General features: G+C 44.1%; 1 protein-coding gene, 1 long non-coding RNA gene and 2 pseudogenes across 3 annotated transcripts; 1 reads left to right on the forward strand and 3 right to left on the reverse strand.

Moving 5' to 3' along the window:
- Positions 1–45,782: 45,782 nt before the first annotated feature.
- LOC131833100 (uncharacterized) lies at positions 45,783–46,844 on the forward strand. The gene is made up of 3 exons (XR_009354321.1): positions 45,783–45,830; positions 46,123–46,207; positions 46,543–46,844. It is a non-coding gene; the product is annotated as an uncharacterized LOC131833100 (long non-coding RNA).
- An 11,629-nt stretch (positions 46,845–58,473) lies between these two features.
- LOC131833101 (chromobox protein homolog 3-like) lies at positions 58,474–59,718 on the reverse strand (annotated as a pseudogene).
- Positions 59,719–80,330: 20,612 nt separating this feature from the next.
- On the reverse strand, positions 80,331–203,321 carry FOXO3 (forkhead box O3). 2 transcript variants are annotated; one of them, XM_059176933.1, is made up of 4 exons: positions 203,186–203,321; positions 202,311–203,056; positions 94,836–96,268; positions 80,331–82,297 (listed from the first exon to the last, which is right to left on the reverse strand). In XM_059176933.1, exons 2-3 carry the CDS (start codon positions 202,926–202,928, stop codon positions 94,871–94,873), a joined length of 2,016 nt encoding a protein of 671 aa, XP_059032916.1. In that variant the 5' UTR covers positions 202,929–203,056; positions 203,186–203,321; the 3' UTR covers positions 80,331–82,297; positions 94,836–94,870. The 2 variants fall into 2 exon arrangements, with proteins under 2 accessions (XP_059032916.1, XP_059032917.1); XM_059176934.1 differs by lacking the exons at positions 202,311–203,056; positions 203,186–203,321 and adding an exon at positions 201,989–202,012.
- Positions 144,708–167,345, reverse strand: LOC131833537 (large ribosomal subunit protein eL8-like; annotated as a pseudogene).
- Positions 203,322–231,685: the final 28,364 nt, after the last annotated feature.

The raw sequence follows: 231,685 nt of genomic DNA on the forward strand, positions 1-231,685 counted from the left end.
ACGTCACTGAGCTGCTATGGAATAATTCCCACCTTTGCTCATTTTCCAGCCCCTCCCTTCAGATCACATGGCTTAAATAACGGCCGCTTCCCTCCTGCTCTTGCACACCCTTGCACGTCAAGGTCACAGCCCCTCTTTGTTAATGGCCATGAGAATGGCTGGTGTGACTCCTCGGGGAAGAGAGCAGCATCGCCGATTGACTGCTGAGCTTTGGATCCGTCGTGAAATGCTTAGTCACTAAAAGTCCTTTTTCCACTGGTTAGATTTTTTAAATATTTCTCCTCTCTAGTGGCATCTTTTAATCAAGCAAATTATCATGGGCTCACAGCAGCAAAGACTGATTCCCTCCCATCCATGGCGTTTTACTTGCATCCCGAGAGGCTGAGGACGTGGAAGAGAGCTTGTGTAGTCCTCTGGAGATGGGCTCTCTGGGCTCAACGCCTGGCTCTGCCTCTTACTCGCTGTGTGAAATCGGGCGCGCTGTGTAACCAATCTATGCCTGGAGTTCCTTGCTTGTCCAACGGACTGATGAAAGCGTCTATCTCAAAGCACTGGGAGGATTCAATGAATTGACCAATGTGAAGTGACTAGTGCCAGGACCAGATGCTAATCATTATTATTATTAAATAGCCCTGAATGTAATCATGTACTTGTTGAACTTTGTGGCTTCTTAAAAGTTAAGTCTTGGGGCTCCTGCGTGGATCAGTCATTAGCGTCTGCCTTCAGCTCAGGTCATGCCTGGGATCCAGCCCCACATCAGGCTCCCTGCTGGGCAGGAAACCTGCTTCTCCCTCTCCCACTGCTTGTGTTCCCTCTCTTGCTGTGTCTCTTTCTGTCAAATAAATAAATAAAATCTTTAAAAAAAAAAAAAAAAAAAGTTAAGTCTTGCAGGGAACAATGTGTTTGCCCAGGTGGACTCTGGGCAAGGAAAAGACCTGGTCTTCTGCACACCTTCGCTCACTCTCCCACCTGGCCTTCCCATTGCCAATTTCTTTGATAGTAGCAGGAGGAGGTCTACTAGCAGGGGCTAAGTTCTGGCTTACCTATGCTCAGCCACAGAGGGGAACAGATGAGACTGAGGGATGGCAGAGCACTGAGGGGGACAAGGGCACCTGGGGCTGCCTTTGGCTCAGGTCATGATCTCAGGGTTTTGGGATCGAACCCTGCTGTCGAGCTTCCACTCAGCGACTTCCTCTCTCTTTCTTTCTCAAATAAATAAATAAAATCTTAAAAGGGGGGGGCGTCAGGGGGACAAAGGAAGCATCCTCAGCTTGGAGATTTTCTTTCTTACTTTTCTGCAAGCCACTAGAGTTGCTGCCTTACACCATTGCTTTCTATCCAAGGCATCCAATTATTTGTACATCTGTTTGAAAGCAGCCTGCTCTTGGGGGCAGGAACGAGCAGGCCTGGCCCAGCTCCTTGTGACTCCAAACAGACTAGCACTGCTCTTGGGATCTCTGCCCAGTGGTCTGGCCTTGGAGGAGCTGCCAGCTACCCAGAGAGAGCTGGAGCTTTGCCATGTAATGAGATTGACTCAAAAAGAACAAAGTTGCTCTCAACACCTGCTCACCCTCTCACAGCTATGAAGGCCAAGAGGGGAATGGGTAATTGCAGACCACAGGCAATGAAAGAAAAAGACAGGAAAAAAAGCATCAGCAGCCCTTGCTTCAGCATCTTCTCACTGTCCTTTCACGGGAGGAGGTCAATGCCGATCGCTAGCCATGTCTGTCTCTGGGTGGAGAGCTGGAGAACGGAGCGGCTCAGAGGGCAGCAGGCAGGAAAGGCTAGAGGGAACTGGAGAAGAAGCCGGAGAATGATCTTTTTTGTTGAAGCTAGCTGGGGATGAGTTTCTATGACTTGGACCCACTCTCATTTGTAATATACTTTGTGAGAAATGCCACATGGACACCTTGGGCTCCAACAGAGTAGCCTGGTCACGCTGAAGGAGGGGCAAGATGGCTGCAGGATCCCCAAGGCACCCCGTGGGCCTCACCCCACTCACTGACTGGGCCTTCCAACCTCACCTTTGCTCACTTGGGCCTCAATGCCCAGCCCTGACCAGCCTCTACAGAGCTCACATGATAGAACTCACAGATGACAGCAGAGACAGGGACACTATGAAGGGAGTTTCTTAAAACTGAGACTCACTCTTCCACCAACTTTTGTAATCATACCACCAGGTGTTGCCCCAATCTTTGTAGCAGGTGCCTCCCCCAGGGCCTGCCCAGCTCATCCCCAGGGTGATGGCCAAAGGATGGCCGCATTTATGTCTTGTGACTCCCGCCCACACTGCCGACTCAGCACACAAGGAGTGAACCCCCAGTCCAGGCTCAACCAGTATGAATTAGGACCTGATATAAAAGTCTGGGTTCGTGGCTTGAACATAGGGGTGTGTAATCACAGTGCCACAGAGCGACGATATTTGGCCCTGCAAGCCAGTCTGCAGAGAGAGAGAGAGAGAAATGAAAATCAGAGGAGTCAAAGGGAGTGAGGTGCTTGTGGTCCCCACTCTCCAGACTCCATTTCTGGATCTAGCCTCCCTTCCGGCCATGCTTTCTGAGACGTGGCCCAAGATCCTTCAAGCCAGTGCCTTCCTTTTTTGCATATTTATTGGGTTTCTCTCACACGCGTCCAGGAGAACTTCCACGAAGGCAGACAGTGATTCACAGTTTACTGAACGCTTTTACATGTTACCATGTTTAGATTTTGTGTCTTGTGCTACTCTAGGGAAAAGGCAAGGGAAGTATCACCATCTGCATAGGATGGCCCCAGAATCCCAGGTGATGATAGTTAAAGTTCTCCCAGGCAGGGAGAGAGGTCTTCCACCCACGCCCAGCATCCCCTCTACCTTGAGACAGTTGACTTTTGGCAGTGTGCTTCCAGGAACAGGGACTTTGGCCTCAAGGTGTAATCAAAGGTGATGTATTGCATTCCTAAGCACAAGCAGGTGCTTCAGAAAGAAAACAGAAGCTTCAGCTGGGTCATTAGTGGCCACACCTTCATGAGCCTGTGCAGGCAGAGCGGGCCATGCCTCTGACTCAGAAAATAAGGTGCACAGAGAAAGCGGAATCAGGCATGGACATTTTCATGGGGAAATCCTCCCTCTTATAGAAATACGTGGAGGGGCGTCTGGGTGTCTGCCTTTGGCTCAGGTCATGATCCCAGGGTTCAGGGATCCAGCCCTGCATCAGGCTCCCTGCTCAGTGGGAGGCCTGCTTCTCCCTCTCTCACTCCCCCTGCTTGTGTTCCCTTTCTTGCTGTGTCCCTCTTTGTCAAATAAATAAATAAAATCTTTAAAAAAATATATGTGGAGTTAGTACTATTACGATACCACTCTAGCATATGCTGAATTTTACATCTTTCTTCCTCTAGGATACCCATGAACGATGGGCAGACAGGTTACATTTCTCTTCCCTACCTTTGTCTGGTCCTCACAGACATTTTCTCTGCAAGGTTGATTAACTTGGAAATTGGCAGTCTCTCCTGTTAGCGCACACACATGTGCATGTAAACACGTACACGTACACAACTTGTGGATACTATTTTTAAAAAAACAGCTTTTTGACATATACATTCGGATACTGTACAATTCACCCACTTAAAAGATACAATTCAGTCAAACTGTTCCAAAAAAATAAAAGAGGAAGGAAAACTTCAAATTCATTCTATGAGGCCAGCATTACCCTCATACCAAAAACAAAAGCAATTCATCTGATGAACATAGATGTGAAAATCCTTGACAAAATATTAGCAAGCTGAATCCAACAATACATTAAAAATATCACTCATTCAATCAAGTGGGATTTATTTTCAGTATGCAAGGATTGTTCAATATTTGCAAATCAATCAATGTGATCCAGCACATCAGTAAGAATATGAGTAAAGACCATATAATCACTTTCATAGATGCAGAAAAAGCATTTGACAAAGTAAAATATCCATTCATGATAAAAACCCTCATCAAAGTAGGTTTAGAGGGAACATACAACATAATAAAGGCCATATATGAAAAATGTTTGTTATTTGCAGATGACATGATACTATATGCAGAAAATCCAAAGAATCCCTGCTAGAAGTGATAAATGAATTCAATAAGACTGCAGGACACAAAATAAATGTAAAGAAATCCCTTTATTGCTATAGACTCTGATAATGAAGCAGCAGAGAGAGAAATTAAGAAAATAATCCCATTTATAATTACACCCAAAATAATAAAATACCTAGGAATAAACTTAACCAAGGAAGTGAAAGACCTGTACTCTGGAAACAAAAAAATACTAATGAAAGACACTGAAGACACAAACAGCAAGATATTCCATACTCATGGACTGGAAAAACAAATATTGCTAAAATGTCCATACTACCAAAAGCAATCTATAGATTTAATGTAATCCCTATAAAAATACCAAGAGCATGTTTCACAGAGCTAGAACAAACAATCCTAACATTTGTATGGAACCACAAAAGACCCCAAATAGCCAAAGCAATCTTGAACAAGAAAAACAAAACCAAAAGCCACAATTACATGGTCAGTTAATCTTTGACAAAGGAGGTGAGACTATGAAATCAGAAAAAGACAGTCTCTTCAACAGATGGTGTTGGGAGAATTGGGACAGCTACATGCAAAAGATTGAAAATGGACCTCTTTGTTACACCAAACACAAAAATAAATTCAAAATGGATGAAAGACCTAAAGGTGAGACCTGAAACCATAAAAATCCTAGAAGAGAGCATAGGAAGTAATTTCTCTGACATCAGATGTGGCAACTTCTTTCAAGATATGTCTCCTAAGACAAGAGAAACAAAAACAAACTATTGGAAATATATCAAAATAAAAAGCTTCTTCACAGCAAAGAAAACAATTTAAAAAACTAAAAAATAACCTATTGAGTGGGTGAAGATATTTGCAAATGACACATCCAATAAAGGATTAGTATCCAAAATATATAAAGAACTGATACAACTCAACACCCAATAGACAAATAATCCAATTTAAAAACAAGAAGAAAACATGAACAGACATTTCTCCAAAAAGACATCCAGATGGCCAAGAGACAGACGGAAAGATACTCAACATGACTCATCATCAAAGAAATGCAGACCAAAGCTACAGTGAGGTATCACACCTCACACCTGTCAGTCCGTCTAAAATCAAAAACAGAAGACACAACAAGTGCTGGCGAGGATGTGGAGAAAGAAAGAATGCTTGTGCACTATTGGTGGGAATGCAGATTGGTGCAGCCACTGTGGAAAATGGTATAGAGAGTCCTCAAAAAATGAAAAAGAGAACTACCCTAGGACCCAGTAATTGCACTACTGGGTATTTACCCAAAGAATATGGAAACACTAATTTGAAAAGATATATGCACCCCTATGTTTATTGAACATTATTTATAATAGCTAAACTGCAGAAGCAGCCTAGGTGTCCATTGATAGATGAATGGATAAAGATGGGACATATATGTGTGTGTGCGCACACACACACACACACACACACACACACATACACGTACACACGCTGGAATATTATTAAGCCATAAAAAGGAATGAAATCTTGCCATTAACAACAACATGGGTGGAGCTAGACAGTATAATGCTAAGTATGTCAAAAAAAGACAAATGCCATATGATTTCATTTATATGTGGAATTTAAGAAACAAAACCAATCAACAAAGGAGGAAAAAAAAAGAGGGACAAACAACAAGAAAGCACACTTTAAGTACAGAGAACAAACGATGGTTACCAGAGGGGGAGTGGCAGGGGAGATGGGCGAAATAAGTGATGTAAGATTAAGAGCAGACTCATTCTGAGGAGCGCTGGGTGATGGATGGAACTGTTGAATCACTGTATTGTACACCTGAAACTAATATTTAAGCACTGTACATTAACTATACTGGAATAAAAGTAAAAATGTTTAAATCAACATAAAAATGTATACTTCAGTGAGCTTTGGTATATTACAGTATTTTAAAAATTTTGGTAAAATACATAACATAAAATTTTCTATTTTAACCATTTTTAAAAAGATTTTATTGATTTATTTGACATAGAGAGAGATCACAAGTAGGCAGAGAGGCAGGCAGAGAGAGAGGGGAAAGCATGCTCCCCACTGAACAGAAAGCTGACACGGGGCTCGATCCCAGGATCCCGAGATCATGACCCAAGCCGAAGGCAGAGGCTTTAACCCACTGAGCTACCCAGACGCCCCCATTTTAACCATTTTTTTTCAGTCTTTTTTTTTTAATTTTTTATTTTTTATAAACATATATTTTTATCCCCAGGGGTACAGGTCTGTGAATCACCAGGTTTACACACTTCACAGCACTCACCAAAGCACATACCCTCCCCAATGTCCATAACCCTACATTTTAACCATTTTTTAAAAAATATTTTATTTATTTATTTGACAGAGAGAAATCACAAGTAGATGGAGAGGCACGCAGAGAGAGAGAGAGAGGGAAGCAGGCTCCCTGCCGAGCAGAGAGCCCGACGCGGGACCCGATCCCAGGACCCTGAGATCATGACCTGAGCCGAAGGCAGCGGCTTAAACCACTGAGCCACCCAGGCGCCCCCATTTTAACCATTTTTAAGTGACATTAAGTACATTCACAATGTTGTGCAACCATGACCAGTATCTACTTCTCATGGGTACGATTTTTTGCTCTTATACTCTTCTCTCTCTCTCTCTCTCTCTCTCCCCCCCTTCTCTCCTTTTTTGTTTTTAAGGAGAGAAGGAAGCCCATCTTCCCCAAGCCCCAGCTTCCCCGAGCAGATGAGTCCCCACTGTACTGCTCGCCTCTACACTCTTCTACTTAACTAGTGTAGAAAAGACTTGAAGGCAAGATACTGACTTGATCTTACGTGAATTTCTGCTGAAAGTCTCCATGACACAGAGAGAACTTAATTCTTCTGGAACATTTCTGATGCCAAGCTCCATTGCCTGAAAGGGACCTGCTTGAGTACAGAGCTATATATCCTCAACCTGAACCCCTGAATTTCAGCAAATGACTGCAGAATAGCTTTGGCCCCCATTGTGTGACAAGCACCTGTGGGGATTCCTGAGGAATTTCTTCCCAGTGGAATGTTAGATTTTGATTTCTCTTCTCTTTATCACCTTTACTTGCCTGCTGTTCCTTCTTACTTGCCCTAACTGGTATGAGAAAAGAACCTTCTAGAAATTTGGTCTATTTGGATGTTAATGTGGGCTCTCCCTGTGACTGACAGGAGAAGACAGGTGCTGCATGAGTATTGAGTGCTAGATCCTTACTTCTGGGTTCTGTGGGGGGTCCACATCCTCCTACCAATCTACTCAGAGGGGAAGAGAGGAAGAAGATGGTGGCTTTCCAGAAGAGAAAGCACAGTTCTCAAGCAGAGCCTCGAAGTCTCCCCACACAGGACTGACTTGTGAACCTGTCTGGAAGGCTTCCAACGAGAAGCCCCCTGTCAGCCGCTGCTGCCAAAAGCCATCCTTTGGGGGATGTCATTACGCCATTCACTGTGCATATGGACGATCAACAGCCGAGTCCCTTGTGAGGATCTTTTGTGTAATTAAATGTACTAGTCCGACAGCCCCCAAAAGGGGGGTAATATCTCCTAGAGGTAGAATGGTTTTTCTCTAATCCTGAATGATGGCATGCTATTGCTAGGTGCCTAGTTTTCTGCCTTTCAAATAAAAAGTGACTAATGGGGTATATTTCATAACACATCTGCAAGTATGTAGTTATTCCTATACTTCAATGCCCTTTAAAATATTATTATCTGCCAACACTTGGACTATGTGCTGGTATGCAAATTAGACATAATAAAGGAAGCAGGGAGACGTTTCTTGCTCTTGAAAAATCATATTTATAAGGTTAACAAGATTTATATATTACATCAGGGAACCAGGATTAGAAAGCAAGACTTTTAAAATGTAATCGTTGGTAACAATAAAGATTCTCTGGTGTTTTCCCCTGGACGAGATCAAAACTTTTCATCTATGCAGAGGTTTAATGAGATGAGAAAAAAAATTCCCACAAAATCAAAACACATAGAATCCAACTTCAGGAACAAGGCTGACATTCTGAATTGAATGTTTCTGACTGGCAGTGCCAGGAACAGCAGCAGTGTTTTAAAAACATAGGACTTTGCATTTTAAAAAATCAAGTTAAATTAATCATTTCAATGAGTTATCCATTTAAGCCTGAAAGTGGGCAACTTTACTTATTTACTTATTTTGATAAAAGGAAAAATACCAGGAAAATTCAATCTAATAAAAGAAAATACACAACAAAGTGGGAACAATGTATAAACACATATACACCTTTTGTTGAATTATGAACTACTTTATAAACAAACAGAAAAAAGTCCTGAACTCAGTCTCTCAAATAATGGGGTGTCAGGATTTAGCATACATTCTGACGATGGGAACCACCTCTGTCTCAGAGCTTACAACTATTTAGTATAAAGATAGACTCATAAGGAAGTTCGTACTTCACTAAAGAATCAGGTATCAACAATACACACTCAAGACTAAAAGAGTTGTGATGATCAAGTTATTAGCAGAGACTCCAAAGGCACTTGGGATCTTGCTGCAATTGGGACCAAGCTCTGGCTCTGTAGTCACACACCACGAAAGAATGACAGAGTTCCCATTGATGGGATGTTGAGATAATCAAATGCAGAGGCTTGAAGAGGTTTCAAGGAGCCAGCACGTGGTGGATGCACCCAGCATACCCAGAAGAGGCCAAATCCAGGCCAGTCTTACTCCTTGCTGGGCATACCTGGGCAATAGCCCTGGGCACATGGTCCACGCTGGCTATTTGGTGACTGCATAGCATGAACGAATGAATTAATGAAAAACAGAGAGTTAAATTGGAATGTTTCTGTTGTTTGAGATTTTCTGCTGATTCCAAAAGCTGAGATGGTAACAAGAGACCCCAGATTCTAAAGAGAGATGCAGCTTTCATCCATGTAGGATTTGTTAAGATTTGGCCAAAACTATAGAAGTGAACATAGACATAGTTTTGCGTTGGTTGTAAGGGAGTTCTAGTAAGAAGTATTGTGCATTTATTTTCCTTTTCCTCTCAGACTGGGCAAGGGGAGGGAGTGCTCATCCCATCACTGATCCAAGTAAAGATGGCCAGAAGACGACTGTTCAGAGAACAGGGGAGGGTGCCAGGAGCAGAGACTGAAATCTTCCTTTCTGGAAGATGCTCGCTCAGCTGCATGGTCTTGTAGGCCTGCCATGACTTCCGCCATCTTGGGGGGAAAAATGTTTTCGGGCAAGGCCTGCACTTCCAGAGTTTGTTGTAACAATGGGTAAAAAACTTCTCTGTGGGCCATGTGGACTCTGCAGATGGCAGCGGGGCTTAAGTCCTCTTGATACAACCGGCCAGGGCCTTACTGCCAGAGAGAGGAGTACCTGGCATTAGATGGCCCGTGGAGTATCCCACTGGCACCAGGGTTAGAGCGGAATCATAAGAGTCAGCCAGGGAGGGCATCAGTCTGAGCGTAGACACTTCGAGGCACAGGCCCTGGGTTGGGTCGGGCACATCCAAGGGACCTACCAAGGTGCCTTACAAGGAAATAATCAGTATCTGAGCGTCTGTATTTAGAGGACACCAAGGGCTGAGTTATTTTGCTCCTTTTCCTGTTCTCCCCACTCTCTGCCCTACCTTGGGGAGTCAGAACCAGCTAATGAAAGCCAAGAGACAACGCAATGATAAAAGGCAGACGGTGCCACCTTTCTGAGCTTGGGGCTAGCCTGAGCTGGGAGAGGGGAAATAGCTTCAGGTTTGATGGGGAACAGTTGTAAGCGTATATTGGACTAGGTTTTTCAATACTGCAACACGAGAGCTGTTCGTTCATACCTGAAAGGAACTGGAGAGTACGTGGGAGCTGCCTGAGTTGTTGCCCAGGGAAAGATGGGACAGAGGAGTCTGGAAAGAGAGTGATGAAAGAGAAAAAAGACGCTCTTTCCTGTTATACCCCAATGAGCCCAGCCCATTCAGTACAACAGTTATAAGTAAATGGAAGGATACGTGCTTGCATGTATGGAAGAAATCATTTCTGTGTAATTCAGTTGGCTCTGTGCCTACCACAGCGGCCCTGCTCAACCTATATCCAGACAACGTCCTCACCTCAGCTGCAGGCGGGGGACAGGATGGGACCTCCGTACCAGCTTGGAGGTGTGGCCAGAAAAGTCACCAAGTCGGTGAGTCAGGGAAGAACGACCTCCTGCCACTCCTGACTTCTCCCAGGTTTGCTGTGGGTTGATCATTCACCACCCCCTTCTCAAACACTGTAACTGCTTAGTGTGACTTTGGCCCCAATAAAAGAGAACTTTCAGCAGCCAAGCTAGCCAAGTGCCCAGGTGTGACACCACCCTACGCTGAGTGCACCTGGGGTTGCTTGGGACACTCTCTGTGTAATGCAAGACTCTCTCCAAACACTAGGGGAAGTGTACCGGCCTCTCCCCCCTGGGGCTCTGCAGGGTGCAGAGAACAACCCTGTGTGAGAAGGGCAGATGGTTCCTGTTTTCACCGTGTCTCCCTAAAGAGCACAGCACCGGCTCTTTTGCAGAGGAGTCAGTGAGATGGAGTTGGCAAGAAGGTCCCTTCTAATTCTGCTACTTAAGTGGGCATCATTCCCATTTTTCTGTGTCACCCAACTGCATTGGCCTGGAGTGGACCAATCACTAGCCTGTCTCTTCTTCAGAAGAAGGGCAGAGGTTTTCTTGGATTCCTAATCCTACCCTAAGTGCCAGGCACAGAGTAGACCCTCAGTAAGCTCTGGCTCAGGGAATGAATGTGATTTGCTCTGCCAGGTCTCCCTGATACAGGTGAAGTTACAGAACAGACCCATTTTGCAGATGGAGTAGCTGAGGCACAGAAACACAGGTGGAGTGCTTTGGCCAAGGTCCCGGGGGGAAGCAGAAGGACAGGGGAGACTAGAACAGGGTGATGGGCCTTGAAACAGAAGCATGAAGCCAAATGTCTCCCTAAACACAAGCCAAGAGCCGGCTGCCAAGAGCCTCTGCGCACAGAGCCCCTCACAGTCATAATGCCATCGCACCCTGTTTGATAACATTTTGCAAATTACCAAATGCCTCCCTACTCTTCACAGTGATCTGGAGGCCTGACATTATCATCTACATTCCATAGATGACGGTTTGGGGTTTGGTTTTGTTTTTAAAGATTTATTTGAGAGTGTGAGAGAGAGCAGAAGCAGGGGCAGAGGAAGACAGAGAAGCAGGATCCCTGTCAATCAGGGAGCCCAATGTAGGACTCGATCCCAGGATGGTGGGATCATGACCTGAGCTGAAGGCAGACATTGAACCCACGGAGTCACCCTGGCGACGAGTCAGGTGATGTTCTTAAGGATGCACAGCTACTGACGGGGAAATGATGGTGAGCTTCGGTCAGGTCAGCTTCTCGCCAAACCTGGACAAACCTGCCTGTGCAAAAAGAGTCTGGGGCCCACATCAGGCCCCCCTCGATGTCCCTTTCAGTTAAAGGCCAGCGTGAGGCGAGAGGTCTCCCCCTTTGTAGGAGTCCCTCAATGCCGCCCCTTCCGGGCTCACTCCAGCAAGGCGGTGCTCCTGTTCCCCACATAGCTACACTCGGTGCCTCCTCTGGGCTCCCGGGGGTAGCCCTGGAGCACGTTGGCAGGATCTGGCTCCCAGTCAGCCTCTACAGCTTGCACAGCGCCTGGGCAGGACAGACTGCTGGGACGCGCTTGCCGTATGGGTGAGGTTACTGTGCCAGCGCTGTCAATCTTCCACTCCAGAGTGTCAGGCGAAGATGGAGACTGACAGCATTGGCCCCTCGGCGCCTTAGATGGGGGGACTCTTGTTTCCACCCCTCACGACCCCCCAGACTGCCTTCTTTTCCAAGGAGCACCTCATTACGAGAAGTTGGCAGAGTCCAGGGTCTCATTTACAAAGTTGGGAATCAGAAGATGGAATGGCTTTCGAGGTTTCGTTCAGACTGTTAAAAGAGATGCCAAAAGATGTCTTTTTTAAGTTCCATTGGCTTCATCTGTTAACGTCAATACCGGCTTCATGCTGGAGGTAACAAATGCTACACGGTAATAGCTCGCTGGGTTAATTTTTAAAAGGCAATTTCGGAGGGGGGGGGCGCCTGAAATTACTTTCTGCTTGTTTGTTTTTTAATGACAAAGCATATTTAGACCAACTAAATGTGGCAAAATAAACAAGTAACTACAAGTTCAGAGACGGCAATTCACTGAAAGCAATTTTAAAAGCACGAGGAGACGTGAAAGGCAGAACATCCACTCGGATTCCAACAGTTTCCAAGGAAAATTCCTGTAACCTTGAGGAATAATAAAGGCTCACGGATATATTTGGAATTTCTGAATGGCAGGACTGTTTCCCGAGAGCATTTTAAATATCCCAAGTGAAAAATGAGAACAAGGCCTAAATTGTTCAGTAAAGAGCAAAGAACCCTTTGGTTTAAGAAAATGAGAAAAAGACTAGAAGAGTCAAAAATGCTATAAAGGCCTGGAGCTTCCCATGAAATATGAACGACAGAACTTTTTTTACCAGAAAACTTTTTACTTGATGCCATATGCAAAGAATGTATACTGCATTTTTTTTTTTTTTTTTTTAACCATCTCATGCCATCTTGCATTGCATCCTGTGAGTTTTCCCTTTGCGTTTTAGTCCTGCACGGGGTGTCAAGGTCTGGGGCCCTGCTGGCTGTGGGGGGAGGTCTTCCAGGACATAAAGCCAAGCCCTGTCTCCCATCTCTGTAGGACACTAGGCATCGGTAGTCAACAGTCCCCTCCCTGCCCAGCTCCCTGCCAATCTTGAGGTGGTTGAGATTTTTCTGCTCTTCTCTTTATTCGCTCCCACATTTCCTAAGACCCTCAAACCTCAAAATTGGGCATTATCCTGGCCCCTAGGTACTATTCGTACTAGGGACACCTGGTAGACAAGGGACACTGCCTGCCCTTGAGTGACTTATCCTCCATGGGCCTGGCTAGGTATCCTGTGACACACATAGAAGGTGAAATCACAGCCAGCCTCATCTGATGAATATACTGAAGTCCAAGCTCTCGGAAATTGTTAAGAAGAGAGCAAACACTTCCGGCGGAAAGGGCTAGGGAAGCCCTCATTCAAGCAGCACGTAGCGGTTAGGGGCTGGGACGGGGAGTGCGGGTGGCAGGAACGCCAGCCCCAAGCCCATGTGTAGCCACACCAAACAGGCTACGGGAGGCCCTGGGAAGGGCGGTTGGGGCCCTGCCATGGGAGGTTTGAACATCATGATGAGAACTGAGTTCATTCCGGAGGTGAAGTGAGGCCACACCACATCTTTGGGAGCAAAGGAATCATGAAGTGCTCAGGACCCATGGGTGGGCTCAGGGGAGCCAGGAAGCCCCTGTATATGTTCCTGTGCGCATGTGCAGTATGTGGGGGGAGCACCAGGATACGTCTGTAGCTTTCCCTCACTTCTCAGAAGGTGTCACTGTTCTGAGCCCACGTTCCAGGGCCAGGCTGGAGAAGGGCCTCACCACCACCCTTCTCCCCAGAGCCTCATCCTCAGCCCAGACATAAGACACAAAAGTCATTTCGTGCCCACCCTCCCTAGACACAAATCAGCCATTAAAATAGAGACCTGGGGTGGGGGGGCTCCTGATGCAGGTGGCCCCATCGGGCCTCTGGGACCTCCTGTGTTATTAAGGTTCCAAACTATGCAAGGGTGTTCATTTATACCGCATGTCAATGTCAAAGGAATGGAGAATTCCAGAATAACTTCTGCCCCAACTTTCAGATTTCCAACTTTCCCCCTTTGGCAACATTGTCTTAGTTACCTGAAACAAGGCAGCAAACTCCACCCATAATATCCGGCTCCTATGGCAGCTCCAAACCAGACCCCTGCCTCTCAGAACTCCACTAGGCCTTCTGGGTTTTTCTTCTTGTGAGAGTAAATGTGGCCTCTTCCCCTTCACCCCACTCCTCTCCCGCTCTTCCTTGGCAGGCCAGGCTGCAAATCTTGTCCTCGGATCCCTTTGCTCTACAGACCACGGTAGTGATGGACTTCTCCAGCACAAAGCCCACGCCCCATCTGAGATTAATGTTGGTTGTTTTACCACAACCACTAGCCATTGTTGCAAACAGCACACCTTTGCTCATCAGAAGCCCTCTGACCTCTAGAGCTTGGGGCCAAGCATCCCCTGCCGAAGGCTGCGGGAAGTGGAAAGAGGAGTCACTGAATCTGGGGGAGGGCCGGGGCGGGGGGTAAGTTTTAGATTCAAGTCAAAGCCCCCACGAAGACTGGAGAGAGAAGGGACGCATCCAAGTGTAGCTTCTGAAGTGGCCTGGCTGATCTGCGAAGTACAGAGGCTAGAAGCCAGAAACACCTTTCAGACATCTTAGATTGAAAACACGCAAACTGAACGAACCAGTGTTTTATTACAACATGCACATGTATGGGCGCACCTCTGTCTGCACCTGTCGATAGGTGTCATTCCTGCCTCGAGCGTCACGGTAGATGCCTTTCCTCTCCCTCACCTGACTAGGACCTTGCAAGGGGTGGGTGCCGAGTCACCGGGGCACTCTGAGTCTGAGGTACGGGCCTTGCACATAGTCGGCATCAGTAAATTTGTGCCAAAGAGAATTTGCTCGTTCAACTGTTTGTTGGAGAGGCGCTCCGGTGGCTCAGTTGGTTAAGCATCTGCTTTCAGCTCAGGTCATGATCCCAGGGTCCTGGGATCAAGTCCCATGTCAGGCTCCCTGCTCAGGAGGAGCCTGCTTCTCCCTCTCCCTCTGCCCCTCCCCCCTACTCATGAGCATGTGTTCTCTCTCTCTCATAAATAAATAAAATCTTGAAAACAAAACAAATGTTTGTTGAAATCTCATTATGTACTGGACACTGCAGCAAACCCTGAAGACAGACTTAGATGAATTAAGCCAAGTCCCGGTGCTCTAGAAGGCTATCTAATCATGGCAGACATGAAGAGGGGAGCTAACATTTAAACTGATCTAAGACCTAAACAAAGGAGGAAGTGAACAAACCAGAAGGCATAGGACGGGTCTGGCAAAACTCTGCTTTTATTGGCAGTGCTAAACTGCTCACATTACCCGAGACTGAGGGCAAGGACTTAGCCTACTTACTTCCTCCCCTCCCGGTAGAGCCAAAGGGAAAAGAAAACCATGTCTTAGCCCCAGCAGGAGAATGCTGCTGGACATCAGCCCCTTCCTCTCTCCCATCTCACCTCGGTGGCTCTGGCTGCTGGACATTCACCAGCATGGTTTTGCTCAGAAACACAGAAAGGTCAGGACACCCCAGTGTCCTGGGGACAGGTGGCCTGGGACAAAGAAGACAGGAGGAGGTTGACTGGCAGAGAAAATTCAGAGGTGGAACAGCAAATTTTTAGAACTTTCCCTAGGCTAAACACACACACATTCACACCCCACTATCTGTCTGTCTATCCATCCGTCCATCCATTGCTTTTTGCTTTCAGAAGTAAAAATAAAGAAAAAAGAGAGAACTAGAGTTTTTGGGAGGTGGGAGGAATTGGGGCAGGATGTGGAGTCTCCTAGTTTAAATTAAACTATACATGAAGGACCACAGCTCTCTCCTTACACTCTCCCTGGGAGCACACCCCCCCCTTCACCCTTCTTACGAAAGTCCCTGGCTTTTGTGAGAAAAATAAAACAAAACACATTACAAAATCTGTACAATCCCATCTAATTTGAGCTTCTTCCTGAGTAACTACCATCAGTCCTACCCTCGTCACCACACACCCCCACCCCCCCTCCCCGCAATACTTTCTAATTTTAGAGCTAAGAGCATGGAACTTGACACTGGATATGTTTCCATTTACCATGAAAGGCATGTTTCTCCACAAACAACTGGAGGGCAGGCTTGGAAAACAGGTTTAAAGACCAGACTTGTGGAACTTTGGCAGGGCAACTTTCTGGAAACGTCTACCATCCCACCAAGAGGCAGGAAGCATTGAGAATGAATATGTGTTCTGGCTTCTTTCAAGTAAAATGATTTAATTTTAAGAGTTTCAATTCATAAAATAGCCCCAGTTAATTTTCCAAGGAAAATGAGCATATTTTGTTTCTTCGCGTTCTTTAAAGAATATTGGGGGCATGAAAAGAATTGGTACTGAAGACCTAATTGGGCAATGCCCCTAGTGTCTTTGAAGGAATATAGAGTGGTGGGAAAAAAAGGCAAGTTTGATAGGGATGGAAAATTTGTGACTTAGAAATTTGCAATCCGTTTAGCTGCCATGATATTCACAAACAAAAAATAAACCAGAAGAAAATCCTTTATCATGGGTATAGTTCATGTCCATAGTTTTATAGATCTATAGAATTAGGAGTTACTTCTACAGGGGGAAAAGCGAAGTCTTTATTTGCGAAGCGGTTCTTTTCGTATCTACATGGATGTCCTCTTCGCCCAGAACTGTGAACCAGCTCCCTTTATTTCCACACATATACTCAAATTATCAGTATTTCCCATTAATCGGCATCTTATCAGAGTCAGAAGGCATGGTCAATGCAGTTAAAAGAAAAACAAATCACACCTGATTCCTAGCAGTCCCGTGGCCCGTCACCTCCCCCTCCCCCGCCCACCCCCTCCATCACCTGCCCATCCAGAGGGCAGCAAGCCTCCTGGTGCACAGGCTGCAGGGACTTGACCTGCTCTTCTTTCCATTCCAGAGCTGCTACGGGACAAAGAACACTTTTCTTCCCCCATGACCAGCTTCTGAGCAAGGCACGGGTCTCCTAGGCTCCTCCCTTCTGCCTCATTCCTCCAAACAAACAAATCAGCAATCAGTTCCCCACTGAGTTAAAGAACTTACTGCTAATCCCACTGTAGAAACTGATGGTGGGCGGCCCCAGTAACAAGCACAAGGAAGCCTCCGCAGTTCGCAGTTTAAGGAATCTCCTCCAACTCTCCAAGGAACGTCTCTGTTTGGAGCCTGACTTCTTCCTTTCTATGCAGCCTCAAGGCGCTTCTCTCAGGGTGTCCTGGATGGTGGGCAAACCTGTGGAGATTGGAGGCCAATTTAATTTGATCTGGCTTCCCTGCTGGAAAAATTGATCGGGAGCATTCTCAGCAGCTGTGTAAGGTACACCGACCCCGAATGCCTGATACTGCTGCTCCTCCATCCCGAGCCCACAGCAAACCCGCCCAAGCAATGAGAGATCTGTCTTCTGTGAGCCTGGACGAGGCCCTAGAATCCCTCTTAACAAGGTGCTAAAGTGACCATTATTAGCGATTTTTAGATTTGGCCTATGAGATCAACTTCTTTGCCCTTTCTGTCCTGCCCTGTCCCATTCCCTGGGTGCTCTGAGGGACACACGGTCATCAGCCAGTTGTAAAAGCTGTGTCCACCTTGCAGTAAAGCTTGGCTTCTTTGCCTCTTGTCTTAAGGGCCTTCCAACAGATGGGGATTTGGCCTTCTTGCCCCCAGCTCCTCTGCTAGGGTGTGTCAGGCCTGAGGTTTTTAGCAAATCTTCAAATTTCCCATCAGTGTATACGAATGAGTCAGGGACTAACTCCCTGCCTGCAAGAAATTGAGCCCTTTGCTCTCGGCATGGAAAGGGAGTTCACCTGATGCTGAAGGAAGGGTTGATTCAAGTTACTGGAGAAGGCAGCTGGCCCCACTTCCTGAAGGGCGTCATCAGAAGACCCGGAGACCCGGCAAGGCAGGTTCCTCGCTGGCAGAAGGGTTAAGGAAGCGATGAAGGTGGTGAGTTTCCTCCAAGCTCATGGCCTCCCTGGCAGCCAGTGAGTGATGGGACACTTGGAAGAAGACACAGTGAAGAATGCACATCCAGTCTATGTTAATGCAGGCTAAAGGCTGGGTTCTAGAAACTTGGAGAGATTTCCTCAGCAGCTTCTTCAGAACCGGCTCTTGTTAGCATCAACATGCTCTGAGGGGGCTCACATGGTTGTGTCCGCCTATGATGGCATAAATGATGCCAACGCATGGCGTCGAGGCCGCTAGGGGAAGGAAAGTATTTCTAATGTGAACGTGGAAGTATACAGGCTTCCTGACTCATGTGGGTGGTGGTTTGAAAAGTAAATAAAACAGCCTTTCTTTCCCATTCCTGAACTGCTTTGGGTGCCACAAAGCGACAGATTTGAGCCACTGCAGAGGTGTTTGGTGGAAATAAAGTCACAATTTAAGAAGACGGTCATGGATGAAGGGATGTGAATCATGCGTAAGTTTCTCTCCCTGTCTTTCAACTTGGGGTGTGGCTCAGTTACCATGCATCTGCCCCATGAGGATAACTCCGTTTCACTGGATTGACCACCTAGATGACAGGAGAGTTCCAGAAGCTTGAAGATACATCAAAAAACAAACGGTACTTCAACTGTCTGCTTTGAGCCAAACTCTATGCCTCACATTTACCAGAAATCAGCTGGAATCAAAAGTCATCACTAGTCCCATAAATCTACATTGAGAATTGAGACATGTTTTATACTTAATACATACCATAGTTCTTGAGGATAGTCTTCTAAATACCATTAATCTCTTGACCTGGCCACATCTGATTAAAGTCTAACTCTAGGCTTCTAACTGTATAATGTGATCTGAAATAATGCTTTAGATAGTTTTTGTGTTTCTGATAAATGCCTACATCTTTGACTAGATAAACCATTTACTGTTAAAACATTTCATGCAGCAGCGTACACCACATATGGATTTTTGGTTGAATGGTTTACAAATTAAAAAACAAAACAAAAAAACAAAAAAACTAAAGCCTTCTCTCTTAAGGTAAGGCCTGGCCTAACTTCTCTGGATTCTACCTATTCTAAATGTGTTAATCCTTTTAACTCATTCTTCTTTCCATTTCCAGCCAAATAGTTTTTATTTAAATTCACTGTGTCCTAAGGCTTGGGTTCCTGATTCCAGTGTGGAAGAAAAGTTCTTGTAGGTTCACTGCCATGTGCCAAGCTAAATGACTGGCCTGTCCTGTGACTAAGGAGGGCCGACCTTTCTGGTTTCATACCCTTAGCCCCTCCCCCCACCCCAGCCCCTCAGGTTTTCTGGAATGACTCACTCTCTCTTGTGCCTCACAAGCCCTTCTTCTGGAGGACCTCCTCCCCTCCCTATAAGGGATCCTCTGAAATTACCTTTTAATGGATATAAATTGAAGGGGAAAAAAAATGAACTTTTCTATCAAGAGGAGAGTTTTTCACCACATCTCGGAGGAGGAAAAGAAGGAGGTGGAGGAGAAAAAGAAGAAGATTTATTTGGGGGAGAGAGAGAGAGAGCACATGCATGAGTGAGTCGGGAGAGGAGCAGAGGGAGAGAATCCCCAAGCAGATGCCCCTTGGAGCAGAGCCCACCATAGGGCTCAATCTCATGACCCATGAGATCATGACCTGAGGGGAAACCAAGAGTCAGTCACTCAACTAACCAAGCAGTCCAGGCACCCCTTCTCAGAATATGCTTAACAGAAATACTTCAGTCTTCATTCTGAAGCTTCGAAGGACTTGTAACAGTTCCAGTGGCTCATTCCCGTCTACCCTCTGCCATCTTGCCCTCCATTCCTGGACACGACAGGAGTCCTGACTGGCATCTTCCAATCTGCCAGGCAGGGTTCTCTGGTTTTTCTGTGCGCTTCAATCTCAGACAAAGGGATCTTAAGCCCCCAGAAAATCTGGCACCCTTTTCCATTCTTGTGTATAACAGGAAGAACGGGGAAAATAATTTATTGAAAAAGAATCCCAGAGAGTACATTCCTGCCTTGCCACTAATTCCCTCATGGCATTTAGAAGGTCACGTCCAGTGTCTCTGGTTTCACTTCCTCATCTCTCACAGGAGGTATTGGACCAGAAGACTGCCAAGGCCCTGCCCAGGTCTAGCAAGATAGAATCTTCCCTCCCTTGGAGAGCCCTGGAAAGTGGCCACCAGAGAAATGGCCCTTCGTGGCCATAGAGACGGAATGACTGGTCCTACTCTGTGAGTGTGGTGGAGAGGCAGTGACAGGGAAGAGCAGAAGTACAGAAGCTGGTGGGGTGGCTAACAAAAGCTTTAAAAATGGACAAATAAAACAATTCAGCGGGAGAAAGACAAGTACTGAATGATCTCACTTAAGTGGAATCCAAAATGCCAAACTCATAGAAACAGAGAACAGATTGGTGGTTGCCAAGGGTGGGGGTGGGGGAAATGGATGAAGATGGTCAAAGGGTACAAACTTCCAGTTATAAGATGAGTAAGTTCGGGGGATGTAATGTACAGCATGGTGACTGTAGTTAACAACACTTGATTATATATTTGAAAGTTGCTCAAAGAGTTGATTATAAGTTCTCACCAAAAAGTTCTCATGCAAAAAGTTGTAACTGGGTGACGTTATAGATGTTTTATTTATACTTTATCTTTTTAAGATTTTATTTATTTACTTGAGAGAGAAAGCAGAGGGAAAGTGAAAGAAGCAGACTCCCTGCTCAGGTGAGAGCCCACCATGGGGCTTGATCCCAAGACTCTTGAGGTCATGACCTGAGATGAAGGCAGACACTTAACTGAATGAGCCACCCAAGTGCCCCCACATAACTTTTTACAAAGATTTTATTTATTTGAGAGAGAGAGAGACAGCAAGAGCACAAGTTGAGGGAGCAGCAGAGGGAGAGGGAGAAGTAGGCTCCTCACTGAGCAAGGACCCTGATGGGGGGCTCAATCCCAGGACCCTGAGATCATAAACTGAGCCAAAGGCAGATACTTAATGACTGAGCCATCCAGGGGCCCCATGATGGATGTTTCAACCAGCTGTATTATGGTGATCACTGTGCAATATACATGTGCGTACACACACACTGTGTATAAAATTACTACTGTGTTGTACCCCTTAAACTTACACAGTGTTATACATCAATTATATCTCAATAAAGCTGGGGGGTAGAAAACAGTAAGGATGGACGTTTGTATGACACTTCGTACTTAAGTCAGGCTTTCATTGACATGATCTCATTTAAAAGTGGAGAAGCACTTTATGGAGTACAATCCCCATTTTTATAAATCATAAAACTGAGGCTCGGAAGCTATGGGAGCTGTTCTAAGTCACATGACTAGGAAATGATAGCACACAGTCCACCATGCAAGCCTGCCGTTATTAGATCTAATGTTCTTTACACTGGGCCAGGAAGACTTGTTCAGTTGCTCCTCGACTCTGCAACTGTGAAACCCCTGACCTTGGCCCCTGGGGCGCTGGTAACCCTTCCCCTTGCCAGACCTCTTTTTTACTCTAATTTACTATGATTTATGTTCTTTGGTTCCATTCATCAAAGCTTCTCATCATGTTCTGGTAGCTCAAGTTCACCTCTCTAAGAAAAGTCAAGGCAGGGGCACTTGGGTGGCTCAGTCGGTTGGGCATCTGCCTTTGGCTTAGGTCATGATCCCAGGGTCTTGGGATTATGTCCCAAATTGGGCTCCTTGCTCAGCGGGGAGCCTGCTTGTCCCTCTCCCTCTGCCTGCTGCTCCCCCTGCTTGTACTCTCTGTGTCAAATAAATAAAATCTAAAAAAAAAAAAAAAAGAAGAAGAAGAAAAAGAAAGGTCATGGCACTTGGGACTTGCCTTCTCTATCCCTAGAGATCCCAATATACAGTTATTAGGGCTTTACAGGGGGAAGTACAAATAGAGCATTTCTTTCTTTCCTTCTGTTTGTCTTTCTTTTTTCAGAGAGAGAGAGCAGGTGGATTGGCGGGGAGAGGGAGAAGCAGATGTGGGGCTCAATCCCAGGTCCTGGGGATCATGACCTGAGATGAAGGCAGATGCTTAACCGACTGAGCCACCCAGGCACCCCTGAATAGAGCATTTCTCTTAAACGTAAAAAATACATCTGTTTAAACAAACAACAAAACCCTCATGCCTTTGAGGATGGCTTTAAATTATTTTCACTATGTTTCTTGAGAATAGCTCTCACTGTGGCGGCCGTCTGGCACCTCTGCCTTTTCCACTGGAAGGGAAGGTTCGGGTCCTGCTGGCCGGATCTTGCCACCGGCTGCTGGATAAAAAACCAGGTAAAGATACAGATGTGTGTGACATCTCCACATGCGTGTGGCTGTGGGCTGTGGAGTCTGGCAGGCTTTTCCTGTCCAGGTTTCCCTCATCAGGGACGATGCCTTCACATACGCATCTGTGGGGGTGGGCCCTGAAGAGCGGGAGGCACCCGGGTCTTGGTGGTCCCCCAGATGACCCAGGAGAGGCTCCTATAATTGGGAGGGATCATCACTGCAGAAATCTCAGTCCCGCACAGCCCTGTGGAGAAGTACTGCTCGGGGGTACAAGACATCACATCTTGGGTTCAAGTCCCTCCCAAGCCTTTTGATCACTCTTGTCACCCCATGACCTAACCTCCCTGCGCATCAACATGTTCATCTAAAAGACGGAAGCAAAAATGCCTGCTCTTCTAATCTTACAGGTTTCCTGCAAGGCAGTCGTTCTCAAAGTGTGGTCCCCAGAACAGCAGCATCAGCAGCACCTGGGACATTGTTTAAAATGCAATGCTCAGGCCCTCCGACCCCAGACTTAGAGAATCAGAGCTATGGGCTATGGGCAGGCAATCTGTGTCAGCACAAGGTCCCCGGGTGGTTCCAACGCCCTCTGACATCAGAGGAGACCCGCTCTAGAGCAAGGAGACAACGAATGTGAATGGCGTTTGCAATCTGCAATGCCGGCACCCTCACCACGAGAGCCAAGGCTCCATGGAAATGATAGTCCCGACTGCATCCCCCAGGCTCTTGTTAAAACACTGACTCCCCCGAGGTGAGTAATGCCTTACGCTTTGACAGGTGTCAGTCACTTGCAACAGGGTGGCAGGCTATTAAGAATAAACACTTTCCAGAGGAAAACCTTAGGAAGGTTGAGTGTCTGTGGGTGGATAAGAGGCCAGGAGTGAGAGGGAAGGAAGGGACTTCGGCCATGTTCCGCCTCTGCCACTCACCGGCTATATGACCTTCGGCAAGTTACTTAAAGGACATCCTTATTTCGATAATGACCTCCATAGGTTCCCAAATTAAGTGATGCCATACGTGCAAAGCTCTGAGAGCGATGCATAGTTCATACAGGCCTCCAAGAAGTGACAGCTGTCGTTAGCAGGAGGGCACCCGGGCTACCTGAGGCTACCACCCAAGACCAGTCCTTGCTCCCGTGTTGCTCACCAGGCCCCCAACCATTCTATTGTTGCTCTTACTCTCACCATCACCATCAACAGCCTCACCCCTTCCACCCCACAGCTCCCCGACTTTAGGCTTAAGACTGCACCCTAAGATGTCCTTGAAAAGCTGAACTGCCAAGGAAGGAAGGAGGCAAGGGATTATTTCCCAAAAGGGCGTGGCTGTCTCAGAGGCAGCCTGGGCCATGTGATGCTCTCCAGAGGGGACAGCGGTGGGTGACACATTTTGAAGCCAGGAAGATGGCAGGCTACCAGGGGAACAAAGTCCTTCCTCTGTGGGCATGCCCTTTTCTGGTCTGGGGGTGTGGCAGGTACAGCCCGAGGTAGGCAGAGTGGACAGCCTTTGTCCATTGTTAAGCACTGGTGGATCCGGCCAGCCCAGATTTTATCTCTTGGGTGGCTCCAGGCACCTGTCTGCTCTGGTTCAGGCCTCTGAGATGGGTCATGTGGGCTTGTCTTGTCTTCCCCGGGATGACTCAGGGGCAGCAGGCGAAGAGTCGCCCTCAGCTCCACTCCTGATAATGAGAGGCCAGATTCCTTCGGATTTAGTAAGGGCACTTCTCGAGGCTGTCTTTTGTCACTCATCCACAGTGGGAATTCTCCTTTAATGAGCAGTGAGGCACACCCTGCCCCTAGAATGGGGGGTGGAGGTGGGGGGGTGGCCATTCCGGGTGGCACATGAACAGTGCTGATTTCACAGTGGCCGGCCCAAAGGTGAGGAACGGGGCGGGGGGCAGGACCGGCCAGAGCAGTCTGAGAGGGACACGCCTCCTGGGCCCGCTTGGCCAGCGCTCCCCAGCCTTCCTGCCCAGGCCCCAACTCCTCCACACCCCACCTGGCCAAATAGCTCCAGGGAGATGCTGCTACAGACGTGGGAGGCAGAGGAATGGTCAAAGAGCGGGGGTCCTGAGTGCTCAGTGATACCCGACTGGGAACAAACAAAGCCGCCACTGGGCACCCGTGCTCTGGCCAGCCCCACTTAGAGCCCCGGGGAGACCTTGGCCTATTGCAGCACCCTATCCTTTGCACACAATGCCCTATCCTTTGCACGCAGTGCCCTATCCTCTGCACATAGTGCCCTATGCTTTGCACATTCACACCCTGTCTCACCCTGATCCCGAAGCTCCCTACAGCAGGAAAGAAGGATGAAACTTCTCTTCAGCTCAGGGCTACTGAAGGACACACTGGGGCACATGCTCCATCCCGTGAGGTCTGACTCCCAAACCCATCCATCTTCTTCTACTATACCACTGGTTTTTAAACTTCTTTTTTTTTATTTTTTTATTTTTTTTTTAAAGATTTTACTTATTTATTTGACAGTAGATGGAGAGACAGGCAGAGAGAGAGGGAGAGAGAGAGAGAGAGAAGCAGGCTCCCCGCTGAGCAGAGAGCCCGATGCGGGACTCGATCCCAGGACCCTGAGATCATGACCTGAGCTGAAGGCAGCGGCTTAACCCACTGAGCCACCCAGGCGCCCCTAAACTTCTTTTTTTTTTAAAGGATTTTTTGAACACCTGAAAAGAATGCCTCACTGTATTATCTGTATAACTTCCTGTGAATCTATAATTATTTTAAAATAAAAAGTGAAAAATATATCTATGCAGGGCCCCAATATATAAAATACATCAATGAGATACTATGAGAAGTCAGGAGAGTGGCTCCCCTTTCGGGGGCAGTGTTGGAAAGGAGCATGGGGGCTCCTGTGGGGCCCAGATGTTCTATTTCTGAAGCTGCGCTGATTCCACAAATGTGCACAGTTTGTAAAACCTCCCTGACCTGTACCTTGATGATCACTGCCTTTTTCTGAGTAAATGTTAAACTTGAAAAATTCAAAATCGAAGTAAAGGTGCTTGGTTGAAAGCAAGGAGTCTGGGTCTTGATTCCTCCTACTGGCACATGAATGGCTGGGTCAAAAGCCGTCGGCTCCTTGGGGCCCTTGCTGACTCTTCCAGTGCCATGTCCCATCACCCAGTTACAAACCGTAGCCCTCGAGCTAAAAACCACCATTCAGACGTGTGTGGAGAAAAGCTTCTTCCTGGATGTGGAGGAGGATACCACAAAAGGACACTGAGTGAGAATGGAAAAGACAGGCTCTGGGTCTCCCACAGAAAAGCTGTGGGACCCACTTGGCGGCGGGGGATGGGGGGCACCGACTTACACAGAAAGCAGGGGCTTAGCATGGAGGATACCCACAGAAAGCCAGGTTTTTGAAACAGACTTCTTTGGACGCAAGAAATCGGTTCAGCCGTTCCCTAATCACAGGGAGCTGGAATTAGCAGCCATTCAACATAGTCGCTAAGTAAAAAGGCAGGAGACAACATAAAACAAACTAGCAGATCTTACTGGTGCTCAAAACTGGCCACGTACTTCATTCGCACTTGATTTGGCTTTGATGCAGATTTCTGGGTGGGCCGTTACCTCTGATCAGCATGTCTCAGCCAGGCTGTTGGTTTCCTCGCGCCTGGAGAATGTGGTTAACATTCCTGTAATGCACCAAATTAGTGTCCATGGTTCCCTGCCCACTCCTGTACCTGGAATCGGCAGTAGCTGCCAACCCACAGCCAAGGGCATAAGTTGGCCCAGTGTAAGGTTAATTGGACCAAAATGAAGCCATGACAGTTTAACAGACCCTCCCAGAAGCCTCCAGGAGGAATGCTTAGGTGGGCTCCCCCAAGACTTGCGCAAAGTTTGGAGGTGAAGTTGCTCTTGCTATTTATGATAGCAGGGTCTCCTGTCCCTGTGTCCCTGTCCCATAGCCACCTGCTATGAGGTAAATCGGTTAGACAAAGGGAAGTCATTTATGAGCTCCTGTTTCTAGAAAGGGCTATTCTCTGAGGTGTTAGGATAAATGATAAAAACAGTAACTCAGACCAAGGACCTGACCTAGGAGGGGAGGGCAGGTGAGGAATAAGGCATGCAGGTGTCAGGGTCTCCTTGGTGACATGGCTTTTCTGTGAGGTTCTTTCCAGTTCAACGGTACTGCACTTCACCTCAAAGAAACCTGAGTTTTGTTCTACTGCATTTTCAGGCTAAGGGGAAAATTCTTTTTAGATATAGCATTTGTCACAGGAGAGCCACGTTCTCTGATTTCTGCCCAGGACACTCTCTTTGCCCTAGGACTCCTCCTCTGCAGAAGAATGGCGGGGAAATCCCAGTTGGTCAAAGTGGAAGCAGCCAATTGCAGCACATGGTTAGCTCTTATAGTAAAAGCCACCCAACTCAGTCACATCCATCAAAGGGTTCATTTAGCAGAGTGTGGTAATAGCATGGTCCCTCTACACTTTCAGACGTCAGGTCTGTTGGGTCCAATTGTGGGAGGCTTATTTTTAATACTGACACATTAGAATCTTTCCAGAAAAGAGACCAGTTTGGTAAGGTATCTGGGAGCTGAGTCAGTTGAAGAGAAGAGATATGCGTAGCCCAGAGAAGAGAGGGCTTATCTGGGGATGGGATAGTTCTTAGGCAGGGGGAGGGGGATGAAGAGCTCTGACTCTTCTGGGTGGTGACCATCTGAGTGATACTAACAAGGGCTTGTCCAATACAAACTCCTAGATAGAGTTTCCCCATGGCCCAGTCACTGATCTGAACTCTGGACATACTATGTACTCATTTAATGCTCATAACAGTCTTATGGGGTACTGACTGCTGTTATTACCCTCATTTTATGGAAGCGGAAACAAACACAGAGAAGTAAGTGACTTGCCTGGTGTCACACAGCTATAAATGACAGAGCTGGAATTTGCACTCAGCCCTCTTACTAGCCCAGGATTTCTCCAACTTGGCACTACGGACATTTGGGGCTGGGTCATTCTCCGTTGTAGGGGGATACCCGGTGCGCTGTATGATATTTTGTGCCATTCTTGGCCTCTACCTGCCAGAAGCTGGAAGCACCCCTCATCAGAGCAAAGAAATGACTCTAGAAATTCACCAGTATTTCTTGGAGGGCAAAGTCACCCTCAGTCAAAAACCACTAAGCGCGAAGGGATCGGACTAAGATCTCTTGGGATGGGACAGTGAGCCTCGTGCAGGAGAGAGGAACCATGCTGCTGCCTTCCTCTTCCATTCAGTTGTGGGGGCCAGAAGGACCTCTCTCCTGGAGGCTTTATCATGCTCATCCTAACTCGACAGTGTGATTGCCTTGGACCCTACAATTGTCTAGAGACATCCTAGCCCCAGAGGCTGTTTTGATTTTTAACATGCCCAATATTTCTTAATTTTACTACCGTTTGCCTCAGTATGCCAAAAGTCAAAGGCCAGAAAGCAATTCCAGCTCACTGGGGCAAAAGCTGAGGCAAGGCCTCAACCAAAACCCACACGTTCTTATGGGAGGCTCTCAGAGATAAGCTCAGACAGACAGTGCTCACAGTGATACACTGGGACATGGATAGCCTGAACAGGAGGGGTGAGTGTGAGGACAAAGGGTAGGAGGCCTGCAGTTTCCACCCTCCTGGGAGACAGCTAAGTGTCACAGGCTACTGTGACAGGGCCAAGGACAGGGTTGAAGAACATAGTGTCCAACTCGGGCCCTGTCCTTTCTGGGTCACCAGCCTCCTCTGCTTTCACGATCTCTCCTCAAGAGCCCAGAACAGTCTGTTAAAACCCTCCACCTGACCATGTCACTCCCCTGCTTGAAATCCTCCATGGCTACCCTTCTCTCCAAGTCAAAGGCCAGACTCATGAGGCCCTCTCTGCTCCCTTACACTCCTTCTTTCCTGCTGTACCTGGAATTCTGTGCTTTTCCTCTTATGTCTCCACGCCAAATCAAGCTTTCGAATGGAATGTTGCTGAGTAGATTAGCCTCACCTCCTTTCTTTATTATTCAAGCTCCAGGTGGCTGGGTCATCTCCGTCCAGGATCCATCAGGTAGAGTAAGTGCTCCACCTTTGTTCTTTTTAAAGTCAGCTTTAGTTGTCCTGTATGATTTCCAAGTCCACGTACATTACACAACAAGCCTATTGATCTTTATAAAAGATCTTCCTAAGACTTTTTTTTTCTTCCTAACACTTTGATTGAAAATATGTTGAATCTGTAGATCAATTCAGGGAGAATACTGAATCTTCCAATCAACGAACACAGTACTGCTTTCCATTTAATTGTATCTTCTTTAATATCTCTCAGCAGGGATTCATAGTGCTCAGCATGGAAGACTTGGACATTTTTATTAGACTCATTTCTAACTATTTTATGTTAGGTGGTGCCATTACAAATGGAATTCTTTTATAAAAGTTTCCTTTTCAAATTGTTTGCTGCTAGTATTTAAGAATATAATGGCTTTTCCTATAATAACTTTGTGTCCTGCAACCTTACTAAATTCACTTACTAGTTCCACTAGTTATATGGTAGATTCCTTGGGATTTTATATATAAATAATTGTAACATTTGCAAAAAGGTAAAATTTCATATATTCCTTTTTGGTCTTTGTGCCTTTTATTTACTTTTCTTACCTGATTGCAATGGTTAGAGCTGCCAGTGCAATATTAAATAAAAGTGAATGCAGGTATCCTTCCCTTGTTTCTCATCTTAGGGAGAAAGCATTTTATCCTTCACCATAAAGTATGATATTAGCTGTTGCTTTTCCAGAATTGCTTTTTATCAACTTGAGGAAGTTTCTAGTTGCTTAGAGTTTTTATCATAAATGGGTGCTGAATCTTATTAAGTGCTTTTCTGCATTGATTGAAATGGTGAAATGGTTTTCCTCCTTTAGTAAGTGTCTTAGTCCGTTCATGCTCTATAACAAAATACCAGATGGGCTTATAAACAACAAAAATTTATTTTTCAAAGTTCTGGGGCCTGGGAAATTCAAGATTAAGTTGCCAGCAGATTCAATGTCTACTGAAGGCTCACTTCCTGGTTCATAGATGACTGTTTTTTTGTTTTGTCTTCACATGACAGAGAGGATGAAGGAGTTCTCCAGGGCCTCTTTTGAAGGGTACAAGCCCTCGTGAGAGCTAGTTTCACAACTTTATCACCTCCCAAAGGCCCCATCTCATAATAGTATCACATGGGGGATTAGGTTCCAACATATGAATCTGGGGACACATACAGTCTGTAGCACTAAGACTGACGTAGTTTTATGGAGGTCATAAAAAGTGTGGCATATGAGATCCTGCCATGGAAAGCTTCAGAGTTCTTGGAGAAGAGGTGCGAAGGTGTGAAGGTGACATAAGGACCACAGCTCTTCAGTCAGCAGACCTGGCCTTGAGAACTAGTTCTACATCTGACTATAAGCAAGTCAACTGAACCACTTTGAGCCTCAGTCTTCTCAGATGTCAGATAAAGGAAATAATCCCTACCTGGGAAAGCTCTGATGAGGATTAAAGCACACCACCTAGTGTCTAGCACATTTAACAGTAGACACTGGGGGGGTGGGTTGGAGGACACAGTCAGTTAAGTGTGTGACTCTTGATTTCAGCTCAGGTCATGATCTCAGCATCATGAGTTGGAGCCACCATCTCGCAGGCGGGTGTGTGTGTGTGTGTGTGTGTGCTCAGCACGGGGTCTGTTGAAGATTCTCCCTCTCCCCCTACTCCTTCTCCCTTCCACTCTCACATCTGTGCACTCTCTCTCTAATAAATAATCTTTTCTTTTAATTGTTTAAAAAAATAGGGCATCTGGGTGGCTCAGTTGGTTAAGCAACTGCCTTCAGCTCAGGTCATGATCCTGGAGTCCCAGGATCGAGTCCCAAATCGGTCTCCCAGTTCCATGGGGAGTCTGCTTCCCTCTGACCTTTTCCCCTCGCATGCTCTCTCTCTCTTTCTCTCTCTCTCAAATAAATAAATAAAATTAAAATTATTCAAAAAATAGACACTATTGCCTATGCTGCTATATGTGAAACTCTTTTTTTTTTTTTTTAAGATTTTATTTATCTATTTGACAGAAAGAGAGATCCTAAGTAGGCAGAGAAGCGGGCAGAGAGAGAGGGGGAAGCAGGCTCCCTGCTGAGCAGAGAGGCCGATGTGGGGCTCAGTCCCAGGACCCTGAGATCATGACCTGAGCCAAAGACAGAAGCTTAACCCACGGAGCCACCCAGGCACCCCAGATGTGAAACTCTTGAGGCATTGCTTCTGGAGAGGGAAGATACAGTGTGCCCAGTTGGGAGGACAAACACCCCAACACAGCTTCAGCTCAGGGCAGAGAAAACTACTTCCAGGAATATGTGGATAAAGGCTTCTCTGATTCTTTCCTGTGTGCCTTGATGATCCTGTGTAGCAGACCGGTTAGATAAAGTAGTAGACCCATTAGATAAAAAGCCACATACATCCAAAAGTGGCATTGTTTTTGATTAAACAAAATGCTCAGATGCTGGAATATCTGAATCCAAAAGGTACCAAACCCATCTTTTGTAAGAAGGCCGTCTTTTTAAACCACAGGTTAACAAAAATTCCTGATGACTAACTATACAGTCACAGAACACCCCCTTTTTGGATTTCCAATTCAATTTAAAATCTATCTTTAAAATTATCACAATCCTTGAGATAGCTTACACTAGGAGTAGGGTAATTTAGCACATCTTGGAGCATTACATCAAATCAGGGATATTAACCATGTGACATGAATAAAAGGGTCCTTTTTATTAAGTGGTCCAATAAATGTGCAAACACTGAGTTAATCATAGTTAAACATTCTTTTTAAATCATAGGACTTTAAGATACAAATGCACAATGCCAACTTCCTAGAGGAACATTTAGGTTATAGCGTTTCCCAAATACCACATTTGATTTCAGAACTCTTTCACAATCGCCATCTCTTTGGTTCCAAAAGCACAAGCCCTAGGAAAGCCCAATGCAAATTTACACATATCTTAGTGACATTATACTTCAGAAGTTTCAACCTCCAAGTCAAATATCTTTAGAAAAATCCATACCCATTCACTCCTCGCAGCTTTCCACAGAACCACCCTTCGGAGGCTGTTAATAAGTAGGATTACATTCTCACCAAGTATCATTACCCCTAATTTAGAAGTGAGAAGAAACCTAACACTTGATATATTTCACCTAAGTGAATCGGCTCTGCTTCCCGGTCACGTAGGCATCACTACCACCAGCTGACAACAAAGGAAATTAAATGACTCATCCAGGGTCACACACATCTAGTGGCAGAGAGTAAGAAAAGGAATTTCCATCACCTCCATCCACCCGAGGTGAGTGGGTCACTGGGACAAAATGGACACAGATGCACTGATCCAAATTCCTCCGGGGGACCACACTGGGCAGGTGCTGCTGACTCACCCCCACCCAGCATGCCTCCAAGTGGGACTTTGGGCAGAAGAGGGAATGAATGTGTAGGTGATAAAGAGCTCTGAGCTACTTGAACAAGAGGGCTTTGTTTTCTGGGAATCCCAGCTGACAGCAAAAAAACCAAGTCGGATCTGCAATGCTGGGTTCACATACCCCACAGCTCTCGGGTGGGTAAGGCTTTTTCTGCAGCCCGTGTTGGCCTTACTGCTTAGACTATGTGACTAGTACACTGAGGAAGGAAGGAGGAATGAGTCCTTCACACAGATGTTTGCATGAATATTCCTCACTACCCCAGCCCTGCCCGGTTTTCAGCTGAATAAGAAGAGAGGGAGAGAAAGAGAGAGGGGAAAGCCCAGACCTTGAAAATTCAGAAAATTGTGAATGGAGGAGAGTGGAGAAAATGTACAACCTGATACTCAAAATTTAAAAGTTGTTCATACGGTGGTTACTTGATTGTATTAATGGGCAAGTAGCTGCCAGGGTGTGAGAAGGAAAAGACCTCGTCAGAAGGAGCTGAGGGTAATTTAGTAATCCCACTGAGACAAGGAACAGACACCATCCTGAGATGTTTGGAAATCTGACTTTACATGTCATTTGTTGGGGGGGTGCGGGGAAATTCGGGTTTGCCTTTATTTTAAAGACGCTGAACATTGCCTGCCCCACTATTCCAGGTTTAAATGTGAACATTTTAATATTGGGCAGGGGAGGGGAGGAATAGGCAGTGAGTTGTCAGCTTCCCAAACAAATGATGTAGTTTCTTTCTCAGCTGCAGAAACAGTTTGATAAGCATCCAGCAGTTTTCGTGGGTCCACAGACAGAAGCCACCCACAGTAAGGGGAGAAATCTGAGACAAACATGAAAAATTAATCGGAGCTTATAGAAAAGGACCTGTAAAATGAATGACACCAAGCCCCCAAGCAGGCATTTTTATCTTCTCTGGGGTCATGGATCCACGGGTGAATCTGATGATCACTGATACAAACACACAGAACTTTGTGTGAACCTAAGGTACTCACTGTCTGGGGCCTCACCGTGGACCTTCTGGGCACACAGATACTAGATTAAGAGGCCCTCATCTTGGCAGAAACCAAACTTAACTAGCAAGTGGCGTTATGACTTCCTCCTTCAGTTTTGAGATAATTAGCTGAGACGACTTCTAGAGCGATCTCTGGGACCACTCCAAGAAATCATTTCACTTAATCATCTAAGGTAGTCTATTAAATATTGGCTGTTCTGAAAAATCGGTCTGCAATCTGCCAATTCTGGTGACTTATTAGAAATGATAAAAGACAATTCCCTGCAGGACAGATTTAGATTCCATTAACCCATACCAAGATGTGGTACAAATACTGAGCAGAGTGCCCTGGTTTCCTGAGATGGGCTTTGGGATGGGATCTGCAAACACCACCAACTGCTGATTACTGGGGAACCAACTGCTGATTGCTGGGGGACTCATTTCATCGTTGGCAAAGCACATAGCAAAATAGGCTGTGGATGCCCTGTGCTAAATTTGACAAGAGTCCTCTTTCTCTTCTCCCATATAGGGGGTCATTGGCAAACATTTGGGGATGGGGAGAGCCCAGGCTCCAGGGGCAATGTTCAGGGTTCTCCTCTTTAAAGTGGAGCTGGTATTCTCCTCCACTTGTAGGCCAAGGACCTCACACAGACTCCCCACCATGACCAGGCTCAAAAGGTGAAAGTGATCAGCTTTACCAATCCACTCATAGGTCTTGGCTACCTTTTGGGTTAGAGCAAGGAGTGACGGAGAGAAAGGGGGACACTGACCAGCCACAGAGTCTACTTGCCCATACCACAGTAAGGAAGGCATTTCCTATATCCTTTCGAAGCTTCTGGGTCACTCCAGAACAATGCCCTCCGACATTTGCGTGGGTCATCCTACCGGGAACGGTTTCCCCTGCCTGGTGCTACCTTATTTTCTGAACCAAGATGGAGGCGGGGCGGGGGAGGTGCTCCTGGTCTGGTGTGCAACAGCAGACACAGGGGTCACATGAGCTGGGGCCTGGCTAGTCTGGGACACTGGGAGTCATCGTAACTGTTCCTCACAGTGTCTTCCCTCCCAAGATGGAATCTGACGGTGCATCCAGGCAGGCATCTTAGTGTGCTTCTGAAGGCAGTGGCTTGTTTTTAGGGCAGAGTGACTGGAGCCCTGCCACTCTGTGGCACACCTTCAAGGCTTTCTAAGTAAACTCATGATAAATCAGATGCTGCCTCACATTATGGTCTACATTCTGGACCACAGAAGCATTTCAGGTGATTTTTCAGAAGAATTAAATAAGAACATTCTTAAAACTGAGGAAAATTAAACCATGAACCTAATTTCCCACCTTCTCCTCCCTCTCTCACCCCCTCCTGTGAATTAGGAAAAGACCCAAGTTCTTTGCCTTGGGAACAAATCACCCTAATCCAGCTTGTGACGCACCAGCATCAGCTGGGAGCCATTGGTTTAAGGTTTTGTTTTGGTTTTTTTTTTGGTAAGTATCTTTTTTTTTTTTTTAAGATTTTATTTATTTGTCAGAGAGAGAGAGGGAGCGAGAGCGAGCACAGGCAGACAGAGCGGAAAGCAGAGACAGAGGGAGAAGCAGGCTCCCTGCCGAGCAAGGAGCCCGATGTGGGACTTGATCCCAGGACGCTGGGATCATGACGTTAGCCGAAGGCAGCTGCTTAACCAACTGAGCCACCCAGGCGTCCCTCTTTTTTTTTTTTTTTTAAAGATTTTATTTATTTATTTGTCATAGAGAGAGAAGCAAGAGCAAGCACAGGCAGACAGAGTGGCAGGCAGAGGCAGAGGGAGAAGCAGGATCCCTGCCAAGCAAGGAGCCCGATGTGGGACTTGATCCCAGGACGCTGGGATCATGACGTTAGCCGAAGGCAGCTGCTTAACCAACTGAGCCACCCAGGCGTCCCTCTTTTTTTTTTTTTTTTAAAGATTTTATTTATTTATTTGTCATAGAGAGAGAAGCAAGAGCAAGCACAGGCAGACAGAGTGGCAGGCAGAGGCAGAGGGAGAAGCAGGATCCCTGCCAAGCAAGGAGCCCGATGTGGGACTCGATCCCAGGACGCTGGGATCATGACCTGAGCCGAAGGCAGCCACTTAACCAACTGAGCCACCCAGGCGTCCCTGATTTAAGGTTTTAAAAGAGAAGTGTGGGGGGGGGCAGAAAGAGTGAAGGGGGACAGAATTATTTGCATTGGTATTACAGGGATTAAATCTAAAATTGTCTCATGATAGCAGGCATTTCCTTTCAGCCAAGTTTCTTATGTCTCAAAAAAATCATAGTGTTTCACCCAGCTTTCCATTCAGCTTAACAATTTAAATCTGTTTCCAGCAGTCTGAATGGAAGTCTGCGCGGACTCCAGGAGATTTCTTTCTATTCAGATTTTCTGAAAATACTTAAAATGAGAATTTTTAAAGTTCTCCTTATTTATGCCTTCCTAGCAGAGACGAGGTGGCTGCTGGCGTAATCTGGGGAGGTCAAAGGCCACCCTCACCCCAAAACTCTTCTTCCACAGGCTTCCCACACCTCCTCAAACGTTTCCCAGCACCTCGTCCAAGCAAGCGGTAAGGTGTATTGGAAAGAGAGCGGCCTTGGAGGGGAAGCAAACTTAAGATTTAAAACCTAGCTGTTCTACAACTTACTAGCTGGGAACCTTAGCAACGTATTTCGCCTCTTAGAAACCCAGTGTTCAGTCTATATACCTAAATGCAATCTACACTGGTTTGGGTCTGAATGGTCAAACTGATGATCCAGGAAGTCAACTGATACCTAACAGGGCTTCATGCATGTCGATTTCAGGAAAACAGAAACCGGCTTCCGAGGATATAAAGCAACAAGAATTGAATGCAAGGAATTGAATTCAAGGTGATGGGAAAGGTTAAGAAGTCAACCAGGGGAGAGGGCGGCAGCCCAGCGATCAGCTACAGCTGAACGCCACCAGCGCCTGAGGCTGGAGGGACACAGGCGGCAGGCAAGCTCTCCAAGGGCAAGCACGAAGGTCACGGGAAGGAAAAGTGAGGCCACAGCCACGGCGGGAGCCGGGGTCATGAGAGAAGCCCGTGTGCTGCCAGAGATGGGCACCCAAGGCAGAACAGGAGGGGGAGAAATACCGCCCCTCCTCCCACTCCAGCAGTCCCCCAACCTCTTGCCAAAGCCTCCGGCTGCCCACCCACACCCGGGCAGTGCCGCCTGCCGAGCCTGCTCCTTACCATACAGAGCGGAGCCGAGGCTCAGGAACAGGCCTGAGCACAAGCAGGCCTGGAGACCAGAAGTCCTGATGCCACGAGACCGGAAGTCCCGATATCACATGGTCTAGCCACACGGAAGCCTGTGCCCTTGGGGCAGGTCTCAGGCATTGCTCCTGCTAGCCCTTCCTGTAAAGCCAACACCACCTTCTATCTTTCTCTAAACTGACCCCGGAGTAAATAGATTTCTATTTCTTCCTCTTTCTAGGCATTGCTCCCTAGAGGCAAACACTCCCCACCGCACCTGCCCAAACCCATCGTGTTGGGCGGGGTAGGCAGGGGACAGCTAGCCTGGAAGCTCACAGGCTTTGGAGGGTTCACAGGCACAGTGCTGCCCTCAGGCTTGGGCTGGGGTGCCCCTCCTCTGGACCTCACTTTTAAAAGGCCAGGACTCTAAAAGCCAAGGGAAACTGGCAGCTCCACTCCCCGCCCCTTTGCCCCTGCTCCAGGTGTCTGACACCTAATTCCCTGCCCAAGGAGCCTGGAGCATATTTATAGGCCATGATTGATCTTTCCCCCTGCTCCATCCTCCTGAAGATGGACAGTCCCTCCAGAGCCGTCATCCTTAGACCTGAGGGGCGACCATTCATGGGGGCGCAAGAGGGGAAGGGAGGGATATGGTTATAAACATGGCTTATACTCCACACACCTGGGTGTCTACACATCTGCCTGTGGAGCCCCTCCTGGGGAGGGATGTAATGAGGGGCATGCAGAGAAGGGGGACAGGCTGTCTGCCATGGCTCTCCACCTGCCATGATGTTCTGGCATAGAATTTCAAGGAGTTCTTCATAGGAATCCGGACTTCCAGGTTGTTATGAAGATGTGACTACTGAATTATGAGGACAGAACATATTTTACTTAGTGGTTTTCAACTTGATTTCTAAATTTCATGTATTACCAGCGGCCATGAACCCTCCTGCTTCGGTCCCCACACTCGTTCAGTGTGGACATGGGCCAGAAGGAGGTGGGCTCTTTAACCAGAGGATGGGCTCTGAGAGTGTGGGGCTCAGACAAAGGGGAAAGAAGAGGCCCAGACCCACGGATTCTCACAGGCCAGGGATGCACGAGGGCTCTATATCCACACAGGGCAGGGGTTCCAGGGCTTCTGAATCTGGTATCTGACTTCTTCAGTCTTTGCAGGCCAACACCCTTCTGGTATTTCTGAGCTAACATTATGGAATATGGTGTATTTTGTTCTAAACACATTCCATCTGTTGTCACATGTAATCCTCCTGTGAGACAGATAATATCATTACGTTCATTTCACAGATAAAGAAAGAGATAAGGAGGTTAAGCAATTTGCTCAAGGCACAACCAGGATTCAGATCTCTGAGTCCCAGTCTCAAGCTGGGCTCTTAACCACACCCCAACTTGCCTCCCACTCCATGAGAGAGAGAGAGTATGTTTCACTGAGGGCTTAAAGAAGTCTCTTACCCCCCAGATAGTGAGGGACCACTCTTATCATTCTCCCAAACACTCCAAGACAGTTCTTGTGATGCTGGCCAAGCTGCCTCTTTTCCTAGCTGGACATTCCCTTCTTTTTGCTTTTCCTCATGTGATAGAACATCTAAACCCTTTACCAACCAGCCTGGGGTCACTCCATCCTGTTTCATCGTCTCTTGTGAAGTGTGGGACCCAGAACTGAAATCCATATTCAGGTTGTCTGATCTTCCTTGCATGAGCAGAATTAGGAAATCATTTCTGCCCATTGTTCTTGTGCAAACATAGCAAGACAGGATTAGCCCTTTGTAAGAACCTGTCTGCAAGCATTTGTTGAACACCCATCCTGTGAATGAGAAAGCCTGTGCTCCACGAGAATATAGTCCAGTGAAAGAGACAGACGGGAATTGATCATTTGAACAATGTGTGAGCGCCACGAGGGAACCCAGAAGAGATAACATTCTGTAGCAGGGGTGGCTGGAAAATGGACATTAGAGTCCATGGGAATCCATCAGGTGAGCTAGAGAAGGAGGTGGGAACAATGCGTGCAGAGGTAGGGAGGTGCGCAGGACATGGCACAGTCCGGAACCTGTGGAATAATCCATCTGATCCTTTGGAGGGATCTGACATCCTGAAGACAAAGGGGAGCCACAAGCCTTTTTCTAGGACTTGATTTCTATTAACTCATGGAGCTTTTAGTCCACTGAATTCCTGAAGTCCTTTCACCCTGCGTCACTGATTTGCTAAAGTCCAGAACTTTCCACACTTATTCCAATTCAGTTTCATCCTATTAGATCCTTCCCATTGTGTCAGTCAGTCTAGATCCTATTTCTGCACACCCAAACTGTTAATTCTCCTTGCATCCGCTGCCCTTTCTTTATTGTTAAAAGTATCCAAAACAACAGGCTTGGGCAGGGACTTGTTGCCCACCAGGACAGACTTCCTCTGAGTTACCATGAGTTGGCATTCCTCAGGTCATGTGTTCTATATACAAGCACGTCCAGCTCACAATTTTCCAATTTTGTCTACAAGAAAGTCCTGAGAGATACCTGCTGTCCCGCTGAAATCTGGATATGTCATCATCAACGTCTCCCTGACCCACCGGCCCAAGAACCCCATCAGAACAGGAAATGAGTGACACCAGCCTGATTTGTTTCCAGTGGACCCGTGCAGCGATTCAGCTCTCTGTGCTCCTATTTCTAGGGTGCATGCACTGTTTGCTTACTAGCATGTACTACAGTTGTGCTGGGTTTTTTGGTGCTCCCCATCGTACCCGTACATATGTAGTTTGCAGAATCCAAGCACTCTCCCTTTTGAAGATGAGGACTTTTGCCCACCCCAATCTTTGGATCTCTCGCATTTGCTACGGTCTATGAAAGATTAACAACAGCTATGGAGCGAGCTGGGATCCTGCTCTCCCCCTGGCTGTGCTGGGGCTGGGGAGCACTGGGAGGGCATCCAGAGTCTCCTCCAACCCTGTCACGGGCATCTTTGCACCAACCTTGGACTCCAGTTCCAACTCAGTAGGGTTATTTTTCCCTTTCCAGACTGAAGATCATTCTTGAAAGAGGAAAGAGCAACAGGCGTTTGGCATTTTGTCATACTCTCTTTAGTGCTTTGCATTGCAGGCTGAAGAGTTTGAATTTGATCTGGTAAGTAATCCCCGAAGATTTTTGAAAACAAGAGTGATGTGATCCTATTTTAGGTGCATAGTTTTAAGGTTCTGGACTATTTTGCATCATAACTACGTTGCTCTCGGCATTAACATCGAACTCTAGCAGTTGCCTATAACATGACAGGCAGAGCAGAACACAGTAGCCAAGCAGAGTAGCATAAGATTTTTTTCAGTACGAGGCAGAAAAGGGAAACGGTGGTGAGTAGGATTTGCAGTCTGACAAACCCAGGTTTAAAATACCAGCTCCATCATTTAAAGCCTCGGGGCCTTAACCAAGCACCTTCTCACCTCTGAGCCTCAGTTTTCTCATCTGTGTAATGGGAACAATAATTGTACCCACCAGTTGGAGTCAATTGCAAAGCGCCTTACTCCACAGACCAAGTGCCAAAGAAGTGGGCCTTTATCCAAATCCTTCATCTTTAGCTGTTATGATTACACAGTGGTCACCTTGCGGGATTCCAAAGCTCCCCCAAACCAGGGGGCATCCTCTGGAAGCAGCATGAGGAGGGGTGACCCCCTCCCCCATCAGATGTGGGCTCTGTGAAGGGAGGCGGCATCTGCTGGTTTCGTGCCTCTGAGCCGCCTGCCTGAGGCCCCAACCCCTGAGTGACCTGCAGGGGAGGCTGGCACCAAATTCCTAGAGTCCTGACTGCCCCTCCCACCCTAATTAGCTCCACCTGGGTCTGTGTTTTTGTCAGGAGTTGCAGGGTTAATCACTGGAAGAACCAGTTTTTTTGGTGGTTTTTTTTTTTTTTTAAGGTTTTATTTATTTATTTGACAGACAGAGATCACAAGTAGGCAGAGAGGCAGGCAGAGAGAGAGGGAAGCAGGCTCCCCACTGAGCAGAGAGCCCGATGCGGGGTTCGATTCCAGGACCCTGAGATCATGACCTGAGCTGAAGGCAGGGGCTTTAACCCACCGAGCCACCTTGGCGCCCCAAGAAGAACTGGTTTTAAAATGCACTCCCAGGAGTTGGTCTGGGTGATTCTTCAGAGGAAACTGGAGCCTGGGAGGGAGGTGCCAAGCCCCAGAGGTGGCCTGTGTCCCGCCACCCCACCCCGTCGGAGGAGCTGGCAGCTTCGGGCAGGTGTGGCCTATCCCATCCCACACACCTTGGCCGCCCCCTCCTGATAGGCTGGGCGTGAGGAGAAGGGGATCATGTATGACTGGGGCGGGTTGGAGGGGAACGACAGCCGGGGCACCACTGGCCACCTCGCTCTCCTGCTCTCAGACCAGGCTGAGCAACGTGGCTCTGGAGAGTGCGTGGTACCTACCTTGCCTCAGCCACATTTTCTTCCCACTACATCCACATCCACCCAGAGGCCCAGTTCTTCAGATGCAGCGAGAATATCCCCATACGTGCCCTGACCCTGTCAAGAATCCTTGACCTTCCTAAATATCAACCAGAGTTCAAGGGTTTTCACGGGATGACTGCTTAGTCCTCACTCTATGCCTGTGATAGGAGTGCTGCTGCCCCCATTTTATAGATGAAGAAACTGAGGCACTTGAGACCTCAGGTACCTTGCTGAAGGCCCCATGGCCAAGTAAACAGCAGAGATAGGATTTGAGCTTATGAATTCTTGCTCTACACCGTATTCTATTTCTTCATTTGTGATACAAACCTGGGGACTTTGAGACTTGGCAGGGACAACTACTAGGCAGTGAGCCCCAATGCACTTCCTCTGGGGGCTTAGTCCAAGTAAAAATTACCCCAGGCTCTCTGGCGACCAGGTTCATTTCAACTTCTAGGACTTCTGCCGCAGGACGGAAGTGAAGCAGAACCCAGCCCTTTCCCTGCCCCAGGAACCCTACATACACCCTTCTCTCCCCTCCTTTGGGGTCCAGGAAGAATTCGCAGAGTCCCAGTCCTTGGCCACTGGAGCCTGAACTCTTTTTTTCTTATTTAAAATTTTAAATTTTAAATAAATTTTTAAATTAAAATTAAAATTAAAATATATATGTGTACATACATATAAACAATAGATACATTGTATATAGAATACATACATTGTATATTCATTAGAATTAGTATTCATTAGAATATATACATTGTATATTCTTTTTTTTTTTTTAAGATTTATTTATTTATTTATTTATTTGACAGACAGAGATCACAAGTAGGCAGAGAGGCAGGCAGAGAGAGAGAGGGAAGCAGGCTCCTTGCTGAGCAGAGAGCCCGACTCGGGGCTCGATCCCAGGACCCTGGGATCATGACCCGAGCTGAAGGCAGAGGCTTTAACCCACTGAGCCACCCAGGTGCCCCTACATTGTATATTCTATATACAATGTATATGACTGGGTCTGTGTTTTTGTCAGGAGTTGCAGGGTTAATCACTGGAAGAACCAGGTTTTTTTGGTGTTTGTTTTTTTTTTTAAGATTTTAAATTACACACATTACACACATTATATTATATATTATATATATATATATATATATAAAATAAAATTCAATGTAATCATTTTTTAAGTGTATCGTTCAGTAGTGGTAAGTATATTCACATTGTTGTGAAACAAATCTCCAGGACCTTTTCAACTTGCACATCTGAAGCTATACCCATTAGACAGCAGCTCTCTCTCTCTCTCTCTCTCTTTTTTTTTAAGATTTTATTTATTTGACAGACAGAGATCAAAAGTAGGCAGAGAGAGAGGGAGAAGCAGGCTCCCCGCTGAGCAGAGCGCCCGATGCGGGGCTCAATCCCAGAACAGCTGGGATCATGACCCGAGCCGAAGGCAGAAGCTTTAACCCACTGAGCCACCCAGGCACCCCAACAGCAGCTCTTTTTTTCACGCTCCCTCTCCCCAGCCCCTAGAAACTACGATTCTCCTTTCTGTGTCTAGGAGTTGGACTCATACAGTATTTGTCTTTTTGTGACTGGATTATTTCATTGAGCTTAATGTCCCCAAGGTTCATTCATGTTGTAGCATGAGACAGGATTTCCTTCCTTGTTAACCACTGAATAACAACCGTGGTCTCTATATACCACTTTCTGTTTATTCATTCGCCCCTTGAAGGACGTTTGGGTGGCTTCTGTCTCTTGGCTATTGTTAACGCTGCTATAAACATGGGTGTGCCAATATCCCTTTGAGATCCTGTTTTCAGTTCTTACGGTTGTAGACCCCAAAATGCTAATTCTATCTTTAATTTTCTGAGAACCCGAAACTGTCTTCCACAGCCATGGCACCATTTTATATTCACATAGATAGAGCACAAAGGTTCCGACTTCTCCACATCCACATTTGAGATTTTCTGTTGTCGTTGTTGTTGTTGTTTGTGATAGTGATCGTCCTGAGGGGGGTGAAGCATGGCACCTTAACTTTTGAGCACACAGCCCTGCGCAGACTGGTGGGAGCCTTGGGCCTCCCCCACGCCAGGGTTGCAACTCACACGTGACAACAGTACTTACTGTTAACATTTTCCCCGTGGCCAGAGAAGCCAAGTGACTCTTGTTGACTTGCAGAAAACCCCTGAGCATGTTATAATGGTCTCAGAGAATCCCTGAGGAACTGCTACAGTTCCATGAACCATTCCTGGGTGAGCCGTGTTTGCAGTAGGTGGCGAGTGGATAATGATCCACTGTAATATTAATTATGATTTTACATTCTATGATCGCGATGATATGAATGATCATGGAATGTAAGTTCCATACAGGCAGAGACATTTATCTTGGTCATCTCTCCATTCCCAGCACTTGGCACATAGTAAAGGCTCAGAAATATTTGTTGAATGAACAAAGAGTAAATGAAACAAAGAAACGAATGCTTAGCTTTCTGAATGTGTACAAACCAGTCCCACGGAGTCAAAATGGCCCACAATGGCGGCCATTAGCAGACTGCCCTTTCCTGCCTGTGGGGTGGCTTGCAGACTGGGGGTCATGTGACATCAGCTGTCCTCCAGTCTTGCTGAAGCATCTTGTATGTGGCTTCCAGCCACCTGTCCCGTCCCCTCTCTCTCTCTCTTTCAGGACTCGGGACTTTGTTTTCTGATGCGGCTGTCAAGGAGAGGGTTTCAAATGTTTGAGAAGGGCGGTCTTAGCAGAGGATGTTGGCAGGCAATGAGAAATTGTCAGCTTCATTGCAGGAAAAACAAAATGAATCTCTTCTTGCTCTTTGCAGGGAAGAATTTTCAGGATCTCAGCACTTTTTTTGTACAAACAGTGAGATCTGGCAGCCACCCACCCCACTTCTAGATATGAAGACACTTCAGGGGAGAATGAGAATGAGGGGCTTTCGAGCTAACACAGACACAGCAAAACTTGTTTTCTCTAGTATGGCCGAGGGAGAGGGCCACAACTGTGAGGAGAGTACCCAGGACCACCCTCGGATGTCACAGTCTATAAGAAATACAGTGAGTTCACACTTGCTGGGTGCCCGGCACTGTTCTGGATACTTCACAAACTCATGTAATACTAACTCATTAAATCTTCCCAGTGTTCTTGAGGGATGGCGTACCCGTTGTAGAGAAGGGAATACCAAGCTACCGAGAGGTATGTCGCCTGCCCGTGGTCACACAGGTCCTGGGATCTGGATCCAGGCTTGTGGTTCCAGAGTCTGGGCTTTTCCCTTGAACTGTACTGGATCTCTTTAGTCATTTGTCAATCTGTTTGTTAAGGTCACACCATTTACTGAGAACCCAGGATGTATGTAGCAGGCCCTACCCCTGGGAGTGAACAAAACACAAGTCTCACTCTAAGGCTTTTAGTCTAACAAAGATGTTCATTCCATATGGGTCTTGTCTATAAAACTGGGCCAGGCTGAGTGGGAACCTGGACTTACCAATTGCCAAATCAAATTCAAATTTACTTAACGATCAAGATTTACTTAACGATCAAACGACTTCTCAGGAGGGAAAATGGAAAATGGAATCTTTTTTGAAGAAAACAGCTCTAAGGGTAGGTGTGTTTTAAGTGACTCTGGCCTCTGGAAGAGATTTTGGCACATTCAAACCAGCAAGGGAAGTTGTTGACTCCCCTGTAGTGCCCTTCACATGGGGGCACACCTATCCACCCAAGAGCTGAGGACGGCCACGATTTCCTCATGAAAATATCAAATGAAGCCATTAGTAATATCAAGTGATATGAACATCGACCACATTCCTTCACTGGAGTAGGATTGATGGGGTTCCTCGGGCTGCCCCTTGCTTCCCTGGAGAGCCCAGCCAAATAGCATTTTCTTGTCAATTCAAAGAAATCGTGGATTCTGTGTGTGCAAACTTAAAACCCAGAATGGCAAAGCTCCTGCGCACCCCACACACACTGCGGAGAGATGGACAGAACTCTCATGGGTCCCCCCGCTTACAGTGCGGTAGGCCATTTAGAGCTGGGGCCTGGATTAACTCTCAGCTCTGCCTCTCATGCAGGCAAATCACTTTCTGTCTTCCAGTTCCCTCACCTGTAAAATGGGACCCCTAGCTAAAAATCTTATGTTCTGCATGGGATGGATGTCAGGATCGAAGGAGGGAATCTAGTGGAGAAATGCCCCGAAAGTGTTAGCTCTTGTCATGTTACCATTGACCCTAGAGCAACATGGGTTTGAATGGCACAGGTCCACAAATATATGGATCTTTCTGGATAAATACAGGCCAGTACTCAATGGGTTTTTTTTTTTTTTTCTTTACTGTTTCCTTAATAACATTTTCTTTTCTGTAGCTGACTTTATGGCAAAAGTACAGTATATAATACAACATACAAAATTTGTATCGATCGACTGTTTATGTTACTGGTTAGGCTTCTAGTCAAAAGTAAGCTATTAGTAATTAAGTCTGGGGGGGGGTCAAAGCTCATACGTGAATTTCCACTGTGCAGGGTGCAAGGTGGTTGGAGAGATGCTGCCCTTAAAGCCCCACATTGTTCAAAGGTCACCTGTACCTTATTATATATTATTACCTGCAAATGATTAAATGATTAAAATTCAATACATGTAAATAAATGTGCTATGAGTACCTTATGAGAATAGTTTATCTCTGTTCCTCAAAGTTAAACATGATCCGTGTTAGACTCAGGGTAGGGCTGTGGCCTGTTTGGGGGGTTTCCAGTGAGGGGACACTAGTAGTGTGACTCCCACCTTCCAGCCTTTTTTTTTTTTTTTAAGATTTTTTTATTTGAGAGAGAGAGAGAGAGACAGGGATAACAAGAAAAAGCATGAATGGGGAAGGGCAGAGAGAAGCAGACTCCCCACCGAGCGGGGAGCCCCACGTGGTACGTGATCCCAGGACCTTGGGATCATGACCTGAGAGGAAGGCAGCCGCTTAACTGAATGAGCCACCCAGGGACCCCTGTGCCTCCCCTTCCAGTGTGAGGCTCCTCACAGTAGCTCAAACCTCCTTCCTTTAACCCTGACTTCAGTCCACTTCGGACGTTCAAAAAGGCAAGGCATTGCCCACCCCACTTGTCATGACTTCCGGTTCTGTTCTAGGTTGGAGTCTCCAGAAAGCAGTGTTGGGGACAAACAACTCAGCAAGGCAGTGCTCCCAGAAGGGAGATGAGGCCAGGGCAAGTGAGGAGGCCAAAGAAGAATGAGGTCCGAGCAGTCTGACTGAGGCCAGCTTTAGAGACTGACCCGGCAGGGGGGCCTGGAGCACGTGGCACGTGACTGTCCAGCCTGAGGGGCAGCCAGGGGAGAATAGCAATGGAAGTAGGAGTGGCTCTGTCCACCACTGTACAGGTGACCTACCTGGGAGAAGCTGCATCTCCCATTGACACAGCTGCCCCAGATCTAGGGTCCAGAGGCCCTGATTCCTAGAAGGGAGACATCTCATCTGGCAAGGGACCCAAAAAGAGCCCCACTAAGCCTGAATCGATGCAAGCAGTTGGTCATTTGGCGGCTTCTCAGACTGGCAGCCCACCCGGCAAAGAAAGGAGCTGCCATCCTGGGTGGGGTAATGAGTCATCAGGAGTCTGCAGGGGCCAGGCAGGAGTATGTCTGTATGGAACTCGGGCAGCTCCAGGTCACTCCCAGGCCTGGGGCAAATTGTGACCCGACAATTAGAGCAGGCCGAGCCCTGGTGACCAGGGACTCAGACTCCGCCGGGCGAAGGGCAGGGTCACAGCCCTTAGAGTGCCAACGGGCCAAAGGTGAGGGGTAGAGGAGGGTTACAAGAAAATCCATTTCTTCTCCAGACTAGCTGCACCAGGTGGGGGAGGGGCGGGAGCGGGGCGGGGCAGAGGCGGGTGCGGGACAGGACTCTGAATTGTCGACTGACTCTCCTCTTGTACGTTTCCTATAAACTGTGGTCAATCTCCACAATGAAAGGTCTGAACTTGAATGAGGGGGGCTAGTGGGCAGCGTCTAGCCTCTGCCAGATCCTCTTCGATTCCTCTCTTGTGGATTTGTTCACTCCTGGCTTTGGTGTGCTTTTCTTCCCAGCTCCACTCCGGGTACCACTCATCTTAGATCAGGTCCCCCAAAGCAGACCCCAGATGAGGATCCGTGTGCGTGACGCAGGAGCCTGGTAGGGAGTGGTGGGGGGAGGCAGGACCGGGGAGGAACGCAGGCCCCGGCTCCCAGAGGGTGGCCACTACCGACCCCAGCGCAGGAAGTGGGTTCTGGGCGCTCCCTCCATGCCGCTGAGGCCGCTCCCAAGCCCTGAGGGCCATCTGCCAGAAAGAACCACGGGGCTGGCTTGGAAGCAAAAGGCAAAAGCACATCAAGGCCTGGCTGCACCAGAAATGGTGGAAAGGATTAGGGGCAGGTGGATGGGCACTGGCATTTTCTGCTCCCAGCTTTACTAAGAAATGGCTTTTGGAGTCGCTTCGCTCTCACAGTAAGAATGAACTCACACCCCAGACAGAGAACCGAGAGGGGAGAGCAGGTGTGTTTTCAACAGAGCAGAAGACCACCTGTGCCCAGCCATGCCTCTGAGGACCAGTGTGCGGGGGAAGGTGGATACACAGCTCTGCCCTCCAGAACGCCGCCCCACCCCTTGCCCCGCACAGGAGAAGCCACCCATGGACTTTTGAAACCACAGGCCAGCAAGCCCCCAGGTGGCCTCTTATTACAGGGCAGAAGGCAAGGACAAGCCCCAGGGGATTACAGACGGGCAAGGTCACTCGGAGCCCAGGAGATGCAAAAACAATGCAAAATAAAGAATTGGCACTGATGAGTTCAAGACACAATTTGTTTCTTCCAATGACACTTCCGTAAGTTTTGCTCGGGCCTAGAGCTGTTTGCGCATCAGGCCAACTTCCAAGGGTCAAAGACTGTTTCGAGAGCAACCACATTCATTGGCGAGTTCACGGTCTTTCTTTCAGTACAGGTTTGCGTGAGTCCTGCTCTGTCAGCGGTGCCTGGGCTGAGCATAGAGTGGGGAGACCCTGACTCTGCCCTTATGGCCATGCCCTTTGTGGTTTAGCAGGGAGACAATGGCTACATGAATAAGTACCCACAGATAGGGAAGTACATATTGGGATGCGTGTCTTAAAGGAAAAGTGTGGAAGCCACGAGAGGGCAGAGTGGTCTGAACTGAATTAAACTGATTGGTCAGGAAGGTCCCCTCTGAAGAAGCAGCATGTGTACAAGGAGGCCTGAAGGACGAGTGGGAGCTAAACCATTTCGAGAGAGGAAGTTGGGTGTTGGGTGGGGGGCCATCCAGAGCAGAAGGAACAGCCCCGGGTTTGGGGTGGTGGGGAGATGGGGGCTCAGTTGGTTGAGTATCTGCCTTCTGCTCAGGTCATGATCCCAGGATCGAGCCCCACATTAGGCTCCTCACTCAGTGGGGAGTCTGCCTCTGTCTCCTTCTGCCTCTCCCCTCTACTCATGCTCCCCCCACCCCCTCGCTGTCTCCCTCCCTCAAATAAATAAATAAAATCTTAAAACGAAGAAAGGAAAGGAGGAAGGAAGGAAGGAGGGAAGGAAGGAAGGAACGGCCTGCACTAAAGCCTGAAGTTGGGAAAAAATAGCAGTGGACCTGAGGATCAAACTAACCAGAGCCAACAGGCAAATGAAAACCCCACAATTCCTCCAGAGGATCCAAGCAAAAGTCTGAGCACGTTTCTGCATGTGGGCAGTGAGGGTGGGGTTCCAGGAGGGACACGGGACCCTGGAGTGGTGATAAACTTTAGCCCCCAAACCAGCTCTGGGTCAGATACTTAAATCAGACAGAAATAATGAACCTTCTGATTAAAGGTCAGATCAAGTAGTCTTGGCTCCCAGCAAGCATGGGCCCAGAGGACGCGCCACACACACCACAGTCTCCATGAAGAGGGCCCTGGCCATGGGGAGCTTGTGCATCCATAATGTCTGTCTGAAACAGAGCCTGTGGGAAAGAAGCTCTCTGGAGATCACTGGGGGAGAAAAGAAGGTAGCTGAACATTTGAATTTTTATTTTCAGAAGAAGCTGGAGGCCAGTGAGGCAGAAATTACAAGTATGAGATGTACTGAGGAGAAAAGAGTTTGTTTTCTACAACAAAAAATATTTGTGAAAACTTTTAGATAGATAATATCTAAGAGCCAAGAGGAAAGGTCCTACCCTCATAAAGCCTGTAGTCTAATGAGGGACAAAAGACCTTCATTTAAATAATATAAAAACAAATGCGTAATTGTCCATTGAAAAGCCGCCTGCAGGACAGGCGTGTGGGGGCTGGAAGTGCGGAGTGGCAGTGTGTCAGGACAGCTTCCTGAGGAAGGGGAATTCAAGTGCAGATCTAAAGTTTGAGAAAAGGTTGTTCAGGCTAAGGGAGCGGAGTGGGGGCAGGGTGAGAACATTCTAGGCATTGTGAAGGGTATGAGGCACTGTCGTGGGGACATCTAAAAAAAAAAAAAAAAAAAACAGAAGAAACCTGGTGACTGCCGCTCAGAGAACAGAAGAACAAAGAGAAGTAACAACAAGGTTTAAGGATTTAGAGTTGGATTCTAAAAACGTATTCTATGTGTTCATGGATGGTGGAATTGTGGGGGCAGGAGACCAAGCAAGGAGACTAGGTAGAAAGCTCTTGGAGAGGTACAGGGTGGCCTGGACCAGGGTGTGGACAGCGATGACAAGCAAAGGAGCTTCAGAGAATGGGATGGTTTTGAGACATATTCAGACGTAAATTTATAATGGATGCTGGATGCCGGGGAGAGAGACAGGAAGGATGGGTTCTGCCTGGGGAACTGGGTGGGTGCTATAGGGTCATACATCATGTTAGGGAACCCTTCAAAGGAAGGTACTGATTTTAGGCATTTGGGTTAGATTAAATTGGAGGTGTCCTTGAGACCTCCAAGGGGAAGCAACAGGGTTGATTAGATCTGAACTTCAGGGGAGAGACCTCAAATAATAGTATCAGTTTGGAAGTTACTGATGTATGAGAGTTATTGAGGTCATGGGTCTGAATGAGGCCACAGGGGCCTCATATATGAGCATGAAAGTATGTATGCATACAGAGATGTGGCTTTGTTGCTCAAATTTATTTGGAAAACACTGGGTTAAACATCCTTAAACTGGATTCTTCACTGCAGGACTTCTCAGGGACCTTTAAAAGGCTAATGAGTGGGGCACCTGGGTGGCTCAGTCAGTTAAGTGGCTGCCTTCAGCTCAGATCATGATATCTCCAAGTCCTGGGATCGAGTCCTGCATTAGGCTCCCTGCTCAGTGGGGAGTCTTTGTCTGCATCTCCCTCTGCCCCACCCCTCATGGCTACACATGTACTCTCTCTCTCAAATAATTAAAATCTTTAAACATAAATAAAAATAAAAAGTTAATGAGTATTTGCATTTCTGGAGGGAATAAGAAAGACTAATGAACACTGGGAATTTCTAAATGCAGATTCAGAGAAACCTGAATTCAGAGATTCCTGAACTTTTTTTGACCACAGAATCCTTCTACCACAGGGCATCTTATTGCACTAGAAAAATCTTTCTGACAGTGCAGTACAGTAAACAGAGCCCTTTTTTTTTCTTTTGAGGATAAAACCAACAGTAAAACTTCACAGTTGAATAGTGTACCACACTTGTCTGAGTGCTCTCATATCACTTCTTAACTCCCCAAATAACCCCGTTGGGGTGGTCTCGTGAACCCCACTCGCGGTGGAGGTACAGCTACGTTAAGGGGCATGCCCAATGCCCAGTGTCTCACAGCTGGTGAGGGGAAGGCCTGGAACTAAAGCCGGGATGACCAGGTCACCAAGTCTAACATCAGATTCAGTTTCATGACCTTGGCTGTTCCCACGTGAAAACACATGGTCTTTAACAATGTTACTAATTTAATAATTGTGGGGCTGCTGCTTGGGTCCTCAGAGCCTTCATCTGACATGGCTGCTGGTCTGCTTCCTCTTAACAGCCTCAGAACAGTGACACTGAGTCAGACCCAGACCTTTCCACTGACAGAGGAAGGACCTGGTGGTTCTCACAAGGTCAACTTCCAAGGCTAGAGCCATACCTCCAGCATCCCAGCTTCTCATTAGTGGTCAGTTATGGGTTTAATACCTTCAGATTGACCTAAAACTTACAAAAACCTATTTTTCTTTTAATCTTGTATCAACACTTGAGATAATGAGGTCTCTGAGTTCACCCTTCCCGCTATAAAACCTTTATTAATCTTTTATATGTTGATTGAAAATTAAGCTGTTAGAGGAAATAAATTTCTCTAAGAGGGAGGATTATCCTTAAAGACAAGCCAAGACTACTATCTAACATGAGCACAGGACTCCTCATTTCATAAAATTAAATATACGCTCCTATTAGTGATGGCCTTAAATAACATTTGGGAGTTAATTTCTGCTCAGCTATGCCCTCAGCTGAACTCCTCTCCATGGCAAAGGTCTGTGCAGGCTCTAGGGGGACAACATAGAATATATTCCCCATTAAGGAATTTGGGTTTTTTTTTTAACTTTTCTTTTAAGATTTTATTTTATTTATTTGAGAGAAGGAGAGAGAGAAAACATGGGCAGGGGGGAGGGGCAGAGGTAGAAGCAGACGCCCCGCGGAGCAGGGAGCTAGATGCAAGGCTGGAACCCAAGACCCTGGGATCATGACCTGAGCCAAAGGCAAACGCTTAACCAACTGAGCCAGCCAGGTGCCTTGTTTTTTTTTATTATATAAATTTTCTTTGGATTATAATATATTTTTAGAAAACTGTGCACTCATTAATTTTCACAAAGTAACCGTGCTCCTGCGACCACCACCCACATCAAGAAATAGAGGGTTATCAGCTACTTGGCTGCTCTTTCCAACACCAAGCCTTCCCTCCTTCCTAGGTCAGGTAACCAGCCTTCTGACCATGTTTGAGCTTCCTTTTACGGCTGCAACAAAGTAACACAAACGTAGTGGCTTAGAACCATATTCTCCTACAGTCGTGGAGAACAGAAATCCCAAATCAGTCTCCCTGAGCTAGAATCAAGGTGTTAGCAGGGCTCATTTCTCCTAGAGGCTCTCGGGAGAATGTTTCCTTGTCTTTTCTAGATCCCGGAGGCCACCTACTTTGCTTGACTTTCCGCCCTCTTCCTACATTTTCAAAGCCAGCATCGGAGCCTTTTCTCTCAGACTCTGATCCTCCTGGCTTCCTCTTATCAGGACTCTTATAATTAGATTAGGCCTACTTGGATAATCAAGGAAAATCTCCCCAACTCCAAACCTTTAATCACATCCACAAAATCTCTTTTACCATATATACGGTAATATATTCCAAAATCCGGGGGTTCGGACACAGGTAAGTTTGGGGGGGCCACTGTTCAGCCTACCGCAGACTGTAATGCTACAGATTCATGTCACCCATTGTGAAACTTAAGTAAATAGAATCATATGCTTTTTTCATGATGTCTTTTGATTTTAAACAGTTTAAAGGTTTCGAGTAACCTATCTTACCAGTCTTTTGCTTTAAGGTTAGTGCTTTTGTGACTCTTTAAAGAAATATTTGCTTACGTACTCCAAATAATGAAAATACTCTGCTTCCTCTGGTTGTTAGATTATTTTATTTATTATTTTTTTTTAAAGATTTTACTTATTTATTTGACAGAGATCACAAGTAGGCAGAGAAGCGGGGTGAGGGGGAAGCAGGGAGCCTGATGCAGGGCTCGATCCCAGGACCCTGAGATCATGACCTGAGCCAAAGGCAGAGGCTTAACCCACTGAGCCACCCAGGCGCCCCTACCTGTCACCTTTAAACCTACAAGCCACCTAGAATGAGTTTTTGTGAATGGTGAGAGGTAGTTACTAAGGTTTTTTTTTCCTGGGTGGGTACTCATATGATCCAGTATGATTTTGGGAAAAGACTGTCTTTGCCTCATACGTCTGCATGACTGCCCTTATTCTAAACATCTGTTTCGGAAACATACCATGCTGCCTTAATCACTGTAGCTTCTAAACAAACCCAGCTAGCCAGTGGTGCAAGTTCTCCAATGTTGTCCTTCCTCGGTAGTATCTTGGCGACACCTGGCCAAATTTTAGAATCAGTTTACCAATTTCTTAGAATTTGACTGGGACTGCACTGAATCTGTAGCTTATGAGAGAGAGCATGTTTATAATCCCTCGTCCCCTAGTCCTTGAACATTTATTTGGGTCTTTAACTTGGTTCAGTGACATGTTACTCTTTTCACACAAAGGTGTTGCACATCTTCTCCTGGATTTATTCTTAGGTGTTTAACATTGGTTATGTTGTTTTAATGCTGTATTATTATTTAAACTTTTTATTTTCTGATTTATTTTTAGTATATAGAATGCAATGGATTTTTTTTTTTAAATATGGTTAAACCACTTTTTTAAATTTTATTTATTTATCAGAGAGAGAGAGGGGGAGAGAGCGAGCACAGGCAGACAGAATGGCAGGCAGAGGCAGAGGGAGAAGCAGGCTCCCTGCTGAGCAAGAAGCCCGACGTGGGACTCGATCCCAGGACGCTGGGATCATGACCTGAGCCGAAGGCAGCTGCCCAACCAACTGAGCCACCCAGGCGTCCCATGCAATGGATTTTTTTATGTGGATCTTGTATTCAGCTGTCTTGTGAAGTTCATTTGCTGATTTTTGTAGTTTGTAGCTTCTTTTGGATTTTCTCTCAATAGCTATCTCTATATAAATAATATGTATTAAATACATACTCATAAATATTTCTCTATATTATCCATGATCCTGATGAAAAATGGCAGTTTTCTCTTTCTTCTTCATTCTCATTGTTCTTGCCTTATTGTATTAGCTGTGAACCTCCAGTCCAATTTTGAACAGATATGATAACATGTCTTTGTCTCATTTCCAAACTGGGGAGATTATGATGTTTGCCGAGGACTGTATAGATGTCCTTTATAGGATTAAGGAAATTCTTTGTATTTCTAGTTGGCTAAGAACTTATTTTAAATCGTGAATGATAATGAATTTTTTAAGATTTTTCATTTATTCATTTGAGAGAGAGAGAGAGAGTGAGCAAGGGAGACCATGAGCAGGAGGGAGGGGCAGAGGGAGACGCCAACTCCCTGCTGAGCAGGAGCCCAACACGGGACTTGATCCCAGGATCAGGACCCTAGCCAAAGGCAGATGCTTAACCCACTGGGCCAACCCGTTGCCCCAGTATTGAATTTTTCAAATGTTTTTTCTGTGTCTATTGACACAATCGGTAAGATTTTTCTTTTCATTCTGTTCACGTGATATATTACATTAACTGACTTGTCTTGGCTTTTTATTTTGAAACAATTTTAGACTTACGGAAAAGTTGCAAAAATAATACAGAGGTTCCTTATACCCTTCACACAACTGCCCCAAATGCTCATTTTATATAACTGTAGGATAATTGTCAACTTAATTGTCACTTAAATAACACTGGTATGAAACTTCGAGTCATACTACATCCTTTATTCAGATTTTACTAGTTTTCCCACTAATGTTCTATTTCAGGGTGCTGTATTGCGTTTAGGGGTGGTGTCTCCTTAGTCTGCTCTAATCTGACAGTTCCTCAGTCTGTCCTTGTCTTTCATGACCTTGACGCTTTTGAAGAGAATTTTGTTAGACTATCCTTTAATTGAGGTTTGTGCGATGTCTTCTCACGATTAGACTGAAGGCATTCATTCCTAAGCAATATTCTGCAGAGGTGGTGTGCCCTTGCCAATCATATCGGGGGTACACGACGTCTTGTTACCGGTAATGCTAGCCTTGATCACTCAGTTATAGCGGTATCTGCCAGTGTTTGTTGAGTTTTAAATATTAGACTTTTCCTTATATTCTTGGAATAAACTCTATTTGGTTATTTTTTCATGTATTTCAAGCTAATATTTTAGGCTAATATTTTAAATAGAATGATCATATCTATGTTTATAAGAGAGCTTGGTAATTTTCTTCTCCTGAAGATTTTTCTCAGGATTTAAGGTTAAGTTGGCTTCATAAAACCAGGTAGTACCTGTTTCCTCTTTATTCTCTAGGAGAGTTCATGGTTTATGTAAGATCGTAGCTGTATCTTCCCTAAATTCTTAAAGAATTCACTGATGAAGACAACGTGGGCCTCGAGTTTTCTTTGAGGGAAAGTTTTAAGTGACAGATTGGATATATATAGGACAGTTAGATTTCTAGTTTCCTTTATCTCAGGTTTAGTACAGTGTCCCTTTTGAAGAATTTATTTCCTATTTTCTAATTTATTGGTAGAAACTCATAATATCCTTACATTCTTTTTTTTTTAATTGCAGCATAACTGTTGAATGGAATTTCATACCACAGTGAAAATGAATTATCAATTCAACATTGCTGAATCTCAAAAACATAATTTCAAGCAAAAAAGACAAATTACAGATGGATATATATATACAATGATTTCTTCTGTATAGTTTGTTGTTGTTGTTTAGAGAAAGAATACCTGCACATGTGTGTGTGAACAGGGGAGGGGTGGGGGGGGGAGAATCTTTTCCTTTTTAATTAAAAAAAATTTGTTTAGTTTTTAAAAAAATTTAAATTCAGTTAATTAACATATTGTGTATTAGTTTAAGAGGTAGAGTTCAATAATCCATCTGTCTTAGACAACACCCACTGCTCGTTATATCACATGCCCTCCTTAATGCCCATCACACACTTTTTTCTTCTTCAGTGGGCTCTATGCCCAACATGGGGCTCCCACTCAGAACCCCTGAGATCAAGAGTTGCACTCCCCACTAACCAAGCCAGCCGGGCACCCCCGCTTTGTATTCTTTTAAAGGTATGATGTGTGGTGAGCTGCTCTTTTTCATTCTTGATATTAGTACTTTAGTTCTCAATTTTTTTCTCAATTATTCTTAACGGAGGTTTATCAAGAGTACTGATCTTTTTGTAGAACCAACCTTGGGGTTTGTGGATTCTCTCATTGTACATTTATTTACTATCTCATTAATTTTCTGTTCTATCTTTATTAAGTTCTACTTTCTTGGGTGTTTAATTTGCTGAGTTCCTCCTCCCCTGCACAGTTTCTTGTGATAGGTTCTTATGTAAATGATTTTCAGCTTTTCTTCAACATCTGCATTTAAAGCCACAAATTGCTGTCCCTAGTCAAGCACAGTTTCAACTGCATCCCATGTGTTCTGTCTGATATGTTATATTTTTATGATCATCTCATTAAAATGTTTTCTCATTTTTCTTTGATGCATAGATTATTTAGAAGTTTATTTTCTAAAAATGTGGGGATTTTTCCAGGTATCTTTTCTATTGATTTCTGACTGACTTTTACTGTGGTCATAGACCAGAAATTCTCCCAAAGAAATTAAAGGTAAAAAACACTTAGCATTCATTTTATGAGGGCAATTTAACCTTAATGTGGAAATCTGACAAGGATATTATGTGGGGAGAGAAAAGGGAAGGAAAAGAGGATTTAAATCCTCTGAAATCTGTTGAGCTTTGTTTTATGGATCAGCGGACAGCCAGTTTTGATAAATACACCATGGGTAATCAAAGTTTTAAAACCGTATTCTGGGGACACCTGGGTGGCTCTGTCAGTTAAGCATCTGCCTTTGGCTCAGGTCATGATTCTGAGGTCCCAGAATCAAGTGGGGCTCCCAGCTCAGGGAGAAACCTGCTTCTCCCTCTCCCTCTGCCATTCCCCCTGCTTGTGCTCTTCCTCTCAAGTAAGTAAAATCTTTTTTTTTTTTTTAAGATTTTATTTATTTATTTGAGAGAGAGAGAGTGAGAGAGAGAGCATGAGAGGGGAAGTCAGAAGGAGAAGCTGACTCCCCATGGAGCGGGGAGCCCCATGTGGGACTCGATCCAGGGACTCCAGGATCATGACCCAAGTCAAAGGCAGTTGCTTAACCAACTGAGTCACCCAGGCGCTCTCAAATAAGTAAAATCCTTAAAAAAAAAAAAACAAATAAAACTGTATTATGCAGTTGTGTACAGAATTCTCTGCATAATAATTGTGTCACATGTGCATTTGTTAATTGTGTTGTACAAATTTTTTTATATCCCTGTGGTTGGTTTTGTTCTCTGCTGCTGCTTCTAAAAGTGGGAAAGAGAAGTGAAAGTTGTGTTAAAATCTCCCATTTTCCCTTTTGTTTCTGTCTATTTTTGCATCATGAAATGAGAGGATGTGTTATTAGGTACAGTTTAGAATTGTTATATCTTCCAGGTGGATTGACATTTTTAGCCTTATGAAATGTACTACTTTATCTCTTGTAAAGTTTCTTGCCTTAAACATGGTCTGATGTTGATATAGACATACCAGATTTACTTAGTTAGAAATATATTTTTCCTCCTTTTACTTTTATTCTTTCTGTATGCTTATATTGGGGCGTAGTGATATTTTTATTTTTAATCCAGTCTACTTTTATCTTTTAATTAGAATACTTAATCTGTTTACATTTGATATACTTATTGACATATTTGGATATAAATTGACCATCTTATTTTTTAGTTGTTACAATTGTTCTGTTTTCTTTTTCCCCTCTTTACTTTCTTTGGAATAAAATATTTTTATAATTATTTCATTTCCCTCTTTTAGTAACTAGTTCATCATTGATTCTTTTATAATTCTTTTATTGGTTAACCTAGACCTAAAGATTACAATATGTATCCTTGACTTATTAAAATCCAGTTAGGGGCGCCTGGGTGGCTCAGTGGGTTAAGCCGCTGCCTTCGGCTCAGGTCATGATCTCAGGGTCCTGGGATCGAGTCCCGCATCGCGCTCTCTGCTCAGCAGGGAGCCTGCTTCCCTTCCTCTCTCTCTGCCTGCCTCTCTGCCTACTTGTGATCTCTCTCTGTCAAATTAAAAAAAAAAAAAAAAATCTTAAAAAAAAAAATCCAGTTGGTATTTTTTTCAGTTCATGGATGATGTTAAAGACATTGGAATACTTTAACTCATTTTTCCTACTTTTATTTTATGTGTTGTTATGTATGTTAGTTCTACAAATACCCTCTCTCGAGATACAGCCGATATGAATTTAGATTTCCTCGTTTATTCTTTGCAGGGCTCTTTAACCCTTTCTCCATCTTCTTGTTCCCATTTGGAGTTCTTTCCCTTCTACCTGAAAAACTAGTTTTTGCTTTTGTGTCTGTCAGCAAGCTGAAACTCATCTCAGTGTTTGTTTGGCTGGAAAGGTCTTTTCTTTTTCACTTTCATTTTTGAATGATACTTCCTCTGGGTAAAGAATTTTAAGTCAGCAGTTCTTTTCTTTTAGCCTTATTTATTTATTTATTTATTTATTTTTTCAATCGAAAACTACTCATTGGCCACTGTTTACCAGTATTTACAATAAAGTAAACAAGATTAAGTTGGATTCTGACTACTACAAAGTTATTTTTTTCCTAGTGTCTGCAGAACCAGGGATTCAAATACTGAGAAGAGTGAGCCTACATGTAAGGAATGAATTTGGGTAAAGACAAAACATGCAGGTCAAGAATTTAGATTACAGAGGCGCCTGGGTGGCTCAGTGGATTGAGCCACTGCCTTCGGCTCGGGTCATGATCTCAGGGTCCTGGGATCGAGCTCTACATTGGGCTCTCTGCTCAGCAGGAGCCTGCTTCCCTCTCTCTCTCTGCCTGCCTCTCAGCCTACTTGTGATCTCTCTCTGTCAAATAAATAAATAAATATCTTAAAAAAAAAATTTAGATTATAGGAGTTTGTTCACCCATTTATTCCAGCTGGTCCTAAATTGCCAACATCTCTAAGCATCTGATTATGATTAAGTTTCCATGAACGAAGTCCTAGACATTCCATGAATCATGATCTTTTAATCAAAATAGAAAAGGGATTTCAACCTCTTGAAAAGGAATGGTTCACTAGAAGGAACTCTCAATGTCCATTTAACTGAGTTTTGCTTATCTAATTAAAACACACCAAGACTTGTCTAGTTTTCTCATTGGGCAGAGAAGTTGTTGGTAGTGATAAACTTTTCCTTCCAGCATCTTGCAAATAAATTTGTATTTATAGGACTATAGGTATGGATATGGATTCTGGTATGGCAGCTTTTAAATCATCCCATTTAAATTGTTTTCATTATACTTAAATTTTCAATTAATTCCAAAATTTGAAAGGTTAAGACTTCAGGAAAAATTTCAATTTACTTTAAGTGATTTATTTCTTAGGTTGCTAAAAATGATAGCATCCCAGAAATATGGGCTTACCCATGGTTATGAAATGTTGTTTTTATTTTCGTGAATGTTTAAAGAAAAAAAAGAAAAGAAAACCACTTACACTTGTGTTTTTATGTATACACACATCAAAAAAACTCCAAATAAACAAAATAAGCCAGAATAGTCCTTATGCCTATAGGAGTTAAACACAAATTCTGATTGAGTAACAACTCTGAAGATTTCCCCCAACATTTAGAAAAGAGGTTCTCTGATGCAGGGGAATAACATACCATGGTCTCAAATATTCTTTCCTGATATTTGTTTGAAGTAACCAGTGCTATAGATGCCAAAAAATCCCCAACTCCCGATACTACTTCCAAACAAACATAACCAACTTGATTTTCATTAGGACGTTATTTCATCACACTAATAAGTCAAAAAACCAAGACCCAGATTTATATATCTATAAATAACTATAAAAAGCAATGGAAACAATTATTGAACTTCATCTTCTGGACAAGAATGCCAAGGTAGTCTCTCTTCGTAAAAACCAATTACACTTTGAGGACACTTCCTACTTGCCCCTTTTGCTAGTCAGCCTTGTCTGAATCTTTCCATTTCATGACAGACATGAATTCTCCACTGGCATCTCAAGTACCAATTACTCATTCAGGATCAAAACCTCTTGGTTTATCTGCAGCATCTCTTTCCTTCTTTTATTTGCCATCATCACTTTCATGGTCAGATAAAGATTGCCTTTTTGTGCCACTTTTTTCTTTACCAGCTTTCTGAGAACTAAGAAATACTTCAATTTACTCTGGATGATCTAAATTTTCTTCATATTCCCAAATGTTGTCAGTGTCTGTAAGTCTCTTTCACTTCAGGAAATACTCCACCGTCCCATTTACTACATGTTGGTCCAGTACTTTTTCCACCACAAATTCTTCAGGCTCTGCCTCTTTTACTTTTTTACTCTTTCCTTTCTCTTTCTTCCCCATTTTCTGCAATGTCGTTTTGTTGGAGGATTTTTTTTTTTTTTTTTTTTTTAGTGAAGGCTTGAAGAGCTGTTATTCACCACGCTGGGGCTGCTACCGCTCCCAGGGCTGTGACATATCTGGTCCCACCCTCAAACTGTAGTAACATCCCTTTCTTTAGCCTTTTAAAGATATCCTTTCATTATTGTTTGGCTTCCATTATTTTCACTTGAAAACTTGGCTGTCTGATTATTGTGCCTCTGATCAAAATGTGTCTTATTATTTTTCATACTAGCTGTAGTTACAGTTATTGCCTTTAGTTGTTTTTCACCTATTTTACCATGACGGGTCTAGTTGTAACTTTCCTTGTATTTGTCTGTGGCTCTATGTCTTTTGTCATTTTTTAAATCCTCAGATTATTTTCTCTCCAAAATTGTTTATGCTGTATTATCTCTTTCCTTCTCTACCAGGACTCTAATTACAAAAATGCTTATACTGGGTCCCATATATCTCTTAGTCTTCCTTTTCTGTACTTCTTAAAATTTTTATCTTGTTGTAATTGTAGTGAAGTCTTCATATTTCCTTCTGGTCTATACTCAAGTTCGTGAACCATCTCTTCAGTTGAGTCTAATCTGCTTTTAAATCCTTCCACTGAGTTCTTAATTTCAGCCCTAGGATTTTTATTAGATCATTTATAAAACATATTCAATATGTGTGTTTAAATTACAGAATTTTTTTCTCTTGGTTTTCAGTCCTTTGTTCCTATCTCTTGATGTGCCCCATTTTATTGTTGTGGTTTGCTTAATGCCAGAACCTGTGCATGAAAAATTGTGGTGATAATTTGAGAGTCTGGATAATGTCATCTTCCTCCAAGGAAGATTTACTGTGGTTCAAACAGGCAGTTAGCCAGGAGAGTATCTCTTTACTCTGAGATTGATTTGATTCAGATCTGAGTTTCAGTCTCTGTAAATGCTAGTCTATTTTCAGGCTAGCTTTTGTGACCAGGGTGTAGTCCTTTAAGATTCCCAGCTGAAAGACTGGGCTGTTTACCAGGACCTCTCCTTTTGGAAAGCTTTGAATCCCAAGTTTTGTCTCTTTACCCCTGTAAGATTGCCAGCCATCCTGCTCAGCATCTCTGTATGTATTCAAACCACCAAATCCTCATGAAGGAAAGTAACTACATATGGTTGGCTGTTCACCTCTCTGTATTTCCTTTTTCCCTGACACCTTAGACTCTGAGTGTCTCTCCAATGCTTTCAAACAGTTGTTTCTCACTGTTTAAAAAAAAAAAAATCTAGGTTTTTCTAGCTGTTTTCCTATGGAGGATTGATCTGATACAAGCCAGTCCATGGTAAATAGCAGCAGAAGTCTTTCCCTTGGGAGTTTATAACTAGTACTGCTCCATTTCATCATCCTTAGTTCCTGCCCTTGAGGAACTTTTCTTTAAAATTTAGTCCTGGCTGCTGTAATGAAAAATCCCAGGATGACAACAACAAAATAAAAACAAAAACTAAAACTAAAACTGACAGCTTGGGGTGCCTATGTGGTTCAGTTGGCAAAGTGTCTACCTTTGGCTCAGGATGTGATCTCAGGGTCCTGGGATCGAACCCCACATTGGGCTCCCTGCTCACCAGAGTCTGCGTCTCCCTCTCCCTCTGACTCTCCTCTCTACTTTGTGCTGTCTCAAATAAATTGAAAAAAAATTGAAAAACCCGATACCTTGGATATTAAAAATTATTTTCCAGGCAAATCTTATAATACTGATAAAATAATTATTCAGTGTATACTCTGGGCCTAGTATGTTCCATGAATCAACTCATTTATTTGGATAGAGCGAGAGTCCAGTGCTGTCCATATCCTTTAATCATAGAATTTGACCAAAGGTGGGTCCTGGATTAAAGATGATATGTAATTCAAGAAACACAACACAACAATTCAAACATAGCCAAGGCCCAACTAAGAAAAAAGTTTAGATGTTGTCTAGGCTATCAAAATGCAGGGAATACGCAGAAGAAAAGGTAATCTACAAGCTTCAAATTATTTCCCCAGTAGTCTCCTTCTAGGGGTAACCACTAACAGAGTTCATTTATAGCAAAAGACTGACTGACAATGAGCAAGCTTTCTTTCCACTTGTGTGCTCTCTGGCAGAGTGATGTCTAAAGTAAGTAGCAGGGAAGAAGTAACAGGAAGAGAAGAGAAAACAATCAAAATCTTATGTCATCTGTCTCTGGGTGTCAAGAATCAGCATTATTTGCATTCAACAGACATCAAATAATGGCAGATTTAGGCCATGGAAATGAGTGGGGGGACCCATATAAGAATGGAATGGGTGTGATACGGTATTAATGGCCCAAGACCCAGCCAAGGAGAAGTGAACGGGATATTTTGGCTGTTGGCCCAGAGAGGCAGAGGTATACACCAAACACCAGGCCCAGAGCACAGAACACGGCAATCCCACTCCAACTCGAGCTCTCAGCCAGATAGTCTCCAGAGTCAGACACTCCTCACCCTTTTGTATCCTCGTGCCTCGTAATAAACAATGTGGGTGGGCCTCCTTCTTGCTATTGGATGGAATTCTATCTCGCTTCCTCTGGACTCCAAAGAATTTTGTTTCCACCAGTGGAAGAAGCAGTCTAAGGCAGGAGAAGCAGAGGCTGTCCACTAAGTCTGCCTTAGTTTATGTCTTGACTCTCACTGTTACTTAGGTGACCTGGGGCAAATTATTTAACCTCTCTGAGCATCGATATCCTCCTTGTGGAATGGAGAGGATAATAAAAATAATCAAAATGACATAGATAATGCTAGTGAAGTGCTTGGAAAAAAAAAATCAAATAAATGTTGGCTACAGCCATTATTTAACTTAAATTAGGGTCCTGGTATGTGTAGGAAGGTCTTAGACTATTGTCATCAGATTCCTCATTTGAGAAGTGGCCTCAGGAGTTTGGTGGGAGGGGAAGGAAGGGTGGAAAACAGGAGGTTCCATGGTTCTACAGGTGAGCAGGAGTTTAATCCCACAGGGATGGGGCTCCTCAGGCTGGGATCCAGACCTTTCTGGAGAAACACTGCCCAAATGTATGACTCTAGGAAGCCATTAGCCAGGTTTCCTGTTCTCATTTCTCCCTAACGAGAAACTGGTTCCATTTCAGAGACATCAATGTCTCTTCTTCCCTCTACCTCCCCACTCCAGAAACACTGAGGCCAGCAGAGTCCTCGGTTGGTCATGAATGGATGTTGCCTTCCACCTCTTATGGTCAGAAGTGCCCTCCACGGAGCTCGGGGGTCTCCCACTCACCAAAATGTCTCCTGAGTTAAGTATTAAACATCAATTATTTAGCTCTTAACATGATTGAATTAATGTGTCATTTTGCCCAAAGCATATTTGCATGTTATGCCTACTTTCGCTTGGAAATGAAAACCAAGAAACAGCTGTAAGAAGGGGAGCTCTAGAAGAGCCATCTTACAATCACAACCCCTCTCCTCATCCTCGCTTCTGGTTCTCATTAGCTGTGTGGCTTCGAGGAACTTATTTTCCCTCTATTGTCCTTGACATCCTCATTTAAGGGTCTCAAAGTTCCTTCCAGCTCTAAAAGCTGTATATCTGTGAGAGTGGTATTATTTGGAGGACCTGAAGCCAGCCCAGAAGTCACCCACAGGAGTATACAGTCACCCCACAGCCAACCTGACCCCGGGGAGCTTTGAACACACCCAGCGTGCCCTCTTGCCTGCCCCTCACCCAACCCCATGAGAGTCTCCCCACCCTTCTCCTCCTCTGAGGACAGGGGCTGGGCCTCAGCCAGGCTCTGAAGGTGGTGGTAACCAGCCCCCACTCCAGCCAGGCAGTGCAGGTCCCTCCTCCTCCTCCTCCCCCTCCCCATCCCCATTTCCTGTCAAGCAGATTTACAACTTGGTTCAAAGAAGGAAGGATGATATAACAGCTTTCCTGCTCCCTCCCTCTCCCAACTGACTTAGTCTAGCTGGCTTGGGGCCAAGCTGTTTTGTTCTCCAAAGCCTCCCATAAGTAAAAATACTTCAGGCCCCAGCCCCCCTGCCTGTGACATGGCGTCAGCTCCCAAACCCACTGGTCAGGCTTTTGGTTGTGGGTGGGAAGGAGGCAGCCCTGTGCAGTGCTGGAGTCTAATTAAATGCTGAGGAAATAAACCATGGGCTTCAATTTTCGTTCTGAAAATAGCTATGGCCTAGGATTCCTCTCTCCGGTCTGAGCTGGGAGACTTGTCCCACCTCTTGTCTTCCTGTGCCTGGGCTTCAGGGTTTATGGGGAGGAGAAGACAAGGGTCCGAGGAGCAGAGGCTGCCCACAGAGGCCCAGGGGTTCAGAAGTCAGTGGGAGAGGCACCTTTCAGGGATGGGGGATTGGAGCCCAGGGGCTTGGGCTCTTCTGTACCCTTCATCCCTACTTTGCATCCTTGCCCCTGCTTCTAGAACGTGCTCTCAGCCTGCAAGTCATCCAGGAGTTCTGGGTCCTGCCGAAGGCACCTCCCGAGCCCCATGTGGCTTAGAATGCAAAGCGCTGGCCAACGTTGAGGTAATTCTCTAAGGCAGATCATAGACTACACATCACGGTTTCGTGTATAATCAATCCTCTCGGGCAATGAGGGTGAGGAAAAACATCAACAAATGGGTTTGTGGAAATTCAAGCTTCTTCAAGTCAACTGAATGTCTCACTGTATCCGTTAGAGACTGGATCCTGGACATCGCCCCATCTGCCTCTCTGCCTGGAAGGAGAGACTCAGCCTGCTGAGGGAGACGGGGTACCCACGTGAGTCAGGGCAAAGAGGAGCACCCCCGTGAACTAACGGCACGTCCACAGGGGCCATCAGCTTTGCCAAGTGGGAACTCCTTGGTCGTTCACCCCACCCCAGCTTTTCTCCCACTGTACCATCATTAGCGGTCATCTCCCCCATTAGACCACGGACAGGGGCTCTAGATTCTTCCTGCCTTTTCGCCATGACCCAGTCAGTGCACAGCGGGTTCTGGCTCAGGAGCTTTTTTTTTTTTTTTTTTAATTTTATTTATTTATTTGTTAGAGAAAGAGAGAGAGCAAGCACAAGCAGGGGGAATAACAGGCAGAGGGAGAAGCAGGCTCCCCGCTGATCAGGGAGCCTGATGCAGGACTCGATCCCAAGACCCGGGGATCATGGCCTGAGCCAAAAGCAGATGCGTAACCAACAGAGCCAGCCAGGTGTCCCCTCAACAGCTTTTGATCCTTTTCAGCCTCCCCCTTTGAGCTATAAGGACGGAGCTTGCTTCTTACTGTTGTGAGCCCTGTTCCCTCAGCACCAAAGCGGCCGGGCCTGATGCCATGGTCAAGAACATGGTAATGGAGTTCAGTGAACAAATTCACTTGGTCTGCTGGCCCGACCAGAGGGGACGGCAGACCTGGAGGAAGGTCTCCAACACCAGTGGTGGCTGTGAAACCAAACATCACATGTGCCTAGAACTAAGCCAGGACTCAGTGTTTCTAGGGACCAGCTGGAATAAAAACAAAGGAGAATCCAAAGGAAATCAAACTCAAAGGGCAGGAGGGAGGGCTCTTACCTGCCGTTCTTTTGTGAGAGCTTTTCCAAGGGGATTCCCTGGGCAGAAGCCCCTTGGGCTCCTTCTGGAAGCTATCTTCAGATCTCTCTGAGCTCTTCAGATTCATTGTCACCCCCATGGTGTTCCGACGGCGGCCATCGCTGCATCTGGTGGGTGCAGTGGGGTAGGTCATTACAATACAGGGCGACAAAGGCTGCGTCAAGGTGGGGACCCAGGGCCTTGGGGCAGACAGGGCAGAAGGGGCCTATGGCTTCATGGTGGACATAGAAGCCTTCCCAGTGGGGGCCGAGGCTACTTGGGCCTTCTCCAGGCCCACCACCTTCCCATCCCTTGACCTGGCTCTTGTGAAGGGGCCCGTGCTGGTCTCCTGCTTTTTGCTCTCAGGAGCCTCCTCAGGCCCCAGTCATTCCTCCACAGGCCCTTCTCTTGCTGGAGTTGGAGGCCACAACCCAGGCGATGCAGGGCAGCAGTAAGGCTGCTGGGAAGGGCAGAGAAGGGAAGGGAAGCCCGCTGCACCCTCCTGCCCCACCCTGTGGGTAACTGTCTCAACCCCCATCTGGGCTTGTGGAGGCGCAGTGCGCTGTGGCCAAACCACAGAGTCCCCATTTGGAAGATCCCGTTTCCTAACCACCTTGGCCTGACATCAATAGCAATATTGCCCCACAAGGAGCGGCCAGCCGTTTACTGCGGGAACTGCCAGTGCCAGGGCTCCAACACCAAGTTCAGACATGAAGAACTCCCCTCTGGGGTGTAAAACTGAGTTCAGAAAGAAGAAAAAACAAAGATTTCAGCCCAGCTCTCCTCCATGGAGACACCCTCCGTGCCAGGGCTGGCCCCTCCTTAGAAGCCCATGGTCCCCAGCTGGGCCAGCTTCCAGGTCTCCTCCTTAACCCCGTGGTTTCCTCCATCACCGCCAGAGAAAAGTCAGGCCTCGGAAATACCTCGCAGTGCCCACGGGCAGAGCGCTACCCACCCCATGGTGCTCTTGGTTTGCACGCTCTAGATTTCTCCTAATAAACCAAATGAATGATAATTGCGGCCATTTATGGGGTACCTCGTGTGACTTACCCACTTGCGTTGTGAGCCCTTCTGAGACCTCTCAGCTTTGAACACTAACGAGGAGGCAGGAGTGGTTTCACCTGTCCTGTGAGCACACAGAGCTTGTGAACCTGGCAAGCAAAGGGAGGATTTAAACTTGGCTTTGCTCTCTTTCGGCCTACCCTACCTCTTACTTCGAGCAAGAGTTGGTCCTCAAATGTGCAGATTAAAGAGATAACCAGCACTCTAAAAAAAAAACTTTATAAAACCAGACAACACTGGATTGAGGACTGGAAGAACCAGGTTTCTCCCCAAACCAAGGGGGCTCATTGACTTTGGACAAGTACCAGCTTCCTTGAGCTCCCACAACCTTATCTTCAAAGTTGTACAAATAAAAATATCTTCCTTTCTTCCCTGTTGGGTATGTTGGAAAATCAAAGAGATCCAGTCGGGCAAAAGCATCACAAACCGTAGAGAACAGTGTTTGATGACTCTGACTCCTCCGTGGGACACAACAGATTCCAAGACAAGAGAGGCTTACCCCGGTGATCTCAGAGTTTGGGGGCCTGACGTGTGCAGAGCCTTTCGTTTCATTTGTCAGAAACAGGCTCTGAGGAACTCTGTAAGAGCCTGTTGTTTTTTACGGTAGACCAGAAGGCTTATCACAATGATAAACTTAAGTCCTCTATGAATGAAGCTGGCCCATTAAACAGGTGACCCACTGGCAGAAACCATGGCGAGCCATCACTGGCATTGTGTTTGATTTTGACTCTCCCACGGAAAAGAATCAGATCATTGAGTTTATCACCAAAGCCCACAAACAACCCCAATGTCCTCAGCTGGGGAAATAGAGAAACAATCATGGTACAGTCACACGGCAGGGAATTACTCGGCAACAAAAGGAATGAAAGACTGTAACCTGCTACAGGTGCTTTATGCAGAATGGAAAGAGCCAGACTCAAAAGGCTACGGACTGTAGGATTCCATTTATATGACATTCCGGAAGAGGCAAAACTATAGGACTAGGAACAGAGAGGTGGTAGCAGAGGTAAATTTTGGGAAAGATTTGACCAGAAGGGAGTGAGTGACACAAAGGAGTTTTGTGGGGTGAGAACCTATTCTGTATTTTCATTGTGGTGGTGTTTACACGACTCTACGTACTTTTAAAACTCATAGAACCATATACCCTAAGGAGTGGATTTTACGGTAGGTAAATTAAAACAGATTTTTAAAAGTTAAAAATTTATGGCTCAGAATTTTTACAAATGGGTCACTGGGACAGTAGAGCAATTTGGCAGGGAGTCCCAAAGTATAGTACGATGTCGTATTAGGTTGAGTATTATAGCCGAGTACAGTGTAGTAGTCTGGGAATTTGGCCACTAGTTCTCTGACTTGCGTTGGCAACAGTCACTTGGGTAAGGTGTTAAGAGGGCCCCATCCCCAGGTGATCTGATTCCTTGATGAACCCTGGGGTTTGTATTTTTTTTTTAAATGTTTATTTATTTATTTGACAGACAGAGATCACAAATAGGCAGAGAGGCAGGCAGAGAGAGAGGAAGGGAAGCAGGCTCACTGCTGAGCAGAGAGCCCGATGTGGGGCTGGATCCCAGGAACCTGAGATCAAGACCTGAGCCGAAGGCAGAGGCTTTAACCCACTGAGTCACCCAGGAGCCCTGGGAGTTTGTATTTTAAACAAGCCTCCCAGGTTGTCTGAGTTCAGGTGGCAAACACCCTGCATTTTGAGGCCCATTATTCAGCTTTTCTCATTATTTGGGAATTAAATTCCTTCGTGAGCAGGCCCTTGCATGCCTTGGAGTTTCTACCAGTAAAATGAGGACAATTGGCCTGTCTCCTGCTCTGTAGTGACTTGGGCTCTAACTCCTGACCCCAGATCAAGAGTTACATGTTCTTCCAACTGAGCGAGCCAAGTGTCCCCTCCTTTTTTTATTTTGTTTTTTTATTGAACAGATCTATATTTCACCGTTTCTGAAATGTAAAGCTTGAACACGGTAAGGGTGTGCCTGGCTGGCTCTGTTTAAAGCCCCACCTTGGGTAAAGAGATGAACTCTGAAAAAAATCTTTAAAAAATAAAATAAGACTTTAAGAATGTCAAATAGTGGGGCACCTGGGTGGCTCCATTGGTTAAGCATCTGCTTTTGGCTCATGTTGTGATCCCGGGGTTCTGGGATTGAGCCCTGTCTGTTTGATTGAGGGGAGTCTGTTTCGCTCTCTCTGCCCCTCCCCCTGCTCATGCTCTCTTTCTCTCTAATAAATTAAAAAAAAAAAAAAAACCAAAAGAATGTCAAATAGTAAAAGTGGGTGAGGTCCTATTCGTCTATTTAGTGAGTAGGCAACTAGGAAGATGTCATAGCGATTTGGGATGGGAGAACTTTCGGGTGTGTATTGGGGGTGCTCCAAAGTGCTCCCTCCTCCCAGGGGCAGTGGGCGTGGCTGCCTTAATGATCCGTCCTTCTGGAGCTTGCACCCGGAACAACTTTTCTAGTAACTCGACATCTTGCAATTTACCTAACCTCTTGGGAAGTGGTAGCTTTGACCTTAAGGGATATTAAGATGAAATTTTGTCTCTCTGAAATCCTTCGAGTTTTCTCATGGAAAGAAACCCAACGCCAGAACCATATGCTTGCTGGGATGACCATAATTCTGAGCTCTAGAGCCATTTAAATAGAAGACAGGATGAGAACTTGGGTTCACATCTCATGTCCATTATTTATTGTCTGTGTGATTCTGGCCAGGTAATTTTCCTACAACCTCAGATTCTTACATTCAAATATTTCAGGTATAAAATGGGGCCAAAAACAGTACTGACTTTGTGGGGAGATGATGCAGTTTGAAAGATATGTGCTGAGGTATTAAGGGTGTTATGATGGCTGAACTGTCAAGAGATTTGGCAAAAACAAAACCATATAGGGGCGCCTTCAGCTCTGGTCATAATCTCAGGGTCCTGGGATCGAGCCCCACCTCACTGGGCTCCCTGCTCAGGGGGAATCTGCTCCTCCCCCTCACCCTCCACTCATGCTCTCTGTCTCTCTCTCTCAAATAAATAAACAAAATCTTTAAAAAAAAAAAAAAAAGCCCAACCATAAATACCTGTGTTATATTATATACACGCATACAGAAATACATAAAACAAACACGGCAAGTGTTCAGAATTATTGAATCTAGGTGAAAGATATATGGGTAATCATTCTTTCAACTTTTCTGTGTGTTTGAAGATTTTCATTATAAAATCAGAAGAAAAAAAAAGATGATGCGTGTAAGCCCATCAATACAGTGCCTGCTGCCCAGGAGGTCTCCTCAGGCCCAAGAGCAGGGAAGGAAGGAGGTGGCAAGGCAGGGAGGGGGAGGGGAAAGGAGGGGTGCAGGCTAGTCCAGAGCAGGGGTGGGGGGGGTGGGGGGGGCGGGGCACGCTCAGGGAGAGCAAAGAACTGAGGGATGCAGAAGACTCTGCAATGCCCCCTCTCGGGTTTGAGAACGGCCTTTCATGTTCCCGTCTCCAGAGAATCTGGGCGTGGGGGATGTTCCCAGCATGTTCTTTCCCTTTCCTTGGGTGCTTCAGGCTCTCTTCGTTGAGGTAGGAACTCTGCTAGAGATCTCCTGAGCCTCCAGATTATTTGTAGTTTGTAGACCCTCCGAGCCCCCCTGATGTACGTGAGCCTTGCTCAGTAGCCTTCCTGAGCACCAGAGAGTAAATGCAGAAGGAACGAATGGCAGAAAGGGTCAGCAAAGCCATGAGAACAACCCAGAACTGCGCAGCTGGTCCCTTTCCCTTGTGGCTCCCCTGAGTCAAGGTGCCACCCACCCACCGCTCATGGCTGAGCCTCATGGGCTCAGACCAAGTGGCATGAGTCCAGTGTACTTGAAGAGAGCATATTCCTTTCCTGTGGCTTAAAACAGCACAAGTATTTGATGATTCTAGAGGTCGGAGGTCCAGAATGGGTCTCCCGGGCTAAAATCAAGCAGGACCGTGTTCCTTCTGGAGGTTCTAGGTAAGAATCCATTTTCTTGTCTTCTCCAGTTTCTAGAAGCTTCGCACATTTCTGGCTTGTGGGCCTGTCTTCATCTTCGAAGCCACCGGAGTCTTCCTCACTTTGCCACTCTTCTTGTCACCCTCTCCTCCATTTAAAGACATGCGGATTACATCGCACAGGTAATCTCCTTATTTTAAAGTTCATTAATTAGGACCTGAACTCCCCCTTATAACCCTAACACAGTCGTAGGTTCCAGGGATTGGAACATGGACATCACTGGGGGGCCATTACTCTGCCTGCCACAGAGAAAGCCCCTCAGTGGATGAGCGTTTTTACCTGTTACCCCCCAGAAATTTTCAAACTTCAGTGTACTTCAGAATTGTGAGAACCGACGTTTGTGAAAAGGCACTTTTATACCCCATTGGATGCTAATTCAGCACTTCTGAAATGGACCCAAGGAATCAGGATTTTCACCAAGCTCTCTTCACGCTTTCCTGATACACATGATCCCAGGGGCCCGTTTTGACAAATCTGCTTTCCTTCCAATGGGAAGGTATAGTGACTATAGTTTAGAGACCTAGTTACAAAATCTGTGGTCTATGATTTATTGAGCAATTCCAGTGAATTAATCAATATAGCTAAGTTCATCCAGCACCTACTCTCTGCCAGGGTCTAAGCTCCGTCATGGATCATCTCATTTAAAGCTCACATTAACAAGGCCAGGTAGACCTGTGATTGTCGTCGCCATCTTGCCGATGAGAAAACAGAGGCAGAGGGCATTAGGTGACCTGACTAAGGTTACACAGGCAAAGCCAACAGCCTATTCATCTCCTTCCTTTTCTTTTTCCAATGCCTGAGCTCTTTTCTTTCCTTTTTTCTTTCTTTCCTTCCTTCCTTCCTTCCTTCTTTCAAATACCTCATTAAACAGAAGCTCCCTGGTGGTCATTCTCCCGTCACACTAACGGGCTGAGCGCGGTCACACAGTAGGCCCTCGGTAAGTATACACTGAATTATAGGGTAAATAAGTAAGGTGTTGGTATGAGCTAGCTCTAATCCTCGTAAGAATCCTAAAGGGAGGTACGATTATTATGTCCAGAAAACAGACATGGCCCCAGACCGTGAGTGGTGAGGGCTGGCTCCACGCTCCACGGCCGCGTCTGACTCCGAAGTCCACGGGCTCCTGCTCCCACACCAGGGGCCTTGCAAGCCGCCGTCCACAGGCTCCTGCAGAGGACTGTTGTCTCATGATGCAAGTTTTATCTGCTTTGAGTTCCGTCATGAACAAGTGGTTTCTATCAACAAGAAGCTGAACGTACAAAATCAGGCCTGAGCGACATTTCCTCTCCTTCCCCCACGGCGGAGCTGGCCCTGGGCAGAGCCGGCCCAAGGGAGGTGGCCTGAGCCTGAGGGAGGAGGCCAGAGCCCTCACACTCAGGGAGGTACAAATACAGCAATTTGTTTCAAAGCACACAGGGAGCTTCTCTTTATTTCAGTTCTTCTCCAAACACCTCACAGGGCCACTGGAGTGCCCTGGGCAGGAAGGGGTCTGTCTGTGGAAGAAATGCCATCCGAGCCCATCCTGGAGACGGCAACTCAGAGGTCTGAATCTCCTCCCGCCTCCGCCACACACACACACACACACACACACACACACACACACACACACACACGGGCACGCACATCCCCAGGGTCAGGTTCCAGTCCTCACACTGGCAGGCCCCAGCCTGCTGCCTTTCCTGGTAGCCTTTAAACTAGCAGGGGTTGGGCCTGGCTTCCTGTGTCTGTCCGAGAGACTTCCCAGCGGGCCCACTCCTGTGTCATTCTACTTCTTGAGACTTCTTGAGATTGGAGAGAGTGGCTCGCTGGTGAGCCGGGCTCTAGGGCTGATGTCTGCGGAGGGCTACGAGCTGCTCCGTCCCGCTCTCCCTGCCTGCCGCCCCCCTGCAGGGCCTCCATCCTGTTTCTCCCTGCCAGCCTTTCCCTGTTTCCATTTCTTTCCTCCCTTCCTTAGGGGGCGCTGGACCCCAACTCCCGCCCCAGGCTCTCCAGGCCTGACGTGTGTGGCACTGGAGGCCCTCTGGGGCCGAGGACTGGCTTGTAGCAAGAAACTGCGAACCTTGAAGCCCACTTTGGACTCTGTTTCCCTTTTGGAAAATGAATGTATTAACATTTGCCAACTTCCTGACTCAGAAAAACATCTGTGGTTCTTACTTGCTTGGTGGTTTGTAAACTGGGGGCTGCTCATCTGGACTCATCGTGCTAGCCTTACGCAGTACAGAGTATTCACCAAGTAGACTTTGTAGATGGGGAGACCGAAGGCCAGAGACATGGGGGAGTGGGAACATGACTCCCTCAAGGCCACAGTTTAGTGACCAAGCCAGGACCAGGAACACATCTTCCAATACTCTCTTGCCATGACAATTGAGTTCTTTGGGATAATGGGAATGACTCTACGGGACACGGCACAGGGGCTGCCCACAGATCCCAAAGGACATCAAAGAAACCGAGAGCAGGAAAACCTTATAAGTTGGCTGTTACCTTTGATGCGTAGTTACTGCACAATCTAATTATCCTGATGAGGTTCTTTGATATGTCCAAGTTGGTTTTATGTTTTCATATCATAAAAACCAACACCCCACACAAAGCAAATGAACAAACAAACAAACAAAAAGCAGCATCAGACCTATAAATAGAGAACAAACTGATGGTTTGCAGGAGGCAAGGGGCGGGGGGAGACGGGAGAGTGGGTGAGGGGGAGCGGGAGGCACCAGCTTCCAGTTGGAATGAACAAGTCACCAGGATGAAAGGCACAGGGTAGGGGCTCTAGTCAATGGAATTGTCACAGACGGTAGCTGTTCTTGTGGGGAGCACCGCGTAACAGAGAAACTTGTTGAATCACCGTGTTGTACACCTGGAACCATTTAACATCATGGGCTAACTGTACTTTAATTAAGAAAAAAAAATTCCCACATCCCGCAGTGCGTGGGCCAATGGGCTGTGTCTAGAGAGAGAAAACTTTGGACGAGGGTCTTCCGCCATGTGGAAGCGGGCTGCGGAACCTCACGGGCTCGCTCAGATGATCCTCACAACTCACGACCCAGGCAGCCTTGCTCCCATTTCACAGGAGAGAAAACAGAGGCTCAGAGAAGTGAACTGACTCATCTATCGTCATTCAGCTAGAGAGTAGGCAGGGCCGGGCACAGATCAAGGTCTGTCCCATTCCACAGTTAAGTTTCCCTCTCCTACTTTGTGATACTGGCTCCCCACAAAGGCATAAAGGGCTTAGTCATTAAGTGACTCAGTTTCCTCTTGTGTAAAAGCCTGCCTCCTGGTTTCTGTGTTAACTAAGGAGGCCCCCCACCATACACACACACACCAGGTGCCAACCTGCCCGGGAGGACCACAGGAGGGTTCCTGGAGCACCAGGCTATGGGAGACTGTGAGAGCCTTTCCTCTGGAAGAGCAAGTTTCTCCCACTTAGGAGGAGAAGCCAGTCGGACTTCTGAGGTCGCTGAACCCCCCAGGGACAGCCTTGCTCTGAAAGCTGGAAGGCCAGCCTGGGGCACCAATGGGGCAGGGCCCGGCCCCCATGTGGCCCCAGTCTCCCCTTGCCCAGCCGGGCTGCTCTCCAGCTGGTTGTGCAATCTTGCTATGAATAGGTCTAGGTGTGGGGTTTGGTGCCAAAGAGACCAGACTTGTCTCCTTCGGGTGACAGCTCCCTCTGGAATTCTGGGAGGTGAGGGAGCATAGCTGCGAGGTCAGGTGGCTGACCCTGAGGCTGGGCGGTCCAAGCTGGTGGCGTGAGGGGTGGAGCCCGTGGCCAGACCGGATGGACAGGTTGGCAGCACAATCGCCAGCCTGCTGGCACAAGGATGAGAGCTCGACCGAGTGCCGGGAACACCCCCACCCCCAACCAGCAGGGTGAGGGTGGCTGGGCTGCCCCATGCGGCCTCCCAAAGCCTCTCCCTCTTGCCCTCTTGCCCCCCTCCCTCTCACCAGTCCCCCGCCCCCGTCCTTAAGGTAGGACTTAAGGAAGCCTGGAGGGGGAGAGGGAAAGATGGACTTCCAATTTAATTTTTAAAACATTAAAAATATGAGGATGTGAGAAAACAGAAGTTGTCCTGCATTGTTGGTGATGTGACTTGGTACCTTGTAGGGCAACTTGGGCAGTCTCTGTGAAAATTGCAAATATATGTGTATCCTTTGGCCCAGCAATCCCAAGTGTGACCATCAGTCCTACAGAGATTCTTACGTGTGTATGTAATGTGTATAAGATTATTCACTGCAGTGTTGCTGATAATAACGTGCATTTAGAAACAATGTTATCTAGGGGTGCCTGGGTGGCTCAGTGGGTTAAAGCCTCTGCCTCAGACTCAGGTCATGGTCCCAGGGTCCTGGGATCGAGTCCTGCATCGGGCTCTCTGCTCAGCGGGGGCCTGCTTCTCCCACTCCCCTCTCTCTGCCTGCCTCTCTGCCTACTTGTGATCTTTGTCAAATAAATAAATTAAAAAATCTTTAAAAAAAGTAAACAATGTTATCTATCAATAAGGGACCCCTGGTTCCATGAGCTAGATATAATAATGCAATAATACTACATAAGTATAAAAATGAGGAGGCTTTCTCCGTACTGGTGTTTTCTCTCTGTGTGAGAAACTTATTAACACAGTAAGGTGCCTGACAGCGTGTCTAATGTACTAGTGGCTCAGTCCATTAAGCATCTGCCTTCAGCTCAGGTCATAATCCTGGGGTCCTGGGATAGAGCCCCAAGTTGTGCTCTCTGCTCAGCAGGGAGTCTGCTTCTCCCTCTCCCCCCACCCATGCCTGCTCTCTCTCTAATAAAGAAATATTTTTCAAAAAAAATTTAAAAAGGGAGGAAAAAGAATTTGTGTTTTTATTGGTTGTAGGTGCATAAGAAATTCTGGAAGGATGAACACTAAGAGGCAGAGAACTAGACAGGGACAGGAGGAAAACATTTCCTGTGCATATCTATCTGCTTTCTGGCTTTTGAATCTTGTGCATGAATTCCCTTTCAAAGTATTTAAAAATACAGTGCAACAAAACGAAGATAATTTTGCCAAAAATGTTCATAACCCAGTTGCCAGATACAATGGACATTTGTCTTCTGGGGACAGATGCTGGCATGAAACTGTATTTATCTTTATAAAAGAAACGCACTCCCACTTTGATAAAGTAAACTTGTACTGAAGGTGAAGAGTTGAAAGCCTGGTCCCTTGCCTGCACCCCCAGACTTAACGGAGTTTTTTGTGATTTCACTAGATCAGGGCTTTGGTCTCAGTTGTAAAGTCACAGGGATGCTGAGATCTGTCAGCCCTTGGGGCAGCCTCTAGGGCCTATCAGAGGTCTGGGACCCGGAGCAGCTTCCTCTGTCATCCCCGTGGGCAATACACGTCATCATTTTCTGTGGGCAGCATGTTGTGAAAATAGTTCCAGAAAAACCAAGACTTCTCGTTTCCTCAACAGCTTCCTCCTAGGACCCACCTCCCACAGTGTGCCCTTTCTAAAGGCCACTCGAAACAGCAGCCTGCCCTGCTCTCTTCCCATTCCACTCTCAGAGTCCAAGACGCTGTTCTGGAATTTTCTGGCAGCCCATTTTTCTTGCCTGACTTCTCACTGATCTTCTTTGAGCTCTTTAAGCCCCAAACAAGCCCAGTACTCACTATCTCCCAGAAATGTTCCAATCTTGCTGCCGCCTCTGTCCCTGCAATTTCATCACTTAAGCTAGAAAACCCGACCCATTTCTACCTTCTCCCTCAAACGTCCCCTTCCTCTGGGCTCCCACGGCTTTACTTCCTCTGTCCCATCGTGCCCTGAGCAGCGTTGGCAGGATTCATCCACGCGAGAACTCACGCCAGCAGTCCTACGTCTCACTTCGGCCCCTTTACTCCCCTCTGTCTGGGACAAAGACCGTGCCTGCATGGTAGGTGCTGCTGAGACGGATGAAGGTAGGTCTTGGAGGAAGTCCTCGATCAACCTAAGAAGGGCATTGACACTTTTCTTCCCTGAGTTTATAGTGTTTCTAGAAGGTCCTCAGAGAAGGCAGGCAAACGTGCAGTTTCGAGCCACTTACATGGCAGACACGAGGCAGAACCACGCACACAATCTTTTCTCAGGTCTTACTATTGCTGATGGCTTTCCTCTTGTGATATTCAAATTAAGAAAATCCCAGGGAGGGTCTCCTCTTCCTCCAGTTCCAAAGGTGTCCAGTCCTCAGACCCAGCTCCATTGCTGCTTAGATGGAGATAAAAGCAGAGCGAGGGAGGGTCCCCTCCCCAATGCTCCTTTCATCACCTCCATCCACACTTCCAACACGCTCCCCCTCCTGTTGCCTATTTCTCCATAGCCATCTCCCTACTTTACCGTCCCAGGGCTCTGGCTGTGCCGGAAGGGGTGGAGACAGTGGCTGTGAATTCTGCCTTCCAGCCCTGCATTCTGGCTATGCAATGGGCGACTTAGTCGATGCATGTCACATTTGCTAGCTTCAAGGTTTGCCCTCATTCCTTGAATTGGATTTGCAAAATCAAATCCCTAAGGTGTTATGGAGATCAGTCCAAATTCTTCCACTTTTCACCAAGAAGCTGAAGCAGGGAGTCCGCAAGAGTTAGCCCTTTATGCATCCAAGTGGAGCAGACACACCTGGAATACAAACTCCTGGGGGCAGGGCCCACAGCCTGGTTTGCCTGGTGCTCATCGCAGAGTCTGGCCCACGGCCACACTTCACTTAGTTAATTGTTGATCATTAACTTTAATTAGTTTTTGGTTGAATTTCTACTTGGTTTGGGAGAACTCTCTGTTGAGACTCTGATGATAACTAGTGTTAGGTTTCCATCTTCAATCTTTTGGGAAACAAAGTAGAAGCTGAGAAGCCATCCCAAGTGAAATAACTTTCTCCCACTTGGCTTTGGCGTTAGAAGATGGTGAGATTCTGCCTTCATAGGTAATTAAAACCATGGAAAGGACACTTCAGAAAGCATGACTCTCCACCAATATAAAATTTATCCTGAAGGGCAAACTTTATTTATTTTTTTTCCCAAAGGGCAGACTTTAAAGTATTTATTCACTTGATCTGAATGGAGTCCATCGTGTTCCCTGGGACTCTGAACCCAATCCCAGGGAATTTCTCAAAGCGGAGTAATTTTTACATCTATTACAATGAAGACTACCACCCAAGCTATGAGGGGTAGTTTGACCATAGCGTGGGGGTTCCTCCTCACTTTACTGAGAGGCCCTCGATGTTCACATGGAGCAACTAGTTTTGCTGTTGCCAGCGGAGGCCTGAAATACTGAACCTGATTTTCAATATGCAGGAGGGCTCTCTGGGGACCAATGTTCACTCTTGGCACTGACATGAGGGGAACTTATTGGAGCCTAAGCTTTGACAGGTCAAAATCTCTGACACTCAGTAAAGGCAGAGAGTCTAAATCTGGCTCCCTACCTAAAAGCCACTCCTGGACAGCACGCCGCCATGCACACCCAAGTGACCATCTGCCACCATGAACAAGGCCATAGATCAGATCTGCTTTTATTCAACTGTCTGGCTGTAGAGCTCACAAGTTGTCTGGAGAGAAAGTTTGCTAGATCATTCCATTTAGAGGGCTCAGGGCAGAGCCTCTCAGCTTTATGCCTCTCCCAGCCTGTGAAGTCATTCCAGCGGAAGACCCTGACAGAAATGCAGCCTTTCTCATCAGGAGTTCAAGAAAGGGGAAGGGAGAACAAAAGACTTCTTGGAGTGAGACAGAGTGTCACTGATGCTTTATTTACATGCGTCACCATCTCTTTTACAAACTAGATTACGGTTTTAAATGGAATACACAAGGCAATTATCTACAAACACCAAGAAAAGTTAAGTACTGTGTCTCTATTTCATTTGGAAAGGGGAAGGCTCCCAAATCAAACTGGTTTTGATTCTTGAGAAGAGAGGTGGTAGAATTAATTCATGGCAACATACGGTTGGACAAAATCCTCAGTAAGAATGCAATATGATAGTGTTCGCTTGGAGAGAAAAGGTGAGGTGCTTCAAACCAAAGTATCAACCGCTGGTCTCTCGGGTGTCTGAATACGGCCATGCACCATATTTAATTCTAGTCTGAGTGGGGTATGAGCAAGAAATTGGAACAGGTAAGACAATTTTACAGATACTGTATACAGATTTTTTTTTTCCATTCATGCAACTTTTTTTTCTTAAAAAAAGTTTAACATGTGAAGCCAAAATGCACAATGTATTTTTTTAATATTAACTAATTTTTTGGGTCCTCCTTCACATCTGTGTACATTTCCCGGGTACATGATGTGCTAGGACAAGTATACGAGAGAAGACTGATTGCCAGGCAATGAGATAATTTTAGAGAAATAAGTGACCAGACGCACAGCTTTTTAAAGCAGCCACACACATAATTCTGGAGTGTGGCAGAGGCCTCAGAACCAATCATCAAAGAAAAATACACACAAATAAAACCAGAGGAAAATATTTCATTCATTCAAACTGCATAAAATGTTACCCACCGACAATTCAGATCGAATAGAATAGACTCTTTTCAGTTACTTGGGCGTGTGTATCAAGACCTCGTGGGCGGACATGATTTCACAAGGCCTGTGCTATCCCCTCATTGTGCCTGCTGCCCCGGTCTTCAGGAGAGGCTGGCTTTTTCGTACCTCCTTGCCAGTGATTGCATTTCTACAAAAATCTGCTAAACTAAAAAAAATACAACAGTATGCCTAATCATACAATGTTCCCCAAATTCATCAAGAAAAAGAAAATTAGAGTTCAAGCTGTCAGGGTTTTGCTTCTGCTTTCAGAGAGAAAGGGTGGCATTCGCACTTCCATTTAGCAGCCCACGGCATCAGCACGTGACACAGGACTGGCTGCCCGACTGCTGTACTCTTGGTGGTCTCCCCAAGAGATTCCAACGGTCCTTCTTCCGTAAGCGGGGTCCACTGGGTGTAGGCCAAGGCTGTCCCTACCATCTTCAACAAGACTGGAAGCCATCTGAAAGATCGCCCTGAGACTGGGCAGAGCTGTCCTGAGCTGTAAGTCACGAGGGCCTCCCACAGGGTGGTCAAATGCTACACACAGAACACCCAAACTCAACACCACACACACACACACACACACACACACACACACAGCCCACCTTGTATCACACATGTGTGCACAATCCTGTTAACAGGAAAGACAAACTTCAGAAATTTTTTTAAAAAATATCTGTGTTTCAGCAATCATCCCATTGCGAGGGGACGCAATGAGGGAGCCGGGGCTCAGTTTCATTCACAGTTAACGGGGCGCTGAACCTGGCAGGCCGCTCTCACAGCAGGAGAGGGAAGGCTTATAAAGCTCTTTTCTAACTTTGGTACAAGGTATCTGGTGCTGGAGCCTGAAGAGAGAACAACAGAACCCCAGAGTGCATGTCATGTTTTCAACATTAGTTACTCTTCTTTTTAATTTCCCGTCAAAAAGTGGAAGGCTCCCTAGAGCAGCTTATTTAGAGGCTGGAGATAACCTGGAATAGTTCTCCGCAGGAGGCGAACATTACAGCCACCAGGTCCCCGGAGGCCAAGTATTCCACCGGGACGCTCCAGATCAGAAAACTTATGGTGAGGGACGCGTGGCACTCAGAACTCCACGTGGCGGCCGACGGCTGGCCCTTGCTGAAAGCAGAGTCTCCGTGTAAGAGACGGAGGTCTGAGGCGGCCGCCCTCGGCCCTGTGTGCCCACCTCCTGGTGGCTCCAGGGGAGCCTGGCCTGGGGGGATGTGTGGGGGGGAGGCCAGCTGGCAGTGGCCGAGGCTGAGAGGGGCGCTACCGTGGTCCTGGACAGGCCTGACTGTTCCAAGTCCCTCTCGAAACTGATGCTGGCACTCGGCTTTGTCCTGATCTCAGCTCTCCACAATGCTCTACCCGTAGATACTATCTGCATTGTTAAAAAACAAAAAACCCAACAAATGCAAAGCACCCCTCCCCCTCCATTTTCCTGATGTGCTCTGCGGCTGCCCGGCTCCCAGACCTCCTCTGTCCCTCCCGCAGCTGTTTCGGATTAAATTATAATCTGGTTCTAGGACATTTTGTAAGACATTCTGCCTGAAATCTAACAAACGCTGAGAAAAAGAGAATAATAAATGAGATGCCCCATGTCTGAAAGGAAGTCAACATGGGTTGAAACCTATTTGGGAGTTGTTGTTTTTTTTTTTTTACTCCCAAAGTAGCTCCCGGGGTCTATAAAACAGAAAAGGCAGACAAGCTGTTTTGTTCGTTTGCTGTTTCTTTCTGTTCAGGAGAGCCGGTCTCAGGGCCCTCACGCTGCCCCCCCCCCCCCCCCCCGCTGCCCTCACTCCCCACCTCCCTCCCCGCAGTGGCTGTAGTTGTGTCCCTGCGGCACCACCCCCCCCCCCCCGCCCCCCGCCCCCCCGCCGTCAGGGCAGCACCAGCTACAAACCCAGAGAGGTAGTCTTCTCTCAACCACACGGGGCAGTTCCTGTGTACAGCGGACCACCGAGGAATCAAGGAGTGGCTAGCGTCATTATAAAGGGATATGGTAAGCTGAAGTCTGTCTCACGGACAAGCGGACCACATGAAGAGAATACACACCTTTAAAAATTATACATACTTTTAAAATGAAGATTAAAAACGTGGAGCAGCTTAGAAAAGGCGATATGCTACAGGCCTACTATAACCACCACCGCACGACAATTTACAGATTCAGTAAAAGGCAGGGTGAAATCAACAGGGCCATCACTCAAACATGAGCACCCAAGCGAGGCGGGGGAGACGTGGGACAATACCAAATGGAACTTCCATTATGCTAGGAGCTGTTCTCACCACCAGTACCACCCCCAGAGGAATTAGGAAGCAAAGGTGCACAAGGGGGCCCCTGGCGGCAGGTGGCGGGTGCAGGGGTCGGGTGGCATGTCTATGGTGGGAGGGAGTCAGTGCCCACTGCACGGTGCGAGCATCAGCGAAACTCATGCAGGGAAGTCTGTGCTGAACTACTAGCCTGTGTTCCTAATGTCCATGCAGAATGTTCCATTGTTGTACTGTACAGGATAAAATTTATTTATACATTTATATACCTAATGCTTTTTATGCAAAGAAAAGAGTCTTCATCTATCACTCTGGAGAAGTGTGCATACGCTGCGCTCGTCAGAGCTTTGTCACACCAGCTTTTCGTGTGTACCCAAGGTGTTCCCAACCATTCTATCGAAGAGGGTAATGATATAATCACACTTTCCTGGCTCAACAGAAAGCACCTATACAGCACCATTAACTTTTTGAAAACCAAACAAAATGAAATCCATAGAAGCAGAAAGATGAGAGGGTAAAAGTCATAACTGCTCTATCTTGTACTTCCATCATGTCACTTGTACAATTACAATCTAAGCTTTTATATATATATATATATATATATATATATATATATATTAGATTGTGTGTGTGTGTGTGTATAAAAATCAGTTTGTACGCTATTGCCTCTCACTCATACACGTCTAGCAGATCCGATTATACACAGCAAGGCTGAAAATAATCAAGGGTATTTTAGGAAAATAGTGACTCTGCTTTGTACTTTTCACACATTTCCCACTGTAGGCTTAATGTTCACCTGCAAGTTAATTTCTTCTGCAAAGCAAAACAGGACTATTTTTCCCCCTTTCTCCTTAAAACTAAATCCCTTAGTGGCATTTGGCAATGAGTGGGCAGCTGAGCTTGTTTCTTGAAAAGACCCTAATTTCCAGCACACCATCATTGTTCACTGCATTAGCTGAGGATAATGCCAGAAGACCAGAGGCCCGACTGCTCTGGAACTGCAGACCAGGGGCTGGGGGGTCCCCCCCCACCCACTCCCGACTCAGAAGGAAAACACAGTGGGTCGCATGCAGCACTCCATTCGTCGGGCCTATGCAGGGGTCAGTCCTGGACTGATGCGCATGGCAAACAGTTGTGCCATTGTTCAGTTTTTAGAAAAGGATAGTTTTCTACCAAACAAAAGAAGAAAGAAAATCCCCCTCTGGTTTATGTAATTTGTTAGTTTATGGAGTTCCAAGAGCTCAAATGCTTGTGATGCCCAAAGCTAGACTAGTAACTGGTACAACATTTTCCTTCTGTTTTTAAATTTGCCAGGGGAAGGATGATTAACATTTTAACATAAAAATACTGCAAGTTAATGCATGTGGAAAAACTCAGAAAGTCAAAGGAAAACAAACACTAAAACGACACTTAAAACATCCCATAAACCATTGTGAGATGAATACACCACAGAGTCGCCAACAGGAGCTCACGGTGTGCTCTGAACGAGGCTGGGTGGTGCTGACAGGGTGCCGTCCTTCACTGGCAGGTGGCTCATGACCCTGTACAAGGAAGATTTTGCATACTTTATATAGAGAGTTCTGTTCCAAGGGTAAGTGCTTCACCCGGGGTAAGGGGCCATTAACAGTCTCTGCTGGGTTAGGAAAATGGTGCAGGATTCACAAAGGTGTTAAGCTGTAAACGGTATCACTGTCCACTTGCTGAGAGCAGATTTGGCAAAGGGTTTCTCGGTAGGTCTTGTGTCAGTTTGAGGGTCTGCAGGAGGAGAAAAGAAAAACCAGAGATGATTAAGGACATTCAAACAGCAATTGTAGGCCCCTCTGGCTCACGCTTCACCAGCCTCCTGTCTCCTCACCTCACCTCCAAACTAAGGGTACTCACACTAAAGCTGTTTTGCTACACTAGCTTCAGAGGTCTGAAAACCTAAGGAAGAAGCATGGAGACTACTTACCTTATTTTTCTGCTTGATTATATGATGCTCTCAAGTTGAAAAAGCCTAGAGGAAACGAGGTCATTCATTTTGGGCGGTTAACAAAGAAAGGCAAGTTAGGGGTGTTTTAGTGGGCCCTTTCTTTTTTTTAATCTCTAAGACTTATTTATGTATTTATTTGAGAGAGCCCACACGAGTGTGTGATTGGGGAGAGGGAGAAGAAAAGCGGCAGACTTCATGCTGAGTGCAGAGCCCAATGCGGGCCTTGATCTCAGGACCCTGAGATCATGACCTGAGCCAAAACCAAAAGTCAGATGCTTAATGGACTGAGTCATCCAGAAGCCCCGTTAGTCGGTCCTTTTAAGTTAGGTGTCCAGGGTGCAGATGGGATTTTGCTCCAGGATTTTCAAGCTACAACCAGAAAAGTTGGTCACCCTAAGCAGACCAGCTATGCTTTTCTGGTTCTCTCCCACTGGCTACATGGACTAAACTTGTTTACCATGAGTACCGGGGAGCTGAAATGGCCACTTTCCACAAAGGCTTACTCAGTCTGCACCACTGGTTGGAGATCACTTTGACTCTCCTTGCTTATTAAAGGAATAAGCAATCTCTAAGTGGACTGTGTAGGAATTTTTTTTTTTAATATTAAAAGTCTGCAAAGAAAAAAAAATTATGTAACACACACATATGGCCAAAAACCCCTCCCACACAAAACATCCCTTTAACAGTTAACAATTCTTATTTTTGCCATCAACAGTCTTCAATGGGAGGCACAAGAGGTCCTCTCAGACCCTCTGAATTTACATGTCTGAGTAGACTTCATGAGACCTCTGAACCCAGACAAGTTAAAGGACTAAAAAAGTATACTCACAGATGTAGCTAAAGGAATCAACACAACAGACCTCAAGACACAAGACCTTTGTTTATGGAGACAGTGTCAGCTGTCAAGGTAGGGATAAAAATAGCTTTAGGCCAAGAAATAGACAAGGAGGAGGGAAACAAGCTGAACTCCCCACCTTCTCATCAGAAAAGGTAAGCAAGTCATGAAGTGTTCACCAGTAAGCTCACATACACATTATACACATCTGCTTCCCACTTTTTAGACCAGATATTATCAGAGGTTCATTTGGGATTTTCACAAACGTACTCAGGACTTCAATCTCTTCTCTGGCTGGGCTGGCTGGCAATCTCACCTTTCACTACCAATATTCAGAAAGATAGCCGGGCTTAGTATTGGTAATGTTACATACCCACGGTCACAATTATCCTCGCTACAGCTCCAAACTGAAGCTCTTAGGGGGTTTTACCAGAAACAATAAAGAAGAAAAAAAAGGCCCTCTTTCCCCCACCCATCCCCAGTATTTATTTTCCCTGGCTGATGGATTTTTTTGCTTTGTAAAGGTATTAGACAATATTATCCTACACTTGTTGATTTCAGAGCAAGAAAAAGCTAAAACAGGGACATCGGGGTGGCTCAGCTGGTTAAGCGTCTCATGATCTCGGGGTCCTGGGACAGAGTCCCACATCGGCCTCCTTGCTCAGTGGGGAGCCTGCTGGTTCCTCTGCCTGCTGCTCCCCCTGCTTGTGTACATGCTTGCTCACTGACAAATAGATAAAATCTTAAAACAAAACAACCTCCCCCCCCGCAAACCTAAGAAAGAAAGAAAAGAAAAAGCTAAAACAGGTATCTAGTTGGCTCAGTCAGCAAAGCATGTGACCCTTGATCTTGGGGCTGTGAGTTCAAGCCCCACGTTGGGCCTAGAGATTACTTAAAAAAAAAAAAAAAAAAAAAAAAAAAAAGCAGTTAAAATAGAAACCAGATCAAAGCATCCATAAAGAATTAGCCTCCTAAAGCCAGCCAGTGCTATTCTAGCTGGGACCCCTGAGGACTGAATGGATAAGGGTACAGACATGGTCCTTTGGAAGGGTATTCAGTTTTTCCCTTCACAATAACACTTAATAAACCACAATCTAACATCACTATGCAATTAGTCATCAGGGACTGTGGTCCCCAGGTGCTAAGAGAGAAGCTGTAAAGCATTACCTAATTCAGACCCCATCCTGGTTCCCTCTGGTATTAATTATTCAGCCATGGAAACCAGTGCATACTGGGAAGGTGACACACTTCATTCCCCAAGTACAGAGGGGGAGCACGCAGCCTGTTCTAATGCTGGAGCTGGGTCCGCACAGTGGGAAAGAAGGCATGGGGCACCTATAACCCCCAACATGGCATCATTCTAAGCAGAACAGGGCATGGGCTCTGAAAACCAGGGGCAGGAGACCCACACTGGGCACAGAGCAACAACCAACAACAATCCTTAGGCCAAACACATTCCCTCATCAAAAGGCCCAGAATCTTCAGGGAACATCATCATTAAAAAGGAGAGGCACTGATCAGGACTGCTTCCATTTCTGCAGAATGGGCCTAGGGCCCCCTGTGTCTGTGGCATTCCCCGGGGGTCTCCCAGGCCATGCCTCTCAGCCTGCAAGGGAAACCTCGTGTTCTTAAGAGGGGAGCCAGGAAAGGAGAGGCAATAAGGAAATCCGACTCCACAGGACAGAAAGGTGACAGAAAGCAAACAGATCATAAAATATTGTAAAAATACAAAGAAATCAGATAAATGTTGAAAAGAAATACAAGCATTCTTATAAAAGATATACCAGAATCACCATTCACTAGGAAGACCCATGATTAAAAATAGTCCCAAAGAACACAGCTCCTTATCTGCCTTAGATTTTTAGCCACTTTGGTGACTCACCATTTGCACATGCGTATCTGACTCCACCAATGACACAGAACAGAAGGAGCACTTTAAATGATGACACCAGCTACTGAGCTGGGAATTTAATGATACTTAGCTTGGGTACAGGTGTGGTGGGTTTCAATGAAGCTCCCGCATTTTTAACATTGTTTAAAGTAAGATGAAATTGTTTAAGTATGCTGATGCTGATTCTAAGTTTAAAAATACATCATATTAAGCAAAACTTCTGGAAGGAAAAGGAAGCATATAGCTGAAGGGAATTATAGCTATCACTTTGCAGTCACTAGACAATAGGCCAATGAATAATAAATATAAAAATGTCCTTAAAAAAACAAAAAACAAAAACCAGAAAATATTGTTCTGTCCCATTTGTGACTTTCATTGATGGGGAGAAGATCTCTCTTCCCCATCCATGCCCAATAAATATGTTTGAAATCAGACTGTTGATGCAAGGAAAATGAAATGGGGATGCCAAATGATGAGACCCATCCTAAAAATATCTATGGATGCTGTCATCTGGTCCCTGGTGAGAGTAAGTCCCTCTATAATCTTGGCATCTGTAGGGAAGACAAGTTTCTGCCTAATTATCACCACTAAATCACATGACATGCTAAGAAAGGGCAATGCCTCCAAAAACTCTACACAAAACATAACAACCACAATCAACTTAAATCTGGGAATAAAACATTAAAGTACCTACGGGTGTCCTCCTACAACTTATCTCCACTGTGACAAATACGGATTTCTCAGCAGTGTTTTTTATCTTTTTGGCACAGAGGAAAGGAACAGGACCCTGACGCCAAATATGACACAGAAGGAAAACAAGCCAGTAGCATGAAACCCTCACATCCACAAATCCATGAAGGTAGCCACTGCTTTCCTAAGCTAAAACGAAAGATGTCTGGAGGAGGTCTACCTGAAACACAAAATTAAAGTGAAGCACTGCTTTCCCTACTCTTTAAACAAAAAGATAATTTAGGCCAAACCTGCCAACCCCAGGACAAGCTGGGGACTAAATACAGAACATTTAGGACAGAAAAGGAAATGAATCAATGTTCACTAGATCTGACAGGGAAGACTCATGTGGAGTTCAGAGAACAAGTATGGGCTTCAGACTAGGTAAGTTTCCACCCCTGAGGAGAGAACAAAAAAATGCCTGCTTTGCCCCCAGGGGGATCTCTGGGACACCCAATCCATCATGAGCCACAATCATCTGCCACCATCCACCCAGGCTTCTGGAGCTGGTGTCACCCCAGGAAAAACGGCATTTCTGTGGGTCTTGGGTTGGGCAATCATGTCTAATTTCGGAGTACCAACATGGCAGCAGTTCCCTTGGCGTCCATCTTCACAGCCAAAACACGAAGCAGCTGAAGAAAACACCTAACGGGTGCAACACTTCGTTTAATTTGGTAATTTTTCAGCATCTCCCAGGTTGGAATGGGAGACAAAGACTTATGGAAGCAGCGGAAGGCCAGCCTGGTGGTCACTGTGACAGCAGAAGCCTATCAGATGACAATCCGGCCCTCTGCCTGCAGTGCTGGCCTAACAGTGCCATCCTCCAGGACTACCAGAGACGGTGAACGAGGTGGTGCAGCTCTATAAAAACACATTCTGAAGAATGCTGTCAACCTGCCACTTTAGCAACTTAATAGTTAACAAGGGAAGCAGAATAGGTAGGGAGGTTTCCGCCAGGCGGGAAGCCAAATGTGTATTCAGTTTGAGGAGCCTCAGTAAAGGAAAGTCAAGTTTCTAGGAAATGCAGCCCATAGGCACAGATGCCATTTTTTTTTTTTTAAAGCTTTATTTGAGAGAGAGAGAGAGAGAGAACGCAGGCACATGTGTGCTTGTGGGAGTTGGGCGGGGGCAGAGGGAGGAGGAGAGGAACCTCAAACGGACTCCCTGCTGAGCGCGGAGCCCAACAAGGGGCTCGATCTCACAACCCTGAGATCATGACCTGAGCCCAAATCAACAGTCAGATGCTCAACCAACTGAGTCACCCAGGTGTCCCTCCATTAATACAACTTTAAAAAATTAATTAAAATATTTAAAACAGTAAGTATTTAATATTTACCTTCTCTCATCTTTTCCGTGTATCCTACCATACACAAGGACCAAAATCAACAGTCTTGCTACTCTCTCAGATTGCTATCACCGCTTTAGTGATTCACCACTTAACAAAAACAAGAGGGAACCGTAGTACAGGAAGAAATGCGTAGAGTCATAAACCGTGACCTGAATGTCACATGTTTTATGTTTGCTGGGTGACTCCTCACTGCATTGACTGGCTGGGGCGGGGTGACTGGGAGTGTGCAGTCACCGCCTCGGGCTGGGGAACAACTGCATCCCTGGGACGCGGAGCTGCAAGTACGCGTCCGGTGTGTCAGCCCATCGAAGGGCTCCACAACCAGCTACAGAAGAGAGGGGGCCCCAAAGCTGTCTTTGCCTGCTTTAGATATACAGGGTTATGAAGACCATCTAATTTTTCCAAAAGTGATTCTGAAATTGAAAACACAAAACCAGCTGTTTGGTTCCACAAATAGACCAAACCACTCATCCCCCTGTAAGGTAGGACCAGGACATGCAGGTGATACAGGTGGTGGCCAAGAAGCAACCCTTAGACCAGTGCAAGAGAAGAAGGAAATCAAGAAGGGAACTGAAAGGAAGGTCTCAGGGGTGGCTCCAAGATCCGCAGACAAAGGACTGCCCTGAGATCAGCAGTCTGGCCAGCAGTGTAGACTCGGGGAGTGAGGTAAATCCAAACTTGGTATGGCTGTGGGAAGCCCTCGTGTCCCTGCTCAGCCTGGAGCTTGTTTCCATGGGTACCCGGGCCGGCAGGCGACCTGAAGTGAATGGGGCTGGACAGGGAGTGCTTTGGCTTGAGACATTCAGAGCAGCAGGCAGAAGGGAAACCTCTACCACATCTGTACACATGTTGGGCTGTATTGCTTTCTGATCATTTCTCAACATACAAATGACCAATGGATGTTCCAATTAATTACAGTGGCAAAGTATACAGGGAGACCCACTGAAAATTAAAAATTTCAACCTCAGAATCTATGGCCTTCTCTTTTTGGCCATTACATTTCTTTAAGGAGTCAAACACTCCACACAGACATGAATACTTAAAAAAAGAGAAAGAAAGAAAGAAAGAAAATCTTATGATCCAGACTTCTTTCATCAGAGAGAGAGAGACAGAAGAAGGAGGGGGAGGGGAAGAGGGAGAGAGAAGACATCCTGATATGCAAACCTTCAATCAAGCCAAGACTGGCAATTAACATTTTATCCTCTGGAAACACTGAAATTACCTTCAGAGGCTTCTGTGACTAAGTAATTCTCATCGTTTAATAAATGAATATCATATATTTTACCCAAAAAGAGGTCATTAAAAAAAGGAGGAAATCTAGAATTACAGAGTACAGCTCACATCTATTACTGGGGAAGAGAAGCAAAGCACAAGACCCGCACCCAAGCACGCAGCAGTTCCTAGGGGACAGGGGCGTGTTCCCATTCTAAGCCTGGTCCTGCTTCTTTGGGAGGAAAGCTCCTGGAGAACAACAGCCCATTTTCTCTGGGTTTTCACTGAACTTACAGTTGGAAGAGATCTTAAGGGCAGAGTGACCACATTTTCTGAATCCCAAACTGTCACACTAGCCAGTAAGGGGGTAAACCTCCAGCCCTGAGGGGTTGGGGTGTCCACGGCCAGACCACGGCCAGTATCAAGCTATTTATTGTGTGGCAACTTCCGGCTCTCAAGAGAGCCCTAGGAGGGCCGGAACAGCTCTTTATTTCTTTGCGGCTTGGGACAGGCTAGCAGTGGGAACGGGAGGATCGGATTTCCAGGCTCCCTACCAGCAGGGATGGGCTATACCGAAAGGGAGCAGAGAAGGGGCGTGGGGAGGCTGCTCCCTCTTCTGTTCCCTCCGCAGAGTGCTACCTACTGGCCAACTGGATGCTGACAAGACACCCCCAGGAAACCCGAAGCCTTTTCAGGCAATCCTCTGAAGATGCTAAGGGAACACTCTGGGAACCACACACAAACCTCATTCCATCCAGGTTGGAAATTCCCTGTGAGTGAAACAGTTTCTCGCAGGGGCACCTCCAAATTGGTAGCCAGGACTTCTAGCGGGCGTCCAAAGCTTCACAAACAGGCAACCACCCTACCTTTTTAATAAAAAGAAGCCAAACGCATTCTAGTTTAGGAAAGTACTTGCTCTTTCTGCCAACAGTGTTGCGTATGGCCTGGCTGCCTCCCTTATTGGTATCAACTCTGGAGCCACTGGCAGTAACAATAAACATTTAGTAACTTTTTAAAAAGCTGCCAAAGGACCATAGGCCATACAAGAGCTCTGTGGGGTAGGTGTCCATTTTAACCCCATTTCATAGATAAGTGAACTGAGACTGAGGGAGATGAGTGACTTCACTCTGACACTCGGCCACGTAGATGGCAACCTTCTGCTACAAATCCCACAGCTCCTCTGTCGAACCACACAGGTGATACTTGGAGTGAGTTGTAGGGGAGGTTTTTTAAATCCATGGTTCCCACCACAGCAGAACCCCAGGGACAGTGAGCTAAACTGGGTGGCTGGCTCATGTCTTTAGGGGTTTCCTTAGAACATGGGTCCTATGGCTTCTTGAAGAAAAAGGATTTGGCTCAAGATATCAAATAAATTTAGGAAACACTGCAATCTTATGCTAGAAGGTTCATAACATATATTAACTTTCAAGGCTCTTCATAGCCCATCTGGCAACAACTCTAATTCACTTAAACTTCATATTCCTCAAACTTATTTGACCACAGAATGCGTTTTCTACTTAATATCCATGAATGTCTTGAGGGTCCAGTATTCTGTGGAACACTTTGAGAAACACTGACTTATGGGAACTCTAACTATCAGAAGTGTCACACTAATTTTCAAAACAAAACTATAATTCATTTTAGGTTTTGGAACTTTAAACTTCAAAACAGTTTGGAAGATGGGGGAAAGCAATGTTCTTACAGCAAATGAACACATTCACAAAACCAACGTGAAGTAGATGATGTCTCTTACAAGGTGGGGAATCTCCATCATGGAATGAAAAATCCAGTGTTAAAACTTGAATCTCCAAGTCGGGAAGAGAAAGTCTGCAAACATCCCTCTACCTGCCCAAGGAACAAGGCAGAACCCTGGCCCTTCTCTCCAGCAACAGCACAGAGGCAGGTCCCGACAAGCCCTTTCTCCAGTCTCTATGAAGAAAGGGAAGCCATGAGAAGCACAGGTGGCACCTGGGGGGAGACCATACTTAAGAAAACATTACTTGGGAGATGTTGAAGAGTGAGCATTAGGAACCCTGGGAAAAGAAGCATCTAATGGGAGCTTAGAATTTACAAGGATTTCCAGGAGTAATTCAGGTGATTTTCAACCCATTTATTCATGCTCCACGTCAGCTCTGTGGCCAAAGAAACCTTCCAGAAAGCCATCTATAAATGCAACTGCTTAAAGTGACAGTCACTCAAGGCTCTGTCCCTGTGCCCCAGAGAGCAGCATCGATACCAGTGCTTTCTAGGGAAAAGAATGTATGTAAGGAGTGTAACCAGCCTCTGCATAGAAAATGCCTTTTCACAGCTGTGTAAATTTTCCTTTACTGTTGTCAACACTAAAAAGATCCAGACAGCCATTCTCTCAATGAATGACAGTTCAGACTTCAGGCTTTCTTTGAGGTAAGAATAAAGATCCTGCAGATGCACAATTCTCAAGATGAACATATTTATAAAATACGAACATAATTATCGAGATGAACCACAAACTAGACTAGAGCCCCAGTAAGTGCAAGTAACAGAGTGTGTTCTCCATGCAATATGCACGGATTCGTGTTTATCATACGTTACACTGCCTAACAGAGACGTAGCTACCTTAAGGGGAAAAAAATATGACACAAATAGCCTACATTGCCTATTCAGTTAGAATTAATCCTATTTCCCAACACGAATACGTAACAGAATCACAGCATTCAGATATCCGTTCAACAGGAATCAGAAATGTGCTCCTTTTGGAGAGCAGCCTCGCCAAAACCTAAACGGGCTCCAACACCAGGTCCTGCCGTTTTCACATCTGTATCCCACGGTTTCTGTAGAGTTCTGTATCACCACGTACCTCTTACCAGGGCCACTTCACAGACAGAATGTTAGGTTTCGGGTTTACAATTACATCTACTGTGCACTTCTGAAACTATGATTCTACCCTCATCTGGCAGATGACAAACCTACTATTGCGAGAGAGTCACTGGTGATGTGGCAGAGGCAGGGAGAGAACTACCCCTCTGCTCTCCAGCTGGGCCTTTTCTGGTTGATGTTTTCCAATCTTTATTGCAAAGTAGTTTAAAACCAAGTATGGGGCTGCTCCCTAATGGGGTCTCCAAATGCCAAAAGATGAAGATGAATGAAAGAGCCTGAGAACTTCGGCGTTTTTGACCTCAAAATGACAGCGAGGCTGAGGCTGCCTACACTCTGAGGAGACACACATCAGACCCAGAAGCTCAGCCTTCCAACCACCACACCGGCTCACAGACATCTCTGCTGCCAACCTGAAAGGACGTGCACCAAGCTTTATGAGAGAAGACAGTGCCCTTCACACCCCAGTAGCTGTCTCTCATAAAAAGGGATGGTTATTTTTTTTTCTTTTCCAGATAGACCCATAGGTCAAAGGATTTTACACATGGTCTAAGATGAATGACGTGTGTGAAACACCCAGCCCTCCAGAGAGGTACCTCTCCACAGCTCTCTAGCAAGATGGTCTGTCAACTGGACAGAGCTGCTCCATTAACTCCACAACTAAGGGGCTCTAATTTAGGGTCACATGACCTTCCTGTTAAGCCAGGGAGGGAGTCTGGAGAATACCATGACTACTAGTTTTAAAAAAAAAAAAAGGAAGGAAGGAAGGAAGGAAAAAAGCTTTACCATAAAAGTCATTATAGAACAAGTCTTGGGAAGCTGGGGTGCTTAATTTGGGAGAAGGGAGGTCTGAGGTGGTGACCTCAGGCCTGTTTTGTGAATTCAGGAGAGACACAGGTTTAAAACTAAAGAATATACTTCAGGACATCTATGTTCCTGGCTGCTTAGACAAGCAATTCATTCCAAAGCGATATGGAAATCCTAAACTCAGAAACCAAACTCTCTAAAAGCCCCCGTTGTCTTCAGGATCTTTCTTCTCTTGCTCTGATCACACTGAGCTGATTTACCTTTGAGAAATTTTGAAATCTGGTGACTTTCCATTCTTAAATGAGGAATTATCTTCTCAAAACAGAAAAAGGTGACTAAATGACCCTTATGGTTAGGACAAAATAACAAAACATATTATCCCCAAAGCAGTTCTTTATCATCTAAATAATAATTCATTAAATATGCTTTTAAAATATATTCACCTTTCCCTCAAAATATTTTTTTAAAGATTTTATTTATTTATTTGATAGAGAGAGAGCAATCACAAGTAGGCAGAGAGGCAGGCGGGGGTGGAAGCAGGCTCCCCGCCAAGCAGAGAGCCCCGATGGGGGGGTGGTTCGATCCCAGGACCCTGAGATCAAGGCAGAAGCTTAACCTACTGAGCCACCTCCCTCAAAATATTTTTATACAAACTTTTAGAATAATACATACACAAGAAAGGTCTGCTATTCAACTACACTTGAAAAAATAGGCAAGAACTGACAGTACGGTTTTCTTCTGCACTACCTCTTCTCAATGAATTAGAAAGTGGCCTCCTCACATCTACACCAAAATTAAAAACTTGTGTCATTAGAAGCCACAGTCACATTCCACTTCTTAAAGGAAGACAAACTATTTATTCTTCTAAAAGCCAAATATCTACCTTTCTCCAGGGCAGTCTTCACCAGTCTGCGTGCTGGTACGGGACTGAACTGGCGGGCAAGCAAGCCTGTCACCCTATTTAGCTTCCATTACAGTCTTTTTACCATCTCAAGGGCTATTAAATGACTGAAAACAGATGTCTGGGTTCCATTAGGGGCCTGCTGGTGCCTGGGAAAGCTGAGAAGCTTTTACATCACAACACTCTTGACACTCCCCTTTCTACAACTACCCAGTGAGCTCCACTGAGCTCACCACAGGAGACCCTTGTAATTCCTTCCCTGGGGCAGAGGGTTAAACAAGGCTCAGGTTTTAATGGCTTTGAATCCCATTTCCTCTTCATATCATTTAAAGAAGGGTGTAAGTGGATTGCCGAGACTTTTTAATAGAGGATCTGGGGCACAGAACAGAGCGCTTGAACAGGGGTAGGGTCTGGGGGTACGAACCTGTCAGCAGAATACCCCAGTGCTCATCTTACTTCTTAAGGAGAATTTTAAGGCAAGCCTGTGCATTACCTGCTACACTGGCTTCAGTTCAGAGCACTTTCTATTTTTTCCTACCTAGAGAAAATTAGAGAAAACTATCACAGTTCAAGCCATTCAAGAAATACGGATTCTGGGTCCAGCTGTGTGACCTTTGGCAAACTACTTAACCTCTCTGGGCTCTCTGCTTTACTCATCTGTCAGTATGTTTACCTAATTACACTATACATATTTCAGCCCACTGCAGTTTTACCAAGCACTTTCACATACTTCAGTGCATCTGATTCTTATAATAACCCTGTATAGTAACAAGAGGGCGATTATTCTCATTTCATAAAACTGGAAACTGAGGTTCAGAGGCTAAGTGACACATTCCTAACAGCAGCCAGAAAGTAGCAGAAGTGGAACTGAACCCTTGATTTCTGATTCCAATAAAATGTCTTTCTTATTACATCACATTGTGTGATCTTTCTGGTTCCAACATTATTAAAATGCCACAATTTAGAAAATCTCTGCTCCCATTCACAACGCATGTCACTGTTTGGAACCTGACCTTACCCACTTACGCTTCAGGGACAAGCAGCACAGGAGCAAGTGCCTTCTTTCTCTCTCACATAAAAACTGTCTCCAATTTAATTCTTTTGCTCTTTTAAACGTGTAGATGTTAAGCACTAACTAATAAAGATGATTAGTACCATGGTGAAGAATCTAACAGATCTTGCTTTTGGTGGAAATACTCATGCATGAAGGAGTCCAGAATATACATTCTACAGTTAAATTAGAAGTACCTGCAAATTGTTACTTTACTGGAAAAAAGAAGAAGAAACCATAACACAGATGATCGACAATGGCAGTGTTGGACTTGGGAGGCTAAGAATGTCCTCTGGGACGATGGGTCCTCTGGCTGGGTCCTTAACTTTGACGTTCCTGGGATCTAAGGTCCCCCTTCCTCCCCTTCCATTCTACCCTCATCCATCCATCAAGCAGGGAGACCTGTGTCATGAGTAAGACAGAATGACTGGATACAAAGGAGAATGAAATCTCTAAATGTGTGCATGTTCTCTTTACTGGCAGTAAAATTCCTGAGCTGTCAGCAAATTGTGGGGAGGGGCACCTGATGGCCCTGTCTGACTTGGGAGATGAAACGGTCGGGAGCCACGTTACTGTGTACCAGTGCTCCATGGTTCTCAACTTCTCAGGGTGGAGTAAAGTTCAAAGTAAATAAAAGTCAGCCTCCCCCGTCACCCCCACTTTGTTATCAAATGCCATAGCACTGGGCACTGACCTGCTTTGCCCACTTCCCCTTTCCTCAGTGATTCTTCAGCCTGGCACCCAGCTCTGAGATGAGGCCTGCTTAGCACCAGTGAAGTTCCCCACGTTCAAACCAACAACATTCTGTGTGGACATGAGGGAATCAAAATTAAAATCCAACCCATCAGCATCCATGAGTTCGCTACGGATAATGGACTCCATGTCACATTCCAAGCTCCCATTGAACATGTCCAGGTCCAAGTCGCTGGGGAACTTCTCATGGCCCATGACGGGAAGGTTTGCACTCGCAGAGTACAAGGAGGAGCCTGAGAGAGAGTCCGAGAGGGTTTGCATAGACTGGCTGACAGGAGACTGTTGCTGGTGTTTAACTGACCCAAGGCTGCTGGAGTCGCTCAAGCCCATGTTGCTGACAGAATTCGACAAGGCACGGCTGCCACCGAGAGCGCCCTGGGTTTGGTGCTGGTGGTGGAGCAAGTTCTGATTGACTAAACTCCCCTGGTTAGGCTGGGCGGCAAAGGACATCATTGGGTCATTTCGAAGCATCACGTTCCGGCGGGAGTTCTGGGCAGACACAGCGGTGCTGGCCTGAGACATCAAGGGGTCTGACTGGGTCATCATGACATCGCTGTGGCTGAGGGAGTCTGAAGTGAGCAGGTCCTGGAGTGTCTGGTTGCCATAGTGTGACATGGACGAGAAAGTAGCTGGCTTGTTCTCTTGGATGGTCTGCATGGGAGACTGGCGCAGGGAATTCAGAGATGAGGGTCCAAACACCGTGCTGTTAAAGGAGCCAGTTGGAGAAGCCAGGCCGGAGCCCTTGGTGGTGTACGGGAAGCTAGAGCTTCGCTGCATGAGCCCTCCAGTGGGTGATGGCTGGGACGATGGGAGTGTGATGTCATCCAGCAGGTCATCCATGAGGTTGTCAGACAGCCCGTCATTCAGATTCATAGTGCCCGCCATGTCGGTCAGCCGTGGTAGCTCCACGGTGCATGGCTTACTCACAGAGGGTGAGAGGCTAGCTGAGCTGTAGATCATCGGGGAGAGCGGTGCATCATCATCCTGGACGTCATCCAACTCTGTGCTTGCCAAGATGGGTGACAGGCGGCCGCTGACAGTGCTGGCGTTGGAATTGGTGCGCGAGCGGAAGTCCGTCCACGCATCCAGCTCGTCGCTGCTGCGTGACGTGGGGCTGCCTGGCCACTTGGAGAGCTGGGAGGGACTGTCATCAGCAGACTCAGGGGCTATCTGCAGGGCTGCCTTCTTCTTGGCTGCGCGGCCACGGCTCTTGGTATACTTGTTGCTGTTGTCCATGGACACAGCCCGCCGCCGGGGTGCCTTTCCACTCTTTCCCCCATCAGGGTTGATGATCCACCAAGAGCTCTTGCCGGTCCCCTCATTCTGGACCCGCATGAACCGGCTGTGCAATGATAGGTTGTGTCGGATCGAGTTCTGCAGAGAGAAAGGAAAACACAGGACATGAGACAAAATGGCCCAAAGCTCAGGCACCCAGAAGAGGCAGTTAATCAGACTCGTTTTGGGGTGGGGGCACACCTTAATTTTGGAGATTAAAGAGAATAAAAGACAAACATTTGGATGAGATACCCACATCCAGTTTGGAATTCAATGACAACACTGTAAATGGCCAAGTGTGGTATTTAGGAGGTGGGAGATGGTTTCATACCCAGGAGAAGCTGGAATAGTATAAGCTCAATGATGTTGTTTTCCCCAAATTCCTAAATTTCTATAATTCTATTTCCTATACTGAAGTTCATACTTTTATTACCATAGCACTCTCTCCCTGCACTTTGCAACAAACCTCCCTGGCTCCCTACGGGTAATTAATCACTTGGAGCTCATTTTATTCTCTCCTCCACTACAGTAAAGGCAGCATCTACCTTTTCTTAACCACGTCGATAAACTCAGAACTGGTGTGAATTGTTACGGATACTTTCTACGACTCCACCTCTTCCTGCCACAATTTCACACCTGTCCAACAGGCATGAGAAAAAAAAATGGTAGAGCAGGATTTGCAGAGTTGATAGAAATAGGCAAATCTTCCATTCAGAACAATTCCAAATAATTTATATAGATACTCCCCTCTCAAGGCAATGGTCTGAGCACAGTAACTTCCTTCCAAAGAGTATGGAAAGGAAGGGAAAAGATAACTTTACAGTGGAGATGCAAACACTGTCTCAGGTGATCAAGGTCAGCATTAATATGGGCTAAGTCATGCTGATAATATGCATTCTTTTTTTTTTTTAAATTTTCTTTATTTATTTGAGAGAGAAATAGAGTGAGAAAACATGAGAGGGGGGGTCAGAAGGAGAAGCAGACTCCCCATGGAGCTGGGAGCTGGACGTGGGACTTGATCCCAGGACTCTGGGATCATGACCTGAGCTGAAGGCAGTTGCTTAACCAACTGAGCCACCCAGGAGCCCCGATAATACACATTCTTGACGTGAAGAAAATGGCACTCTATTTTTGTAGTCTTTCTTCTAAAGCCCATCACCACAGTCTAATTATGAGAAAAACATCAGACAAGTTCCAATGAAGGGACATTAAAAAAAAATGCCTGCCTGTTCAGTACTCCTCCAAACAGTCAGACCCATGAGGAACCTAAGGAAGAATGATGATTAAATGTAATGTGTACCTTGGATGGGATGCTGGGCAGAAAAAGAATGTTAGGTAAAAGGGAAGGAAATCTGAATAAAATATGCTTAGTTAATGAACATAATAACTGATTAATATGTTAATCATTAATCAATGATTATTATGTTAATCATCAATGTTAATGATAATATATCAATATTAGTTCATTAGTTGTGACAAATGTACCAAACTAATTTTAGATAAAGATAAGATGTTAACAAAAAGGGAAATTTGATGTTGGGTATATGAGAACTCCCTGTACTAGTTTTGCAACTTTTCTGTAAACCTAAAACTATTCTATATTAAAGGATTTAAAAAAAAAAAAAAAAGAAGGAGGGTAAAATATCTTCAAAATCCTAACAACTGCAGCCATCTTGCAAAATGCTCCTCTTGGCTTAGTAGATAAGCCTGGTTGGCTGAGATGACCCAGATTCAGTCCTATCTCCGTCACTGATCAACCATGTGACCTCGAGCAAATCATTTAATCTGTCTGCAACAACTTTACTTCTCTACCTTCATTATAGCCATAATAACATCCAAACTATCCCTCCCTGACAGGGATGATTTAAGAATGATACAGGATAATATACTTCAGGAACCGGTCATGCTACCAAGTCAGGGTGTTCTCACTGCTATTATAAAACACAGAGTCCGTGATGACAGAGTTCATTCTAACCCATAAAATGCCTCATGTGCAGTCAAAGAGAGGAGCTGATGGCATCGCATCCCCCCATCTGCAACAGCACCTACAGGCCAGATGAGTTTTTATTTGCAAGTTAAGGACAAAAGGTATTGCTTGATGCTGTATATTAAATACAAACAATCCTAAAAGTTACCATAGTTTTTAAAAAATTGGCAATCGCCAACTGTATTTATGTAGAAAATGCAAATACATGTGTTCTCCCAGAATGTTTTGTAAAACACAGAAAGTCAGCGGGATTTTACCATAAGTAAATGACCCCAAATACTCAGTGTTTCCCATGTGTAAGTTCCCATGCAAGGAGGGCCTACAGCTCTGGTTGGACAATGAGCATTTACAGCCATGAGCTGTATGTTGGCATTTCCGTGATGGCCATAAAGACACATTTGAGAGAAAAAAAGGGGGGAACACGCTGAGGATCTGATGAGACAAATGTTGCTCTGGAGACTATATACTCTGATTCGCCTTTACTCTTATGGCTTTTGAAAGAATAATGGCATCTCTGCTAATGGTTCAGAAATCACGTTTCTTTAAAAAACAAAATACTTTATACATCAGATACGAAGTATGCTCTTAAAATTCACTGTAAGAGTTCAAAAAGCAGGCAAGTGCAAGGTGGTTCTACCATCTGAGTACTCAGATGACTAGATCTATTAAATAAAAAACTTAAACATGAACTTCTTGGTGAAAAAACAGGAAGGTTCTCAAACTCCATGGGAGCCATGTGCAACCTTGGCCAGCCCACTTTGCTCTAGATTTTGGAAAGAGTTCATACCAACACCTAGGATTAACAATGACCAATCTTATGTGTTACCCTTGCCCCACTTAAAAAGCACTTAGGAGGGGCACCTGGGTGGCTCAGTCGGTTGAGCATCTGCCTTCGGTTCAGGTCATGATCTCAGTGTCCCGGGATTGAGCCCCCATTTCGGGCTCCTTGCTCAGCACAGAGTCTGCTTATCCCTGTCCTTCTGACCCTCCCCCGCTCATATGTGCGCACACGTGTGTGTGTGCACTCCTGCTGCCAAATAAATAAAATCTTTAAAAAAATATTAAAAAATTAAAAGCACTTAGGGACATATTTTTAAAAAGATATTATTTATTTTAGAGAGAAAACCCAAGTGTGGGGAGGGTGAGAGGGAGAGAGAGAGAATCTCAAGCAGACGCCCCACTGAGTACTGAGCCCAGCAAAGGGCTCAATCCCAGGACCCTGAAATCATGACCTGAGCCAAAATCAATGGTTGGACATTTAACTGTGCCATCCAGGTGACCCAAGAATGTGTGTGTGTGCGTGCACGCGCATGCGCATGTGTGTGTATATACACACATATACATATATATATATATATATTTTTTTAAATGTATTTTTGGTTGAGGAAAAAAAAAAAGCAACACTTTATTGAACTCCAAGATGCCCTATGTGAATTTTCTAATGATTCTAATGAATCATCTATTACTACAACTCCAAACCTCAATGTATGTGAATAATTTCATGAAATTACAAGCTACAATTGGTTAAAATTTGGAGACAGAAATTAAGCCACTCTAAGGGGATGTGGTAAAGGGGCTAGAACACTCACAGCTAGGGCCAGAACTGCAGGGTGTCAGGACCCAGGTCCCTGATCTCAAGGGATAAGAAATGAGAGCCTGCCTGATTAGAACACTGCCAATTACTGGGCCATAACTTTCAGATCCATGGCTCTAGTCCTCATAATAAACCTGCAAAGTTGGTATCAGTGCTCTCGTCAGAAATATGAAAGCTCAGGCGGAGATATTAAGTAACTTACTCAAGGTCACGCAGCCAGTCTCCATATAACTCCAAGTGAAATTTGTTTTCCAAACTCCAAAGCTTTTATTATAACTTTCCACAGCTTTGTCATCAAATTATTTTGAAGTCATTGTTTGAGCTATTTGTGCCAACACTTAAAGAAACCTTTAAGAAAGAAGGATATAAGAGGCACAAATTTAGGGGCGCCTGGGTGGCTCAGTGGGTTAAAGCCTCTGCCTTCGGCTCAGGTCATGATCCCAGGGTCATGGGATCGAGACCCACGTCAGGCTCTCTGCTCAGAGGGGAGCCTGCTTCCCTCTCTCTCTCTGCCTGCCTCTCTACCTACTTGTGACCTCTGTCTGTCAAATAAATAAATAAAATCTTTAATTTAAAAAAAGGCACAAATTTATTCTGCTCAGAGAAAAAGCTTCCTTTTGAGGGTGCTTGGGTAGTTCAGTCAGTTAAGCGACAAGACTCTTGATTTCAGCTCAGGTCAGGATCTCAGGGTTGTGACATGAGCCCTGTGTCTGGGTTCTGCGCTGGGTGTGGTGCCTGCTTAGAATTCTCTCTCCCTCTGCTCCCCAAGCCCCTGCTCTCTTTCTCTCTTTAAAAAAAAAAAAAAAAAAAAATAGTCCTTCCCAACAAAGAAAAAAAGAAAACACACAACTTTATTACTATAACTTTGTTTATGAAGTAGGGATACTAATTTGATGGGTCTTTCCTAAATTTTTTTTAAGGAAGTTCTTTCAGAAGAATCCATCTGTAAATTAAGGCTCACACTGCCCATGTCCATACTTGTTCTCTAAATGGCTTTAGCAGCATTCACTCTAGGAAGAGCACAGTGGCCACTATACAAACCAACGTTAACTGCCCTTAGATATTGAAATAAAACCTGACTTCTTAAATAGGTTATTAGCTTCAGTCTCTAGTCTTTGCTCAACTCCTGTTTTAGAGGTTAACAGCAGCCGAATGCATGCCCTAAGGCATGTTACCTGTTTTTCCAGTTACATTACTAAGACAACACAAAAACTGCCACCACCATCGTGACAGTTCCCTATTTCAGCAGCCTCTACCCATACAGGCTGGTCAGCTTTCCACTTACAAAATCCATAATGTGAAGATAGGCCACTGACAGAAGAAGGTCAATGAAGAAGGCCCCTCTGTCCATTTCCCGTCCAAATGCCCCTCACCCTAACAAGGTCAGATGCTAGGAGTGTATTCTGGTTGTCCTCACAGGTCATGATTCTAATCACTAGTTCCCCTACCTAAATTTTGGAAGCAGGAAAAGGTAAATAAATAAATGTCAAATAAAATGTCAGAACTGTAATGTTTCCCCACACCTTCCCTGGTAACAAAAGTTAATGGTGATATGATTTCCGTAAGGTTATAAAGCACCACTCCCTCACGCAGTCCCCAGAAACAGAAGTGGGATTTATAAAAACAGACAAGCCAACTGTAAAATCTTCTTATGAGCTATCATTTAAGATCTCTACATTAGGGTCTGTAAATTAGTTTCCATCGTACTATGTGTATTTTAAACTATAAAACCACCATTAAAAATATTCTATGGTTTTCCAATTCACACATATTTCTAAGATTTTACATTAGTTTGGGGATTGGGAGCCAAAGTAAAAAAGGACGGGTTCGACAGGACTAGACTGGTTTTTCTTATACACACTTTGAAATACCTCACAAGGCAGGCCATTGTTAATTGGCTGAAGCACCAAGGATATGTCTTCATCAATGCTGAAGTGGTAAGGTAAATACCAACAAACAGGACATGAGCGCCGGCCATTCTGTCATCACATTTACTTACTGAAGGAGCCAAGAAGCTACTACAATCTCAACCCAAAATCATGTGAAGAGTTCTGGTTATTTAAGTCCACTCCTAAGAAATCTAGACACTGATGAATTAAAGGCAAGCAAACATCTTCTAGGAAGAAACTTGAGTGTCAGGGACAAATACGCCAGTTTTTCTCCAACCTGGCCCAAAGATTTTAGAAATTCCTTAAAGCACCTTTAATACATGTCTGAAGAGAGAGCAGAGATAAGAATACTTTTTATCCCATTTTATGTCAATGCTCTTTTACAAAATGATTTACACCCAAGCAAGCCCTGTCCTGGGCAGAAATGCTTCAGATGTAGTTAAAAAGTAAAAGAACTAGAGCAAACCTGCATTCTGTGTGATTGCATCTGCATTTAGTGGCCTAATCCTTCAAGCAGGTATTCGCAGATGTGTTAAGGAGGGCGCACAAGTGACTCCCATTTCACAGTCATGCTGACTGGGGGCCACAGCCTAGAGATTTCTTTGCTTGGCCCTCCTCAAAGAAATTAGCATAAAGATGACTGCACTTATCAGAATCTGTTACTTTTCCTGCTATCCTGAAGGACAGTTTTTTACTGTAGACACATTTCTTGCTAATATTATAATGCACACGGTCACTACACATATGCCAACTGGTTGTCAAGACAGATGGACCCCAAAGAGATGAGACGAGGTGTCAGAGAGAAGCTGCCTGAAATGAGCGAGTAGTCTCCAGTGATAATTTACAAAGTGGGTAATTCACACATGCAGTTTAAGGTGGCCAGTGTGGGGGGAGGGGTTGTGGGCGGGCAGCAGGATGCTGAAGGAAGACTACAAGCTTTGACGTCTGTCAGGTCTGGGCTGGAATCCCCGCTCTGACATTTGTCCAGTGACCTTGGGCAACTAAGTTAACCTCGCTGCCCCTTTCATAAAATGAGGATAAAATTACCCTCTCTGCCTAACTCCAGGATCCTCAGGAAGGTTAAATGAAATTACGCATGCTTAGTACCCACTGGAGTGCCAAGTACAAAGAGGCTCTCCACTGTCAGGTCCCACATACGGAAGCAGTGACATCAGAAACATTCACTTACTGTTTTCCGAGCATCGTATAATTTAAGCCAAAAGGTGAGAGGGCGGCTTCCAGGAAAAGATTTCAAACTCTTAAAAGTATTTCAAAGGTGCCCTGTCAGTCGGGAGTGACCGGTAATTTCCTAACTGTTGCTACCCTATGTCCACTCCAGCCTCTTCCAACCCATGTTTACCTTGTGGGGACTGTCCACTAACCCAGACGCCAGCTGCATGTGCTTCCCCTGGAACACAGAGAGGGTTTTGTCTGGAAGCAACATGTGGTATCAATTTATCTTTCTCAGCAACGGCAACAAGGAATCCACTGACTTTAAAAATAAAAAGGGAGTTGTGTAATTTAACTCTTAAAGGCTCCTGCCCACCCTCCTTTCTACGAAGACAACCCTTCCCTCTCCCTCTTTTTTTGGTGAGGTCTCAAAAGTAGCAAAAGGAGGGTCACGGCTGTCAGCTGCTAATCCAGACCCACTGCTTCCCACCGGGCAGCCTGTAGGCACCCACCTGTCCTTCTAAGGGATTTCAGTGGGACAATTTGCAGAGGTTTGCCTTCAGACACAGTACTCATCTACCTTGCACACAGGACCAGCATTTCAAATAGGTCTCACTGCTCTGACTTGCGGGCAATGACAATTCAGAATGAGGCTGCCAAATGCCTGAATTCTAATACATGCATCTCCTGGGCAGTCGATGATAAAGGTCACGTGAAAAGCCCGATGGAAACCACAAATCAGGGGGAGACGCAGGACGTTGTGTGCCACTGCAGAGTAACTCGAAGATACAGCTTCAGGAGAGGGCCTGGGAAGCCGCCTTTGATTTATAATGACAGGCTCTTTTCAAGGCAGTTCTCTGGACAAGGCCCTGACTTCTCTTAAGGATTAATTCCTCCCCCTGGCTGCCCATTAGAATCACCTGGGGAGGCTTTACATACTCCTTCCCCACTCCTAGAGCTCCTGATTCAATCAGTATGGGTAAGGCTGGGGTAGAGGTACATTTTTAAAGCTCCCCAGATTATTCTAATGTGCAATTAGAGCTGAGAATCACTGGAACTTCCACTGACTGAGACTCTAAGTCCAACCTAATGATCCCTAGTCTTCCCGAACCTGGCAGCACAGCACAGTTGATGTTGTCTAAGTCCAAGATCCCCCCATTTAGAAAAGAAGGGCAAGAGCCAGGGCTAGAGATTCAAGCTGGGATTATAGGTGCAGAGTAAAACAGACCAAGTGTTCAGACCACTGGGATCCAGGTATCTTTTTTCTTAAAAAAAAAAAAAAAACGGCAAGGGAGAGGGTGAAAGGTCCCGGACCTTGCAATAGTCTTCTCTTTCTGTCCTGTGCCACTTCTCCACCCAGCACAGACAGGCATGGACAGAAAAGAAGCCAGGTGGACATGCACAAAACTAAGAATTGATACAGGCTGAGGAAAGGATGAGCTGGGCGTAACTGATCCCTGTAATTTTCAGGAGCCTCCCAGAAGTAGCATGCAATCTCGTACAATCCCTTTCACAAACTATCCTTCAAGCAAAATGCCGAAAAGACAGACTGGGTAAAAATTTCTCCTGAAAAAGCCATACTCCAATCGTGAGGTACTAACTAGCTCCCACTGTTGAGAATACAGCAAAGTATTACTTAATGAACTTCCCTGAGGACATATTCAGCCTCAAAAATAACAATCACATACTCTGTTTCTCATTCCTTCTCATTCCGCAACTGTTTAAACCACTACAGCATTACAGTCAGTGCAAGGATCCTGGGTGGACGCTGTAAGGAACCAAGCAGTGCCGCCATCTGAGGGGGGAAGTGTGAGGCTGGCCCTTCCCATCAGATACTGGGAGAGGCTAGGTTTTAGCAGGCTTATCTTCTTCCACTAGATTTTGTCTTCTCTGGGGCTATCTTGTCATTCAACAGCAAGAACAGCAAGTATGACAGAAATCAGACATCAGACTAGAAATCAGAAATCAGAAAGAGTTATTATTTCTGACAATATGGAATACCAGCTGTAATAGCCAAGCAAGCCTTTCAGACTGGGAAGAAAACTTAAATAAACATTCACATAAAGGATTGCACAATCGACCTTGATGTGTGAGACAAGTTCCAGGCTAGTTCTACTCTTACTCTTGTCTAAAACACTAAGTTTAAACCATTAAGGGACTTATTTTTGAAAGACGATGTTCTAAAATAAATATTGTCAGGAACTTGGATGAAGGATTAAATTTCCAGCTAGAAACAAGGTTTCTGTTGAATTTGCTAACAATAATCCTCTACCCACAGAGATCTCTTTGAAAGCTAACATTTGTTTCAAGTTTTCATGCAGTAAGTGACAGGTCCTGGTATCTCATTAGAAGGAATAAAATAGAGGCGCCAGGGTGGCTCAGTCGGTTAACTGTCTGCCTTCATCTCAGGTCATGATCCCAGGGTTTTGGGATCAAGCCTCGTGTTGGGATCCCTGCTCAGTAGGGAATCTGCTTCTCCCTCTGTGTGTTCCTGCTCTTTCTCTAGCAAATCAATCAATCAATCTTAAAAAAAAATAAGGAATACAGTAACAATCATCTGATAATCAGCATAATGAACGCATTCTCTATCCAAGCAAAATGAGACACATGAGGCTTTCTTAGAAGAGGAAGGACTGGGCAGACAATATGTCCTGCCCGCCCCCCGCCCCCCCCCCCCCCCACCGACCCTGCCCTGTGAAAAAGAAATCCTAGATAGGAAGAAAGTTCTCTTGAAGAGCATGAAAAAGACAACTACCACTCCACCGCAGTTTTGTTGGGGTTTCTATGTGGGTTTTATTTTCATATTAATTTTTTTTCATTCAGTAATCTTCTTTTCAAGCTCTTCCACAGCTGTTTCTGTTCTTGGAGGGCAAGAGGGAACATTCCATTCCCTACAGCCAAACCTGCACTTCCGGCACAAAGAGAACCCTGGCAGCTTTGCAACCTCTGCCCACACCCACTCCCTGCAGCACCCTGTCCCTCCCCACAAACCCTCCAGCTTCCAACCCCCGTCGGTCCTCCCCAGACTGAGGGAGAAGCAGCTCAAGGCATGCAGTCAACAGAATGACAGTCCCCAGAAAGCCGGCTAAAGCATTTGGCAGCCCCTGCTCTCTTCCCCCAAACTTCTTCCCCGATGTTACTGAATCCACTTCCCTTTCCCATGAGGGGCTTGGCAAGCACATACTATGTACTATGTACATTCCTTGGTAAGACCATGCATGACCGGCCACAAGGAATGGATGCTTCAAAGAGTTAAAAGCCATGAAGCTGCAGAACAGACTCTGCCAAGTAGAACAAAGTAGAACAGAAATAGTTTTACTATTAACATAATTTTCACTTCGATTTAAAAAAAAATAAGGCCGCAAATTTTTCCAGTCTGAAAATTTGTTGTGGGTGGAAACAGAATAAAAGGGCATTGGAAATACACAACCATAATTCGGGAATACATCAGAGTTTAATCCCTCTCGTGCCATTATGTACGTGATCAGAGCAGGAAGTTCAGTACAAAGTAAGCTGGGAAAAATGGAGAGGGCTATGAAACCCATCTAGTAACAAGTACCTTTAACTTCAAGTTTCTAACAAGTTTCTTTCACTTCACAGTGAAAGAAACAAAGGACCAGAGAGACACGGGAGTGCCTGAACTCAATCGGCTAGTAAGTGGGCTCCAAGCTGAGACAAACTTCAATCACCCAGCCTTAAGGTATAACAGTAATACCCAGAAACAACATCAGCCCCGAGGTCTGCATTACCACGCCAATGGAATGGATGAGATGCAGGGAGCACAAAGCCCGGGAAGTACCTTCCACCCACCCACTCACCAGTCCATCCATCGGCCCACCCAACCAAATTCAGTCTGCCTTATCTTAAAATTTGAGGAAGAGAAGTCTGTCTAAACCAACACACATCAAACTCTTTACAACCAGTACCACATTATAGCTTTAGCATCTAGCATGGGGCCTGGTATATAGTAGGTGCTCAAAAAACATCTGTTTAATCGATGAATTGGTGGGAAGGGGGCAGCAGCCACAAAACAAACCTGAATTATACTTTGAAATGTTATGAAACATAAGCTCAGTAAGCAATCCTCACGTAAGTGAAGGCGGAAGCAAGCATCCATTGTAAAATGTGAAGCAGCAAGTCTCTCCCTTGGGTATTAACTTCAATTATACAATCCAATTTCCAAAAACAAGACGGCAGTCTAATTAGTAGACTTAAGGTTCTCTATAATAAGAGATGCTAAGAAGGGCAAAATGACAGTGTGTGAGCTACGTGGTGGGGCAAGGGCTTGGCACAGAGGCCCCACGTCCATCCAGGGAGAAGAGCTGACTCCCTACCTGTCTTGGAATGCTATGGGGCCTCCTTACTTGGCGATGAAGTTGGCCCAGAGCCCTCAGACGCATACTCACAACCACAGATCACACATTCTGGTACTAAATCTTCAACGCACATCCAAAGAAAAACAAGAACACGGAAAATCCAACCTAAGAGTCTATTTCACCTGTAATCTGAAAGAACTTAATGTATTTGATATCAACCAGGGCTAAAGCTCTGTGCTGGACAAATCTGATCTCAATTTCATTTTCACGACAAGCCCGTCAGTCAGGAGGAAATGGAGGTACAGAAAAGTTAAGTAACTTGTCTGGTAGGTGGTGGTGCTAGTAGCTGAGCCCGAGGCTAAAGCCAAAGTGAAGCTCTCACCACTCTACCACGTGTTTCCCTCTGATGTCACCAGACTGCCTAAGGAGAGAGGCACCACTCACTGGTGACCAAGGAACACGAAGGAACAAGAAAGAAAATCTATTTTACTGAACTACATGTTCCCATCTTTACGTTTCTGCACATGGTCCCTAGGATTATGAAAGCAAGGTAGAGTTGAAAAAATGACCAGCCATGAAGTGAGTTTTGTTGAAACCAGATCATCTTCAGAAATGACACCTTTCTTCTCAGATATAGCCCAAAAGAGACACTATAAGCATGTCCTAGCCTGACCTGGGATCACCACTTTTAGGGAACAACCAAGCATGAGTACTGCCATAAGCTATTAAGTATCCAGGCCTTCCTCAGTGGCATGTCTGCTGGCGTCTGTGCTCAGAGAGTACTAACCTGTAAGTTGAGCCTGGTCAGTATTACCTGGGCATCCTTGGCAGACTAATTCAGGCCCTCAAACAGCTGGCACCAAGCTATGGGGCCTCAAGCCAGAGACATCGGGCAAAGCCAAGCAAATGTCTGCTTTGTCCTGACCTTGCCATTACGAGGCTTAATCTGAAACAGGGACCCAACTCTATACTATTTTAAACATATAATTAGTTTATTACAGAGCCAAAAAAGATTAGCTTTCTTTAAATCTAGTGAATTTTAAAATATGTTTTTTGCCTGCCAACTGACAGCATGATCAGGATGCTTCTGTTTAACCTCAATCAAAAACTGGTAGAACACTGCTTTAAGGCTGGATGTGCACGCTATTTTATTATTTGTCCTTTGGCAAAAGAACCCTGCAGAAACAGCAATCACTGACTAGGCACGCAAGCACATTAAAGGGATGGCTGTGCAGGTGCTAAGTGGGTGAGTTAGACAGCTTGAGCAGTCTGTCATCTGAAATCCAGGAAAACTGCTTTTCTGTTCTTAGTTTACGATCCCTTCCTTCACGTGAAACTCACTGGCTTTAGCGTCACATATACAAACACAACTGTTTCCAGCTCTTTAGATGTCATGGCTCAGAAAAACCATTCCTGTCTTGTGATTTCAGGGGCAACTGATTTCTTCTGGGTAGCTCTGAAATATAGGCCAGCGCGTGGGCACAGGCCCACACCCTGGAAAGACTGGGAGGGGTAGAGGCACATTTTCCATCTAGGGAAGGAGAAAGTTTGGGCTCAGATTTTCAAAACAGACAAGTGTGTATACATCTGGAAGCAAGCTATCTTCCAAATGTCAACATTCATTATTCTAACAATCATCAAAAATCAAGATGATAATGGTAAAAAGCCGAAGACAAAAAAAGTCAATGCCACACAGCAGAGTTACCTCTGTTGGCTACTGCAAAGAAAACAACGGATGGACTTTCTCTTTGCAGGAACAAAGAGCACAGCAGTCAGTTCTGAAAAATGACTCAGGCCTACAGTACTCTCCTCTCTCCCTTCCACACCCTAATGAAATTCAGCTGAAAAGGAGCCTCCTGAGGAACAGCTTTCTCTACCCTCTAACCTCACCTGCATGTGCAGCATTTCGGTGTACTGGTCTTGCAAGATTTCTTCTTGTTTAAAACCACAGGATGCAGAAGGGGCTGATGACCGATGTAATGATATTGCTAAACACCAAGTGAATCAACTACTCCTTCCAGACACTGCTGGGTGCCAGCGACACATACAGGTAAGCACCACACAGCTCAAAAGCCCACAAAAAAGGAGCAAATAAGGAGAGAACACTTCCATCATCTAAGGAACCAGGCATTCATTCCACTGCTCTGGGGGGAAAAATATTTAGACATTCACGCATTTGACTCAAAATCTAAGATGTTGCTAAATGTACAAGTTAGTATCAGCATTACTCTCCCAACCATTAGGAATGAAAAGGCTGAATGTGGGCGCCTGGGTGGCTCAGTGGGTTAAGCCTCTGCCTTCGGCTCAGGTCATGATCTCCGGGTCCTGGGATGGAGCCCCATATTGGGCTCTCTGCTCAGCAGGGAGCCTGCTTCCTCCTCTCTCACTCTCTCTCTCTCTCTCTTCCTGCCTCTGTGCCTATTTGTCATCTCTGTCAAATAAATAAAATCTTAAAAAAAAAAAAAAAGGCTGAATGTACATGGGGTAAGTCACAGTTTTTCTAAAGGCCATGAAAGGACCACACAGTCCTTTTGTATTAATACGTACTTCATGTGTGGAGGTGAGCTTGAAAGCACTTAAAACACTGGAAACAGAAGCATCAGTAGTACAGCGTCTATCACCCAAAGCGCAGGAGGGATAATATTAACTGGCAAGGATAGGCCCATAATAGACTGAGTATGGTGGAGAGTCAGGGGGTGAGCCCACACTTCACCCAGCAGGGTCACAGGGCTCCCTGAATACCAGCTGTCTGTGATTCCAAGGCCATTCCTGAGGACACAGGACCCTTTCTTAGCCTCATAACAGCCTCCTGGGTTGAGTCTGGCGTGGCCAGTTTAGTCCACAGATTTTTCTCCTCAACTTCCTGGAGCCCATTACGAGGGCTCCCTGAAGTTTCCAATTCTCTCCCCTTAGTCAAGTCATTCGTTTGCTAATAATATGTGTGTGAGCTCATAGCACGACCAGGTTCTAGATCTTCCCCTAAAGCAAAACAAATCATTGTATGTACAGGGGTCACTGAGATTGATCCCTTCAAATTAAGACAAGGGAAGAAAAATACACAAGGACAGATGTTGCTGAGCTATTTTCAGGTTCAAAGGCAGCTTCAAATAATGCACTTCCAACTCTCTGAGGCATTATGCGGAGCAGTATCACCCAGTATTAAGTTTTCTCCAGAAACAAGTTCATCAGGTTCTTTCAAACAGCTGTGACCTCAGTAGTCTTCCCAAGAGAGAAAGATAGCTGAGTCCTGATGTTAATTTGTGGACAGAAACAGAAATCCCACAAGTTTCTTATAGGGTTAATAAATCCAAGATGAGACACAATTCTCCAGGAGTCTCTGGTGTTTCTGCGTGTCTCGCAAGCCAAGTACTAATGGCCCTCTGTTCTGGATTGTATTTCTAGCATGTGTGCATTTGCACAGTGAATAATCCTGAAAGACAGTGAGTTTTCCTCCAGAGCAACAGAGCCACATACAGATATACTTACTGTCCATTAGGAAAGATATAGGATCCCCAAACTCAGGGTTCCCCTCCTGTTAACAGAACTGGCCGCATGCACGGCAGGAACCTGGGCGCATCTGTGTCACTCCTGTGGGACTCTGGGACAAAGAGGAAGCAGACGCAACATCGGCAGCTGCTTGTGTGCTTGCTGTGCGGGGCGTGAGTAAGCGATTCCTTGGCTTCTGACCCAACAGTCTCACGACCAGTGGAGTCAATGCAAAGAAGCAACTTGGCCATTCGCCCGTAGCTAACCTCCTTCTCTACCCCTACGTAAAGGAGAAGGAGCACCAGACAAGGGGAGGAAGAAGGAAAACGAAGTCACAGGTAGGAGAGGCAGACAAGCACAGCTCCGGCATTTCGAGTATTCTGATCCGGTTCTGCTGAGGACCCATAAGGCTTTAGGAAAAACAGACCATTAATAAAAGAGCAGCTCCCCAGACCCAATCACACTGCAGGGTTTCTCCTGCATCAGGTCATCATCCTTCTCAGCTGTTTCTCGACGCTGCTGTTTGCTTGTGAAGAGCTGGGCTGAGTGCCCTTCACCCTCCCTGCCTTCCTCGACCAGACCCGGAGCAGGACACGTCAAGTCCGCCCTCCCCACCTCCCTGACAACCGACGGCCCCACAGCGAAACAGTCCTCTAGGTAACATCTGTGGAGTTTCCACAGGGTCCAGAGCTCCATTTCGGAGCCCCTGGTGATTCTCGGAGGAAAGAGCCTCTCCCCTTAGGTTCCCTACACTTGTCTATGGGCTGCTCCAAATTTAACCCCGATGGAAATGCTGTCAGGCCTTTCTCCTTCCAACAGTGAATCTGTCATTATTACAGGTCATCCTGTTACCCAGGATTATCCAGGATAAAAATCCTGAAACCTAGGATTCCCTCTTGCCATTTTAGCTCTCCCTTACTCATTTTCTTCATTCCTCTGAAAGTATTTAGCAGCTTTATATCTGCAGAAAAGAAGATGGACTAGGCAGTGCCCGTGAACCAAAGCAAACACATGCGCATATATATATGCATATTTTATATATATAAATATGCATATATGCATATTTTTAATAAGCTAGAAAATTAACTCTCTTCTGGAAACTTGGGAGAGAAAAAAAAATACATATATATATTTTTTCCTCCAAGTTTCCAGAAGAGAGTTAATTTTTTAGCTTATTAAAAATAAACCAGAAGCCTCTACTACTAAATACAAAAACTTTACAAGATTTCATGCTCTACAGTTCTTTAATGAACTGATTTAAGCCAGGCCTGTTCTGGTACATAGGAAATTGATATTTTCTTTTCCCTCCCCTTTCTTCTTGGATAACCTACTTCCATTCTTGGCAAAAGAAGGCATATATTTACTACAGTGTTCACATGCACCTACACGTCCAGTGCCTCTGGAATAATACTGAATTGTTGCCACACAGCCAAATAATGTGCTCTTTGAGAAATAATTATCAATTAGAGTGCTATAAAATGGGCCAGCAGTTCTACTCTGCTCGCACTGTGTGGTATTTTGGCCACCAAACACAACAAGCTTTCTTTGGTTACCCTTTACATCAATCAGAAAATTACATTAATTTGCTGTGACGCTATTTGTGGACAGATGGGGAAAAGAATGCAGACATCCAGGAGTAAATTAGAGCCAGCTCACTCTACTTGGGCAACAGGTCCCCCACATAGTCACCGCAGATACTAACATTTTATAGGGACCCCGGCCTGGGCTGGGTGACAAGGGCTGCATAAAAAAAGAAACTATTAGCAACAACTTGCAAGTAATCAATTTCTAGTACTTTCAGTCTAGAGCAGCTGCCAAAAGAACTTGGCAAAGGCATCATTTAAAAAAACACCAATTTAAGCTACAGTGCAGTATTCTTACTATAGCGAAACAGGTTTTACTTTATCTATATATGAGGTCTAAATATAGAAAAAAAAAGTTTAATATTCAGATACCATTTGCACATTAAAAAAGCCTTCTAGTTTTTCTGTCATTCTTCCTGACAGTTCTGTTTTATGCAGTACTATGTGTAGTAATGATTATTAAAATATTTCTTGGAAGGAAAATACATAAAAATATGAACTCATATGCGTTCATATAAGAAGACAACTTGGAAGTGTTAACAACCAGTTCTCCTTATCAATGCTCAAGATGCCTGATACAAAGACTCATTTCTTGAAATGAACTCCTCTTTCATTTTCTCTTTTGAAATAAACCACGCTAAATAAAGTGAACACCTGCAATACAGTTCAGGAAGTCCAGTGTTAAACAGACTCTTTTCCTAGGTTCTTCATCTCCAAAGAAATCTACCTTCAGCATTGAAAGTCATAGCAAATACACCGTAATAAAGTATCAGATTTTCAAAAGTTAACTTGTCTGCCTTAAACTTCAGAAGCAATTAGAAGTTTGAAATGTAGATACTATTTGTTTTATTAGAAATCATACTCATTTTGCAGTGGACAAATACAGGAGGAGGGGGCACCTGGGTAGCTCATTTGGTTAAGCATCTGCCTTCGGCTTAGGTCATGATCCCAGGGTTCTGGGATCGAGCCCCATATTGGGCTCCCTTCTCGGAGGAGAGCCTGCTTCTCTCCGCCCCCCACCCCCAGCCCCAGCATGTTCTTTCTCTAATAAATAAATAAAAAATCTTTTAAAAAACAAGCAAACAAAATAAAAGTAGCTGACTCAGATGAGAGACAGTTCCTTTTGTTCTGCATTTCTTTTTTCCTTCTATACCTAAATGAACCACGAGGGAACCCTAAGAATGAAAACCACTGGCAGTGATGGAACAGAATCTCAGAGATGAATCCTCAATCACTTCTTAGAATGCCTATATCAGCCCTAGACTTCTTTTACATGAAAATAATTCACTATTAAATTCGGTTTTTCTATTATACATAGCCAAACCTAATCCTGACTGATAAACCCAAAAACTAATTTTAAAAATATTGGTACGCACTTCTGCATGTGTTATCCATATGTGTTCTCTCTCTAACTTCTATGTTTATTAATTGGTAATTTAAAATTGTTGATTATAAAATTCCAAGTATTAATAATGTAAAGTATTAATAATGTCAAAAAGTAATAATGTAAAGTGTTAATAATTGTAATCAGAGGTTTCTAATCACATCAAGTAAATAATGCAACAGACACACCTAGCAAGAAAGGCTTTTCTGTGCCTGTTTCCTACCTCCCTTGATGTATGTCATCAGGCACTTTGCAAGTGCTTTTCAATGACTGACTGTGTTTGTGCCGGTTACTGTCATCCTCCAGTGTTACAAGGTTGGCAGGGCAAGCAAGCAGTGATCCTACTGGCCCCAAAGAAACTTTGATGTGGAAACCACAGAGGATAGGGACTCAACACGTTTGCAAGTGAAGAGGCTGTATTATGAAGCTCTTAAAACCTGTTCTGGGTCAACCCTGATTTCAAGAGAAAGAGCATTTTGGGAGCCTCAAGACATAAAAATAAATTATGGAAAAAATGGCTAAGAAACATATGGTCTTAAAAGGTTATTTCTATCAATCATGGGAATATGCCTGGGCCACTGGACCAGCAACAATGTTCACAAAACTATAGGAAGTAATACCAACAGACAGTGAGCAAAGAATATCTAGAATATGCCACAATGTCATAACTTGGATGAAAGCTTATGCTCTTCTGACTCTAGAGTAACAAGCTATAAGCAGAAAGTAAGGCCGACAGTGACATATCAGTTTCCACTCAAGCCCAGAGCATCAAGTCCAAAAAATAAAAATGCTATCCAATAAGGAAACCAATGTGGGATAGCATCCAGTAAGAGTATTAAAAATAATTCTATATTCCCACTGAACCAAACTGTGGTCAGTTATCCTTCCCTAAAATGAATTTTCAAAAATCAGGAAATGAGCAAATGAAGAAATCTGTCAGAAAGCCACTCCAATATTCTGAATAATGAATGCTATACAAGAAAAAAAACTATTGCATTAAGATACCATTTGACTATCTCAATTTTTCATGTCTGAAGTCTAGATACTAAGAACTGTGTCTATGAAGACCCAGTAAACAGGGCAGCGTGACAGATAAACTTAACTACGCTGACCAATTCTGTCAGTACGTAAGAAAGAACAAGTCAGGGAAACCATCCTGAATATTCCTAGTTAGGTGTGTACATGCTAGGTTATAGTCAGTGTTAGTGAACAGAGCTGTCCCCAGAAGAAGAAGAGAAGATGGGCTGGACCATCTACTCAGAGGAAAGGTGGTTGCTTAGTAATAGATATATTCATTTTACTGAAAAATACAACATAGTTGCTCCCTAAGCCAGTGTGGGATGCAAAGGGTTTATTTCAGAGTCTAACTATTCCTTTTGGCATCTTTGAACTCCTTGTTATGCTATTAAGTCCACTCCTGGCACTTCATAAATAAACCTGTGAAGTGTTGGTTCTGAAATGGCCCCTGTGGCAGCAACATACTTGCGGGAGTGTACGGCACTGTGGTCTCCCGTGGAACTCCTCACACAAGACTGGGCACAAATATTCTTTCATTAAACTTGTAATCACACTAATGGAAACGCTGAAAGGGAGAAAACCCTCCAAGTCACAAATGTTTGATGAACTAAGAGCTGTTTTGTTTGGTTTGTTGTATTTTGTTGTCAGGTATAAATGCTCTACATCAAGTCCTGAATTCCTTTCACTTAGGGATTTGAGCAAACCACCCAGGATGTTCCATCCTAAGTGCTTCCCAGCAACAAGCACCTAGTGCTTCCTTTAGTCTTCAGATCATTAACTTTGAGGCTCCTGTGTTTGGAAGGTGAAAGGGAAATGGCACAATTCCGTAAGGTTTCCTCTGACGTAGAGGGTAGATCTAGGTTGGCAGGGAGTAGAAGGAAGAACAACAAAGGTCCAGCCTCTCTGCTCAGCCTCACCAGAGCCGCCAGGGCTGGCGCCACGGAGGAAGAAGCGGAAGGGCCACATACACACAGTAGGCAGACAGGTGTTTACTGAGGTCCTTCCATGCATGGGGCATACAAACACTAATGAAAAGACAAAGTCCCTGGCCTCATTATGATTTTGTGGAGTGAAGGGGAAGTGAGGGACAGACATTAATTATAATGAACAAATAATACATAATTACAAACTGAAAAGGGCTCTGAAGGAAAACAACAGGGTACCATGAGAGAAAATAATGGGTCGTTTGGATGGAGGGAAGACAGACTGGAAAATAAAGAAGGACTAAGACCTAGAGAATGAGCAACCAAGTAACCAAAGTCATTGGAGTGGATGAGTTCACCTAGAGAGAAAAAGGAAGAGGAAATCTGAGTTTTCCTTGAAGTCATGACATGAGATCCGGTAGAGAAAAGGACCAAACAAGAGAATGAACACGACCACCACACAGGAGGGGAGTGTGGTGATCAGGACCGTAAGAACACAGTACTTCAAGAAGGAGAGAGCAGTTACCACTGAAAAACATAAAAAGAGGAGGAGATGGAAGTGTGTCCATGAGCTTTGGCAATAACAAGGTCATTACTGGAGACTGAGTGCTAGTGGCAGAAACCAGGGAAGATGCCAGCAAGGAATCACTCATCATAACAAAAAAGCTAATATTTATTGAGTGCTTATTACATATGAAACACTAATCTAACAATGGGAGTAAAATTATCCCCCATTTTACAGATGAGAAAACTGAAGCTAGAGGAAACCTGTTCAAGACCACATGATGCGAGTGGAGGATCCAGGGCTGGAACTCAAGGGGTCCGGCTCCAGAGCCCAAACACCATGCAGTGAAAGCCTCAGGGAGTGAGGGAATAGGACCTAGGGCCTACAGATAGGGACCGACACTGTCCTGGCCCTTGAGTTACACAAGAATTTCCCAGTAGAGGTCATGAGATGAGGTAAGATTCTACAGGCAGATTCTACTCTTGCAATAGCCATAAAATTATCCTTTCATTTGGAGAAAATTATTATCGTCTAAGGGCTACATCCCAGAATACATACTATGACAATTTCTAACTTGCTTTTCATCAGTGAGAGACCTCTGAAAATAATCTCAGCGTAGAGATGACCTAAAGGGTACGCCATGCTGTGATCCACACTTCAGTCACATGTTATGCTCCTGCCCCATGGCCTCAATTCTCTGCAGTTCAGCTCTAGACAGTATCACTTTTAGTCCATGGGCCCCACTGCCACAGGCTGGGCAGGGACAAAGCAAAACACATGGGATCATTCTGGCTGTGTGTCCTTTCCTTACATGGTTTCGGCAGGAAGGAAAGTGAAGCAATGAGAAGAAAGTGACGGACTGCTGCTGAACAATCCTTCCATTCCATGACAAACACAAAACAAAACAGAGCAGCTATGCATTTCTTCTGAGGTCTGCTCATCCTGTTTTCAAATCCCAGCAATCCCACGGCCTTCACCTCCACCTGGGAATCGTTTCTTAGGTACTTGAGAGGAAAGTGCTAGTATCTGAGGTGACCTTAGTGGTGCAAACCAGTAATGGAAGTAAGCAATGGTCCTTGCCTGGCCTAAGCCCTCCCACTCCCCCCACCCTTCCTGTCCTTTCTGCCTTCAGCCAGTTTAATGTACACCACGTCCACTGGTCCTGGTTAAAGAATTTTATTTATTGTTTACACAGTAAAATTACAAGAATGAACCAAAAAATGAAGTTATCTTCTACAGAACAGCACTGCACAAAAACTGGGGTGAAAGCCAATTCCTCCTGAAGTAAAGTTTCCCATACAGATTACCAAAAGGTGGGGAAAGCACAGTTTGAAAACATATTTAACATTTTACAAGTTGGTCTCTTTGGATTAGGAAGCAGAGAGCACACAGAAATTCTTTAGCTCAGAAGCTCAGCTGTACTTACCAGATCACGTGAAATACACAATATGTTTAGATTCTTAGAAATGAGCTCAATCTGTATGCAAAGGACTAGAACAAGCGACAGCAGTAACAAAACTGAAGCCGCAGTAGCTGGTGACTGATTAGCTTCATGGGACCACTAAGGAGGCTGCATGCTAATTTGGCTGGACGGGGGTCAGGCAATCCTACCTAGGACTCTCCCAGCAATTGTCCAGAACAATGCAAATTAAGAATTAAAATTCTCACCTCAGTGAGGACAGTAATTTAGAGTGCAGCTACTGCCTTACACAAATTATTCTAACTTTTCAAAAATTTTGTCATTTGCTAGCCTGGAATTAGGTAAAAGTTGCTGAACTTTTGTTTCCAGTCTTTAACTTTCCTTTGATTACCGAAGTAATACATGCTTATTCTAAAAATCTAGCAAAATCAGAAAAACATGGAGACAAAAACCAAAAAAACCACCCAAGGCCAGAATTACTAAGGCTTAATATGTCAGGTTTCCTGTCTTCTTGCTTTTTTCTTCCTCAAGCCCACACAGAATGCTCTTCCAGCTACTCTGCCTGTGTAGACATGTCCTAATACGATGAAGGTACTCAAAGTACAAAGTACATCCCCTTCCCCCGGAAAGGTTTGTCTTTTATAAGCAAAACAGAAGGGGGATATTGACGGGTAACTGTTCTGAAAATGGGGACAGCTCTAAGTCCTACTGCACACATCACACAGACCTAAGGTTGTCCCTCAAATACTGATACTTGAATTTTAACAGTTGCTTCTGTACGCCCCAGTTCCCATGTTCCATCCTTTGCCAAAAAGGGGGAAAAAAGACCCAAAAATGGATTAAGGGGAATTACACCTTAAATCTATACCAAGTAGTCATCGTAACTCTGTCTGGTTGATAAGTTAAATGTTATTACCTTATTTAATGCAGAAGAAAAATGGCACAGAGAAGCTGAGGCAGAATTCTGGAATGGGAAGAGGGATCAGAGATCAATTAACTCAGTGGTGTTCAAGCTGCTTAGTAAGGAGCCGTGAGAGTGCTTCAGGGCCACAGGTAAGGGAAGCAGACCGAGTCACTAAAATTCAATGTACTAAATTTACCAAAGTTCATTGCTTTCAAAAGCATTTACAGAAATGTTTTAATATGATTAGCAAGAATGTTTGGTTTTTGCTGCTGCTAATGAAATAGTTTTAAATAAATTAAATCAGTAACTTAAATTCAAATGCATCAGAGGAAAACCAAAATGAGCTAAACCAATCTCATCCCACTGAAAAGTTGAATTTTGTTTCTAATCAGTAACAGCATAGTAGGGCCAAAAATATATTTGTTAAATGAGCTTACGAATGAATGGGATCCATCAACTTTGTAGAAAAACCTAACATGAAATGGTAAAATAATTCAGAGTGGTAGAAAGGATGTCTGGAAGGTATTAATGAGTTGTATGATTAATTACCCAAATTTTGCACCTACTAATTATATATATGAAACTGTGAAGGATCAAAAAACCCCAATTAATTAAATGTCCTAAACACGCAATGTGATGGATGCTAAAAAGTTCACACAACTGAAAATGATGTATTTAAAAAAAAATTTAAACATCGGAACAAATGGAACAATATTCACATGAGATACTGACATTTTTGTTACTGATGAAGCATATCTTTGTGAATTTATTTAATATGTGCTTAATGTTCAGAAAAAGTATAGTATGCTTCTGTTAAAGCCCTCGGTGTCCTAACACAGAAGCACGTGGCTAACTTGAGGGCAGGGGTGAGCAGGAGGATACATATCTTCATTTCCATTCAGCCTATAGGTATTGCTGCCCAAATTATGTCACTTGAGTCTCCTAACTTAATGCCTACTGTGTTGTGCGCAGCTAAGTTTTTCAGCAGTCCCGCGTGTATTTTCAAAGCCTCAATCCCAATTATCACACAGTGACATCATCTTTACCTTTCTTCTCCAAGGAAAACTGCCTGCTTCCTTCCGTGAGTCTCACTGGGAGCACTGCCTCTGCTCCTCCCCACGCTCTGGTCACTTCCGTCGCATTCCAACTTAAAAGTACTTGCAGCAAGGCTGGCTCCCCTCCACTCAAATCATGGCTGTGCTTCTCTGCCACTGGAAGCTGGCACCCCAGTTTTAAAAGCAGAAGGGTCCTACATTCCGCGCTTTGCAGTCTTGAAGTAGTTTTTCCTACTTAGGACTGCCTTTCCAAGTTGACTGTAAACGAAGACCAACAAGCAAGTTCTCTGCTGTTTCTGAAGACCAACAAGCAAGTTCTCTGCTGTTTCTGCATCTCGGAGTGAACAGCACAGTGGGAGGCACACAGTGCGGTGTTCAACATATATTCACAAAGTAAAATCTACAGCTTTACGCCAAAGGACCAAGACCTCAACACACTGATCATGTAGGTTTTGTTCTCCTAAAATGGACCGTACCTTTTGGGGAGTTAGTCCACATTTAATTTATTCAGGTTAAAGAGAAAAGGAAGGTGCCTAAGTTGTTGCAGTAGCTGGATTGGGGGTGGGGGGCGGTTGGGGAAGGAATGTTAAGCCCCATCTGGGAGCATGAAGCCAAACCTGCCCAAGACAGGGTCTGGCTCCGCTCACTGCCTTCTGAAGGGCCCCTATTGTTGCTGTCACCTGGGGTCGCTGCACCCATGCTTAAAGCATGGTTTTTCTGTCCCAGGAAATGCTTCCTGAGAGCAAAATACAATAAGAAATAAGACCAGCTCCTCTGGCTTTCTCTCATTTCAGTCCAATGCACTTGTGACCAACAAAGTGAGCTTTCTGATTTTATCTACAAACTGTATACTTTAGTACATGAATCTGAAAGCTTTCCCCCAAATCAAAAAGCTAATGACTGAATTAGTGTAGCAAGCAACGGAGTTCTTGTTTCCTTCCCCAGAGGCGATCTGGTGAAGAGTCCGTGCTTTGCATATGAAAGGGAGCAGGATTCAGGCCTCACCTGCCCCCAGCCTGGAGAGGCGAAGTCTGAAGGAGGAAAGGAGCTGTGGGGTTCTGGGTGCCAGGGCTCCAGGCATCTTCCGTGAGAAAGGACAGATCCCAAAGTTACCCTTCCTCTTGGTCTGCTAACGGGGAAAGTTTCCTGCTATAGACCTGGATATCAGGAGAGCCTCCTCACACCCATCTAAGGCCATCAAGACAGCGCTGACACAGCACTGGGCAAAGATTCTGGAAATGGACATCTGAGACCTGTCAGCCAGGACAGGGGCCACTGCTCTGTCTCCTTTCCTTTTGTAGATTTGGCATAATTTTAGGATGAGAGAAACTACTGTTCACTTCTTTGGAAGAGCCTAGGCTTCTAATTTAAATCAATAAGTCGTCTTTAAAAACAGCATCCTATCACTCCTTGTCCCAACCACACACTCCTATTAGACACACAAATATCAACAAACGACAAGTTAAAAACCTCCAGATGGGGGCCGCAGGAGGAGGCTGGGAATCACAGTCCTCTTTTCCTGGAGTTATTCATTCTTTAACATCACCAGAATTTAATCCTAAAATGTCCCAAAATACCCGAGCTGTAGGCGACCTTCAGACATCACCTTACCCCAACCCATCACTTCATACAGGGGAACACCAGAGTCTGGAGAACTGAAGCAACCTGCACAATGTCACACACCCCTGGGGAAGGCTGGGGCAGGGCCTGCGCCCAGGCTTCCTGGCTCTGATGCCTAGATTCCCTCTTTTCTCTATACCATCTTAGTCACACCCTGATACGCAGAACAAATCACAGCAGAAATGCTCTGGTTAAGCCTGGGCAAGAAGACCCAGGGGCCCTCCTTTCCCTACCCCCATTACCCTTGGGGTTCCGGAGCCTGCCTCTGAGGATTTCCGGGGTCTCTGAGGTCTGCATTTGGAAACAACTCCCTTTATACCACACTCATTTACATTCCACTGTCCCACACACCTAAAATGCTGTATGGTTTGGCTGGGTGGTGGGAGAGTTTAAATGTAAGAAAACATATAAACATATTACTGAAAATTTAGAAAAGAGGGTAAAAAGGTACTCATAGTCCAGCTACCCTGACTTTACCATTGTTGACAGTTTGATATATTATGTTTTCATTTTTTCTTCTAAGTATATTTGTTTTACAAATTTGAAAACATAATTTTCTGTCCCATTTCCCTGGCTTGCCACTGGACATATATTTACTGAACAAATTAAATTTTTATTAACATTCATGAGGATTTCGGGATGTTCTTTTTGATAAATGGCTGCCTTAGGAAATATGTCAGAAAACTTGGACATTATTAATCACGCAACAGAAGTGAGGAAAAAATTTTTAATAGAGATAATATTAGCTATGGGGGAAGACAATCAAAAAGCTATTGCGGAAAGATAAGCCCAAGACAAGAGGAAAGGACACAGGCTGCTGACTGTCACATGGAGAGAAAGACTGGGGGAAACAAAGAGATGTTAAAGAAATTCTTACTGGAAATAAGCCTAACCGAAAGAACCACAACTCTAGAAAAAGGAACTATCTCTATCTTTACCAGAGTCTGATATGCACCCTAAACCCATACAAACTCAACTCACCTATCTTACTTTTACACATCCATGAGCATGCAGAGGCTAATTACAACATTCTGTTAACAGCCAACTTTGCCCCCACTATCCTGGAGGAGAACCAAAGGTTGGATTTAGACACCTTTAAATCTGCAACAAGGTCCAAGTAATGCAGGACTTCGGGACAAAGCCCGCGGCCGAGTTCTTAGGCTGGGTTCTGGCCTTCTAACTTTGTGGTCTATACTGTGTCGCTGGACCCAGCAGCATCTTAAGAAGCGACTGATTCACATCCTTGAATGGAACTCATTAAGCTTAAATATAATTTTTTCTCCGAGTGGTGCTAAACTAGCCAAACAAAAAGGAAGACAAAAAATAGAAAAATAACCTCTCAGTCATATATGTGTGTGCTTTTAATGCCTCAATTTATTTTATTCTTTGCCAGCTTTGGGGAAGACTATGATAAAGGAAGACGTAAGCTGGAAACCACAGTAGAGACTAGAGGCAATGCAACCGAACCCTGCTCAGCACCCAGAAGCCCCCGACTCTCTCTCCCCAGTTCCTCCCTGCACGATCCTTGCACGGGGCTGCTCCCTCAGAAGAGCTTAAGTAGAGGCAAGTCAGTGGAACTGCATGGGAGGAAGCTGCTGGGTCTGGTAGCCTTCAAATTCTTCCAAGAACGGCAAATAAGCCTGGAAAGATACAGAACATGAAGTGAGCTCTGCTCAGCCACTGCCAGTCTGGATGGCCTTTGCTTCCTGTGGCTTCTCACCTGGCATAAAGCAAAGGTCCCTTCCCTTCCCAAGTGGTGAGCTCACTCCAATCCTCATCCTCACAAACATCCAGAATATACCCCTCCTCAGAGACCTCCCCATCCCTACTCAAAGGAGGAGGTCATTTCCAGGAAACGTCCCGATGAAGCGCTGGTCTGGTCTTCAAGTAACCAGCTTCCTCAGATTCTAGGATACTCAAAAGTGGGGTCTCTGGAAGCTTGGGTCTCCTGCTCCAATGCAGCCCTTCTCCCTAGCTCCACACAGGCTCAACACAGCCTGTGTTCTATTAACAGGTTTCACCTGTAAGGCACGTGGGGTTTACGCTTTCTCTCTGTTAAATGAGTTCTCTCAAACCTAGGAAACAATGATCTCTGGTTGGGGTCTAAGTGAATAAAAATAGCAAAGAAGCAAAAATCTTACATCTGTATTCCCCAGGAGATCAAGATAATATTTATTGTGTGGTATGGACATGCTCACCACCCCCAACACCTATAAATACATTAAATCACACAGAATGGACCTGGGCACAAGAATCACTCCAACCTCCAAGTCTTCAGATAGGGAGGCATGGAGGCACTAGCCACGTTTTAGAAGCAGGCCATGAAGCCGGGCCTCAGAACAATTGGTCTTCTTACTTCCCAAACTGAGGGCTTGCCTCTCTAGCTGAGGAGTGACACAGCCTAATCCTGCTTTGTGTGGGAAGGCTGACGAGATTACCTCATGGACCACCAATCAGTAGTAGAAATTACTTTTTTCTGGTAAGTCTTATCAAGGAAACCAGTTATTAAATTTTGCACAAAAACTATGCTTTTAAAAAAATCTCCCTTTCCCTTGTTGTCTCTAAACACTGGAGTCATTATCACCAACTCATCCCCATGACTTAGTCCAAACCTTCTGATAAAGGCAACAGGTCAACATGTTCCAGAAAACACTAATTCTGCCAAAGCTAACCAGCCTTTAATTCTGACTCCCTACTACCATCTCTCCTGACCCATGAGGGCTTTTTTCCCATTATGCAACTGTGAGTGACCAGCCATTTCATCACCCATGCCAAGTGAAACGCCATGACAGGATGTGAATCTCTAACAGAAGAGGAAGGCACCCCTCCACCTCCTACAGCTTGGCTCCTGACATATCTAAAAACACTTCCTGATTCAGATCATGGCATTTTATTATGGTATGTTTTTTTTTTTTTTTTTTTTTTTTTTTTTTAAGATTTTATTTATTTATTTGACAGAGAGAGATCACAAGTAGGCAGAGAGGCAGGCAGAGAGAGAGAGAGGAGGAAGCAGGCTCCCTGCCGAGCAGAGAGCCCGATGCGGGACTCGATCCCGGGATGAGAGATCATGACCTGAGCCGAAGGCAGCGGCTTAACCCACTGAGCCACCCAGGTGCCCCTATGGTATGTTTTAAATAGATGAGACAAGTTATACAGAATGTAACATCCATGTACCCACTGTTCAACTTTAACACAGCTTAATATTTGCCATATTTACTTCAAATAACCTTCCTAAAAAGAAATAAAGCATGAAGTGCCTGGGTGGCTCAGCCGTTAAGCATCTGCCTTTGGCTCAGGTCATGATCCCAGGGTGCTGGGATGGAGCCCCCGCATTGGGCTCCCTGCTCAGCAGGAATCCTGCTTCTCCCTCTCCCACTCCCCCTGCTTGTGTTCCCTCTCTCGCTGTGTCTCTGTCAAATAAATAAATAAAATCTAAAAAAAAAAAATAAGAGAAATAAAACATTACAGGAATGCCAGGTGTCCCCTGCTCATTCTACTGCTCTTCTACTCTCCTCACAGGCAAGCATTATTCAAAAGTTAGTAGTTATTTTTATAAAAATTTAAAATTTTTACTATATAAGTATATATGTATAAACAATATATATTCTTTGCATAGTTTAAAACTTTAAATAAATGGCATCACACTACAGTTAAGCAACTTGCTTTTTTTGCTCAATTTTTATTTTTTCTTATGAAAGTTTCAAACATATGCAGAAGTAAAAAGGTTGTAATAAACTCCCATGTACTTATAATCCAGCCTCATGACCAATCTTTGGATCTATATACATAAATTATATCCATCCCCTACTCACTCATCCCCCTCCTGGCCCCCTAATCACTCTGTAACAAATCCCATATAGGTAAACTTTTAAAGGTCTATTTTCTACTGGAGCTAGCTTTTTTTTTTTTTTTTTTTTTAAAAAAAAAAGAGAGAGAAGCCAAGGCCGAAGGGATTGGGTGGTGGGGAATGAGAGGGGGGACAAATACATGACATCCATCCACCCTAGGAATTACAGCTCAAATCATTAAGCAAATGGAGCCAATAAGGCAAAAAGGAATGCTAGCTTTGGTTAGGGCCCAAGGAGTCTAAGCATGAGCTCCTTCCTTCCCAGTGGCTTCAACTCCAGCTCGGTCTGCTTTCTGAATACTTGAACTCTCCAAGATAGTCTCTTCCTTGACACCGAGAGAAAAACTCTGTCCTCCTTCACATACTCGACCCCTGAACTGCATCTCCCAATACATTTACATGTACTGATGTAATGGTTAGTTGCTAATGTTTATCGTGTGATTTGTGCCAGGCATTTTTTTCATGCCTCAGTTTGTACTATTAACTCATTTTACAGATGAGAAAACTGCACAGAGGAGTTAAATAATTTCCCCAAGGTGGCTAAAAAGTGAAGCCCTGTATTGAACTCCAGAGGACCAGCTCTAGGGTCCACTTAACAACCCACACTGCCTCCTTAGCAAAAGGGCCAGTTCCCAGTGGAACTCAAAGAAGCCACATACTTGTTTGGAAGCAATCAAAACTCCACTGGCAAATATGTGATAAAAATCTGAGCAAGCGAGCCAAACTGAAGGCTGGCTGTGGATGCTCTGGGCAATTGGTTCTCAGCTCTATGCTATTCTTCAACTTAATATTCCTTTTAAGGGTCACAATCAAATTGACTTCTGTGTAAGAAAAGTAAAAAAAATAGTACAAAGGTAGACAAAAGCCATTCATTAGTCCAGCTTCCCCTCTCCACAGCCACTTAAAACAGGGAACAGATAAAGAGATCATGCTCTTATTGCCTGAAAACACGTGACCTTCCTTCATCTTGAGAATGTTGTATCTCCATATCAAAGAATTCTTTGTGTTGCATGCACAAAAAGGGGCAGAATTATAATGACCTAAGTACTTGACTTTTATGCAGCAGTAAATGCATCAAAGCTTGGTCTCTAACCATTTTGGGTCAATTATAATAAAAATTGATTCTTGAGGAAGATATGTCATTTTTCTTTTAAGAACAAAATCCAGAATTTTACTCAGTAGTTTTTAGGCTGTGTATCTTAAACGCTGTTTCTTTATAAACATAAAATCTCAAGGAAAAAAATCGGGTTATCAGATAAGATAAATACTTCTATTTACCAATGTGCTACATACATAACACACACACACACACTCCCCTCGAAGCAACCCCAAGTGCTTGACCAAAATTCCTTATCCAAGATGGGCTACGGATTTTTTTCATGATCGTATTGCTTTCTTGCAATATCTAAACAAGAGTAAATACTATTACCCCAACATCTCATTTTATTTACTCAATCACTATTTATTGAGCACTGCGCATCCAGCACTGCATTAAATGTTCAAATACATCAGTAAACAAGAGACTCCTCAGGAAGCCTTTATTTTGAATATACAGAGGAATTTCTTTTTGCTTAAGTTCTTGATTTATGAACTCTCAATTGAGAGGGCATCTTCTAGTTGAAATTTTACTTCCTTATGGGAAATAAGAAATAACGAGGGATGGGGATTAGGTAGAGAAGATACAGGTGTAAAGACTATACTATGGTATAGTATATACTATTTCATAGGTTTTTAAGATAGTTTTATCAAGTCCACATAAACAATTTTATAGCTTTACCTTTGATGGTGTAACCCCTCCATAATATCCCTCCCAAACCAAGCAAAAGAGGGAAAAGAAATGCTAAGGTGTTCGACAGAAAGCTGAAGTTTCTTACAGTGTAGTATTTGCATGTTCTAAATTAACACAACCCAGGCAGGAGAAAACGGAGAAACAGAGCCAGAGGCCGCTGATGGGCCACCAAGTTCAAGCATCGTTCCAGCTTTCTCTTTTACGGTGAACTTCACCTACCTTTTGTGTGTCACTGACTAGATATGGGGAGTTAAAGGGATGTCTATAGGTCTTATCCTGACCGAGGTACACTAAAAAGCATCTGCAACTCCGTTGTAATTTTTGAACAGGCACAATAGGTAAAGGGAGAGAGAAAAAAATACTCAAGAAAGAATTAATATAAAACAAAACTTTATAGAAAGAGCATAGCTACTGTTGCAGAGTATTTCTTTTCTGTATTAACTTTTTTGCATGCTGAAATTTCCAAGTCTCCTTAGGCAATCTCTCTCTCTCTTTTTTTTTAGGCAGTCTCTCTTGATGAGAGCTACTTACTAACTGGTTAACTCTTGACTTCCTGATCCCCAGCTACACTTCACTTATCCTCCGTCATGCTGTTGGTAACCGTGTGCTTCCAAAAAAAGTTGAGGCAGCTGGGACTATACTTTGTTCATCTCTGTAGTCCCCAGAGTGCCCAGTACCGTGTCCAAACCAAACTCTGTGTTCACTCATAAAATTTTTCTACTTAATTAAGGAGGTTTTCCCTGGTGTGAAGCCATGTGCAGGACATTGCACAATGCAACTAAAAAGGCTAAACCTGAAGCTAATCAAGCCTGTAGAGCTAATTTCCAGTTTCAGGAAATTCAGGCAATAGACGATGGCACCACAAGAAAACAGATATATCCAGAATGTGAGATATTCTGCAGGACAACTGACCTCAGCAACAAGCCGAGGCATGACCAAAAAAAGTGGGGGTGGGGGGGACTGGGGGCTACTCCTGATTAAAGGACATAATATCTACAACCCATGGGTGGACCTTAACAAGATTCTGATTTTATCGAAAAATACTATAGAGGTGTCTGGGTGGCTCAGTGGGTTAAAGCCTCTGCCTTCAGCTCAGGTTATGATCCCAGGATCGTGGGATCGAGCCCCCCATCGGGCTCTCTGCTCAGCAGGGAGCCTGTTTTCTCCTCTCTCTTTCTGCCTGACTCTCTGCCTACTTGTGATCTGTCTGTCAAATGAATAAATAAAATCTTTAAAAAAAAAAAAACACTGTAAACACATACACACACACATACTCATTTTTACACAATTGAGAAACTTTTTATTACAAGTATAGTTATGTATAAGTATAGTATAGTATGTAAGAATATGCCTGTGTCTATTCATGCCTTTTCAGAGCACCCTGAAGTATGCAGAAGTGAAATAGCAGACCTAAGATTTGCTTTAAAATTCTCAAGAAAGGAAAAAAAGAAAAAAAAAATACATTAACCCAATGAGGCAAAATCTTGATAGCTACTGGCAATGTACTCCATCTGTTGTTTTCATAATAATTTTTTTAAATTCATAATTTTTAAACTGAAGCTCAAAAGCAGTAATTCAAAATTATTTATACAAAAAGTAAGCAGCTATTTTCAAACCTAGAAATGAAACATGTTCACTTCACAGCTGCTTCATTAGATGAACAAAGTAAGCTTTCTTTTCTGATTACCTCTACCAAGTTTTGTTTTTTTTTTTTTTTTACAAGAGTGTGACACTTTACATGCTGTCTGATGAATAATAAATAGGAATGCTCTAAGCAATGTCCGTCATTACACACAGTCTCTTCAGCTGACCACTGGCACATTTCCTACACCAAGGACAGCAGGCCTCACGGAGCAACTCAAAGGACAATACTAAGGACAAAGCAGAAGAAACTTATAGGCAGGGTAAGAGAGTGTTGACATAGAACATTATATTAGTTTCAGCAGAAAGTACCTTTAGGCAAAGCACCATACTTTTCATGGGTTTACTATCTAAATTCTTATCAAAGGTGCTTGAAGACAAATGCTACTTTACAAAATGAAAAAAAAAAAAAAAAGCCTTGGAAAATCACATATCAAGTAGTAAGTTCCATATTTAATGACTTCTGTAAGAGAACAAAGTGTGTTTTCAAAAGATGATGGAATAATCAATCATTTAAAGAGTACAAAAATCCTAGGCCAACACTATCCTATCTTTACACAAATCACCAGGTACCCTCCTCCTTACCGCCTTTCTTCCCCTAATGCCCAAGAAAATAAAATCCCAAACTGCATATGGATTGAGGGGCCAGGTGTTTGCAGACCAGGGGTACAAATGACTCTACTGTGAGCTGTGGGCCAGATCACTGAAGACAGGAATACCCCATTTACCTGGAGGCAGCCTGACGAAACTGGCACTTCCCACTTCCCCCATCTGCATCATCGTTCAAATTTACAGACCTCAACTCCAACCGTGAGCACAGGGATGGGAATTGCCTCGTCCGCCACTATACTGCCACATGCCCAGCACGTAATACACAGTCTGATGAAGATGAGGAAATATACCCACAATCCTAATTACCTCAGCCTTCTCTCTTCTCAAAACCAAAAGACTTAGAAAATACTGATGTCTACAATGATAAGTTAAACTCCAGAGATTCAAGCAGGACAATTTAATACATTTTAGAAAGCTACTATTAAAATGTCTTAATTTATAAAAGGGCTGGGGAACTTATATATGTTTAAAAACAAAAACAGAAAAAACAAAACCCCAAACCTTTACTGAATGAAAAGCAATGATCCTAAAGCTCCTAATTATTTTATGCATTCTAATCAATTTATTAACAAACACAGCCTTTTATAATGGCTACCTGAGAAGGAGGATGATGACCTTTGGCAGCAATACAAAGAAAACAAGGGAAGAAGGGGTAGCAGAACTTGGGAAAGTCTATTAAAGTTCCGTTGTCTTTAAAGAGAAAAACAAGTCACAAAGAGTTCTCAAGAGAAGTGGCAAGACTTATGCATGAGTTTAGCTAACTAAGAGAAAGCAGGTGGAATGCAGAATTAGCTGACCCAACAAAGTCACAAGAAAACTAACATAAAAGGACAAGCAAAGCTGCCTTCTACTGCTTCCACCCCACTCCAAAGCACAGAAGTTCAGGTGATCCCATTAGACACAAATGCCCAAGAGCTTCCTTGCTCATCCAGGTTCCAAATACCACCCTGGACACCCCAAATGTTCAAATTCCCTTGAAAACCTTCATGACCATGAAGGCATCCCTTGGGTACTGTCTCTCTCAAACCTATTATGTTCTCTTTTCCACATTCACCCACCTCTACCCTTTCATTTGAACTTCACCTCCACCATTCCTACCTAGTGCCTTCTCTTCTCCAGATTGTTCCTTTTCACCTATTTTCACCAATCTGCTCCCTTCCTCCCCCTGTCTCTTCCAACCTGCTCTTTTCTCTCCCCTCTTTTCTTGATACCTTTCTCTGTTTGACAATGGCTCCCGCTCCCGGATCCCAAAAAACTTTATATACCTACCCCCCATTCCTCCCCTCTACGTTCTACACCTAGAAGCCACTTTCTGAAGCTATTTGTGTCTATGACTAGGGAAAAAAAAATCTTAGAATGGGCGAACATAGAGTTTAAACCAATAAAATGGGGCGCCTGAGTGGCTCAGTGGGTTAAGCCGCTGCCTTCAGCTCAGGTCATGATCTCAGGGTCCTGGTTTCGAGCCCCGCATCAGGCTCCCTGCTCAGTAGGAAGCCTGCTTCCTCCTTCCTCTCTCTCTCTGCCTACTTGTGATCTCTGTCAAATAAATAAATAAAATCTAAACAAAACCAATAAAATGTTTTAAAAAGTTGGTCTCATTAAAAATTTTTTTAAACAACTTGAAGGTTGGTCTAGAAAGTAGTAATAAGGAGGCCTGCCCACAAAGCTTCAGGTGGGCTTTTCCTATTTCAGGGCTAGAAGTGCAGAATTTCTGACCCAAAAATGTATCTAAATCAGCCTCCTGGTCTGTATTTCTAATCCTTTTATCACAGGTTCACCATCAATGCCACAGGGACTTAAAAATGAAAAGATCTCTTTTCCCTGGCTTGTGATCTAAATTCCTATCCAAAGTTGCCTAAAGGCAAGTGCTACTTTACTCATTCATTCATTCATTCATCTGAGAGAGAGAGAAAGCACAATCAGGGGAGGGGGCAGGGGGAGAGGGAGAAGCAGATTCCCCACTGAGCAGGGAGCCCCGATGCAGAGCTGGATCCTAGGATCCTGGGATCATGACCTGAGCTGAAGGCAGACACTTAACAGACTGAGTCACCCATGCCCCCCAAGTGTTACTTTATTCATAAAAAAGCCTGAGAAAAGCACATGAACAGCAGATACCCTGATTATTTAATGTTACTGGTCATTTAAAAACTTTTTACAAAAGATTCTAGGATAAATTTTTTTAGAATCTTTTTAAGATTTTGTTTAATTTTTTTTTTAATTTTATTTATTTATTTGAGAGAGAGCAAATGAGAGCGAGAGCACACACAAGCAGGGTGAGCAGCAGAGGGAGCAGGAGAAGCAGACTTCCTGCTAAGCAGGGAGCCCAACATGGGGCTCCATCCCAGGACCCTAGGACCATGACCTGAGCTGAAGGTAGACACCTAACCAACTGAGCCACCCAGGGACCCCTAGAATAAAACTTCTGGAAGCTTTTACTACGAAGCAAAAATATTACCTAAATAAAGGTTCAACCCCCTCCTAATCCCTTCTGAAAAGCTTACTGCTTACAACATTATTATCCTTTGACTTTTCAATGGCACCAAAGTACAACATGCTACCTGCATAAGATAGTAAGAGGAGAGAAATAACAAAGGACCTCCTTCCAAACGGATACTGCAAATTACCAAACCTCTCTCTGCTGGCAGTTCTCTCCTTGCCCCTTGATTCCACTGTGTCCCAGATCTTAAGAGACCCCTATGAAGAAGGTACCAGAAAATTATACAACCCTCATTCTCAACCTTAACTGCCTTTCCTACAGAACTGAACCGAGAGGTTTTAGAAGGGTTGTTCATAATCTATAAGGGAATTTTGATCTCTCACCTTTGAGAATGCTGCCTGTTTCCTATTCTATCTGTCCTCCTTGGCACCTCTGATAATCACTGATGATCACTACTATTACCACAAACACTAACAGATAAGTGTTCATTTATTTTGCTAGCAACTATGCTAATAAGCCCTTAATATGTATAATCTCAATGCAATCCTCAATTGGGATTTTACCTATGAGAAGCAGGGGCACAGAAAGTTTACAGGACTTGATCAAGGTCCTCAGCCAGAGTTCAGATGGACATTCAGGTGTGGTTCTAAAGCCCAAACCCTTAACCATGATACAGCCTTAACCCAAAAGGACCATCTATACCTCCATCTCAACTCCAGAAATTTGAAGATCCCCAGTGATCAGAAAACCATCAACACTTACTATGCAAAAACCTTCATACCCACCCAAGGTTCCTCTCATCTTTTGCGTCTTTTCCTCACAGAGCCTAATAGGGGAAGAAGGAGGTAGCCTTCCTCATCCTTCCTCAGCATAGAGTGCTGTTCCACTTCTTCCTAATTACATCTGGCTGAGAGGATGGGTTTAAGCTCTTGTAGCACTATGGAACCTGCTTAGAGCCTTGATGAAGCCTACCTCTCCCTCTCTGTCTCCACCTTACATCCTGGGTGAAGCCAATGGATCTGGAAGAGAGCCACATGGCAAGCCACAAAGCTCCAAGGTGAATCATGGCTCTTCCTCCCCATCTCCTCAAATCCGATGGGTAACATTCCCTTCAAAGGACCACCAAAATATCCTGTCACCACTAGTTCTCTTGTGTGGGAGAAAAAGATGGAGAAAATGAGTTACTGCGGATTAGCCATTAGAAAGCTCCTACTGAGCTCATGCTTTATCTTAGTTAAGACTTAAATATGTATACCAGTGACTTCCGGCTCATATAGGGCTTTTGCAGGAGGGGAAAAAGAGTGCACAGAAGTAATCTTGTCACTTTTCTTAGCATGGAGCAGCCCAATAACAAATGCATATTTTGTACTAAAAAGTAGATTCTGAAACTGAAAGCAAAAATAAATGACTAAAATACATTCTATCTTCCCATATCTCTACATAGGGAGAGCCAAACAAACTTATACCAAGAGGCAGGTTATTAAATACTCAGAATGATAATGGTTACTACAGATGGAGCAGTCTGTCTGTCAGACTCTGTGCTGGATGCTTTACAGACATTATTTCACCCAACCTTCATAATCCTGTGAAGCTCTTATTACAGGGAGGAAATGGAGGCTTAGGGACTCTACCCCCAAAGCAATTATACAGCACTTACTGTGTGCCAACTCTGTCATACGTATTTTAAATACACATACCTTGACTCATTTGATCCTCATGAAGTAGGTGATACTCCAAAGAGATGAGCAAACTGAGGGAGTCATTAAGTCACTTGCCCAAGGTCACACAGCTGATAAGTAACAGCAGGGATTTAAACCTAGACTCTAAGGCTCCGACATCTGAGCACTTAGTCACTTAGTGCTCTTTACCACAAATATACTCCCTGGGCTTTTATTTTACCATTTTGCAGGTGTTATTTCTCCAACAAGAATGCAAGCTCTTGCAGGACAAGGAGCACTTTTCACACATCCCACTCAGCAATCAGTACGTGAACCAGCTAAGGCAGGGTCATTGGTAAATGACCCAGTCTGGTGTAATGCAGGGAAGATCTGACTGTTGGGAGCTCTCCCTGTCAGGGACACTGCCCCCAGCCTCTTCCACCTCAGCAGTCCCCAAAGTCTCATGGCCAGCCCATGGGGGTCCACTCTGGGAACATGTACAGACTCATACAGACTGAAAATGGTCTAACATCAAGACTGGCTTCTTTACTCCTCCCACTTCCAAACTACTACGGAGCAAACTCTGCAACAGGACTGCCACGTCCTGCTCCATCCACCCCGCCCCCCCAGGGGCCACACAGCTCAAAGCCCCAGCTCCTGCTACACCAGAGAGTGAGAGTGCGAGAAGTGCGTGATCTCAGAAGCCACCACTAACCAGCATGTCAGCCTGCAGGAGGGCATCTACCAACCACCCCTGCCTACAGCAGAAGAACAAAGCCTCTGGTCTGACACTCCAGGCCTCTCCCGGGCTCCAGGTTATCTTTGGTTGATCTGTCCCCTATCTTCCCCCCGTCTACCTTTACTGGGGAGTCCCACCACACCGTCATTTACTTCGTGGACACCTATTTATTAATGAGTAACCACCATACGCCAGAGTCTCTGTTAAGAGCTGGAAATACAGGTGAACTGGAAACACACAGTCTTGCCTCATGGAGCTCATCCATCCTGCCCCATCTTAAACCACAGCTGTCATTCAAGGTACAGCTTACATGCCACCTCCTATGTGAAACCTTTGGAGACACCCCTAGTTTTAAGTATCTGTCTGACAGCAGAGTTTATAGTAGATTTCAAAAAGTCACCTAAAATCCTAGTAAAAATACTGGCATAGCCAGCGGAGGAAGATAAAATTCCAGATTAAAGATTAGTAAGATTATCCTCACAGGACTTTTCACTCTGAAATATGCAGAACAGTAAAGGTTAAGATAAAAATCCATGAAATCAATGACACCTGGGGTTGGGGGAACATCTGAGAAGGCAGGGCGCCCTGAACCACTGTAACTTATACACTGATTTTATCTATCCCTCCCTGGCTATATAGTTGTTCTTCATCTCAAAACAAAACAAAACAAAACAACCCCCCCCCCAAAACAAAAAACAGATAAACAAAAAAAACCAATGGCCTACCTATCTGTTTATCTCTGATATATGCGCTCAAGTCATCAAGTAACCTAGGAACATGGATGTGGCTTGCCTTAAGGTAGTGGCACCTATTCCCGAAAACAGGGACCACTTGTTGGGAGGACAAGGTGCCACAGGTATCTGGGCTGACAACACAACCCATGAGTTCGGGCACCTCAGGAAAGAAAACCAGCATCTCTGGAGATCACACTGGTAACCACGACTTCAACTCTCGCCAGGCCCCTGATATACCTTATCCTGTGCCACAGGAAAATAAAGGAAGTACACATAAATCAAAGGTTCAAATAATGAATGCTTACTTTTCAATGCCAAAACATTAAAATATTAGTACTCTTAAAAGAGTGTGGACAGAATGTAGCATTTTCTGGATGTCTAGGGTCACAGTAAAATGTGCGTTTAACACTGAACAGCCCCAGACGGCTTCCGCTCCTCGCCCTCAGCCCCACCCCTCCAACCAGCTGTGCACCTAGGCAGACCTGAAAGGAAATGCAGATAACCACTCTTAGGCAACACACCAGCTGAGCTGAGACACAATCTAAGCAGACACGCTCTGGCCCCTCTCACAAGGGGGCTGAACGCAGGGAAAGAGCCTGAACACACGAAGCACTGGGGGCCGAGGAGGCTCACGCAGGAGTCTGTCCTCTCCAGCCTCTCACCCATACAACCCAGCGCAGAGCAACGGTATCTCTATTTTAAAGAGAAGGTCCTGGCAAAGCAGTCGGCTCACCCAAGGTTGCACAGACGGTGGGCGGCAGGGTCCCAGCCTCGGACTCCAAGGAGCATCATCCTTCCTTGCAGCAATGCTGCGTCACAGGGGCATGAAGGCCTCCCCAGAAGACCATTACGCAGTCTGCAGTGCTCACCAGTCTCCCAGCATGAGAATTTCTTTGTCTTTAGGGAAATTCATTTCACTATTACATGGGGCTCCCCCTGCCAGTTTATCTCTTAGAACTAAAATTTATTGGTTAAGTGCAAATAATTACAATAGTGAAGACAAGTATCTCATCCTAGACACATGGGTGCACCTTTAACTGTGGTCCTGTGAACAACTGAGAGATCTTCACTAGTTGTCATCAATAACCCTAAAGAATGAAGTAAACCATTATGACTACCCAAGAGGGGAATCCTCCTAATGATCTAAATGATCATCTATCTAATGATCTAAAATCAGTTCTTCAACCATTATTTTATGATTTAACCATGGCACAAACCTGACAAAGAGCATGGAACTGTTGAGAAATGGAACTTTTCACAAGAAACTAAATAACAATTGTTAAGAAAATTATAACTACAAGTTATGTTCAATTCACTATATGTAGTTTTATCAGTACTCCAGCTTAAATTATAACAAATACCAGATTAAAAAGTTTATTCATATGCACATGGCATGTGTTCAGTGAATTAACTGTTTAATCTGAGTCTTTAAAAATGTCAAGTAACTGCAAAAAAATCTATACATGTAAGAAACACCAGCACTCCTCCCCACTCAGCTGAAGATGGTCTTATGATATCTTTGACCTCTACTTTTATGCATAGAGAAAAGTTCATTTAAAGAAATATGAAATAGATCTGAAGCTTTACCAAAGTGCAATACTAACTTTAATTTTTTACATTTTGATTATTTCCTGTGAAGATAAAGTAACAACCTAAATTCTTTTTAAGCCCACATACAGGACATGCCCTACAATTACAAATGATCTTTTCTAAAAAGTGCACTCATCCTGGAACTCATAACTTTATTCTTGGCCACTATTTAGTAAGCGAGCAACCAACTGGTCTGATAAGCTTGGTAATTTCCCCCTTCTCATCTTGAAATAGAATTATAAAACCTAATCCTCACTTGTACTTCCTTGGATTCGTGTCCAAGGAGCAGTATCTTTCTAGAGTAAAAATCTAGAATCTGTTTTTTGTTGTTGTTGTTTTACCATTCGTCTATCAGAAGAAATGTCTCATCAGAGCAAGGAAAGGAGATACATCCTAAATTCTATCATCCATCCATGGGATTCTGAGTCTTTGGTTCAAAGTAAGTCCTTGGGAAGCCCCATGTATAATCTGATCTGGATCAAAATTCTTCTGCTTGCTCACCAAGCAAGTAAAAGAATTTCCTTCAGAACATTCCCAAAATATTAAACAGGTTCATGGGAAGAATAGAAATTCCCTTGTTCTTGTGGCCTCAACACTATCTTACAATGTTTTTTGTCACAATCTGTATACAATCTAGATGTCCAAATCTTGGTGGCATGATGACTCCTACCTACATTCATTTACTGATACCTCTTTTTATTAAAGAAACATATTTGTCCATTACTTTTAGTTTTTTTTAAAGATTTTATTTATTAATTTGACGGAGAGAAATCACAAGTAGACGGAGAGGCATCCAGAGAGAGAGAGAGAGAGGGAAGCAGGCTCTCCGCCAAGCAGAGAGCCCGATGCGGGACTCGATCCCAGGACTCTGAGATCATGACCTGAGCCGAAGGCAGCGGCTTAACCCACTGAGCCACCCAGGCGCCCCTGTCCATTACTTTTAAATCCATTTACCAAGGGAGCCAACAGTATTTGCAGGTGGTTCTCTATTTCTTAGCTGAAAGGTAAAAACTCTTGTGTCAACTGTTCATAAAGGAAACATTAAGAACAGTTAGCATCATAAAGAGGAGGACTTCTCCTGTTAAGTCTAGTTGATGAATCCACAGCCCAAGACCTGAAGTTCTTTCCTTCCCACATCTTTACTCCTTAATCAAACAGTATAAACTGGTATATACTTTGTTGCAACTGTGTTTTCTACAAAGGTTGGAGGCTCCAGAGAGATACAGTCCTTTCCCTTCCCCAGAACAAACTGTGTGATTTTTGTATCATAACGATATATTTTTTTTAAATGCCCAGGAGCAAGAAGTCTGACAGGGGCTGCCCAGGGGAAAAACAAGCTTTTCCACAACTGAAGGCCAGGCCCAGCAGCCCACAGTGGGGCAGGGCCAGTATCTGTCAGTCCCGAACTTGTGACTGGGCTTAGCTGTGCTTAGGATGGAACCTGGAGGAGGTGAGACACTGATAAGAAAAGGTTTACATGTGCAGGTAGTTTCACTAAATCGTACCTGCCATGAGTATCTCCTACTCTACAAAGCATCCTACAACTATTACCCACATTCACAAAGGACCCAGAAATCATGAAAGAAGGCCAATTTATAAGCTCATTGGAGAAGGCTCCCAAGACATCCAGGGCTCAGGATGTCTGCTCTGACCCTTCCTGGGAGACAGCCCTTGAGAACACCCCAGAATCCTCTCCCAAACCAGATGCTGGAAACCATGAGCAGATTCTGGTAGGCTTCTGAGGCATGCTCTTGGTGCTATGACATGGCCAAATGGAGAAAGGAACTGTGCCACGAAATGGAGTTGCACCAAAAGCATCTGCCCAGGCTCAGACCTTCCTGTGTCCTCTCCCGTGCGTCTCCCAATGTCCTAAGAGTGGCTGATCTTTCTGCTACTTCCACTGTAGCTCAGGAAGAGGAACATCTCCAACTTTACAAAAAGGCCCTCTTACACACGATTCTTGAACTCCAGAGAAGCAAGTTCCTCAAAGAATGTCTGAATGGGAGACATAGCACAGAGGAGGCCCCAGCTCTCACAGACATCATGCAAGATGAGTCACTTCATCTACGCAGCTGATGCTGCTGCCACCCTTGCTCAGAGTAAACGAGTATAGCAGACGGATTCACACGGATCTGCAGAAACTGGACATGGAAGGTTATCACAGCAACAGGGAAGGAGGAGTCCGGGAAGAATGCCTGCTGCTTCAACACATGCTGGCTCCTTCCCTACAGGAACAGAAAGGCCCCTCTCACAATGTCTATCTGGTTAGAGGGAGAAGGGGAAAGGGGACACCCTGGGAAGAGTACAGAGACGGGGAAAATAACAAGTACCCCCAAAAGTGTGTGTGTGTGTTCGTTTTCGGGAAGAAAACAAAAACAAAACAAAACAAAAAAACAACTCAGCTCAACCAGTTCCTCAGTAATTCCCCCAGAGACAGGGACTCTGCCCTCTGATTTGATCCCAAGGGGAAATTACTCTGGACAAGATCCATCTTCCTTCCCTCCACTACCTTCTCCTAGCTGATTCAAGTGGATTGTCAGGTATAAAGCAAACCTCCAGAAAGAAACCTTTCACTCTCCCTGGTTCTCTTGTCCTCCAAAAGGAATTTAAGGAGAGATGCCTAACCACTCAAAGTTTCAGATGCCTCTGCTTCTTCCTTCCCAACTCTGCAGACTGAACATGCAATTTCTTCCATCAGGGGCATCAGGCCCAGACCATCCCTAAAGTCACATAATGACTACATGAGACCTGAGGCCAAATTCAGAACTCCTTCTAGCATGTCCTGTCATGAGGCCCTGCCTACCTGGCAAGTACTGAAGTGGCCTGACTTAAGAGAACTAAACACCTCTTCCCTCCCATTTTCTCCCTAACATACTGTGAGATGACCTGTACCCATCACACTGAAGGCAAGGCTCCTAGGCCTGGGCACTACTGACGTTTTGAGCTGGATGAATTTCTTGGGGCGGGGGGGGGGGGCATCCTGTGCGGTGTAATATGTTCAGAGCATCCCTGGTTTCTACCTCCTAGATTCCAGCAGCAGCCACGGCCCCCCACCTTGTGGCAATCCAAAGTGTCTAAATGTCACCTAGGGGTAAAACCACATGCATGCACGCACACACAGACACACACACGCACATGCACACGCACACACACCTCACCCATGCTGAGAACCACTGGCTTAAGGTATTGGCTCTGCATATTCTCTTTGTGAAGTCTCATAGTCTTAGAGGGAGAAGTAAGACCTGAGCAGCACTCCCAGTGACTGAGACTTTGGCATGAACTAACCTGTGTTCTGAGAGGGATATAGCCTGGTAAGGGTATCGCTGCACTGACAGGGCTCAGCCTTGGAGGCAGGGCTGAGGTGGGGATGGGAATGGAGGATGTTATCAATAGGAAAGGGTACAAGAAAGAGCTGACCCACCATTCACAGCACAGAACCTGAAGCTGCCTTTCCCTCTATTTATGAGGGAATGGACCTTAATTCAAGTCTCTGTCTTCCCCAAGGAATACAGATTTGACACTGTAAGAAGTTACAGAACCTCAGAAAGTTTGAAACTCCCCAAACATCCATAACCAAAGGGTCAGACTCCACTTGCCAGTAAAATGAAGCCCAAAATCCACCATTTCTGCCTGAGGAATGTCTCTAGGAACACTTGTAAGTGCCCCGGTGCTCCACAAAGAAAATCTGGAGCAGTTGAGACTCGTGCCCATGATGTGGAACGATTCAAGGACTCAGGACCACATTGAAAAACAACCAACAATTATTATTCGAGGCAATCGAGATGACACACAAAAGAACAAGGCATGGTTCCTGCCCTCAAGTTGCTGACAATCAAGTGGGGAAAAGAAAAGATTAATTACATATTTACCAGCAGCTACACCATCTAATAGCAGCAGCTAAGGTTATGGGAAGCTCATAATGTGCCAAGTGGTATGCAAGGCACTTTATATCCATTATCTCTTTCAATTCTTATAAAACTCCCTCAACCTAGGGAGTATTACTATCCCCCATCCTATAGCTTAAAAAAATTGAGGTTCAAAGAGGCTAGGCGACTTGCCCAAAGTCACACAGCCAATCCACAGTGGAGCTGGAATTCAAATACTGATTCCTTTCATTCCAGACTCATTTAAGTCCACGCTAAAGCCCTCAACACTGCAGGAGCACACAAGTGACAGGTACTTGGAAGACCACTGGCATTCTCAAAAGAAAGCCAAGCCCTAGGGTTGGCAAAGGAGAAGAAAAAGTACTTCCAAGGCAAAAAGTTCTTTAAAACTTAGCTCCATGTTTCACACAGCAGCCTACAGCTGTTGCAAACAATACTGCCCACAAGGGAAATCAAAGTCTTTCCTTAAATGGATTCAGGGCTTGGAGTGAGTGGGGTGTTGCAGGCAGGAACAGATGAAGGTCAATAAACACTCCTTTTTCTTCCAACAACAAATGTTACCCATTCTGTTGGGTTTAAAACTTTAACTCTCCTTCCTTGAGCACGCCCGTTGCTCTAGGCAAGGGACTCTCCATCCTGTGGGCCCCCTTAGGGTGAGGTGAATGCCACGCACCCACTTTCCAGAAAACAACCAGGCGCACATCCTCCAGCATGCCATCTGAAGAACCCTTAAAAACCTTTAAACGTTACAAGGTTGGAAGGCCAGAAATACCTAATTTGGTCCTAGGTTTGGATTTCATTTTTTTCAGGCATTTTCTTCCTGACAATCCATCTGGTCCTTCTGAAGCAGGTCTGTCCTGGACTGAGGACGAGCCGGCCTGTGTGGCGGGAGTCATTCCAGTGATTCTTCACTCAGTAGCGAGGTACCTCATGCACTACACATATAATTGCTTTTTTCTTCTGGACACTGCCTTATTAATTGCTTCTATCTTGAATGTGACTCTGGTCATGGCCTTAAAAATGACCAAGGAAGGTCCTGCTTCAGCCTGATGGCATTTGATGCCTTCACGACTCATTTCGGCAGTCAGCCAGCAGAGCAACTGGCTCGTTCGCCACAGCAGAGGCTCGACCCGTCACCCCAGTGACTCCAGCCTGGATGCACTGCTGCTCCTCATGGGCAACTCCTAGCTTTTCAGGCAGAGCAAGAACATACAAGCCCAGTTTCCAAAATGCTTAATGGCAATTACACTGGGCTGGTGATTCACTAAGCAGTACAGGATGTGCCCAATTATACACTCTATTTTCTTCCAATCTTATTTCATAAACTCCAATTTCACAAGAACATAGATTCTCCATCCAAACAAAATTATCCAACTTAAACAATTGAAATACCAGTTATCCTCAAAATTTTCTTCAGAAGCAGGGATATATAAGGCATGATTTGAATAGACATTTGAAATATTTTTTGATTGTCATTCACTCAAACATTTCAGTACCTACATTATCAATATTGTGGGAGGTCGCAGGTACAGAGAGGGAACGATTTGCTAGCATCAGTAATAAAACAGTATATGATAAAGACACCACCTGTATCAAATAAAGCAGCTGTTATCAAGTAAAAACATTAACAGTTATTAATTTTGCTCTCCCCTATTCCCACCCCAGATTAAAGACTATCAACTTGAAATCTTTAGTAATAAGCTGCCAAGAACAGCTGCTACTGAAAAATAAAAGAAAATTCTTACTATAAACAAATTATTAGTTCTTTCCAAGATAAATAACAATGCGGTGTCCTTACCCTCAGACTCAGAAACATGGCCTCATAACACAAATGATCCCAGGTCCTACAGAAGAGCATCATACCTTCGAACTTACACAACCCCTTCCATCTATAAAGTACTATGGGAGAAACAGAGGGGCTCTGTCTGCGAAAAAACAGTTAACTTTGGTTTTTAGGGGAAACATCTACATCCCACATGAAATAAACTAAGGCCACTTACCATCGTATATTTTCCTCCTAAAGAAACTGTCACCCTCTTATTTAAGAAAAAGGATAGACAAAAAATTATGTACTGTTAAATGTGTTAAGAAAAAATGTTTCACACATAAAAACAAATCAAAAGGCAGCATAAAACCCTGGAAGACCTCTAAGAAATTAGTCAATGATGCTGTGTATTTCTAGGCTCCTGAGTATAAGCATGGTCTGTTTTTCTGACCCAAAAAATAAAATGAAAAGATTTAATTAACTTCAAGATTTAAAAGAAGACACAGTTAGAACTGGGTTTAGAAAATGAACATGTTCTTAGGCCAAGAATGTTACTTAACTATTCTGCTCCAAGAATGGTATGTGGAGATTCCCCATGACTCCATGCAAGCTTGGTCCTGTCATTTAACCTGTATGGAACCCAGACAGGCTTAGGAAATGAGGTCTCAAGAAGGCAGTGACTTGTCTTAGCTTGGCATGTACAGAAGACTCATTTGTAAAGCTTTGCAACCAAGCTTAAGTGAGATTTAGGAGTAAGACACGCCAAATTAAAACTCTTAAGGACCATTAATCACACCCTCATGACTCCAGATACAGCAATACAACATATGCTTATGTAGGTCTGGTCTTCATTCTTAATCAGAGGTATTAGCTTCCTACTGCAACAGCCTATAAGGAGGAACTGTTTCAAAAGTGGGGCAAGCATGGTTCAGCCCATTCATTATTTTAACTAATTAAATAATACAGATATGGCTACAACATTTTTGTTATTCCTGGAGACAAACAAACAGATGGCCAGTGAGGAAATGAGATCAACTTTACAGAAGCGAACATACTATATACCACTCCCAGTTTCTGAATGTCAAAGCCTGAGAGAGAAATCCAAGAATCTAACTGGCAACCAGAATAACAAAATTCTTTTTATTTCATTTGTTTGGCATACTCCAACCGTTAAGAAGTAGAAATAAGAAATAATGCTGAGCACAGCACCACGTACTCTGTGGATATTTAATAAGTATCACTTGGCTGACTAAAAGGGACAATTTTTCAAACAGTGACTAGTGTACTGAAAATTGAGTATCGCTTCTTTAAATCATAAATGCCCTAAGTTAGAAAGCAAAGGTACCATTTCAGAATAGGCAGAATGTCTGCTGTCTTGGCCCCCCAGTTAAGACTAATTCCTTTTTTTCCTCCCTGTAACAGGCTTTACTTTAAATGGTTAATACAGTAGCAGACTTTGGTACTGACATCACCTTTATCATGGCTTTCAGCTATGATGGAATAACAGCTAGAAAACCAGACAATATATGAAGCAATTATTTTCAGGCACTGGACAACAGGCAATGTAGGACTTAATTCCTGAGGAGAATGAAACAAATAAGCATGTCCCATGATGCCTGATTATTGCCAGGAGGCAGTTTCCAAGCCATAGAACAGAGAAGGGAAAACTCAGAGCATGGCGGTCATACTGAATTGAGGGGGCAGAGATTAGTACCCAGGGAGGCCAAGCTGGCTAGAATTGGCAGAGCAGCACACCTGGAAAGAGGGGACAGAGCAGAAATCCTTTAAGAATCTCAGCTTGAGTTCTGATCTGTGTGAGGAGACCACCTACAGTTGGGAAGAAAACACCAAAAGCTGTTGGTCTAAATCCCAGAGTTCAGAATGGGAATGGTTCATGTTTCCACCAGTAGAAGCAGAAATAATTCGTAATACACACATCATCAGATAAAATCCTCAAACGAGTACTGTAGTATTGGAGATAAATCATTCCTAAATCAATGGCTGCTCTGGACCTACCCTAATAAAGCCTAATAGCTAGCTTCAAAAATGATACAGCTTATTTCCAGTAACTTACATGCATGCCAGAACAAAGCCCAGTACTATTTAAGGGAATACAACAAAATCTAGCACCCAACAACAGTAACTCCACAGGCATGCAAAGGAGGAAGAAATTATGATGCATAATTAGGAGAAAAATCAAAAGAAACATATCCAGAAATGATAAGAGATGATGGAATTAGTAGATAAGGGCATTAAACAAGTTATTATACTGGTATAGCTTCCTTAGAAAATAACTGGACAGTTCCTCAAAATGTTAAACATAGAATAACCATATGTCCCAGCAATTTCACTCCTATGCATATACCCAAGAGAAATGAAAATACATGTCCACACAAAAACTTGTACATAAATGTTCAAAACAGTATTATTCATAATAGCTCCAAAATTGAAACAACCCAAATGTCCATCAACTGATGAATGAATGAAATGTGATATATCCATACAATAGAATATTATTCAACCATAAATAGGAATGAAGTACTGATACATGCTACAACACTGATAAACCTTAAAACCATAACTAAGCTAAGTGAAAAGAAAGAGTTACAAAAGACCACACATCATATGAGTCTATTCATATGAAATGTGCTAAGTAATCAAATCTATAGAGACAGAAAGTAAGTTAGTGTCTATGTGAGCTGGAGAGAACTGAGGGCAGCTAATGGGTAAAGAGTTTCTTTAGGGGTGATGAAAATGTTCTAAAATTAGACTGTGATGATGACTGCACAATTCTGTTAATATACTAAAGCACTGATTTATATAGTTTAAATAGATAAATTATATACCAATGTGAATTATGTCTCAATAAAGCTGTTAAAAAGTTATTCTAAATGTATCCCAGGTAGAAAAAGGAAGCAGAGAAAAGACAGATAAACAAATCCAGTGGTACTTTCAGTGAAGAAAAATGTAGTATCTGAAATAAAAAATATACTGGATAGGAATAAAAGCAGATTAGACATTGCAGAAGATCAGTAAACTTTAAGACACAACAATAAAACTATGCAAAATGAAGCACAGAGAGGAAGAGACTGAAAAACAAATTAAGAGTATCAGTGACCTGTAGGACAACACTAAGTTGTCTCACATAAGTGTAAGTAAGGTCAAGAAGAACAGAGAAGAAGAGGACAGGAAAAATAATTGAAAAGTTATGGCTAAACTTAAAACATTTTTGCTAAAAACTGTAATCTCACAGATCTAAGAAAACTAAACCCCAAACAGAATATAAAGAAAACCGCACAAAGGCACATCATATCAAAACTAGTGATAAAGAAAAATAAATAAAAGCAGAGAAAAAAGACATATTAATAGGAATAAAGATAAAGAATACAAAAATATTAATTTAAAGGGATATAAGTACCCCTGTTTATAGCAGCATTCTCTACAACAGTATTATCTACATATTATGGAAACATTCCAGGTGTCCATAGATTGATGGATGGACAGGGAAGACATGGGGTGTGTGTGTGGGGGTGTGTGTGGGGGGGGTGTGTGTGTGTACTTCACACACACTGGAGTATTACTCAGCCATATATATATATAAATATATATATTTACACATATATATGTGTGTGTATGTATATATTTAAATATATATACATATATATATTTACACACATATGTATGTATGTATATATGTATGTATATGTGTATATATATGTATGTATATATATACACACATAAATGTGTAAATATATATGTATATATGTATACATATGTGTGTAAATATATATTTATATATACATACACATCCACTGTGGATTGGCATAGTTTTATTGTTGTGTCTTAAAGTTTACTGATCTTCTGCAATGTCTAATTTTTTTTTTTTTTGAAAGAGAATTTTTATTACTTTTATGTACAGAATATTCAACAGCATACACTTAGCCCAATTTAGTGGCCAGTTCTTTAGCCTTTGCCTTTTCCAGTTTGGCAATGTGAGCTACCAACTTTGGACCCAAGATGTTGCCTCTCCAGGAATGGCAGGTCTCATCATATCCATCATTGTAATTGGTCCCAGTACATTCCTCCAGCTTAGCCAGTGTTCCTTTGTCTTCTGAGTTAACGTGTGTGAAAGCAACAGTGGTGCAGGTCTTCCTGTGAAGGATACCTCTCAGCCTGGTCTTTCCCCCGATAATACAGTAGGGAACCTTCATCTTGTGACACAGAACAGGCAGGAAGACACCCAGCTCAATGGGATCCACATCATGTGCAATCACTACCAGCTGAGCCTTTTTGTTTTCCACCAAGGTGGTGACAGAAAAAGCTCCAGCTCAGAGGATAGGCAGCATCTTAGTGGGTACATCCTCTTTCCCAGCAGGTTTCTTACTAGCTAGGGCCAACAATCTCTGCTTCTCTTGCTGTGTTTGCAGTCCAGCTTAAGCATTTGAGGAGTTTTTTGGCAGTCCAAAGCCTAGGTGAACTGGAGAATTAGGGGAGGCACTTTTAGATGCTTACAGAGAATAGTCCTTTGCCACTGCAGCCAGAGGCAGAACAGCCATTTGACAAAGCTGGCAAGGTCTCCTTTGGGCTGGATATCTTGTATGATGCCAGAATTCTTGGGCCTTTTCTCAAACAGGGACTGATCACCTTCTTAGTCTCCTGCTTCTTGATGACAACAGGGGCCAGGGCCACCTTCTTCCCCTTGGTCTTCTTTCCTTCAGGCATCTTGGGTGGCTTGAACCGGTCGCAGGCTCGGTGAGCTCGGAGCACGGCTGGAGGTCAGGCAGACGGGAGTATATATATGTATATATACACATACACACACATATATAAAATATATATTTTTTATATATACATAAAGAGAATGAAATCTTGCCATTTGCAACCACACTTACGGAGCTAGAGAGTATTATGCTAAGTGAAGTCACTCGGTCAGATAAATACCATGTGATTTCATGCATATGTGGAATTTTAGAGGCAAAACAAATGAGCAGAGCGAGGAAAAGAACAAAAGAGAGAGGCAAACCAAGAAACAGACTCTTAACTATAGAGAACAAACTGATAGTTTTTACAAACTGAAGTGGGTGGTGGGGGGTGGGGGGTGGGTCAAATAGGTGATGGGGACTAAGGAGTGCCCTAGTGATGAGCACAGGGTGATGTATGGAGGTGCTGAATCACTATACTGTACACCTGAAACTAATACTGTCCATTAATCGGACATTTGGATTGTATGTTACGTAACTGGAATTTAAATAGAAACTTAAAAAAAAAAAATGAAGATTTTAAAGACTTTCAGAAAAACAGAAGCTGAGAGAATTCACTGCCAGCAGAGCTGCACTGTAAGAAATGTTAAAAGAAAGTTTATCAAGGGTGCCTGGGTGGCTCAGTCAATTAAACATCTGCCTTCCGCCCAGGTCATGATCCCCAGGAAGCCTGCTTCTCCTTCCCCCTCTCCTCTGTGCTTATGCGCTGTCTCTCTCTCTAATAAATAAGTAAAAAACTTTTATTAGAAAAAAAAAGTTCAGGGCACCGGGGTGGCTCAGTTGGTTAAGCGACTGCCTTTGGCTTGGGTCATGATCCCAGAGTCCTGGGACTGAGTCTCACATTAAGCTCCCAGCTTGGCAGGGAGTATGCTTCTTCCTCTGACCTTCTTCCCGCTCATGCGCTCACGCTCTCTCTCTCTCTCATAAATAAAATCCTAAAAAAAAAAAAAAAAAAGGTTTAGGGGCGCCCAGGTGGCTTAGTGGGTTAAGCCTCCGCCTTTGGCCCAGGTCATGATCTCAGGATCCTGGATCAAGCCCTGCACTGAGCTCTCTGCTCAGAAGGGAGTCCGCTTCCCCCTCTCTCTCTGCCTGCCTTTCTGCCTGCTTGTGATCTCTGTCAAATAAATAAATAAAATCTTTAAAAAAAAATCATTAACCAGAAAGAAAATGATACCAGACAGACATCTGAATTTAAACAAAAGAATGAAGAGCCAGAAATTATCAATATATGAATAAATATTAAAAAAAATTTTTTCCTTATTTTTAATCTTTTTAAAAGATAATGACTATTTAAGGAAACCTACTAATATATTATCTATAATGTGTTTACACTATGGTAGAAGTAAAACAGAACTAAGAATAGTAGGGGAGAAATGACAGCATATTGTTTCAAAGACTTACACTCTATGTAAAGTCTTATTTGCAGATTAACTATAATTGGTTAAAGATGTAAAAACACTAGAGCAACTGTTATAAAATAACAAAGGGGTGTGGCTAATAAGCTAAAAGCAGAGGTAAATAGGATTCACTAAAACAATAACAACTTATTTTAAAAAGCAGGAAAAGAGGAGAAAGAACACAAGAAACATAAGATAAATAGAAAACGAATGGTAAGACAGTAGATTCAAACCTAAACAATTCATATTTACATTTTATGAAAGTCTTTATAAAAAGCCTCCTATAAAAGGCAGAAAGTATCAGATTGAATCAAACAACAGAAACAACAGTAAAAACAAACCCACCTATATGCTGTCTACATATATACAAAGACAAGTTAAGTCTAAAGATACAAACAGGTTATAAGTATAAGGAAGATAAAAGAGTTACTATACAAATACTAATAAAAGAAAGCTAGAGTAGCTTACTAATCAAAAGTAGCAGCAACAGCAGTACATATTAGTTTTATTATATAGATTTTAACAAAGAATATTGCCAGGATAAAGAGGGACATTCCATAGTAAAAAAGGAACCAATGTATCAAGAGGATATAGAACAACCTTAAATGTTTATCTGCCAATAACAGAATTTCAAAATACATGAAGCAAAAACAGAACTGAAAAGTAGAAAAATCCACAATTCATTGCACAGTACTAAAACAAGTACTCACCAAATAAAGTTGACCACCTGATGTAACTGGCATTTATAGAACATGTCACCCGAAACAGCATATAAATATTCTTTTCAAATACACATAAAACACTCACCAAGCTGGACCATATTCTAGGCCATAAAATAAGTCTTGATAAATTTTAAAAACATGGAAATCATACAAAATAGATTCTTTGACCACAAAAGGATTAATTTAGAAAACAGTAAGAGAGGGCACCTCGCTGGCTCAGTCTGCAGAGCATGCGACTCGATCTTGGGGATCATGAATTCAAGCCCCTCGCTGGGTGTAGAGCTTACTTTAAATAATTATCATAGACAGATATCTGGAAAATCCTCAAAATACTTGGAAATTAAGTAATTCATTTCTAAATAGACTGTAGGTCAAAGAAGAAATTCACAAGGTAAATTGGCAAGTATTTTGAACTGAATGTAAAAACAAACATTGTTGTCTCCCTCCCAACCCCAACTTGTTTCATTTTTTCTCACAAAACAAACTGAGGACTGCTGGGGAGAGGAGTGGAAGGGATAGGGTGTCTGGGTTATGGACATTGGGGAGGGTATGTGCTATGGTGAGTACTATGAAATGTGTAAGCCTGATGATTCATAAACCTATACCCCTGGGGCAAGTAATATATTATACGTTAATAAAAAACAATGTAAAAATTTTTTAAAAAAACATTGTTGGATACAGTTAAAAAAGTTGTTTGCAGAAAATTTATCTTTTAATATCTGCATTATGAAAGAAGAAAGGTCTCACAAATTAATGATCTCAGCTTCTACCCTAAGCTACCAGGAAAAAAAGCCAATTAAGTCCACAACAAGCAGAAAGATTAAAGAGCAGAAATTAATAGAACTGAAAACATAAAAATTATAATAGAGAAAAATCAACGATACCAAAATGTTGATTCTTTGAAAAGATCAATAATATCATATGGCTCTAGCCAGACTAACAAGGGAAAAGAGAGAAGGCAAGTTATCAATATTGAGAATGAAAACAAAATCAATACAGGTCATACATGTATTAAAAGGGAAATAAGGAATAATAGAAACACCTTTATGTTAAAAAAAATTTAGATAACTTAGACAAAATGGACAAATTTCTAGAAAGACACAATATTCAAAATCATTTAAGAAAAAATTTAAAAGCTGTTAACAACACTTCATCTATTAAACAGACTGAATTAGTAATTAAAACTTCACAAAGAAAACTCCAGGCTCTTAAGGATTAACTATTGAGTTTCACCAATCATTTAAGAAAAGAGGTAATTCAAATTCTACCAGAAAGCAGAAGAGAGAACAATTTCCATCTCATTTTGAGACTAGTATTATCCTGACACCAAAACCAAACAAAAATATTGTAAGAAATTTATAGATCAATATCCCTCATGAAGATAAATCCCAAAAATCATTAACAAAATTTTAGCAACTCAAATCTAGCAATGCAAAAGGTAACAACATATCATGACCAACTGGACATACTTCAGCAATGCAAGGTTGGTTTAACACTGAAAATCAATATGTTTCTTCATATTAAAAGACAAAACCAAACCACATGATCTTGATAAATGTGGAAAAACCATGTGATAAAATTCAATAACTGTTCATGATTTTTAAAAAAGAAAAAAAATACTCAACAAACTAGGAATAAAAGAAACTTCTTCAATCTGGTAAAGGGCACATATGAAAAACTCAAACCTAACATCCTACATCTACTACAGTAAAGACTGAATGTTTTCCCTGAAGACTGGGAACACAGCAAGGATCTCTCCTCTCACTACTTCTTTTCAATGATGTGTTGAACATCTTGGCCAGTGAAATAAGGTGAGAAAATAAGGTATATAATATATGTAATATTAAATATATAATAAAATTATAATATTCTATATAAGAAATGGAATTATGTGTGTGTATATGTGTATGTACACATGTATTTAAGAAAGGAAGAGGAAAAACTTCATTCACAGATATTATGATCAAAGTAGAAAATTCTAAGGTATCTACCAAAAAAGGTAGTAGAGGTATTAGAGCCGGGGTGGCTGCAGGTTAAGCATCTGCCTTAAGCTCAGGTCATGATCCCAGAGTCCTAGGACTGAGCCCTGCATCAGGCCCTGCTTGGAGGAAGCCTGCTTCTCCCTCTCCCACTCTCCCACTCCTCTCTGTCAAATAAATAAATAAAATCTTAAGAAAAAAAAAAAGTATTAGAATTGATGAGTTTAGCAAAGATGCAAGAGGTACAAAAACCAGATATACAAAATATATACAAAAAGATACACATCAAATGAACAACTGGAACCCATAATTTAAAAATACCATTTACAAAAGGGATGAATTTTTACAAAAGATGTGCAAGAACTGTGCTCTGAAACATATACAACACTGCTAGAAAAACTAAAGGAGAATGAATCTAGATTAGTCCAAATGATCTTAAAAAAGAATTATGTTGAAGACTTGTATTCTCTGATTTTAAGATTTATTATAGATTCAGAATAACAACAGCACAGTACTGGTATAAGAAAAGATATGCAGATCAATAGAACACAGAGTCCAGAAATATACTAAGGTATCAAGATAGTTCAATGGATAAATGAATATACTAAAATTAATCCCAAATGGATCATACTTAGATTAAGAGCTATGCAGCTTGTTATAGAAAAAACTGGGAAAAAATAAATGTTGTAAACTTGAATTAGACAAAAATTTCTTAGGATAGAAAACGCATAAACTGGACTTGAACAAAATTAAAAACTTGTTCTTCAAAAGATGCTATTAATAAACAATCTACAGATGGAAAAAAAATTCACAGAATTTATTTCTGAAAAAAGATTTGTATCAAAAATATATAAAGAACTCTTATAACTGAACAGTATGAACACAAATATTCCTATTTTTCAAAAAGGCAAATTTCAACACTTGACCAAAGATAGACAAATCAGAAATAAACACAAAAAAAAGATGCTTAATATTATTAATTAAATAAATGCAAATTACAAGATTATCTACTTACATAGTATATGCTACAGAAGTTAAAAGTAAAATGACTGACATGTTGGAGAGGATGGGGAACAACTAGAACTCTCCTACACTCAGATTGGTGGTTTGGCAGTTTCTTATGGAATTAACATACACCGTACATATGACCCCGCAATCATATTCCTAGGGATTTATCCCAAAGAAATGAAAAAATATATATCAAAAAGACTTGAAAGTGAATATTCCTAGCAACTCTATTCATAATAGCTAAAAAAAAAAAACTAAGAACAACCCAAAAGTCCATCTACTGGTAAATGGATAAAATACTGTCCTGTATTTATATATAACAGGATATTAACAACACGGAATACTTCATAGCAATTAAAAAGAACAAACTACTGATAAAAGATAGGAAATGAATCTTACATGCACTATGCTAAGAGACAGGAACTAACATGAAAAGCTACATACAGGGCGCCTGGGTGGCTCAGTGGGTTAAGCCGCTGCCTTCGGCTCAGGTCATGAGCTCAGGGTCCTGGGATCGAGTCCCGCATCGGGCTCTCTGCTCAGCAGGGAGTCTGCTTCCTCCTCTCTCTCTCTGCCTGCCTCTCTGCCTACTTGTAATCTCTCTCTGTCAAATAAATAAATAAAATCTTTAAAAAAAAAAAAAAAGCTACATACAGTATGATTCCATTCATATAAAATTCTAGAAAAAGCCAAAGCAACCCAGATATTGCCATGGACCCGCAGCACAGGAAGGGGAATGACTGCAAAGGCGTACAAGGGCACTATTTGTGGTGATGAAAATGTCTGAAATGTTTTACACAGTTATGGTGTTACACAACTATGTACCTTTATCAAAACTCAAATTCTGCACATAAAACAGCAAATTTTATTGTATTCAATTATACCATTCAACAAATGTAACTACTTTTCTCCCACAGGTGAATTTCAAAATACATCACCATAGTTTTCTGGTTTGTTGTTTTTTTTTTTTTTAAGAGACAATTTTATTTCATTGTAAAATTACCCAAATGCTTCAAACAGCAGGACTGTAAGAAAAAGTCTTCATCCTCCCTGGGTCACAAATCAGAGGTGAGGGTGGGAGGGAGGATCAAGAACAAAAATTGTAAGAAAAATGTAAAAAGCATAATTAGTACAAGAAAAATGTGGGGGCTGTCCTCTGCACTGCTTAAAATGTACTTATAGGCTCCGGATTTTGCCAATCCCTACTCATATCTACTCACTCATATCTACTTACAAAGTGACAGAGTGGAAATGTGTTGTCTTGCTCACAAAAACCAAACAGACACAGACACACCTCAGTCCCTTATACTTTATTCCTCTCTGATTCAAAGCACAAAGGTGAAGAGGTTCGGCTTACTGGGCTGAGAGGTCCAGTCTCACTCATTTGTACACTGAATCCTCTGCTCAATGCTATTTCATTTCTTGGGGACAAATTTCCCTAGACCTGGCTTACTGTGAGGTCCTGGTCAGGAGTCCACAGTTAGAATCTTAGCAATTTACGGAACTCTTAGAGGCAGTTCTTTTATTTTAGAATTATAAAAAACAGTAACTATAATATTACAGAATATTAAAATAAAGTTAAAAAACAAGTGCTCTCCAGTGAAGAAACAGTTAAATAAATTTTAAAAACATCCAATCTTCATCCATTTAAAATAATAAATTTTTTTATAAAGCCTATACATGGATAAAAACAAAACACAGAAAACAAAGAACAGATAATCTTTTTTTTTTAAGATTTTTTTACTTATTTATTTGACAGAGAGAGACACAGCAAGAGAGGGAACACAAGCAGGGGGAGTGGGAGAGGGAGAAGCAGGCTTCCTGTTGAGCAGGGAGCCCAATGAGGGGCTCGATCCCAGGACCCTGGGATCATGACCTGAGCTGAGGGCAGATGCTTAACCACTGAGCCACCCAGGTGTCCCGTCTTAATAAACCTAAATAAATAGCTCATGTGCAAATGACCAGAACTACAAGGAACTCATATAAATTAAGAAGAATTATAATAGGTCTTCTCCAACTTTTTTGTTTTCAAAACTGTGTGTGTGTATATATATTTTAATCCAATATGCACATCTCCTGAATTGAATGAAAGGACCCTTGCCTAGGCAACAAGCAGCCCTGTGATCAAGTTAAATCTTCTAGGCACATTACCAGCATGTACGTATATGTGCTGTCCAGTTCTAAGCTACAAAAGAAGGACCAGGGATGATGTGTACCACTAAAGCAATGTGATATTAAGAAATGGTAAGAACACCAGGGCTTTCCAGTTGAAGAGATCATTTTGTTGTCCCAAATGGCTGACCCAAAAACATTCACCCTTAAACATGATCCATCCAAGGGCACCTGGGTGGCTCAGTCAGTTAGGCATCTGACTCTTGATTTCAGCTCAGGGCGTGATGCCAGGGTCATGAAATCGAGCCCCATGTTAGGCTCTGTGCTCAGCACAGAGTCTGCTTGTGCCTCTCCCTCTGTTCCTTCCCCCGACTCACACATGTGCGAGCTCTCAAATACATAAATATATAAAACCTTTTTTTTTAAGGTGATCTATAGCATTATATAGAGAAGAGAGTGAGAAACAAATTCACTTGCCTGTTACTTAGCTTTCTGTCCTCTCCCCCCTTCTTTTTTTTTTTTTTTAAAGATTTTTATTTATTTATTTATTTGACAGAGAGAGATCACAAGTAGGCAGAGAGGCAGGCAGAGAGAGAGAGAGGAGGAAGCAGGCTCCCCGCTGAGCAGATAGCCCGATGTGGGACTCGATCCCAGGACCCTGAGATCATGACCTGAGCCGAAGGCAGTGGCTTAACCCACTGAGCCACCCAGGCGCCCCAGCCTCTCCCCCCTTCTTAATAATACCATCTTCAATAGCAATACTGTATTGTTACCACCATCTTAAAAGGAGTAGACAGGACAGATCGTATTTTGGCTAATTTCAAAACTAAAGAGATCAAGACCCAGAGTTTATGACTCTGCCCAAGGTCACTCAGCTACTAAGTAGCTAAACCTGGACTAGAACCCAGGCCCATGGGCACCGGGGTATGTAACTCCCAGTGCCTCTCTTTGAATGCTAGACACTACCCCAAATCAGCACAACCACTCCTACCCACTGCCTTCTTCCAGGAGTAATGCTGAAGCTCCATCTTGTCTCTAGGCACTCACTGAAACAAAAGCTCTTGGGAGAGACGTGACAATTCACCATTCATTTTTGGGGAAAGGCTAAAAATAGTAAGGCTTAGAGATAATCCATTTACTCAGCTTACCAGTTATAAACCACTTCTTTACTGAATGTGAATTACAGTAGGCTGATCTTAAGACATTTAAGAACTAACCTCCAATAACCTCTTCTGCATCATGGCCTCTGGTAACTGTCCATTTGGATTAAGGCAAAAATCTTGAGGTCCGGCTAACAAACCTTGCAGCTGGTGGAAGCATCCCAGCCACCGCAGTGTTAACAAAAGGACACAGTTGAGCATTTACTGCCTAAGCAGCTCTCTTCCGAGAGTGAAACAAATCTGTCCAGGAAATTTAGGGCCAGTTTTCTGACTATGGCAGGGTAGGGGGTAAAGGAAAAAAATAAAAGATTTTTTTTTTTCTCTCTCTGTGGTAACAGCCTATTTCTCTTCGAACTTTGAAGAACTATTAGAAATGCTAACTGCGATAAAAGTACCAAGGCCAAAAAGAAGATCTTTTAAATTGTTTTTCACTTATGAACACACTGGAATTGTTTTCAAATAAACCTAAAGACAGCTAAAAGGGATCTTAAATGGTACGCTCTGATCTGAACCCACTGAGCTGGCTAGCAGGTAGGATATTTGGTTTCCTGATTTCTGTCAGAGTATTTTTCTTTCTGGATTTTGTTTTTGACAAAGAAATTACAGCACCATCAGAATAGGACTAGAATTTGTTTTTTGTTGTTGTTGTGTTGTGGGGTTTTGTTTTGTTTTGTTTTAAACCCAACAAGTTCTGAAAAGTTCTCTGATCATCCTTTTACTTTGTTTGGACTATGTCTCTAATCTACTCTGTGGTCTCTATACCTCTGGGAGAAAAAAAGACAATTACCAGTTAGAATAAGCCTCTTTGGCAGGAGTGCTTGTAATACCAGAAGATATATCTGTGATAGTCAATTCTCAACCATCTTTAAGTAGGATTGTCAATTCAGTCACCCATCAGTTTTTCAAGGGGTTGAACCAGAGATTTCACCCAACTCAAGCATTCTAAAAATGATTCTCAGTATTAAACACTTAGATTTAGAGCAGAGAAACTCGAGTCATCTTAGACCAAATGGGAGTATACATATGAGGTTCTACATTACTCCTAATGAATCCAATGAGGGAACTGGACTAAAACGTCTACCTACATATCTTTCAACTCTGGCATTCTATAATCCCAAGGTCCTTGGAAAACAGCAAATAGGCCAGGAATGAAGGTCAGACTTGCTCTCAATGCTCAGAAGGCTGCTGTGAACTAAGAAACTGATAATGATCAAGATTAGTTCTCTCAGGGTAACCCACTGCTACGGAACACACATTTCAGTGCCTGGCACATAGCAGGCATCAATAAACATTTATTGAACAAATGAATAAATTTCTTCCTTAGCATTTGTGGTAAGGCATCCAAGGAATTTAATCTGTGAACCCCCACAAGGATTCTTAGGTCTTACTAAGTGTCAGGATTTTCAGAAAAATAAGAATATGAGGACTTCCTTAGGCTTTACAGACTGAGCAGAATTTATTTATAATCATCTATGCATCTGAATAAAGCAAGATCAATGGTGTTAAAAACAAACACATGCCATTTTCAAGACATGTAACCTTATCAAAATCAGAAAACACAATACTAGTGAAGCAAGTTTCTGAAGAGAGTGTAAGAAACATTATTCTTCTGTAGTATTTCAATTTGTGATTAAAAAAAAAAAAAAAACCAAAAACCTTTCATCTCCGAAGTATGCCCTTTGGCATATGCAAGACAAAACACACAAATTAATAATTTAAAAGTCTAGTTATAAATTCTGTGAGTCTAAAAACCAATGACAATACCTTTTTCCTAAATACTCTAATATCCCAGAGATCTCTTTGTTTTTTAAATATAGCAAAACAAAAAACATGGACACCTGCTGGTCAAACTTGCATTGACTCCTTCAACATACTCCTGTTGACCTATCTTTATGAGACTTTAAAAAAAAGATTTACTTATTTATTTGAAAGAGGGTGGGGCAAATGAAGAGAGAGAATCCTGAAGCAGGCTCCCCACTGAGTGCAGAGCCCAACTCGGGGCTTGATCTCAGAGCCGTGAGATCACGACCCGAGCCGAGATTAAGAGTCAGATGCTTAAGCAACTGTGCCACCAAGCTGCCCCTCTTTGTAGAACTCTTATCCCTACCCCCTCTTGTCATGCAGGCAACAAAAATGAAAACTGCACACAATGGTGGCCAAAGAGACAATTTTTATAAAAGTTACACAGAGGCGCCTGGGTAGCTCAGCAGGAGTCTTGTTGTCCCTGTCCCTCTGCCCTTTCCCTACTAGTGCTCTCTCAGATAAATAAATAAATAAACAAGTAGGCAAGTAAAATCTTTGGGAGAAAAAAAAAAAGTTATGGGGGACCTGGGAGGCTCAGTCGGGCAGGTGTCTGCCTTCGGCTCAGGTCATGATCCCAGAGTCCTGGGATCAAGCCCCACATTGGGCTCCCTGCTCGCACACGGAGAGCCTGCTTCTCCCTCCCCCTCTGTCCTGCTTGTGTGCTCTCTCTCGCTCACTCTCTCTCTCAAATAAAATAAAATCTTTAAAAAAAAAAAGTTATGCAAATTAGCACACACTAAAGGTGGTCAGAATATAAATTTTAATCATTTAAAATGTGAACACTTATCACTAAACCCTTGGTGAAGTAGGACAGGCTGCAATAGAAAAAGTTTGCCAGCTCCCTGGCTTTCTGAACCTGCCTATTCACAAGGCTGCTTCCTGGGAAGAAGAAAGTTTTTAATGGAGTTTCCTTAATCACAGCATGGCAGAACCATGCAGGCACATCAAATTCTAGAAGATTTTTTTTTCCCTTTCTCTTTTTGATTTTTGTTCTACCAGGAGCATTGCCACCGTGTGTCAAGAACCCAAAGAGTTTAGGGTGAGGGGGAGGAATGTCACAATTGCAGAGGCCTGATTACTATGCAGAAAACACCGCCCTACCAGACAGACGTGCCAATGAACCGCCCTTGGGAAGAGGAGCCAGGGTACAGTCTGTGGTGGTGAACAAAAGGGGTGATGTACTGTGGAATTAGTTTCAAAAAGAATTCCTCATCTCCAGAGTTTCTGGATTTCTGGGCAAGAGCAGCAATTAGTCATTAACTGAGAACATTATTGACAACCAAGGAAGATGCTCTGATCAGCCTCCTATCAAACTACACAGAACTCCAGTCTTCAAACCCACGATACAAAATTAATTATTTTCTGACCCTGTCCCACCTCTTTCAAATGCATAATTGTTCTGTTGCAGACCAAATTTTTTTGTGGCACAATCCATCTTATTTTACTTATAATTCTTACATTTTTAAAAAATCTGAAACTTCTCCCTCTAATTGAATTTTCTCCTAAGTTGCTGTCTTACTTCAATCTCGTGCTACACTTCCATGTTCACCACCCTGCCCTTACCCATCCCAACCTGGTCCTTCATTTTATCTGACCAGGTTATCAAAATAGAAACCATCCCCATTTTCCCTGTGCTAAAAAAACAAAAACAAAAGCAAATCTTCTCTTTCCAAGGTAATTCCAATAATTCCCAAACCATCTGTGAAATTTAGATAATTTAATCTAAAATCCTATCCTGTCCCCCACCCCCACCAAGAAGGGCAAGCTTCTTATTGGTCTAACTGTTTCCTCTTCTGAGAAATGAGTAACTTTGAGGGTATGTATGGATTAGAATTATCTAATACATTCTGTGTACACAAAAAAATCAGTAGTAAACAGAAGGACCCCCATAATGGAAAATATGACTATGAACTTCACTTATCTCAATTTTAAAAAAGCTTACTTTGGCCTAAGGAATATCTTAGGCTTAAAAAGGAAAATTAGTAAAGCCAAGAGGCCATGCCCACATGGAACTCTGTGAAGAAAATCTGCAGAACAGAAGCATGTGGCTTTAAATATATATCCTTTTCTCTCTTCTTATTGGGCTGTCATGATCTGCAGGCAAGCAAGGCACAAGAAAATGGAAGAAGTTACTACCCTTCACGACATTCAGATATGGCCATGAGGGTACCTCCATAAGGATAAACTCCAGTTACTAAACAAACTCCAGTTCTCCAGTTACTAAAAGAAAAGACCAAATCAAATACACTTATAAGTAAAAAAGACAAAAACAAAATACACAACCCTCAAAACTTAAGGGGGCCTGAAACATCCAGGCTAACTAACTGTTTTCTTTGGCTGAATTCATAGGCTGTTCAGTTCCAGCACAGATCCTACAACTGTAACATTTATTTGTGGTTTAAACACGATAATGAACAATGAATGTGAACTGAATATTCCTTGTTCACAAATAGGTCAATGTCAAACACAGTATTATATACTAATAAATCATATGAAGCCTCCACACTTCAATACAGTTTTAAAATAGGACTATTCACTCACGTTAGGCAAAAGCAGGTCTCTGTTGAGAGTTATCCAAATCCAGAAAGAACACAAAATATGCTGGGAAGTTCTTCCACACAGTCACACAAAGGTTATAATGATCCACAAAAACTTAAGCTTTGCTGAAGACAGCAAAGAAACCCAATGCTTTCTTCCCCATTTATCCACCAAAAAAACATAATGCTGTCTTTCAGTTCTCTTTTATTACTTACCATGTCCACTATAATTCTAGATTTTCATGAACAAATCTTTCCTGAAGTATCTATATAATAAACCTTGTTTGTTTAAAATACGTTTTTCCCTTCAGCACCTTCTGGCCTCCTCAATAAACTAATTCTGCATGCTGCAGACCGGTCTCCTGACAGTCACTCAGATCAGAGTTGAACACCACCATTTTTGTCAAAGAATTCTGAGTGACTGATTCTGTTTGTATCTAATCATTCTCAACATCATGTCTTTTGTTGTTGTTTAAGTCACCATTCTTGGTCAAATTCATAGTCAATGATTCTTCTAGGAGTTCTCAGACCTGCAGATATTTCCATGATCATTATAAAAATATTTCTTAAAAAAAAACCTGTCTAAATATACCACATAGAGAATTTTTATTTCAAAAATAAAACTAAACTCTGAGCTTCAACAGAGTTGACAGATTCCAGGACCCTTCCACAGCCCTGAAGGAAAATTATGATAGTTTCGGGAAAAGCTATACAGGCTAAGCTCAAAGAAAATGCTCTATCCAAACTTCTCCCAATGATCTCTCCCCCACTAAGCAGAATTCCCTTCCTGCACGCTCTTTAAACTAAAAGTAACATTTTAGAAATATGCAACACCTGGATATAAGAATGCCCAGCTTGATGTTCAATAATACACTCTCCTTCCTAGGCCAAAATGTGTGTAAATGTTTTAGATAATGTTAAGATCAGTCACTGGTGCCGTAAGAATCATATTAATTGGGAAAAATGAAAAGAGAAGATTTTCTTTATAATACCTGCGAGAGTGAATAGTTTTCATGGATGACGCTTTACTTAATCTGCATTTCATTATATTCGTCATTCGTCTCCAGCTAAAAACTTGCAGAAGGTATTTAAATGGCTGAATGAATAAGAATTCTTACAACTTTAAAAAGAGAAACACCAGATTCTGCCAGCCTCCTTAATTCATCTCTTTATAAGAATGGGGTCTTTGTCACAGGATGCTAACCGAGCACCAAACAAGTCGGTGAGCACAATCTCTTCTGAAGTCATCTAATCTTCTAGAAGAGTGATTTGCCATTCTAACAATAAAACAACTGAAATCAGCCTGACTCATCTTAAATATGGTAGCCACATATAAAGAAAACTATTACAGATCTCAAAACACAAAGAAGAAAAAAATGTCTTACATTGAATGGAATGTCAATTTGCTATATCCTACCAGAAAGTAATTTTCAAACCAAAGATTTCACTTATCTCAGAAGACAAATACATTTTTCAGGTTTTGGTAAATATTCTTCACCCTGTATTATTCCTTCAAAATCACTGCCTAGTCACACTGGGTAAAAAAAAACAAAACAAAACACTAAAACACTTTGGCGTAAGAAGGGAGAAGAAAAGCATCTACCATTCTGCCTACTATTAACAGTTCCATTAGAGGACTATACTTAACTCTCATCTCTCAGAGCTACAAATGGGCTACTATACTGAACAAGACACACACTCTCTCACCTATACTGCTTATATATATATATTTTTTAAAGATTTTATTTATTTATTTGACAGAGAGAGATCACAGCAGGCAGAGAGGCAGGCAGAGAGAGGGGAAGGGAAGGAAGCAGGCCCCTGCTGAGCAGAGAGCCCAATGCGGGACTCGATCCCAGGACCCTGAGATCATGACCTGAGCCGAAGGCAGCGGCTTAACCCACTGAGCCACCCAGGCGCCCTATACTGCTTATATTAATCAGGTTTTTTTTTTTTTTTTTTAAAGTGATTCACATCTCAAAGCTTTGTCTGTCTTTTTTTAAGGCTGTAAGTGTTAGCAGCACACCCTTAACTAATTCTCCTGGATGAACAGGAGGTACAAAAGAGACAACACACAGGAACAGGAAGATTCAGAATGATTTCTTCTAATTCTCTGTACCCAATATTTTTTTTTGAAGACTTTATTTTTTTTAAGTAATCTCAACACCCAATGTGGGGCTCGAACTTAAAACCCTGAGAGCAAGAGCTGCATGTTCCATAGACTGGGCCAGCCAAGCGCCCCTCTGTACCCATCTTCTACCAAATCCTCTGACGCTCTAAAAAAACTACTTCAGCAGAGTCCGAAGCTTCATATAAAAACAGGATCTTAGTGGAATTTCTACTAGTCTGAAAGATTTTCTTAGGCTAAGTAGGAATGGAAAGCTAACAGTCAAGCTGTAAGTACATGTGGCTAGAGGCGGGTATGGTAGAGATTTGCAGAGTTTATAAAGTAATAGTGCTCTGTATTGGCAAGGATATGAGAAATGGGTAAATGGGCACTTTCATACATCGCTGGTAGGATTCTTACAGGTTTTTGTGAGAAAAAAAAAGAGAGAGAGAGAGAGAGACTAGAGAATAAAAAGCAAAGCTTTGAAAAATCTGCATCCTCTGAGGCATCAATTTCACTTCTAGAAATAAAAGTAGATGTGCATTAAAGCTTACCTATAAGATTCTCATCAGTGTATTTAGAACAGCAGAAAAACTGGAGGGATGGGGTGCCTGGGTGGTTTAGTCAGATGAGCTTCATACTCTTGATTTTGGCTCAGGTTATGACCTCACTCGTGGTGAGATCAAGCCCACTTTGGGTTCTGCTCTCAGTGGAGTCTGCCCCTCCCCACTTGTATTCATGTGCACTAAAATAAATAAATAAATCTTTAAAAAAGAAAGAAAAAGAAGAAAAACTGAAGGGAAAAGAACTTTAATCAATCTAGAAATAACCAGCTAAATGACATATTTATTTTATACAATGAAAAATAATGTCATACACATGAAATATTATGCCATCATTAAAATGAAGTCATTGGGCATTTATCCCAGAGAAAAACTTATGCTCACACAAAAACATGTATACAAATGTCAGAGAAGTTTTATTCAAAAAAGCCAAAAGCTGGAAAAACCCAAATATCCAATCAACTGATAAATGGATAAATAAAGTGTAATATATCCATACAGTAGAGTATTAGGCAGCAATAATCAGAACGTATTGATACGTGTAGGAACTTGGAGAAATCTCCAGAGAATTAGGCTAAACGGAAAAAGCCAATCCCAAAGGTCACACACTATATGACCGCACTTATATATAACATTCTTGATACGACATTATAAAAATGGAGAACATTTTTGTGGTTGCCAGGAGCCAGGATGGACGTGAGGGAAAGGAGGTGGGTTTGGATATAAAAGGGCAACAGAAAGAATTCTTGGAAATGTTTTATACCTCGACTGTATCAATGACAGTAAACTGAGAGTACCACAGTTTCACAAGATACTATCACTGAGGGAAACTGGGTAATGGTCCATGGGACCTATTTTTTCTTACAACTATATGTAAATTTACAATTATCTCAGAATAAGATATTTAAATTTTAAAAATGAAATCATTAACAATTATCTAATGACATGAAAAAAGTATCTATAATCCCTCCTCCTTTATGAGAATTAGCCAAGATTATCAAACTACCAAGTTCTGAGGCTTAAGGGAGAAACCAGGTGTTAAAGCCATAGGTAAATACATAATCCCAGTCAACTAATCAACCAAGATATAAGCACAAAGAAATGTTAACAATAAACTGTAGAATTATAGGTGATTTTTATTTTCTTCATTTTTTCAATCTGTAGTTTTCAAAAGTTTTCAACCAACACAGGTACTTTTATAATAAAAGGAAATAAACTTTTATAGGCTTATATTTATGGAACACCAACTTGTGTTAAGCTAGTCTTCCCAGGTACCACAACTAGGTTTTGTCAGTACTTGGTGAATGGCTTAAAGGGGGGGAAAATGTAACTATGTGTGGTGATGGATATTAGCTAAACTCATTACAGTAATTATTTTGCAATCTAAAAATATACCAAGTCATTATGTTGTACCCCTAAAACTAATACAACATTATACGTCAACTATTTCTCAATAAAAAATGAAGGAAATGAACAACTTACCCCTCAGAAGTCTTGAAAGACAGGAATACCTAGGGACAAGTTGTGCTGTCCCGCAAATCAATCTTGACCAAACAGAAGGCTGACACATACTCAGATGGGTCTTGAAAGAACGAGCCACTCAGTATTTTCCCACTGGAATATGGCTCCATTCTATTATATGGAATAGCTAATGATACCTGTATTCTATCCTGAGAGGAAAAGTGAAATGGGACAATCCACATCAACAGTCAGGAGTAAATGGGATGAACAGAGGCTGGAAGTTGTGTGAAGAAACAGGATAGCCCTTCACAGAAACAACTGCACATCTGATGTCTCTGATACTTATTTTAAAGCATTTCTAAGTTTGTGAGTCAGATTTTCATGGACTAAGTACTTTTTTTAAGGGGGAGTGAGAGAAGAGTTTTAGAAAAGCAAATCCACGGACCTGTAAAACTTTCAAACCTGGGAGAGCCTTTTGTGGCTGATGATGAGGGAAAAGACCAGAAGCAGAGGAAGACACATATTGGGTGAAAGATCATTAAGAGAAGCCTATAATCTTAAACTATTTATGGCGCCTGACGATTAAACTGACTACTGGACACAATTCAAATAAGAGATAACTGTTCAGGGGCGCCTGGGCGGCTCAGTGGTTGGGCGTCTGCCTTCAGCTTGGACCATGATCCCCTGGGATTGAGCCCCGCGAAGGGCTCTCTGCTCCACACGGAGTCTGTTTCTCCCTCCCCACCCCCACTCCCCGCTTGTGTTCCCTCTCTTGCTGTGTCTCTCTCTGTCAAACGAATAAATAAAACCTTTAAAAGAGAGAGATAACTGTTCAAAGCATAAATCTGCAAACTATGGTTCTGAAATGCCTACACACACACAACTCTAGGCATAGCTGAGAGCACAAAGAAGTACAGAAATTAATATATTTTTGGTCCTAGAATAAGCAAGCAACAAAGTTAGTATACCCAGGAGGATTATATATTTCTCTTTTATATAAAACTGCCCTGTCTTAAAAGAAAACTCCAGTAAGAAAGGTTATGTTTTTCAAGAACATTCCTAAATCTGTTTCAGTTCAGAAGGGCCATTTACTTATTACCTGGAATAATAACGGGGGGAAGGAAAATGGAAGACAGGGAATAAAAACAATGTAGTTCTCCTGATCTAGGAATGAGCAGATGGCACTCATCCAAGTTTGAGGTGCAAATCAAGGAACTTGGTTTGCGCCTCAAGGTTCTTCTATAGTAACTGTTAGTAATCCTTTTATTAATTACATCTAAGAAAAGGGAGAGAGAAAGAACATGCACAGATGGGAATTTGAGAAATTCCTTCCTGGTTATCAGGACAAGCTAAGAGTGAAGGAGATGGAGGGTGAAGAGAGAAGGGCCCCTGCCCTAGGTCTGACGTCTCCAACCACCACTGGGTTGCAGTAACAGGAAAAAAGAGTCTCTCCAACCATCCACATCTTGCTACAGAATTCTGGTTGGCATTCCTCGAAGCCATTTATCTGCCAAACCAATTCCATGAATGGGAGCCTTCCCAGAACATGTTTAGAATTCTTTCCCTAAATTTCTGTTTCCATGATGGTGAATTCCCAGTAAGTCAATCACCACAGAATGTCTAACACTTCTCCCTCCCCGCCCCCACCACCAAATCTGGACAGCCCCAGAACCTTTCAGAATTATGCTTCTGACTCATGTTGTACTTAACACTCAAGAGAAAGCTCTTGATTTTCTCCCATCTCCCAGCAGGCTCCAGCACAGACAGCTGGTACAGAGCAATGGGTCGGTGCGTGCCCGTGACTCTTTTGTGAGTATCCTGCTTGCGGTTGCTTCAGCTCAGTTTATCACTCAGCAACTGCTTGGTAATCCCCTGTCATCCCCAGCCCACGAATGTCCGTATCAGCAGAGCTGGGTCGCAACAAGTCAGCAGAATTCGGCCAATCCATTCCTCCTCTGGAACTGAGGTGACTCAAGTGAAGATGAAGCAACTACTGAAGGTGCCAAGGTGGCTCAGTGGGTTAAGCGGCTGCCTTCAGCTCAGGTCATGATCCCAGGGTCCTCAGATCGAGTCCCACATCGGGCTCCCTGCTCAGCAGGGAGCTTGCTGCTCCCTCTCCCTCTGCCTGCTGCTCCCCCTGCTTGTCCTCTCTTGCTCTCACCAAGTGAATAAGTAAAATCTAAAAAAAAAAACAAAAAAAAAAACAAACAAAAACCCCACTATTGAAGAACACAATTCTGGGGCAAAAAAACCACTTCAGACTGAGAGAGGCACAGGGGTATTTCTCCTCCCTAAATTGGGGGAGACAAAAGAAGGGGAGGGTCAGGAGCAAGAAGGCAAGGATTAAAGTAGAAAAAACTACAAAATGGTACATTATGAAGCGCCTGTGAACTGCATCCTTAAAGGAAAATATATGCCCCACCAAATAATCAGGAACCTCAAAACTCCATGAGAAGAATTACGCTTTTTTAAGTTTTCTTCTTGCTTTATTAGAAGGTTCGAAAATTCCAACTTAGAATTTATGGGTTTAGGAGAGGTTATTTAACAAATATGGCTGACTATCAGTAGTTTTAGCAAAGGAAGAAGAATCACTAATTTTAAAAAACCAAAGCATAAATTCTAATTTTAGGACCTCGTTAGTACTCTAGTGGGTGGCATGTGATGGACTCTGTGATACATCCCAACAGTCAGGCAGACCTAAGTGCTTATTAAAAATTAGAGGAAACACGAGGTTTGTTCCTGAAATAGCTCTCTGGCTACCGCACATGCTGCGGCTGGACTCAGCCACATAAAGGTCTACAGTATGAGGCACCAAAGCCTATTAAGACTGCATAATATCTGTGTAAAAAAAATTCCTTGAACATATTAAAACACGGAGTACCTAACCAAGAGAATGCCGGGCTCGGGACCGATAACAATGCATACTGATATCAAAGTACCCCCTTTGCCCTGCACTGCTAGCTTACATTTAACCTAAGGAGTCCCTAATTTCACATCGTCATTATCCAGAATGGGTATGAATACCACAGGGCAGCTCAGAGATGTTCTGATCCAATTAAAGACAGCACGACCATTTTGTTTAATAAGAAAGCAATTTTTCTTAAATAAGCATCCTCACAGGTAAAAAGAAAAATACCTTCCACATTCAGAATCATAACCAATTTTTTTAGTGCTTAAGCCCATTAACTATTCTCAACCTGGTGGGCTTCTGGATTTAATGGGGACAGAGAAGTTGAAAGAACAAATCTCTAGGGTGACATTGTTTCTAATGGCTCAACAAAGTCTCAGGTCTCTCCTCTCACGTAGCCGCAGTAAGAACTTATACAACCTCTGAGATGTGTGTCTCTCAACACAGCCTGACAGCATCACCCACATTCCAGCATTTCCCCCTTCGGGACAAATGAAGGCACAATTGCATGGCCTAGTTATGGTCTCACTTAGCCACTGCCACCCCCAGAGTGAAATTTTCTCTCTGGTCCTTTGGGATTCTCTCTGCTTCTTGTGGTTCAGGCTACCGTCCACACCTCAGAATCAAAAAGTTAGAAAGACTAATTTAACTAGTCCAAGCCTTTCACTTCCCAAAGTGTGTTCTGCTGATAACTGTTCCCTGGGGGTGGGGGTGGGGGGAAGAGGAGAATCCTTTGGACCTAAAGCTGTTCGGGATACACAGAGTTAAACTATGTAAAACAGTTTTGTGTGTGTGTGTTGTTTTGTTTTGTTTTTTTACAGCAGGACTTCTCAGAACTTCAACCTGCAGACATGTGTCCCAAAGCCCCTGAAGGGCAATAGCATATTAAGTTATTTTCTGAACTCACTGAACCCCAGATCTCTCTTTTACTAAAACGTGGAAATAGTCTAAGGGTTCTAGGTTCTTCCAAACTTCCTATAATTCTGCCTATGAACAGGTAGGTGTACACTGACCTCCACCTTCCCCTAAACGTCCCTTCTTAGTGCTCCTATCTTTTCGATTCCATTTCCTGACTAAACTTTCCCACCCCTTCTCAAGCATTTTCCTTCCCTGCTTACAAAATATATCCTCCATCAACCCAAAACTTTTCAAGTAATCTGAACATTTCCCCTATCTCTGAGTCTACATTACTACTTTTATTTGAACAATTTTTTTTTCATTAGGGAATTAACCAGGAGTCCACGGATGGGATTTAGAGGGTACTAAGCCCCTGAAATCATATGCAAATCAAATGCAAAATGTCTTACATAACCACATTTTTCTGGAGAAAGGCAGTACAATTTTTTCAAAGGGGTCAATTATTTCTCAAAATCACATATGGCAAATATGGTTTTATAAAAATATTTTTAATGCTAAAGGCATAATGGAATGGAGGAGAAATGTAAAAAAAATCATGCATTTGATCTTTATGGTAAAGTAATACATACTGACATTATAAGTTTGGGGAGCACTCTTCAAAGTAAGGGAATATTTTAGTGAGAAAAAAATTAAAATAATTTTAAATAAAAAGGACTTTTTACATAAAAAGGAAACAGAGTTTAGGCAGGGTGTGACAGGATGACAGGGAACAGGTTTGCCACCATTATAATATTTATTACACTAGAATATAAGAACATTCTGTATTTGGCTTAATAATGCAAAATCCATTTTTGGCAAAAATACAAAGCTCATCACTAACCAGGTAAAACAGTGACTTGGCATGTTAACACCAGAAGGTACCTTATAACATGTGGTCTTACAGAGGTCACTATGATTTCATGGGCATGAGAAAAGCTCCCTTAGACAGCAATTACTCTGAACAGAAAAGTGGGTTTTACCATAAAGTCTTGAGAATTTAAGAGACATAAGAAGGCAAATTCTATGAAGTTTCTGCTTCATTACTTCTCTTCTCTAAAGTAAATAACCAGCCTTTGGGACTAATATTAACGAACTAGCCTTTCCTCTAAAGAGAACATCAAATAATAAAAGGGCAAAAGGGTTCCCTGCCCCCAATAGCTTGTGTTGAGTTTTTTATTTTTTTTTTATTTTTATTTTTATTTTTTTTAAACATTTTTTTTTAAGATTTTATTTATTTATTTGACAGACAGAGATCCCAAGTAGGCAGAGAGGCAGGCAGAGACAGAGAAGAAAGCAGGCTCCCTGCTGAGCAGAGGGCCCGATGCGGGGGCTCGATCCCAGGACCCTGGGGTCACAACCTGAGCCGAAGGCAGAGGCTTTAACCCACTGAGCCACCCAGGCGCCCCGTGTGTTGAGTTTTTTAATAACAAAAACTTAAACTGTAATTCACACAAACAATGACTATACTTGGGAAACAAATTCAATATAATAAGAACCAACGTTTGTCTACATCACTAGTTAAATTCAGATTAAGTTGAAGAGTTGGAAGAGGTGAGTTATAATGAAAAGTATTTTCAGGGTGCCTGGTTGGCTCAGTCAGTAGAGCGTGTGACTCTTGATCTCAGGGTTATAAATTTGAGCCCCATGTTGCAGAGATTACTTAAAAATAAAATCTTAAGGGGCACCTTAAGGTGGCTCAGTGGTTAAGCCTCTGCCTTGGGCTCAGGTCATGATCTCAGGGTCTGGGACTGAGCCTGTATCGGGTTCTCTGCTCAGTGGGGAGCCTGCTTCTCTGCCTACCTGTGATCCCTCTCTGTCAAATAAATAAATAAAATCTTAAAAAATAAATAAATAAAATCTTTACAAAAAAAAAAAAAAAAAAGGCATTTTCACCCTACCTCCTTCTCCAGAAGTATTTCCAGAATTCCTGAAAACTCTATTTGCATTCCACATCACTACCTAGAAACACTATATGTTCACACCTCTCATAAACTCAACAAAAATAAGCAGGAAGCTTTTGGCCTCAACAACTCATAGCTTGACAAGGGTTTGCAAAACCCAGCTGTCTGGGGGAGGGGTAAGTGGAAAGGGTGGAAGACATGCCCCTCCCCCGACCCCATCTCTCCTTGAGTACAACATTAAAATACCAGGAGGATAAACTGAACTCCTGGTTCTTGCTAGTGCTGTTAGGGAAACCACTGTGAAAAATACCTTGGATCACAAATGTCTCCACCAAAAATCACATACTTTCCGTGACACACATGTTCTGAAGTGGCTTCCATAAGCACACAAAGAGAAAGCCACCCACAAAACTGTTCAGGTGAAGCCCAATCTTACTTCACTGCATAAGGCTGGTAGGAGTCAGGTTGGAAAGAGCTGGACCTCTGCCAGATTCAACAACGCCAGATTGGGGGAAGAGAGGCCAGGCTGAACTCCTACAATAGCTTAGTCACTGTGACATACCAGACCCAGAGGCCCAATGGACTCAAGTGGGCAAAGGACCAGGGGCCACCACCAAGGAGGCAGAGTTCATATCTGCCATCTATATTCTTGGAGTTTAGAAAGTAGTAATACAAAAACAATATGGCCCAAGCCAAAAGAAGGGGGCCAGAGAGGGAGGCAAGAGCAAAGCAGGAAATGGGACTAAGTGAGGCAGGAGGGAAGAAAGTACTGGATGTCTCTTATCTCGGAAAATTCTGGGGAACATGGATAGTGCTGTCATGGTCCAAGAGACCATTTCACACCTTTATTCTTTTAATAAAAAACCAAATCTCCAGTACTTGACAGCTTTGTTTTCTTACTTTGGGCATCTAAACCTTAGGAGTATGAAATATGCTTTTGATACCCAACAACTCTACTGAGAAGGAAAATGAGAAAAAGGACTCTCCTTTTCTCTTCTCTAAAGCTCTGTAAACTTCAGCTGTTTTCATTTTGTAAAAAAACAAAACAAAACAAGAAAACCCATAGCTTAAATCAATCTAAATATCTCAAGTTCTACTCTCCCCCTCATTTGAAATTAATTTGCCAACAACTGTCTGGGGACAGAGACAACAAGGAAGAGGGAAGAATATCAGCATATAGCTTTGTGCTCTCTCTCCTCTGATTCAGCAGTTAAAAAAAAAAAAAAAAAGTCAAAGTTAAAAAACCACAACACAAATACAAAACCAAAAGATGTCCAAAAGAAACATACAGCAAAGGAAAAAAATATTTACTTTTCCTTCCCCCTGCCCCCCAATTATTTAGCTTTCCTTAGGCATAGTTAACCTTCTGGCACAACCCTTACTCAGTCTTTCAAGCTCATCTATTTAAAAACAGTAAGATCTAAAATATCCGCACACCCTATTTCACAATCAACATCTTCTGATAAACTAGGAAATAAAAGAACATCTTGTTACTATAATGTGTAATCCTCCCTTCTAAGAAAAAACACTTGTACCAAATCCAACCAACGTCCATTAAGAACAAGCTAGCTCTTTCTTAGAGGCTAACTTTGACTGTACATGGAGGATATGAATTTTGAAAACAAGCACTCAACAATTTTCCTCATACTTACATGTTCAAATAACCCACTAAATTACACATTCCTAAGCATGCATCCACTTCTCGGAGGATACACTAGAGAAATGCCCTCTCTAGTTTCCAGTGCTGTTGAGATTGAGATTAAAGACTAGAGAACAGTGAAAGCGCGGGGACCTGCCCCCCTCCTCCCCACTGAAACATTACCACACAGACCATTTTAGTGCCCGCTCAACGAATGACTCCTCAGACTCTGAAACCACAACAAATGTGCAACCTGGGGCCTCGGCTGTGGCAGACAAACGCCAGAAGCAAAACTCATGACGATCTCAGCACTCACACAGCTTTCACAGGTGTGAGGAACCACAGCGCAATGACCTGAGAAACACACACCCTCCTACCACACACATACACACATGCTTCCACCACACTTCCATTCCAAAAGGCCACCAATGCTTACAGAACCTCCTACTTGAAAAATAATTTCAGGTGAATTTAAAATTCATTCTTGTTTGCTTCTAAGAAGGACTGTAAGTTCCTGAAAGGAAAGAATTTCTATTGCTCGAATCATGAGAGGAGGAGGGAGGCGAAAGAGAAGGGAAGAGTGTTGAGTAAGCATGATTAGAGGACTAGCTGAAGGAGTGTGAAAGCAGAGGACCTCGCGTACAGTGCTAAAAAAAAAAAAAAAAAACTGGCCAAAATATTCTCTTTGTTCTTCAAGAAATCCCAACTATAGTCTTTCCTAAACTTTTTCTTTTTAGATTAACTTTATTGAAGTATAATATATACCAAAAAATGCACCCATTATGGGGCACCTGGGTGGCTCAGACATTAAGAGTCTGTCTTCTGCTCAGGTCATGTCCCAGGGTCCTGGGATCAAGCCCCACATCAGGCTCCCTGCTCAGTGGGAAGCCTGCTTCTTTCTCTCCTACTCCCCCTGCTTGGGTTCCCTCTCTCCTCATCAAACAAGTAAGTGAAATCTTAAATTTGGAAAAAAAGAAAAAAAAAAAAAGAATCTTCCTTAAAAAAAAAGCACCCATTTTAAGTACACAGATGAATTTGGGCAAATGTACACACCAATGTAACCACCACAATAATGATACAGAACATTTTTACATCCCTACAAAGTTCAAGTTCCCTTATGCCCTTTTTGTAGTCACTCTCCTCCTACCCCCATGGCCCCTGGTAATCACTGATCAGCTTTCTGTCACCATGGGTTAGTGTGACCTTTTCTAAAACTTCATATGAATGGAAACAAATAGTATGTACTCTTCTGTATGTTTCTGAGACTCACCCACATTTTTTTTTTTATCAACGGCTTGTTCCTCTTTATTGATGAGTAATATTCCCTGTGTATCAGTATACCACAACTTTCCAAACTTTTCTTTAAAAAAGGCAGCAATGGTTAACTTTAAAACACATACATAAAATTGGGGTGCCTGGTTGGCTCAGTCAGAAGAGCGTGCGACCCTTGATCTCGGGGTTGTGAGTTCAAGCCCTACATCACTTGTGAAGATTACTTAAATAAGAAATTACAAAATAAAACACATATTTAAAACACTTCAAGAATACCATTATTTCTCTTTCTCAGCATAACGAACCCATAAGTAACTATATAAAGTGCAGACCACAAAACCTTTGGCTTCAGGAACATTAAGTTTTGCTTCACCTTCCTATAGAGTAACTTGTTCAATCAGATGGAAAGAAAAATAATAACCTGATATTTTTGTTTACTGCCAGATCAAGATGTCATTCCAAGCTGCTGAAGAACTATGAGGAAACACCTGACCGAAAAGTGAACTTCAGGGCTACAGTTTAATACGGTTTTGACCCTTCTGCTTTTGCCTGACTAGTGAGAATTCTGGATTTCATGCTGGCTTTTGAGTCACCCTACCACCAGAAGGATGTTGAAGGATTGCCGCCAAAAGAGTCCTGTTTAGAAAAGAAAATAAACATCCCATCTAAATTTTGTGTAACCTAACCTAAAACCATGAAGACTACTGGTATTTCCAAGGGAATACAATTTGGGAAACATCGTTCCAACAGATATATTGTACTTCCCTCACGTGGCACTTAGCTTTAGGACGGTGGCCTGTAACCGGCATGTTACACGCTGAATGTAAATGGACTACCCTTTCCGGTTGTTGGGTACAAAGATGAAAACAGTTTCTCAAAGATCTCCCAGTGAGTCCCAGCTACACCTGTGAAATGAGAAACTCAAATTCCCAGAAGCAAAAGGAAATCTCTGTACCCTCAGCCCCCACTGCCCTACCCATGCCCAAGCATGTCTTTAGAACATCAGTTACAAAGGCATGCAGCAGCATCTTCTAAGGGAAAGGTTCTAGACTGAGAAGACTACTTCCTGTCCATTCTGCCTAATCAAGTAGTGGGTGATCTGAGCCTATCACCAAGTTCTGGGCCTTAGTTTCTTTTTCCCCTTTTTTTACCCTAAGATTTTATTGATTCATTTGAGATAGAGAGATAGTGTGAGCAGGGAGAGGCAGAGGAAGAGGGAGAAGCAGACTCCCTGCTGAGCCAGGAGCCTGATGTGGAGCTTGATCCCAGGACCTGGACATCATGACCTGAGCCGAAGGCAGATGCTTAACCATCCAAGCCATCCAAGCCCTTCAGTTTCTTTTTTCTATCGAATGAGGCAGCTGACCTAGAATATGCTCTAATGTACCCTCTAGTCTGAAAGCTATAATAGGAGTCTCGTAAAAGAGCAATAATCCCAAGACTGAAAAGAGAAAAGTTACATATTTTTTGAACCATAACAGAATTTGTGAGGACTTCCAAAATTCTAACAGAAACGTCAGTCTCAGGTGCCTGGGTGGCTCAGTCGTTAAGCATCTGCCTTCGGCTCAGGTCATGATCTCAGGGTCCTGGAATAGAGTCCCACACTGGGCTCCCAGCTTCTCCATCTCCTTCTGCCCTTCTGCCCTGCTCCTGCTCCCTTGCTCTCTCTCTCAAAAGAATAAATAAAATCTTGAAAAAAGAAAGAAAGAAAGAAAGAAAGAAGAAGGAAGAAAGAGGAAAGGAAAGGAAAGGAATGAGTCTCAATTCTCCATTCATAATTCTTGGCTGTTACAGTTTAAATAAATACTTTCGTTTTGTCTATCCATTACCTCTTTGCTCTCCTCTAATATGAGTATTATACCTCAAAAAAAAAAAAAAAAAGCACTGCACTGAAATTAAATCTTAATGAGTTGCCGTCTTCACATTTAACTGTACATATCTGTGTGCCTGTTGTCTGAATACTGATGCTCAAGGTTTTTCATCATGACACTGTACAGAACATGACATCCTTTGATTAAGAATAAATCTCTAGAGGTTGAAAACTTCCCTTAGGGAGAAAATAATACCACTTCATTTTGCAATAGTTTCTTCCCGGGCAACATGCTTTGATTTTTCATGAAATTGCAAAGGATCACTTAAAGCATGACTAACATTCAGTATAAAAGGTTTTTTTTAATACACTCACAATTAGAAGGCATCTTAAAATCTGTATTAGGAAATCCTGTATAATCCAAAAGCCCCTTAAGTTTCCCATAAGAGCCGAAAGAAAGCACAGCTTTCCCAAATATTAGTCACAGACTCTGGTCCAGGAGAGCCAGTCACCCTGCTCTGGCACCGTCCAGCCCCTGCCTTCTTCTTCCTCTTGCTCTTCAAGTTAACAGCAGCTAAAGCTGAGCGTCTACTACTGGACAAGAGTGCAGGGGAGCGGGCCTGCAGGTCCAGCCCAGAATCTGGAAAAGGATGGATAGCCGCACTCGCAGAACAAAAGCCTGCCGCGTGGATAAAGCACTTCCCAAGACAAGAATGGCAGGGCTGAGAGAACGCTGGCAGGAGCCCCTGTGCAGGCGCACGGTCCTTCTTAGTACTAGATGTCCCCAGCACTTGGAGGGGAAGTAAACAAGGATCCGGGTTATGCAGGCGTCCGTGTGGCCCAGGGCAGCCAAGGCCTGGCCAGTCAAGACTCTGACTCCAAGTCAGGGAGTCCAAAATGTGGGCTGCATCTGACCAGGAAAAATTACAAAGGCCAGTTTAAATACAGCCTGTATTTCTCTCCACCAGTTAGAGTTTTTTTTTCCTCCAAAAACAATAATTTTCTGAAAAAGTGAAGTAAAGCCGGAAGATGGGAAACAGCTACCTGCGGAATGGTCACAGGAGCAGCTCGCAGGAACCTTGACGCCACCCATTTTTTTCCTTAGGACACATCTGCCTTGAACTAGTCCAACTCCACCAGACCAAAAACAGGTTTGGCTGTTTGGTCTTCGAAAATAGCCTCGGGAATGTCAATCTTTAAACGTCCTCCTGCAGAACCTTCAACACTGTTTACTTAATAAATGCTAAGCAACTAAGATACTATCATTACTTTCCATCAAAAACTGTTTATTCTTTCAAGCTTTTCCATTTCCCAGTCACACGAGAACAAACTGTGTTCCTTCGTTCCTTCTTTTTTTTCCTTTTTTTGGCCTAGTTGTAGAAAATAACCCCAACAGAGCTGAAAGCAGCCTGCTAAGGATTTGAGTATGAGGGCAAGACCCAGTCAAGTTGTATTTCTCTGTTTCTCCCACCTACTATACTGGCCCAGACCACAGCTTCCCTATCAGCAGGACACTGTATCTTGACTCCCCACAAAGACCATCTCAGTGTGTCTTGATACTCTGTTTCTTCTTAGCCTGTCTTTGGGGTGGGGGATGAGGGACTAGGGAATATAAAGATATAAAATAAAAGCAGTGCCGACCAGCAGGAAGAAGGGAGAGAGCTTTTCCTGTATCTACACACATATATCTCATTTTGTATAATAAATGTATTCTTGTAAAGTTGACGATAACTGAATTTCTGAAACAGGATTCTTTAAAATGTAACAGCTCTTTGAAGAAATGTGATTGTACAACAACCTCAGTCTGTATCTCTTTGTAAATCATAATTTGTCACATAGTTTAGTTTAAAAAAGTACTACTATTATATCCAGGTAATGGTCCACGCAAATGAATCAGCACACTAGCAAAAGAGTAAATCCAAGTGCAGAGAGAAACAGGAATTTAATTTTTAAATATATTAAAGAGTTCAAAAGTAATTTAACTACTCGAAAAACAGCTCACACCTATCATCTCTACCTTTGTTGAATTTATCAATTTGAAGATGATGAAATAAAACACATTCTTAAATGAGGTCACAAGCAATGTAACTGGTTAGCAGATCATCACAACAACTAGAGCTTTAAACTCTGTTAAAGTCGCCTTAAAAACGGTCTTCATTTTAAGATGGAACCTTACACTTAGGAGGCAGGTCCCTTTTGCTTTACTGTCCAAGGGGTCTTGGGAAGGACAGCACCAGCAAAACCCTGCAGGGGTAGGAGGGGAAGCCCTTCTCCAGCGTGTGTCCTAGTTAACGTTACTGGTTTGGAAACTGGTCTGAGCCATCTCAAAATGCAGGAATCCTTAGTTTTTCTATAAAAATATCTGTGTCCTAGGACAGACTTATTGCAACACAGGTGGGTAAAAGAAAAGTTCCAGATTTCAGAACCAAATGCACCATCACGCAAGTCAACTCAGCACTGATAACCTCAAAGAGAAATTAAACATTTTGTCAAGGGTTTCTGATGACAATGCAAAAGCAGGAGAGTACATTGTACTTTAAACAATGCCTTGTCTGTTTGCAGGAACGTGGACTGGCCTAAAATGGACGGGAGAAAAAAAAGAGCAGCACTGAGCCACAGCCTTCACATCAAAGGCAAACTGAGAAGTGTGTGTGTGTGTGTGTGTGTGTGTGTGCACGCGCGCGAGCGTGCACATGAGCATGCATGTGCGTGCGTGCACATATATATATACACATATATACATGTTTCTATAAATTGGCAAAATATATGTACCACGGGTGGGCACACAAAGCTCCTGGTGCTGCCTGACACCCCGTTCCCATCAATCCCTACATCTAATACCTCGGAATGGAACCACCTCACTCCCTTGAGCCGTTTGGGGACTGATTCTGCCCAAGGAGAAGCAGTCTCAGGATTCCGTCATCTGTCGAGCTGAGGTGTATTCAGCCCTGAGGAACTCTTCTAAGTGACAGAGACCTCTGACAGAGGAGGGGCAAGTAGGAGGTGGAGGTGGACTGAGTCTACATTCGCTCTGCCCCTGGGAACCTGGGTGAGGAGACTGATCCACTGGGGACACCAGACACCTGCCGAACGAGTCAGGGGCCAGACCCAACTCTGAGTCTCAGCTTCCTTAGCAACTGAAAAAAAAAAAAAAAAACAGATTTACCCTTAGACTTATTATGAGGACAGTGCCCAGTAAATGTTATTACAGTTTCCTTACTGACCCCTTCTCTGAGAATCAGTCCTGTCTTACACCCCGAGGCCTCCTAGAAGCTCAGCTGTGGCAGTGCTCTTGTGCTGAGCACGAACTACCTCCTAGCTCCTTAGCATTCCCCTCTACTCCAGTCCCTTCTGCTGAATCCATGCTAATACTTGGTACAGGCAAGGGCTTATATCAACACTTTTGCCTTCTGCCTACTTCTTCCAGTTTCTCAGTTTTCCCACCTGCCTTGGTTTTCTCCATGGGTAGCACTGAGAACTTTCCCAAAGAATTTCATGCCTACTGTTTCATATGTAAGTCCCAGTCATTCCTGAACTCTGGAGCCATACACTCAACCAAACTCCTCGTATGTCAAAAAAGGATTTACAAGGCTCGACAGACAAATAAATAAACCACTGAGCAAGAACCCTTAAGCAGAACGGCTCATTACCCTAGAGAACCGAATCTCAAATCTGAGAATGTCATCTATGAAATCACCAATGTTTATGATGTCCTAGGAGAAAAAGTTTCTCAGTAACAGAAAAAGCCATGCTTCTTTTGTGAAACTGATCTGTTTTTATTAAAGGCAATTATAAGGTCAGAAGCCAAACTTATATCATTTTTTGCTTCAGCTGCTACAAAACTCAGGAGCAACATCTGTGGCCTAGCACCTGTCAAGCACTACACTGCCCTTTACCCCCAGATTTGTCCTTTTATATAGCATATATTTTTGTAAGTTGTCACTGTGGTATTTAAGGGGAGCAGAAGCAAAAATCAATTTGAAATTAACACCATTAGAGATGGTCTCTGCTTTTCTATCAGTCTGGGTCTATCCAGGAACAACAGATCTGGGTCCATTTTTAAAGGCAATAATAAAGCATGGAACCTGCTGACAATGGGGGATGGGAACAAGGTGAAAGCAGAACTTGGGCCTCAGCCCCTCACGTCTCCCCATGCACCTTGAAGGGTGTGTCAGGACAGCAGCCAGAATGAAGGGTGCAGATGCCTGGGGCAGCACACTCCGTCACTCTGCAGAAGCCAATTTTGGATGAGATTGAGTTCAATGTGTATTTAAAGTGGTTTAGATTTTCATTTGGCTAAAACCTGCGAGACTGTAGACTAATAGAATAATAATTATGATCGCTTTTCCTAAGGTGCCCTGAATAGCCTTAGAAGCACTCTAATGGAAGGTAAAAGGCAACTCTAAATTATAGAAAAGCAAGGGGCACACCTTGCTGAGGCTCTCAGCTGTCTTGGGAAGAAGAGCCCAGCCTCATTCTGCTGAAGTGCTAAGGAAGTGCAGAGGACCCTCCTTGAGGGCCAAGGAGCTAAGGACGCACTGCCAAGTGGGCTCTAACTCAACAGTCAGCAGCTGCTCCCGAGGCTGAGGGGCCTGTGAACCCCGACCAGCCTTGTGATCGATCACACATGGATTTAGACACCTTCAGCAGAATTTAAATTCCAGGGGGAAACCTCTGCTCCCCAGCGGGGAAAAATAAGATGACAAAGATTCTTCCTGACTTGGAGACTTTGCAGTCAGCTCCATGCTTAGAGTAAATCGAGAGCCAAAGCCACAGGTGGTGAATTCAACTTTCCATTTCAAAAGAGACAGCTCTATGACTCTGCGCAGGCTACCATGTTTCAATCTCATCACTAGGAAATAGAGTAAGAGTCCTGCCTTTTATCTCCCATTAGTGTGCTTTTGAGGCTATTCAGAGCTCCTTAGGAAAAGCGATCATTATTATTATTCTATTAGTCTATAACCTCCTAAGTTTTAGCCAAATGAAAATCTAAACCACTTTAAATACACATTGGACTCAGTCTCATCCAAAATTGGCTCTGCATCCTAGTAAATGCAAGTTTCCAGATGGCAAGATTTTAGGTGAAATCATCAAAAGACTACATAAGTGCCACATATTATTACGTGCCTTCCACTCATTAATTCACCCAACACTCTGCATGTTAGGGATGAGCCAAGTTATCTCCTTTACAAAAAGCAGACTCAGTATTCTTTCACGGTTACACAAACAAATAGCAAAGCCAAAGTGAAAGGAAGGACAACTCCCTCCCCTCCCTGTACTCTGCAATTTATCAAGCAGGGTCTGTGTTTTATCACTTTTCCTTGAGGGTTGCAAAAGTTCTGCAAGGAATTCTTTGATTACTGTAATACTTTTATCAATAAAAGAAAATGAACCAACAAGATACCACGCTGTCAGAAAGTTCACTAAGGAAGGATGGGCAGAAAAACGTGCCAGGACATACAGTTGAACAAAACTTCCCTTCTTTCCCGGCAAGGTAGACTCTGGGCCCACGGAGGCCGGTCTTAAAGCAATCTCCCAAGAAACACTGCACACACACACTTTCTGTGTGCATTTCTCTACCATTCATTGCACTATAAACTCATCAAAGCCAACACCTACTTCTACATCCATCTTATCGTCAACACATCAATACATTTGCTGAATGAAAGCAGATGAATAGCTCAGATGAATAAATAATCATGGCTGTAGCCCAGGCAGCACACTCCCATGCCCTGTCCCAAATGATTACATCATGTTGGTCCTGGAGAGGGGCCTAGACCCCAGCCCAGGCTGTAGAAGCCTGCAACACGGCCAGCAATCCACTGCTGAGGGACCAGAACATCCACTCACTTTTGTTATCAAAAAAAACTTACCTGACCCTGATATGAGGAAGTGGTGATGCAACATGGGGGCTTAAGTGGGTAGAAGAAAAATCAATGAAACAAGATGGAATTGGGAGGGAGACAAACCATAAGTGACTCTTAATCTCACAAAACAAACTGAGGGTTGCTGGGGGAAGGGGGGTTGGGAGAAGGGGGTGGGATTATGGACATTGGGGAGGGTATGTGCTTTGGTGAGTGCTGTGAAGTGTGTAAACCTGGTGATTCCCAGACCTGTACCCCTGGGGATAAAAATATATGTTTATAAAAAATAAAAAATAAAAAAATAAAATAAACTTACCTGACTCAGATAATTTGCCATATTTTTATTTCACCTTTAAAGGACATATAGATTAACTCACCACAGCATTAGAAATCCCATCTGCCATAAACCTTTCAATAATCAGTGTCAAGACTGAAATCTGCTGTTAACATGAAAGTGACCATAAGGGGCACTTTTGCTCTCAGTGCCAAAGAAATTGTTCATTCCAAAGACTTAACAAATTTCTTCAATGCCTTTTAAAGAACTCAGCATATCAATCAGATTTATTTTTTTTAATATTTTATTTATTTATTTGACAGACAGAGATCACAACTAAGCAGAGAGGCAGACAGAGAGAGAGGAAGAAGCAGGCTCCCCGCTGAGCAGAGAGCCCAATGTGGGGCTCGATCCCAGGACTCTGGGATCATGACCTGAGCTGAAGGCAGAGTCTTTAACCCAATGAGCCACGCAGGTGCCCCTATCAATCAGATTTTAATAGTTACAGAAAGCTGTTTGGGGGGCTTAATTTCTGAAGATATCCAAGTTTACCAAACACCATTTAATGTACAGCCTGACCAGCGTCAAGACTGGTGCAACTGCAAATTCCCCTTGCAGCAACTGCTGACAATTAAAGCCACGGATCCAGCTTCTCTGGCACAAAGTCACTTATTCCTGGAAACATATGCAATGGAACTCTTACCCCAAGTTACAACCATCAAACAACCACTTAGAAAATTCAGGCCCCTTCACTCTAGATTATAGGGGCTGCCACCCATCAGTCATTCTCCAAGGTCTGGAGATTGGTAAGGCAACATGTGGCCACCTGAGAAAGTCTCTCACAGGTCCACTTCCAGAGAATGCCTCCACACTGGCCACAGTGAAATAAAACGCCTTGTTCCTCCCTGGAGAATAATGCAGTAGCGTCTGAAGTTCGGAACCTGCACAGGCAGGTACAGGCATGCTCCCAGACCCTTATGAGGCAGTCGGGCAGGTTGTCCTCCATCAGAGTGGTGGTGACTACGGTGTCCACTAGGCAGCTCAAAACCAAGAGTGGCCCAACCGTGCACTTTTAGGTACGCTCCCTTACATCTCTCATCCTTAATTTCCTCCTCCAGAAAATAAAGGGATAAACCAGATGAGATACCCAAAGCCTTTCGTTCTGGAACTCAGAGGTGCCAGCAACAATTTAGCATTAATTTGCTTCCAGTCCTTCTCCTGGAAAATCCCTCAGGAAACAGGGCCCAGGTGATATGGGAGAGAGGAATGTCAGGTACATCAAGTGGGGCTGCCCAGAAAGGTGGTCTAGGTATGGTCTAGGTATTGAGGCTCAGGAGTGAGGCCAGTTACCCCTAATACAGGTAGTGAGTTAACAATGCATTGACCTACTGTACAACTTTTTCTGAGCCTGTACAATTTTTTCTGAGTCAGACTTGGCTTTCCCACCTTGATGTAAAGGAGGTAACAGAAACCCAATGTCAAGTCTGCCCTGAAAGTTGTCTCCTCAAAAAATGAAAAGAACCTCACCTCTTCACATCTTCTAGAAGAGTCACTCACATCTACAGGACAAAAACCTAACTGAAAGGTATTAAATAGGAAAAATGCATGACCTTACAAACAGCTCCTTTATCTTCTTTTAGGTCTTTGAGGGCATTTCTGTTTTCATGCAGAATGCAATATTTTCGTATAAAGAAGTCCAGCCTCTTTTAAAAATACCAGTCAGTGACTGAGAAAGATCTTTCTGAGTTCTTAAAACGAGATAAGAAGATTTCCATGCAACACCTTAGATGAAAAGCGGTCTCCCACTAGAACACAGGACTGGGAGTCCTGGACTTCCTAGCACGGGCCTCACCTTCACTTCCACTCACGAGGTCTAGGGCATGTCACAAGCATGCTGGGCCTCCTTCCCACATCTGGAAAACAAGACATTTAGGAGGGCCCCTCTAATCTAAAAGCAGCTGGTAGGCACTTGCTTAAGCAGCTAGTAAATAAATGGTCTACAAACCAAAGGCTGATTTCTCCTTTTTTTTCACGGGGGTTAAAAGTGCAAGGAAAATATTTTGTCTCTATATGACAGTGAAAACTCTGTTTGTGTAATAAATATTCAAAAAAATAGCCTCAATTGCTTTTAGGGCTTTTTCTTAGAGAGTGTACAGCCTATATTTTAAAGTATTGAGAAATTTTATCTTTATCATTAATCTCTGGGAAAAAATGGAGACACTTTATTTTTCATGCAGATGAGAAATACCAGACAACCAAGTTCTTTTAACGAAGTCTTGGCAGCAAGTTGCAGATCATTTTTCATCGACAGGGTGATAATGGGAAAAAGATGGCACATACAGTTTCCTATTCCTCTCTTCTCATTCCTTTGCCCCTCAAACACCAAGGACTTTGGGAGATTTGGTTTACAGACAGAATGCCTCTCCCACTTTGACAAAGAAAAAAATTATTCAGAATTCGGAACTCCCTGAAAGACTCTACACCAAAACACAGAACATTATTACTTTTTTATCATTCCAGAAACACAAATAACTTTGTTTTCCTCTTTTTCCTTCCAGAATAAAAACTGCTATGGTTCCCTTTTCTCCCCGAAGGAGTCTCTATGGTTCCATGACAGACTGAAAGCAAGCGGTTTACATTTTAACCATAAAATGTATTCACTGATGACATCACTTAAGCAAAAGTATGTATGTATTTTTAATAATGTTCTTTGTAGAAATTACATAATAGCTTAACGGTCCTAAACCTGGCCATTGCTCCTAGTATTTCCTCACAATCAACACAACTACCACCCTCCTCCCAGCTTCTGCCAGGTATTTTTACTGGGCCATCACCCATGCTCCTAGATCCCTCTTTGCCAATCAGGTAATGTCCACTACAACTTAGCCTCTTCCTCCTCAGGCTTCCATCGTTTAACACCTGCTTACTTCAGGTCACCTTCTTAAACCATCAGACACAATACTCTGGGGCTCGAAGGAAACTAGGTCTAAATGATCCACTGGCTTCCAAAGCCAGACCACACAGATGTAGCTGTTCACCAGGTGGGGGAACACAGTTGGGCTGCTTTCACTTTCCCGGGGGGAGAAGGAGAGAAAACACAGTTCTCTCGCATCTCTGTGTCTCACTTCTCCATCTGCAAAATAGGACCTGGGTCACCCTCCCTGGAATATTACTTGCATCTGCTTTGCAGCCTGGAGAAAACAGGCAGTTTGCAGAGTTCCCATCCCTAAGAATAATTATACTTCACAGGAATGCAAGTCTTTAAAAAAAAAAAAAAAAGTCTATTGTCTCCAACCTCACACTCAAGTCTGTTCTTCATGGGCTCTGCAAGAGTGACTGGCCAGGTAGAACACAACTGTCTCAATTTTAACACAAGATCATGCAAACTCCCCTCCTTTCTCTACTCTTAAACCCCTGAGAGATGTAGTAAGGAGAAACAGCCCAGTGAGGTCTCAGGCAGTATTATAAAATCAAAGGTCCCTAAATCTTGAATCATTGATTTTAGAGTTGATTTAGTCAAAGCAGAGACATACTGATGCAGGTATATTACCTCTATCACTTGCCAACCATATGGTCTTAGCCAAGTCAACCATCCTGTACCTCTGTTTCCTCATCTGTAAAGAGGAAGTGCATTTAATATGCATAAAGCTCTTAGCAGCATCTGGCACATAACAAATGTTCATTTAATAGTAGCTTTTAGTTATGGTCAAGAAAATGACGGCTAAACCTAAGGCTGAGACTGCACGTATCACTTCAATTCACACCAATGCAGACTGAAGATATACTGGGTTTTGCCCCTTTTGCGGGGAGGGGATAAAAGCTTTCCAGTATCAACGTCAACTCTCCCCAGTTCAGCAGCATATAGAAGTCAGGGCACAGGGACCTTCTTCTCAAAACCAAAGGCCTCCTCTTCAGCCTCCTAGAGGGGATTTTAAAAGAGAGGTCAAGCAGACAGATGTCCCTTATTATACCATCTTCAGATCTGGGCCACAGGAGCCAAGGACTCAGATCCTTCTGATCCTTGGGCTGGGAGCCAAGACTTCTAGACTGCTGCCAGGCAGGCTTTTTCTTATGAGCCTAACTGCTCCTTACGGCACTTTGCTCCTCTGTAAATGCATCCTTGATGCCAGACTTTTTTTAAGATACTCCCCTTTCCCTGTCCCCAAAACATGGAAGAAATGACCCATCCGTTTGGGAAACCAAAATGGAAATGAATTAACACGTTTACACATTTCATCTGTGAGCAGTGACAGCTTTGAGAAACACCCCACCAGCTGCATCTGACTGACTTCTGGTCTTAGAACACCCTAGTAATCTCCTGTAGTCCAACTCTGAATGCTGCTTACAGTGTGCATGGCACATTCAGGACATCCTCCAAATACTGGCTCCAGACAGAATCTCTTGACGCAGTTCTCTCTACCACTGCCTGAACTTTCTGATAACTCAACACCTCAACCTGCCTTCTCGATCTTTCTCAAGAATCTTGGTGAATCTAAGAAAAAGAAACTTTTCTGGCTTCCCCATTCCCAGCAAGACACCTCAGATCACTGTCCTTCTGAAGCTTAGCATCCAAGCCCTGCTGTCTTGGAGAGAGCTTCTTGAAGGAAAAGGTATGCTACCAACAGCAGAAGAATTTGTAATACAAACTATTCCCGTGTTGTTGTTTCTTTTTAATGTGTCAGGTTTAAGAGCATTTATGAATCTCAGCGTTCTGAAGCAGCTGCTAAGAGGTCCTGAAATGAACTTCCAAGTCCAGCCAACCCACTGTTCTTTGCACTATTTATATTCCTAAAGCCATCAGCTATGTTTGATATGGCTGATCATGAGGCCCAGCTTAATGGACTACAGAATCCAATGATACTGACAGCAGGAATAACTTGTTTTGATCTTTACCTGGCTTCACCTTGCGGGAGAGGCTGTGTGCCTTGGTAGGACTGTGAGCCAAGATGGAAGCCATCTCCTCCCCAGAGCATCGCCTCTGAACTCATCACGAGAGCTGCATCACTTTCCTCTTTGCTTCACTCACCCTCCACACCGATTACACCCAGCACATTTTAATCTTATCTTTCTCCCACATGTCCCACGTCTGTCTGTGGATGAGTCACTGTGACTACTCCCCTGTCTGATGCTAGTCTTAAAACTAAGAATGTTCCCACAAGACCAAAACAAGGGGGAAAGATCACAAAACAAGAATCCAACCTCAATGCAAATCCTTAGAACATAATACATGCAGCGGGAGAAACATTTCACATCCCCTGTGTACCTGACCAGCTCCTTCACCATGGACATCCAGGAGAGAGGCTGGTGTCCCTGCCCTGTACAGAAAACTACACAGCATCCAGGATCTGTGGCAAGTCTACAATACCCAAGGGGCTACAACCTTTGTTACATTTCAGCAGATACCACTGTGAGATGGCTGTTCACCTTCTCCCACTCTTGTCAGGGTTCTGAAGCCCAGGGGGCATAAGAATTTGATTTCTGACTCCCAATCTGTCACCAGAGGAATTCCAGTCTTAGCAAATGACTTTAAGTAGGGCTTATCAACTTCAGCTTGCAGAATTACCTGGAGGCCTTGTTATAACACAGATTGCTGGGTCCTGAGTTTCTGATTCAGTACACCTGAGGTAGGCCCAAGAATCTGCATTTCCAAGTTCCTAGGTGATACTGACACAGCTGACCTGGAGATCACACCTGGAGAACCACTAGCTTAATGCCATCAGAATATGGTAGCTCCCCACCCCCGCCCCGGGATATCAGGTTAGTTTGCACAAAAGAAGAACAGTAAATTTATGTGTCTCAGTGTTCAAGTCTCATGCAATGACTTGAACATGACTCATGCACTGTCTCTTTTTACAAATTCCTGAAAACTTTCAAATATGTTAATTAGGGTCCAGTAGAAACTAGAAAAATAGATGGGGAGTTGGAAATGTTAAAGAAAGCACATTCATTTATATAAAAGTAAGTAGAGGAGGAAATCCTAATTAAACACAGTTTAAAAACGATGCCCTTGTCTTGGAAACCAACTGTTCTCTTAGAGCCCAACTAGACAGCACTCTTTATATGGAGCTCCCAGGAAGCAAACTCTACTTGGTAATCTTCCCATGGAGGAGAGGGTAGAAATAGGTCTAAAAGTCAATTCTAAAATAGTTGATAACTTCCACCACCAAAATCTCATTTCTCTAAGACAATGGTTCTCAGCCGTATCTGTATACTGTAACCTCCAGAGAACTTCAAGAAATGTAGATGCCCAGGCCCCATACCTAGAGATTCTAACCTATTGTTTTAGGATGGGACCTAAACACAGGTGTTTTCCAAAGCTCCCCAGGTGATTCTCAAATGCAGCCAACCAAGGCTGAAAATCACTGACAGAGGAGAAAGATCAGAGAAACGGTAGGTGGATAGGAAAAAGAGAAGGGTAGTGAGTCCCCTTTACATACCGTCTAAGGACATAAAAGGAAAGAAAAAAGAATGGGAGAGTGGCTGGGAGTGACAACAGGTAAAACTGAGGCTCTGAAATTCTGAGACTGATCTAAAAATCAACAGGATTGTTGGCTGTTTCAGGTTCAAAAATCAGAAATTGCTACATGATCAAAGAACCGTCCACATTTGTCAAAGACTTGGTAACAGTCCAAAGGACATATCAGTAAATCCTTATAATAAATTTTTTTATTTTTCTAAGAAGAGTTAGTAACTAGGGACTGGAGGCAAACAGCTTTAACCTCTCACAAACAAATCATCTGAAGGTTCAACTTGGAAATCATGTGCCAGAAAATCTACCACCCTGAACAAAATTTTAAAAAAATTTTTAAAGGGGAGGCAAGAGGAAGGAAATTGAAATAACTCAGAGCACTTGATAACTGAAATTATCTTCCCATTAACCACATTGACAAAGGAGTTTTCAAAGTTGTAAAATCATGTGATTCAGATGATAAAACCAAGTTATTTTCTTCTCTTCCTTCTTGACTAGGATAGATGCAGGACTTAACAAGCTGGAAAACAATGTTTGAAAGCTTTATGATCCTCTTTAAGGCAGAATGATGAACCCAAAACAGAACACAGTATTGGTAGTCAATGGACAGAGCAGAGAATCTCAGAGCAGGTAACACAGACAGACATCAGGTAGAATTATCACTGCTCACACCAACAGGTCAAACACTGGGAGCCCAGAGACGAAAAACTCAGATATATTTCCACTGAGCTAACAGTTAAAATCAATTCATCAATTTACAATTTTTGATCTGATTAGAAAACTAAAATGTGGATAAATCTGTCTTAAAAATGAGAATTATAATTTTCAATTAAAAACACCCATTTGGGGCGCCTGGGTGGCTCAGTGGGTTAAGCCGCTGCCTTCGGCTCAGGTCATGATCTCAGGGTCCTGGGATCGAGTCCCGCATCGGGCTCTCTGCTCGGCGGGGAGCCTGCTTCTCTCTCTCTCTCTCTGCCTGCCTCTCTATCTACTTGTGATTTCTCTCTGTCAAATAAATAAATAAAAAATCTTTAAAAAAAAAAAAAAACAAAAAAAACACCCATTTGTTAATTATTTTAAAATCCATTTAGAAGCCATAGTTTTCACTAACACCACAAGTTAACTTTCCTAATTTAATATATGATACTTCAGATATTCAGTACTAATTACCCACGAATTAACTCAAAGCATTCCCTGATTCTGAGACTATCAGAATAAACCTCTCCCCTCCTCCTGAAGCATGCCCTATGAAATGATACCTATGGTCAAAGTGCCAAACTTCACCTTAGCAACTAACGTGAAGTTCAGGCAAAGCCAAAAGCATGACCCAGAACACAGAGACTTCCAGCCTGAAATAAGGCTCCTTCTTGGAAAGGGAAAAGACTAACAGGACTTCTTCAGATATTCAGTTCAGCAGAGGACATGCATCTATTCAAACGGAAGGCTGTAAGCTTATCTTTATTGGACAGGGTTGGAGATAGAAGGCCTGATCTAGGCCACTAATTTCAAGAAACACTATCCTAGCTCACCTAGGAAGTTATCTATCAGGAGCCTAAGAACCTAAGTGTGCCAAAGCAAGCACACTCACCCTGGAATCAGCTCGAAGAGAACCTTAAAATAATCAGGTCCACAATTTTCATATGCCCATTCTGGGCTCCTCAGGGTTATACAAATGGTACACCTAATCTAACTGCTCACTACTCTTTTAAACAAATTCAGAATGTTTGGGCTCAAAGTTTCAATGTTTACTTTTTAAAAAGTTATCTTACTGAAAATTTAGTCTGTGGTCTGCTGTTTATTTGCAAGATGGGTACAGGCATACATGGCAAATTAACGCTTTTAATGAGACTGTACTGAAACTGTGAATAAAGACTCACCCCCTTCTCAGTCTACCAACTGGGAGGTTAACAAAAAGGGGGGTACCCAATATAAAGATGTAAACGTATGGGGTGCCTGTGTGGCTCAGCTGGTTGAGCATCAGACTCTTCATTTCAGGTCAGGATCTCAAACCCTGGGTTGCGTGGGCTCCAAGTTCAGCAGGGAGTCTGCCTGGGATCCTCTCCCTCTGCCGCTCCCTCTGCTTGCATGCACAGGCACACCTGCACATTCTCTAAAAATAAATAAATAAATAAATATTTAATTTTTAAAAAAAAAGGATGCAAATGGGGTGCACCTGGGTGGCTCAGTCATTTAAGTGGTTGCCTTCCACTGGGATCATGATCCCAAGGTCCTGGGATTGAACCCCACATGGGGCTCCCTGCTAAGCAGGGAGTCTTGTTTCTTCCTCTGCCTCACCCCCTGCTCTGTCTTTCCTATTCTCTCAAATAAATAAATAAAATATTTTAAAAACAGATGCAAATGTATGAAGGGTGAGATTAAAACAAATCCTTGATATGGAAATAAATGCTGGCAGAAGTCCCAGGATAGCTATCCTATGAGGTAAAAACTCTAGAAGATCTACACCAACAAGGAGTTTTAAATTAGGTTAAAAAGTTTTTAAACAATTTATGAGAAGAACAACTTCTAATGGAGAGGTCTAGAGAAAGAGTTTTACTTTATAAAACCATTACAGTATTACAAAAAATTTAAATGTATCAGCTTTTAAAAATATTAAAATTAAAACTTAAGAAAAGAAGAATTGAGCAGGATGCGTTAAACATCACTCAGCTGAGCTTAATATGAAATATGGAGCTGAGGCAATTATCTAGATAATTTATGATGAAAGAAATATGATCTTAAAAATCAATTATTAGGACATTGCAGGCTAAAAGCAGTTTGAGATTTGACTTATGTGAATTGATGACTCAACTATCCACTTGATCTTTCTGAAGCTGTACCAGTTTCAAGACATTTAACAAGTTCTACTGGATATAATTTTATGCCCACCATAGACTTCAGGTTTCTACCCAGAATTGTACCTTTAAAAGTCCACTGTGGCCACTGCCACCTTCTACTGCAACTGCCTCCGGGCCCATCACCTTCCCCAGCACCCTGGCTATACTCAGTTATCAGGCAGAACCATTTGACCTGCTCCACATTTATCATAGTGTCTCAGTCTATCTTCTGGACACTATCCAGACACAACTCACCTATCTTTACTATGAAACTGAGAGTTCCAAAGTTTTTTCCAACACACACAGGATTAGTATTCTGCTAGCCATGTTTTTATCTTAGAGCACAGAGTACTACACTCCCCTAGCCAATTAAAACCATCATTTTAGGTCCTACCCATACATATCTTTACCTTAAAGATAAAAGCAGTAAACTTTTCAGGAGAGATAAACACTTTAACCCAGCCAGCACCTTGCACTATGCAACATTTTCTGTCTCTGTCTTGACAAGCTACCTGCCTTTAAAGCCGACAGTAACTCCATTCCAAAGAGTCAACCACCACACAAAATATTTTAATACTTCAGTTACAAGACCTGATTCAGCAGGCAAACTTCTGCCAGGAACTACTTAACAAGTTGTTTTCCCCGTGAAATCTGTTTTTCTTGGTGGTCTTGTCTCCATTCATCTACCTACCTGAAGCCTACAATATAACAGAAGTACAGATGCCCTGTTCTCCCAAAGCAGAAATTGGTCAGAGATAAAAGCCCAACCCAAAGGATGTCTACATACGATGTAGCACTCTATTAGTACTAATTGTAACAACACTTTCCATCTGACCCAGAGTAAACCATGGCCAAGCAAGGAAGTGATTATCAGAAACAAGAATCACCAAACCAGCAGGTTTTTGACAGAATTCTCATGCCATTTCTTCTACTCTCCCACTAAAAGCCAGTCACAGACCCAATTCTTAAGTTATTAGCTAATAAAATCAAGGAAATGAGCCGAAATCATGAGTCTAAGTCCACTCCCCTAGCAGCACACAGAGGGTTACCTCAGTCGGCCACATCTCGGCAGACAAGCATTCAAGACAGCAGTATTCCAGAGGATTACTATGAAGATTTAATGGTAATACACACAAAGATGTGGCACATGGCAACTTTTTAAATGGCAGCTGTTTTCTAAAAGTACAAACCTGCAGTTATAGTAAGTCATGGGGACGGAGAATACAGCATGGTGACTAGAGTCAATAATGCTGAACTGCAGGTGCAAAAGTTGCCAGGAGAGTAAATCTTAAAAATTCTCATCACAAGAAAAAAAAATTCTGTAATTATGTGTAGTAATGGAGGTTATCTAAACTTTTTGTGGTGATCATTTTGCAATAATATACAAGTAGTAAATCATGTTACACACCTGAAATTAGTGTTACATGTCAAATTTACCTAAATTTAGGGGCGCCTGGGTGGCTCAGTGGGTTAAAGCCTCTGCCTTCGGCTCAGGTCATGATCCCAGGGTCCTGGGATCGAGCCCCGCATCGGGCTGTCCGCTCCGCGGATAGCCTGCTTCCTCCTCTCTCTCTTTCTACCTGCCTCTCTGCCTACTTGTGATCTCTGTCTGTCAAATAAATAAATAAAATCTTTAAAAAAAAAAAAAATTTACCTAAATTTTAAAAAACACACACAACCCTTCCCGCCAAATGAATCGCAGTTATTTAATTTCATTATTGTACATTCCCCACCCAACCCAAAGTCCTACCCACACTCTAGGAGGCAGTAGAGCATAGCAGAAAAGGCAAAAGCTCCAGAATCAAAGAAAAGTAATAATAAATTGAACCATTTCTTGAACCATTTCTTGGTCTTTAAATCAGGACTTACACTGAAAAGCCTACAATGCAAGAACAATATCAGATGTAAAATCCCAACTGTGCATTTGATGCCCATTGCTCAATAAATCATAGCTACTATTGTTATTTATGCCTGGGCCTGAAAACGTGGTTGTGTAGATTCCTTTTTATTGTAAAAGTCATCCTGGCTCCCCTTCCCAAAAATATCATTATGAATATAAGATGAACCAGCACAATTCTGATTCCTAAATACTTCAGAACAATTCAACCCAAACACCTACCAGGTACCTAGAAAGTATCTGCTGCTACTTTTTTTTTTTTTTTTTAGATTGTTTTTCTTTTTGCAGGTATGTCTATGAACTAAGTTGTGTCAATTACACCAAATTATGTAAGACAGGTATCAAGATCATTTTTTTCCCATTATGGACATCAAATTACTTGATTCAATGTCTTTGATGTATTTCTTCAACATCATTTGCTCTGTTTGATATACATCAAGCAACCAAATATATGGCTCCATTCTGGTACTATCTACAGAGGACAACCACTCTGTGTTCTATGCTTCATTAGGATGCCTGGGTTTTTTGGACATAAATGTATGTACACAGAGGAGACATACACCTGAAGCCTCAGGTGTAAGAGACTGAAAGTCCCTGAACCAAGCCCAGGAGGAGCAGAAGGGACTCCAGAGAGATTCTGGATAGCCTTACTACCATCACCAATGACAACGAACCTTATCCCCTCAGGTCATGGCAGTAAAGAAAGGATTCTTCTTCAACACTATCCTTCTGCTGAGGACAGTAGGCTCCTCTCTCCCCTCAAAGACTAGCTGTTCTAGACCAAAGCTCTCAGCCAGAACTCATGGGCTTACTATAAACCTCAAGCCCACATTCCACAAGTACAGCCATTCCACCAGCTTCAAGAAATAGGCCAAGAAATAAATTCAGTAAGGGGGGAGGGTGGTATAATGAGGGGGAGCTCAGGACACATTAGAAATGGGAGAGAAGAAGGGGCCCCTGGGTGGCTCAATGGGCTAAGGCCTCTGCCTTCGGCTTGGGTCATGATCCCAGGGTCCTGGGATCAAGCCCTGCATCTGGCTCTCTGCTCAGCAGGGAGCCTACTCCCCCCCACGCCCCGCTCACGTGCCCCCCCCTTTCTCTGCCTGCCTCTCTGCCTACTTGTGATCTGTGCATGTCAAATAAATAAACAAAATCTTGGGGAAAAAAAAGAAAAAAAGAAAAGAAATGGGAGAGAAGAGAGTAGAACAAGTTCTAGTAATTCTAACTGGGAACTCAGGTGAATTCATGCCTCCCTTCTGTCCGTACAGCCAAATGAAGTAGAATTTTTTTTTTTTTAAGATTTTATTTATTTATTTGACAGAGAGAAATCACAAGTAGATGGAGAGGCAGGCAGAGAGAGAGAGAGAGGGAAGCAGGCTCTCCACTGAGCAGAGAGCCCGATGCGGGACTCGATCCCAGGACTCCGAGATCATGACCTGAGCCGAAGGCAGCGGCTTAACCCACTGAGCCACCCAGGCGCCCCATGAAGTAGAATTTTAAATGACCTGTGAATGATTAACATTTTAATCTAAATAAAAAAATCCTAGGGGGGGGGGCTTGCAGAATGGGTAAAAGTTGTCAAAAGGTACAAACTTCCAGTTGTCAAATAAGAGACTAGATCTTAAAAGTTCTAATTACAAAAAAAAGAAATTTGTAACTTTGTGTGCTGATGGACCTTAAGTAGGCTTACTGTGCTGAATATTTTGTGACATACATAAAAATTGAAACAGCATGTTGTATACCTAAAACCAATGTTATATATTAATTATATCTCAATAATAAAATAAGTAAAACTCTATATTCTTATCCTCTGTCTGCAACCCTGCCTGTCCCTCTCTTCTATCTCTATGCTTTTGTGTCTGTTTCCTAAGGCTACCGTAACAAATTCAGGGTCTTCAAATAATAAAAATTTATTCTCACAGTGCTAGAGGCTAGAAGTCCAAAATCAAATTGTCAGCAGGGCCATGCACCCTCTAAAGGCTGGGGGAGCGTGGCTAAAAGCTAAAAGAGGCTAAAAGCCTCTTCTTAGCTTCAGGTGGCTCCCAGCAATGGCCAGTACTCTTCTTGGCTAGTAACTGCATCGCGCCAACCTCTGCCTCCGTCTTCAGACAGGCTTCTCAGCACCTAGCGCATCTTAGTTGTCCTCTCCTCTCCTTATAAGGACACTAGACATTGGGTTTGGGGCCAACCCTAATTCAGTACAACTTAATTTTAACTAATTACCCCTTAAAAGACCCTATTTTTCAAATAAGGTCACATTTTGAGGTTCCAGATGGACATGAATTTGGGAGGACAATATTCAACCCACTACAACTCCCAAATTAAAATAAACCATGACAGTGGGGCACCTGGGTGGCCAAGTTACGTAAGGTTCCGACCTTGGTTTGGGGTTAGGTCCTGATCTCCTGGTTGTGAGATGGGACTTCTCAATCACCAGAGTCTGCTTGGGTTTCTCTCTCCCTCTCCCTTTGCCCCTTCCCACCACCACACACAGGCACAGACAAGCTCTTTCACCACCTCCCAAATAAATAAATAAATAAATAAATATTTTAGAATAAATAAATAAAATACATCACCACCACCAAAAAGTGATGGGATATGACAAACCACAGCATTACAGAAATATCAAAAAAATTTCAAAGTTATAATCACCAGTGGACTACTTCCAATCTTAATTAGCAAAAAATGTATCTTTTGCCTTTCTATCAACAGTGGGAAACTGTGAAGTCTTGGAAAATATCAGAAATCCTATTCAAGGGACACCTGGGTGGCTCAGTTGGTTGGGCTTCCAACTCTTGGTTTTGGCTCAGGTCATGATCTCATGGGTCTCAGGATGAAACCCCAAGATGGGCTGCACCCTCGGTGGGGAATCTGTTTGAAAGATTCTCTCCCTCTAATCCCCAAATTGGCACGTGTGTACTCTCTCTCAAATAAGTAATATCTTCACACACACCCCCAAAAAAGTCCCATTCCAAATAGCACTAAAAAAACAACACTCCCCTGGCCCAGACACTTGACATAGAAAAATCTGGTATTAGATATAAACACATATATTATCAGGAATGGAACAGCAAAAAAGATGAAAGACAGGAAAGGATATTTTTCAGTTAAAAGTGCTTTAACTATCTGGGGATGGAAAGTAGACCATGGGTCGCAGAAGACCAAGGTTTCCTTTAAAAAAAAAAAAAAAATTACCTTGGGTTTTTAACAGCCTCCTCCCCAAATTATCCTTTTCTAATGAGGATATAAACCTACATGAAAGCACTATATATCATAGTTCTTTCTATTTTAATCAAGGTATTATTTTAGCTTTCTAGGGGAAAAAAAATACCTGAGATGAGCTTAAAGACTTGTGTACTCCCTCTGCTGGCTCTGAGTTTAAAGTGAATTATCAATGGCTTCAGGAGCCAAGTTATTAATTTCACTAGACATCTGAAACACAATGAAAGATATGATGCAGATTCTCCCCCAACACACATACGCAAAGGTCTTCAAAGAAATAAAAAATTCCAAACAACTACTAAAAACTGCCATAAGCTGGATTTAGCGTAGGTTTACTCCAAAGGAAAGCTAATGCATTCCATTTGTTTGGAGCAGGAGTCACTTCCTGCCTCGGCCTTGCCCCCTACAACTGTGCCACCACTTTTCCTGGCTCTGTGCTCACCTCTCCACGGCAGGACTCCGGTGCATCTGGATACGCGGCATGGTGACCCCCTAGAAGATAACCTGGCTTCTTCATCATAGACAATTACTAGAAGGACCACAGCCCATAAGGGAAGTTAGTCCATTTCACATTATGTTATCTCATAATGGTAACTGACAAACTGCAAAGCAAAAGTCCCAAGATTAAAATCTAAAAACGTCTGAGTAGAAAGTGAAAGGCACGCTCCCTGGAAAATCCCAGCCTGAAACATGCACCACTCATACTCTTGTGTTTCATCAAGAAAGAGTGATACATCACAATATTCTAAGGCTGCCTGCTACTGCTTTTTCCAACTGGGGAAATTGTGATACAAAGAAGTGAAGGCTGTCTGGTTAAGAATAAAATGATTAAAGATACTGAGTCTGCTGGCGTCACGATGCCATCAGAATTGGGGTCTTCTATCATAATCACAGCCTAAACCACCTATTTAGAAAACTCCTGACTCGGAAGAGCTACACACTGGCCCAGAAAAGATCCACTCAGAGAGTGCTTGCTGTCTCCTCCTCCTTCACATGTGACTTTCATTTTCCAATCCGCAGATAAAAACTCCAAGTACCTCTGGCACTTCTGCCTTCAAAGCAGAACATCGTGGTAAACTGAGCTTTACACAACAGCTTTGCTCCTGTAAATAGTGGTAAGTGAATTGTAGGCTGAACAATCCTGTGGTGACCCTTTTCAAACAGTGCATATTGACATGGCATCAGTGGGATACACACAGGAAACACACTTGATTTCAACTTTCTCTGAATGAAGTCATTCCTAGATCAAGGTTCTCCTCAGTTTCTGCGATGGGCAGTGACTGGCACTAATGAAGTTTTCAGGGACTCGGAATACAAGGAAACAAGACAATGCAAGAAATGCCTTGGATGGCAGAGCACCCTTTTATGATTATACTATATCCTATCAACATTAATGCGAGGAGGTCCAAGACTTCATAGCTACAAGTATCCAAGACACTCTACACATGATGTCACCTCACTCCCGAGTCACATCATCTCTTTTCAGTCTCAGAGTCCCAGAACAAGACTATCTTTATGGGCTGAGGACATGATGAATCAAAGAACAGCTCCGAGTATCAGAAATATTTTTGTCTGGTAGACACATTCCATGCTTTGGAGGCTCTTACACTGTCCTTGGGAATATGCAGGAGTCACAGAAAATGACAAAAGAAATAGGTGGGAGTCCGGGTTGGGCATGGAGGGTGGGGTGGGCTTGAGATAGATGGCTTTTTCAGCAAGGTTAGCTGGGAACACTGATGGAGAATGCTAAAAAAGCAACACAGCTACTCCAGCATGAGCCGGCCTAAAGGACAGAGGAGGGGAAGCAGAAGCGAGCAAATGAAGTAAGAGTTTGCAGAAATGGAGGCACTGACACGAACAGCTGTGAAACCACAATGGTTAACAGCAGACAGGCCAGAACTCTGCTGCTGAGGGCTCACGCGGACACACTCTTAGCTGCATCGCTGCCAGCTGCAGGTTCCTGAGCCAGTCGCTCACATGTTCTTGTCCTGCTTCCTTACCTGTAAAATGAAGCAGTTAGATGATCTCCTAAACCTCTCTCAGTTCTAAATTTGAGGCAAGAAGCAATGTGGATGAGTCAGCTGTATCGAGGCTCCACCTCCACTCCAGAGGGAGGCCAGTCCTACACCAGGCCCCACAAGACAGAACTGGAGACCCCCATCTCAGGCTAGGACCACAGGTGTGCTCTAATCCACATGGCCCTGGGAAAGCCCCAGCTTCTCCCAAATAGACCTAAACCACAGGAGCCATGCTCTAGCAGCCCTGCATCTCCAAAGCAAGCTGAAGACAACCTGCAGAGAATTAAAAACCAGCTCCAAGCCAGAGTTCAACACCAACTTTGCCTTTTGCCAGTAACTCCTCTGCAGAGAGCTGAAGCATTGAGGAAAGCAGAAGTACAGACATAAAAAAAAGGCAGACAATGAACGACAACGACAAGTTAACAGAACACAGATTTGCATGTTTATTTTCTGTCTTCCTCCAACAGAACCTGAATCCTGTGAACTGAACCTCTGCCTTGTGCTACTACTATATCCCTGAGACCCAGCAGAATGCCCTGTGAGCGGTATGCCCTTGGTAAGTATTTGTTGAATGAATAAAAGGACATGTGATGAAAACAGGTAAAAAGGTATTCTCTAACTTGTAGTCACTTACTGTACACCAGCTATAATGTCTGCTGATACTAATCCACATACACCTACAGAAATCTAGAGATAAAATCCACCGATGTATATCATTCGGAGCTCCCTCTACAGCAGCAAAAAGGCAAAGTGGCTCCTCAGGACCTGTGATACAGGAAAAGGTCAGGAGCAAAATGGGGAGTCAAAAATCGGATCGAGTCTGTTCCCCCACAGGCAAGATGGGTAAGATATGGAAGTAAAATAAATTCCATATTCTCTCTAGCCCTGGGAATCTAATCTTGATAGGCAGTGGGTAAGTAGGGTGCCCTACTAGAATGTACAGAATGAAACAGTCTTACCTTGGCATTTTTATGAAGATCTTTGGATGGACAGTGTTTGCTAAGCTTTTTCCAGACCAAATAAATGACTTTTTGGTAGGACAAGGACTCTTCATTAATTTTCCAAATAAAAATATCTTGCAGGTTTTAAGTAAGAATCATGCATATAAAAAAGTTTAACTACAAGATGTTCTTCTATGGTGTCATTCTCTTAAAATAGAACCCTCCTAAAATCTCCTAAAAATAAGTCTGCATAGTTTCATTTCATTTTCTAAGAAGGAGATAAACATATCAAAACAAACACTTAGCTTCTTTCTTAAAGAGTCTCTCTGCTACATAGGGCTCACAGATCAAAGTTAAAAAGGGCCAATTTCTTCACTTCATAGGTCGATGACACAGCTTTGAAAAAGAGGAAAAACAGTCCCCCTAGTGTACTGCTGCTGTACGAAGAGGAAGTCTATTCGCTGAGAATCACTGACGAAGACAGTACTGCCAAAGGAAATTACAAAACAGCATTTTGGCAACATAGGCCAAGCAGAAGACAGATTCCTTACACACGACCATAACGGGCCCTTTGGTGAGTTACTCTAAAAGGTGACCGAGGCCAAAATTACAAGTCAATATGGAATTACCACAATTTTGTCATTTTGAAATGTTAAAGACATATTTTTTAAAATCAAAGTTGGAGTTAAAAATCACATTTTCTTAATCCAGTATTGTTGGGAAGGCACTGGATGCATTAATCTAAAGAACAGTGAACATCAGCAGGCATTATGTGGCAGTAGGCCCTCATCTTTTTACGCTGGGGAGAAGCTGTAAGAGCACACATTCTCACAGGAATGAAGACGTCGTCTCTTGCCGAATTACCCTCCAGAGGAGCAGGGGCAGAAGTCGCCACACGCACGGGAGCCTACATTTGTGAAATTGTGAGAAACAGCACAGAAACTCAGGGCTGCCTCATGTAATTGTGTCCTAATCCCCCAGGAAATGCAGGTGTGTGGGTGTGAGGAGATGGAGAGAGATAAATAAGCCCTAACAGGTAAACCCTGGAATCCTAGAGGTCTGCTCCACAACGGGAGGAACCGAGAGAACAGAGCAGTTTAATTAGGGGTGGTGCAGTGCAAATAAATTTAATCGGAATTAAAGAAAATGTAACCTTCTCCCCTCTTAACCACATCTGACTATTCATTTCTACTTTAATGCCTGAGGTAAGGGAATCTGTGAGATAGCCATCACCTCTCTCTCTGGCACAATATGTATCCGACAAACCTAGAACCTGAACCAAGAACTTCCTCCTTTTGTTAAAACGCTATCTTTTCTGCCCCCTTTATCACTTCGTAGTTCCTAAGTACGGGTACTGACAGACTGGATGGCTATACAAATGTAATAAACTCGATCAGGCTCCATCGATATTCCTCTTTCTGATGCTAAACTAATAACCAAAACGTTTTCAGACTGAGAAGCAAATACGCTTTTCAGGAAAGTATCTTCCACTTATGTAAGACTATCTATTACTTAGTTAAAAAAAAAAAAAATCCTTTAAAAAACTGGTCAATTTAAAGAGAAAAACAGAGTGATAAAGAATAAAAATCTCCAGAATTACAGCTAAATACTAACTAGCTGTGTGATCTTAGAAAAGTCCTTAACTTGAAGAACCAGATTCTTCACCTATAAAATAAGGGAGCTGAACTATCTCAGCAAACCTCGTTCTGGCTGAACAAGTCGTCGGAATCACCTGAGAAACTTAAAAGACAAAAATTTTTAAAAAACCACCAATGCTAAGCCCCAGACCCACCCAATTAAAACCAATTTTCTACATATTGATAGTTTTTAAAAAGCTCCAGGTGATCCAAATATGCAACCAGGGCTTCAAACCAGTAGTCCTTATTCTGATCTCCAAGGCCTCTTTTCTAATTCTTTTATCCTCTAATCTTAGGGTGATAATTCTGGTGACAGGATCTCATAATGTAATAGCCCAAAAAGCCACAAAAGAAGTAAGGCCCAAACCCTGCATACTGCACCATTGTGCACACAGGACTAGGAGAGGTAAACCTGAATTCTAGACATTTTCAGAAGTTAAAAACCCTAATGCATAACTCAGAATGAAAGTAGTGTGGTTTAAATGCACAAGCATGCTCTCAAAATGACTAATCATGATAGGAATCGACTCCTGAAACTTGGACGCATGGAAATGGGTCACAATTAGCTCCTGACCTCTCCCTTTTCCCTCTTCTTCCACCCCCACTAAACCACAAGCACAAAAAAAGGCTGGCTATTAGTCATAATCGGAATATGAAACCAGCCCCAGTTTCAAAGGGCTTTCTTCATCATCAAAGATTTGGAAGTTCCTGCATGGGTGCATCTTTTGATGAAGGTCATCTTACAAAAACTCTTTAACTAAATTATATCCCCACAGTCTTCAAGGATTAGCTGCCATGTGATACTGAGAAATAGAACTGATGTAAAATCTTAAAGTAAAAATAATTCTACTTACATAAAATAAAAAAATATTTTACTTTATGTCCTGTATTAAGCATACTAAGGTTTGAGTTTCAACTTACAATATTTCATAAGTTTTAAAGAGAGATGAAATAGAAACTAATTTAACACTGTGTTGACTATACTTCAACAAAAAAAAAAAAGAGAGAGAGAAAGAGAAAGAGAAATAAGATATCAGAGAAGGAAAAAGAAACCATGAGACCCAAAAAAAAAAAAAAGTTAAGGACATAAAACCACAAAATCTAGGACTAGGCCCAAAATCTCTATTGCAAGTCCCACTAGCTACATGAAAATACAATTAACCAAATCACAATTCATGGCTACTTTTGGTAATACTACTTTCCCACCTAGATTAAAAAAAAAAAAAATCAAATGCTATTAAGCGGTTACTCTCTTTAACTACAATAACAAGAGATGTTATTTGTGGGATTAAACTACTTGTGTAAACTTAAAAATCAAAGGAAAAGTAAAAACCCAACATTAAAAGTTAGTTAGCTAACTTTTAACTAGGTTAGCTAACTAACTTTTAACTAGCAGATTCTCTGCACCAAACTCAAAATACACAGGACTAATTTCAAGTTGAGAAATATGAAAAATATTCCAAACGCCTATATCCATTTTCTTAGACCCTGAACTCACCCCTTCCTGACACTGTACCCTGGTATTAACAATCTGCTATTCACTTGGAAACTCAGTTTTAAAAGATACCACAGTAGCACTGCTTTGAAAAGGCTCAAGCTTTCTGTAAATGACCCTCATATCACACAACTGGCATTCCTTTGCAAAGCTATAAAATTAAATCAAATGTAAGATTCATAATGTCAGCAGCTGTTTACGAAGATAGATATGGGGAATAACTTCAAAGCACACGTTTAGCTTTTAAAGTTTCTCAACAAGTCCTCTCCAATAGGAGCCATAAGAAATTTGGGGGGAAAAAAAAAACCAGCAACAAAGCAGATACTTTGTTTGCAAGGTTTTGTTTTGTTTTGTTTTAAGCAAATTAAAACTCTGAGGATTTGGGGGGGGGGGAGGTGGAATGGATGAGCCTGGTGATGGGTGTTAAGGAGGGCACCTATTGCATTGAAACGCTGGGTCTTATACACAAACAATGAATCATGGAACACCACATCAAAAACTAATGATGTACTGTATGGTGACTAACATAAAAAAAAAAAAAAACCTAAATTAAATAAAACAAATTAAAACTCAACACCCTAAATTCTCTAGTTTTTTTTTTTTTTTTTTTTACATACAGGTTCCTGTGTTCTAGTTCTCCACCAAGATTAAACTGTTCTTTCTGTATACACCTACTGGAACCCAGGAAGATGCAGGGCTCCCCAAAAAACCTTGAAGGAAAGGACTGAAGGAGGAAGGAACTACCTCATTAATTAAAAAAAAAAAAAGATAACTTGCAAATAGAAGCAACTGATAAGCCATATGTGTCTCCAACTGTACAGGACTCCTCTGCCTGGTACAGACACATTCATGTCCTGGGGAAAGAGGCCAGGAGGATGAGGTGCAGGAAGAGCAAAGCAGCTGGGTATCAGCAGCCCAGCAGGGGCACAGGAGTTAATCTGTTTGGATGCCCAACTGCAGGAAGTCATTACATCATAGGCCTTTCCACACCTCTCTCCCTACCACGTGTCCAGTGCCCCAAGAGGCTGAAAAGGAACAGTAGGGAGCCTCTCTTCTGGTTCACTTGTAGGTAGAAGCCATTACGGCCCAGCCCTGACACCACACCTCCCTGCCAAGGGCCGAGGTGAAGCTCCATGCCTCAAACCTCGCCAGAGTCCAAGCCTCAAGGAGAGCAGCAGGTGTGGCTGGTCCGCCCGGAGGCCGCAGGGCTGGCCCGCTCCAGGGTTCAGAACATCTCAAGTTCGGGGGCAGGCTTACTGGAGAAACATCTCTAAGGAATAAAGGTGTCAACACAGGCAAGTAAAGACATTCTGCCAGGAAAAGGTTTACAAGCATTGCTTTTTCTAGTGGGATCGGTGTGCCTGTGGGAACTAACACCCACAAGCCAGAAACTTCGACGCAAGGGTTTTCACCCAGCTAGTGACAACGACCATGCTCTGTAACCGAATGGAAACCACAAATCCAACCCCTCCTCCGGGTACCAAGTCCCAAGCACACCCCCACATCCTCTCACTGCACCCGCAAAGCCCTTCCCGCATCCCCACTACGGCTGATTTCTACTTCGAAGTTGGCCGAAGACCTACCTCGTCTGTGTCGTCCCGGGAATCCAGCAAACGCACTCCCGTCCGCCAGTCCTTCCCTCGCCGGTATCCCTCGCCCCCTCTCCTCACCTGCCCATGCCCGAGGCTTCCTCGGAAGCCTCCTTTCCCCGCCCTACCCTCCGCGGCCGACCCCAGGTTCCCCTCCTCTGGGGTCACAGAGATCCCCCGAAACCTCACAGCGGAGGCTCTCGGTGCCAACCCTTCTCCCCAGCGCCCGCAGGCGCGCTCCGATGAATCCAAGGCGCGTCTCGCACTGCGCAGGAGGCCCGGCGGGTCCGGCCGCCCGCCCGAGGTGGGTACGCACCTTCCACCCCGCAGAGCTGTTGCTGTCACCCTTATCCTTGAAGTAGGGCACGCAGCGCACCATCCACTCGTAGATCTGGGACAGAGTGAGCCGTTTGTCCGGCGAGCTCTCGATGGCGCGAGTGATCAGGTCGGCGTAGGACAGGTTCCCCCAGGCGTTCCGCCGCGACGAGCATTTCCTCGGCTGCCCCGAGCCCCCAGCCGCCCCCGGCTGCGGCGGCGGCAGTGGCTGCTGAGGCTGCAGCGACGTCTGCGTCCCCCCGCTCAGCGCGCCTGCCGCGGGGGCTGGCCCGGAGCCGGGGTCCTGCCCTCCGGGAGCCAGCAACCGGGCCGAGTCTTCAAGGAGCAGCCCAGAGCCTAGCGCGCCGCTCCCGCCGCCGCCGATCGCCATGGCCGAACCGGCCCTACCGCTGCCGTCCTCGTCGTCTTCATCGTCCTCCTCTTCGGGGATCATGGAATCAGCGGCCGTCTCCCCCGAGGGTTTGGCCGGGCTCCCCTGGAGCTCTGGCCTCTGCAGGGGCCACGTACAGGAGCGCGGCCGGCTCTGGGGTTCGAACTCCGGGTCCAGCTCCACTTCGAGCGGAGAGAGCGGGGCCGGGGAGGCCGGTGCCTCTGCCATCTTCGCCGCCCGCCCGCGGCTCGGGCTCTCGCGCTCTCCTCTCGCGCCGGGGCGGGGTGCGGCCGGGGAGGGACGGGGGCGCCGCGAAGGCTCGGGCTCCCAGGAGTCGCTGCCGCTACTGCCGCCGCCTGGGGAAGCACGAGAGAAGAGAGAAGGAGAGTTGGTTATCCCGGGCTGGAGCCCGGTCCTCCGCGACTCCGCGCCCGCCGCCGCCGCTTCTCGGCCGCACGGCGCCCGCCTCCCAGAAACAGGCAGACCTGGAGACGTGCGTCCCGCGAACCTGGCGCCGCAGACACCGCCCCCTGGCCAGGCCTCGGGGGAGCCGGGAGCGAATCGACGGGCTCGCACGGGGCAGCCCCCTCCCCCCGCCACCGGGGCCGCCCGATCTGCAGGTCCCTCCTGGGCTAGGTGGCTGGGCGGGGAAGAAGGGGGAGGGGCGGGGGCGGGGGGAGGGGCGCGAGCCGCGCCTTTAAAGCGGGCAGCGGCCAGAGCTGGCGCAGCCGAGCCGCGGTCGGAGCCCAGGCGGGCGTGCGTTTGTTTATGTTTCGCTCGGGCCCGCTCAAGTGCCTCCCGCGGCGCCGCAGCCAAAGTCTGTGGCGTCTTCCGCTCTTCTGCTGGTCCCCGGCCCTGCCGCCTCCGCGCCCCCTTGTACCCTCTTCTCCCCGCCGAGGGGCCCGAGTCCGGGGACAGCGCGGGCAGCCCCCTTCTCCCCTCTTCGCCCGCGGGCCAGGAGGACGAGCGTAGGTCCGAGCGCGGACTGGCTCCTGTCACTTCCAGAAAAAAGACGGGAAGCAGGGGGGCAACCAGCGCGGCGGGTGTTTGCAAAGGGCCGAGCCAAGCAGGCACGACCACTTTGGGGGTCTGTATGGTTTATGTGCCCGCAGGCGCTGCACCCTCCACCCCCTTCCCAGGAAAGGACGGGGGGAGGGGGCAAGTCGGAACATAAATCTTCCAACAGGTCAGGAAGCGCCAAGTCTCCCGGGCTACCAGAAAACCCGGACCAGCACGTTCATCACCTCCTTGCTCCCGCTGCTGCCATCTTGACAGTTTTCCCCCCTTCACTCAAGTCCTTTAAAAATACTAACGGGAGGGAAGGGGGGCGCGCACACCGAGTCACGGGGAGGGAAAAGGGAAGCGCCTGGCCCAGCTCGGAAGCAGATCCGGAGTCACCGGGAAGGCGACCGCCCCGCTGCACAGCTCCGGCGCCTACCTCAGTTCCTTCCCTTCAGGGACGAGGGGGGAGGACGCACAATTCTGCGCGGACCCGGGGCACCGCGAGGAGGGAGCGCGCAGCCTCCGCGAAGGAGAGGCGCTCCGGCCGCCGCCGCAGCCCGCCTGAGGAAACGCCTGTCAGCCTGCGCGCCGCCGCCTTCCACATTCCTCCTCCTCCCTTCCACGAGCAGGGCGGCTGCGGCCGCAGCACAAAGTTATAGACACACGCAGGGTGCCTCAACCTAGGCTGACGGCGGGCGGGCGGGCGGGTCCCCGCCCAGGGGGAGGGCTGGGCGGCAGGCCCGGGTGTGCTGTGTGCGTGCGTGTGTGTGTGTGTGCGTGTGTGTGTGTCTATGTGGGCTCGCTCGCGCGCGCGCCTGCGCCGCCGGGCTCCGCGGGACTGCGGGCGTGGGTGTCAGGGAGCGCGCGGCGGCCCGGGACCCGGCGGGCTCCCGCAGCGGTCCCCGCCGGGCTCCCCCTCCCTCCCGAGGGCCTCGACGACAACAAAGCGCGGCGCTGGCCCTTAGAAGAGGGAGGAGGAGAGCGGAGACCCTAACGCTCCACGAGCGCAGTCGCGTGGCCTCTCAGACTCCGGGCAGGGCGCCTGGTACCGGGGGTCCCCGGCGGGCGCGTCCGTCCCCCGGGCTCTGGGCCCGCCCTGGTGTCCGGTTCCCAGTTAGAATCGGACACCCCGTAACACGCGAGATAAGATGCTGACCGCGGATCGCAGAGATTACCACGGCGTGGAAATACAAGCGAAAATGTTGGTGCCTTACAGGACTTCGATACACTGATGCCTTCAGATTTGATCGGGCACCGAGAGGTCTGCAGCCGAGTCTCTTACCTAGGACGCCCGACGCAGTGGCTCACTCTCCAGGGATTTTACAGCAGAGGAGGGGAGAAGTGTAACTAACTCAGGAGAAATGCAAATTACTCCCCATTCCCAAACGCAAGAGCAGATTTTGAACAATTATGAATGGGAAATACTTTGATTCTAACTTGTAAATGACTCCAGAACGGCTACTTGTGCATTTTTGAGTTTTTAAAAAAGACACTTCTTTAGGTTTAAACATCTTACCGAGTCCTTACCCTGTCAGTGCCTAAATTGTTCATTTGTGCGTTATGAATGCACTACCTGCGACACGCACACCAAAACTCGATCCACTTTGGTTCATAAATATCTCTTCCCACCTTTTTTCTTAAATCCTTCTAAGTCACTGGTGATATCTCAGAATCTAAAGCTCGCTCCTCAACAACCCAATACACAAAAAGGTCCAACCCAGGATACTCGGGAGTCCGCCCACCCAGCGGACTCCAGGCTCCGGGCTTTGCGCAGGGCCCGTCACTCAAGTGACGTAAAGCCCCGCCCCTGCACCAAGCTAGTTCGACGCGTACAAACAGATGATGTCATTGTATCCACACGCGCGTGACCGGGGTGCTCTGCGCCGCGTCCCCATTCGCTGCGCCGCCTACTCGTCAAACCACGCCGCGCGCTGACTGGCCGCGGCCACCAGTCTCCAGGCCCCAGACACCCCTCTCCGCCCCCCGCCCCCGCCCCCCAGCAAATAATAAACAATCGAGTAAAATTCTAGGGAAGAAAGGAGGGGAGGGAGGAGAGGAGAAAGAGACTCGAGCGACCCAGAAGCCAATCCTCCGTGCGCTGAGGGAGACTCCAAAGGAGGGGGGACTTAAGAAGGCGGGGGAGGGGAGAAGGGGGAGCCGACCTGGGGCGATGGGTCCTGCCGCGCTGTGGCGGTGTCGGGGGAGGAAAGTTGGAGAGCACCCTGCGGGGCGCGCCTGGCAGAGCGGAGGGACGCTAGGGCCCGGGAGCGGCAGGACTCCGGGCTTCGGGGCGGTGCGCGGCTGTCCAAGGGGGAGGAGAGCGAGCAGCGCTGGAGCGGCGCGGGCGGAGCCGGCAGACACGTGCGGGAGGAGGGCGGGCGCGCGCCGTACTGGCTCGCCCGGGGCGCGCGGCGCGGTAGCTGCGCGCGCTTGTTTACCAGCGCACGTGGGTGTTATTTTTAAATGGAATGTTGTGCTGGCCGCGCGGCTGAGTGGCGGACGCGTGGGGCCGCCCGCGCTGGCTGGGGGACGCGGCAGGCCCGCGCAGAGGCCTCTCCGGGCTCTGCTCACGGGCCAGCCAGGCTGTCCCTACTTCGGGCTTCCGGCGCCGCGGCTGGCTCGGCCCTGGGAACCTAATGGCGGGTTTCGCGCGCTGCCAAAGCCTCTACGGAGAAGTCGCGTTTCCGCCGCGGAAAGCTGCCTTTTTAAAGCCAGGTTTCGGCTCCCTCATTCACATTCCGGGAACAAAGCCACCTACTTTCTCTTCGCCCTGGAGGCCAGGCCAGGCTGGGCTCCGCGGCCACAGTTTCCAGAGCCAATTTCACACGCTCACATACTCCCTGGCACAGTATACCCCGGCCGCGAGGTAGACTGTTATCATCCTGCGTAGTTTGTGACCTCGCTACCTGGCTCAGAACGTCCCCAGCCCTTTACGCGCCCGTCACTTGGGCATACAGTTCTGCCAAGCACAACGCTTTTGCTACCTCGGCTTGTCTTTGGAAGGGAGCTCTGGGAAAGGGGGCTCTGACCGCTTGCTGGGGTTGCTCCTGTGCTTGCTGCTCCTCTCCTCTCATTGTGGGTCTGCCCTTCAGAGGAGTCCTGAGTTTGCATTTCGTTTATAGCATGGCAATGTCGACGTTGATACAGGACGACAACACTGAACTGCAGGTGTCCATAGGGGGTTGGGGGGGAGATCCGGGTTAGAAGTGCAGGAGGGGGTCTGGGGGTGCCTTTGGGCATATTATTGGGAGTCGTGTTCAGGTTTGCGGGAGGAGCCCTAAGGCCCCATCACCCAGTGCTTTGCACCTTGATATAGCATAAAATCCAGAGAACTTTCTGTTGCTCCTTCTTAATGTTTATAACCCACTGTAAGAGAAATGCCTGCTTTTTCCTCTCCGAATGTACGCAATCTTTTGTCGGTAAAATACATGCAGATTTAGAAAGAATGTTTACACTGGCTGGGCTCTCAGCCATTAGATTTTTACTATAAACCTGTTGAGTGTCCATTTACAGAATGCATATCCCAAGGACATTCAAAAAAAATGGAAGTGTTAAAGATTCAGTAGGTTAATTGAGCTCCTTGTAACCCTTTGGTGAGGAATGGGGGTTGGGGACATGATATAGCTAGCTATGTCCCTCAAAGAGCTTACAGTCGTGGCTGGATAGACATCAAAAAGTTCGATATTTCAGGAGTTGAAAAGCAGTACAAGACAAAAACACAAGAGATCCTGCATCGTGTTGGGTAAATTTCAAATGTATTGGAGGATCCTAACTTCAAATGGAAGAACAACAACAAAAACTTCAAATGGCCATGACTATAAGCATTCAGCTTGATAAATGTGCATCATGCCCAGAAAGTTTATACCCTTGTAATTTGGCCCTGTGGGCAAACCTTGAAAACTGAGGTTGAACCTCAGTAATTGATTTATTTTAGCCTGAAGTTCCTTTGACCTTGGCTTTCCCCTCCCAGGCCTCCACGGTCCTTCATTTCTTCCATCCACCATTTTTTTCTCTAAACTTTTTAGTACATACTATGCCCAACTTAAGATTGTTCAGTTTAGGATGTTAGGATTTTTCAACATTACAGTGGTGCAGAACTGATTCACATTCAGTGGAAACCCTACTTCAAATTTTGAATGTTAATCCATGCTCCCCTACCCTGCCCCCCTCCACAGCTCCTATTCAGCCACCTGATTCCAGGTGTTAACAACCAATGTACTTATAACCATTCTGTACCCATACAATCATTCTGTGTTCGCTTTCAGTACAGTGTTCAATAAATTACGAGATAATCAACACTTGATTATAAAATAGGGTTTGTGTTAGGTGATTAGGCACAACTGTAGGCTAATATAAGTGTTGTGAGTGTGTTTAAGGTAGGCTAGGCTAATCTATGATGTTTGGTAGGTTAGGTGTGTTAAATACTTTCTCAACAATATTTTCGACGTACACTGTTTTTTTTAGGACATAACCCTATCATCATAAGTCAAAGAAGAGGGCTGTCTGGGTGGCTCAGTCATTAAGCATTGCTTTCAGCTCAGGTCATGATCCCAAGGTCCTGGGATGGAGCCCTGCATCCGGCTCCTCCCACTCCCCCCTGCTTGTGTTCCTGCTCTCGCTGTCTCTCTCGTTGTCAAATAAATAAATAAAACCTTGAAAAAAATAATAAGTCAAGGAAGATCTGTATAGGAATGCTGAATAAGTTAACAGTTGTTGATCGAGAAGGAATGCCAGCATTATCTTTGTGGGAGAATTTTTAATCAAAACTTTCCTCATTTCTTAATTCATTTCTTGTTAATTTTTACAAATGACTTAAGGTGGTGATTGTCCACTTCATTTTGTTTTGTTTTTAAAGATTTCATTCACATGGGGGCACCTGGGTGGCTCAGTTGATCAGTCTGCCTTCAGCTCAGGTCATGATCCCAGATCCTGAAATGGAGCCCCAAGTTGGGCTCCCTGCTCAACGGGGAGTCTGCTTCTCCCTCTGCCCGTCATGCTCCCTTGTGCTCTCTCTCTCAAATAAGCCTTTAAAAAAAATTTTTTTTTTTACCTGAGTAAGCTAAGTAAATACACCATTTCCAACATTTAATTGTGAGACAACTGGAGCTCCGCCTCTAAGGGGCCACCATTAAGCACCTGCATCCTTGCCCTATGCTGCCTGCCAACAAAGTGCTCATTTCCCTCCATGACTGACTTCTACATCCATCTCAACAGTGAAGAGTGAAAGCAAATACAATATAAGCCTCCAAAAAAATTGTGAGCCAGCTGGCAAGAAAGGATCCCCAATATTCAGGTCTATAGCTGCTCCCCACCCTTTGTCTGACATCCCCATTAGTCCCTTCCTCTGCCTCCCCATTCTTCTGCAAACTACTCATGGGAAGAACATATTGAATACTATATACTAAAGAGCTTGAACTTGACTTGTCTTTAAGGGTGTTAAGGAGAGAGCAGGCCCAAAATGGAGTTACTTATGCTAAGCCCCACATCGAAAAACCAAGACTTCATACCTAACCTAACCGCAGTTTCAACACCCACCCCATCCCACCCCCAGGAATATAACCCTTAACCAGTCAGCATGGAATTACCTGGTCAGTACTGATGAGATAACCAACCTGATGGACTCTTGTCTAGTCCCTTAGGAAGGCAACCTTGCCTGAAACAAATGCATTATTTTCTAGTGATTTCCGTTGTCCACTCCCCTTCCACCTTTAAAAACCTTTCCTTCTCTATAGCTTGATGGAGCTCCTTCCTATTGCCAGATAGGATGCTGCTTACTTCATGAATGGTTTAACGAAGCCAATTGGATCTTCAAATTTATTCCACTGAATTTTTGTTATTTACCAGGGCATCCTTTGAGGCAAGTTTAATCACCCCTCTCCCAAGAATCTCTGGAGCCCCTGTCCTCTCTCCTCTCTGCCTTCTTCAGGTATGATCTACCCCAGCAGAGCTTCCCAGTCATTAGGAGCGACTGTCCTAGAATTCATTTGGAGGACAATATGTGTGTTTACAGCAGGAAAGAAGTGGGGGATCCAAAAAAGATTGAAGATATACCTGAAAGGGATTTGCATAGGGAAGAGAAAATGGAAAGGGTTCTCTGTTTGGGTATTATAAAGTAACCATGATAGCTAACCTTTGTTTGTCACTTCCGGGCCCTGAACTAAACACTTTATTTGCAGGACTTAAGCCCTATATCCGCCCTCTCATGGGAGGCAGATACAGTGATGCTAAATGGCATGGGGTTTAAGAATTCAGGCTCTGAGGTCAAGTCTGATTCCCTCACTTACCAGCTATGTGACCTTGAGCTGTTATCTAACCCTTGGCCTCAGTTCCTCATTCGTGAAATGAGAATAACAGTTTGGGGGGTTGTTGGAAAGATGAGGTTAAAGGAGATGAAGCTAAAGCATTTAGGCTTAGAACACTGGGAAGGGTTGAGTTTTAATAAGTGATGCTCGGGCTCCACCTTGGACCAACTGAATGAGAAGGTGTTAATTTTTTTTTTTTTTAAATGTTTGCCAAGTGAATCTAAGGCAGTGAAAATCGAGAACACTGAATGAGAGGTCTCTTCTTTATACTCCAGTCTTTGCCCTCCTCTATGACTATTGGCTTCTGCTCAAGAATGAGGACACCATCTTCAAGTATGCACAAAGGGGGCAGGTCCCATACCCATAACATCTCAGTTTGCCTCTAGAACAACTGCCCCATCAGGAACCATCCCTCTCATTTCACATAATTTTGCCCTGGGTCACACAGTGAGTGGCAGGCCCAGAATTGGAACCAAAGACTATGCGAATCCTCGCATGCGCTCCTTCCCCAGCCCCGCAGTGCTTTTGCAGCAGGATTTCCCTATGGGGGCCCTTTAGCCTAGAGAAACAAAGCTGGAACCAGACAAAGAAACATAACCCCAAGGACTAACTCAACCAACCCAAAGCTGGTATTTAGACAAATCTATATCCATCAGGTTGTCTTCTTGGATCTCTTATGTGTTTTTAAGTTTTTGAATCAATTGGCAACATTTGAAAAGGAGGCCATTTCACCTGAAAGTCAGATTTCTCAGTCTTCTTGAAAAATAAGATCTGGTAACATGTGCTGATAATTAGCTGTCGTGCGCTCTCCAGTTCACCTCTTCATCATCAAGCCCTCTGCATGCATGTCTCCTGGTGGACCACTAGACATTGGACTTAGCCTCCTTAATTTATATCTTCTACTTCTACAGGCCATGGCGGGATTGGCTCATTGCAGCTCGTGAGAAACGGATGTGCTCGTCCCTTTCCAACTCTTCGCTCAGTGAATCAAATTAGTTACTTGAAACCAACTGCTGTGGGAGTTGTTACCGCCACAGAAACTGGCAAATGCTAACAATCAAGTCTTTTATGGGTTTGGTTTGTTTTCTTTTTCCTGGGGGTCAATTTGCTAGCACACCATAGCACATCCACTCAGCCACTGTCTGGTGTTCTGAAGACAAAGATGTGTTCTGAATAGAAAGTGAAGGGAACAGAAGCATTTGAGAAACTACTTCAATCCTGCTAAGCAATTGATTATACATCACCTAACCTTTTCTCTTTCTTTAAGATTTATTTATTTTAGGGGCGCCTGGGTGGCTCAGTCATTAAGCGTCTGCCTTCGGCTCAGGTCATGATCCCAGGGTCTTGGGATGGAGCCCCGCCTCTGGCTCCCTGCTCAGCAGGAAGCCTGCTTCTCCCTGTCCCACTCCCCAACCCTATTTGTGTGCCTTCTCTTGCTGTCTCTCTCTCTCTCTCTCTCTCTCTCTGGCAAGTAAATAAATAAAATCTTAAAAAAAAAAAAAGATTTATTTATTTTAGAGAGAAAGAAAGAGCAAGCCCTGGAGCAAAGGGAAGGGCAGAGGGAGAGGAAGAGAATCTCCAGCAGACTCCCAACTGAGCGAGGAGCCTGACATAGGGCTGGACCCTGAGATCATGACCTGAGGCTAAATCAAGAGTCAGATGCCTAACTGACAGAGCCACCCAGGTACCCACTAGACTTACTTTTAAAGTACTTCAAATTAATATGTGAAATAAATACCCAGAACAAACCTTTTGATGAAAACCAAAGTTGGATATGATTTTTTTACTATTTTTTTTAAATGACTCGAGCTGGCAAGAAAGTGGGGAAAAAATGAGGTTAAGGTAGGACCCCTAATAAGTGAGCAAACTCCTGGAAAATTTATCAAACTGCAGTGTCCTTGAACTTCCACATTGATAGGTGTGCAGCGATGGAGACACAGAAGATAAACCCTCAAGCCTACCCAAGATCATAAGCAAAGTAAGAACCTATCCCAATTTAAATTGGCACAGTCACTATGGAACACAGCAAGGAGGTTCCTCAAAATATTAAAAATAGAACAACCATATGATCCAGCAATCTCACTTCTAGAGATCCAAAGGAAATGAATTCACTGTCTCAAAAAGATATCTGCATCCCCAATATTCATTGCAGCATAATTCACAATACCTAAGGCATGTTTCCCAGGCATATAAACAACCTAAGTGTCCACTGAAAGATAAAGGAATGAAGAAGATGTGGCCTATATATGCAATGGAATATTACTCAGCCATAAAAAAAAGGAAATCCTGCCATTGGTGACAACATGGATGAAACTCGCAGGCAGTATGCTTAGTAACGTAAATCAGACAGAGAAAGACTGTATTATCTCACATATATGTAGAATATTTTAAAAATTCTCTGAATTCATAGAAACAGAGTAGATTGGTGGTTGCCAGGGACTTTTTGTGAGGGAAATGGAGTTGGGCCCCTGGGTGGCTCAATCATTAAGTGTCTGCCTTGCACTCAGGTCATGATCCCAGGATCCTGGGATCAAGCTCCACATCTTCAGGTTCCCAGCTGGACAGGGAGCCTGCTTCTCCCTGTACACCTTTAAAAAAAAAATGGAATGCTTCCCAAACTTGCATGTAACCTTTGTACACGACCATGCTAATCTCTGCATCATTCCGATTTTACTGTATTCCAAAGCAAGTACTCATTGTACACCTTAAACTTACACAGTGCCACATGTCAATTATACCTCAATAAAGTTGGGAAAAAATAGTTTCATTTACAAGAAAATACATATATTTTTTAAAAAAGAACATCTTTCATAAAACTGGGATACCAAAGAACCACAGTCAAGATGAAAGTGAAATTGACTTGCTATGCAGAAGAGGACCCCGGAAATATTTGCCTGTATTGATCCTAGTGTTGGATAGAGAAAAACAAAAAGGAGATATGACTCTTCCTCACGGGTTCATAATTATAGTGTGGTCTGCATGGAAGATTGTGATCTAAATTCAGGATACCATGGAATGTTTAAAACTTAATGAGTCCAAAATTGGGGTGCTCCAAACACCAGGCAAAACAAACACAAATGCTCTCTGGAGATTTTCTTGAATTTGGGTCCCAAAGAATGCCTACAGATAAAGCTTCAAGAACAGAAGCTTACAATCAGAAAACAAAACAAGCAAGGAAGCAAGCCTCCATAAGTAAAAGCAGATAGAAACATTAGGATCAGGTACACAAAGATTTGGGATATTGGAAGAAGCAGACACAGAAAATAAGTGTGTTTAATGTATTTCAAGAAATAAAAGAGAATGAGAGTCTTAAAAAAATAGATTTGAAATGAAAGCACTTCTTATTTATTTGTAATTTTTTCTTCCCAAACAGATCTTAGATCCTGGAAGACATAGGGGCCAGGCTGAATACTTTATATGCTATGTTTGTCAGTTGAAGGAAGAAAGTACTCAGCTCCTCTTTTGAACAGTAAAACTGTGACCACAGTTTTAAAAATCCTTTTGTAAGATCCAAAGAACCACTTCTACAGGAAAGGAAGGCACGAAGGCAGAATGAATGCAATCCTGCATTAATCCAGCTGGAGATGGCCTTGGGCTTTGTGAGTGGTCCATCCACTCTTTTTCTCATCTTGGGAAAACTAGAGAAGTAAGCCTGGGTCTGTGTCTTCTTGTTAGAAAATCTATTTTAAATATCTAGTAATTGGAATCTTAAATACAAATTACTTTAAAATATTGATGCAGGGACGGCTGGTGGCTCAGTCAGTTAAGCACCTGCTTTCCACTCAGGTCATGATCCCAAGGTCCTGGGATGCAACCCCACATCAGGCTCCCTGCTCAGCAGGGCGTCTGCTTCTCCCTATCCTTCTGCCTGCCACTCCCCTGCTAGTGCGCTCGCTCTCTCTCGCTCTATCTCTCTGAAATAAATAAATAAAACCTTAAAAGAAATAAAATATTGATGTGGTACTTTAAAGGAATCAAGGCCGTATGGAACCATCCATCACCCTTCAGACTATATTACATCTACCTGGTGCAATTTGGCATGTCCACTAGTGTGTCAAGTTTTCTAGAAGAAGCCTAATACTAAAACCCCCACAGAGTGTGTTTTAGAGTTCAAGAGACATTAGATCTGATTATTGCCTCGACCTACATCCCCACCTGAAAATGGAGTAAACTTGTGGAACAGGAAGGTGACAGAGGAAACATATAAAAGTTTGACAGATTTCGTAAGCCTGATGTAGACAGCTCACAGTTCTCAAACTAGTAAGGTATGAGGCCTGCACATATGTTACAGCAAACCCTAGCATAGAAAAGTACCAAGTCAGCTCCCACAGTTGCTTCATAAGGATGGTGTCTTTGAGTCTGAATGTTATTCATTAGTGACGGTTCAAATACCTTAGAAAAAAGCTTTTCCTTTGTTGGAGGAACTTTTCTCTCAGTTCAGGTCCTGATTGACCCCTTCTTGGTGACCTGTCTGAGCAAGGTGTCCTAGTACTGTTAGTAGGATGGGCTTTCTGAGTCCACTCCGAGTCTCTCTGCCCACCCCGAGAACATTCCAGGTGTCTGGCCTGAGCACCTGGCTTCCAGTTGGTGGTTCTATCCACTCTTCTCCACATGTTGGAAAAGTCTCACCTTCACTTCTTTGCCCCTCAGGATAGTCCTCCTCTAATAACTCATGTCTGGGCCCTCTTCGGGGCTACTCGTGCTCCTTTCTGGAGAGACAGCTGATGCCAACAAAATGGGTGACAGAACTGCTAAGGAGACGTACGTGAGGAAAAAGTGTCTAGGCCTCCAAACACGAGTCCCTTTATGAAAGCGTAACATCTGAACTTCACACGTTTGCACTGCACTAAGAGCCCTTTTGCAACTCCAGTTCTCAAATGTGTAATGGGAAGAGGGCTTTTTTATTTTTATTTTTTTACTCTTAAAATGATTTGTATAAATCCGTGTTTTGGAAACCAATAAACCAAGTGAATAATTTCATAAAAACCACAATCCCTAGGGCATCTGTCCTGTGTAGAGAACTAACCAAACTCCATCACTCTGGGTCAGACTTTCCTATTCACTATGGAGAGTGAAACTCCCTTTGGAGTTTGTAGGAATTTTGATCACCAATTAGAAGAGGGTTGAGCCAATCCAACTCCCCCCTCTTCGTTTTTCATTTGTTGTGCTATGAAACTATGTTGTTCCAGAGTGCCTTGGTTGTCATGACAACCAATTGGAAGGGCTGTGACCCACAGGGAGCCTAGAAAAGGGAGAGACTGTGGCCTGCACCTCCAGCCTTTCTCCAGAGCACAGGCAGGAGAAAGGAGAAGAGAAGGTCAGTGACCTCAGAAACCCTTCTCAGCTGTCCCCCCAGACCTTACAACTCTGCGTGAAGTGGTGAAATCATCTCCTCACCTGTGAAATCATCACCTCAGAGCCTGTGTTGGGAAACCACAGATGGAAGAACTCCATGAGGCTCATTCTGAAGACAGTCATTTTGGCCTTTTTCCTCCCTCCCCCTAAATACACAATGTTATCAAGAAACTTCTTTTTAAATGAATTGATCCCCGAGTGAACAATTATAATTGCATTCCTTTCTCAAAAGTAGAAGAACTAGTTTATCTGGGTATGTTTTAAGTTAGTCTCCCTTCCCTTTTTCATAGTTGTAGTCTGTTAATGCTGAAATCAGGCCAATCAGAATTCTTATGTCATTGTTGCTCAACTTCTAGATTCAAGAAATAATCAGAAGATGAGAATGCTTGGAAAATCCCTTCTGGAAGTCCTTCATGTGGCCCCGCCTAATGGTTTCATTCTCTCAGATATCTTAAAAAAAAAAAAAAAAAAAAAAAAAAAAAGTTTATTAACCTTAAATCTGTCAATTTATCCAGTATGAAACAAAGGCACTTTGTTAAATATATAAAATATTTTTATTTAGAGACATCTTTATTTTCTACTTGTCCTGTATCTATAAGGATGATTTGCCTATCTCCTTTTTTAACACATGCTTTCTTTTTTTTCCCACTTTTCTATTGAGAACTATAACATGCCTGCAAAAAATAACAGAAGAGTTTATTTCATGTGGCAGTACAGTTTAATGAATGCTTGTTAAGCATTCAATGTTCATATAACGAACATTCAGAAACAGAACATTACCAGCATCCTACAAATTCCTGGGGTACCCTTCCCCATCAGAGCCTTCCTCTCTCTCCCTAGAGGTAATCACCTCACATTTTTACAGTAATTTCTTTGCTTTTCTGTATTGCTTTCTGCCTATGTCTGCATCCCTAAACATAATCCTTTAGTTTTGCCTGTTTTTGATCTTCATATGAATAGGATCATACCTCCTATGTGATCTTTTCTTTTCTTTCCTTTTTTATTAATTATTTTTATTAACATGTAATGTTTTATATATGACCCAGGGGTACCGGTCTATGGTTATTTTGTTTTTAAGTAGGCTCCATGCCCCACTGTGGGACTCATACTCAAAAGCCTGAGATCGAGTGTCGTCATTCGCTCTATGGACTGAGCCAGCCAACTCCCCTATAGGTGGCCTTTTCTGTGTGTTTTTTGGCTCTTGCTGCGCTCCCTTGATATTATATTTGTGAGATTCACCTATGTTGCTGTGTGTGCTGCTGACCTTCATTTTCATTGCCGTAGTGTCCACTGTATGAATAGCTCTCCATCTAGCTATAATCTATAAATAGTTTATCTGTTTTAATGTTGATGGCTACCTGGGCTGTTTCCAGTCTAGCACAATTGTGAACATTGTTCTGACGTGTCCAGGCATATGGGCATGAGTTTGGTGTATACTTAATAGAGGAGTTCCTGGGTCATAGGCATGTACGTCTTGCCCTCACTGAATGCTAGAAGGTTCTCTGAGGTGGTTGTACCATTCATACTCTCACCAGCACTAATGAGTGTGCTCCTTGTCCACATTCTCACCAGTACTTGAAATTGCCAAACTGCTTAACTTTTCTATTTTCTTCTTTTAGTGTTGATGGATTTAAATGATTTAGATTTAATTGAGATTACTGAGCACCTGCTAGGAAACTATGCCTGTCCTTGGAGCTTCCCTATGCATTTAATCACCATTAAGTCACAACAGCCCTAGAAAGGAGATGATGTTCTCCCCATTTCATAAATGAGGAAAATGGAAGCCACAAGCTGGAAATTCCCAGCAGAGGCCATGACAGAGCTGGGACTAGAACCCAGGTCTGGCTGACTTACAGAGACCATGCTCTCTCCATGTTCCTTTGTGTTTCCATCCCCGACCTCCGCTTCCCTTCACCAGAATCTGGAAGACAGATGCCTGAGTTGGAAGTGTGCTGCCTAGAGCCCACCTCGGGCCCTCGCTGGGTGCCAGGCCTTGGCTTTTACCTCAGACATAACTGCTTTAGCTCACAGAGTCCACACCTCAAGAGAATATTACAGGAGCTCCTGGGGCACTGACCCAGCTGAACTACATTCCTCTTGTTATAAAGGATTCCTCTTAAACACTTTTAAAACTAGTTTATTCTGTTTTGTTTAATGCCCAGAAACCCACTTCCTTCTCCTTCAGCTTGGCCTTAGTCCTTTTGCAGTGGTATTTCCCCTTCCAGACTCTGAGCTACTGAAGACAAAGACTATGTTCGAATCCCTTAAAAAAACAAAAAAAACAAACAAACAAAAATCCCGTGTTGTAGGGGAGGTGTCAGTCAAAGGGGATAAAATTTTAGTTATGCAAGATGAATAAATTATGGAGATCCATACAACCATGGAAACTAGAATGAACAATTCTGTATCATATACTTAAAATTTTTCTCAGAGGTTAGATTTTATGGGAAGTACTCTTACCACAAAAGAAAAAAAGTTTATAAAAAGAAAGAAAGAAACGGGGGAGAAATAAATTTTAGAGGTGATGAGGAGTAAACTGATTGCCTTCATGGTCTCAGGGGTATATACTTATTTCTAAAGTCATCAACTTATATACCTTAAATATGTACAACTTTTTGTACATCAGCCCTAATGCCTCAATAAAGTGGTTAAAGTAAAATAAAACAAGATAAGATAAAATAAGCAAACAAAACAAAAAACCATATGTTGAATGCCCACACCAGGAGCAACATGGCAGAAAAAGCCCAAGGACCAGGAGATACTGCTGCCGTTCCGGGCTCCTTCCTTGTCTCACACAGATGGTTTGATCTTCCCATGTCTCAATGTCCTCCTCCCTAACATGAAAAGGCTTGCCTACAGAATCTCAGAGGCACTTGGTGGTGCTAGCATCTGTGACTGTGTTAACTTCTTCAAAAAGCACTTATCTAGCGCCTTTTGTTTGCACCCTTTAACAAACAGAACCTCTGGCCAGTATCATTGCTATGTCAGATAAAATGCCACAGAGCTGTTTTGTTTTCCCTTCTTTACATGTTTGTGGATAGTTGCTGTTTCTTCATGGTTTACCTATTTCTAACCATTAGATTTAGTTCTTTTTTTAGCAAGAGCCGTCTTTGCTGTTTCCCCCACTGGACTGGAAGCTCAGTGAGGCTAGGGGTTGTGTCTAATTTGTATTTCCAGCACAGAGCAGACATTCCATAAATGTTGAAGGAAGAGAGGAAGGAAGGGCAAGAGAGAGAAAAGAAGGACCGATACTTAGAATCTTCCCATACTTGTTGTGATAATCACTGAGCACAGAGAGAGTCGATATTTAAACCCCATGCATGGAGGGTGCCATTGTAGCAAGCTCTGACATTTTACTGAACTGGTAAGTAGAGCATCAGAGTTGTACAAAATTAAATTTTTTTTTACTAAAGCTTTTTGCAGGTACCTAATGTTATCATGGCCTGGACGCCAAGTGTTCCTGAGGGCAAAGGAGAAGGGAGAAGTATTATAATAAAATTACCAGACTCATTTGGCTTTCAACCACAGAAAATTGGCGGCTCTGGGAGATCCTTTATTTCTGCTGAATTGGTATTAATGTAAGGCAACCTGCTTTCTGGTAGTTTTTGATAGTGTGTTTTAGAGGTGCTCTTTAGGAAGGTCTAATTTTCTTTAGCTGGCTCTCGCTCTGGGCTCGCCGAACTTCCTGGTGACCTGTGACTTATGAATATGCCCCAGTTCCATTTCCCGCCCCTCGTTACCACCATGTCCCTAACTCAAGTGTAAAAGACAAAATTTTAGTTTGCTCAACAGGACAACCCCTTGCCTTCTGAGAAAGAAGTCTTTGGACTTCAACTTCTGACCTCTCCCTGGGGGGCAGGGAGGTACAAAATAGACTTGTCACCTTCCATATACACACACACACACACACACACACACACACCCCGCCAAAAGTCTGACCACTGGCTGGTCTTGGAGGATCAGGGTGCTGGTTTACTTTTTCTTTACCACTTCCCCCTAAGGTATCCAGGGGAAGAGGAAGAATCTCTAGGTAGAAAGGCAAATTCTATTTTTCAAAGTACCGCAAGTGAGCCTGGAAAAGGAGACAGGCTGACTTCAGGCTGTTTCTATCTCTAAGGTTTGCAGTTCTCAAGCCAGCGGATGTGTGGTTGTGCTGAAGGAAGGTCCTAGGCGTGGAGCCGCCAGACAGCCCACTTGGTTCTGTCCAGTGTGGAGCTGGGTCCTGGGATAGCTTCTGACCATAGGTGCTCCCTCCCCTCTGCTTCCCCCTCAGCAATCCCCAGCCATTCAGCTGCAGCTCCGGGGATCTCTGGGTCAAATGTACTGTGTCACGTGCCTTGTAAATCCCTGATTTGTCCTATAGCTCTCAGTCTCCCTGGGCCATGCTAATCCCATCGTTGTGAGGTCCTTTTTAAAACGAGATGATAGATTTCTTTCTTTCATTTTTTTTTTTTTTTTTTTTTTTTTTTTTTAGGATTTGATTTATTTATTTGACAGGGAGAAGAAGAGCACAAGTAAGCAGAGCGGCAGGCAGAGGGAGAAGCAGGCTTTCCCGCCTAGCAGAGAGCCCAATGTGGGACTTGATCCCAGGACATGACCTGAGCGGAAGGCAGATGCCTTCCGGCAGATGCAGACTGAACCACCCAGGCACCCCTAGATGATAGATTTCTTAAGGGTAGGGATATGGCTTAGCTTTTCTCCCTCTTGCGTTTCCAGGAGCTGTTACAACGGCTCTGCCAATATCTTTCAACCACTGCCTGATAGTGAAAAAAACACTCTTATGCATCTATGTGTTAATATTTTTGAATGGTACTTAGGCACTGTTATAAACACTTATCATTAATTATTCCCCACGAATGGACAATAAAGTAGAGCCACAATCATGGGAGAACCCTCATCTATGGAAAGTTTGGGCAAAAGATCTCAGTAGATGTTTCTTATCTGGCTGATGGCCCTTTAGCCCTGTTCTTGATCCCTGACTTCCTGTTCTTTTGGGATTGGGAGAAGGAAAGATGTCAGTATCAGCGGATGAGGGATGGCCTTGATGTCTTTACACTTCTGCCTTAGTTGGCCTGTATCTGTTGTCATAGCAAAGATTCAGCTTGGGAAAGAGAAAAAAAAATTCCTTTGTAAAAAGAGATTAGTGGGGCACCTGGGTGGCTCAGTCACTTAAGTGTCTACCTTCAACCCAGGTCATGATCCCAGAGTCCTGGGATGGAGCCCCACATTGGGCTCCCTGCTGGGCGGGGAGCCTGCTTCTCCCTCTCCCTCTGCCCCTCCTTCCCATTCTCATGCTCTTTTTTTCTCTCAAACAAATAAATGAAATCTTTAAAAAAAAAAAAATAAATGAATAAAAATAAAAAGAGATGAGCTACATAAGAAAGCCCTTAACATCTCTTCTGGGCCTTGTAACCACTACCGTCTTCCTTCTAATCTTGCCTTTCTTTAAAAAAACTGAATCATTGCTGCAAAGTGATTCAGTCACGTGAGGGCTGGGACCCAAGTCTGGAGCATTTTTTTTCCCACAAGGGTCATTTTTCAGACTAATCTTGAAAGCTGAAACTGGGGCTTGCCCGCAGAGGCCTCCGGACAGTACTTGCGCTGCTGCTGGCCCACGCGGACCCGGCGTGAACCCGAGTAGATGATGCATCCACTCTGCGTCCCGAGCCAAGTGCTGTTCTAAGAGTCCTGACACCCCTTGCGGCTGCCAGGCCTGCTGGAGGCCTCTACGCGGTGTAGTCCGACATGGGTCTCTCTGCGGGGGTCGCTGTAGGTTGTCGTTATCCACCCCCGAGCTGTGGACTCCCTACCCTTGCTGCCTCCAGCTGCCAGGGTCCCCTAGCTCCATCAGAAGGGCTACCATCAGGACCATGAGGGAGCCCCCCCAGGGCCCTGAGCAGGCCCCTCAGGGGAGGCCCAGGAGCTCAGCACTTGCTTCCAGCCCCACAACACTTTCAGAGCCTACTTCTACCTAAGCCCGTTTTGTACCTAACAGACATGTCTTTGCCTTAATTCTATTTCGCAAGTGCCTTTCGTTCCAGCCACCAGACCTTCCCTGATACCCATTCCAGAATAGCTCAGACGGAAGAAGACAGGCTTGTTCTCAGGCCGGGTTGGTCAGCTTCCCCGAGAGCCACTAGGGCTGCCCCAGCTGCACCCCGAGAAAATTAATGGCATGAGAGGACTCGTTGTGGAGGCCTGGGCACCCCCCCCCCCGCTAGGAATGCCAGAGTCCCCCAGTGTCTTTTCATGGTCACCTCCCCGCCACCATGTGTAACACATTCAGAGGGGCAGGGTGGGAACAGAAAGGCCTTCAGTGGAAGTCTCAAGAAGAATGTCCTGCCCAGAGTGAAAACAGACCGTTTTCCCAGTTATGCTGCTCATATCCCAGCTTAAGATGCCAAGAAAGAACAAGGCTATTTATGAGATAGGATGAAGTTACTCGGTAGAAGAAGAAAGAAACCCAAACTGGCTGATGGGGGACCCCCAGATGATGCCCTCCTATCACTTCTAATGCCATGAGTTACTTGGAGTCCACAGGTCCCTGGTAAGGACCGTCAGATCTTCGCAGTAAAGGGTGAAATTCAATACAAAGCACCAGGCAGAGACAGTCTCTGAGTGCCACACACAATTAGGTACAAAGTTGATTCAGATCATAACTAATGCTTCTTGTCATCTCTACCGAGCCCTGTGACGGGCTCACGGGGTAGGCATCCCCTCATTTCCCGGGGCAGGTAGGGTTGCGGTCTAGAACCACACTAGGTCAGATCGAAGCTGCACCACAGCACCTGACTCCAAATGAATCCCTCCCAGCATCCTCCCCCATGAAGAAAATGTCTTTCACTCTGCCCCTGGCATCTCTTTCAAGAGGCGGCTCCTTCCCGCGAGTGTCTGTCACTCAGTGGGTGTCACTGTCTTCCTTAGGTGCAGAAGGATGGAAAAATGGGGGCACATTGAGAGACCATCCAGGGCCCACAGGCACCAGAATGCCAGGCCACACTACACATGCCCAGAAGGTTCCGGGAGGGTCAGACCGAACCACATGGTGCCCTGACGCCAATCTTTCTAGAGAAACGTCTTCCCTCTGGGGCTCTCGGGGCACTTTGTGCATCTTATATCTGCTTTGATCACAGTGAGGGAGTTCACAGCCAGAACCCTGATTCTGCAGATAGAGAAAGAGGCAGAGGCAGAGAGAACTCAGGAGCACGCATCCCTCCCTCTGGTTTCCGTCACTGTCAAAGTCCACGGCCTGTACTTGCTCTCCTCAGCGCCTCTCACTGTTTTACAAGGAACTCTAGATCTACAAAAATGATTTCTGTCCGTTCTAACTTACCGAGTCAGGTGAGTGCGAGTCAGACAGGCACCGGCCGGTTGGCGGGTTGTGGTTTCCTCAAGGTGGAGAGAGCGAGGGAGCAAGTGTTCCTAGGCCATCTCTATAGAGCATAAAGATGCGGGTCTTCTCCTGTCTTTACTGGTCTCCTCCTGCCATCTTGTGGATGTGAGCCAAGCATACATGCAAATTCCAACCTTCATCTCCCACGCTGAAAAATGAGACTGAGTTTCTGTCCCGCGCAATCCACACCAGGAGAGTAAGCACCCACCAGACCCGTGATTCATTTACTTCTTAGTCTGAAACAGGGGAAGAGAAGCTGATTTTTGGAGAGCATGGTAAAATTATCAAAAATAGGAGGCCGGGGGTGCCTGGGTGGTTCAGTGAGTTAAGCCTCTACCTTAGGTTCATGGCATGATCTCAGCATCCTGGGATCAAGCCCCACATTGGGCTCTCTGCTCAGCGGGGAGTCTGCGCCCCACCCCCGCCTGCCTCTCAGCCTACTTGTGATCTCTCTGTCTCTGTCAAATAAATAATTAAATCTTTTTAAAAATTTAAAAAAAATTAAAAAGGAGGCTGAAAACATCGGATGCCAACTTTTACCAACTTTTACCAAGTAAAACTTTTGCTGAGATGGGGTAGATGAGGTACCCCGAGAACTGGGGCCTTCCCGTCAACCCAACTTTGTTCTAAAGCGCAGAGGTAACTACTCTTGAAGACAGACTTTCCGAACAAGTCTTAACTGAACCAGCGCTGTACCCTCCCGTTAGTGATGTTCTGGAACACTTCCAATGTCTCTGTTCCACAGTTCAGCTAAAAGGACTACTCTCTACATGTTTATTTATTTATTTATTTATTCTCGACACACACACTCCAGCGCTTTCCTTCTAGGAATGCCAGAGTCCCCCATGGTGTCTCTTCATGGTCACCTCCCAGGTAGAGACTTTTCTCATGTTTTGAGTAACATAAAATACCAACAGAATAAAAGGAATTTCTTGGCTCATATAACTGAAAACAAGAACAAAAAACAAAGGAAGGGGAAACTTTAGGTATGGATTGATCCAGAGGTTCATGTTGCCTTCAGGGTTCTGGGTCTATCTGTGTGATTCTTCCTACCCCAAGCCTTCTGTACATTGGCATCAGCCACAGGCTGTGGAACTCACAGCTGCAGTGCCCAATGAGGCCTCATGTCTGCACACTGCACAGCCCAGGGACAGACAAGCTATCTCTGCTTCTCTGCTAATAGTGCCTAGAAGATTGAGGAAACTTCCTGGTCAGAAGCCCTTTGTAAGTACTTCCCTCCATCCCTGCGAGGACCAGACCTGGTCCTGCTCTTACTCCTAAGCCAGTCACAAGGTCCAAAAGGAGGTTGGGATCCTCTGACTAACTTTAGCCACCAGGGTCCACTCTGGAGTTAGGGAGGAATTGGTCTCACACAACATAGTCTCACATGGCCACAGAGTGGGGGCGGGGAGCATTCTCCAGAGAAAATTGGACCTTGAATGTTATGAAAGACAAGAGATAGATGCCAGGGGGTAGACAATATGAGTGTGCCACACTCTCTCACATTGCTGGTGGGAATGCAAACTGGCGCAGCCAGTCTGGAAAACAGTATGGAGTTGCCCCAAACAGTTAAAAAATAGAACTACCCTATGAGCCAGCAATTCTGCTGCTAGGCATTTACTGAGAGAATACAAAAATCCTAATTCAAAGGGATATATGCAACCCAATGTTTATAGCAGCATTATTTACAGTAGCCAAGATATGGAAGTGGGCCAAGTACCCCCCTGATTGATTAATAGACACAGATGTGGCATATAGACACAACGGACTATTAGCCACAATAAAGAATGAAATCTTGCCATTTGCCATAACATGGATGGAGCTAGAGAGTATTACGCTAAGAGAAACAAGTCAGTCAGAGAAAGATAATACCAACTGACTTCACTCGTATGTGGCATTTCAGAAACAAATGAGCAAAGGGGCAGGGGAGAAGAGACAAACCAAGAAACAGACTCTTAAATATAGAGAACAAACTGATGGTGACCAGAGGGGAGGCAAGAGTCTGGAGGATGGAGAAGATGGGTGAAGGCGGTCAAAAGGTACAAACTTCCAGTTATGAGATAAGTAAGCCCTGGGGATGTAATGTCTAACACGGTGACTAGAGTTAGTGATAGTGAGTTGCATATTTGAAAGTTGCTATGAGAGTCATAGATCTTAAATGTCCTCATCACAAGAAAAAAATTTTGTAACTATATATGGTCATGGATATAAACTAGACTTATTATGGTGATCATTTCACAATACAGTATATACACACGGCACTATATTACACACCTAAGGGGGGCCTGGGTAGCTCACTGGGTTAAAGCCTCTGCCTTCGGCTCAGGTCATGATCCCAGGGTCCTGGGATTGAGCCCCGCATCGGGATCTCTGCTCAGCAGAGAGCCTGCTTCCCCCTTTCTCTCTGCCTGCCTCTCTGCCTGCTTGTGATCTCTGTCAAATAAATAAAAATACTCTTAAAAAATACATTTATTACATACCTAAAACTAACATAATGTTGGATGTCAATTATACCTCAATTTTTAAAAAAGATTTTATTTGGAAACGCTTTATTCTCTTTTAAAAATCATAGTTTAATACTTTAGGATTCAAAAACCCAGTCTTGGGTTTATTTCCATACTTGGTTTCAAAAGCTGCTGTCACAGAACAAGAGATTGTAGATTCAAATTAGGCAAATTGTCTTGATGGCTGCACTTACTAACTCACGATACCAGTATTTCAGTTCTACCCACCACTCATGAGCTTCTTTCCACCTTCTTGACACCAAAGGGCATGTTATTTTGTGTATTTTTAAACAAATGAACCCTTAATTTAGAAGACTTTGTTTCTCGAAGGGTGCAGATGTGAGCGTTCTTACTAAATGACACTTAACATCATTTTTGGCCACAAATCCTATCATGATACAATATTCCCAGACATGTTCAAAATGCTCTCTTTGTGCAGCAGCGACGGCTGTGGGAAGGCTACGTCTTTCTCACACGTCTTTAAAAACCTCACCCCCTCCCTTTGAAGGGACTGAACTAAAACACATTGTTTTGGTTCAACTGGCAGATGCTGCCAAATCACTTCTCAGGAAAGGCCATCACAGTTAGAAGTCACGCTTTCCTCTTCCATTCGTCTGTCAAGGAAAAATCTGTCATCCATTTTTAAGTCCAGAATTTCTTTTTTTTTTAAATTTTTTTTTTAATTTGACAGAGATCACAAGTAGGCAGAGAGGCAGGCAGAGAGAGAGGAGGAAGCAGGCTCCCCATGGAGCAGAGAGCCTGATGTGGGGCTCGATCCCAGGACCCTGAGATCACGACCTGAGCCAAAGGCAGAGGTTTTAACCCACTGAGCCACCCAGGCGCCCCAGAATTTCTTTCAAACTCTTTGCCAGGAATAGTCCAAAACCTCTACATGGCACAAGAGAAGTTCACGACTCCTCTTCCCCACCATTCCATGTACAAAATACCATCAAGTTCCTATTATTTAAAGGTCTTGCCTTTGTAAAAGTAGCCATGCCGATGGCCTCCTGCAGCCCCTAGACTGAGGCGTCACTGGCAGCTGGACGAGTGGGATCTGCCCAGGCTCCCTATTCCACTTGGCCTCTCCCCAAGAAGTCATGTGGTCGTGGCTGGCTGAGAAGGGGCCTAGAGAGGTGCCAAGGGCCACCCAGATAGTGAAAATTGATACCACCATTTTAAATTTCTAAGTGTTTCATTTTTTTTCTAAACCAGTAACCAGCAATACAACAAAACAGAATTGCTCGTGCTTTCTTCCTGCATCCCAGTGCTTGTCCAGTGCTGCGGGGGTGTGCCCTCCTCCTGTCTGGAGATCACTGCCCCTGAGAGTACTTCCAGGGGGCTAGTCTTGCCTGTCCCTTCCGCACCCACCACCACCACTAGAGATTTCTAAGCTTCTTAAGAGCAAGGGCTCTGCCTTGTCCCTCCCACCCGTCCCAAGAATCTGGCATGGGGAGAGCAAACTCAGGGGCTCCATGACCCGGGATTAACAGGAGGAGTGGACTCCATCAACGATAAGCCCTCGGATGCACAGATGCCCCTCAACCCGGCAGGGGTAGGGCTCAGATGAAGAAAGCCTAGACCGCCTTTCTTGAGGCTTCCTCATGTACTGCCTGAGAGATGTGTAAACGAGGAACGACATACGATCCAGGACAGAATGAGGTAGGAACTGCCGGAGAAATGCAAGAAAGGGCTGTGGAAGAAGGACCCTTGGTTCTGGTTCATTCTCCTAGAAGGATTAAGAAGGGCTTCCTGGATGAGGCGGCATGCTCTTCGGCATACTGGGTTTTGTACCACGGCAACAAGGGGAGAGGATGGAGAGAAGATGATGAAGGGGCCATTAGGAGACATCAGCAAGGAGAAGAACCAGTCAGGGGCAAGTGTAGATGGAAAAGGAAGAGTTCACCGTGTCACTCTCAAGGATGTACCACCACAATCCATGGTCACAGGCTGGAACAATACAGTAGCCTCACCTACAGCCTTCCAGATAGTTAGGTTTTGAATACAAATTTTTGTCTAGTAGGTAAGAAGAAAGGTCTTTAGATGCAGATTCACAGATGTTCTTTCTGTTCCCTCCACACCGCTAACATGTCCTGCCTCAGGTACTTGCAGGGGCTTTCCTCGGTCTCCAACACCCTCCCCAGAGGCTCACACTGGTGGTCCCCTATGTCATTCAGGGCTGCTCTCAGATGTGACCTCTTCAAGGACCTCTCGGACCTAACAGGGGGATGCCGGCCACTCTTGGTGGTACCGCTCTGCCCACTTTGCTCCAGCATCAAGCACGCCCTGAGGTTTTCTGTTTTAGTTTAATGGCAGTTTAACTGCTTGTGCCCCTCCTAGGTCGTCTTAAAAACTTGTTATAGATCAGTTTTGTGAAACAGTCTCACTTGAGATGACCCCAAATCCATTTATGAGGGAAAAGAGAGAAGGAGGGAGAGGGAGGAACAAAAGAAATTTCTTAGTGTTAGTAGAAATTTCTCCCGTGAAATCCGATGTATGAGGTTACCAGAAAGCTTGTGTTTAACTTCTTTTTAAATCTAATTTGTTTTATTTCTCTTACTTCTGGTGAAAAACAAAACAAAACCAAACAAAATACCTCACTGTGTCTCTATGTACCTCTCAAAGGTACCTTTGGTCAGAGACAAAGTTGGTAGAACTAATAAAGACATGAAAATACTTTGGGGATGTAATTTTGGGGATTTGATTTGTCCACAGATTTCTCTAGAAATGTGAAGTGTCCCAAGTCCTTGTTTTCCAGTCTCAACTAACCATCAGGTTCTCTGAGGGCACTTATTTAAAATACAGATTTCCAGCCCCCCTTCCCCCGCAGAAGATTGAAACTCTGGAAATCTGAGGCGGCTCCACTACCCGGCATTAGGCTTCGCAGGCAGTTGTGTGGCTCACTAGGTTTGGGGACAATACAGTAACTTACCGCTCCCCGGTCATCCAGAAAACAGTATCCATGCTTCGCTGGACTCCTTGAAATCTCAGTGAGGAAATTAGTGTGTAGAAAGTGGAAGATTTTGCTTCAAACTTGCTGATTATAATGTTGACATGGGGCCAGACTCGCCCCGAATGTTCCAGACACCTTCGGGTGGCCTGTGGGGGCCCCTGGCCTGCGTGGCAGGAGGACTGCGCTCCCTCCTCTGTACCTGGGGCTTCCCGAGCTGCCCCTGGGCCGGGTCACCCCAAGGCTGTAGCTTCCAGAGAGCAGGTGGGCCCCTGAGCCCCTTCCCTTCCTGAGAAAGGCCGCGGCCCACCGCCATGGAGGGACTGTAACTCGGGGGTTCTCAACCTGGGGTCCTCAGGGCCCCAGAGGATCCATGCAAAGGCCTCAGAGGATCTGCGTACAGCCTGGGCCGTGTTTACCTTCCTCCAAGAAGACGTTTCTGGGCCTTCACGCTCCTCAGCTCTCCAGGTAGCCTGACGGTGAAGGGCTAAGCCCCAGCTGTGAGACTGAGACAGCTTCCCAGGGCCTCCCAGAGCCACGCTCCCCTGCAGGCCCTTCCTGTGGGCCTTGCTCCCTGGGGGGAGCCAAGGCGGGGGGTGGGGGGGTGGACACGATGACCAAGGCCACCAGCTCACCTGGGTGTTGTTCTCCTGATTATTTTTGTGCCATTCAACCCGATGCCATCAGTACCAACCACAAAGGTGTAGCCATGATTTTTAATTCTACAGACCAGGTTACTCTAATCAACAGAATCATCTGCTACTTTTTTAGCAGTTGAATGTAATATGCTGCAGGATACCGAATTGGATTAAAAACACAAGCGATTCTTAGTGCAAAATGTGGGTGTTTTAATACAGCCGCAGTTTTTACACTCCGCACCCTACATCCGGGGTTCTGAGTTTGAATCGTTAAATCTGGGAGGACCAAATTGTATCCCATTTCTCGCAGCAGTCAGAAGAGTAACATTCAAGTCATTATTTGTTTTTTTTCCATTCAAGTCCTTATTTCTCCCTCCTCTGAATTTCCAAAACACTGAGTAACTTCTCCCAGTCTCTCTCACGCCCTGGTGTGTGTTAGAACTGCTTCTGGACCAGGTTAATCTCCCGGAGAGGAGGGACGGGTTTTGCCGCCCTGCACCTCTCCCTCAGCACACAGCATCCGTCACTCTGTCCTTCCTCTGCCTTTTACAAAACTTCCCGGCGGACTTGAGTGTACTCCTGCCCTGGACACCTGGGCAGGCTGACCTCGTGGCACTTCCTACATGGTGTCCCTGTGTTGTCCCCGAAAGGCCGCGCACACACATCATGGCTGGGGACTTAATCTCCTTCACCGTGGTGTGCCTACCTCCTGGCGCGGAGTAGAAAGCAAGCAAATGATGACTGCAAGAATGGACGGTTAATGCTTATGTGCACACTGTTTTAACAGCTTTATCGAGGCAGAATTCACATACCATAAAATTCGACCATTCCAAGTGCACAGTTCAGTAGTTTTTAGCACATTGAAAGAATGGCGCAATGATGACCACAGTTGAATTTCAAACATCTAAGAATTCAGACATCTAATAGTCAGCCTCCCCTGAAACTACCCCTGGGGAAGATCCTGGATCCATCATCCATTATTTCTCATTCCTGTCACTATCCCTGGGCCCTCCTCCTCTCGATGGAGCTGCCGATTCTGAACATTACACATACAGGAAACCCTACAAGAAATGGCCATTGTGACTGCTTCTTCCGCTTAGCCTAACGTGCTCCAGGTTCATCCATGCTGTAGCGGGCAAAAAGACTTCATTTTTTAAAGGCTGGACAACAATCCCTTGTCTGGATGCACATGTAATGTGTCCCCGTGCATCAGCGGGCCAATATTTGTGTTTTCACTTTCTGACTAATACGAATGAGACCATCTATACACATTTGTGTACAAGGTTTTTGGGGACATATGTTTTCATTTCTCTTGGGAAGATGCAAAGCGGAGTAGAATTGCTGGGTTCCGGGGTGACCTTATGTCTTGTTATTTTGTCTCTGTCTTTGATTCTAAGCATCCCACTGGCGTGGAGTGGTATCATGGCAATCTTGATTTGCCTCTCCTTAATGAGTTCTTGAGCATTTTTTCATGAGCTTATTGGCTACTTAGATTTGTACACTACTGAACCAAATGAGGAAATGTCAGAGCTTCAGAGGAAAACATCACAAATGAGTCCTAAAGAGTAATATTAAGCGATGTACCCAAGGAGAGGCATGCCCAGTAGCAGCACGGGGTCTCAGGTGGACTCCTGACTCCTAACCAGTGCTCATTTCTTACCCCCTGGCCCTTCTGTTGGGTGGCCTCTGGGTTCCTACCCCACTGGGTGAATGAAGGGATTGGACCCATTATGAATCAGCTTAAACATGTGCTCTAGGGCTTTTGATTTTATGCCCTATCTAGTCTTCTTTGGTTGGGTGGCTTTCATCTCCGCCAATGGTTCTCGCTGGTACAGACCTTGTACTTGAGCAGATGAGTAAATTTGAACCTGTCTTTCTAATGTGTTCATTGTGGCCATAAACACACAGAAGAAAGTATTAAAAAGAGCAAGTATTTTACAAAGTACTTAAAATTAAGGAATGAGGTGGGTCCAGTGAGAGCAGTTAGAGCATAAATATGAATGTTGGAGTTTGGGAGAAGAGAGAGAGAGAAGCTGACATTGCTCCTCCCTCCCAGGGGCACAGCAGGGGAATCGGGAGCTGGAGCTGAAGAGAGACGCCATTCTTAGTACGAATTCTCAGGGAAGAGTGAGGTCCTCAGACAATGAACAAAAACGAAAAGAGCTGGCCCAGAGGATGGCTGGTCCCTAGTCAAAAGAGGCTGGTTTATGGTGCAATACACAGGCAGCATCAAAAATCTCTGTGGCTTATCAGAATGTAATTGTATTAATTGCCCATGCAACATTCACCATGGGTTTCCATATGGTGGTTCAGCATTCCAGGCTACTTTTCCTTTTCTTTCTTTCTTCCTTCCTTCCTTCTTTCCGTCCGTCCTTCCTTCCTTCCTTTCTAAGATTTATTTATTTGAGAGAGAGAGAGAGAGAGCAGGAGAAGACGGAGAGGGAGAAAATCCCCTCTCTGAGCACAGAGCCCAACACAGGGCTCGATTACACAACACTTAGTTCATAAACTTAGTGGAGATCAAGAGTCCAACGCTTAACCAACTGAGCCACCCAGGTGCCCCCAAGCTACTTTTCATCTTGGCTGTATCTGTCTTAATTTACTTCCCCGTTTTCCATGGCAAGAGAAGAGTAATCTAGAAGATTTTAAACCAACTGAGTTCTTCACCTTGGAAGCAACACATCATTTTTGCTCACCACCAATTGCTTAGAACTTAGTCACATGGCCTTGCCTAACTTCGGAGGGGCCGGGAGATGTGATCCTCCCATAAACTTGGAGGGAAAAGCAAACTAGACAATGGGCAGGTTCTAGTAACATCTGCCACAGCTGGAGAACGAGGTTCTT

This window comes from Mustela lutreola, chromosome 6 (genome assembly GCF_030435805.1).
Source record: "Mustela lutreola isolate mMusLut2 chromosome 6, mMusLut2.pri, whole genome shotgun sequence".
NCBI classification, from domain to species: domain Eukaryota; kingdom Metazoa; phylum Chordata; class Mammalia; order Carnivora; family Mustelidae; genus Mustela; species Mustela lutreola.

Coding starts and splice junctions, on each gene's coding strand:
- FOXO3 (XM_059176933.1), bottom strand. CDS start 202,928: ATGGCAGAGGCACCGGCCTCCCCGGCCCCGCTCTCTCCGCTCGAAGTG. Junction 96,269..202,310: donor ACAGCTCTGCGGGGTGGAAG/GTGCGTACCCAC, acceptor TTCTCTCTGCAG/AACTCGATCCGACACAACCT.